Genomic DNA, 288358 nt, shown 5'->3' with positions numbered 1-288358 from the left:
AATATGGGTAGTATACTGAAAAGATTTACAATAAATTTTACAGGTGAAAACTTTTTCCGAGTATAATAAACAGTTTCGAGAAAGTTTTATGTTGTATTTTTTAGGAAGGATGGCAACTTATTGTAAGTTTCAAATTACAAATATTTTGTTTTAAGTAATATTGAAAATCGATGCATAACTGAAAGATTTGATAAAGCTTGTAGTTGGAAAAATTTTTTTAGGAGAATATTTTAATTCAATAAGGACATATATAATTATCCAGGTTGCCACCTAGTTAAAAAATCACTGCAAACTAATTGCTAATACTGTTTAGGAGGTCCCTACGAGTGATCCTAAGTATTTTACAGCTGATTAGACAATAAAATGTTTTCCGTTTCCTACCAACCGAATAATATTTTTGAAACAAAAAGAAAAATCGATTTATGGGAAATTTTAAACTAGCCTTACTCCTTAACAATGCAATAATACTTTTTTCGGAGTTGGTCTTTTTGACAGTAGTTTCTTGATTTATACTCAGTTTGGTTTGCGATTTTATAATGCATAGACTTACTTCGGAAATACGATTGCAAATTGCGCCAATTTCTCAAAATACGGGTTGGTTGAAAAGTGGATTGGTCTCCACAAAAAATAGCACTACTAGCTCCATTTTTTTTCTCAAGTAGGAACATCTGTCTTAAGAACATATGGAAAGTTACAAGTCATTCGGTCAATTATTTCTTTATTTGCAAGCCATTTGAAGTTTACGTATCGGAATAGTTTTTTATACGGAAAAAGTTTAATATCGCGCAGTGAATAGATTCTATGTTTCGAAAGGTTTAAAAGCAGAGGGAATTTATGAACAATTGTTAGAAATGAAGACGATCCACGCTAAGGACGACCAAAAACCGCAAGCACACCAGAAATCATTGAGCAAGTTAATAATATTGTTATGAAGATCCAAGTTTGACTAAGCGTGAAATTGCTAATGCCATAGGCAACTCAGAAGAACGAGTACTTCATATTTTACATGAAGAATTATATATGAAAAAGCTATTTGGAAAATTATTGCCGCACACGTTAACAATTCAACAAAAACTGGTTTAAAAACAAATTTCTTAGCATAGATTGGAGCGTTTTAAGCAGAATGAAGCCGATTTTTTGCGTGAGGTGAGACTTGTATCTGGTTTGCAGCACAAAAAATCATTAAACTCAATAAAGTACGAATTGCTTGAGCATCCACCGTATTCACCATATTTGGCTCCCAGCGACCACTACCTTTTCAGAAACCTGAAACTATTCCTTCGTGGAAGCGTTTTTCATCGAACTAAGAAGTTATTACAGCCGTAGACGGGTATTTTGCAGAGCTTCCGGAAAGTCATTATAGGGATGGCATAAAATTATTGGAGGATCATTGGAATAAGTGTATTGAAGTTAAGGGAGATTATATTGAATAAAAAAATATATTTCGTACCAAAAACAGTATTTTTTCATTTCGAGCGCAGAAACTTTTAAACCAATCTGTAATCGACATAATCGCTAGCAGAGTCGGTAATTCGAGTAACCATGGATCGGTTTCCAACCACTTTTACTCTAGTGAATAATGCGCATCCCCCGAGACGCCGTTTAGTGCGCACCGAAGATGCTATTGCTCAAGCTCACTTTTGGTTGAACGGATACGATAATAAACAAAATCGTCGCATTTGGCGTGATGATAATCTGCAAGCCATTGTTGAGATGCCTTTACATCCTCAAAAGTCACTGTTTGGTGTGCTCTATTGGAAGAGGGAGTCATTGGTCCATATTTCTTGAAGAATAAAACTGGTCAAAATAGTACTGTAACGTTTTATGTCTTCTTGTAAGCCACATGTCTAAATAAACACCCTTTATTAGGCACTGTAAAACGCAAAGTTGCTGCGTATAATTTGTTGCCTCGCAAATAGACACACATACATATTGTCTAGTCTACATGGCTTAGTTATTGCAACATGTCTGTTGGCCCCGCTTTGTTAACGCACGTTTTTAATTTCCCAAAAGGACGATATCAGCACACTATAGTGCACAATGAAGTGCTCTGATTGAAATAAAGTCACTTGGCAACCTTACAAACGGCGTAATTACAAAAGTAAAGCCCCCTTACCAACAAGCGGCGGGTATCAATACGCAAACACACACACACACACACACTTACAAATATAGAAGTTTGCCAACAAAAGGCGTCCTTTGCTTTTGCTTTGCGAATGCATTTGATTGAATTGTCGACAAAAGTTTAAACAAATTCACCAGAGAATGAAACACCGTTGCATGACATACCCCCCCGAATTTCCGCTCGCTGTGATCGTCACCACCACGCTGCTCCCAATAGATTTGCGTCGTCGTATAACACAATATAACTGCAAATACAGCAACAAATACAAAGCATTGACAGAAAATAGGAAAAAAACTGAAATGAAATCCAAATGTGCGGATAAAAGAAAAATAATAAAAAAAAACACAAAAAAAAAGCAATGTATACAAAATGAAATGCTGAAAAGATATTATAGAAGTTAAGCCGTTGATATGGAACCTGGGTGGCTCGGCTGGAGCTCGAACTCGTTCGACAACAAACCAAAACATGCGCAAAATAAATTCAATCGAAAATCCGCAATTGAATCGTAATTCAGGACAGCCTATATGTGTTTGTATGTATGTGACAATAGCTGAAGCGAGTGAGCGACGAAGGCGTACGAAGTGCAGCGTCCTCACCCGCACCGCTTGCGCTCTTTATGCTCAAACCACACGTGACAAGTAATTCGTTAAAATCGCTTCGCAAACCGAAAATTGAACGAAAAAGAGTTTCGAATGCAAAAAGGCAGGCAGATATTAGAAAAAAGGCAGATAGATCAGTATTGGAAAGTCAGTGTGTGTGTGGGTGTAAGTATGGGGAGTAGTGGTGCATGCAAGCGGCCACGTTTTCAGCAGACATTTTCATTAGTCGTAAACGTGAATTGTGGCTCCCAAGAGGCGTGCACTTCGACTTGCGCTCACATCCTTCTCGCGCTGCAATGGCTTGCATGACTTTTTGGCCATGGCACAAAAGCGAAAAAACTATTGACTTGAGAATAGATAGTACAGTGTATTTCAAGCCATCAATGCGATAAATTAGAAAAGTATAGTCGCAATACCAAATTTGAATAGCGACTATTGTGGCTTAGCTATTGGTCAAAGCATTATTTCTGCAGACGAAAAAGCCTCGAAGATCAGATAATATGACGAGTATTTATGTAATCTCATTTTGATATATAATTAAAATTTTTGAGCAACTTATTTTCGTAAATATACAACAATTTAAGGAAGAAAGTGAACATTAAGATTGCAGAGAAAGGGTACACACAGACAAATGAAAGCTTTTACATTGGATGCAAGTTTCAGAAAGTTTGAAACAAACTTTAGCGAAAGCTTAAAAAGCTTTTATATTAAGCTAAAATTTCGCAGAGGCTACTATAAACATTCTCTTAAGTATACTCGCTTATTATAGGTAAAAACGATGAAAGCTTAGCATAAATTTTACGGAAAGCTTCCATGTACATTTTTTTTTAAGACAAAAAACAAGAAGACTGCAAACAAGAGATAGAAAATGAAAGCTTCTTTCTATATTGTGTGAAAAAGTCCAAAAACATATAATAAGTTTTAGCTAAAGCTTAGATATACCTTTCGTAACAAACCAATGTATGAATACCATAGAATAAAAGGACAATAAGAATTTGAAGTGAAGCATGAAAGCTTTTACATTAAATCTGAATCTCCAAAAGTTTACAGCAAACTTAACAAAGTTTAGATATACCTTTCACAAAGTGCATATGTTTATATATACGACGAAAAATTTATAAAAGCTTTCGTATTGAGTGAAAGTTTTCTTGAGCATGTCATATTCCCATATCCATATGCAGCGTAAAGTTTAGACTGTTTTAAATATTAAACAAAAAATGTGTTAGTTATTGTAAAAGGAAGCTTCGATTTCACCGTAATCCTCACGAGCTTTTCTAAAAAGATTTTGGAAATGTTTCTTATTTTCATAATTTGTCGTAAAATGTACGGTAAGAACTTTTGATTTTTGTTCTTAATACAAAAAAAATTAATATATATTATAGGAAACTGCCACATAAGTAAAAAAAATCTTTTCGAAAATTATTTTATAAATAAAGTTTTCGTGATCTTTAACATACGTCGAATATATTATATAACCTAGTTATTATCTTTAACACATTTTTCGGTAATTATATGATGTTGCCATCTGACGTAAGATTTACAAAAAAATCACTGAGTGTTCTTGGCTAGCACTAATTAAAATAATTTTATCAAATACCTGACTTCGTGGTGTTGCCATTAGTTTTAAATTTAACAAATATATTTAGATATTTAAAAAATAACTCAATGTGTACTTGTAAATAAAATGTTTCAATATTAAGGGAATAATATTAAAGGATTTGATTTACAATAGCTTTCTTCGATTTTCCAAACGTTACTCTCCAGCGAATCGAACAAACTATACGAGGTGTTCAAACCTACGGGCAGCACTTGTGGTGCAACACTGCGGTAACATGTTTTCTGACGGACGCGTAATAGTTTTTTATTAATATGTAATTATGATTATTTTTTTAGAGGGAAAATAAACGTTGCTGTAACCCTGTATTTCGGTTTTTTTTAAAATAATATACATTACTTCAAGCCTTAAGTTTTAAAAATACAAAAAAATTTGCACCGTTCACGACAATAAATTTAATTTTTTTTCTTGTAGCTAAACAAACTCCTTAAAAGTCCAGCTACGATTTACTGATTGCCAGAGTTGCAAATAAATATTGCGTTAAAAAATTATTTAATTAACATTGGAATTAAATTTTTTTACTATTTTGTTATCCAAAATACGGGATTAAAATATAAAAAAATATTTATATCACACACACCGGAATAAAAAAAGAATAATTTATTAACAAAATTGGAATTAAAAATTTATTTTTAACTTTTAAACTTTTAAAAAATACATTTTTTATTCCAACTACCGGATTGAAAAATAAAAGGAAAATTTTTAATTTCAATTATATAATTAAGAGTTAAACAGACAATTTGTTTTAGAATTAACCTTTCTTCAAGTTCATTTAATTACAAAAATAATATTTTAAATTTTTAACATCATCATCTTGGAATGGAAAATGAAAATTTAATTCTCAATTCCAGCATCGGGATTAAAAAGTAAAAAAATTGTGTTTGTATTAAAAAATTCGCAACCCTGCCGATCGCCTAAATACCTTTATTTCGCCAGAAAATTGTTAAACCTCAAATCAGTGATTCGAAATTCAATAATAGCATACATTTCTAGACCGTTATTTAGTATTTATATTTTTTTTCTATATATTTTTTAATTTCAGAATTTGTTACAGTTATTTCAAGTATTTTATAGCGTACAGTGTATAAGTCATTGCCGACTTCATAGTTATACTATTTTACTTTTGTGCATTTACTTCCGCTAGTTGCTATCTATAGTAGTATAATGCTTCATTTTTTCACGCTTTTAAAAAGTTTTTTTTTATCTTTGTATCCAAACACATTTGCCTGCGTCCCTTGCTGCCACCAAAGCAATCGGTAAAACATTACAAAAACAATTGCAACGGCAATGACATATCACAAATTCCCAATTCAAATCTGCAAATTTTCGCCAAAGTAAAGTAAATAACACACACACACATATACATATACAGCGCCAGCCGTGCAAAGTAAAGCAAAAAAAACTTCTCCGTCATTGCAACCAAGTTGCGGTTGTTGGTGTTGCGCATACGCCGTGTTGGTCGTTTTGGTTGCACTGATTTAGGTTTAGATATTGAATTCAACTTGGTTAGCCCAGTTCGAGGCAGCTGTAACTTACATGTCCCGCTGTTGCCACCGCTGAGGCACAATTTTTCCGTTAGTCTACAGTTTTTTTTTTTCATGCATCACTTACATTTAAAATGGCATATATATGTATGCATATATGCATATGCATGTAAGTTTAGAAGGCAGCTCGCATATTGGTCTGGCGCATTCACTATATTTACAATTTTGCACTCCCACTACTCCTCCTCTCCCAGCTCCGTCACTTGCACACTACGCTCAGTTGATATCCATGCGCTTATTTCCGATTTTCGTGTTACACTTTGTAAATTGAGTATACGGTGCCGCTGGTTTCAAACATCGATTTGATTTGTAAATTACACCAGCGAGACTTCAAAGTTCCATTCAATACTGATTACTAGCCAGTGCAACGTATTTGCGTTCGGTGCTCACTGCCATTTTGTCGATATGCGCATTTCGATTGATATACCTCCATATATATGTTCATTTACTAAACACATATATATAGTTATATACTTGTATAACTTCCATCCGCTCACTGCATGCAATCCTGCTGACAAATGACGCTAATTGGAGTCGTTGCCATTTGGCTTAGGGGTGGTTAGTTTCGACGAAAAACTAACTAATGCACAGCGGTCACTTGTCAACACAATCGGTATAGTCTTCAATGGCAGAGAAATTGAGTGTACATATATTACAACACACATACTATTAAGACATGATAACATGAAACAAATTTGGCTTTAGCGATATTCGATAGCTGGAACTGCTTTGAATTAATATTATTGTTGATGTAAAGAGTCGGAAGGATCTTAGATAGAGCACCCACTATCTTGGCTGTGAAATGAGCGCAACTTTTAATTTTAATAAGCAGCAATTCCAATCAAGCGGCTTACCTTGAGGTACACGATGATTTTATGATAATATGTATGATCATTTTTAGAGGATGCTTTTTTCGAGAAATATATACTATATTTGCCTAACGAGACGGTTATCAAAAAAATTTAGTAGATGTTAAAGATAGTTTTTAAAATTCGCGTTCGGAGCTGTAATTAGATACTAGATGAAGTATCACAACTAGACATTAAGTCGTTCTTAATATAAAGTTTGCAAAACGCATTGATGATATGACGAATACTTCTGTTTAGATTAAGCTGGCATTACTAAAGACCAGTAGGTCTATGTATGGTGTGACCTGTATAACCTAACCTTATCTAAAACCCCTCACTCTATGCGGTCATATTCCAGTCATGCCACGTCTGTCTGCTATTTGAAGAAGTCAGGGATTGTTTTCACCGAGACTCAGCTAAGTATATTTATAACATGTTTGTCGATTAAATATCTATAAGTAGCCAAGGATATATATATTCTCTCTTTATCGGAGTCTAATTGCAGTGTGGTACCTGCTTTGGCTAGTTCATCTGCTTCACAGTTGTCAGGAATATCACTATGTTCTGAAATCCATGGCAAATTTATCGGGTATATAACATGTTATAAATAATAACTATATTGAATACGAGCCATCGTGAACAGATTATCCAGACTTCCTTGTAACCAAAGGAGTTAATGCCTGTCTCTTATGCTTGTCAAACGCCTTTTGGAGACAAATATTTGTCAAATCCCAGCCAGTCTTTCGAAAAGATATTGAAAAATTTAGCCGACGGAAAGGTCTTTATAAAACCATATATCTGAAGATCTGTTTAAACACATATAATTAGCGAACTAATAAAGTCATAATGTTATTATATTTGAAGTAAATTTTGTATACCTTCAAAAAATAGAAACAAACTATGTATATATAAAATAAAATAACTAATAAATAAATATAAATATTATCTTTTAAAAGACTTAGTAATGAAACTCGGATCCTAAGTTTTTAGACAATAATATAAGCGATCCTCAAAAGTGAGAGAATAGTAGTATCCTGACGGGTTTTTTCGGCTCACAATGTTATGTCCATGATTCCCATAAAACTGGTCAATTAATTTATTTATTAATTTTGAATTAAAGTAGGCCATACCATATCCAAGTCCATTTTAAAGCTATTAAACCCACATTATCTGCGTTACAATGCGAATCATGGAGCTTCAAGTTTTGGGCTAGTTTTTTTATAATCTGAACAGGGTATATTCAGTTTGCCCCGATGTTTGTAACAGCCAAAGGAAAATGTCAGAGGTCCTGTAAAGTATATATTTTTGTAAATGATCAGTTCACGTGACGAGCTGAGTCGATTAAGCTATGCCCATCTGTGTATCTTTCTGTCCGTCTGTATTTACGCGAAGTAGTCTCACAGTTTTTGAGATATTGACGAGAATTTTTCCCACGTCCATTTCTCCCCAAGAATATGCATATAGCAGCCACAAAATCTGATCGATCAAAATTCAATTCTGATATGGATTTTCTTTTTATTTGTTAAGATATTTTCCCGAAATATGGGATGGATTATTTTCTAAAGAAATTGATGATGAAAAGAAATTTTTCTAGGGCGGACCATTATATCATATATGTAGCTGTCATAGCTGCCATACTACAAACCGATCGAACTCAAGTCCTTGTATGGAAATTAATTTTGTTTGTCAAGGTATCTTCCAGAAATTTGGAGTAGATTATTGTCATCGCTACAATTGCCGAACATTTTGTTTAGACCGAACCATTATAGCATATATCATAGTTACCAATCATACTAACCGATGAAAATCAGTATTGAGATCTTTTTTATGCTGAATAAAAAACACATGTGAAGGGTAGCATGGCTTCGATATAAAACTTTTTCTTGCTGTTTTTTAGTTTTGTAATTTTAAAAGATACGTGGTGTAGTTGTGATAATAGCCCGGTTACTCCTATTTACGAAATAATTTTGCGATATGTAAATGTAAATTTATCAAAATGGGTTATCGTCGCAAATAGACCACCGGACGGATGGACTGACGATTATAGCGAAAGCCGATCGCTTCATCATTTGTGCGTTAGGCAAAGTTTTGTCAAACAAAATCGTTGTACTGTCTGTGCAACAGGTAAAACACAAAGAAGTGCTGAAATTCAATTACATTCTATACCCGATTGCCTTGTAAATATTTTGCAAAAATTACAAACGCTACTTTCTTTTCAATTGCCCAAAAATTGAAAAATAATAATAATCTAGAGAATTTTCCATTCATTAAATTCAATAAATACGCTTTTCAGTCAAATTACCATATTCAGTATGCTGACAAAGTAATAAACATCAAATTGCTAAAGATATAGCCGCAGTAAATGCAATATACTAACGGACATTTATTGACAACAACAAAACATGCAATTAGCCAAATCATTATAGAACTAGATGGATACGAGTGTGGGCCGATAAGCACACACAGAAACCTGGAAAAAAACCGCATACATGGCGTCTACAACCTCCTCATTCAACTCAAATTTCTACCCAACAAAAGACATTTTCATGTTTGGAAACACACGGGGTTCCAAGCAATTTGACGGTGACGACGGTGGAGATCTGCAATTTTGTCTTAATAATGTCGGATCGGCGCAACAAATCGACACAGTAGAAGTGTGTGACCCTTCTCCAGGTAGTCGATTTAGATCTCACCTTGTGAATTCCAGAAAACGGTGCTCATCACCTTTCTGGTCGTTAGAACAGTTTTCGCTCTCCGCCTTTTCTCCGCTTTCACACACGATCGAAACAAAACTTCTAGTCCGATTTTGACAGTAGTCATCTACGAGAATGTACAACACAACAGTAAGGTTCTCTTGGATAATAGCACCATCGGGCAGTGAAGCAATGTATTTATCGCACCGCCCTCGTATATACCATACACACATGCATGTGGGCACAAGTGGTTGAAAACGAATTTTATGATTCGACAAGATGAAATTTTGATTGATGCTTTTCGGCTGTAATAATGAACACACAGGGACAGCAATAAATGGTAATTGGTGGCAACAGTTCAATTACAGCTGCAGAGACACTACTGACCCAATGTAAAAAGTGAACTCATTCACATATCGAATCTATGGTAATAAATGAATAAACGCACACAAAGGCAGATATTCGAAATTATTTGCAATTGAAAGCAATTAGCACACTAAACAAACAAATGTCAACAATGGAAATTAGTTTTAGAGTAATGATGAATGCATTGTTGTTTGTGTAGATATGTGAGTGAGAGCAGCATGCTTTGAAATCAAAATTGTCGAAGATTTCATACGATTATTAAATTAAGAACTTCTGTTTTCAGTTAGTTTTACTTAGTGATTGCAATTAAGTATTCGAATTGTAGTTGCAGGCAAACTAAAGATAACAAAGCATCTTGTTTTGAAATAAATGCAATTAAAGAATATCTGACAAAAACATGAGACTTTCTCCGTTGAGACTAGCCTCTAATTAAACTGTGGTAAATTTGTTGGTCGATGATTTTTATACTCGTGCAACATGTTGCTACAGCGTATAATAGTTTTGTTCAGCTAACGGTTGCTTATATCACCAAAAACTAATCGATCAAGGTGACTGAACGATTGGAAATCCAGGTGACTATCTGTCCGTCCGTTCGTCCGACTATCCGTCTATCCATACAATAGCTTGAGTAAAATTGAAGTGTCTTGATAAAACTAGCTACATTTCTTCCTCAGCATCCAAGGGAGGTCGGTATTACAAATGCGCGAAATCGGACCACTACCGCGCCTTCAAATTACGAGAACGTATAAAGTATCATAACTAAGCACTAAATTAAGATACAAAACAAAAATTCGGTACTAGGAATCGCAGTAGCGAGGGACGCTTAAAAATTGTTAAAAGTAGGCATGACTCCACTGCCTGAATAGGTTTATATTATTATACATATCTTCCAAAGCTCCCTTTAGCGTTTCTTCATACACTGTGAAAATGGGTAATGTCAGATAAAAACCACGTCCACTAGCCATAAAACGGTTCTGTTGAAAACTATTAAAAGTGCTACAACTCACTGAATAAATACGCCACAAGCATTAAATTCCACAACCAAGATGGTGGGAAAGAAGAGCCTTATAGGTTCGGGTGTAAAAACTTGTAGAATGGGCATGGCACCGCCCACCTTTAGATGAAATCCTTTCAGAAACTACTTGACCAATTTCAACTAAATTTAGTGCGTGAGGTTATTCAAGTATTCCTATATCGGATTGCAATCACGCCTACTTACTTTCCATATAGTAAACTTTTATATGCCATCTGAATATTTTACATTACAGTATACAAATCAAACTTAAATGAAGTTATCAGATTAAAACTTTGCACAAATAGTGCCCTCAAGGTATGTCATCTTACTCGCAAAAATGTCGAAATCGGATTATAACTTAAGGACCCTAGCACCAAAAAAGTGGACCCCAGTGCACTGGCTGATTTTTTACCGAACATATCGGTTATTCTGTGAGTTCTAGTAATAAATTTTGGGAAGTATATTTTTGTGATAACAACATTCCTTGTGTCGAAAATTGGTAAAATCGGGTCAATACTTCTCTTGGCCTCCATATACATAATACAAATATTTTCGAACTTAAGGTTGAGTTTCTACCGCATCTATCTAAACTTTCTTACAACAGTATAACCTCCTGACTAAAATGAATGAAGTCAGAGCAATACTTCCCCTAGTTTAATATAAAGTTTTTTCAACACCTGAAGTCCTCAGCCTTTGATCCTTGCGAGAGTATAAAATGTCCGATCTCAGCCGAGCGTAGCCTTTTCCTACTAGTTTAATTATCAAACTTTTAGTAAGGAAATGTCAACATTTGTTGAGTTAGCAACTTTGCAATATAAAAATATTCAAAAAAACAAATAAACAGTAAACAGAGTTAGCAGCTTTTCCTATTCGGTAACTCAGCATATGATATGCTTTCGTGGGTTTTTATGCAAAGAGAATTGATGATATGAAAAACGTTTTTTAGTAAGGAATGGCAGATGAAAGACATATGCACTTGTTAAAGGTAAATAAAAGCAGTAGCTGGCAAAATAAATGTTTTTTTTTCAGTCATTAGCTGTAGATAATATTAGAGAATTTTGAGAATGCGAAACGTTTCGCTAAGCATGATGAAAAATTGGTGAAAAATTTGCCTCAAGAGAAGCTTGTGAAAATCGGCTGTTCCAGATTTTTGCCATTAGAGACGAGAGTGCCACTATAAAATTAGCTTCAAACTGGCAACAAGTTGTTGTTGAAATAATAGTTTTTTTTACTAGACCATTTTTTTACTAAACTTACATATATATATGTATGTATTTAATTTATCTAAAACTTTATATAATTTGCAATAATATGAATGGTTAATATTTGGGAAGCGCATATGTTGACGATTTATATGGCAAAGATGTAGTGTAGAAGACGTAGCATGATTACTATACGAGTTCACTTAACATAAATATGTACACATGGCAACAAGGCTGTGGAAGGAAGAAATTAACGGCCTTTCGAGAAAAAAAAAACTGGAGTCACAAATCATTAATTATGAAACAAGTGTATGATTTGGGTTTCAAATGATTACCTAATCGCCGAATTCCCCGGATCTGCACTCAAAGAATATTTGGCGTTCTCGAAATTATAGAGAATGCTTACTGAAAGGACAACGAAACGGGACTGAGACTGTCCTATTTCAAAGTAAAAGCTGAATTGTAATACCGAAAGTTTCTCGTACTCCAGAAGATCGCTTATATACGTGGAAATAATGGGAACTTTACATTCTTTAGAAGTATAGATACACAAGTATATATTTATATAGCATCAGTGAAGGTTTTCAATAAAATGCAATAAAAATGTCTCTCTTGTAAATTCAATTTTCTACTCAATTGAATGTCACACATTACGAATAGTGTTTATCTATCGAGTTGGTGAGCAAATATTTGAGCATGGCTTTGCTGGCAATATTGTTTAGCACGACACCCTACGAAAGTAACCAATACAAATATATACGCGCAATTGTATATTTAAATGCTTGTTTGTATATAAACAACTTTTTTTTAAGATACGAATACAATATTGTGTAGTCCTCACAAAACTGCTAAGAAAAGAGAATTGCAAAAAAATAAGAACGAAATAAAAATATATAAATCCAAATAAAAAGGAAATAAATTATGTTAAAAGCTGGTTCGGGTTAGTATTTAGAAATACGTAAAAACATGCTGTTCGATAAGTACTTGTTCTTACCGGCCGATGGCGCCACTAACGCAAGACACTACCGTGTAGTACATTTACTCACAAAATTTTACCTGAATTTGCTTCTTAGTTTTGTTATGACCGCATAGTGAAAGAAATGAATGATAACTTGACAAAAGTCCCTGATCCCATATTAGCAGACCACCGATCGAAGCTACGCGATATAGGTCAGATAGAAGGAATCTCAAAAGGCGTCGTGGGCTAAAATTTACATTGCGCATGAGAAGGCCCAAGCCCGTGAGATTAGTTTACAGTAGTATACCTATAACGATGTTTAAATGTAATCCGAAAAAGTTCTGCACCATATTGTAAACATCAGACCCTTAGGAGCAGTCGAAATAGTAGACTTCACCGACGAACCGGCTGCGAAGAAGGCGCAGACTGTCAGATCGGCCGAAAAAGTGACGATTTTTTGGAATTCCTAAGCTTTAATCTACTTGTATATCGACTAACTGGAGAAGGGCACAAAGGTCACATAGCGCTACTACGTATATCGAAAGAATATACTCTCCAAATAACGTAATACACGAACATAACTCCAGAAAGCAGAAATTTATTTTTTCGACGGGTAAGTCGGTAAATAATTGTAATTTTTCCAACATTATTGGACTGCCCTCGTTCTAAGGAAAGGAAACTTGTCACGCGGAAGATGGCAAATAACTGAAAAATCAACGGGAAAATAACGGCAAAAGCAACATCAATGCAGCACATTGTACGAAACAATGTTGTGATATTTGAGGGGACTGGAGAGCGTAGTGCTGGGTGTGCATGTAACCACAATAAACAATGAAATAAATATCTGCTCTCAAGTATGTACATTTAAATGGTTTGTCTAAAACAAATGGAAACGGATATGTGAGTTGTCGCCATAATATGAAAGTTTCAAGTATCTTCTCGGTGTCATGAAATAATATTATGAAAGTTGAAATGCTCACAATATAATATTTCCTTGGATATTATGACATTACTTTCACAGGTACTTAATTTTGTCAGAATTTTGCTTTTATTTACTAAAGCTTTGTTTTAAATATGTAAAAAAACCAACCCAACTAAAAAACAGGTTCGGAATATTTTTGTTGAAAAACAAATCCGTTATGCAAGAATTATGGAATTGGAGTTTAAGTAATCTGGAATGCTGAGTTTCCAACGTATATCAAATTTGGTACATATCATTTGCTTGATATGCTGAAAATGGGTGAAATCGGACTGCAGCCACGAATCTTTTTCACATAAAGCATTTTGAAATTTCATCAGCCTCTTTCACTTTCTAATGTACGATCAAAGCACCAATGTTAAAGATATCAAAATAAAATTTTGCGTAAATAGTGCTTTTATGGTGTGCCACCTTCACTAATAGAGTGCCTTAGTTCTAAAAATAAATAAAAACACTTCAGTTCTTTCTCTAGATCGCAAATGCTGAATATAAGGCTTTCAGAACTTCCATAATACATTATCTTGAAAATGCTGTAGTTTGATCTCGAAAACCGCAATAAAACACCTCAGCGTCGATTATAACGTATAATGATTTTTGTTAATCTAGAATAAAGTTGACTAACTGGAATATATATTAGGTCAAGTAAAAAGTTCGGTTTTTTATTGATTTTTCAAAAGATGATAACTTTGTGTACATTTGTCTGATTTAAGTCAAATATACACCGTTTTGTTCATAAACTTGTTGTCAACGAGATGCCAACTTCATTATACCCCTCTCGTAGAAGGCTGCGTCCCTATTGGCAAAACAGCCAATTTTCAGAGGCCTCTCTTGAGGCCAACTTCTCACCATTAAACGCTTTTGCCATTAACAGGAAAATATGGTAATCACTTGGTGCCAGGCCCGGACTATAAGGTGGGTGCATTAGGACTTTCCATTCGTATCCAAGGTTATGCAAATGGTTCCAAACGGTTTTCTGGCCTATCTTTACTTCCTCAGCAATTAAATAAGTGCTCACATCCCTCCCGACGCGTGGTGCATCTTTGACATCGAAATTACCGGAACGGAACCTAGCAAACCACTTTTGTGGTTCGTTCGTTTACAGTATCGGGCCCATAAACTAAATTAATTTTTTCAGCAGCTTTGGCTGCTTTTTCGCCTTTAGCGAAGAAAAATTTTAAATATAGCGATTTTTTTTTTGCTGGTGTCCATCTTTGACGAGCGCTTACAACGTACTGAGTTAATCAATCGAAAAACTGCCAAAGACAAACTTTTAGCGCGAATAAACACGTTTTCATCGCCATAGCACTAGTACTATGGACAATAACGCCATCTCTTAGATAAAAACCGAGCTACGCGCCTGCATGCCTAAAAGCAATACCAGAAATACGAAACTAGGCTCGGAAGCAGCAGGCTAAATTCCTACTGATCTCATTACCGAAACCGTAAAAACTAAATAGGGACTATATCAGTGCATAATTATGCGAGTTATCCCAATAAATTGTGTGTGAATCTTTTCTCGGATATACAGTAGTTCACTCCTGAAAGTAAGAAAAAGGAACTCATTCCATAACGTCTCCTGGATGTTTGTTGTTTTTTTGTCTAACTGGTTGACATTGTACATCATATACCGATCAAAATGATATCCCACATTTTTTTACTAAAATGAAGTGCACATGTCTTCTTATGCGAAATATGGTTTAACGTTATATATAAATGATATCGATCCCGACCTTAGTGTAACCCCCATTTTCATACAAAAATTTGATTTTGATTAGTCAATTTATAAGCAGCTATATGCAATAATCCAAGATTGTACCGTTACCTTAAATAAGAATCTATGACTAATTACGTGAAGATATCTCATCAAATAGAAAAGCTTTCCATACAAGGTCATGATTTTGATCATTCAGTTTGTATGACAGCTATATGCTATATTGGTACGATACGACAAAAGAGCAAATTCTTAGGGAGAAAAGGACGTGTGCTAATTTTAAGATTGAAATCTCATAAACAGAGAGACTATATACAGACAGACGGACAGACAAACATGGCTAAATCAACTCAGTTCGTCATGCTGTTGATTTATATACGATACCATATAAATAAATATTATAAACCCCGTCCAGGGTATAAAAACAATAATATTCTATCTAGTAGAATCTCCATTTTTGCTCGAACTTTTCTAAATGTTTTGGAAGCTTTCGTTTACTTTAGCTTTTATTTAACGATTCCAAACTGCGTTTTTTACTGCTTCTACTAGGAAATAATAGGCAGATGAAATAAAAAAAGCAACTTTAAATCGTTTGTTGGGATCTTTGTTTACATTTATTGAGAAAACTTAGCATAGTAATGTATTTACGAGTATTTTTTATAAAATTGGCTAGAGCTACAAAACAATCGACGGGACTATCGATAGTTTTATTTTCGTCTCACTACAAATAGTTTATTTAGACTAGCAATGGCTTATGTCTTAACTAGACTTACCACCAATTTTCATAATTGCATTTAATAAAGCTATATAATGAAATAGTCTGGTAATAACAAATATGAAGTCTAATTTTGGATAACATCCCAGCAAGTCACGGGTACGGAAACTCAATACATTGAAGGAATTAGCGCGGAAACTAACACTTGCAACTCATAATCCGAATGTGTATGAAAAGGATGAACGACCACACGTCCAAAAAAGTTTCAGTTTGAATTGTCAATTGGGTCTTAAGAAACTCATAGAAACTCTAACAGATATCTCTGATTGCGCTCTTGAGTAATTGACCGGTGATTTAAAACTGTTGAAGGGATGGTAGAAGAAGAAGAAGGTACAGAAACTTTTTAAAATAACATACAAATTATTAAATTTAACACTTTAATTGGGTGTTGGATACGTTAGAAGGAATGTCACCGAAATATTTACACTAATGTCTAATATTCTGAAATGATTGATACATGCAGCCGCGGTTTTCCAGTGTTTTAATTAGAATTAAGAACTGTAGAAAAATATTTTGAAGAAATTTCCATTATGAAATTGAAACATATCATGTGACAATTCTGTTGTGATTGAATCTCGACACCCAGAGGCACTAATCTGCCTACAGTGCATATAAACGAATATCACATTAATTAATTTGAATTTTACAGGGTCGGAGAGAATGTTTAGCCAGTTTTAAATTGGTAATATCAGATAGTAGAACAACACTAAATGCTAAAAACTTCAAAAATTAATTTTTTTTAAACAAAAACAGTTGGAATATTGAGGAATAACGTACTCTACCGAAACGCATTAGTAAATGATGAAAAATATTCCTTTTATAACTGGTCAGCTTTCAGAACAATTTCTATAGCAACATAAAAGATTGTATACATGTATAACTTCATTAATTTTTTGGTGTTTTCCGTTATTGTGAATATTTGGATTTATTTATAAAATCGATATCGATAGTCTTTCCCCTTGAACTCTTACTACATATGATAAATAAATCAAAATATTATTTCATAAAAATGAAGTGTACAAATCCAAGGAACCTTAATTTAAACCAATGAAATATTATATAAGTAGATTTCAAGAGAAAAATCTTTTGATAGTATTGATAGTATTTTTTTAAACTACCGAAACTAAAACGATAGTTTTGCACCTCTACCCAGTGGGAAGTAAGTTTTAAACAAATATAAAGCCTGACTTTTGAAAATCTTGAAATTTTGACGTGAAGATTTAATATGGGGTTTTTTTCAAATTTAAGGGCTTTTTATTAATATTCTAAATAAAAAAATACAGTGCACTAGAAGATAAAAAGGTAAGTTCACACCAAACTTCGTAAATTTTTAACAAGATAAAAAAAAAACACAAAAACTTGGTTAACTGAATTGTTCACCTAAATTTTGCGGTCTATAGTGTTAGTGTTTAGTCTATGAACAAAAGATATAGATATTTTTATTCCCTACAACATTACTTTATAACTTTTTTCTAGAAGACTCGTAGTTTTGCCGAACATCGAGATACACCGTTATTAATCCTTAAAAATTCAACCACGTCCCTCCCTTTTCCCACCTCAGATCGTTCGTAAATTATTTTTCCTTAAATGTTTGTTATTTTATCTTTCGCTTCCGATGGATATCATCCCACAATGAATTTCTCTCTTTTTTATCATTTTCAAAGGCTTCTGTACTAGTCTAGTACCTAGACTCGAATCTCTATTTTATATCAGTGTTATCAGATTTTTTACCAGTGTCTTTCCACTATGCCTGTATTTTTGCATAATTGGCTGCACAAGATATAAACTTAATACCGTCAATTACGTAAATGCCACGCACAATTAGTGCCGACCAAAATTCATATAAACAATGCGATGGCAAAATGTTTGTAGACGAACGTGCTGTGGCGTAAAATAATGAGATTAATTCTAAGTGGTGGTGTGTAGCACATTCAATAAGGCTTCACTTAAATGAATACTAAATTTACATCAATTATTTAAAGGAATACCGAAAACCGTCTTTGCTTTATTGTGATGAGTGCATTTAATATATGGGGACTAGGAAAGGGTCTGAACGTATTTTATATATTTTCGGTAATAAACCATGTTGTTGTCAGGAAAATATATATAAACGATTTTATTAAAACAATTGAAAATTTGATTAATATTAGCTGGTACGAAAGTTCTATATACCATCTAATCAAATTTGACTCGGACAATCGATACAAAGTTTTTTGTTGCAGAAGTATTTTGGACAGTCTACTTTATTACGAACCAAAGTATTTGAGTAGCAGTAAGCATTCAGTGAAAGTCGTGATCACCGAAATCGATCCTCATGAGAGCCGTCCATCCATCTCTTTAATGACGACAACATCGTTGGCATTAAAGGATCTCAGCATCTCTTACGGTTCGACTCAGTATATTTTGGTTAATGTTTTGGGTATGAAGCGTAACAGTGCTAGACTCGTACCATAATAAATGAATTTTTTGCAGAAACGACGTCGAGTGGAAGTCGCAAAAGATATGCTTGGCAACGTAGCTTAAGAGCCGAAGACGAAAAAACAAAACTCGCTATAAGCACAGACGGCCATACTAGCTGTGGCTTATAAGAAGCGTGTGGAAAATTAGTTTAAGCGTTGCATGCTTGTAAGGAGTCTATTTATAAGATTTGTTAGTGAAAATGTTGTTTTAGGGAAAGGTATGGTATGATAATCTTAACCTTACAGTAGCTGAGTACTAGTTTTGTTCAGATTAATGCTTGAGTTTGAGAAAACGTAGCTACTGAGATGGAGTCCTAAATGAGCAACGAATTTTTGATCTTTCCGGACTGCAGCAAATCATAATGAATGCCTCGCAGCTAAATTTTTTTAATATACTAGAGCGGCTCATGAGATAAGAAATATTTACTTCAACGGTAAGTTTCACGGTTTTACATCTGTAGTCGTATATATAAACCGATTGATTTGAAAGTTCACAAGCTATAACTTCTGATAAACTGTAGAAAGTTCTAGGTATCTTATCGACTGTGTGTCTTTTGCTAGGATAGGTTGAAACATCTCGAAAGTCTAACCGTCGACAAACAGGGTGAATTGGTAGAAACACATTGTTGACATTAGAGGCTATTTGCATCCCTATTTAGGAGTTCTTGGCAGAATCCAATACAATAAAAATATGAACTTTCTCTTCAAAAGAGTCGTCAGACTGTACTGTAAGCTGGGACAAAAAAAGAAAATTTCTTTCACTTGTTAATTTGAAAAAAAGTTTCATAGACACCTCTTAGAAAGTCTCTCCAAGTATGAGCTCTTAATTGTACCTCCGGGTCCTCCGCCTTACAGTTTTATATATATTCTTTTCATTATCAGATAGAAAAAGAAAAAAACGTTACTTTCGGTAAGTGTAGCTACCATTCCCTTCACAAATACAAAAGATTGCTCAAAGAACTTGATTTTGACAGGTCAGTTCGTATGGCAGCTAAATGTTATAGTGTTCGAAAGTTTCTTTGGAAGTAGCACCGATGCCTTGGAGAATCAGCCATGCCGATTTTTTTTATAGATATCTCGTTAAATACAAAGGTTTTCTATACACGAACTAGAGTTCTCTGATATCGGCGGCAAATGAGCAGTTTCATTCGGAGAGAGGGAAGTGTGCAAAATAGCAAATCGTTATCTCACAAACTAAGGAACTAGTTCGCGTATAGACAGACAGACGGATATGATCAAATCGAAGCAGTTTGTCCTGCTGATAATTTATTTATGTATGGTATATTTTATAGAGTCTCCAACGTTTCCTTCTGGGTGTTACAAACTTCGTGGCAAACTTAATATACCCTATGCAGGGTATACAAATTCAAATTTCACTTCCAACCACTTGAAAAAATATATCGTTTAATATATCGACAAACAGGTCTCTTACGATTTTACGTAAACCTAACCGTTTAAAATATTTCGAGATCTTTAAATAACTTATACCTGAAATACTACCTGACACGACTGACAAAATAAATAGGAAGTCGCAGACGGAACAAAACCTCACGTCTTGATATGAAACTTAAGAGAATTTATTTTATTTTTAAGTTGAAATTCTCAGTTTCTTAATATATATCCAGTATTTCCATTTCAATATTGTTTTACACAAATACCTACATATAAGCCAATCTGTACACATTTACTTGAGTAGCATCTAAGAAATCTCCGACTGCGGAAGGCAACTCGTGGACGAAAAATGTTTGTAATAATCATAAACGCTCATTTACCCAGAGCAAACGTTCATTTCATCTGGCCTTCATCAGTGCCAATTTTAATCAAAAGATTGGCCAAACAGATAAGGCGATTGTTGACTTTGCAGGTAACTGTGTATGAAAAAATATGTGTGTGTGTGTACACAGTAAAGATGAAAAAAAGCAAATGCGTAGGGAATAATGTGGCTTAGTATTCTGTTGCAATGTTGACTTTTTTTTGTTATTAGATATTATTCTTCGAGGTTTTTATTTCTTGTTTTCCGCTTACTACAAGTGTAAGAATAAAACTTTTGTACCCTATCAACATGATGCACGGTGTATTATAGTTTTTTCCATAACCGTTGTTAGTAACAACAGCTTATCGTGTTGGATATAAGTGTACATAAAACCAAATTATTAAGGATCCTTATTATGTCCTCTTAATTATACCCTGAACAGGGTATATTAAGTTTTCCATGAGGTTGGTAATACCAAGAAGGAAACATCGGAGACCGTATAAAATCTATACATAAATGATCAGCATGATGAGCTAAGTTGATTTAGCCATGTCCGTCTATTCATCTGTCCGTCCATCCGTCTGTCCGTCTGTATATATGCAAACAGTCCCTCAGTTTTTAAGCCACCTGTCCTTTTCTCACTAAGAACCTGCTCCTTTGCGGAATGGCCGACATCGAACCACTATAGCTTATACTTGTAGCTGTCTTACAAACTAAAAAATTGGAAGCGAGTCCTTGTATGGGAAACTTTTTTATTTCACGAAATATCTTCATGAAATTTTGCAAAAGTTATTTTCTGAGGCAACAATGTAATCTCCGAAGAAACTGTATAGATCCGCTGACTATAGTATATAGCTGCCATACAAACTGAACGATCGCAATCTAGTGCTTTTATGGAAAACTCTTTTATAGCTTCGGTACAACCGAAGTTAACGTCTTTTCTCAATTTCCACTTTCTATAGAACGAAATTTCGAATGCCATCAGTTTTGTAATTCAAGTACCTTGTACAAATAATGTTCGTCACTTGCTGTAGATCAGTTCAGATTAGGTTGGGTTCTGTGGATGATCCCTAAGGTGTAGGACTACCTGCTTGGACTGTTATATACAGTACTTTGTGAACCCGCAAAATATCTCATTAAGATAAGTCTTACAGATATGAGATCTGAAGGGTTTTATCCTTGATGTCGCGAAAGCGAGATAGTTAAGTAGGAAATGTTGCGATGTTTCTATCTCGGCTTCTTTCAAGCACCTTCTACAATTGGGATCCGGTAGGATTTTCACACTTTCCGCATGGCCAACAATGGATTAATACCACTTAGACCACTACAATTAGAGAAAGCCTTACTGAAAGCGAAAACCCTGCGGTTTTACTAGCTATTTATATCCGGGCAGAGGGATCTTGCGACCGCGTAAATATTATATATGTAGTAACCCGACTCAAAAATTTTGGATATATTTGAGAATAGTCCATTGAGGTTCTTTGTCTCTCCGGTCGATTTTTTAATATGCTAGCTGTATTATATTTAGCCGTCTTAAATTCGAACAGTACAAAAATGGAGGAAATATAGTTACAACTTTCTGGAGATTCCATAGGTGCAACCAATTTAATGATTGTCATTCCTCTGGCTGGTGATTGTTAGAGCGGGAAATATTTTAACCCTGTCGGTAAGACGGCACGGAAAGTATTAGCAAAAGTGAATGAAGTTGGTATTTTATACCAAAAATAGTGTTTTCTGAGATTCTGGTTGAGTTTGTACCAAAAATTTTTAACAGTTCGTCATATATTTAAATAATATTAAATGAGAAAAATACTCCTCATTAATGAACCTGATGCTCTCTTTCGAGAGTATACGTCGCGCGCACTTTGCCCTACCTTACTGATGCTGTTAGTGAAATTTTCATTTGCCGCGTAAATACTTGGCAAAATGACGCATAATAAATAAATTAGTTTTGCTGCCACAAAAACGCAGAACAGCATCAAGTACAATATAAACGCATACACATACACACACAGACAGCGATATAAGTGCGCAAAGCATACCAATAAGAGTCAAGGTTATTATCGTGCGCAGATGGCAATGAGCTTAAACCCGTAAAAAACAGCTATGTAACTATTAATGTTTATGTAGGTGTGCAAGTATAGTAGGGTGGCCCGATTGTTCTTAGCTTTCAAAAAATAAAGAGAGTTTTAGAATAGTGGCAACTTATTTTTCAAAGGTAGTAGATCACGCCTTGTGAATCGCAAACAAACAGCGGTCATCACGTTTCCGGCTGGTAGGAACTTCTTCCGAGCAGGCTGACCAAGTGAAGTGTGAAGTTCACAACTTGGATTATTCCTCTGATTAAGGTTTGTTCTAGCGAAACCATGTTGTAGCTACGGATTGCGATTGAACAGCGTCAAAGACTGCTGTGGAAATGTCTCACGGTTGCGCTTTTTGTCTGGAGTATGAAAACTTGACACCCTTCATGCCGGCAGCTTTTTCATGCATAATTTTTCTAGAAGAATATGATTCACGGTCTCTTGAACTATCTGTCAGTACCAGATTGTGGACTTTTGTCACATTAACTTTCGTGATAACCGTTGCACCTGGAAGTGGCTTATCAAAAACCGACGCGCGTTAACCCAATTTTTGACAGTCGCTATTGAAGGAGAAGCGACAACGTATATAATAGCCAGGCGCTCCTTGATTTCACTACGAGATCTCTCTATCGAAAACCAGTATCGAATCACCGACCGATAGTGTTCTATATCCAATTTTTCCTGCTAATGATTTGAGAGAAGCCACCTCTGAGAATGTCCTAACGTTAATAGTTTTCTATTTATTTTATATCTATTCTATATTACAATAGTGGCGTCATCCTGCGGCAAAAAAAGGACCTTAACGAACCGCCCTCGTATATAAGTTGACAACGTAAAGCCGGTTGTTTGCTATTTCTCTGTGAACGGGGTGAGCAACTCTAATTCTAATTCAAGCCAGCATAGCAAATAGTTCATTTGTTTGTTTCTTATATTATTATTGTTGTTGTTGTTGTTGTCAAGGGCTCAGGTAAATGGTGTGTATTTCAATTTTCTTTAAATAAATTACCCGCAATAATAAAAAGCAAGAAGATAATTTGTTTGGTCGCCATGCTGCTACGAGCAAAATATGGCTGAGCCTTCGAATGTATTCGTTATGCCTTCGTATATGTGTGTGTACACATTTATGTGAGCGTGTGTTCGTGTGACTGCTCTTGCTGCTGTATGCAATGTGTACAGTTGTCATATTTATTGTTGGCAATGTAATTTTCCATGTAGTAGCCTTTGTCGCTGTCATTTGTATTGAGTTTGCTGCTGTTGTTGTTGTTATTGTTGCCTTAATACGCGCATTTATCGCTCGGCTTCGCTGTGAGCACGTACTTTAACGTCTTTTTGTCATAGCCAGCCCCAAATAGCATTCAGCTAGTCAGTCAGTCAACCAGCCAGCCAGTCAGCTAGTCGGCAATCCTTAGTAACGGCACACTTGGAGTGTGGGTTAAAAAAAGAAAAACTAAGCGCTTAATGTGCTAGCAACTCAGGTTGACATTGTCTGTGAGTTATGAACATCGTTTACCTCAGCAAAAAGTCAGCCAAAGTAAACGATTTGTGTTTTTTCTCTAATTTTTTTTTCTAAAAGCGGCTTAGAGCTGCTGCCTTTTCAGCTTACAAGTTCCCTTCCTCCCATAGCCGACGGGGCTGTCTTTTGAAATGAATTTCCTCTATTCTTTGCTATTTGAAGATTGTTTATGATTCTGTGAATAATACGAGATTTGTTACATTTCTTCTTTTTGCAACTGTATATTACTAGTTCGCTTAGCACAGCGGTGCGAGTGATGTCTTGCTTTCATTTATGCCACGTAGTTGCGCACAGTTAGTTTGAGTGACATAATTTTTACTATGAATTAATAACACTGGCTTCGAACCGGAAATGACAAGAATACAATTATATTTCACATGTTTCTAGCAAGTTTTACGAATATATATGTACAAGTTTGATATGAAAATATCAAAAATGTGCTTCAAGCTTTCCAAACAAAACTTCTAGTATAGAGTGTCCACAGATCATAAAAATAGAGCTCTAAATATTTACAAAATGCTAATAATATGCTAAATGCCTTCTTCGGGGTACTCGAAAACCCTCCCATATATGTCAGGTATATTTTAGAAAGAAATTACCGTGACTACAGAAATGATTGCATAATTGTTGTCCATGTACGAAGAGTACGAGTATAAGGAAATCTTCAGATAGTATTAAAGAAACATTTAATTTATTCATATTTTGGAACAGATTTGCCATCTAAAAATAAATAAAATATTATGTAAACTGACTAATATACTATAGAATAGTAAGATAAGCCTGTCAAGAAAATTTAACTAATAAATCTACAAAACAATTTCAAACACAAAGGATAGAAAAAAATTTAGTAAATCCCTAATATCTCGGTTTTACTAGTTCTTTATAGATTATGAATAGTATTTAAAACAAAAATTCGGAATATAACGCTAGTCTGTCGTATTCTCTTCGGCATAGCCGTTTTTATTTTGCTTAAATGTGCTGAATGTTTATTTCACTCTGGCCAGTCACGCTTTTTTATAATCATAACCCCCCGAGTAAGCACCGTAAAGTCAAATCATGTGACTAGATGGCCTTTGATAGGGACATTTATTAATATTCTGGTGATAAGAATTTCGGAACCAAAGGATCTAAATAATTTGCCTGTAAAGCACGCCAATGAAGACTGTGACTTTATCTTCAATATAAAAAAACACTTGGGACAGCTATCTCCCTATTATCCGTAATAACTCAAAAACAACGTATCGAAAGATAACAATATATTAGCATCCCTAACTGCAGTATTTTTTTGAGCTGATTTTATACCCACATTATTGTGGTCTAAGTATGATTCTACGTTATACTTACTTACTTTTAGCAAGAAGATACTTTAAGCTATATGGACATATTTGGATTGCAAACCCCAGAGATCGGGACATTCATTTCAAGTATGTATTTTTCAGTTTAGACAGCGAAGTAAGAAGCGTCTCGCTTGTTCAAATACGAAGTTGACTTAATAATATTTTCGGTATTCTTACTGGAAATGCGATTTTTGAGTGATTGCAGTGAAAAGAACTAAGTGGTCATAGCTGACGGAAATGCAACTAAATGAATAATTTACAATAAGGGATGTCTTTAATTCTTGTCCTAAAATGAGTATTTATATTACAAACAAATTCTGTGTACCAATTATATAAATGAATTTGCTCTACGAAATGTCCACCAAAATACTTACTACATGCATTTGCTTTGACGAGAAGTTAGTTGGTGATACGCAAACCAGCTGTGTCAGTAAAAGATTTTTGACATTTTTCTTTTAATAGAAGATACTGGCAAGCATAATTTTAATAAATAATGATAAATTCGAAGTCACGCACAACATGCGACAGATGGCAAAATTCAGTTGGAAAATTCTGCGCTAAATATGGACACACCCATATAGTATGTATAAATATATAGCTCACCCGCATCATAACACAATCCCCTGGTGGTAAATAGTGTTGACATTTACATATGAAAATACCCAACCGTGACGAAATGTCACGCACTCACTCGCCGACTAAATATGACTACACTGAGTGTAGAAAAATAATATTCGCTTAAATTTTGGCAATAAAAGGAAACATGAAAACGTCAAAAACGAATACGAATTGCGATTTTATTTGCGGAAAATGATTATTGGCACATAGTATTATATATAAATGAAAATTTATTCGAACACTTCGGAAACCGTGACCGTATCTCAGTTCGCATCAAAGCTTTAAATCAGTTTTATAAAATTGTTAATTTCACAAAAAGAGAACTCTAAAAACCATAAACAGTACGATACGGTTGAGAATAACTAAATATGCGCAAGTTTTTCTAGAGGCACACCACGAATAGAATATTATACAAGGACAAAGATACACTAGACGCACAAGTAGTGCTAAACTTAAATCCAGGGAGTTATTACGGCTAACTTCAGGTGAATTTTTATACATCTTTTTTTGTTTGAATTTCGATCTTCCGACTTCGGTCTTCTAACCCCTATCTCTATATTTCGGGTTCTCTTAATACTAATATAACTTCCTTAATAGCGTGGTTTGGTATCTTAAATGGAATATCTACAGTCTAGCACAGAGATTTGACTAGCTTCCTTAAGAATTAAATTGTTGTCCAACCTGATCTAAAAAAATCGTCCAAGGTATTACCCCTTCAAACAACTTTCAAAAATTTACCGGAAGTCATAAGTTTCTAAGCCAGATACACGTTACCGGAATGCATCACCATATTTATCTGCTCAAAGTCCATAAACTCATTTTCATAAATAGTCTCCAAAAGTTGTTTTAGTTTTCTGCAGATTAATTTTTCAACAAAAAGATAAGGTTCACTTAAATATTGACTCCATAACTACCTATATTCATGTGGGTTTTTTTGTTTTCAAATTCCAATTCCGGGCATTTTTTTGGCATCGCTCGCTTTAATATTTTTGAGTTGTTGTCGGTAGCGTTTCCACTAATGATTTCATTTGGTTTTAGAAGCCTATTTTACAGCACCCCCCTTCTGATCTAACCAAATACTGAGCCTTACCCTGCCGGTATGGATATTTGGCTTTGCCATTGATTTGACTGGTGGGTTGTCTCCAATCTCCTAGGTTATTTTTTGTTATTTCGAAAAGCGAAAAAAACAGCTGAGAATAAGACCCATATACAAGTACATACACCAATGACAGCACATAAGTCTCTTGCCTAACTTGATTATGTACCCAATTTTTCGTGAACCTTACACACCCTTTCCAGAAAACGTGACCTGTAAATACAAATGGCAGAATGCTATCCAAAGCAAATTCTCAGTTCCCCTTATTTAAATGCTAAATGCTTATATTAATTTGTTCGCGAATTGTAAATGAAGTAAGGAAATTAAGAAGCACTCAGCGACAGCCCAAGCTGACGCAAGGCAATGGCAAGTCTGGCATTTTAATTCGTGTAGACGAGTGGTTGGTTTCATTAGACGAAGCCGAAACAACGCGAATGTAGACAAAGTCATTAGTATGCGAGTGGTGAAGAGGTTGGTGCAAATGATGGTTGAGTAATAAATAATTTTAATAGATAGCAGGAAGAGAAAATATGTGACAATTATCTTAAATCTATGTTTACTAATGACTCTGCATTCACAGTGAGAGGAGATGCCTCTTCGGCTTATTTTTATGGAAAAAGGAAGAATGGTGGATATTAAATATTTCAATTATATACAAACATACATGGATAAGAATTGAGATATGATGGGGAAGCTTTTGACACACAGTGGTGTTTAAGGTTGCCAATGTTCGGAATAGGTCTTTTAAACTACTTAACCCGCTTAAAGCATAATACAACCCCTTGAAATTATTGTTAGAAAATCGCAGAAGGATTACTTACATAACCATTCCAGTCAAAGTCTAAACAGAAATACCCTTATATGTTCTAATCTACTTTTAGAACTACCTGCCCTCCTTACAAGTATGTGTTTTATCTTAGACCCTAAATTATCAAAGCAAGGGCTCTTTATTCATTCGGTTGAGTTGTTGTTGACATTATGAAATATCTTAATAAAAGTAAGGAAGAAGTTCGGGTGTAACAACGGCTTGTAATTTGCAAGAATGTAAGCGCAGGAAATTCCTTCAGGTGCTTGTAAAACTTATATTAAAATTGTTTCGAAAGAATTTAACACTAATTATTCAATGGAATCGAGAATAAACTGTTATATTGAAGGCCATATACTTAGACTTAGTTTTATTGCTATATTCTAGTTCGCGTCAGCAAAAATTATATAATTATATATGTTATATATATCGACCGAAGAGATTAAATATTGAGTTAATAAGGAAAACACCAACCAGAGGATCGGAATTCATTATATTAGTGATATGAGGTTAAGACCAAGATATAGACTAATTCCATTCTAATTCAGTGCTAAATAAAATAACTTTTAAGAAGTTCATTTAAATATCACACATTTTGACCTTTTGGAAAGAAAAATTAATAAACTAAGAAATTTACGGGGTATATTGCCGAAAAAGAAAGAGAATTAATTTTTACATTGTTCAGATATACTCCAGAACATATTTTGTAGGAATTTTATATTTAATTAGTACTCACTGACCGAAATATTTAGCATAAAATTTGTTAAAATAACGAAAAACATTCAAAGTAGTATATAGCAGTTGGGGGTAATATTGACCCGATTTTTTTAAATTTTTGTCAATACCACATACTACTATCAAGCCACAACCATATCTAATCGTCCGAACTATGGCTGACATTACATAATATGGTCGGAAGATAAAAGCGGATAAAATTTCTTAAATATTTCTCTTAGTATTTCTCGAAGTACTATTCGATTTTCGGGTCTACTTAATGAAGAATATATCGTTCAATATATAAGAAATCTTAATGAATTGAGTGTCCGTAGTTTTTAAGTAGTTGGGTGCTAAAAGTTGATGAAATCTTTCTAGGCCTTATCATAGCCTCACTATATCAAAAAATAACTTTCGTCTCTTCAGTTGACTTTGTATATACATATATACTGATCAATGTCTAAAACTTCACTTGAAATTTAGTTGAGAATGTTGCTTGAACTTTTCCATCAAGTACAGTCCTCGTATTGACATCTTTTCTAGAATTAAAAAAGACTCACCATTCTAACCTTAAGTTTTTAAAAACACCTCTTTCATATTTCTAAACAGAAAAATATTGAGTTCTGCACCGATTAGTGCTTGGCCGGTTAAAAAGCCAGATCCGCTTCAGTTATATAGGCCCGAATTTTGTAGTCCCTCAGTTTTTGAGATATCTATCAGGAATTTCGCAGACGTTCTTTTCTTACCAAGAAGCTACTTTTTTGCCGGAACCGCCGATGACGGACTAGGATAACATAGGTATCCGTTGTCACACAAACTGATTGATCAAATTCATGTTTCTGTAGGGAAAACTTTTTTATTTGACCATATGTTTTTTACGAAATTGGCATAGATTACTGTCTAAAGCAACGGAACAATCTCGGAAAAAATTGTTCAGATCGGACTACAATAGATACAGCTGCCATACAAACCGTTCAATTTATTCTCGGTGAAGGGTATTATAGCTTCGGTGCAACCGAAGTTAATGTTTTTTCGTGTTTTTATATTATCTTATAATTTTTATACACGTTGGCATCACCAAAAACTGTAAAATAATGGCGGTTAATGTCAATTTAAGCGTGAACCGGATTTCGTGTGGATTTTGGGTTGATAATTAAATCAAACGAAATTTTAATTTAATTCGCAACAACGACAGTTAGCTGCCCTACGAATTATTGCAGCGGTCAGTGCAGATATTTTATATATAATTTGTTTTGGTTTCGTGATTGCGCACAAATGATGACTTGGACCATATGTAAATCACGCCCAGCCAGCGAGATATATCTACGAGCGATAATAATGAATAAACAGGCGACTAACCGCATACAAGAAACACCTACTTACATATAAACACGTATGCATTTACTCATTCACCTAGCTATGCACAAAGTAACGGCTCTTTAACGAATCGATAAGTACACACATGCCGTTATACGAAGCGTTGGCCTGCAGGTCGTTGGCCAAATCGACTGCTTGCAACTGGCAGCTGTTCGTATATTTGGCATTGACTTTTTTATTGTTGCCAGCATTGATGTTGTTATTGTTGCTAGCGTTGTTGTTGTTGATAGAGCATTTGCTGTACATCAAAAATAAATTGCAACAGACATTGCGGTCAGACGCTGCTAGCGTATTGTGCAAATGTGCGCACATATACGCGAGGCTTTGTTGCCGGCCATTCAAATTCCTCACTCGACACATTGCAGCCATGACGTCAGCAAGCACTACATCTATCTACAGGTTGAACGGTTATCTCCACAGCTCTGTGTCACTTTGACTCTGCTCTGTTGCAAATCTGCGTTACTGGCAGTTTGGCTAGCTGGCTATGCATGTAAATGTGTATGTGTGTGTATGTGCTGTGTGTGCATGTGCTGCTGCTGCTGCTGCTGCCACGACGATATGTTGTGGCCTGATGTTGCATTAATGTTGCTGGCATTAAAGGTTGGTTCGCGGTTTCAGACAACAGCAGGAGAGTCATCAACAACAACAATAACAATAACAATAACAACAACAAAACTACAACATACAGCAACAACAAGCATAACAACAACAAATTTGAAAACAAAAAAAGCAATCTACAGCAACAACAATAGTAATAACAACAGCAAGGGTAATGACAACAATCACAACAACAAATATAACAACAGTAAACGCAACCTACAAAAACAACTTACGCAGAACAACAACACAGATAACAACAAACGAAATCTACAAAAACAACATCACCTACAATAACAAATCCAACAACAATAGTGACAAGCGTGCCGCTAATTGCTGGAACTGCAACACCACCTACAACAACAACCGCATGCTATATATTTATATGGTTGTAGGGGTGTAGCATCAGCAATGGCTAGCAAGTTGACATTTTTCGAGGCTGGCATTAACGGGAATTGTGATTGCAATGTCTACGCGTCGTTCCAAAGTATTGCAGCAGAAACACGTTGACACACACATATAGTAAAGCACTGACATGTACACACACACACATCTGCATAAGCGCTATCGACCGAGCATTCCATTTTGGCCGTCAGTTTATGCAATGAGGGAGTATGGGAGTGTGGGTGTGGTTTGTAACAGCAAAGCATTTAATGCAGCACAAATTAAAAGCGTCTGTGCAGCACATGTTGCATTATTGATGAATTAAATACAAATGTGCTGCAGCGTATTCAGCGGAGAGCTGGAGCTCACTGCAGTTGGCAACAAAGGCGGCGGTCACACAACTGTTATTGCGGCTCGTTGCTTTTAAAGCTACATTTTTGCAACACATTAGTGCACTTTAAGCTTGTGGCAACAACGCAATGCAATAAAAGTGTGTTGCGTTAAACTTTTCGCTTTTTTAAATCGCTTATTATGCGCAAGACAAGTACATGAAGTCCGCTTATGGGTTTTAAAGACACCTCGGTTGCAATTATGTAACGTGGATTTTACTTTGTATGCAGAAATCATGTAGCGGTCTGAGCATTTATGTTAAACAAGCAATTCATTTATGTATATTTAATTGTATTTTTATTAAATATTATTCCCGACTTGGGTTAAGGCCGACTTCGATGCACCACTGGCCCGTCCTCAAGATTGGTACTCTGCTCTCTTGTGAAATCATTTAAATTTGAACACATCAAAATAGTTATTGAATTTCATACAAGAGAGCAGACGAGTACCTCATTAAAGTAGTGTAATGTCTTTTTGTTTTAAATTTAACTGATTATGCCAGTTGTTTGTTCGATTCGCCATTCTTTATACTTAGACAAATCGGCTTGTACCAGGTGGTCTAAGATACAAAACATTTAATTGATATATATTCTTGGTTGTTAGACGTAACTACAAACAGTAAGGAAGAACTGATTTTCTGATTTCATGTGTAACCGTATATTTTATACTCTTGCTAAGCCGAATAAATAATTTTCGGCAATAAAGAAACTTTATATTAAAAAGTTTAAAATTGTGTTATACTTGTATGAAAAGTAGACGTGGTTGTGGTTCGAATTCTTCCATTTTCATGCTGTAATACGAGGATATACATAAAACTTTATGCACTGAATTTGGTTGCAATGAGTTGTGAACCTTCAGAGAGAAGTGTAGGCGGTAACACGCCCATTCTAAACCAATAAAATAGAAGCACTCAACTTAACCGTTACATAAGAAATGTGTAAGTATATTATTAGCCGTTTAACCCATTTTTACAGTATCGATGGAGAAGCCGAAATAATTTCTCACGATTGAGTTCAAAATAGTTTTAGTGGTTTGAGAGATATGTACGAGGTGTGTTCAAAAAATAACGGAAATTTAAAATTTAAAACTTCGCGGGGCTGGGGTTAGACGAGCGATTTTCGTTTGTTAAAAAGCTTTAACATATACAAGTGAATAAGTACATTTTACAAAAACGTGTGTTTCGTTTTTGAAGACATCTCGTACATTAAGCTTATTTGAGGGCGGGCCGCTCCTACTTTTTAAAATTTTTCAAACCACAGATGCCCCACCCTGTTGCGGTTACCTGTACCAAATTACAGTTTTGTATCATAATTTGCGACTTGGTTATGGCGTTTTTTAAGTGAAACACTATTTTTTTTTAAGATGAAAAGGCCCTGCTGATTTCAAAATGTGGCTTGAACAGTATAATTTGCGCTCTGTGATAGACAAAGTGTTAATATCCCCTGCAGGCCATATCAATGTTGAAGACGATAAGTTCAGAGGTCGTGCAAAGGCGACTGCTACGAACCAAAACATCAAAATATCTCTGAAACGATTTTTGATGACCTTAAGATTAAGTTGATCTAGCTTGGCTATCTATAAAGAAATTAAAAAAATATGTACGATAGGGCTTTACTAAGTATGTGCCTTAGAATGAAAAAAGAGGACTGTTACCATTCTTTTATCAGTAGGATATAAACTGATCCGATTATCACACGGAATAAGCAATCTAGCAGTTACCACAGCCAAAATATCTTATTGGAATTTGTTGGCTTTTCTGTTCTATCGAATATTTAGTCTTGAAATTAAAGTTTATAAAACTAATAGCTCCTTGTTTCTTATTTTATATTTCCATAAATAATATTTTCTTTGAATGATACTCGAAAGCAATTAAAACACTAATATCACATCTTAAACAGTTTTAAAGTTTTACCAGTCCGTTACTTCTAATGTTTCTTCAATTAACAAGATTTCTTGGAGAAATAAAGAGCAACCAGGTATTAAAAAATTGATTTATGTTAACGGAGACGAAAAATTCAAAGTATAAGGCATAGCATTAGCCTTTCCTTGCTTCTTTGAAAAGGGAACACAAGAGAGAAGATCTAAGATGAATAAGAGAAATGTATGTATTTAGTCCTGCCATAAGTTCTGTTACAAGTTCAGGTCGTTAAAAAAATCCAACTATAATAAATTTTTTTATTAAGTTAATTTTATTTAATAATGCAAATATTAAATGAGTGACGCTGCTTGAACCAAAGTTTTTTTGGAACTCTACAAATGTATTTGACATATTCGACAGGCCGTGTTCTCCAACTATGGCCACAAACTGTAGTTCAATGGATCCAACGGATTTCCAGACGACCAATCATCTGTATTATAACCCAAAGAATATTGGTTTTAAGCCAATGCTAGCCATGGAAGAGTGAGTTACTGCTTAACTGCTATACCACGCCTACAAAAGCAATCTTCTAAAATACTTTTGCACTTTAACAGAAGTGGAGAGGTGTAACGGAGAGATAGAGGGCTCTGAAAAAATAATCTTCAGCTAAGTCATAATGTTATATATATTATATACATAGTATTTAAGGTAATGAATTTTTTCACAAAAGATATAATAGAAATTTTCCTAGAACAAATGGTTAGTTAAAAGCACTCAAAATCACTCATCCTCTATGAGAAAACAGCCCTAATATACCGCCAAACGTTAACAAAAGTAGTGAGGTTCAGAACTGTATAGGTTTGCCATGAATAAAGGATGCAATAGGGGTGAACTAAGAAAAGTACGACTGAAAGAGTGCTCCAAGATCTTTTCCCGCTAGAAGTTTAGCTATTGCTTTGTCTTCCGATCTATTTGAGGAACTCGTTTTCATGTTTATCAATAAAAATTAAGCTTAAAGTGATTAAATGTCATCTCAAAGAATCTGATGACGTTTTGAGTGAGAATATTATCGGGGATTCGGCACTTAACTGCCGACATAAAATGCATAAAACTCACTTAGTAAATTTGAAAGATGCATTTGCAGCAACTAATGAGCAATTGAGCAAATAAATGAAAGTAATGAAGGATTTAACTGTCACTCAATCACTGCGATCATAAAAATCGATTAATACCCGCGTTGTTACTTAAACACAACGGCGCTTTAGCTTTTGTCGATACAAATAGCAAATATATATGTTTGGATAAATCGCTACATTAACTGTAATGCATTGGCGTTGTATAACACAAAAAGTAGACATACAAACATACATATGTAGATATAACCACAACCGGGCTTAGTTTCGGGAACGGGTGGCTGTATGGTTAAGTGGTAATATTGTCCATTTTCATTGGCAATTCCTGGCAATTTGTGAATTTGTGCAGCCTTTATTGTTCGACGCTTAAAACCTCACACAATAGATACAACAATGTCTACAACAAAAACAATACATACTAACAATACAATGGACCTACAACAATAAAGTAGCCAAAATTGCTATTAAAAGCAACAATTTCAATAACTGTACATGAATGGTGTGCGTAGGCAATGAATTACGTGCGCTCACATACACATACATACAAACATACATGTAGAGACATAACGGTATCTAGGCAAGTATACATTCCTAAATGCTCGTTTTGGTTAGCTTACACATGAATATTACAGTGAGTGCGGTGGCATCTATACATTGCCAAAGTTATAGCTGGTACTCTGAGTTGACAATTTGCTGGGTGTAGTTACCCTCCATGCTGCGACAATGCGATTTATCGGTTTAATAGCGAAGTGCGATCGGTGAGAATAATAATCAAGGCCAAATTGGTAATATACGCACATGCTTTTGTAAAAATATTTCACTTCACGACAGGTTGTAATCAATTTAGGTTTGAACCAGTTGAGGTGAAAATGAGCTTGCTGTTGATCCCTTTCCATATTATTCCATATATTCGATCTAGTAGCCTAACTTGGGCACCGATATAATATGTTTCCTAAGCTTCGTTGCGTTCAACTAAGTTACGAAAATGGGTCACTCAGCTGAACCGCTTACGGCCGTTTAATATTGCGACCTAACTCAGAAAGTAGTAAAACGACTTTGGAACTTCGTTTGTTTATTTTACTGACTACAGGAGCTGCCTTTGGTTTTATTAATAATTTTGTTCTAAGCCTATACCTATTGTGCATTTCTAAACAAACATCTGTTATTTGTGCAAAACAATAAATTATTGAAACTAATATGACAACCAAAAAGTTTGGTACAACTACATCGAATTTATAGAAGTAAAATTATTGTACGTAATTATCAAATTATTAAAAAATATGTCCTTTCAAATTTTTTGTTCTACTTCAAGCAAAATTAAAGATTTTAAAATAACTAAAAATTTGGTACAAAGTTTATTTTTAATAATTAAGAAGAGATAAGCGCCGCTCGACTCAATATTTTTCGAGGTCAAGACTAGTTATATATTTCATTTGTTGCATAAGTCTATACCTTGGAATTTCTCCGACCCTACCTCGAGCTTCTTTAGCTCATTGAAGGTTGATGGCCCAACCATATAATTACTTTTAAACGATATCACACTATACAAAATTTTATAAAACTATTGGGAATTTCATAAAAACAAATTTAGAGAAGCGAACCTGCACCATAGATCAGATTTAAGTATATAAACAGCTAAGTAGATGTTCGCAAAAGATGTATAAAATCGAAAATCAAACCGCCAATGTAACTGAGTCGTGTTCTCGAAACTTTCTCGAACTCCATAAGGAAAGACCGGCAGCTCAAGTCACATGCTAAAAAAGCTTGGCTGTGGAACTATCATATGATTACAAAATGTTTAGGCGAACTGAAACTTGGAGAACATTCTTGTTTTGTCGAGAATAAAATTTAAGTTCTGACTTTTCAGAAATTCTTTCCAACCTTACAAGTATAATTGTATAATTTTTTCCTATACTCGTACTCTGAACAGGGAACATTCAGTTTTTACGCGGAGTTTGAAACACCCAGAAGGAAACTTGGGAGAACCTATAAAATATATATAAATGATCAACATGACGAGTTGAACTGATTTAACCATGTCCGTCTCTCTGTATATACGCGAACTAGTCTCTCACTTTTTAGATGTCGATCTGAAATTTCGCACCCGTATCTTCATATAATTTGGAACGAAATATTATCCAAAGTAACACTGTAATATCTGAGTACATTTCTTAGATCGAATCACTATAGCGTACAACTGCCAAACGAACTGTACGATTAGAATCAAGTTTTCAAAAGGAAATCTTTTTTATTTGACAAGATATATTTACGAATTTATACACAGATTATTATCCAAGGCAACGGTACCATCTTCTAAGAAATTGTTCAGTTCGGAGCATTATAGCATATAGCTGTCATACAACCCGACCTATCAAAATCAAGTTCTTGTATGTACCGAAGTTAACTTTTATTTTATTTTTTGCATACAAAGTTGGAGCATTTAATAAAAACGTAGCCTACTTGCTGGCGCGTACAAAAGCTGGATATTCGTATATGCCGTTCCCAAGAAAAACCAAATTTTATTTAATTATAATTTTATGTATTAGAATAACAAATGCTTCTTAGAATTAGAATAATTAGAAAAATAAGTATATTTGGAGTATTTAAAAAAAATGTTGCCTACATTTTGGCGTGTGTACAAAAACAAAAACTACTTAAATGTGGCCGAGAAAAACAAAGTTTAATTTAATTATAACTGTACGCACATATTTATGAACTGTTATAACGTTCCATACTCCCTTTTACTACGCCATATCTTCTCTATTTTCATTTCTTAAAGCGTAATTTATCCCTCTTTTATATATTTTAGTAGCTAGTTATTATTTTTATGGTAGTAATTCTATTTTATAATACTGACCATAGTTACCAATCTATTGGCATGTGGGAGATTGAAACACACATTAGCTAATGCAATTAGGCCGACGCACATAAATACAGAAGAATACATATACTCGTATATATAGGTACAGCAGAGACTGGACAGCAATTTGTTTAATGACTTTTATTAGGAAGACAGACTATACTCACACTTGCTACACGCATTTTTCTTTTATATTATGGCTATTTACTGTTTTCGTTGCTTACGCTGGAGGAGCTAATTACTATTTTTGTGGCAGAGGTTATGCGCATATTTGTTTTTGTGTTAGTTAATTGATATTGATGATATCGGCTACGACACGTACTTACACGCACATCTGGCTGCACATACAAATTAGAATTAATCCTTAATTGCAATTAAATGAAAATAAATTCAGTGGTGCGTGAATTGTTATATAATATGTATGTAGGTATGTTTGTATATGTGTTGCTAGTAAATTGTGTCTGTGACTTTTATTTATGTGTAGGCTTTTATATGTAAACACAAGAAAAATATTAACTTCTGTTACAACGAAGCTTTAATACCCTACACAAATAAAAAAAAACACTCCAGACAAGAACATGATTTTCATCGGTCAGTTTGTATGGCGGTTATATGCTATGGTGGTTAAATATCGATCGTTTCAACAAATGAGCAGCTTCTTGTAAAGAAAAGAATGTGTACAAAGTTTCAGAGCGAACTACTCCAAAAAATGAGGAACTATCTAGCGTATATTTAGTGTATATATAGTCGGACAGACGGACATCGCTAAATCGACTAAGCTCGTCACGCTGATCAATTACATATGTTTATATATATTCTATGGGGTTTTTCGACATTTTCATCTGGGTGCCAAACTTTATATGCCATGTTCAGGGTGTAAATACATATACATACATATATATGCACGTGTATTATTTAGTCGACCGAAAACATAGAATTCAAGCATAAATGCCTTAAGCATACATATGTAAGATTATAGCAAACCAGATACAACGCCCGAGGAATAAATATAAAATTTTAAGCATACTTTTTTGTACCAACATACATATGTACATGTGTATACATTTTTACATACACGTGTACATGACATGCAGCAAGTATAATATTTTTGCTCATTCCAGCGAAATTCGTAATTAAGTGATTAGAAACAAAAACATAAAAAACCGAAAAGCGGCGCGGAGCACAGTAAAATTTAATTCCTAAAATAGTTAAAATTAATTTAATTTCATTATTAAAATTTATTTTATTTTCAAAATAATTACTAATTTTTATTTTAAATTTTTTATTAACATTTTTTGCTTTTCTTATTATTGAGTACTTGTAAATTTATGTAAAATAATTTTCCTAATTTTTGTTAACTTTGTGTATACATATGTACGTAGTATGTAAATACTTATTTTAGCTGTACAAAAATAACCAAAAATATTGTTTCGAAAGTTTAATAATTTATTTAAATAACCAATTATTTGCGATAATCGCACTCTAAAACCCCTTGGTTTAAGCTCAACTCCAAAAGTATTCGATGAGTTTTTTTTAACACAGTCAAAAAGTCATTGAATAACGTCACTTTGAACAGTAAACACATATACATATGCACATATATCGTACATGGTATATATGTAAATGCACACCACAACTTTTATCATAGCAATTGGCACTTTAATCACACCATAAGTATTTGTTGAACACACTTGAAACATGTTGGTGCTTCTTATCTGCAGCCATCAAATAACCAAACCCAGCAGATACGTTGTACACTTGATCTCAAAAACCAATTCAACCTGCAGCACACAGCAACGCTTACGAATATTCCCGCTATGCATGCTTATATGTATAAGTGGTTACATGCATCAGCAAAGTAGAAGCGGCAAAGCAGCAAAAAATTTGCATTCAATGAAAGCACTTCAAATACACATACATAAGTGTTCATCGCTCAAGCCAACATATTAGTGGTTGCTTAAGAGCAAATCGACTGTTTACAGCAAGCGTTACATAACTCAAAAATGAAAGTTTCGCAAGGTAATGTTGCAATTAGTACAGTTTTATAGCAATTGCAATTGGTCAGCAATTAAAATAATTTCTTTTATATAGATGATATGAATTTAATAAATATGTATTCAGGCTAAAACATAATTTTTAATGAATTAGCATAAAACATTCTGTATTGACTTTTGAGTTAAGATGTTTTAGCGTCAAACAGCAGCTATCAACATGTGTGTGTGTTGCTGCTGGTGCGGCTATTCGGCGCAAAGTTTCTTGGCATCATAATCAATGATCTAATAATTAACTATGCACACTGGCGGAATTATATATGCATGTGGATTGCAGCAAAAACTTTGATTTATACATACCACGTTTACAAGCTTATTTTAATCCACATGTTTAGAATAGTATGATATAAATCTATAAATAATTACGCTTAGGAAAAAATGTAATAGTTTATAGCTTTTCTAAAAAGCGCTCTCTCAGTGCTATTTAACTCCGGGCGCATAGTAATTTTTTATGACAAGAATTTCTTATGCTAAAAATAAAAGATATGCGATTAAAATTTTTTTTTTTAGTTTTTAATCCGGTATGCGGAATTAAAAAATAAAAACAAAATAAAAAAAAATTGTTTAATCCCGCAAACCGGATTAAAAAATAATAAAAAAATGTATTCCCACATACCGGATTAAAAATAAAAAATAATATGTAATTACAAAAAAATTTTTTTTTAACCACAGCTACCGGATTGAAAAATAAAAAATGAAATCTTTAGTCTTAATCCAAAATGTTTGAATTAACAAAATCGCAACCCTGCAACGCAAACAGCAAAACATTCCAGCATTTAGTGTATTTAATTGTAGAGAACACACGTACCTTCATTTGAAAATTAAATTGAAAATATTTTTCTAAAATCTAGTTTTTAAAATTTGTTTCAATAATTAAATTGAAAATATTTTCCTATTCCGTGTATATTTTGTATATTCCAAATGTTTATGTACCAATTCTTTTAAAAAATGTTTATAAGATCGATAGAAATTAATTTTATAAAAATTAAGGTCTAGCATTTTAAGTAAAATATTCAGATATAAAAGCGTATATTCAGATATAAAAGCGTATATGTAGATATATGTATGTAGTTGGATTTGATTACTCAAAGCAAATTTAAAGTATTTTTCAATTTTATGTTTTATTTACTAATTCTATTAATATTATTTCTTGAAAATGTTTACAGTATTTCAAACCAAATTTAGCTTTTAAAGTTCATACTTTGAATAAGCAAACATAAAAACGCATACATACAAGCCGAAATTATACATACATATGTATACTATTAGTCAACTTTTTGATAAAATTAAAGTAGACAAAACTATAGATTAAATTGTTTTGTCATTTACAATATTAAACAAAAACAAGCTGACTTCAACTGTAAACGAAAAATTCACTAACCTTCTGTTGTTGTAAACTGTAAGCCTGAAGTAAGCAGCATGCGACTCTAAAAAACATATTCAAGGCAGCAAGAGTTGTGATAGTTGCTATTGCTGGCTACGTAGACGGTTTAAAATATGATCAAGCACTTACACATTATTATTTACATTTTCGAGTCTTTAAAGTTTTTTGAAATTAATGCATTTCCAATGCAATACTTTTTCACACCAAAATATTAAAATTTTAACTAGCACTTTATGTTATCAGAAGTCAAATACAACGACGTAATCGTCACAATTTATTCGTTTCGCGTTTTGTCGTAGAATTATGCAGATTCATTCACAAACGTACATAATTTCCTCTTAGCACACCGCACATGATAATGGTTGTTGCTGCTATTAACCGTTAGAGCATTAATTTCCCAAGCATTAAATAAACTTTTACTCTTTAGTTCATCTCTTACTTGTACTGATATTAGTGTTCTACATACATACTCTCACAGAATACAAGTATTACACTCCTTTGGTTCATTTGATTTTGCTGTTGTCCTTCTTGCTCACGTGACGAGTAATTAGATACTCCTAATTGATACTAGTTGTCAAGCGAAATCTTTGGCCGAATTTGCATGCCGGCTTATACACTTGTATGCTCAATCATATGAATATAGCGAGGTAAGCACCACTTGACTTTAGTAAGGCTGCGCTGCCATTTTAGGTTATCAACGAATTGTGGTTATTGTGCAGTATCATTTTTCTTAAATAATAAGCGTTGATTTCTGATGCTACGCAAAATATTTTTAGATTTTCTAAATTCACTGCTGTTTTGAAATTGTTATTTCTTCAGATATTTTTCATGCTACTGTTAGCTCCTGATGTACTCATTGAATGTAGCAGAACTGATCTTGAACACTGGAAAAATTAAAATAAAATATCAAAAAATATTTTCCCGAATATACATACATATGTATCAAATTATTTTAAATTTACTATGACTTAAAAAATCACATGCGGATTTAAGGGAATCCATTTAAATTCCAAATTAATTATATGCAGTAATTAGAATATTGGTATTCATGTCATTTTTCCATTTAGGATAAACTGATGTTGTAAAACTAATATAAAATTAATTAGTTAAATATGTTTTAAATTTAAGAACTATTTGCCAGCTGCTGATTCATTCGTTGGAATTGAGGTGCAGGGTTGCATAATCTAATTTGAAATTATTTTTTAATTCATAGAAATTTTAAAAGGTTTGTTATTTATATTTCATAATTAAAAATACGCGAATTGCTGATTTAATAACACAAAAAATAGTTCGCTTAAGTGGCATTCAATAAATATAACATAAAACTTAAATTTATAACATCCGTTATTTGAAATAACACCATTTAAAAACAAATATAAATGTTGTAATTACTTTAGCGATGATGCAATCCTTTTCCGCTTCACAACTATTCGTATTCCTTCGCTACCAATGAAGAATCAGCAGTAAGAGGAATTTGTGCATACATACTCATATATGTAAATACTCCTGTACATACATACTTTTTTATACGTTGAGCATAAGCAGAGACGTTGCGCGCTCTTGAGGTTATGAATGAAGTTCTTCGATTGCGCAGAATCACTTTTCTAATATAGAAATAGTTAAACCTTAAAGCACTCAACTTGCTTACTCATTTTTGCTAGAATTTGGCTAAACTATTTTTAAAATATTACTAAATATATATAACTTTGAGAACTTTTTACCAACTACCGTTGAGTTATCTATATAGTGGCTGCTTCTGGCGGAACTGGCGATAAACTTTTGAAAACAGGTACAGGGTAACATTTTCTAATTGGAAATTAAACTCTTAAGTTATAATAAAAGTTGTTTATACATAAAAGTTTCAGATTTTAATGATACAGATAATATTATAATCAGTTTAAATCACTTTCAATATCGGTTCTCCGAAATAATAATGCATAGCACAGAAATATAAGTTGTTATAATTATTTTTATGTGAATGCAACCCTTTTCCGTTTCTCCACCTACTTATTGTCACTAAATTTTTTACTTCCAACGGAAATTCAGCGGAATTCATGCATACTAAAATATACACACATACGCATGGAAATTTATGCAAACATGTGAACGCTTAACGGCACTTGACAGATGCACGCTGCCGTTTCAGGTTAGAAACGAAGTTCGCTGCTTGCGCAAACTCGCTTTTCTTGTAGAGGAAGTATTCCAATTTCACCAACTACTATTTAGCCTTGTTGTTATGCAGAAGCGGAAATGTAGAGAAACTTTGGAAGTTTGTTGTAGGGTTGCATTAGAAAATATTTAAAAAAAATTTAACGGAAAATATATTTTTTTTAAATTTTTAAATTTCAGCAGTTCAGCTATTATTTATATTAGCGCTGTAAGCAATTTATGATTTTGGTTGTCATTAGAGATAAAAAATAATACTTAAATATATTACAGAATTTTTTAGAAATTTTTTGATGCTAAAATGCTACATTAAAATCACAATTAATAAGTTTTGTAAAACTGTAAGTCACAACTAGTCAATTGCCATCTGATAACAATAATTATCAAACAAAATGTCTTGAAATGCAACTCTTCTTCCATTAACAAAACTCGCTAGTTCTATTGCATTCCAAGCATTTAACTAAGGTAACATATTTACATATATTTCAATTAAAAGCTATCCAAACAGGAAATATTTTTTCAAAAGCATTTCATATAGTAGTATATTAATATTTTTTACAAAACAAAAAACCATTTGAAACAAAAAATTGCAATTTTTAAGTTATTCCAGCGTGTTCGCATAACTTCTAGCCTTTTCCAATATTTGATCAGATGTGCAGAAGTAGCAAAGTATGTGGTCATTTTCATATCGGGACTTTAAATTTCATTCCAAGCAAGAACTAAGCTAATGAATAAAATATTGAAACAGATTGAAGCAGTTATTTATGAAGTTAGCCGCATATTTACAGGTTTACACTATAAATATTAATAATTATATAATAAAGCCTTTGCTAATATTCATGTAAGAATGCTTTTTTTTTAATATTAGGAATACTTAGTAATATTTCAACAATGCGTAGAATAGAACTTACTTGAGAAGGCATTGAGACATTACCATATAAGCCGGAGCAGTATGATTTTTGGTACAGATTCAGTCGTATACATAACTACAAGTATACATACTAGTGTTCATTAAATAGTATATTTGCATTAAATGTGCTAGATGTGTTGTCTTTGTATATTTATCAGTATTCCTGAGTTGTATGATGCATGAATCAATTGCCAACTACGGAGACTTTAAAAGACATTAAGAAGCAATGATGGTCGTCAATGAGAGCTACAATAACAAATTTTGCTCATAGTCTAGGTAAGTGAGATGTTGATTATATAAATGATATTCACACAAATTAGGAAAGTTATATGTACACACATAAATTACAGCAATGATTATTGTGCAAAAGCGGTTACTAATGTCAAAATATTATTGCTATATTTATAGTTTAACAGCATCTTCGGAAGCTCTTTAAAAACATTTCAGTGTAAAGCATTGTGATTTTGAAATAATTGTGCGGTCTTCATTTATTTACGACTGAGAGGCGGAAGAACATTTGATAATAGTTTGGTTCTTAACTAACTTAGACACATAAAATAGCTTTATCAAATGTCCTGCAAGACGAAAGGAATACATATCACACATACCATCACACTTTTCTAGCTGTTTCTCAACATATGTACATTCACTATAATTTCTAATTGAATATGGAAGTCTAAAGTAAAAACTAATGATATTCAAGCTTATCGAAATATTAACATGTGAAAAGAGGAAAGGCGAATAAAGAATTTTTCAAGAAGAAGTGAAGCTATTTTGTGACAAAATTTGGCTGTTGAAATGCCAGGTAAGTTGTTTTTTGATAATTATTTAAATCAAAAATAATTTAAAAATACCCATAGATAAAATACTGAAACCAAAGCAGAAGCGCAGAAACACAATTAGCAAACTAGTGCCTGCTGCAACCTAAACGGACGCATCGAATCGATATGATCACACTGCTGATGAATATGACGACTGAGGAGATGATTGGAATGATGAAAACGAAATTTATTCGGAAATAGGGCCTAGTGGTGGGTCAAAAACTAGCACACACACATTCCGCTTAAATGATGAGAACAAAAATCTGACAGTGGCATCAATGGACTTTAAAAAGGTATGTTCGGTAAAAGTTCGGATTCGTATATACTGGGATTGCAAAATTAGGAAATGCTTTCTGAAAATGAAATTGTGCATATCACCAACCATCAACCTTGCACTGTAATAGTGGCCAGTCCCAAAAAAGAGTATACATTTAAAATAATGAAGACTTTTATTGTGAATTAGCTGACACCGAGCCTTAACAATATATCTGTAAGTTTTATTCACAGCTGTGTTTGTTTTCTTATAACCTTCACATACTTATGCAATTATTTTATTATGCGTCAAATGCAATTTCAACATAATTCTGTTGCAGGTATCATAGCGATACGAGCATTTTGATTGCTAACAAAAACGTTTTATGAAGGTAGTTTGCCTAATTTCACCACCGTTGGCAGCCAAGTAAATTTCTGGAAGTTACGAGAACAATTTGTAGAGCTTAGATGGGTTCAATTGCAAAAAGTTGGAGATTGGGTTTATCGTCATCCGGTACTGTCACAATGCGAAGTGTGGTATCATTTCTTGACCTGCAACGTTGACAAGATGTGGAAATCAGTCAAAAGACAAGACGAACGTGACACATATGTGGAAGTCTCTTGTTGTTGGCCCATATCACCTCCAAAAAATACATTGTTGCCATCGCTTGTAGATGCATGCAATGGATATTTTGGTACGAAATCTCGTAGCATTATCAAATCACACGACAAAACGTTATCAAACACAATGGCTAAAAGAATTCCAACGCATCGGTGGTGGCAAGTCTGATCTGACAAAGGCCTTTAATGTAGACGATCATCGTGCATCCTCAAAGACAATACCGCAATCGTTGGCTGGGTCGGAAATATTTTCATTGGTATTGAGGAATTATTTGGAAACCAGCGTAAATTGCACTGGATACCATTCTCGGACCGTTTGCATATCTACAGTCTGTCAGTGTACAGTCAGTTTTGTCATTATTAAAAAACCTTTGTGAGCAGGTGCATTGTCTTGACGAAAAACTTTTTTTTTGTGCTGCAAACCAGGTCTTTTCTTACGAATTTTTTCACTCAGCTGGTCTAAAAGACTGCAATAATATACAGAGTTGATTGTTTTACCTTTCTGCAGATAATCAATCAACAAAGTTCCTTTTGCATCCCAAAAAACTGATGCCATAACCTTCTTTGCTATTCGTTGTGACTTCACCTGCTTTGGAACTGAACAACCAGCTTTAGTTCACTATAAATGTCCTTGTTTCAATCAAGGATCATGGTGGTAGATCCAAGTCTCATCCATAGTTATAAAACGACGCAAGAAATCGGTTTTATTTTGCTTAAAACGCGGTTTTGGGTCATCATTCGCGTGGATCGTCTTCAAGCCTAATACGACCACGTTTAAATTCACCAGTCCAACATTAAACGGTGCGTTTAGAAGGTGAGGACTCTTTATACAATTCTAACAATTATTCATAAATTTGCTTTGCTTTTAAACCTTTCAAGACCAAGAATCTAATCACTGCGCGATATGCAATTTTATCCATATTGTAAAATCCTCTGACACGTCAAATTCAAATGGCTTGTAAACAGAGAATGAATTGAACATTTTTATTGGATTTAACTAATTGGCTGATGATCACGATGTTTGTGCCCATCATTAGTTGCTCAATCTCGCCGTACACCTACAAAAATCTAATATGCTTATACCAAACCATAAGTAAATTGAACAATTATTAAATTGAACGAATTTGGTTTATAATTGACATTTATTAAATCTAAAGCAAAGTAATTGAATATATTTAATAGATTGAAAATAAAAATTAAAAAAAGTTGCAAAAATATTCAAATAACTAAATGCAGTTATTGAAGGAGTACTAATTTATGAATTTAATAAGTGTCTGATTTCAACGACAATATTATATGAATATATGTATGTACAATATATTGAATAATTTATTTTGCATAACGAAAATATTTTATTTAAACAAATAATTCAAAAACATTGCGTTCAAAATATTCCTAATTTTTATTCGATATTAGCTCGATCATGTTTCATTTATTTTGTGTCAATGTTAAATTCCTAATTTATATTTGGACTTTTAAAATAATCTTAAAAATGTTCAATAACCGTACTTCAGCCAAAAAATACCACACGTTATTATATACATGCTGTTTTATGTTGCATACGATTTCCAAAAATATTAAATAACAAAAACTTGTTCAGCATCCTTGTCTTTTTAAAGGGTGTTGCGTTTAAGGCGGTGCAACTATCATTTATATAAAACAAAGATAAATTAATAGAAATGGCTTATAGTTAAAAGATATTAATCAAATGCATATACCATAATTATAGCAATTTCTTGTACATAAACTTTAAATTGAAAATGAAAATAATAAATTTTAACTCGTCCTTAAAGTTTTAAAATCGTTTTAAGAATCAACCTCAATTGTACTTTAGCAGTAGTTTACATACAAACATATGTTCCTAATTCCAGATTTATTAAAATTGTATACAGTATTCTTGTGTAGCTAAAAGGTGTCTTTTTGGAAAATTATAATTTATTTATTTATTATTATTTTTAGTTGAATAAAAATTAATGATATTGCCCGTAATTAGCGCGCATTAGTCTGTAGTGTCATAAGACTTTTACGATTTTAACTGAATTTCCGGCAAATTTTCGCCACGTCTTTTCTGTCGGTGTACCGTTCTACCACTTTTTCCTGCATAATCGCGCTTTGCTCGCCGAATGTCGTTTATAAAATTGACTTACCCCCAAAAAGTTGCTTAATAGTGTCAAAGCGTATGACAAAGGTGGTCAACTGACAGTTAATTTCTTCGTTTGATTCGGTCTCCCAACGCTTCGTCTTGATAAAATGGAATTTTCTTGCGTTACAAGGCTTGTTGCACCATCCTGTTGCAATGCTTTAGCTCTTGGATAACCGTTGAATTCTCTTCAGGATCGTCCGCTAACCAAATATGGTAAGTTTGTTTATTTAAGTACCCGAACGCGAACTTCGAATCTAAGTTTCCACAATTTTCAAATATTCGCTTGATCTAAGTCTTTGCTTGGTAATTTACCAAAGTGTCTGAATATAACTGTCAAACACATGCATTTACTTTGACAGCTGATTTGACAGCTTGACTCCACACCTTATATATTTAGGAAAAAAATCACCCTGTATTTGACATATTCCTCTATACCGTTATACTATACTGTATTTAGGTATTCGCAAGCGTTTAAAATATTTTTTTTTTCGCTTGTAGTGCAAACCTCAATAAAGTTAATAATTTTCTTGTTCACCCATTTGTTTTGAAACATTTTTTATGCAGAATAAAAATTAATAAATCAACACCTTTGCTGACATTTATACCTGTCAAAATGAAATATAAACGCGATGCTTTACAAATAAGAGCACTTAAATATCCCGTTAATATGCAAGTACAAACACATATGAACGTATTTACAAAACAGCGTGCGAGTGTGTGGGTGTGCGCATATGTGTTTGTGTAAAAGAGGAGTGTATGTCCATATGATACATTTGCTATTTGAGGCAAACATTGTCGTAATAACTTGCCATGCAATATTGCAACATGCAATATTTAAAATTGGCAACACATACACGCACACACATACGCATCCACGCAACACACAGCACAACATGGCAAAGAGAAAAGAAAACATTCATAAAAGTTTTTCGACAATTACAAATGATCTCAGTATTAACAACACCAAAAACCAACCAAAACAAAAATGTTTTGCATTCAACAACAGCCGCAAATCATAAGCACACATATACACGCATATTCACATATACATACATACATACTCGTTTAAAACTTGTAAGCAGGTGTATTTTTATATGGCTACATACATACATATATGGTATACTTGTAGTATTGTATTAGTCTGTGCGTCGGGCGTCACGTACTCTACTGTGCAACAACAACAAATGCTTGTTGTGGGGTGTGAGGATGGCGCAGCAAACAACAAAGCTATTAAAAAGTGTGCAGAAGCTCGCATAAAAATGCGAAAACAGGAAATGAGCAAGTGTAGTGAATGCAGCAAATGGCTGAAAAGTAATGGAAAATGGCTAAAACAAAGCGGAATGAAAAATGGACTGTGAACACGCGCCGACGCACCGCCGCCGCGGCAGCGACAACTTTTCAAATAATTTTAGCTCTTCGCCTTCTTCATGCTGTGTTGCAACATTAATGCCTTATAAAATAGAACATATGTTTGTGCATGTGTGTTGTACATGACTACTTATATGCTGGAACATGTGTTTTTTCGCACTCTAGGGAGGGTCTTAAATAGTTACAATTTTAAAAAGTAGTTGTCGGTTGCTACGAAGCTTGAATACCCTTCACAAACAAAAAATTTCCATACAAGAACTTGATTTTGTTCGGCCGGTTTATATAGCAGCTATAGTAGTCTGATATAAAAAAATTGTTTGAGTTTATGGCATTGTCTTGGATAATAATACACACGAAATTTCGTCAGATATCTTGTCAAACTAAAAGCTTTTCCTTGCAAGAACTTGATTCTGATATTTCAGTTTGTATGACAGCTATAAGCTATAGTGATCCGATCTGAAACACATGTTTAGAAATTGTGGTAAAGGTTTGAATAGTAATCCACAACGAGTTTCGTGAAGATGACTTGTCAAATAAAAAAGGTTTTCTTACAAGAATTTGATCGGTCGGTTTATATGGCAGCTATATACTATAGTGGTCTAATATCGGCAATATAGTTAGTTCTAATTAATTCTTTTTTCAAAAACGGATATCACCACTGCTTTCCATTAAATGGTTTTAAATCACTTTCTTGCCATTACTTAAGTGTAGCGTTTCTATTATATTCAGGAGATCTACGACTGTTCGGAAGATTCTTCGAAACAAAGAACCAAAAATGAGTAACTAAAACCCACTTTTTAACGCTTTTACATGAAGTTAAACTGTACTCAATATATCCTCAAAATTATAATTCAAATATAAGGACACACCTAGCTTGTATTGCCAAAATGTATTTTTGAAAACATCTGTAATAAAATATTGTAAAAAAAAATACATGAGCCTCATTTACAAATTTTTGTTCGCGATTTGCTCAAATAAAACTGGAACGCACTCAATTTTTCATGATATGACGTAATCTCTTTAAGACATATGTTCTCTATATAATGGATTAAGCTTTGATGGGTACTTGCCAATCAAAGAACGTAAAACTGATTAGAAAAAGTTGTTTACAAAACCTATCCCTTGTCCACTTGCAGGTGAAAGCCTTCTAAACACGCACATAACCTCAAAAGTATTAAAGATAGGTGGGAATAGTGGTCTGATATCGGCGGCAAGCTTCAAAGAGGTATTAATAGTTGCCGATAGACACTCAAAATATTCTTTAGCATTTATTAACATTAAAAGGATCACCAAAACCATTTTTTATGCTCAAACATCCTTTTTAAGTCGATCGAATGGAAACCTGTTATATTTGCAATGTTAAAAGTATTTTTGTTCAATTTTTTTAAGAAACGAAAAATACTACGTATAAGTGCTTATCGTCCTTCACCTTGGTATTCAAATTGTTTTTTTGCATCACTCCTTACAAAAAATCCTAATGAAGGAGCGTAAATTCACCAGACCTAACCCAAACTTAACGTATATAAACTCAACACACATGAATTCACCACCCCTTTACTAACATTTTTTTAGAGTCACCTTATGGAAACTGAAGACTATACAATTAACTACCATATACCCAAACTCACCACACATGCTTTCACTACACCTTAATTCATCTTATCGATAAAAATTATCAATTACCGTGTGGTAATATTTTGGAAACTTTTCCGTAGTCTTTAAAGCTGAAAATTTTTAACACAAATTCCCTGGCCTAGTCTAATCATCTTTTTTGACTTCATACTAGAGTTCTCAAGCCCCAATGTAATATCGAAATAAAACGTCTGTTTTAAGGCAACACTTTTCCAAAAGAGTGACTTTTTATTAATTTTAGCAAATGTATCGAATACACTTATATGAATAATAATTTTCTTAAAATTTCGAAAATTCCTTACTAAAACTTTATGTTCGTTATGCAACAGAAATTGTTAAAAAAATCTGCTAACTCCAAATAAATAATAATATCTTAATTTTTTCGTATATATTATAAATAGTTCTGAATACATGTGTATCTAAATTTATGTCCAACTCTGTACACATATGAATTGTATATAATAATTTAACTTCGTTTGTTAAATTCAGTTACAGAGAAGCATCTTTCATCGACTTTTATAATTTCTACATATATATGTAACTATTTAAAGTTCAATTTATAACCCTTTGTTCTTCTCTTCAACTCAAAATATATTTTTTATTGACTGTAGACAGTGTGATGAAAAAGTTGTGTGCATTCACGTAAGAAAACTTTTTAATGGCCATGCTAATTATCAAACGATTTTCAACGTAAAACTGACATATAAATATATATGTATGTATGTCGGTTTATATATATAATAGATATATGTGCACATGTACACATTTCCCATAATTTTGCACGTGACTGACAGCTCAGATCTTTGAAGGCGGTCTACTTGTCTAAGAAACCGGAAGCAAGCTAAGTGCACTAACCGCCTATCAGGCAGCGAAGCTGGGGCGTTCCAGCTCACACACACATGCATATACACATACATGTGGTCCTGAGTTAAGAAAATACCCAGCAAGAATTTTGAGCTTGTTAAGTACCAACTACAGTAAAACCGGAGGTTATTCGAGGTCACATAGGGAGAAGGCACCCGAGATAAAAGAATGTACGCAGATGACACACAAGCAGAAGGTGAAATGGCATATTATAAATTAAGTTCAAACTTCTCAAATAATGCTGGAAGTTGAGTGTCTCGAATAATACGGTATCGCGGTTGTTCGAAGGTCGGTTTATCAAGGTTTTACTATTTTAAGGTTTTTTTTAAAGACAGTTGTATGAAGATTCTACCTGCCAATTCAGCACTCTCTACAAGGTGCTTTTCTCTTTATACAACCTTGTTAAAGTTTATATCTGTATTGTCCTTACATCTTACTTGTTGGCCAAGTTGCATTGTTTCTCGTGTTTCGCGTTTCATATGCGTGAATGTGTGTGTGCGTGAGTAAGTAAAAGGTGAACAACACCTGTAAATTAAGAAACTTGAGGCATCTACTCATCGCATAGTCCTTCAACTTCAATGTTGCTGTCATGTCAAGTTACGAGTGCTTCCGTCCCCCTCCCCCCACCGACGTCAACGCCAGCATTGTGTTCGGCGCTCGCAAACTTTTCACTCGACCATTTTCTTTTTATATCACGCCTTAATCACTGTCTGCTGACACTTCCTGCCAGCGGAGACAATATTATATGTCAGAAGCAGTTGTTGCCAACTATTATTTCATTGGCTTCTGGATATGTGTATGTGTGTAAATGTATACATACTTGTATACAATATTAATACTACTCAAATACATAAGTGGAGTGTATACATGTAAATATATACGTATGTTATTATATATTTATCGGGAGAATTGAATCTTACTTGTTCACTCCTTAGATTTTTCTGTTATGTGGTTAATGATGTTCTTATGTTCTTTAATGAACAGTAACTCATTCATGACAAAATATTATTCAGGGAAGACGTCTATTTTCACGGTCAAATTTCGGGTCTATTTTTGACGATGGATTGCACAAAAAATGCAAATGACATTTTTTATACCTTGTAGAGGGTATATAAGGTTGCCCACGATGTTTGTAACACCCAAAAGGGAAAGTTGTTTATTTGACTACTTTAGCACATAGCTGCCATGCTGCTGGCCGATCAAACTCAAGTCTTTATTTGGAAAATTAAAAACCAGGTTGTTGAGTCTCAGAACATCAGCAGACACATTGACAAATCTCAAGAAATGAAATCACTTGAATGGGTAGTTATTGAAAATTTCTTTTTTCAACACCAAAAGTAAATAAGAGATTCTGAGGAGTATGATATGGACTTCAAATATTTGTATTTATACGTATACTTTAAGCGGAAGCTAGAAGTATATACCTCTGTAGATGCTTTGGCTGTAAAAATGTGAACAGTAAGTTTTTGATGTGTTAACTAAATTTAGTTCATACAACCCGATCTATGAAAATGATTGTCCACTATATATTATTGAACCGTTGTGGTTTACGTGCTTGCTTGAAAATCGGTTAAAGTATTTCTCAAATTAATTGTTTACTTTGACAGCTGGTTTGACAGCAATCTCTCTTGGAAATTGAATACCTCTAAAAAGACATATATCTACAAATACTTTTTTTGAGGATGGAAGAAATTTTTGACGAATTTCTTAGAGTTAAAAAACCAATAGTAATGTAATACGAAATACTGTCGAACAAAATGATGTTGAATGCATTTATGTTTAGTTTCCAGGAACTATCAGGTAAGGTTAACCGTTTGAATGGAGAACATTATCTCTCAATAAGAATTGTGCAGATATTCAGTTATTTATGAAAAAAGGGATACATTTTGTGCTAAGTTTTCTTAGATATCATAAATAATATTTTATATGTAAAGGGTGTTTTTTTAGAGGTATAGAACTTTAAATTGCGATGGATTATTAGATTGATATGAATTTTATTTATCCGAAAGATAATCTTGTGGCATTACATTTTAAGTATGATTTCTGGCGTATGACCGCCATGGCTGGCTCGGATGTAGTCTAATCTGGACGTCCAATTTTCGATGACCTTTTCCAACATTTGTGGCCGTATATCGGCAATAATACGGCGAATGTTGTCTTCCAAATGGTTAAGCGCTTATGGCTTATGTGCATAGACCAATGACTTTACATAACCCCACAGAAATTAGTCTGGCGGTGTTAAATCACAAGATCTTGGAGGCCAATTCACAGGTTCAAAACGTGAAATTAGGCGGTCACCAAACGTGTCTTTCAATAAATCGATTGTGGCAAGAGCTGTGTGACATGTTGCGCCGTCTTTTTGGAACCACAGCTCCTGGACATCGTGGTTGTTCAAGTCAGGAATGAAAAAGTTAGTAATTTAAAGAAAACCTTAGCGATGCGACAAAGGTGCCAGTGGATGCATCAACGGATCGTCGGAGGCTCAGAGTGGCAGAATTCAACAGCTGACGTCCTTAAAAAAAAAAACCGACGTAGGGGCGAAGGATGATTAAAACTGGTCTCAGGAATAGGGGCAGACCATCGTTTTCTCGGATGAATCCAGGTTTAATACTTTTGGATGAGACAGTTGCAGGTTCACGATTTATTGACTGCAAAACAAATAAAGCAGTTGGTGTGGCATAAGAACAGCCTCACTTAAACCCCATCCAAAATCTGTAGGCGATTGTGAGGAAACAGGCAGTCTCAAAAAACTTGAAGAACCAGAAAGAACTTGATGCCGTCCTTTTGAAGACGTGACAACTTAGTGATATGAATGTCGAATCACTGCAAAAGCTCATATCAGCAATGCCAGCAAGATTTAGGGCGCTGATTGAGGCAAAAGATGGCGCGACAAAATATTGAGATATTTCATATTAAATAGAGTAAAATTATAAAATATAAAGAAACAATTGTTGTGATATTACTACTTTAATGAATTTTGTGATCAATATTTTAGTATACTCCTAATTTTAATAATTTGAACAAATTTAAATAAAATTCCTTCCTGAAAAATGTAGCATTAATATTTTTTCGCTAATAGATTATTATCGCTTATTACAAATCCAAAGAAATTCTCATTTTCACTTTTTTCTTGAATGTTTATTTAGCTCATAACTCAAAATTTCTTACTAGCCATTTTTTTATGCCCAGTGCTGTATAATGAAAATTCGTCTTTTATCAAACTGAGAATAACGGTCATCACATGGGGTATAGGTATTGCATATTGCCAAATTATAAAGTTGCTTATAACATAATTTTAAAAGGAAATTTGCTACTGTAATCTGGAATCATAATCCTTTATCAGAGTGTATAATAATATGGACGTTTACTTCATGAACCACAATTCATTAAATCTTCTCAAAATTCATTAAATCGACACGAAAATATCATACATATTTTTTAATTCATAACCTGCGCTTATGTTCATCAATATATACAGAAGTTTATATTTATATATATATGTATAAACACATAAATTAATACTCACACACTAGCACGTAATTTCTATTAAACAATATTGTCAAACTTCCCGCACCGCCTGCAAGCGTACGCAACGACTATCGACAAACACACACGCACACACATAATTCAGAACAAAAATCACAACTTTTCATGCGGCAAATGTTGCACGTGCACCAACAGCGGTAACCCCTATTGTGACGATCATCAATTACGTAAATAAGTACACAAATATTTTGTATATATGTATGTACATGTATGTGTGTCTATAAGTACGTTTGCATGTATATAGTTATAAATATGCCTATTCACAGTTGTTGCATGTAGCAGAAAAGGGGCATGCAACTTAGTGAATTTAACACCACCACCACCACCGTCGCCGCCACAGCCCATTCGATTTACCTCGGGCGTTCCGTTGCGGCCAAAACATTTTTCGAACATTTAACGCTGCATATAAATCAACCCTCGCCCTCTAACGGCGCATAAGTTTTAAAGTTGAGGGTGAATTTTCTCACAATGAAACCCTTCAATTTCAATTTCATTTGAGCGAAATTTATGGAATGAGTCCAATGTTGGCGGCGCACAAACAATATTTGTAATTTCTTGCAACTGTTGCACGCCGCTCGTAAGCCAGCTAAAGGCCGACAAACAAATCACACAACACTGCCACCGAAACCACCATTGCCACCATCACCACCCACCGGCTTAATATCACTTTCGTTTTTTGCGACCGTGTCAATGTCATTGTTGCAATATGACGCCTCTATTACACTCATTCTCATTTCGCTTGCGCCTTCTCAGCTTTGTTGTTGTTGTATACTCGTATATGCGTGAGACGATTATGAACCCCTTCGCCTGTCGAAGTGCTTATTTCGGCGCGGCCGATAGGGCTTCAGGGCGCAAACAGATGGTTACCAAAGCCTAAAATCTGTTCAATGACCTTCAAATTATCCCCGGGTTTGCACGGCTGGTGTGCATGAAATTCCATTAAGCATATATGTACGTATGTAGATACTATATTAATATAACGGTATGGATGCTAACAGCTCCATGGTATAAATATACATATATAAATAGTTGTTGTTATGACATTGCTTTCTTAAATGGTCTCTATGTGTCTGTAGACAATGCCATAATTAAAACCCTCTATCGCACAGCGCATTTAATGTTGGTCAGTTTTAGTAAACCAACTCAATTATCAGAGAAGTTCAGCAGATGTTAATGTCGCTTAAGCTGTTAAGCCACTGTTTCACACCCGTTAAACTCGGATTTGACCAATAACTGGCACATACCTACATCTGTTGTGTCGAACGAAACTATTTTGAAATCGAAGATAAATCGTGTTGAATGCTTCAACTCCCGAAGAGTAGGTGATTCGAAAGGTAACTCATGGTATATTGGTTTTCTTAAATTCACAAGCGAAGAAACCACGCGAAAGGTAATTTGATTTCTGCTGATAATTGCGAACTTCGCTGTTATACCTCTCTCATTGAATTAATTTAAAAAAAAATATTAATTTAAAAAAACCTCTAAATTGTTCACTTCTTTTAAAACCGAGTTTGAAATTTCGCATAACAGTTAGGTAGAGTGAATATCTGACGACGCGCCTAGGCCTTAATTAGGTCCATTGTGAAACTACCAGTACTACAATCCTTTCACTCTATTATTTTCTCTCTGAACCACTCCATGCTTCATCCGTACGAAAAGTTTCGTCGGTGCAACCTTTGAGATATTGCCGAAACCTTTTCGTGTATACATAAAATAAAAAAAATAGTAGTTTCAGGATTTTAATTATTGATTATTATCAATTCTCAATGTGAATTTAAACTATTGAAAATAATTTCGGTAATTTAAATTTGCATTGCTCTCAGTTTAGTATACAACTGAACAATTAGTATAAAAATGACAATAAATTAGGCAATTAAGAGAATATCCAAAATTCAATTCCTAGTTGTTTTCAAATAACAATACAATTTGTAAATATTTTATTGCTAAGTTAGTATTTCATTCAGGATAAATTAAGTAATATAAAAATATCAAAAATGTAACATCTCTTTAATTACTCTTAATTAACCAGGCAATTATTGAATTAACTAATTGCTCGATTAATGTTTGATTGATTATTAAAGAAAAAGAGCCGATATTTATTTAGCATACTCAGTTCTTTCATTTAAAAAAGTTCAATATTGATTTTATAAAGTAAAAATATTGATTAAAAAGACAGATGTTCAATACTGATTACTGAGATTTAATTGAGTAAGCTTGAAAACAAAACACGATGGAACGAATATATGTTAACTGCCTCAATTAATCGGTCAGTAGGGATGTGGTATAATGCATGTCGAAACGAGGTCTTTATTGTTTAACTTTTAAGAGTTCATAATATGATTGTATGAAGAATAAGTAGAACTTCTTCCGCTGTAGTTAGCGGGAATACTTCGTGTACTTAATTCATGTATGCATATTGGAAGCTAAAGCTTGACTTGTTGAACTGAGTGCCTGGTAAAAGACTGATGCAGCAAATAAAAAAGACTTGATACTGCATACCAGTATTGTCCAAAACTGTTAAAAGCTCGATAACTCTAAAAATAAAGTCAGAGAAATTTGCATTCATATACTTGTACATATGCATTTCGAATACCCTAAGACACCCTTGATATGTAGCTTTCAGCTTCAATGCTTTTACACCAGTTCTGTGTGGCATAGAAATAATTAATAATAATAAATATGTAATTTAAATTTTAGTTTTCACTGTCAAAGGCACTTCAAAATTCAACGAATGTGAGATATAAATCGTAATCTCCATTTCTATCATTCTTCAGAAAAATACAAAAGTATGACAAAGTGTTATCTGTCTGAAATTTTTTTTTACTCAAAATCTTTAATGAAATAATAAAAATGACAAGACCTTTATTTCACTCGCAAGTTCGTTGCATCTAGTGAAATTTAAATTCTGCAAAATATGGAGACAAACACAAAACACAACTTCTAGTATGTTATTTTGCTTGTACAATAATTATATATGCTTTTGTTTTTGCTTCTTCAATGAACTTGATTACACAGCCATTTCTACAATTGAGACAGCAGCAAAAAGGAAAACAGAGTGGTTGGAGTGTTTCATGTGGAAATTTCCATAATTAGCTTAAACAATATATGTAATTGTAATAGTTGAATTGATGATAGCATGTAGGAAAAAGAAACTTAAAAATCAAATTGGAAAAAGTTCAATAACAAAAATTAAAAGTATTGGGATAAAGTATTGGGGACTCGTCGTTGGACAGTTAATTAATTTAACTATTGTCTAATAAATTGAAGAAATTAAGAAACCAAAAGCCGATGTTCTTCTTAATTGCCCAATTTAATTTCAATTATAAAATGTGATAATACCTAACGTTTAAATAAAACTAAAATTGAAGTTATTTTAATTACTAAATTTGTATCCAATGAGAAAATTAGTTAATTGAAGAAAAAAATTATTTAATTGCTGAGGTTTCCCTTAATTGCCTATTTTACTGTCAATTAAAAACAGACAGATAATAATTTAAATAAATTTATAATAAAAGGGCTAAATAAACAGTAAGTAATATAATTTAAATTATAATAAATTTTAAATTATCTTAATTATACGGTTTGTTTGGAACACCTCTGGGCTAAAAATTGTTTTCAAGTGGGCGTGGCACCGCCCTATAAATTGCTTAAACCATTCCGATGCAACTACAAGTAAATCAAGCGAGCATGCTAAGAAGGAGTACTTGAAACACATATATTAAACAACGGTTATGTTGAAAACTACTAAAAGTGCGTAACTCACTGAATGAATGCGACAAACATTTCTATCACACACAATGAAGTTATCAGCACAAAACTTTGCACAAATAGTGCCCTCGTCTTGTCGAACCAAAACTTTCCGAGGGCCCATACACCAAACATTGATTTTTTAACGAACATATCGGTCTATTTGTGAGAATTAAAAATGAAATTTGGGGAGAACGTTTTTGTGCTGATAGCATGCGTTTCTGTCAAAAATGGGTAAAATCGGATCAGTAGTTCTCTTAGCCTCCATACACAAATTAAAAATATTTTCGAACTTTTCAACTGTATACCGTTTCTATCGGTCAATATACTTGTATAAGGAATGCTATTTATAACATTCTGAAAGACACTATTTGTAATAAGAGTGCATCCTCTTGCCTAAAGTGGATGAAACCATGGTAATACTTCCCCTAGTCCCCATATACCTAATATTAGAACTTTCAAATATTCGCTTGATTTTATATACTGTACATTGATCAGTCTATAAGGTTTCTTAGTGAAATTCAGAGAGCCTGTACTTCTGGTGACGAAATGTCCTAATACCAAAACTGGATAAAATCGGGTTCAAAAAATCCCTAGCCTCCATCTACCATATACAAGTATTATATAAAAAATTTACAAGAATTATATAAGAATTTCAATATTCCGGTTGGTTTTATAACGTATGGATCGATATACGTCAAAAGTAAGATATCTTAGGACAATTAAATGAAAGTATAATATTAGATATACTTCAGCTTAATTCTGAAAATGTGTGAAATTGGTTTACGAATTATGCTAGCTTCTATATACTACATATAATTATTTTCACTAGTCCATAATGAAATTGGCATTTCCCATCCATTTGTTGATGTTTTCCTCATGGTAGCCTCTTTGATTGAGTTTATATCAGATATTATTTGAGTTAATTATGTTGATCTTAATAATAATATATCGCAGTGTACAAAATTTTGTAATAAAGCTAAGTGAGTCTACTACTAATAATATACATCAGTTAATAAGACACCAAACTTAATTTTAATCCATTCGGAACATTTTTAAATTAAAGTTTTGCTAACAGCTGAAAGTGTTTCCTTGGCTAAGCATTTTTTGCATAATCAACAATTTTAAAAATTTCTACAGGGAATCAAAATACACACAAGTATACCGCCCCATACACACAAGCATTTATTGTATTGTGGTATTGGTAAATAAAAATTTACGTATCTGTAATGCTGCAGCTCAGTTATAGCTCTCCCCTTATGTTGTGATGTTGGTGGATATAAAAGTAAACTCAAAGAGATTTCAAAGCAACAGATAATGAAGACTTCACTTTTATCTAACTTCGTCGACAGGCTGCTGGGCAACGACACACAGAAAAAAGTGGAGGCTTAATTCAATTAATTCTAATTGAGCAAAATTGTCTGCTGCTGTTGTGGTTACTGCTGTTGTAGTTTATGCTGTTCCGCTTTAATGCTGGAATGACATGCATTCAATGTGGCAACATGAAGTCTCAGCCATCCTGCTGAGTGACCTATGAGTCGCACGATTTCAACATATTTACGGCATGTCAGCGGGTATGTGGGGCGGGGCGAAGATTATGAGAAAATATTGGATACAGTAGGAGTAAAAAACTGATTGCTAAAGGTTGAGTAGACGTCAAAGAGTACGGAAAATTGTATTGGAGTCGAAAGCAGGGTTAGAATGTTCATAAATCGACCTATATACATACATTTAAATATGGAATTCATAATATGTTTGTCGAAAACGAAACTATTGATATTTAAGCAAAACTTCTAAAATGAGGGTGCCACAATTGACAATTTTCCGTTTTTGTATTGTGTTGCCTACAAGTGCTTTTTATTTTAGACTACAGACCATCCCAATAGTCAAAATCATTCCTTCTAGTCCCAAATCGCCATTTTGAAAAGTATTTTGTTAGATGTAGCCCTTGAAATTATTGTATGCTCAACCAACGACTATTTAGATTTAAGTTGCCAGATGTGAGTAATATTTTTATACTCTTGCAACATGCTACAGAGTACAATGTTCACCTAACGGTTGTTTGTATCACCTAAAACGAATCGAGTTAGATATGGTATTATGTATATATACATATAAATGATCAGGATGACAAGCGAAGTTGGAATCCGGGTGTCTATCAGTCTGCCCGTCCGTCCGTACGTTGGGCGTAATCAGACTATTGCTACGCCCACAGAAAGCAATCAGTCGTCTGCTTGAAGCGAATCCCCCTCCTAGGAAAATCAAGAGGCCTTTCATTGATTACCATTCATCTAACACCACTCTCCCTATGGTCCGGCCGCGTCGAAACAGCACTTTTTCTGGGTCTACGATTAGATGACAATCAACCCGAACCTTACAAACAAAGCTGCTACTAGTTAACCGCTACAATAACAACAAATCGTTTCCCGTGATATATTCTCTCTAGAATAATCGCTGCACATCTGCTAATAACGTGGACCTGACAGTTTGGTTCGTGGTCCCACAATCCCAGCTTTAAAAATGTTAGAAAGCTGGCGCTTTATTTGGAAAGAAATTCACCATCTTCAACACCTCACTGAGAGCAACACTGAAATAATTTATTAAAGCCAGCAAAAAGTGTAGAGTTTGTACCAAATATTCTTCCCAGTATTTATAGGAAATGTGAATATTTAACCTAGCCTCACACCAAAATTCAATAAGCGCGACAAAGCTGCAAATATTTTAAAAGAGAGCGAGGAAAAGAGAGAGTTTGTTGATTAAATTCAAGCGTTTTCGTTCGAAATATTAAAGAGATGACTTAACTTATTAGTAATAAGAGAGATAATCATGAGGTGAACATGAAAGTTTAGAATAGAGAGAAATAACGAACTGTAAACGACGGCAGTCAGTTATCAAGTAAGCCCTGTGATAAGAAAGAAATGTGATAAATATTTTTGGAAGTGATATGCTCGAGCCAAATGCAATAGTGAAAGAGTACGAGGGCAAAATAAGTTACCGTTATGCTATATTTAGACAATTCGAGGCACTACAGAATAACAATGAATGGTATTTTTCTTATCTGTGTATAAAAAAATGTGTGTATTCTCATTTCATTGATGCTCCAAACTTACCAATGTCCACAAACTTTGGATATGAACATTTTATTTACAAAAAACATTCACTAGTTTAGAGCACGCGATGAAAGCACGAAGCATTTGCCACATCAACAGGCAGAGAGTGCACTCCGTTTACAGCAACAAATGTGAATAGAAATCATTGCCTACCTCAAGGCGTATAAGCAGCTGCACACACAAAACTCTCGCCTTTCAATTGCTCATTGGCGACAAACGAAAAACGAGTCGACGTATACGCATTTTCAACACAACCGCATGTCTCTACTGGTGCGCACAAATTCACCACACCCAACACTCCAGCAACATTATGGTCCCATTGGTAATCCTCACCACCAGTAACACCGACAGCCATGAGTGTCACAAGCAGCAACACGCCGCTCACGGAAATTATATTATACTTTAAGGCGCTGAGCGTACAGACGACCAACACAACTGCCGATTTACCATGGCCGAAGGCTTGACAGTTAGCTCTCGGCTACTTGCTATATGCGCTTCGTGCTGTCAGCTGCCACTGTGGCCACCACTGTCACTTGCCATATGCGTCGCACCAGCCGTATGCTGTGTGTGCTCGTATATAACAGTGTCTAACGGCTGCGTTGAGTTTAGTCTTCGTGTTATATTCGCTATGTGCGGTCGTAAAAAGGGGTACCGCAATGACGGCCGACCCTAATAAACAAAAGTAATAAAAGTGAAGTAGTCAAATAAATAGCAAAACAAAATTCACTTGCAACAGCGTGTGGTGTGCGGCGCGTCAGGTGCAAAAATCTAAAATCGCAGTAAATTTATAACATAACGGTAAAACGGCGCACTTTGAACGGGTCTAGGAATGTAATTTGGTGCATTCAGTGATTTGCTAGTTTTTGCTCTGTAACAATTGTGTTGGCATTTGTTTTCGCATATTTGGTGGCATGCTGTTGCTGCCACAGCAGCATTTGAGTAGCAGCAGGCGTTCCTATTATTATTGTTCGAACGCTTTGGTTTCGTATACAGCTATCAAGCAATTTCCCGTCGAATTTTCGTCGTGCTATTATATTTAAATACTTGTATATATATGCACATACACATACATGAACGCAGCCAAGCGAAATTACTATGCAACGTGAGCGCATCAAAATACAGGTGTGTATGTGCGTGTGCAAGTATTTGCATTGCATTTTCGGGCAAATCGGGATACACTCCAATGCTCCACTTTCGTAAGGCGTACAGCAAAAACACAAAAAAAAACAACAACACAAAAAAACACGAGCGTGCAGTGCAAATCAGTAAAGCAAAATTTTGATAAAGTAGTAGGAGCAGCAATGCAAAAATCACATGTAGACGTTGTGTAAAAATCGAAATGCAAGCAAAAGTGTGAATTCTATGCAACAACGGTGAAGTTGCAACGACTGCAAGTGTACAAACTGCATTGTGCCACGCATTGTGGCACATCTCCGACACCCGGCACAACGCCAACAAGCGCGTTGCTGTTTCGTTTATTCGATTCGTGTGCGGTGATTCGTATGTTCACATGTTTGGTGTTCGTGCAACTATTTGTGGCATTTAAAGTTTCTGATTCGCTAAATTCTACGTTTCGCTGTTGGTCGCGCGTTTGCAATTGCGGTAACGGTGTGCTCCGAGTTTTGTGATATTTTTCTTGCATCCGTTGGTGAAAATATAAATATACATACACACGTACAGTATTTCGGTGTAAAGCAACAACTCACTCTGCGGAAAAAAAACCAAAATCTATTTGCACAGCCAGCGAAAAAAGTATGTTGCAACTCCTTAATGTATACTGAAAATATATTGGAAATATTGCGTACTCTTCATTAGTGCAACACTCTGCCTCTTTGGTATATTGTTGTTATATTTTTGTATGTAGAACTTGTTTACGATGTTTTTTTTCAATATCTACCACTTTAATATCTTATTATGAAAATCTCTGTCCGATCCGATTTAGTTGAAATAAAAAAATTGAAAAGGCTTTAACTTGGATTGCAACGAAGCAAGAATACCCTTCACAAATAAAGAAGCTTCCATACAAGAACTTGATTTTCAAGCTTAAGTTTGTATGGCAGCTATATGGTATAGTGGTTCGATATCGGCGCTTTCGAAAAATGAGCAACTTCTTGGGAACAAAAGGGAGTAGGCAGAATTTCAGAGCAATATCTCAAAAACTGAGGTACTAGTTCGGGTTTATATAGACAGACAGGCTACAGACGGATATGACTATGCTTTTGGTCACTGTTGTGGAAATGTCTTTTTGAAAAGCGTCAAATGCTTACCTAATTGTATTGAGATAAATTGCATTCTAATCAGGTATAAGTTAGTCAGATGGACGAAGATCATTATATAGCCCTATATAAAATATCTATGCTCGTTTCAGCCGTTATCGTATCAAATGATAATGAACTGCAAAAAACATACTTACTTTATTGCTAAAAATACATCGCATAAGAATTTTCAGCATTATGTTAATTGTTAATTTCACAGAAACTCACATTCCTTATATGGAGATTAGGAAGATGTAAATTCCTTACAACCATTTTGAAGTACAAATTATAGTCTGCTTCACAAAATATGCCGACGTAATATCATGAAGATACCTCATTTAACATAAACAAAGTGCTAAGCGCGTAACAAAAACTGTATAGACATTTCTTGGGTAACTAAGGTATATTCATACGAGGACTTCGGACGCTAATCTAGAATGCCAGAAGCATATGAAAATTAAGCATATTCCCTACAAAAAGTGCAGTTATAATGGGTTTGAAAATATATGATATTTATATATAAATATAAAATGGCACGTAGAATTCCCGAGTTCAGAAATTTCACTGACTTTACCAAACTGATTAATACAGTATACCTATAGTAGGAATGAGCGTACGATTTTCGATGAGAGTGGCAAGTCAATAATAAAGTTTCTTTCAAAATATTCAAGAAGACTTAAGAAAATATGCTAATTATTTTAAGTTTACCTTAGTAATACTTAAGGTTTAAGTTTGAGTATAAATCCGAATCAAATGCTGTTAGATGTAGTTTATTTACAGTTGTGTTAAAATTTATTAAAATTACTACTATTTCTTGTAAGTCGAAAGTTTGTCACGCCCTGTTAAGAAACTGACTTTCCGAGTACTCCAAGTACAGCTTTGTTTCCCACTCTCTTCTCGCTTGCAGTAATGATATTTTCGGATGCAAGGCTTTGGTCATAAAACTTCAGAAGTCTATATCTAGGCGCACTTGCTATTTTGGCGCTGTCATAAACCAAATCTTTGGTGTTGACAGCTGTATTATAAAAGTTGTCGCGTAGAAAATAATTGACTATCGTTTTAATTTAAAACTAATCTTTATCAAAGCCTCTTTTAGGCGCCAACAAACTCAAATAAAAAACAATTTTTTTGTAAAAATAAAAATTGCAAAAATTCCAGCCTACTATGAAAAGTTATATTAATAGCGATTAGTTATTTAAGTTTTGTAAATAAAATAAAAGTTAGTTAAATTCATTATTGACCAAAATTAATTATTGAGAAAATTAAATGGAGCAAATTTGAGGTTACTGGGAAAAGTTTTATTAATGAAAACAATTTCCTAAATTTTTTGAAATAATTTATTTTGAGTTATCTTATTTTTCTTCATTTAATTTATTTAAATTAAAATGTAATAAAATTGTTATAAAATTCTTAAATTCAGCCACACTTTTATTTCAACTAACACACTTTAAATGAGAAATAACTATGAAAGTTATCAATTATCAACAAATTTTATGGCCAAAAATTTTAAACATATTAAATATATACTTTTGCATTTTTTTCTTAAAATAAATAAGCTTCCAAAATAAGGTCTTCCAAATAAACAGTAGTTAACTGTGTTTAATTTTTTTAACTAAATTTTTTTCTAAATTTATTTCTTAAATAAACTTATATAAAATAACATAACTAAAATTTAATGATAACAAAAATATGAAAATTGTTTTTTTCAAGATTAAGTATTGGATATGAATATATTACTACAAGTTAGAAGTGGAAATTTTCCAAGTTTTATTAAGTGTAAGCTTGTTTCAAAACTAATATCTAAAGCTTTATTGGCTAGGTTACTAAAATGTATGGGGTTGTGAACTTACGCCAAGGCATTACCATCCCCACGATGTCGGAAAGAAAACCAAATTATTTTGAGATTATATATATTATTTAAATTTTATTTTACTATTTTCAAGTGTAAACTCCAGTGTGGCCGTGGCACTTGAAAAACGGATAAATTTTGCCTACACCACGACTACAAAAATTTAAATTGCTTGCCTCAAGTGAAGCAACCGAAAGTGTCTAAAGCCGACAAACAATTTTAAGCGCATGAATTTACAATTAAATTCAAAATGTATGTGACATGGCGTATTTCAAAACTGTCTGACCTTCACTTGCAACGCAATTTAGTGCTCGAGTCACCAGCAACATACTAAATTTGGTTGTGAGTTTTCTTAACAAAAGCTGCCTTGGTTCTAAACGCTGCCTGTATTTTGCGCTTTGAAACAAGAATTTGTTTATTTTAAACCCGAAATACCAACGCCGTTTATCTGGGTGGCATGTTTGCCATCTAAATTATTTGTACGTGTGTTTATTTTAACTGTTTACATGGCTTGTGAGTGCTTGTGTGTGTGTGTGTGTGGGTGTATGTGCTCTTTGGCTGTACTATGTGTTGGTGAGGCGGCGGGGGTGTGCAGAAGACAAGTTTATGTGCGTATGCTTTAAGCGTGTAATCTGTTTCATTATTTTCGTTTACGCTATTTTGCGGCATCCTCTCGCGTTTACCACACGACAATGCTAAAATCCTTATGCAGCTTCCACACACACACAAATGTACCATATATCCACTTGGCAAATGTAGTGGTAGTGGTAGTCAGCGGCAGCGTTGTCGTCGTCTGACTTGAGTCTCGGTTGTATTGTCTGTAAATTGTTTGCCGTTTTTATTCAATTTTCCTCTCGTTTCACATTTTTCTTTCCACCGGCCGTACGCCTAGTCCGCCAGCAAACCAGCAACGGTATTTGGGACAATTACACCAACACTGGCGGGAAGCTAACATCTGTGGCACCCATGTAAGCCTCCACGCCTCCATGCCTCCATCGTTGCCGGCGCTGTTGCACCGAGCACATTCCAACTAGCATTTTGGTATCGTAGTATTTTCTTCATTCTATTGCCTTATCTCGGCCGCACAATGCCAGCATTACTATGAAAATACGTAAATACATATAAATATGTACCGTTATATAACTGTAGTTACGTACCACTGGAGTTGCGTCTATGCTTGAATTTTTAAGTGGCATTTCGTGTATCATTACACAGCCGCAGCCTGAAATTCTGCAGTCGGCAAGTGGGCAGCAGTCGTCGTGTGTACTGTTGCGCTGCGCTCTCATCCTATTTGGCTGCCGAATCGGCTTTGTTGTGCTAAGGATGGCGTTCTGGCGGATGTGCTTGAGGCTACAGTGCCCGCGTAGTGTGTGTTGAGCGGCTTCAATATTCTATTTGTTTTACAGTTCTCTCTGTTTCAGTTTTTTTCTTCTTTCTCTTCTCCTTCTCGGTAAATTAACATGTGGAGTCTTGCCATTAGCACTGCCGCCTGCTTGGGTGGCCTAGCGCGCACTTTGCACCGACATTTCGTTGTGCAACAACGGTCTACTGTGCCCTTAACTCCGCCTCCTTGCAGTCAACGACTGCCACTCAGCTTCACTTTTTATTTAAATTGTAATTGAAATTGCTCTGTGTTTGCGGTTTGTTCCGTTGACGAGTTCCGTTATTCGTTTTCATTGCATTTTTGTTATTTTTTTTTACGGTAATAAGCTGACGTGGTTATTATTACTTTTAATTTTACTAGCGTTGTTGTTATTTAGCTTGGCTTCATTCAATGCAGTATGATTACAGTTCAATTACATCTGTTGTCATCTTTAATTATATAGAATTATTTAATTGGAATCATAAAACTAACGGCATAACTATAATAATAGCAGCACCGAAAATATTTGATCCGACTTTTACTGAAGTCATAATAAAGAAGCATAGGCTTACGAATACTTTAATTGTAATCCCAAAATTATGATTACTGCAAATGTCGTTCTGGTATATTCATTAAGTTGCAAAACCTTTAAAAATAAAATCAAAGAAAAAAAGTTAATATTGGCAGTAATGGCAAAATAAACATTAAAGCTTTAGCAATTTAACAACAATCTTAATAAAAAGTACGCTCCCGTTATTTTTATGAGACTACAATTACAGTTCAATTGAAATGAAATTATATATTAGGATTACAGTTATTTCCAAAGAAATCACGATAAAATTACCAGAACCATTATAATTACTATAGTCCAGGAACTGTTAAAACTACGATTACTGCAATCGTATTATTGAACTTTAGGATAGCGAATCCTTCTACTGTAATCCTAAATAGCGATTATTTTAGCAGAAATTCTTTTATTTTCACTAAATTAAAATTTCTTCAATCAAAATAATTAAAATAATGACAAAACTTTTATCAGCCGTAATAATAAAAAACATTTGTATCGTTGTAATAATAAATTTTAACAATATCATTATATTAACTATTGTTAGGAAAACTATGATTAGTGTAACTGTATTAATGAAGCACACGATTAGGAATCTTTTAACTGTAATCACAAATAGCGATTATTGCAAATATACAATAATTATAGTAATTCGGCTAAATCACAATTTCTTCAATCAAAGTAATGAAAATTATGCTGATACTTGTAATAGTCGTAATCATTAAAACGTTAGTAATCATGCAGTAATCTTAATATTTTTTGAATAATGGTAATTGAACTGTAAACTTTAAGACCATACTTACTACAAGTACAATATAATTATATATATATCTACATGATATAAATACTTTCATAGTGATCGAGTGCTTAAGAAAATAGCTGCATACAAATACTTTAAATGGAATTAAAGAACTATAGTGTTAATACTTTTCATGCCTAAGATTACTGAAAGCGTAGTTTTCAATTACTTTAATTGAAATCATAACAATCTTCAATTGTATTTACAGTAAGCGTTATCTCTAAAATATAATTTAATAATTACAGTAAACGTAATAATGCAAGTTGTATGTTTAGAATTACAAAAATTGTAATCCAAAGTATTAAAAATGTAATCGTATTTTTAAGTGGTCTTAAAGTCCATTTATTGGTGTTATTGTTATGAAATTTTAACTTTTTTCTGCCAATGCATCAACTGCATTATCGCGGGCATTCGATTTGGTATTAGTGCGTATTGTTGTTTCTCCGCTCTTTTCAGTCTCATGATGCGACTGTAAAACGCGTTACGACTGTACTGTGTTAAATGAAAATCAAATCGGCTTTGGCAAAGTTTGCGTGGTATTAAATGAAAAAGCTTTTAGAATGCTGAAAATTATCAATTTATTTATGCAAAAAGTTACTAAGCTTGTGGTATGTGCACACACAAACAAATGTTACATATGCAGGCTTCGTTTCTATTTGCCGCAAGCGCTGCCTACATTTTAAAGTAATACCCGAAGTATAATTGTATGTGTGCTTTTTTTATATTTAAATATTTATTTTGACCTTAGCGTAGTGCTGTAAGTTAAAATTGGATTACATCCCTCAAAACTGCGTTATAAAAGTTTCAAAATTTTCAAAAATAATTTTTTGTATGAACAAAAAAAAATGTATTCGTTAATTTACTCAGAACTTTGTTTTTTGGTTTTGTTTGAACATGGTAGAACACTATGTAGAAAAATATTAATAGAGAAAAAATCAAATCTTCAGCGCTTAAAGTGTTGTTTCAGCGGATAGCTATACAGAAAAATGTATTTTTGTAAAATGTTTGTTTCTCTTTCTCTTATCATGTTAAAACTTTTTTTTAAGGCAAACTTTACCACTCTTTATAAACTAAAATATTATTCTTAGCTATTTTCTCTTACCATTAATATAAATCTCCAGTTTTGTTCGAGTTTATTTGACAGCAACAAACCCCCGAGATATCTCCCAGTCCAGTTGTTTTTGGTGAATAGCATGCGAAACATTATGATTTGCTCTAGAAGAGCTTAGCTTCAAATTAATTCCGTTGGCTTAAGAAAGTCAAAAATAGAGTTTTGAGTTTGAAATTTTTTAATTAGCTGGATGTGGGTAAACATGTCGTTAGAGAACTCTTGTTATATCACTGGCTAGGTTCTTCCTTTTATAGAAATATTAACTCAACTTTTATATCGAAAGTTTCCGTTTTGCATACCTCCTTCTTTCTTTTATCTTGTGTATAGTCCCCCAATGAATATTTAATGTTTCTTCCCCTCTAGTACCCACATGTTGGTATTTAATTTATCAGTAAGTTTTGTACGTACAAAGAAGAAAGCTGAGTAAAGAATAAATATTAATTGGACTTCTCGTTGACATGATGATGCTTATGGTGATGATGCCAATATTCACATATACATATTTTCGGTTAGAGTAATGATGAAATGCCACGATATTGATGTATCAGCGACAGAGAAGGCATTTTTCTTGATATTTGCTCCAGATACCTCATAGACGTAGCTATAAGTGATTGCTCATATTCGAGCAAAAATAGATAAGAAGCAGTACTGCTCAGTATACTTACAAATCAATGCCTCATGGCAAGATGTAGTTGAAAGTGAACTCCGAGTTAAAAGTTTTATTTTCAATTTAAGTAATAATTATAGCCACCGTCATGCGTTATACTTAGAGGTATAATGCTACCACTACGGAGAGCTAGTTTCATTATCTGCCATGAAAAGCTTCTAATAAAAGTCAACAAACTTCCGGGGTTGATATAATATTTATATATGTACTTTTAGGTCCCTTTATTTTAACTACATCTCAGGTGATAGCTAAAAGAAAAAGCTCTGCAGTATTTCTAATATTTTAATATGCTAAATATATAAAAAGAAATTGGTGATCACATGATGGCATAAGGCAACCAATGCTAATAGACAGTCACATTCCAATTTAAATGAAAGTCCAATTTCTCAAATATTGCAAATTAATTTTATAGTTTTTCGCAATCTTTCAATAATTGTGTGTTGTTAATTTCTTTATGAAACTATACGACAGATAAAACTTGAAAAGTGGCGAATCAAACAATCAACAGGTACAAATCAGATGATTGACCATAGAATGGAAGAATAGAGACAACATAGCAAACGAGTATACCACTTTAGTTAGGCATACATAATCTTTTGTTTTCAATTCAACGGCATTACTTCGTTCTTCTCTAAATATATGCAGATTTTTTGAAAAGATAAAGAACAAAACAAAGTGAGAGAGCAGAGGAGTACCTATCACAGGTAAATTTTTTATAGCTTACAAGGATATAAAAAGTCGTTTATCTTGAGTTTGATAGTTTTGAGTCGTTTTGTTTGACAGTTGAATTACTATAGTTGTAAAGATACCTCATTAATTAAAAAAGTTTGTATACAAGGACTACATTTTTATTGTTCAGTTTGTATGGCAGCTACATGGTATAGTGTTCCGTTATCGGTATTTCCGACAAATAAGCAGCTTGCTAGGGAGCAAATGACGTGTGCAAAATTTCAGATTGCTAACTCGAAAACTAGAGAAAGAGACTGGTTCCCATATCTACTCAGCTCATCATGTCGATCATTTATATAGGGTCTCCGAAGTTTCCCTCTTGTTCATCGCAAAATTTATGTACGCTCTTCAAGGTATAAAAAGTGTAAATAATATACACAACTATAATTGAATAGAAGTTATTTTCGATCGAATCATGAAGAGTGACAAATCGAACTAATAACTGGTATAATTTAAGTTGACTGGTGTAAAGAAGCAGAGATCAACTAGTAAGCACGTATACTATTGTAACAAGGTATCCATTTACTATGCTGAAATTTAATTGAAAACGATACATTTCGATATTGTCTATAAAATTTTGTTATTTATATAAAACCTGCCCTTGTCATCTCCTTATATCCGCACTCCTGCTTTAATATGGGTATAAAAGACTTAAAAACATATTTTTATTTTTATTTAGGTGAATCTTTTAATTAGTTTATTAAAGCCAAATTTAATTAATTAAATGATTGAAATGCCTTCCAATCCACTTAGCAATAATACTCCTGCTAAAAACGTTTGTTACACCCCCTATTTGACTTCCATTAGCTACAATTTTCCTAATCATGGCGCGTTTGCTTTTCCAATCATGCTTATAGCTTAATCTTCATTAGTGGATTTCCATGTCATTGCCGCTGTAGGAAACTCATTACACCAGCCGTGGCAGGCACACAGCTTGCCCCACCGGCCGACTGCCTGGCTGCGCATACTTGAAGCAATTACCATTTCACCTAGGCACCGTGCAACGCTAACAGTTGCTGCCACGCACACACACACATACACACGCACTTCCGTCAATAAACTGCTTGCGCTCAAGTCAGGTGGCACGACCCGTCAGCATACACACACATAAGCACGACAGCAACATGCCGTTTGGCGCCAGCCCATCTGCCGGCTGCTGCGTGTTGTTGCCTCTAATTGTTGCATCAGTTTTGGGGCATAATTTCGGCATTTTATGTAAATTAGTAAACTTAATTTGTACAATTTTGTATTTGAACTCGCCTTGCTCTCACGAAATTGCTTCATCACCATGCATAGCACAGAGTGTGTATGTGTGTCTGCATCCGTGAGATTGCCTCTATGACAAAAGCGCCAATAACGGTGTTGTGTGTGTTTTTGTGCTGCCATCACTTTGGCAAATTGGCCAGACACCGTTACTTCTGCCACATCACCTGACTAACTGAGTAACTCTATCGTAAATTTAGGCAATGTACCGTTACTGGCGCGTTACGCTTAGCATTCGCTACTAAATGAATTCCACTTCATTTTCATATTTTATGCGCAATCACCGCCATTTTGACGGTTGCCCTCTGCGCTTTGCCCCCACAACCGCCACCACCAACGCCCCCTCCGCATGTCAACGAGCCGATGGTTGTTGCACGACAAGCGCCGCGTGTTTCCATACAATTTGTTAAACGTTCATCGCGCGCTGTCAGTGTCAAGCTCCCGAAAATAACAAAAAAATAAAAAATTACAATAGCAACAAAAGGTATCTACAGTAGCGAAAAAGCACTAACGCATACAACCACAACATATATATGTATGTGTGTATACATGCCCGTAATAGCAGCTGGTAAGCTTCGAGTGAATGTATGTGTGTATGTGTGTGTGTGCGTGGCAGCAACTGTTAGCAACTGACGCTTGGGAACCTGTCAAGTAGCGCTGGCACCATTCGGTGCCGAACGGAAGTTAAAGACTTCCTGGCTTTGTTTCGGTCCCACCGCCGCCGTAGACGTCGTTGCTCTTGCCGACGGTGCCATTGTAGGTCAGGTTTTATTATTTCTCATTTTGTTTTCAATTGTTCGCGTCGGTATGTATGTATGTATGTAGCCTGGTAAAGCTACTTGCCACTTGCTGCAATAAGGTGCCACAAAAACTTGCTACAACAGACATACATACATACGTATTTACAACAAACTGCCAAAACTTGGTAAGCAGAATTTGGTGAGGTATGCTTATGTGCACTGAAAAACTGACACATAACGGCAGTCGTATACATATATACACACATAGATACATATATATAACTACATACACCCATATGCTTTTATATAATAGAAAGTGTAAATAGCAGCAGCGCTTGAGTTGCCGCAAAACTTTAATATTTTCAGTCGAATTTATATTGGTCTTATATTCGTGGAAACTTTATACAACTTCTGCATGACACAAACTGTTTCGGCGTGGTAACTGCCACACTTGCATATATGCACCTACTTATTTTGAATACAATTTTCTTTATTTCAAAGTTTCAAATATAGCAATAAGTGTGTGTTGGTAAAATTACAGTGGCCACAAATTTTCTTAAATATATTTACAGTTACTATATATATATATAAGTAGGTAGGTATATGTGTAAAATTCTTATTTACATATTGTTATATAAGAATAAGTATATAAAGCTACTTTTATCTAATGAGTATTTTTCGGTTGCGCCCGAAATTAGGGTTCCCCTACTTTTTGTTATTGCTTTCTGCGATGGATAAAATTAATTTAATTTAAGAATAAAACAAGAAAAAACGCAAAAAAGTTCCATAGAAGAACTTGGTTTTGATAGTTCAGTTTGTATGGCAGCTATATGGTATACAAGTATATATATAGTCCGATATGGAAAATTTTTTTTAGATATTGTGGCGCTGCCTTAAACAATAATTCCTGCTAAATTTCGGAAAGATACCTTGTAAAATAAAAAGGTTTTACATACAAGGACATGAGTTGGATCTGTAAGTTTGTATGGTAGCTATATGCTATAGTTGTCCGATATCGGCGGCTCCGACATATAAGCAGATTCTTTAGCAGAAAAGAACGTTTACAAAATTTCAGATCGATATATCAAAAACTGAGGCATTCGTTTTCGTATATACAGACAAACGAACTTGGTTAAATCGACTCAGCTCGTCATGCCGATCATTTACATATATACAAGTGTATTGTATACCATATACATTTCTTAAAGGGTCTCCGACGTTTCTTTCTGGCTGTTACAAATTTCGCGGGTAATGTTCAGGGTATAATAATATTCTAATTTTGCTCTATGTAAGCCAAAGAAGACGAAAACAGAGAAGGCCGCCGCAAAAGCTCAAGTCCATATCAATAAGTATATATATTCCAAAGCCCCTCTCTGCTTTGAAAAAATGCCAGATGTGTAGTAAAAACTCTTTCATCCTAGATTTCATTTCATTTAATATCTAATTTAGCTTGTTAAGCTGCACCAAGAAAAAAGCTTCTGAAACCTCCAAGCAAGAATATATTATCAATACATTTGAAAAATTTTACATAATACTATAGAATATGTAGTAGTACGAGTAACTATAATATATTCTAATATCATAATATTAGATTCATACTAATTTGCTATAAAAATATTCCGGAAGTGTTAGTAATAGAACCTTGTGTACGATTGTGAATCATACCTGACCGCCAAGCGACTATCTGAATGTATGAGACCGTCGATTTATGCTGTATTCTTTTGTCGAAGTTGTTATTAGAAAGATTCTTGCTTGATTCTTTACCACATTTTTTGATAGTTTACCTAGTTTTCTTTTCCTTGTCAGCATTTATATATATCTATGGAATACTAATATCATAAAGAGAATATATTTGATCGATTATTTGTTTGAATTAAACAGGCTCCGAAACTACTTGACGAATTGGAAGTGTTTTTATTCAAAAATAATAATTAAAATACCGCCACTATAAAAGCTCTCTATATCAATACCATTATTTAATAATGTAAGTATTGAAAAAAATTCACAAGTCAGACCACGCGAAAAGAGTCAATGTCATTAAATAAAATGCAACCCAGCTCATTCGCCCTGCTTGCTACTTACGAAGCGGTCGTGTGCGGAATTAGATATAAATAATATTAAAAGTTGGGATGGAAAATTGAGTGATCTGCAGCTATTAATATAGGCCGAATCGAACCAAAATATGACGTTTGGTAGTAATTTGACCAGGGGGACATCGACCGGGCAACTTTTTGACATGTGTGGTTCTAATAGTAGATTTTAATCAGCCTATGAATATGGTTTTGAAAAAATTGACCTTTGCGCCATATAAGGGGTTTTTATTATAAACTTCTCCTTGTAATTAAAAGAAATATATTATACATACGAGTATACATATACAAGTGGACTTCTTTGTTCTCATATCACCACACACACACAGTAAGCGAATATATATACACTTACATAGTTAAATATCTTATGCCTACAAATACATACACACACATACTTACACATGTAAATGCGTTTAACAAGCACAAAAACAATTACGAATGTCTGCACCAACAGCTAAGTGCTAAGTGCACGCGTGAAACCGCAGCCAGCAACGCTGAAAGCATTGTTGCACTTAATCGACCCTAGCCAACTTCAACAGCGTAGCAACAAGTGTGTAACTTTGCAATTTGCACAAATTCAGTGGCCAGTGCATGGCAAACTCGTGTGCAAATTGTCGACTGCATTCGCATTTGCATTTGCATTTTATGATTCCACTTGTACTCGTAGGCGCATATTGTTGCACGTTGCACTTAGCGTCATTATGTATTTGTTGTTGCTACCCTGGGTGTTTGCAATGACATGCAATTTAGACGCGCGGAGTCAGGGTGATTGACTCTAGACGTTTTGCTAATAAGTTTCACTCTATTTTGAGTACCAAGCAAAGTGGGGGTTGAACAAGAGTAATGTGATTATATAAGAAATATAACAGTTTAAATGTTGATGAATATTTAACACTCTTTTTTCCGCGGAATCTACACAGCAGAAATTATTCTAAATTAAACTTAAAATGAACACTTAAGTAATACGTTATGCAAAATATCAGATTGTATCATAAAAAGTATATTTTGTTTATGTGAAAGTCAAAAGAACACTCAACTCGGTTAAAATCTCTCTGAAAGCTGCCAAAAATTGTATGTCTTGTTTGGAGTTCTTAGAGATTTTTACTGTGGTTGTTAAAAAATATCACAATACTTACCTCTTTCAATTTGCCAAAACATGTTTTAAATCATTTACATTTTACCCTAAACTCTATAGAACAACCGAGTCCGAGTCCGAGTACGAGTCTATATATATATACATACATATATATATACATGTATATATGGGTATATATATTTTTTGTTTACGAACTTGGTGAGAGGCGAATCGAACAATGTACTGATTACGTTAGGTTAGGTTATACTGGCTGGCCGTCACGCCATACATAGACCTACAGGTTTTTCGTAATGCCAGATAGAGGTTAATTTTAATACGTTTATTAGAAACTTGATGCCTAATTCTGATACTTCATCCAGTCCCTTTAACTGCGAAACTCCTACATATCTTAGACGAGCTGTAGATAGGGACGAACAGAAGCAGAATAGGTGTTCCAGAGTGTCTCTCATGAGACCAAAACAATAAGAATTCTAAAAATCGGGTCATACAGATCGAATACGGTGAAATTATTTATTTTTGCGACGATAGCATGGCGATATATGAAACGTTGTCTTTGTTATTTTATTATTGAAAGGAAAGTCCGTAGAGACTTATATTTCCATGATGGTTTGAAATTAATATAACCCCTTAATAATCAATTTACCAGTTTTCTTATTATTACGTGGTAAGGAAGCTATGACCCATACTGCATATTACGAAACAATACTGGGCGTCAACCTTAAGTCTGCCTTGCTAAAAAAATTAATTCAAACTTCCTGAAAATCGATGCCTAAGTCCGCTCAGTCAAACAAAAAGCACGATGGCGATGTTATTTCTGTTGCAGAGTTCAATTGTAAACTTTATGCCCAGAACGGTTGCCCAGCCTTCAGGCGGTTGCGACGGGATAACATATCGGATATAGGCTCTCAATGCTCAAATTGAAAAGAACTAGTTCAACAAGGGAAACAGAGAAAACGTAACATAGCTTGTTGTTTAATGGTTTGAAGACTCATCTGGGAGACCAAAAACAGACTAACTACTACTCTTGTGTTCTAAGAGTTTTTCCTTGCACCATTTGTACCATGTATAGCCATTACAAGTTCCCTACTTTTTTAAAGAAAAAAACCACAGTAAATTCAAATTTATTGGGGAATTATTCGGATATTATCCAATAATGAATACTGGGTCTCAAGATAAGTAAAGTTGAACAATTTGTAAACGGTGTTCAGGCGTAAGTCTTTCCATGATTAAATGACTAACAATGCTGAAAAATATAATATAACAGCTTGACGTAATCTGCCAAAAGGAGGCTATTGGCTATAAAAAGTAACTCTACTTTGATCCCGGTGAATATTTAGAGTGTGGTGAATCGAATAAGTAAATGGTATAAATGCAATAGACTGGTATAAACAATCGGTTATTTCATTTTATTACACCCATACTCTTTGGTTTTTTCTTTTCCCGTTATTTTTCTCTGAATTGCTAATTCGCTTAGTACCCACTTTCTAAATTTATTATTACATTATAAATTTTTTATTCGGCCGCAAGTTTTGCTTACTTAAAGATTCCAATCAAGCGACTTCCTCTTAACGCTGTCTGAGGTCTTCCTGAGAGTATGTCATATCCAGTTGTGAGTCAGAATATTTTTCAAAAGATTCCTAGACACTTGTTGATGAATATTTGGAGAATCTGAGTGATACAACTTTCTGTGCTTATAACTTTATTACTTTAAAATTCTCTTGCATGTAAATTTTTTGACAAAAGAACAGAACTAAAAAATAGCGAGCAGCCAATTAGCGAATCGAGCGCTACTGTTATGTATTTATAACCAGCGGCCTTTCTTATATGCAACTGCAAAAAAATTAATATTTATACCGTGAAACTGTTTACTTTATAAAAACTTAATATTAATCGCTTTTCAGTTATGTTTTGTACAACAAAACTCACTTTTTTATTTGTCCAGCAATTTTGCTGCTACGTTCGAATTCGCATAAACTTGTCTAACTTCGTTTATATCGAAACCTACAACGAATGTTCTAAAGCTTTACTACAAGTATACACATCTGTATCCATATATGTAGATAACTAAATATATACTGCTTGTATGTGTGTGTGTCTGCATACCACATCGTCTTATCAATGCGTTGCATGCCTCGCAAACTTTTATCATCAAACACATAATTTAAGCGACACAAATATGTACCATAAATCTTAGGCGACCCGGCCAACGAGCGAGCAAGTGAAACATGCCGACGATGAAGAAAACATAAGAAGCAAACGTTTTACGGCAATTTCCGAAACTTTTTGCCTACACTTTTGCCATAATGCCGAATATGAGTAAATTTCCCTTGTCAAGACACAAAGATCCGCATACAAACTCATACATTTATGTTTCATTATATTTTGAATGTGTCGCATTTGGTGTAGCGGCGCTTCAATGCGAGTATTACAAGCAAAACGAAGTTGTAAAACAATTTATGTGCACACGACCGAATGAAGGCATCGTTTGGCAACTTCTTCGCATTAAATCTGTGACTAAATACAAAACTTGTGTGAACCAGTGAACAAAGATGCCGCATGCCGGCGAATAAATATGAATGGCGAGTAGATGCACAAATTGATGTAAACGGGGACTTAGACCACGTACTATATATACATATGTTACATACAAACCGAGCATTTAACAATCAACCAGTGGCTCGGGAGATAGTTTGCCTATAAATTAAATTTTCTTAAACTTTTAGATACTTGATTTTATTATGGTATTTATCAAGCGTAAAATGCTTGTAACACTAAAACTGCCTCGGATTTGACCGCTCTTTCGGGTTCTTGAGGACCGTTAAATGTTGGAAACGAGTATTTTTAAAACCACCCATCGGGTTGTAAGGTAGAAGTCCGAAATCAACGATTCCGACAAATGAGCAGCTCCGGTACTTCAGAAACAGAGGGTCTAATTCGCATATATATACAGACAGACGTGGCTAAATTGACTCAGCTCGGCACGCTGATCATTTATATATAATACATATTTCCAGGGTCTCCGACGTTTCCTTTAGGGTGTAACAAACTTCGTTGTAAACTTAATATACCCTGTTGAGTGTATACAAATTCTTGAGTCATACTACTGGCCCCAAAAAATGCACATATATTGAACCCTCTTAAAAAAGCCAATCAGTTTTTGAAACCAGTAAAATCAAAACATTTCGAAAAAAAACGTTTAGAAACTATTTCGGAGACTTCATTCATCATGGAGGTGAAAAAATAATATTATATAAATTTGATTTTGGATTAAAAAATATTTTGTTGATACCAAATATACGCTGATTGATGTCAAGGTTAAATAAACCAAGTTCATTAATTCTTAAAATCTTCAATTCACAAAAAAATTCGAGCAAAAAACTTTGAATACGACTTCAAAGACCGTATAGGTTTAAATAGAGAAGAAATAATACGAAATCGCTGATCCCACGCATCTGAGGTTCAAAGTCTTATTTTTATACGGTAGCGTTTCTTCAAATTTTAGAGAAGGAAATTTCTGTAATATGATATAATGATAAAACGTTGGCTCATTTGGAGATGATGGTGAACAAATTCATCAGCTCTCGGAACTAGTAAAGATATAAAATTTCGAAGAAAGAAATTAATGATTATGTAATTGATTCCGTAATTGATTCAAAGACTTGCTATCTAATTGGTAATGTGTACAAATGATTACTTAATAAAGTTGTTGTATAGATAGGGCAACAGCTCGCGAAATCAACAGTTCGTATTGACCAGAGTAGGGATAAAATTATTTGAGATATACGCATATATTTTGAGTATTTTTAGAGGTTCTATATTTAGATGGTAGACTTCAGCATACGTTACAGATTCGCTCAAACTGTCATATATCTATGTACATATGTCTTCATACATTGACATTATTTTATAGTTAAAATTTTGGAAATATATAAATATCATGCATAAGTGATTTGTGATCGCAGTATGTGTGGTATATAGGCTCGGAGTTCGAACACACCAAAGAAGTAAATAAAAATGAAGGCGTAATTGATTCCAATACCATCGGTAAGTTCAAAAAGTCTGAATACGCCAACTTAAGCGACCTTCACTGAGTCAGCATCGTCCCCCGCAGAAATACGATCGGCATGTATATCTGCGGGGGACGATGCTGACTCCTCGCCAAATGTATATATATATATAATTTTGTTGCATGCAACATTGCGCCACAGAACTTTAAATGCGAAACTCAACTTTTGTGCCGCTTCTCCATGCACTCCTTTTCCAAGCAACTCTTTTTCTTTTCGCAGTCTCTCGGAATTTTGCGTTGCGCTGTTGTTGCATGTTGTGTCACTTTTCGCAACGGTTTTGCTTGTATTTCCGTAAGCTATACACTGATGTAACTTAAATTCGCCGCACTTCACAGGCGACAGTGATAAATGATGTGACACACCCCGGCAGCGCTCCAGCACCTAAACGAAAATCGGTTGACTGGGTAATGCTGCATGTTGCAACGCACCGCACACCACGCCGTCTTTTTTGCATGCCGCAAAAGTTTAAAAAGCAGTGAAGCGACAAAGCATCAAAAGCAGCAACATCAGCAAATAACTACAGCGCCACAGTTGCTGCTGCACGATGTTGGGCAAAAAGCGCCTGCAGCAAGTGTGGTTACCCCCACACTTGCTTCGTTGCACGTTGCCGAATGCAATTCAATGCGTGCGCTGCATGAACTTTGAACGCTCCGGATGTGAGCGCATGCCTCGCCGAAGTATAAAAGTGTGTGTGCGTGCGTGTGTGTTGTTGGTGTTGCTTATAAAATTGCAAATGTTTACCCTTTTCGGCTGGCGGTGCTTATATATATAATATATATACATGAGGCACACGCACTCATATGCAAAAACTTGAAGATAGAGATTCGCATGCAACACAATTTTACCAATTATTTTGGCGATTCGGCTAAACGATTCTTTTCGAAGCTGCGCAGCAATAGGTGGCTCGTGCTTCACTTTACTTCTTAAGCAGTGTTTGTTTTTGTCTATGAGGGCGGTCCGATTAGTACGTCGCCTTCAAAAAATAAAAGAAAAGTTGGAAAATGAAATTTATTTCTCAATATAGTCTTATTTTAGCGCGATACTCTTGTTTCAGTGTTGCTTTCAGTTTTTTAACTCCTTCGGAAAATACGCTTTATGGAAATTGGCAACAAAAAGCTGTAGCAACAAAAACCTCTTCTTCGACTCAAGCTTCTTTTTACCGATAATTTGCAAAAAATTTGCTGTGTTTTTCTGCTTAAAGCGGTCGATCTGAATCACATTTTGTGTATTCCAGAAATGGTGGTCATCACTGTTCCGTCCACTGTTATAGTAGTTCCTTGGTCTCTGGTGTATAACGGAGGATCCAGATTCCAACGCCGGTCAAGAAATGACGCAGAATCTGCTTCGAAATGCGCTTAACAGCGACAAACACTGGTATGAAGTGGTGTGTCGGTAGTGCTTGTAGTTCGTAGTCAGGAAACGCGGCACACATCGCATCAATAGTATTTTCTATTCAATATTTTATGCAGGATCCACGTGGTCATTTTAGATGCCTACTGTTTGAGGTTTTTCGTGGACCTTCAATCGACGGTCTGGCGATACGTGTTCGGAGACTTTTTTCGGCTTATCTTTCATTGGGGTTGAATCATCAAGCCAATCTAGCTGTTGCTGATCGCCATCGAAGAAGAAGCGTCACTAGAGTATAACTCATCAAAGCGTTCGTGGATTTTTTTGCGCAATTCCCTTCCGAAAACAATAATCGAATCACTGATGGATAATGCTTGCTTCTATTATTTCTAAAATCCTTGGAACCGGCCATTACCACACATGCTTCAAATAAAATTACGATTACGATTCGGCAGAAATTTCGGACGGTGTTGCAAAGTACTTATAGTCCTTGTACATCATTGAATCATACATCATCTTAAGGGATAGACTTAGTCTAGCTTTAAACTTTTTATACCCTGAACAGGGTATATACAAGTATATATGTATATACAAAAACAAGCTCCATAGTTTTTGAGATATCGATCTAAAATTTTGCACACCTGTTTTTCTCACGAAGCTGCCAGTTTGTCGGAATCGCTGGTTTTGGACCACTATAGGTGGAATATTTTTCAGAGTAACGGTAGAATATCCGAGAAACATGTTCGGATCGGACGAATATAGCGTATACATATCTGTTATACAAACAGAATGATCAAAACCAAGTTTTTGTATGGGATCTGTCTTATTGGCTTCGGTGCAACCGAAGTTATCGCTTTTTCCTTATTTTATCCATATTCAAATTCAAAATGAAAGTTTAGTATTTACACGGTAGCTGTCAAATTTCGAATATCCACTTTTCGTTTCATATTCCCTTTAGCGCCAAGGAATGATTACCAAAGCTACTAACATACTATTCAAACCCAAAACCTCAAAAAATTGTTATTTTTTGGAAAACAGCCCCCTTTACAAACCTTACTTAAAAACATCATAACGGTATTTTTTCAACTCTACTTCCTAGTTATCTTAAGCTAGTTTCCATTCTGATAGCTTGTATCTAAATTAAGAGTTACAATTTACTTGCGCTTTGTCACTTTGTTCGTTGTTCTTCGTACATATCTTCACCCTTCACAGCTATTCGAATGCCTCGTGCGTTAGCTGGCTTAACATATCATTATAACCTCAACTCTTTGCTTTATATTTATTTTGTTTCTTTTCTAATTTTGCTTCTTCGGTAGTTCAGGAGCACTGACACTAAACTGAATCCTTTGAAATGCTTTTTTTCCGCTACCGCTACATTTTAATGTTTCTCATTCATATCTTTTTTTTAGACTCAGTGCATAAATCTCTATTTCTTTGCTTGTCTTAACTTTTCAGACTTTTCGATTTCTACTTTTCACTTTCGCAAAGTATTTGCCTTGTGTAGGAATGTAAATATGTATATAAATATGTACTCCTGTTGGCCAACAGTAAATTCAAATACTCGGCTAAGATGCTTACATAGCTTTAGCTGTCTGCTAGTGTAATGGTGCCTTCTTTCTTTTAAAGTTTTCAAGGAACAGTTGATGGCTAGCAACAAGAAAGTATCAATAATATAGTCAATTCATTGGAATTTACATTTGAGGAACTAAATATTTGCACAGATGTACATATGTAAATAGTACTCACTTTAAGAGATCTTTCATCCTTTTACACTACGCTTGTGTTATTTTTTTTCCAAAATTTCTGCCCGAAATCAGACTTTGTACTGGAAGGCCTTACTAAAAGCTTTTAGGCTTTTTCCTATGTGAATGAAATAGCCAGCTAGTGAAAAAGACATTAGAAAATGTTGCAGCAAAGAAAATAATAAGTGTTCTGAAATCTTTCAAACATTTTTTTGCTATATCCAACTCGCAAACGTGAGAAGGCAACACTGTTATTTAAATCTGGAATATAAAGATTTTTGTAGAAATCGTAGTGTTTATGGAAACCAGCGAAATTTTCCTAATGCTTTACTTTAAGCCTACGGCTTTGTATATAGCAAAAAAGCACTCAGACTGACGTCAAGTTATCGGGTATTGTACCGTAACACAAACGAGGTAAAAAGATCGGGTCAGAACTACGTTATATAATTTTCACGGAACGATATGTCACAAAAATTAATATTAAGTCAACGAGTATTCCGAAATAGTCGGGTGAAAGCTATTAGTTCCCTTTCTTGGTCGTTGTCTTTTAGAATTAACTAAAACTTTATATAGAAAAGTCTAACAAAACTTCATATCAAATCATCGTGTTAGTCGTCTAAGTGCTCATTGGAATTCTATAAAAATTACACAGTAAACATGAAAAACTTTTCATTAAATTAAGCATTATTTTGGGCCATAAAACTCTGGGAGAGAGTAAGAGACAGCAGAGAGAGAATAAGCGACAGCAGAGAGAGAGAGAAAGAGACACACAAGTCTAGTGCCAAGTTTCGTTAACACAGCAGGCGATTTGTATCAAATCTTAAGCTTTCATATAGCGCAAGCCAATTACGATTGATACTTTTTTAAAGACTACATAAACTGTTTGGGTGCGTTAAGCAATATATCTTAGGGACAGTTCTCTAAGATCTCTCAAAATTAGGTTTGGTTTTATTTCTAAACTTAAACACAATTTGATGAGTCTCAGTATATACAACCTCATAAGAGATATATTTTCACTTAATATTATTCAGATATCTCATGTATTCATCATCATATCCGATATTTGCGACCTAAGAAAGGTTTGGCCAAATTTAGATAGATAAGAATTCGGTATCTCACAAATTGGCCGATATTTACCAGGTAAGGGTAGTAATTTATTCTTAAGCTAAGATTCATAAAAGCTAATAAGACTGGTTTTACATGCGATTACTTTCGTAGCTATGTTCGCACCGAATTGAAATCCTCTTGAAAACACAATTTGTGGATTGTGGAACCAAAGTCGTTATGACCGACATTATGTGTTTTCGATGAGTTTTCATTGACAGTTCACACATCTATTTGTTTACATATGTTATGTACCCAGTGCAGTGACGGTCATCTGATGGGCAATATGACAGTCATATCTAAAAAAAAATTTTCAGCGCGCAGAACAAAGTTTCTATAATTTTCTTAAGAGCCTTGTTTTCTTTTTGTTTTTATACTCTCGCAACCTGTTGCTACAGAGTATAATAGTTTTGTTCACCTAACGGTTGTTTGTATCACCTAAAATTAATCGAGTTAGATATAGGGTTATATATATATAAATGATCAGGATGAAGAGACGAGTTGAAATCCGGGTGACTGTCTGTCCGTCCGTCCGTCTGTCCGTCCGTGCAAGCTCTAACTTGAGTAAAAATTGAGATATCTTTATGAAACTTGGTAGACATGTTTCTTGGTACCGTGAGACGGTTGGTATTGCAGATGGGCGTAATCAGACCACTGCCACGCCCACAAAACGCTATTAATCAAAACCAAATAACTTGCCATAACTAAGCTCCGCAATAAGATACAAGACTGTTATTTGGTACACAGGATCACATTAGGGAGGGCCATCTGCGGTTAAAACTTTTTTTTAAAAAGTGGGCGTGGTCCCGCCTCTAATAGGTTTAATGTGCATATCTCCTAAACCGCTAATGCTATAATAACAAAATTCACTAGAAGCAAATGTTTTTAACACTTCTATTGACGGTGTGAAAATAATTGAAATCGGGTGGCAACTCCGTCCACTCCCCATATAACGGTACTGTTAAAAACTACTAAAAGCGCGATAAATCAAGCACTAAACACGCCAGAGACATTAAATTTTATCTTTGAGATGGTATAAGATGACCTTATAGGAACCGCGTTCAAAATTAGTCAGTGAGCGTGGCACAGCCCACTTTTAGGTGAAAACCCATATCTTGAGATCTCCTCAACCGATTTCAACCAAATCACGTTCTTTTCATGTTTCTATGTCATAGTGCGAAAATGGATGAAATCGGACTACAACCACGCCTATTTCCCATATAACACCATTTTAAATTTCATCTGATTCTTTCACTTTCTACTATGCAAATCAGGTAACAATGATTATATCGGGGTAAAACTTTGCGTGAATAATGCAATTAAAGTATGCCACCTTGCGGCCAAAAATTGTCTAAATCGAACCAAAACTGTTCAAACCCCTAAGTACTAAATATGTGGACCCCAGTGCCTATAGTTGACCTTCTATCGAAAATATCAGTCAATCCACAAAGAAATCTCAAACGAGTATACCATTTGACTTTGCGAGAGTATAAAATGTTCGGTTACATCCGAACTTAGCCCTTCCTTACTTGTTTTGTTTTGTTTTTCTGAGTCATTGCTGACCATAAATCCGTCATAGCTGAAAATTGTTAGTTATGACTGAAACGCTATTAGAAGTGAAAAATTCTTTTGCGCAGTAGATAATATAATTTTTATTTCTTTAATAAATTTCAAACTTTTAATCAAAATTAGTTATAATAATATACTTAAATAAAAAAAGGAATGCAACAAAAAATATAATAAAATATGAAAATATAAAAATAAAATTTCACTTGATGCCATCTCCTCCTCTCAATAGCTCTGCGTACGTCTTTCTCCAATCAGTGGATAGTTCTGAATTAAAAAATGCAAATGTAAATTAACAGTACTGACATATCAAATGTGAGTGTATTGGTGAACCCATCAGCAGTTTCTTGTAGGGTACGTTTAGGTCAATTATGGAATGTAAACAAATTGTCAACTCACATTTAGGGCTGGCAAAATATGTCTTCTAATAATATCAATTAAACTAGAGCAGGCACCGATTATAATGAGTGGAATGTAAGTTTTCAAGGGGTTATCAGCGAAAACTGTGTTTTCGTTTGACAGATTTTGTATGGATGAAAACACAAGTTTTCGAGTGAAAACCTCTTTTGTCTATGAAAACACGAATTTTGTGTCGGTGCGAACATAGTATAATTAGTTATAGCTCTTCTCCTGGCAAGTTTTATATAGATAAAGATTACAGTTTTTAATTTGTTTTAGATGCTACAAGTGTCAACGTCGCTCACAGAGGCTCATTCTGAAGATTCGGAAAGTAGCCGCTAATTTGTATTGAGATGTTATTATACATTTTTAAATCCTGAACAGGCTATATTAAATTTGCCATGAAGTTTGTAATACACAGAAGGAATCGTCGGATATTCCATAAATTATATGCATATATAAATGATCAACGCGACGAGCTTAGTCGGTTTAGTCATGTCCGTTTGTCTTTCCTTCTATCCGTTTGTATGTATGTCCGCTTTTGAGATATCGATCTGAAATTTTGCACACATCATTTGCTCCCCTAGTAGCTACTCATTTGTCGGAACTAAAGCTTTCGGACTACAACAGCATATAACTGCTATGCAAACTGACCGATCAAATATCCTTTTATGCTATAAAAATGTATCTGTGAGAGGTATTATAGCTTCGGTTCAGCCGTATGTCTTCTATTTTTTTGTATATTTCATTAAATGTTGAATGAAATCTTAAAGAGAGAAATCCGATTACTTTTTCCTGACTTCCTGAATAAATTGTCTCATTGATGAGTCTTTTTTGCTATGGTCTAGACTGAACTTAATTTTCCAGACACCCTAAAATCTCCCAATAAATTTATTATTATCATATATGTATATAAATCTATAATATATTAAACCACCACTAGTTGGGAACTATTATACTCAATGTAACATGTTACGAGTCTCTTAGTTACTATGAAATTATTCCGAATATCTTAAAAGCATGACCTCAGTCATATAAGCAACCTTTTTTATTTTAATCTATGCATTAGAGTTACTGGCTATATTCTCTTAAGTCTTAGGACTGAGCTGAATCTTTTAAATTTCTGACGAACAAAATCATGCGAAATAATGAAAAATTCTCAAAAAATGTCTGTGTATGTATATATGTAAGTATTCAACATACACCACAAATTTATTCAGGCAATTGAACTCTCCGTTGCCGTATGAATTCAATTGCTTCGTCATTTTCTTAAAAGTTGTGGCACACCGTCTTCCCTCCCGCAGCGCATATGCCGCAATAATTTCAATTTCCTGCCTGAATTCACACATATAACAATGTGGGTCACAATTGCCCTCCATATGGAGACATCGACCAACACACGCACGCACATGCCACATACACACGCATAGAGAAATATGTATGTGTCCAGTCAAGAGCACGAAATACAATACGACAAAAATGGGTAATTGCATTATTCCGACGTTAAATTCGTTGAATTATGAATGATATGTGACGCGAACGCCCCCAACGAGCGTTGCCACACATTTGTACACTTGGTATTGAATGTATTGGGCGCTGTTGGCAACGCGCGACAGTTATCGTCGTGACGGGGGGCGTTCACCGCTGGTGAGCTTTGTAAAATGAAACTGCTGTGTTTCACAATCCACATACCGAGACACACACTCACGCATACATATGCACATGTGGCGTTCTTATTGCTTAAATAAAAAAGAAGAAGAAGGAAGGCAGCAAAAGCAAAAAGTTGAATAGAAGCAGTAAAATAATAAATTTCTCTCCTGCCCCAAATGCCACACGTGTGTGATTCTTGTAATGGAGCGCTTGTAGCTTCATATGTGGCATGTGCGCACACACACATACATCCTACTTGTGGTTGGTAGCGCCAATATTCCAATTCGCCATAATTTCCGTTTCATTTTCTTTGTATGAAACCTAGTCCCAAGTTTTATGTTGTTGAAAAAGGACGCGACAATTATTCGACTTCGAGTTGTAGTTCTGCATTTCCAACGGTCGGATGACGGGGCGAAAGCTGAAAATTTATATAACCAAGTTAAGATCTGCCGTATCATGCAACTACACAAGTGTGAAAGCCACAACCGTTAGCAGATGTGTGTATGTGTTTGTATGTTGCCACTTTGGTAATATACTAAATCGTTGGTGAAAGGAAGGGTGGTAGAGCAGAGGAAATTGTCCGTTGTGTCAAAGAAAAAAAAACAATATTGGTAATAATATTACTGTATTTGAACGACAATAAAATGCCAGTCCACAGCGATTTGTGCGAAGGGAAACTCACGTTAACACATCGAATAAGGCCTGGCTACTGTTAAATACATACATATGTACATGGAACATTTACTTCTATAAACTGTGTGTTATGACATATGGAAAAGAAATGAAGTGAGTTTTCGGTCAATAGATGCATAGAATTCGACCTGTTCGATGTTTAGTTGGATACTTCGAACAACAGTTTTCTGAGCAGAGCTTTTAGTTTAGCTGTTTCCAAAACATTGCTGGAACTTGGTAATTCATGCATTGCTTTAAAAATTGACCCGAAGATATCTAAAGTAAAATTATAGACCACTTTGAGAATACTCTTAGCTAACAATCCACATGGCTTGAAAAAATATTGTACACTACCAGTAAGTTATATATTAAAAGAAGGCAGCTTTCACTTGCCAACATTCAACTTCAGCACTGACTTCTTAAACCTTTTTTTTTTGATTTGTTAGATAAGAAATGTACAAGTATGTATCAGCAATCCCCAGTCCATTGACGCGGGGCCAACTAAATCTAAATATCGCAAATATGAACGGTTTTTAGTTTTTCGAAATTTGTTTAATGTCTGAAAGTGGAAATAGAAGATGGCGGACCCTGTATATCGCACAAGCTATGTCAATCTCAGAATATCGTATTTGAAATTGGTCTGAGTGATCAAGTATGCTTGGACTTGACAGTAATAATACTATACTACAATAAAAATTGTTTCTAAGCCCTTCCCAGTTTCCTTTAAACTACTTACCATTGGTAGTTTCCGCTATTTCGATAATTTCGAAGCGTTTGGTTTATAGGCTAGATAAATTTTTCCTAGAAGCCTCAAGAAGGTTTTAAGGTTTAGTATGAATATTTTTTCTGTTCTGATGTTATAGTCACTCATAGGTCTTGTAGAACATTATTATTGACAGTAGGCAGATATTTAGAGAAAGCTTTAATCAATTGTCTAGGCTGAAGCAAATTAACAATTCCAATCTCTGTTAAACAAACTCTGGGGACATAAATAACTCTAAGCAAGTTATTTTTAAAAGAAAATTTCTACAAATCTGAGCTTGGATATGCCAAACCTTGTGATAATACCTTATGAAATAAAAAAAATTTACATCCAAGGACTTGAGTTGGTTCTGTCAGCTATAGTGGTTCCATCTGAAGAATTTCTTCGAAAGTTGTAGCGATGCCTTAGATAATTCTGACAAATTAGCAGCTTCTTGAAAAAAAAACTATGTGCATAATTTCAGATCGATATCTCGAAAAGTGAGGAACTTGCTCGCGTATATACAGACAGAGGGTCATGGCTAAGTCGACTCCGCTCATAACGCTGGTAATTTTTATATTATATATATGGTATTTATAGGTTCTACGATGTTTTGTTTTAAGTGTTACAAATATCACGGCAATCTTAATATATCCCGCTCAGGGTATAATAATCATCAAAGAAGTCTGAATGCGTTAAGCGATAAACAAGTAAACCCAATCTAAGCATGTTGGGTCTCGAATTTGTATGATATCTAAGACATTGAAGAGTGATGTGATTTCAATTAAAATGGTTTGATGTAGCAGTATGTGTGGTTTCAAATTTCTGATTATTTTCCGAACCGTTAATTATTAATTTTAATATGAAATGCTCACAGCAGATCCATATTATCATCACAAACTGCTAATTGGTTTCTATCTCCGTAAATCCGATAATGCTATGGCAACGCTTATACTTTTTTATATATGTATGTGTTCATCGCTGTCAGAATCAATTATAAATTCATTAAATTTTAAGCTGCCAATATTTGTATCCTAACCTAAAATGACTGCCTAAATCATCGGCATAAATACATAGGCAAACATATTACTAGCCAACGTTTAAACAAATTGCTATAATTTTATCGATTTATTATATAGTAATTATTAGTATTTGAATTCTAATGTGCCTATATTAATGAGTATATGTGCAGTTTTTCACTGAAATGCCTTTATTTGTTTAACCGACTAAATTTAGCGAACATTTTATTTTCGCAAAAAAAATCCTCAAACGTGTTTGTTTAACGGGTACAACAACACGAAAAAAAATTAAAAATTATTTTTGTATTTAATTTACTTATGCATATGCGCGGCTATAATAAATCACCTGCGTTAAAATGAGTTGAAATTAAATAATAAAGGTAGGCTTAAGTTCGGTTGGAAGAGAAAATTGAATACAATCGAAAGTTGTAAGGTTTTGAAGAGTCAGAAATATACCGTACTGTTTGTAAAAAAATATAACACACTTACTTAGTTTACTTAAGTTGTCTCGCTTACTATTTCAGATATCTATTTCATAGAAAACTGCACGAGACGGTTTATTTTCTCCATATCAGGTATATTAAGGCTACAGAAAAGTATGAACCGATGTTTATAAGTTTGTTAGTCGGATAGAAAGAGAGATTTTGAGATCATTGGTTTATACATAGATATAACCGATTTACTTCAATTTAGCTGGTTCAGAATGGCGATATCCATAATATTTTCTGTTCCAACCTCCTAATTATTATATTCTTATAGCAGAACTTGCGGCAACCTTCCGAGTAAAGATGTCTATGGGCAGCTGATGCAGGAGTATATTGAGCGCATTTATCGGACATGACTTAATAAACTCGGTAACCCTGCCCAGCGTGCCCTCTGCAATAAATTTAATTTCCTGTTATTTCAGTGTTTATTGATGTTAATGCTGGCCACTAAACCAGTGCTCCATATGTTATGTCAGAATTGGTCTAATGACCACCGTATACATCCACATTACTATATGTATTTGGTTAAGACCCCAGGGCATGTAAGCTTTAATTGTTCGTTTTTCAATGCTAATTATCCTAATCAGTTTGGTATCGATTTGAACCCCCAGGTATTTAGCTAAGGGGGACAGAGAAATTGTTGTATCACCGAATAAGGGAAGCTTAAATTGAGATATTTTGATTTATTTGCAAAAAGCATAAGATCCATTTTACTACAGTTAACACCTAATCCGTTGTTCGCGGCCCATAGGTACAACATTTGTAGGGCTCTTTCCATAAGCTCACTGATTGTGGAAAGAAATATTTCTGAAACCATCAACATTATATCCTCCATGTGTATACCATAAGCCTCATAATTTATTTATCTATGTTAACTTTTATAACTCTCTCGATTTCACAGTATTAGAAATAACTGTCAATTGCACAAAGCATTAATTCTTTTGTGCAACATGAAGTGAGAGTATAAATAATATTGAATATATCTATATATAATATGGAATTGAACTTGTTTTGATTAGCGAAAATCGAATTGTTTGTATTAGTTATGCAAATTAAATGCTAATTAATCTATACTCAATTGAAATATTGGTGAAAATTAAGTTTTATTTGAAATTTAAGTTGAAGAAGACATATATTATTTATTACTAATTAGTTGTTTAAGCTGTTTTTGTAGGAAAATTTTCGAATGCAAAGTGTGGTTTGGACTGTCGGTTTAGTTTTCATATGAGGTTTTCTGAATATTTAATTTCTTTTTTATTATAAACAAAGATACATTTGGTGTAGTTATAATTAATGCATATATTGAGCGTATTTAAAATTTTAACATAAATTCTTTTTGCACGAAACTACTGCTTGATTTCATAGACTTAAAATTTATTTGCAAACCACTTTATCAAATTTTCTCATATTTTTCGAACTCACTTGGTTGTAGCAGCACTTGTATGTTACTGAAAATTACATCATTACATTTGTTCTGTGCATTTTCGATTCGTTAGAAGAAGGCCTCTCATTTCTAGGAAACTTAAAAATTTCGTAGATATTTTAAACCAAAACCAGTAACGCGTTTTAAAAGTCTTAAACTTTTCCTTATAGCGGAATCTTAAGTAGAGTTCAGAACATTGAAATGTTCATTGAACAATGATAAATTTGACTAAGAAAAAGACCGTGGTTTTTAATTTGATATCGAAACTATTTATTAATTCAGCGAATGGTGATACAAAGATGAACAGAAATTCGAAAACCGTGTACAAGTCGCTTAAAAGTTAAAATAAGGTTGACGCGTCACTAGATATAGCTTCAAGCTACTACTTCCTTATCAGACTCGTTTGGGTGCTGTCGATGAGTCGATGAGCTAGCTCGTCCGCTCAGATCGGAATAGGAATTAATTAGATTCCTGTTGTCATCTTGCGTTCTAGCACCGGACCTCGCGTGCGCTTAACAGGCTTTGGTCGACGACCAGCCTCTGCACGACAGCGAGATTCCTCTGTCTTATAACAGAACGTAGGATGATCTATTGAATCAATTGCCCTTAGCAAATTATATCTTGTCGCAAACGTAAGAGTTCTAACTGTACATTATCCAATAAGCATTTTTGCTATAAGGCTAAAATCAAGTCGGACGTAAACTGCCAAAGTTGGATGGAAAAAGGTGAGGTGGAAACATCCAGGCACTTTCCACTTCTTTGTCCAGCTTTTGCAAAACTGAGGTTGAAACATCTCGACTGTCATACCTTCGGCGTACCGGGAGCCATAGCCAAAACTGACATTAGCCGCATTAACAAATTTGTCAACGGCTCAAAGTGCTTCGTTGATTTATAAAGATCAGTTTTATAGAATTTAGGTTCCACAATGACGGGCTATTTTTGACTATTTAATCTAACCTAACCTAAAATTATCCGTCATATGGTTCATAGCAAATTATTTGGCCGTTACGTAGCCTGATGTCTAAGTACGCATGAGCGAAAAGTTCTGTGAGCAGTTCGAATTAGTCCGTTATGTATCAGATTTAGTTTAGGAAAGGCCACGCGCATCGCCAACTGAAATATTGGCATCGGTGAAGTCGCCAGGAGCATGGCCAGCTGACGTACATTTTTTTAGAACGCACTCTTTCTTTAAACGACCAGGTCTTAATCCATTGTCTCCTTAAGAACATGAGATATTTACTCCAGATGTGTAAGTTCTGACCTCGACTTGTGATGTTCCCTGCATTAAGTTTGTTGAATTACACGATTACTAAGAAAGCATTAAACCTTGTACTCGCTGATGTTACTTACCTAATTTAGAAAAACTATATTTTTGAGACTTGAGTTTTCTCAAAATTGCAAAATTATTGTAGTATTCGACCAATACTAGGTCGCAGGCTCATTCACGAAATAACTTATTCAATAACGAACTCTTTGTGCTATCTATGACTTTTCGTAAATTCTTGGATTAAATGTGATCGAAAGTTGGCTAAACGAAATTTATAGGAACCTAAAAAGCTTTCAAAATCCCGTCAAGGTTATATATACTATAATAAGGATGATATGGTGAGGCCGTTGTTTATTTTGAAAAATCTTCGGCACATTTTAACTAAAAAATACCACAAAAGTAGTGAAGTTGAATTTAATACAATATATTATATATAAGTAATATAACCAAACATAATTTTTGCGAAATGCACCCATATAATTTAGATAGATTTAAATATTTCTCACACAACTAATGCTTCCCCATATTTTCATTACTTAACACATAACGGCAATGGCATACGCATACGAGTATAAATGCACAAAGCTCTCCGTAATTCCGGTGCAAATTGTGTTGCGTGAGTTCATTTGGATCGATGAGGTCGCCTTGGTCACACATATTCCATTTCATGCCACACTAATTATAATTCCAATTTATTTAGTATATTGTACAATATGAAATTCTTATTTGCTTTCGTTTGTAAACTAATATCTACCAACTAATGTGGATATTTTTCGTTATTGTGGCAGTCTGCACAAAATAAACAAAATATTAATTTCATTAGGTTCGACGTAGTCAATGTGTACAGAAAATATTTAGTTGATTCGTTTGTTTTATTTCACTGAAATACAATATGTAATTGCATATATGGTATATTTATTATGTACATCTCTAAAATATTTGATAGCAAGCACACCCTGCAGGGATATGATCTTTTTTCATACAAAAATATGTATTTTGATACCCTGAACAGGGGATATTAACTTTGAAACGTTGTTTGTAAAATCCACAAGTAAACGTTGCAGACCATATAAATATATATAAATAATCAGCGTGACGAGATAAGTTGATTTAGCCCTGTAAGATAACTTCACGAAATTTGAGATGGATTATTGCCCAAGACAGCGCTACAACATCTGCTAAACTGTTCTAGAACGGAGTACTATATCAAAAAGCTGTCATACAAACTGAACGATCAAAATCAAGTTCTTGTATGGAAGTTTCTTTATTTGTGAAAGGTATCATCAGTGAAACTGAAGTTAACATTATTTCTTGTTTTTTATAGGTTTATGTCTTCGGTCCGAAATAATCATTTTCATACTAGCCCAAAACAGATTCTAAACTGTCGGACTCAATTTATATTTTAGTATCAATTTATTTTGGAATTTGTACAAGTTGTTCGTTTTTTTAAGAATGCTGATGCGTCAACGGGACTATGCCCTCGTTTAGAACAAGCTTTCAAAAAAATTATTAAAATTCTGTATCTTTTTCGAAGATAACTCCCAGACAGTCATACTTGATTCCGCAATTTTTTTTCTCCAAAATTGCGTCGAAAGGCACAGACTTTTGATCTTCCCAGTCTCAATATCTTTACAATGGGGTCATGACCCCCTCTTCGTAGCGTTAGTGTATGTATTATATTAACTATCTATTACAGTTACATCAATAAGACTTAGTGAATACATTAAATGTCTTGATATGAAAATAAGAAATATCGGGTAATAACCATATCCAAATCCTATATAGCAGTATGCCTTAAAACTACTGAAAGTACAATAGACCTTTGAACAGAAACACCATAAACGTAATAATATATAAATGAGAGGTTGCAATCTTCCTTCATAGAAATTGGACTGTGGGCGTGGCACCGCCTATTTTTAGGATATATGTAATATCTCTTAAACTATTCGAATGATTTTAATTAAATTTGGTGCATGACTTTCTCACAACCTGATATTAGCAAAGATCAGACTCTATACATGCCCACTTACCATATAACGCCATTTTTAACTTATGCAGCACTTTACTTTACGAATGAAGTACTAATGACGGTATCGGAACAAAACTAAGCTCGAGTAGTGCTTGCGATAAGTTTCCATCAGGCTTTCGATTTCCTTACATTGGTTTACGACTGACTTTATACATTATATGTTAATTGCTCAATATTTGAAATATTTTAAATATACAATATTAATTAGTAGTAGAACCATCTCATAGTTCCAATAAAGGAACTTTGGCTCGACTCTCGATAGCTATCAGGTTAAATATTTCACTTAGAATACTACGATTAGGTTTTAATAATTTGTGATATCGGTCTAAACCGGGGGAGCTTTAATTTAGTATGAGGAAAATTTTGATTTCAATCAATTAGGTTGACTTACTTCTAAATGGTTCATAGAAGAATTGAAGTTTTGTATGCAAAAATTATCTTCTTTACTTTTTTATACTCTCGCAAGATGTATAATAACTTAATTCACCTAAAACTAATTTAGATAGATATGTAGTTATATTAATCAAAATAATCAGGGTGATGAATTGAGTTAAACTCCGGATCTCTGTCTGTCCGTGAAAGTCATGAATTGGGTAGAAATAGAGATTTTGGAATGAAACTTAGTACACATATTGCTTGGCCCTCCGAGGAGGTTGGTAGCTGAGATGGACGTTATCGGACCATTGCCACGCCTACAAAAAGTTTTTAAACGAAAACCTATAAAGTATAATAACTAAGCTCTAAATTAAGCCGAAAAATGTAAGAAAAGTTAAGCTGAAAAATCTAAAAAATTTTGAAAAGTTGGCGTAGCTCGCTTTTATATAAGATGTTCGACTGGCTCTTTCCTTTTTACACTCTCGCAACATGTTGCTACAGAATATAATAGTTTTGTTCACCTAACGGTTGTTTGTATCACTTAAAACTAATCGAGTTAGATATATATCCGGGTGACCGTCTGTCCGTCCGTCCGTCCGTCCACCTGCGCCCACAAAACGCCATTAATCAAAAACGAATAAATTGCCATAACTAAGCTCCATAATAAGATACAAGACTGGTTTTTGGTATACAGGATCCCATTACGGAGGGGCATCTGCCCCTTTGAAATGGTGAAAACCTATATTTTTGGATCTACTTAACCGATTTCAACCAAATTCGGTACATAATATTCTTCTCATCTATCTTATAGAGCAAAAATGGGCGAAATCAGATTACAACCACGCCTATTTCCCATATAACACCATTTTAAATTCCATCTAATTTTCTCACTTTCCAGTATGCAAATCAAGCAACAATGATTATATCAGGGTAAAAGTTTGCGTGAAAAATTGCTTTTAAAGTATGCCACCTTCTGATCAAAAATTGTCTAAATCGAACGAGAACTGTTCAAGCCCTTAGGTACTGAATATGTGGACGCCAGTGCTTATAGTAGACTTTTTACCGAAAATATCAGTCAATGTGTCAAATATATAATTTAAATTCATATGATAAAATAAATAAATAAAACTCTCGATAATATGAAAGTCTTTGTGAAATGGGTTGAATCGCATTAATAATTCCTTTAATATAAAATATTGCCAACACCTGAAGTAATTTCCCGGGCTTTGATCTTGCAAGTTGGAAGAGTATAAAATGTTCGGTTACACCCGAACTTAAAACTTCCAACACAAAAACTTTTAAATGAACAAAAGTATGCTTACTGTAAATTGTTAATATGTTAGGTAAGCTTTATTAGTAAATCATGTGATTGACCTATAATTTCGACATAATTAATAAAAAGTAAACCTTTCTTATGCAATTTAGGGAATCAAGTCATTGCAAGTATTTGCATTTATTGCATATTTATTTGGTATCAATTATTAACTCCTACTAATCTGTGGTTTCTACTTATCTTTTGTGTTATTGCAGTGTAATGATACAGGCAGACGGAGAGAAAAGACAACGGTATTAACGATAAACCGAAATAAGCACCAAGCAACCGAAGAATTTACACTGGAGATTAAAATTTTGGGATTCGCATGCATGAAATGCACTTTAAAACCGACAATTTACTAAAATCTGACAATGCCTGTGCATACAAACACACGTCGTTATATTAACAAATAGACTAGATATTGGCTAAAGCATTAAATTAGCAGACATTCGTAAATAAATTAAACACAAAACACTTTAAAAATTAATAAATTACTGACAAGTGCTGAACAAAACGCATAAAATGAACGACAAACTACAACAAAAATGCATTCTAAATACAATAATAGTAACAACAGCACATACATTTTAGCGCAGCAGGACGTGTGTGTTAATAATTTAAACACAGTTTCCTGTTAATTTCGAAATGCCTCTAATTTGAATTGATAATTCAGATAGCGGTGGAATAGAAACGAGCGGCTAAACACACAAATACAGCGAGAGTAAACAGTACACAAACGCTCACATAACCGCCAGTTGGCAAACACGCAGTATTCCCACACACACACACATGCACACACAGTCTCTCGAGTTCAAAAATAAAAATATTTCGATTTCGTAATGGACAAACGTGCTAAATGCAAGCGGTCAAGCGTGGAAATTTGATGTGATTACCGCGTCTGAATGCGAATGCAAATGCAAAAACAAATAAATTGCAACAATAACAACATGAATGTAACCACAAAGTGGTCGATATAGCGCATTTTCAACTAAAAGCCATAATTATATATTAATAATAATAATAACAAGGACAACAGCTGCAACTAATACTAGCTTAGTTTGACAACTATACACATGCACACATACATATATACATATATAAAACATATAAAATACTAAAAGCTATTTTAAGCTCGGCATAAAAATCGAACGCTTCAAAATGTCAGCAAAACCGAAACTATGGGAGCGCTGGCTATACAAATCAAGGTGAGTGAATACAAATACACGTACAACAAAAAAATTTCAACTTCGGTTGCACCAAGGCTATAATACACTTCACAGCTCCATCTTTAAAGCATAAAAGAGTCTACAAATAAATTCTACTTGATTTTGATGGTTCAGTTTGCACGGCAGCTATATGCTATAGTGAACAATTTCTTCGAAGATTCTACCGTTGCCTTGGATAATATTTCATGCCAAATTTCATGAGGATATTTCGAGAAATAAAAAATTTTTTTATACCTAAACTTGATTTTTACCTGCCAGTTTGTTTGGTAGCTATATGCTATAGTGTCCGATTTAAAAAAAAAAACAGTTACGACAAATGAGCAGCTTCTTGGTAAGAAAAGAGTGGATGCAAAATTCAGAGCGATACCTCAAAAATTGAGAGACTACAAGTAGTTCGCATATATACAGACAGACGGAGAGGCCAACATTGCTAACTCGACTCAGCTCGTCACGCTGACCATTTACCATATACATGTATGATTTTATAACATTTTTTTTCTGGGTTTTACAAACCTAATATATCCTGTATAGGGTATAAAAATATATATACATACAACTAAGCATTTAGACACATTTATCTACACCTAAACTATGTTAATGTCTGCGTATAAATGCGCTTTTTCCTAACCAATTAAATTAGTGGGGCTTTAGCAAAGCTTTAAAGTTAACATAATAATGTGTACAAGCAAACACACACACACTAACACGCAAGCATAAAAATTAATGTCTATTACACCAAATTGCTTATGCGCGTGTGTATGTGTGTATGTATGTGAATATGCCAACGCATAAAAAGTGGTAAAATTGAATTGAATTAAAATTGCATTTATTGCAAAGGAAACTTTTGCAAATGCAAACAAATTTAATATTTATTTTAAAACCAGACAAATTGCAATTCAAGTAAATTATATTCATAACTTTTAACTAAACAAAATAGGCAACAAAGTTTATAAGAAGTAGACCGAAGTGATTGAAATTTTTAGATATAGGTATATTGTACTTAATATACAGAAAATTTAATTAAAATAACATAATCTGTGGATTAAAAGGTCTCACTGGTTATTCAGAGAAAAATTTAATAAAAAATAGCTTTTAATAACGGTATTACTGGCACAAATATTTGAAGTATTTCAATTACTGACACTTTCATATATTGAAGAATGCTAATTATATGTAAAAGAAACTAGAAACTGATTTGATATGTAATATTGTTTTTTTCGATGTGAATCACCAAAAAGATTCCATAACGACAATTAGCTCCACGTGAAATGGCCTTTCTATGCGAAAAATCTGATAGGCTGTCGGCGGTATGCCAAACAAAGCATACATAAAACTGGTATAATTGCAATAGACTAACTTAATACAGTATGTGTATATGTGTTGTATAACAAATTGTCTTGCTAGTTAAAAATTTTTTTATATGAACTGCTTTCCCAGGGCAAGACATTGATCTGAAGCGAATCGAACAAGTAAATGGTATAAATCGCTTAAACTGGCATAATTGATTGGAAATATAATATAACTAATAGTTATGTCATTTTAAAAAGTTATCCACATCCCCTCTTGCAATGAGTTTAACCATATAATTCTATTGTTCAATTCACATGGGAGCGAATTGACAATATAGCAAATAAAGCGAGTAAAGAAGTGGTTTATATTACACTAGCAAATATCCAGCCTTCATTGCTTTGTGATGCATATGCATAACTTTCTATAAACTTGTCAAACTAATAATATTTAACTATATTAGTAATATTAATAAAGGTGTGATATCTGACGCCGTTGAGAACGGTACTTCATAAAAGTTAGATTCGAATAATTTGCTTCAACTGTATTTGCCTCATATGAAGAGATTTTTACGACTCTCTGCAAAATACCCGTCTATGGCTGTAATAGCTTCTTGATTCGACGAAAAACGCTTTCGACATCGGTAATTGTTCGGTAATGAACTAACTGATATTTCTTTTTTGTACAACATCTTCTCAGGGTATCGCACGGGTTTACCCGTTTGAAATTTGTCACTGTCTTGCAACTTTACGTAACTTGCCTCATCTTTTTGTATTTGTACCTAACAATCAGGTTCTCTCAGTATATTTTATTAAAAATTAAAGCTTCAATCTTTCTAAATTATACCCCGCTTCGTACCTAATCGCAGCGTAATTATGTGTTTCAATTCGCAGCAGCGTAACATTACTCATCACTTCAGTTTCAGTTTTGCAAATCTGACCGAGATACAAGGTGATTTCCATAGATGCTCAATGATGTTCAATCTTACCAGAAAGACCTTGCTACTGCACAGCTGCTGGTAATTGACTAATGCTTACAGAGCTAATCTGAGGCCCAACAGTTCAGTAGTGCACCACAAGTAGCCAACGGAGCTCCTAATCGTTTCCATTCCGCAGTTAGTGAGACGAAAGTACCCATCCTAGCAAGCTCATCAGCCTTATAGTTTCCTGTAAAACCAGTCTAATCATAAAATAACTTGATGCTAGAGATAAGGGTTCTACACATCCTTTCGGTAGTCTTTAGCGCACAGTCCGCGGACTCAAGGCTAATATCGCTGTCCTACCATCGGAGTGGGTAGTCATCACTCTGCAGAAAAGTGCGCTCCGGAGCAGGAGACCTACTGCTATTCCCATGGCAGTCACCTCCGTTTGGAAGACGCTGCAGTGGTCAAAAAGCATAAAACTGAAGCTGATGGGAAGTTCATGAGAATGTACGGCTCCACCAACCCTCCCAGCAAACTTTGATCCTTAAAAAGTTCACCGCTTCTCCCCACCGGCAAGTTTCTTCCTCCATGTCCACAACATGACTTTCTTAATAGAGGTATCTTTCAGAATGGTATCGATTTATTTAAAAGATAATAATAAATAATTAATAGGCTTTCAAACCATGGAAGAAACATGTTTACAGCTTTTAAAGCATTAGCTCAATGAGTTTACGGAATCATGGTAGACCGTCTGCGTCTCGATTTATAAGAAAATTTCCCACAAGGGGTAGTTTTGGATATTTACTAGGGTTATAGCCTTATGATATATAGTAGTAATATTTTTGAAAAATTAACGGAGTTTTTTCTGTTTTACAAAGCGAGTCATATACAGGGTGGCACACAAAATTGTACCATTTACTCATCGGAGGATATCAAGCAACAAAAACATAACTATAATTTCAAATTTCGTCTTGTCCTTATGTTAAGCTCGCGTCATATGTAGACACATGGTCCAATTCACTATTTTCAAGAGTTCTTGTATTATTACTTATCGCTAATTTCGTATTTTTATATACATTTTACGACGGTAAATACATAACAATAAATAATTACACTTTCACTTGAACACCAGTCAAGGCCTTCTCAGCCCCCTGTGAACATACAAACTCACATTTATTTGACATAGCGACATTTCAGACACGCTGTTGCTTGCCGCTGCTGTTTTTGACGTTCAAACTTTTTCAATAATGGCGTAAAAAATGAAAATTCCCAACGCCTCGAGGCTGTGTAAACATTCTAAAAAATCAACTAAACAAAGAAGAGTAATAAAGCAACAAAAAATTGCACACAATTTGCTGAACTGTTCATGTACTGTTAATGTTTTATTCAACAGTAAACCCCGAAGTTTTTCGCGCGTTGCGGCATAAGGAAGTGGCGACCTTATTTGGCGCATGTACAATACATACTTATATACATATATTTGTACTATTTTTTTGGCGTTTCGGGGAGTCAAAAAGAGATGTGTATAAATAATTTTAATAGAAAAGCGAAATTTCATTTCTATGTCGTTGGTGCCATAATTTGTTAATTCGAGGCACGCACTGCTGTCGGCGCACCAAAATAGCGAAACAAGAAATGCAGCGCCACCGAGCCCTAACGCCTTGCTTATAAATACATATGGATAAGACGAAAAGTAGGCAAAAACCCCACTTCCGAGCAACGTGAGCTGATGAAGCGCTCAGCTGCAGGCGCAGAAGTCTCTGGTAAAAAATGGCGATGCCTGTGGGCGGCAAATGCGTCAGCGACAGCGGTCAGCTATGCCAAGAGATTAAAAATTCCTGAAATGTCCGTGGCGAAATAATTACGTGTCGTCGCCATTTTGTACTTCACGTATTTTCTGCATTTTTCTACATTTTCATCATTTTTATTACTTCGTTTTTCCAAAAGTACATTTGCTGAAAAGGAATTGATGAGCGTAAAAAGCAACCCTGCAGTAAATTTTACAAGCGCAACGCATTTTGAAACTGCTTACGTTAATGTGAAGAATTATTACGAAATGTGAAGATTAGAAAATACTGAGGGTTACCGATGAGGAAAACGGTTTTCTATCTCAGAAGTAAGTCAGGAGTCACGAGTGACGTCCAACTGCTGCTAACTTCAACGAGTTTTATTAAGACTACTCTTAGGACTTGCTCTGTTGTTGGTAGAGTATGCTCTCACCTATACATAGATATTAAGCAAAGTTATTTAAAATAATGTGATTAGCACTAACGAATACATGAAGTCGCAGGTGTCTCGATAAATTTCCGTTCTACCGAAGTGAACTTAAAATCAGTTGAACGTTCGAGAAGTCTTCTCAAGGTCATTTGCATATGCGAGCTTTGTTTTACGGTTGGGTTTATTCGCACTTGTGTAGTGTCTCATATTTCTGTTCGGCTGAACTTCAATAAAAGATGTCTCGAGGAAACCAGCAAAGTATATCTTTTTGTTTTTCACGTGATGACAACGCAAATCGAACTATACTTACTAATACGATGCGGAGATCCGAACTAGTAGTTTCAATAAGGTCACACCAAGCGGATCAGGTTGTTAGAAGAGTCAGCTTCAGAGGTCATGCAAAAGGACGGTAAGTGCCATACAAGAGCTAGATAGAATTCTCACGAAATCTGGTTCTACGTTTCAAAATTTATCATCTTCTGTGGAACACCCTGTAACTGCGGAGAAGCGGTCTACGGCACAGCACTACATGCAGCAAGGATGCAGCAAAAACATTTTACGACATGTACATGACCCGCATAACTAATCCCATCGATGATGCGGCGAATCACATACACACACGCACGCTTTTACAAAGCCTCTAACGTGACCAACTATCCGAACAGCGCATTTCAAAAGAGGCAAAGTAGAGAAGTCAAACACCATGGCCGCGCTGTGTTGAATGCGGCGATTTGAAAGCGATTTAACTGCGATAATAAAACAGTACGTACAGCTATGCGGCGGACACGGCCCTACCTACGACGGACATTCGATTTGTAGTCGAGCTGCAAAGCAAGGCAAGAGCCGGGGTGGCGTCGCTCAGCACGAATGAATGAAATAAGCGCTGGGCAATGCCAAACGGCATGCAGATGAATGCCAATTCTTCGCAGTTTGGCCTATGCACATATCTTACTCCTGCCAGTTGCCTGTCTCTGGCCTACAGAGGACGCTCCGACAATTCTACGCTGCATTTGCGCTGATGGCTTTGGCTCAGCTGTGGCGCAACATGAGCATGTTTGCGTTTCACAAGTATTTGTCTGCGCCAAGGAAGCGGGAACACAGTGACAATACACCTTAGTATTTGGAACGAAAATGGGAAATTGCATGACTCAATGGATGTGTGAGCGCGCGTGTGTTTTGCAGCAAGTAAGTGGGCAGGCGGACAAGTGCGCTAGTGTGTGAAAAACGGGCATTTTCGCCAAAGACCATTTATAAAATAGACACTCAGATTTTTAGAATGCACGTAAAAGCCAACAAGTGAACGTTGGCGATTACACTGTCATGTTGCTACACACGACTGCGGACAATTTGACGCATGCACATGACGCAGTGTGAGTTTTAGGAATTTATTCAGAACCCCTCGAATAGTTGAACGCTTGAACTGTGTGACGTGCCAAATTTGAAGTATAATGTTATGTAAATAATGTAAATTTTCAACGAATTGGTATGCTAAGCTTCACCATAGATAGGTAGGTGGTACATAGAGTGGCTGTCCGACAACGCACCTGGTAAATTCCCTTTACTCTATTATGTCCTCTATGCAACACCCTGTGCTTCTGATGAAGTTCAGTTGTATCTGTGCAACCTCCGATACGTCGTCAAGAATCCCTCGACCGGCATATGCGTCATATATTCTTTTCGTGCCACATTTGCCTGCTTGTTGAGCAAGTTATGAAAGACTCAGCTATATTTATTTGTGGACGAAACAACTACAAGTAGCCGAAGATATATAAATTCTCCTGCTATACAGTTACCAGAAATTATATTCGTTGCATTTTATAATTTCATTGTTTGTGCTTTAAAACCCAAAACTTTTTACATAAATACTTCGGTGTAAATGTCGATTCTTAAAGTAGAAGCCTTTGTATGAGCGCGAGCGACAATTGCATTGACTACGCTCGCTCTTTGAAGTCATGTTACTTTTTAAGTTCCCCTTGTCTTTCTCATATATTATGCCACGCATCTAAAATTGAATAACTTTCTTTATTTACTTTAGTTTTCCAAGTTTGTAATAAATTGTAGTATAAATGTCGCAGACATTAAATATTAACGCTTAAACACACACACAAACGCACATATATTTTACAGCTCCATAACATTTTATGCAAAGACTTTATTATTGTCCAAGTGTTAATAAACTAGAATCAATATGATATACTACAAATTCAATAAAGCCCGACATTGTTAAACCAAGAGGCGTATGCGATGAAACTTGTTGATGCATACTTGACGGAGCAAATGGCCGCACTGTGTGGGTCAAAGAAGAGGGTGATAGTGCGATCGATATACAATATATGTATATACATATAAGCAAAATATTATATATAGGAAGCAAACAACATCGAAGAGGACAAACTGTCAATTGACCAGCCAGCCAACCAACTCCCGTTAACTACCATCCACTTGCGTATAACGGACAGTAAAAAGTGCTAACTTATTAAAATTTCAAATCACTGCTATTACGATTTTGAATTATTCATTGACATTTGTGGTTGAAACTTTCATCTATATACACAGTATACTTACTATTTATGTATTTCCGTACTTGCCACGCGCTAAGTGTATATTTAACGACTGCGTACAGACATCTATGTATATATATATATATATATATATACACAGCATATATATATATATATATATATATATATGTATACATACATACAGTTATAAATACACACCGCCTACAAAGTTACCGGGTATCGGCTATAACCGTTTCACTTGCCCTTTGAGCGTTTGTCCTGCTGACTGCGGTGAAAGCACACTTCCTGCCACAAAAATAGCGGAAGTCACAACGCAAAATAAAATAACGACTGCGGGCGTGAGATAAAAAGACATATGTATCTACACAGCAGTAAGCAATACAATATAAATATATAGCATACTTGGAAATTATGTATATTGTCTTGTTGTTGTAATTTTGCTTTAGACGCTAGTTTATTGCTTTAGTTGTAATATTTTTTAGATAGTGGCTTATTATTGCTGTTGTTGGTAATTTCTCAAGTGATTAGTGAATTGTTGTTATAATTTTTGCTAAGCGGCATTTATTATTGTTGCAAATTTAGTTAAAAACAGCAATGTTTGGTTGTTTTTGTCATCTTTTCTTTTGAAGACAGTGCATTGTTGTAATTGTAATTTTTGTTAAAATATAGTGTATTGTTGTTGTTGTAATTTCTTAAAAGAAATTTGTATTTTTTATTGTTGTTGTAATTTGTATAAAGAAAATTGTGTTTTGTTGTTGTTGCAATTTTTTTTAAATCAAAGAGTGTACTGTCTTTTTGTTGCAATTTAAGTGAAGAAAAGCTCGTACTGTGGTTGTACATGTAGTTATTAAAAAAACAACCTGTTGTGTAATTGTTGTTGTAATTATTTTTAGGAGAGAGTGTTTCTTTGTTTTGTTGTAGTTTTTCTAAAAAAAATTGTTGCTGTTGTAATTTTGTTTAAGAGAACAAAATTTTGTTGTTGTAAATTTTCTTAAATCAAATCGTGTGTTGTTGTTGTAAATGTTTTCAAGTGTACCGCGTTCCCCAAACAACAAGCGGCATATTTTAGTTAGTGGACACTTTTATACTTGCCACTTGAATACTTTCAATACTTTCGACCCAACCTCTGCACCCCTCTCTCCCCTAACTTTTACTCCAAGGCCAAACGCTTTTGTTGCGTGATACTACCATATATATATGTAAAGCATCTCCATACCTTAGACTCTTCTTTAATACTCGTATATTTGTCTGTTCTCTACATAATTCATCGCGCCTGCCAGTCGATAAATTGCTTAACTGTCCGTCCGTTCGCCTGTCGGTCGCGCGCTGTGTCTCTGCTGCCATAATTTAACTTACGCAGTCTGCAGCCGCGTCACTTTAATTCGCAACGCTCACTTCGCTCTTTTTCACTGTGTTACTGCCGCTATTCCCAACTCCCCTTTCATCTAACTTACTGCCTTCAGGCCCGTACAATAGCCACTTCAATGTGTGTGTTTGTGTGGGGATTTTTCTCTTTTTTTCCAAGCATGTGCTGGCATTTTGTTGTGCGTTTTGTCTGTTTATTTATTTAGCTCTTATCGCTCTAGCATACTTGTTGGCAGTCGAGTGTCTCACTCGCTGTCGCGCATAAATATTCAATTCTGATTTATTTCCTTTATATCCTGCTAGCATCTCTAGCCAATATCATTGTCGCCCGCCCGATACTCACTGTGTCAATGTAACATACATACGTGGGTGGTCCGATAAGTACTAGAGAAATTTGCTCTCAAAATTTCTGTCAAAGCGGCCTCTTAGCGTTATTTTTTATTATAAAAAAGAGCAATATCGGTCGTTGATTCGATTCCCTTTGGGAGAGAATTCGCGCAGTGACATCGACCGCTGGGATACTATGCAGTAGAAAGCCCAAAAGGCCGTGAGACCAATTCCAATCGTAAAGTAACAGAGCCAGTAACTGACCATTAACTACCTAAAGGAAAAAAATGGTTACAGAGCTCTACCATGTCGAATTATTAGACCAATTCGACGCCACCAGAAAACTAAAAACGTATTGATAAATCAATCACAATTTGTTGAAAAATTAATCACAATTTTTAAGATTTTTCTTTTGTTGGTGACTTATCGAACTGACCTCGTACATACAGCTGGCGATTGCGACCTGCTCGACAACGGCCTAACATCATTTCCTAGTCTTACTCGTTCTTCACCACAGCTTTGCTGTCTAGTTTACTAAGGAAAACAAACTGACTTCATGAATGCGAACCGCTGGCGTCCTTGATACTTTTGTCATTTTTTCCTATTTCCTACACAAATCCACAAATATATGTATATTTCTCTCTCCGCCGTCAATAGTCTCATGCTTTTGGTTTATCCCACGCACAAAGTTCTCATTTCTTTCGCTACAGCTTTTTTCTGCCTGTGGCATCACTACGGCGTATGGCCGTCATCAATTCGTAACTTCAAGAGCACCCCGCACAAACTTTGCTGCTTCTTTTGATGGCTACACTGATTTGATTTACTATAGATATCCTTATTGTCCTTATTGTCAAACGCGTGCTTCTACTCATTTTCAAATCGGATTTCCTTCTTGTTTAGTCTTCTTATTCGGCCTCGCCTTCTTGAGTGCAAAGTGCTTATCTCTCGCGCACATTCGTCTGCGTCTTCATAGAGTCACTGAATTATTTCACATTATTGAATTTTTCGAATTCACAATTGACTTGCGTTCTGGGCAAAATGCGTCGAAAGGTTTGTCGGTTTGTCTGCCCGCACTGTTATGTATTCGAAAATGAGTTTGAAATTTACGTAAAGAATATATTTCTCGGTAACTTTTACACTCACTCCCTTCGTAGACAAATGTACATATCTATATATTGAACGATTGACTAGGATTTGAATTAATATTTATACGGTTTTAATAAACCTCCTTAAATTACGCGCATTTTATTGGTTTTCCAAACTGCGTAACTTCGCCAAAGTGGAACAGGAAAGAGAAAGTACTTTTCCGTTTAAAATCTTAGTCGAATGGAAAATTTGTAATGATTTCCTTACAACGACGCATTAAAGTATATGAAGCGATAAGTCAATAAATATGGCACAAATTAAATGAGCTTCGCGATTACTCGGCTAAAAAACTGAGTAAAAGAATATAAACTTCATTTAATTTATGTAATAGAAAAAATCTTAATGAGATTATAATAGCACCGTTTTCTTCTTAGTTAAGCGATCCACAAAAGAACACTTGCTAATATAAAAAACACGTTTATACTTTTGGCTTTGAGCCAGGTTGCTCGTAAAAAAGAACGCTATTCGGAATTCAGAAGTACTATATACCGCATATTTTCGTACAATCTGGACAATCGCAGCCAACATCGCTTTAAATATAGCATAACAAAAAATACTAACATTGCATTATTTCTTACTTTCTTAATTTATTAAATAAAACTTATTCCGAATAAATCCTGTCTTTTATTCCTAAGCATAACTCTTGACTAATATCTTTGGAGTCTATACCCCAAAGTGTTATTAGTATGATCTTTCTACAGAGGTCTACAAATTTTTAGTTGACCCCAAATGACTAATTATTGTTACTGTTCAAACAATTTTTCTGCGAGTTTTTTTTCAGGCATCACATAGGTTCGACTAAAACTCTATCTCGTCGCTGAGAATTCGCACAGTTATCAGGATCGTTTCTGCAAAAAAAAGGCGGTAATACAGATTAGTTAGACATCTTTTGTATTACATAGAAAAGTTTTCTGTCGGAGGAACCTATTATAGAGAGGAAAGTTAGAGATAACTGTCAAACTAGCTGTCAAAATAAAAACCTTTGTTTTATATTTATGTTCACTATACTTTGCCTAAGTTCACATAGAGACTTTCATCGAAATATCGTTTAGAAGTATGAAGTTTAATTCTAAAACTCTCCCTTAGTTTGGACAATGAAATATTTACTGTCATATCATTTTCAGAAATTTTCCACTCTACAACTCTGAAAACAGGTATTTTCTGATGACGTTTGTATGCCAAAGATATTATGAGTCCACAATTTTACGAAAAAACTAAAAACAAGGCCTACTTCCCTAAAGGAAGTGAGTCCAATTTTTGACAGTGCAAGTCCGAATTTAGAGTTTGGACATAGAGTTTGGAGAAGAACGCAGGAGATATTCGGAACTACTTGCCGTTAGCAAAGTTCTTCTTGCCGCAATACTAGGGTTGTTGCTAGACATTCTCAAGTAGGCATTCATGCGGTAAGGTAAGAAGAGTGAGGTGGAGACATCCAAGGTAAAAGAGGGACATTGTCCAGCCTTTGCAAGATTGAGAATGAAAAATCTCGGCAGTCTTACCTTCGGTGAACGACGAGATATAGCCGAAACTGACATAGGCTGTCTCAGAAAGTTTATGATAGAATCAAAGCGGCTTGTCGATTTATAAGGAACTTATGATCTACTATAAAAAAGTTTAAGGTAACACAACTGAGCGGCATTTTAAGCTGTCCAAGTGAAATCTATGTTAGGATGGACCTCATAACCTAACCTAATCTAACACCTTCTAGAGTAATAAAATCGGTCAGGAAGAGGCAGATTACTTAATCCAACTATGGGAAATATATATCTTTACGAGAACTAATATACTATCGCTATCTGTTTCAATCGTATATATAAGGCTCTCTGTATTTATTGAAATCCATTTAAATCATATCCATAAATCATCACGGCGATTAGTATAAGAATTTTTGACTCTTCGATTTCACGTTAACTCGACAGCATTCAACGAAATTCAATGCAATCAAAAGTTTCCAAAGAAATACAATGAAATATGAACTTTCTATTATTTCTACAATGCAAAAAGTAAAAGTGTATACGACACAAACAACAATGTACACATAATAAAAAATGGCGACATCAGAAATACATAATACAGCACATAGTGCCATCGAACTTTACGCAACAAAAATGTAAATTCGCTAGCGGAAAATCAAATTGGATTGAACTTTGCGCGCAACTTTCCAATGCCAACAACAAAAATAAGAAAAAACTCCCGTTAACAACTCGTTTGGAATTTAATACGCTGCTGGTTTTGCGGCGAAAACGTAGCGGACCGTTAAGGGACTAGTGTGCGCTTGATGCAAAACCTTAAAATTCCTATTCCCTTTCCCCCGCGGTGTTGGTATTGTATTTCGGCAGAATGCGCGGAGAGCCGCCAATGTGAATGGAAAGAAAATATGCCTGAATCAACGGAAAATTATAAAAAACCATAAATTATATGCGCTCAAAAATGAAGACAACAACAACGATAAACAACAAGTTATTATTACGAAAATGTGTTTAATAAGCGTCTTTACGAACGAGCTGCTGCGCAACAAGATTGATTTAGTACCGTTAAACACTCAGCGGCAATGAGTTGCTGACTTAAATACTGTGGTGCTGAAGTGCTACAAGGGCGTCTAAGATTTGCGCTACGTCAATACGTTGGAAGGCCTAAAATGTCCTTGCAGTTAGAAGACGAGCGCTAATTGAAGATGAGAAAGCAAGCGAAGCGTTAGCAGGCACTTGCAACATCTTGTACACGCTACTCGTAATCCGACTGCCGAGCTGTTTACCTCAACGAATGACTCGCCGACAAAGTCGCGTTCTGCTAACGAAAATTAGCAAAGCAAATGAGAGCAGCTCTCGCAAGTAATTCCGCGGCAGAATGATGGCAATGAAGACGACGACGCATTTGTTTATTTAAAGCAATCGTAAACGATGAGCTGTAATCGAAGTGGCAAAATACGAGACATATTCTACGAAAATGCGTCTGCAGAAGCTTCGCTCAACGAAAATGTAATACCGAGCAGCGAGTAGCGAGTGGCGAAGACCTTGAATAAATCACTGGAATGAATGAAACTCGTAACTGGATGCTAAGCATTTTGCTTAACGCTTGAAGCGGTATATTGAAAGGATACTAATACGACAGGATACGGCTAAGTACACACACACACGAAGGCACACAAATACAAATGCAATACAGCAGCGGAAATGTATGCAAATAAACAAAAGCGTAGATAATGAAACAAAATCCCACTGACGAATTTAACTCGCGTACGAATGGAGGCGACGCCTTCCAAAAGCTGTAGAAAGAACGCCTGCGCCTTCCCCGCTCTGGCTGTGCCTTTCTATCATTGCAATGCAGTGTATGCCCTTTGGCTGGCGGCGAAAGTATTTTCTAGTCACGCACACAGCAGCACCAGGAGGCGTGGTAGGTGATGTACCGTTAACGTAAATAATTGAGAAATCTTTGAATAAACAATTTTGTGCCTTAGCATTTAATGGAAAATAAGTTTTCCTTATTTCATACGAAAGTATTCATTCGCATTTACTTTCATTTTGTTGCTTCGAGGCAATGCTTAATAATGTGGGGTCGGGTTTCAGTGATACTGTGAAAGGAAAGGCTTTAGGTTTTAAAGTTGTGAGCAGACATTTATTCATAAAGTATGAAATTTATTTATTCATTGGGGAAATTTCAATAATTCGAAACGAAAATGTATTAAAATGAGTAATGAATATTCCAAATAAGCAGAATACCGTCTAGAAAACTGGTATAACTTTGGAAATAAATATTTGAAATTTTTTGCAGAAACATTTTAAACGGAAAATACAAACATTCGCATTTATTTTAAACAGTTAGGAATTTGAAATTTATGTGATAGCTGCTGGAGATCCTCTACGTAGTCGAATTTGGAAACTTTGTCGAGGATTGCTAGAACAAATTGAACTACCAAAGCATTATTTAATCCCTGTAGCATATAAGGGCTGGCCTTTGCCTCAGATATGATGTATAGATGTATACATTTAGATAGAATCAATACTTCATAGGCATAAGTTACTCAGGTCTTTAAATACGATAAAGGCGAAGAGGAGCGAATCGAACAAATGACTGGTATAACATGCTTTAATCAGCTGGAGATTGCATAGCTACCGGTTATGCCAGTTCAATATGATGCTTACATAAGATGTTTTCTTTTCACCAAACACTACTGAGTGCCGAATCGAATAAACAACTTGTATAAGGACTAGTATAGTAGTATAATTAATCAAGTATAGTATTAAATAGTAACGATTTAACCAAATTAACGAGTTATTCACTCATTTTCTTATATTATGTAACATTTTTTTGCTGTGGCAAGAAAGATTAGCTAAAACTGAACGAATAGAGATTTGTGTTGAATCGAATACGGCCAGTATTTGCTCGTATATGGTTTTCTGAAGCAGATATATTTTAAAAATCTTCCCGAAATCTCCATTTGTATGCTAAGCATATCTACTGGATAAAATGGCAAAAGCGCATTCAAAAAAAATATAGATATGTATTTTGGAAATCTTGCCATTTAAGATTTAGAATGACTTATCAGAAATCATTTTAAACTCTTTTTTTATACTTTATTTATTTATAATATCAGAGAATGTGACATTAGAAAAATGATGACAAGAAGGAATAAAGAGAAAGTGTTTCGTAGTCCCAAACAGCATTATTTTAAATATCTGTGGTCTTCATGGAAGATACAGAGCTTTCTACTGCTGGAACTTCCCACTAGTTTATGATACCTATATTATTTATAAAGGAACTGAGTTTTTTTTTATTTATAAGCTAACATTAATATCTTTATGGTACAGACCATCCATTAAATATCGACTTAGAGCCTTTTAACACCACTATGTTTGATAGTTTAACTTAAACGGGAAAGCTTATAGAGTCTTTCAGTGAAATAGACGTAGACGTCGGAGACCGTATTAATAGCAAGATTGATCATTTAATGGGACGAACCGAACCGGTATAGCCATGTCCGTCTGTCTGTCTGTATATACTCGAGCTAGTCCCTCATTTTTTGACATATCGATCTGAAATTTTGCATGTTCTCTACACGAAGCTGCTCATTTGTCGGAACCGCCAATACCTTACAAACTGATTCATCAAAATCGAGTTGCAGTTCATGAAATAAAATGAACAAATCAATAGGAAAACGAATATATTGGTTTTATGACTGAAATGGAAGAAGTCAATCCTAGGCATTCCTCTTGTCTAGTGCAACCAACCTTTTCATTGACCTCGTTCGCCAAGTATCGGCCAGCATGTGAGATATCTGAGTATAATTAGGTATCAACCTTTAATTTAATGGCATGATAGATAGCGTGAAAGATATCCATATCATTCTTTAGTATTTCAAAGTCGATAATTTGTTCTGAGAGACATGTTAATAAACGTTTCCACGAAAATCGTCGAAGCCGATTAAAAGGGCGACTGCTGTTTCAGAAGTTTTCAAAACACTGTTATATAGGCATACATATGTATAGTTAGAATCCTGCTTTGTCTTTCTTATGATTATTATTAGCCGTCGAAGTAGTATCAAGTTATTTGCACACACTTCATTTATATTAAAAATGTCTTGTTTTAAATCAAATAAAATATTGTACAATTAAAATTAGTTTTTTGCAAAAAAATTTGTAGATATATACTTATATAAATATTCGACATAAACATATATATACTTGTGTATCCGAATTCTGCTGTATATTACCGTTTTTTTGGTTTCAAAAATACCCTGGTAATTTCAAACAAGTTAAGGCCGACACATACATACATATTACCGTTTAATTCCATTTCTTACTCCACCTCGCACAAATTTTCCCTAATATTTTTTGCTAGTCAACACAGTGTCTGCTGTGTCAGCCAACGCCATAATATTAGAGCTCATCAACAGCTAATCAACATTAAACAGCAACAATAACAAATTCTAGACAATCGAATGGGTAAATACATTTCCGTATGCAGTGTTAACGATGTCATAAAATACAACAATGCCATTAATGACCAACATAACGAAGGCAGCAAATGACAACAAACACAACAGCAGCAACAGCAATGAAATCTGCGACAAAAATAATGAAAATAAGCGGCTGCATGACGATTCGAACAGTTCAAACTGGCAGCCAGTGCCGACATAATTTGGCTACTAGCGCTCATAAATAATCAAATATCCTGTCGTTCAGCAGCTAACAAAGGCGACGCGTTAAACGCTAAGCGTCAATAAAAAGCGAGGAATTGAAGTAGACATTCTGTGTGTGTATATATTTGTATGCGTGTGTGGCACTCTGTTTTGTTGCTCCAGTAAGAAAGTGAAGTGAAGTCAAATTGCCAGCCAGCGCTGATCGCGCGACTAAGTAGCAATATTGATTGTAAAATTTCTTTATTAACTGCCTCAACTTTATGCCACGAAAGTGTGGGTGGCGCGCCGCTTGCTACGTTTTGATCGTCTGCGACATTCACTACACTGCACTTAAGTTATGCGCTGTGTCAATAAGAAATGACAGTAAGTGTGGCGGAAGTATTGATTACCGCTACCGCTTTAATGGGAAATCACTAGACGCTATCAATCGAAGGCGGCGACCGACAGTCGGTCTGGCAGCAATGACTACTTTGGAAATGTCATACTTGAAACCAAAAGTTAGTCGCGCTGCAGTTTATTTTGCTGTTGCTTTGCATATGCAAACACAACACTACTCACACATACACTTATACATATATGTGTATATATGCATCCAACTTTACCTCACTGCTGTGGCATGCAACTTCACAGCCAGCGCTTATGAATATCGAGCCGAGCGTGGAAATGTATGAAAGTATGCAAGGAAGAGAGCGCATAAAAATTGGTTTTTAAGAGACAGCAACAAAGTAAAATGTGTTTTACAGTTGGCAATTTAATGAGTTGAAGACACAAAAAAAAACTATTTAGCAGCAAGGATGCTTCTTTAGCTATGTATTGCATTATGTATATATTTACACAGCGTTCTGCCGTTGCGCATGTAAATCGGTATTGGAGCATTTAAAAAACAAATAAAAATTTGTATCACGTAGCGGCAAATGAAATAAAAGAAATGCTCGCGCGGAAGCTACACAAATGACTGCTGTCACAGCTGCTGACGCAGCTACTATCTACGCGCACTAATAACGGGTGTTTTTGTGAAATAGAGAGTTTTTATTTTAAATAAAAAGCGGGAACTTCGGTGAAATTTTCAATTATATGAACTTCTTTGTTTCAGAATTTTATGGATTTCAAGGTCTGCACGAAATTTTGCGCATATTAGCACCCTGTTCGGCCAATTCTACATCACTTTCGACAGCATAGCCCTCCATAGCTTGGCCATATTACGATAAATATCGGTTTTTAATTGGTCATTCGTAGCTAATTTGTCAGTGGAGACCTTTGACTTGACGTACCTCGCAAAAAACAGTCACAGGAAGTCAAATTAAGTGACCTAGCTGCTTATTGACGAAACCATTGTGAGATTTGACGAGATCACAGAAAATTAGACCGACAAAAATGAAGATTTCAATTAATGTATGGCTTTAGGCACCCTCCAGCTGGCACCTCTTGGTGCCTAGTTGATTGAAATTTGCTTGGTAAACCAGAAATATCGGAAATAATTTGTCTTTAAGGCTCCCCTGAGCTCTAAAGAATGTTCACCTAGCACATTTGTAAAAATATGGACCAGTTAAATCTTCGATATGCAAACAACAAAAAGAATAACTTCTGCTGAAGGCAAGAAAGGTTAAAGAGACTCTCCAGAATCTTTTCGGAACTAAATTTAACACCTTTTGGTAGATGAAAGGAATGCTCAAAAACGTTAGCATTATGTGAATGTCTAATAACGACTCCAGTAATTTCTTTCCTGCAATGCCAGTGCCAAAAACTCAGTCATTTAAACAAAGTAATAAACTCTTCGAACTATAAGACACTAGACGAGATTTCAGACCCAGCGCTACGCTTATTCAGTGCAATCTTTCATGCGAGCTGCTGCTGTCGGAATCAATTTTTTCGGAATGAACGAAGAATGTTTTATAAAGAATTGCGAAACAAGTTCTCTTTCAGCATATAAATGTTGTTGTTGTATCAGCCGGAAATATCTCTGAATCTGCTGCCAAGTTGACATTCTTTTGCCGGAAAAAAACCCGTGTCCGCTTCGATTACATCGACTCGAATGTCGTGCCAACAGCTCAGAAAATCAATCATAAAACATGTCTTGGAAGTACGGACCATGACAACATCCGATGAGAAGGCTCCTGCAAAATATTTACGAACGCTTGAAGTTACACCGAAAATGTCGCACATTTCTAATATGTCTGAAGTACTTCGTAAGTTTTCCACACGAGTTTCGGTACCAAATTTTCACTACCTTAAGCGTTCTTTCAGTGTGAAAATGTGCATAGTAGTTTGTCAAACTTTTCTGAAAATAGCTGTCAAACACATATGTTTGGCGTGACAGCTGATTTATCTGCTATCCCTTTAGGAAATTCGATACTTCCGAAAAAATTAAAATCAAAACACCCTGTACTATAACCGTTAATATTGCTGCAGCGCTTTTAGTTTCGCTATGGATAGTACTCTTGCTTCATTGTCTCATTTTCTCGTTTTTCTCTCTTTTTTGCTTTTCTTTGCGCACTGCCAAGCATCATCGCCAGCGCGTGGCATGTGGCATATCACAAAATTACACTTATCATTCATATTGTCAAGTGCAGTCTTGCAGCCTCAACGCGGCATACGCATACGTATGTACATATGTGTATGTATATTTGCACCACGTGCGCCTGCATTCCATCAAAGTCATAAAAATGCGAAATTAAATGAGCAATGTTGATGCTTCCGCCAACATTGTTGTTGTACCTTGCACAGTATCCTGCCAACTGAATACATAAGCACACTTAAGTATACGTATACATACTTGTACATATGAAAATTCGCAACTGCTGTCTCTTTCGCACTTTGGCCACCCACATTCGTGCTTTAATGCGCACCCTGTCATTTGGCAATGTTGTGTTGGTGTGTGTGCGTTTGTGTTTGCGGAAAATGAAGCATATTTTTTAGCGCGCAACTTTCTTACTCGCCATTTAGCGCTGACTTCCGGCAGAGTAATCTCTTTTTCTTTTAACAAATGTCATGCCACAATATTTTTCGACATTTACAGAAGCAGTGTGTGAGTTGGTGAGGAGGTAGCTGCAAGTCAAAAAAGGGAGCTGGAAAGATATAAAATTTTAGTAGCCATTTATAAAAATAAATTTAGTTCAACGCAGACATACGAATAGAAACATACATACACACACATATATATATATACAATAATAGCAATCAGTTCATATCTGCGTTGAGCTACTAAAATCTCGAGCTAATTTGAATATATATTTTATTTGGGAGAAAATGCGTTGGCGGTTTTATTTTGGCAATGAGTCATGTGGATTTACGAAGAGCGAAAGATTCAAAAAGAGATAAACTAGCATATGTACATAAAACTATATTTGGTTTCATTGAACGAATTAAGCGATATGACGATGAACCACATGGTTTAATCTTTCTACCGAATTCTAATCGCCGTCAGCTCTCTCTTGTTATAGTATGTATTTGATAATCAAAACTTTTAGAAAACTCCCGAATAATATGTTTGTTAAATATAATCCTAATACTTTTTGCGTTGCCGTTAATTCCAGCCCATTTATTAGCGAGGCTTTTACTGAAAATACGGGGTAAAAATTTTACAATTAACTAGACAACTATTTCATGAAATGAACTTAACCATAAACATACAAGAGACACTAGGTTTCTTTACGAAGAAGCAGGTGACCACGCCATAGCAATATACCACGCTATATTCGTTCTGACAAAATGTGCTCATTAATCTTTATAATGTATGGACCATGCTAAAGTCTTACTGGCAAAGCTGAAAATACCATAGTTAAGCAAATACTTGTAATTTGAAATGCTAGGTAGTGAAATTACAGATCCATTTAGATGACAGTGTGTCTGTAAGTAAGTTCTTTAAGAAAGCATTTTGAGCTTCGCACACCGACAGAACGGCATAAACTTATTAAATTTTATTTTAAATTTCACCACCTTACCCCTTTTCTTGTTACACTTTACCGCTGGAGTTGCATAGAAAGTATGCTTGGATATTAGAACCATTCGAAGACATTTCACTTAAGATTTCTTAAAATTTAATCCCATCACGTGATCCACATCATAGTTTCGACTCTTAGATCGAGTTAAACCATCACCCTTAGCAGACAGACAGCTCGAGTTGCCCCGATAATCTAGAGTGACCCTTGCGCAACTTCGTTCTGCATACTGTAGCAAGTTAAACTCCTACTTATCCAAAATCGACGCTCACATAACAAATACCTTATTTTTCCAGCGTGCAATGAGTCTCCGCATAACTCTAACCACCTCTTTGCATGCCCAGCCAACCCCACTCATCTAAAATCTCGTCCAAACAGCACGTTTCCTGGGCCTACCTTTAGATGATTTCGATGACCTCCAACGTGAATCTTACCACCCAAGCGAAGATTAAGTAGATGGACAAGGAATATGCTTTTATATCATTCGTCAAACGTCAAACGGAACTTTTGGCTTACAACTGAGGCTCATCGAACTCGGCGAGGACCGAAACATCAAGATCATCGGTCAATACAACCGTGTCGTTAAGTAGTTGTTAAAAAAAAATATAAATAAATAAAGAAATTAATAGGAGCTGTTGGTGAAGACAGGTATTCATTTAATAAAGGTTTGTCATTCAAAAAATGTCAGTCATGACAGCCAACGTTAAATCATTATTCTCAGTAAAGAATAGCAAAGAAAGATACTCTGAAAAAACAAAAAGCCAAGAACTTTATAAATCTCTAAATATTCTTGTCGCCATATACATATATCGAGATGTAACAACGAGCTGTGCGAAAGTTATACCGGCATCGATGTAGTTCGGGATATTAAAAATAAGTGGCAATTCTATGTATGGTATGTAGCTTAAATCAATCCAGAGTCTCCAACTCCGAAAGTATGCAATGCGTTATACTCGTATACTGAGAGTTGTAGTGGCAGAGATACAGATTCGCACTAGAAAACTTCGCTAGCTTTCGTTAATACACAGTTACTGCGTGGGTTAAACAAAATTTCCGACCTTCAGCCAAAAAAGCAAAAAAAAAAAAACGTTTTGCGTTGATTACATTCAACTAAATGACGCGTGTATAATTTCCGATGGAAGTGCAGGAGCTTACATGCTAGGCAAATAAAAAATAGACTCAACCGCGAAAGCATGTAAACGATATTTATGTAAATGAGCTCTGAGTGAAGCAGACGCATGTTACTTTCGGCGAATGTTGCCCCACCCCTTTTTATGGGGGTAAGTGTGTGCGTCGGCATGTTTCCATAATAACTAAGTGGCAAGATTGCTTGTGCTTGCATAACTTAACATATGCCTAAGAGCTACATACTTGAGACTAGTTATGTATGCCCTACCATTGCGACCCTGCCAAAATTCCCAGCCATCAGGCCGCACGTTTGCTTGGCGGCGAGCGAGCGAGTAGAGCGAAAATTTGCCAATTCTTATTTTCACAACGGAATTCTTTCGGCGCAATGTGTACGCATGGAGCGTCTTTGAAATATTATTTACGTTCTTCTGCTTTATTTTATTTTATTTTTTTTTTTAAGAACAGCTGCCAAGCCAGCTGAAACCATGCAATGAGAGAAGTAAACGTGGCAATTCATCGCAAATTCCACCAGTTTTTATACTCTCGCAACCTGTTGCTACAGAGTATAATAGTTTTGTTCACCTAACGGTTGTTTGTATCACCTAAAATTAATCGAGTTAGATATAGGGTTATATATATATAAATGATCAGGATGAAGAGACGAGTTGAAATCCGGGTGACTGTCTGTCCGTCCGTCCGTCTGTCCGTCCGTCTGTCCGTCTGTCCGTCCGTCCGTGCAAGCTCTAACTTGAGTAAAAATTGAGATATCTTTATGAAACTTGGTAGACATGTTTCATGGTACCGTGAGACGGTTGGTATTGCAGATGGGCGTAATCGGGCCACTGCCACGCCCACAAAACGCCATTAATCAAAAACAAATCACTTGCCATAACTAAGCTCCGCAATAAGATACAAGACTGTTATTTGGTACACAGGATCACATTAGGGAGGGGCATCTGCAGTTAAAATTTGTTTTTAAAAAGTGGGCGTGGTCCCGCCTCTAATAGGTTTAATGTGCATATCTCCTAAGCCGCTAATGCTATAATAACAAAATTCACTGGAAGTAAATGTTTTTAGCACTTCTATTGACGGTGTGAAAATAGTTGAAATCGGGTGGCAACTCCGCCCACTCCCCATATAACGGTACTGTTAAAAACTACTAAAAGCGCGATAAATCAAGCACTAAACACGCCAGAGACATTAAATTTTATCTCTGAGATGGTATAAGATGACTTTATAGGAACCGCGTTCAAAATTAGACAGTGGGCGTGGCACAGCCCACTTTTAGGTGAAAACCCATATCTTGAGATCTGCTTAACCGATTTCAACCAAATTCGGTGCATAACGTTCTTTTTATGTTTCTATGTCATAGTGCGAAAATGGGCGAAATCGGACTACAACCACGCCTTCTTCCCATATAACACCATTTTAAATTCCATCTGATTCTTTCACTTTCCACTATGCAAATCAGGTAACAATGATTATATCGGGGTAAAACTTTGCGTGAATAATGCAATTAAAGTATGCCACCTTGTGGCCAAAAATTGTCTAAATCGAACCAAAACTGTTTAAGTCCCTAAGTACGAAATATGTGAACCCCAGTGCCTATAGTTCACTTTCTACCGAAAATATCAGTCAATCCACAAAGAAATCTCAAACGAGTATACTATTTGACTTTGCGAGAGTATAAAATGCTCGGTTACATCCGAACTTAGCCCTTCCTTACTTGTTTTCTTTGCTATTGTTTCTGTTTTCGAAAGCAAGGCTGTGTGTGCGCAGCATATATATGTTCTTGAAGTCTATATATGTATTTATGAAGTATATAAATACATATTTATTTTGAAAAGTGTGTGTCACACACACACGCTTGCGTATAGTGTCAAATTAATTCCGCTCCATTTGCGCTAAAATATGCGAAAGAATAATAAAAAATGGCATGAGAGAAACAAAAAATCATTGAAACTCGCAAGGAAAGTCAAGAAAAGCGCAAGGAAGCTACTAAGAAAAGTGTTGAAGGAAACTAAAAGCATGTTTATTTTTGGCGAAAGTGCGCGGGGATGCGCTGGCAAGGCAACGACCTTCGAAAATAACATATCGCAAAAAGCACATATACTTGTATGTGTATACATACAAGTATTATGTATATGTGGATACAAAACCCTTATTGTGACATGTTTGCAAGGATATATGTCATTGTTCGAAAATGGAACGTTGTCATAAAAAGCTTGTTCTATAAGTCCATGAACATTTATACTCCAATACATTCGTGTTAATTTTTTAACTAGTACAAAAGGTGGGTGCTTACAATGAGTACTTCAGTTTTGCTTCTGAAATGTCACCTTAATCAACTGAATGGAACTTTGACACCATTAAATATGTGCTTCTGCCTTACATTTATATTGCAAGTGAAGGTCGTGTCTTTTGAAATATGTATTGTTTGAAGTTTATTATTTCGGAAAATTTATAGCATTTAGTTTTTTTTATAGTAATTTGGGCATACGGCCACTCCAACTGAGTCTTTTATAGACTTTCCATTCTAATTTTATCTAACCTTCCAGCACAGCCGTCCGGTATTCGCCAATAATCCGACAAATGTTGAGTTCAAACCGGTCAGTCATAGCTGGTATATCAGTATAGACCAATGGTGTATACACATACAAAGTAGTCTAACAGAGTCAAAGCCCCCGGCTGGGTGTCACGAAACAAACACTATCAGTTTAATATTAGATGTGCAACTAAGTTACCGCTATATGTCAGTAAATGACTCCAGCAGTTAATGGTGATCAAGTTTGATATAACGAAAGCATGATAAACTTAACTTAAACATTTGAAAAAGAAATTGCGTTTCCACATTAGTGACTTTGTTTATTTGTCATCTATTTTTGGTTGTGCGAATATGTCCGAGTTTTGCCAAATAATCATCATTTGCGAGAAGTGTTGATTTTCTTCTATCGGTCGAAGAAAGCGACTGCTGAAGCTCATTGGACTAAGTCAAACAACAATGATTGGAGACGTTGCTCGATACGGATCCGTGTCAAACGCAAAAAGAACTTGCTTCAGCATTGGAAGGCACCCGCCAAGCCAAATCATCTAAATGCGCTACTCAACGAAAAGTGTTTCTGCTGCATGACAACGCTCGGCTTCACATTGCCAAACACGTTAAAAACTATCTAGAAACGCTTAAATGGGAAACCGAACCGCCCTATTCCCCAGATATTGCACCGTTCGATTATTATTTGTTCCGTTCTATGGCGCATAGTAAAATAATGCACCGATATAATATAAGATCAAGTTCAAAAAAAAGCAATATTTTTGCAGAAAATTTAAGGTTTTATTTAGCATAGATAGAATGTTTCGATTTAAGTCAACTATTCACTGTTTTATTAGATAACTTTTGCTGTTTTGAACGTAGTTTCATAATGCCACTCTTACAGGAATTTTTGTCCTAGCTGGCAAAAATCTGGGACAGTCGATTTTCACAAGTTCTCTTAAGAGGAATTTTTCATCATTCGCCAAAAACAGAAACAGATAATAATCACTTGATGGCAGGTCCGGCATATAAGGTGAATGCAGAAACACCACTCAACTAAGTTCCCGCAGGTTCTGGCGAGTCACTATCGTTGTGTGTGCCCTGGTGTATTGCCCAAAACTTGCCGCTTCTGAGAGATTTTGCTTTCAGGCGGTCCTATTGTTGACGGTACACGTCCAAATTAAGCAACCACCGATTCATTCAGCAGCGATTCGCAGTTGGAACGGAATCGACAAAACTCAAACCGAGCAAGATTGGCTGTTATTGTATCGGAAACAGAAACACTATATCACCCACCTGGCTTGCGTTTTCGCCTTTATCGAAGAAAAACTGTTAAATATGGTGTATTTTCTCTTTGCTGGTGTTCATCTTTGATGCGTGTTTAAACAATATTGAGCCAAGCAATCACGAAATTGTCTGAGAGAATTTTTTTTAGTACAAAATGTTATCTTTTTAACGCCTTATAACGTGACCCACGCGAGGTACAGATTACTGCATAATTGAAAAATAATGGATTTCGTTATTATTTATATTCTTGTTATAATGGAGCCAGAGATATCGGAACTATATATTATACATGTATATCAGGTTTGCTTAAAATCGGTCAAAGAGACTGAGATGTATAGAAATCCCAGATACTAGAACGGAGACTTTTTATTTCAAGGCAGGAAAGGGAATTATTTTTTTTTTAGCTGGTAACGATATCACAAAATTCATCTTTTCATCGAAGCAAACTGTTATTTTATCAATAAATTACACTATTAAATAAAATACACACTAAAAAATATTAATTTGCTATATTTATATCATATCTACAATACATGTAAGTAGGTATATATTAGTTATTTATATAATACATATCAAATACCAGGTATACTCATCAATTTAATATTTATTTTTCTCTTTTCAGGTAACCAACAAAAACTGATAATTAAAATTGTTTTGAAATAATATTTTAAAACTCTATACTCTTGGAGTGCAAAAATTTATTAGGTAATTCATACGAACAAACGTCTGAACACCAATATAATCATTATTTCGTATATGTAAAAGCGTACAACAAAAAGTTTCCGTTAGCCCTTTGTAAGTAATAGTAATAATGTGGTGATAATGAAATTACAGTTTGTGGTTCCATAGTCGAATTTTTACCGAAAGCGGTATTTATAGACTCTTAGTTCATATTTTAACTGAACGCTAGGTGTCACCAGACTCATTATATTGTATATATAGGCGTTGTTGCAGCGCGAAAGTAATTATTTTGTGTATATAGGGGTAATAGATATATCTGAATCGATTAAGCATACCTTACGTATTAACCCAATATCACCAATAACCCTTTTTCCACTGTGCCATCATCCAATTTTCAAAGATTTGTGCGCCACCAAAGGATTTCTTTATTCAAACTTTTTTTATAATAATAAAACACCGCTTGAATGCATATTGTGACGCCTGTGGGTGCCTGAATTTATCTCGGTTGATAAATTTAAATTTATGCATAACCTCAATTACTCGGTGTCGTTATTTGCGCCGGCTACAAAAGTGTTCAACTGTCGAAAACTCAATTTTCGTTGTAACGCACAACTTTATATAAGTTTGTATATCAGTTGACGCTTAACGACATATGACGAAGACTTGTACGGATGCCATTTTTCTGCATTGACACACGTGGCTCTGCACATTCGATGCATTTTACGCCGCAGGACACGAGTGCAAAGAGTTGAAGATAACGGTGAAAGGGTAGGTGGCTGCCATATAGACTTATTTGGAGGTATAGGGCACTTATATGTATATATACACATATATATGTGTGTGTATAAAAACAGTTCCGTAACTTCTCATACGCCATTCGCTGCAGCGCATCCTTTGGGTCAAGTGAACTACATTCGCCAAAAATATATACATATATTTTATGGACTGGCATATCCGAAAAAGGTGTTTCGGCTCTCGACTGTTTTTACAAATATGACACATACATGCACGCGCCAATCGAATTGTTTAGGCATCGTGGCACATCTGCTTGACCGTGTAAAGTGCTCATTTCGCAGTGCAAGCTGCCAATCAAGAGCGTAAAACGCACCAGAAATATATTTTTATTTCCTTAAAAATATTTAAATCACACAAAATGTGTAAAAATCCATTTATATTTGCACAACAACAATAACAACATAGCGCGACGACGAAAATCCGCAACATAAACGTAAATCATAAACAAATTTCACGATTTCTTGCCACATTTCGGGGCAGCGTGTACTCAAGGCGTACGCTCTTCCAAAGCAGTTTTGTAATTTGTTTCTACACACAATTTCTATCTTCACAATATACCGTAAGTATGCAAATCTCTTCGGTCTAACACTCGCGCCCATCCAAAGCTCTTTCTATTTGCCACACGTTCAGCGCATTTTCGCAGCACGCTTTGGTGTATATTATGCTAACGGAAGTGGTGATAAAACGTACGATGTTCCCCGCCTCAGCAGCAAGAGATTTGTGCCGCAGAAACAAAACAAATTTTGCATCGTTTTATAGCTTAGAATAAATACGCAAAATTATTGCTGCGCTCATCCCACTCTCTCTCGCTCTCGCTCCCGCAACTTCCGTTACACAGTAGGTGCCAATAAAAAGTATGGAGTTCAAAGCGCAACTTCACCCTGCGCTAACTGTAATCATGCAGAAAAACTTTAGCGCCGAAAAGAATGCTTCATAAACAGCACGGAAGTAACGCAGCAGCAGCCAATGCGAAGAAAAAGTAGCAGAAGAAGAAAAAGAAGGATCAGAGAATAAGAAGAAGCAGCTTGCTTGCTTTCCATGTCATATTATTTTATTTTATTGTATTTCATGTTTATACTCATGGCATTTTCATTGAGTGCGCTTGCTGTTTTTCATTTTTGATACCCGAGAAATTGGCCCAACAGCTTCACATAGCGAAAGGGAGTAAAACCAACAGCAACAAAAACAAGAGACACACACACAAAATCGTGGCGTTTATGCAGTCAAACGCCAGCATCTTTAAATATTTTATGCCATGTTTTCATTGCCTAGTGCTAGGCGCTTTGCCAGTTCGGCTGCGACCTCTCGGTTGTGGGTCATATATGTGTGCATGTTTAATATGTGTGTGCGTGTGTGGACACATCTATGCCTAGTTGTTTATCTTGTCTATCTTTTGGCTTAGCCACAGCCTGCAAAGGCGTTTGGAAGCAGGCTAGCATGTGGGTGTGTGCGTGTGTGCTGCGCACAGCTAATACCGTTATTATCCTTATGGGCTCATATTTTCGAATATTGGGCCCTAAATGTCTTGTTGGGTAGATTAGTATTAAATAAAACTGATTTTGATGGAACCGGAATTTAAATGTAGGCCTAGACACACGCACATACATACACATGTAGATATATGTATAAGTACATACATGCATATATAAAATTAAAACCTTTTGAGTGCCTTAAAATTTAAAATTTATTTTTGTAAAACAACTTTAAAGCGCTTTGAGATGACTTAAATTCTATAAGAGCTTAGATTAAGATTTCAGACATTTTTTTAAAAGCTTTAAATCCTTCTGGAATAGAGGGATTTGTACTTTTATCTATTGTACGTATATATAGGTACATACTATATACATTTTTGTATAATATACTAGCATACTTGTATACCATATTTACATATAACTATACAAATACTTGAATAGAAAATCTTCGAAAAATATCTTAAAATCTTCTTGATTAGTTAATTTTGTTTTGTATTCTGTGAACTCGTTATTTATATGTATACATATGAATGGGCAGTTCGTAATAGTTATGTGATATTAGTGAGATTATAACCTCTTTCTTCTGCTGTGTTTGTTTCAAATGCTACTTTTACGTTGATACTGTTATTTTTTTGACGAAATATGGTTTTATTGAATATGTTGCTCTAAAAGTAGTGCTGCTAGTCGATCCAGAGACAATACCTTCATCCAATTCAGGCATTTCCAGCCGATTCAAATTTCGATTTCAAACATTGCTTAAGATATGCGATAATGGCTTATTGGATCGGTTCCGAAAAGAGTGCCAAAAGTTCATATGGGAAACGCATCGTTTGACAATCTATTATATATTTGGACCAAATTATTTTGACGATTCGGTCCAATCCAATCAGCGGACTTCAGTAACATCTGAAGATCAATTATAATTTCGTATTTATTTTTTCTGATTATTCCATACAGTCGAATAAATTTACTACAGTATAATTTGGAGATCTATTATATATTCGCTCCAAATTCTTCTGATGAATGAGTAGACTTCACTAAAGTCTGGAGATCTATTATATTTTCACTACTGACGATTCGCTTCAAACCAATGAGTATACGTCGATTGTATCTACTGCTCTGGAATCTTCACTGACTGACGAAAGTCAAAATTTTTTGCTTTTTTATAAGACAAGGAAATATCTTGCTGAAAATCAAGGAAATATCTGCTCTTAGTTGTAACACCTATCTATTGATTATTCATATCTGGTTCATCGCCTTCGAAAGGCTGTAAACTTCAGCAGATTTCCTTAAAATTATTTGGTGGAATATTTTCTTCTATTACAACAAAAACTATTTAATTTTAGTGCAATTTATCTAGTTCTCTTTATTTGTGCGAGATATTTTGAATGGAAAAGAAAATGAAAATCAACCCTGGCGCAAGAATTCAACCCTGCGAGAGGAGTGGTCTCGTTCGAATTATTTTTTCGTATCCTATACACTATAAAATACGGTGAACATTGCTCTTTAGTTTTGTTATTTTTTGGTTTCCCTGACCTTCGATTGCTTTTTTGATAGTTTATAAGTCTGAAAGATTGTTCAGGATACTTCAGAATTTTCTTAGCAACATTGCTAAATCAGAGTTTTGAACAGTAAAGAGATTTTTTCTTTTTGAAAGATATATAGCTCACTAATCAACTTGTGTTAACGTTTTATATATGACAAAAGGTTTCTTCACCAGACGTATTCTTCTAGCAGTATTTACTGAGCCTTCGGCCAGAATTGCGCTATCTCTCTCCCACATTTACCAATTTAATGAAGTGGACTTCGCTTGCATCATACAACAACAAAATGTAGAGAATATTCTACCAACATATTTTGCATTCGGTGAAGCGGATAGATCCCCAAGGTGTTAGCCACAATATTTTCCTAAAATACTTTGTGCAAAAACTCCCACAAATTCTTTATCAGCTCTACATTTTGTTATTTCAATGCTTTTGTTTTTATTATTGCCACGAAAAAATATGAAATTTAATTTACTTCAGCTGTAGGGAAAATATGTAGCAAAATAGAAAGCCAAAAATTCGCATGAAATTTCCACATCCATAGAAAGAAAGAAGGAAGCGGCACTGTAAACATGAGCTGTGGCAGCATATGAACTGCGAGCAGTCTGTCTTTGGATAAGCGGAAATCTAAGCATTCATGCATCACCACACACAAGGCATTAAGACCGGTGTTTGCAATCAAAGTGCACACTAACGGGATTTTTGCATAACGGTATGTATATGTAGCTGCTATAAATGTTTGTGGGTGTATATACACATATACATAAATCTTTATATATATATATATATGTCAATGTTTATATACAAAGTTACTCCTCTTACCAATTACATGAACGCTTATGTAAGCTAAATTATGCGTCTGTATGTATTTGTCTTGTTGAGCGTGAGTTCATGTTTGTCAGCATTCGCAAAAATTCCTATCTAAATTCACCAAAACTTAGTTACACATATTCATTTTCTCATTTGCAGCAACCTTTTTGCAATATTTCTTTTTTGTTTTGGGTTAGAATATCCTTTCCCCTCCTGTCACACACACACACACCCATACGCACGCAGTCATTTCGCATAAATGTCCTGTTTGACCTCAAAGCTCTGCCTCTTCTGCACTCTCTGCGCTCGACGTATGCCGGTTTTGCCATTTAATGCGGTTTTTCTTGTTTTTGTTGTAGCTCCAGTTGTCATAGCACCGTTGAGTTTTGCTTGAAAGTTGATAAAATTGCATTCCGGCATCCTTGAAAAATAACTCATTTCATTACAGTCGACGAATACAAAAATCCGCTGCAAAAGGCCAACTTATGCATCAGCAGCCATTGGATATGTGTGGAGTGTCGGCACTCAACAGCATGTGCCACGTTGCGGCTTGGTCTTGAATTAAGGCTTGTGGGTGACACGTTGGAATGTGGCGCACGCAGCTCTGTGCATCCAATACACGTACGGACATGGAATCTTGTGATTATATGGATTCTCATGAGTACCAAACTATATACTCATACATATGTATATGTATATATTTTTCCATACAAGTATGCTTTGGAAATTATAAACACAGGTCACCTTCGGTCAAAACAATATATGCGACGCTGTTCTTTCATGGTTCTCTCTCGATATTTTCTGAGGTGGAGGTATAAATTGATAGTCTTGAAATCAAACTTAGAGAATAACATATATCTCCACAACGTTTATTACAGTGGTCCACTTTACCTTGAGGTACTAAACTCTTACTTGGATATTACCATACATTTTCACAACTTATCCTACAATGGACTGATTTCAGATACAATTCCGAGACTCAGAGCTTACTTTTGGCATAAAACCCCGGAGTATACTCATCATGCCTATAGTTTTTTTGCTTCTGAACACTAAACCCGATACTCAAGAACTAAAGTATATTGCTGTAAACCCTCTAATAAACAATGCAACATTTTTTCGACCATAACGTTGTACCAACGATTCGTCACATCAACAGAAATATATTTGTGTTTATGAAGTCTAATAAAATATTATATATAGACGCAGAAGCCTAAATTCATACATTAACAAACGAAAATAGGTCTAGAGCTAATTTTTGACTGCAGCCTACTCCTGTAGGCCAATTATTTTAATTTTTCGGAAGAAGTGATTATGTGGAAAAGAAATATTTTTACCGCGATGAAAATCCAACTTGAGTTGTTTTAAAGGCATTTAAAAGCTTTCCGATTCAATGATGTTTCTACAATAGATTCCGGCCGATCAGTTCTTTTGTTCTGCGATGCTTTATATCAAATCGGTTATTCGATTGCTCCACACTATATTTCAAGCAAAACTTAGCTTCAGTTCGGATTCAGAGGTTTCTTGAAACCTCTCATGCCCTAATGCCATATTCCTATATGTTACTTCTACTGATTGTGTTTATACCTATATCTTGTATTCGTTTAGCTGTTATCTTAATAATTTTAGGATGATAGTTGACCTAAGATCTATGGACGATACCCAAGAAAGGAATCGTAATTGGACCGTGAAAAGTTGTTCGTTTTAAAAACTATCTTGAACTCACCAAAAATCTGTTTAGATGTTCAATTTATATTCCCGCTAGTTCAATTAAATCTGCGAACGAAAGATATCCAGAGTTTTTTAAGTTTTGACCTTGTAAAGTTGGAACAGTCAAACAACTTTTACAACTATCATTCAATAAAATTTACCACGTAAACACCGATTGGGTTGCCTATTTTAAAATCATAGAACTAGAGAAAAGCGAACTTTGCTGAAACTAAGACATTTTCTGTCGGGTCAAAAAGATCTTGCCACTGTTCAAATACTGCTCGTTCAATTACGAAATGCAGGAAAACCGCGGAGCGAACCAAGCTCATTAGATTTACAAGGAGATGACGAACTCTATTATATGTTTATACCGTGTACACGACATATTCAGTCTGCCACGAAGTTTGAAACACTTAGAAGGAAACGTCGTAGACTCTATAAAATATACATTAAATTATCAGTATGACGATCTGAGTCGATCTGTATATAACGAACGAGCAGTTTTTGAGATATCGCTCTGACATTTTGCATGTCTTTTTATCGTCAAGAAGCTGCTCATTTGTTAGAACCGATATTAATATCGCACCACTGTAGCATATAGCTACCATACAAACTGGCCGTTCAAACTCAAGTCCTTGTATGGAAAACTTTTCTGTGTGAAAATGTATCTTTGTTACTTTGGAAAATTTGATATAACTCATTTGGGGACCAAGTAACTGATGTTGGCAAAGATTTTGGAGCCATCACTTATGTGACGAAGTCACGCACTCACGCAACTAAGCGACAGCGAACACTACTGGCTTCCGTATCGTCCTGGATTATAAACCCTTACTGATAACAACTAAAAATTTCAATTCTGTATAAATTAAAAATCCATTTCCTGTCTTCATAATTAAATTCCATTCCTCATTAATATTCATACAAAACAAAATAGAGTTGCCAAAAGCCGCACAAAAAACGATACACTTCAACAATGCATTGCGTCAATTTAATAACAATTTGACTGTTAACCTTAAAGTTTGCTGACCCTTTAGCGCCACCAGCAAGCACTCCACTAGGCTCGATAGGCAAGCGCGCTTTGGAAAACCAGCGAACTGCGGCGCGTCAAAACTGATTTTCATCAACTAAAACTCAAACGACCGAACGTTCAAGAGGCCGACCACTCAACCAACCGAGCTTTTGTTCATTTACCCGCGTCGGCCGTTCAGTTGTGCGCTTCGCTTTTCATTCTCCACTTCAGCGTACAACGGCCCGTTTTGTCGTTGTTGTTTTTCATTTTTTTAAATTCACTACGAAAACTTATTTTCAAGTTTCCACCATTTTGGCGATTTTGCATTTTCACTTAATTTTTTATCGTTTTTTTCGCCATTTTTTCCGAAAAGGATTTTTTTAATTTGCTCCCCTTTTTATCCCCTATGGCAAGGATATTTTAGTTTATATGTGTGTACTTTGTGTGTAATTGCATTTTTTGATCAACTTTTTATTCGCTTTCATTCGCAAAAACAATGCAGCACCCCTGCCTCACCTCGCCGGGCTAGGCTTGGTCGGTACAGGCTTGACCGTTGCTTGCGTGGTCGGTCGGTCGGTCCATTCATTGGACGCCGCTCGGCGGAATGGTCGAATGGTTTGGTCGAGTGCTCGTTGGCGAGAGTTGCTGACGAGGTCAAAAGTTGAAAAATGCCGTTAACAAAACTAATTTACTATTGCGTTATATGCATAACGGTCCTAGACCCACACACACACACACATACAAACACACTTGACAACGCAAAAAATTTTCATTTTTGTGCTCAAAGCTCGCCATTGTGCGCATAAAATCACTAAGTGAGTTTACTTGTGTGTGTGTGTGTGTGCCTATGTGGGTGCTGGTAGTCTTGTGTGTGTGTGCTTGCACTCATTTGGCTGCGTTTGTTGGCGTGTGTGGGCGGAAATTGTTGTTTAAAAATAATCAGAATTCATTTTAATCACCGTGAGTACTCGCTCGCCGCTTACCTCTTCAAGTACTGCTGCTGCATACATCCACCGCCACCATCAGCTCCGCTGCCGTGGCATAAAGCGTTCATTTTATTGTTATTGTTTTGGTTGCAATTATTTTTATAGATTTGCATGCATGATTTTACCATATGTATTTCTATACGAATATATAGATGAACATATGCATTTGTATAAAATATATATATTAATAGGGTGCCTCTTTAGAAGTTTAAAATTGTTTTACGCATAACATTGAAAACCTATGAGATCACAAATTTTTTGTCCAATTTTAAACCATTTTATCTAGCTTTCTGAACCATATTCACCTAAAGCGTATCTACGAAGAAGCTTCAACCGCAGTCTGTCAAAAGTTGGACAGTTGACAAGAAAGTGATTTCACCTTGGCTTTTTCCATACAGCTTTGGAAATTTGCATCCGCCAAGTTATGTAGCCTCGCCCCAAGCCAAGCGCTGGCCAATCTCACGTTAGGTCCATAGATTCAACGCTAGAGCGAAAGAGAACAGAGAGTCAGAATACTACCACGTTGCGACTCTGATGAAATAGGATAAGGATACCCTCTCTAGCAAGCTCATTTGCTTTGCAGTTTCCAATGATTCCGCTGTGACACGTCACTCAAAAAAGTCGGAAGTCGAAAGTTTTGACCGCACTGTCAGCGAGTTTAAAACCAAGCTTGCAGCTCTGCTGTTCTCTGAAGTGAATGTACACCGCTCTGAAGGAAGCTACACTACGAAGCAGTACTGCCACCTTAATGATAGTTACTTCCACTTGAGAGGCACTGTAGTGGTCTGGTAGCCTGGTTCCCTCCAGGACACTCCCACCTTTTCCCTAAACCTCCATCCACCCGTAGCAAAAAACTTACAGTATCTCTTCACCAGTGGCTTCGCCCCGCCCATATATCTCCCTCAGGTATATGCGCAGCCAGGAAACCCCCAGACGATGGTTAGGTTATCAAAGATACAATCCAAAGCGCAGAGGATTTCAATATATCACTGCTTGGGACTCCCTCCTTGAGTTCTATAGCAGATTTCACCGCAATACAACTTCGCGAGAGAACTCGATTTTCAGATATGCTAAATTTGACAGCTGCTTTAACCCCTCTAGGAAACTCTCTACTTGCTGAAAGCACCCTGTATATGTGGTTTTTATTGTTGTTGTAACAATGGTTTATTGCTCTTGCATTCATACTCTTATACATTAGTGGCTTCCATGTTTAACTGCTGTGGTTTTTAACTGTTATAGTGCTTGTGCTATTCATTATGTTTTATTTGTTGTTGTTGTTATTGCCATAGCCATTATTTAATAGTATGCAATGGCAACAGTAGTTTAAACCCATTGTGTACACATGTGTTAATCCTTTTATGATGCAAGAATTTGTAATATGGCAAGGTGATTTGCTAGGTAGAAGAAGAAGAAGCAGAAAGAGGGGAGACATAAAGACTTACAACTATATGTAATCATGTATGTATATAGTGAATAAGAGCTTATATAACCTATAGCAAAACTAACCAAACTAAATACGAATTTTCTACTAGTAATTGCTGAATAAAATCTACCAAGGCGCAAAAATACTCGTTGGCGGACTAGTTCGAAAAGAACAAATTTGTATCAATTATGCTATGATAAATGCAGAAAATGTTAGGAGAAAGTTTACTGCTTTTAACTGAATCCAAATGGAACTACCCTGAAATATACTAGTTAGGAGACTAGTTCGAAAATATCCACATTGTATGAGTTATTAAACGATAAATGCAGGATATGTCTTTCTCATCACTCTACTGCCTTAATTTGCATGCAATTACTCCGAAAAATATTGGTTTGCGGACTGGTTCCAAAAGAACAAATTTGCGCCAATAACAACAACGATTATTAAACGATTCATTTACGAGTTACAAAAGAAAATTTAGAGCTAAATAATGACTCCGGAAATCGAACTAGTTACACAAATAGTAGTTTGCGGACTAGTTCAAATTTGTACCACTAACAGAAATATTAATTTAAATTTATTCGTGCTCAACATCTTGAACAATTAATTACCAAGTAACTAACAAATTTTTGCTTATCTTTTCAATTACTTGTGGTACAAACAGAAATATAGACTGTCTTAGACTTGGGATATATAGATACTAGCTAGTTGTGAGATAGCTTCCAACTATTTCATTGCACTGCAACATATAAACCTGTACTATGTAGATATATGTACGAGTACTGATATATATATATATATATACATATACGAGTACACATATACTTCAATCTGCATATGGCTCGGCATGCGTGCGACCACAGTGCGAACAATGGTGATTTATGTTAACCGGAAATGCGGCATAATGAATGCAAATGAATTGCATTTACAAAGCGCAACTTTTCGCCGTTGTGTAGTGTTTTTGTTGCTGGTATTGTCTATGCTGTTACTTTGATTATTGTTGAACGCCGTTGGCTAGTTTATGCGAGACGGTTTGCTCGCTTGCTCAGTGGGCTTTGAAGACTGTGTCGGGGTTGTAAGTTGGCGCTTAATTTGCAGCTTTTATTGCTTACACAAACAATTCTATCATCACGTAGATCAAATGCATTTGAGCTATTGAGTGGTGTTGCATGGGCGCACAACTATGAATATGCTATTGTAGCAACAAATGCAAAAATAAGGCAGACAAATTGTGCGAGAAACGACATTTCACGGTAAATCGAAGCGGATGTTCTGTTTTTTCGCAATTAAAAATTGTATGCAAATTACTTGGCTTTCTTTGTATTTATTGATAATAAAAACAAGAAAAAAATTCACTTCATTCGCACCGAAGCCAAAAAACCCTTCGCAAACAAAGAAGTTTCCATACAAGGATTTGAGTATGATCGTTCAGTTTGTATGGCAGGTATATGCTAAAGAGTTTCGATCTGGAACATTCCAAGGCATATTTTAGCGTTACTTTGGATAATAATTCATGACAAATCTCGTGAAGATATCTTGCCAAATAAAAAAGGTTTCCTTACAAGAATTTATTGTAATTATAATCGTTCAGTTTGTTTGACAGCTACATGCAATATTGATCTGATCTGAACAATTTGTTCGGAGATTATAGCATTGTCTTTGACAATATTCTCTGTCATATTTTGTGAAGATATTCGCCCTTCCCAAGTGTTTAGGCGAATAAAATCTTAAGATATTAACTACTATTTTCAATTGCTATTTTTGGAGGTCAGGTACCGTACATATCTCACCTTTAACTCTGGACATATGGCCATATGTCAGCGAAACATGCAGTAACCCAAAACGTGCAGCACGTTATTGCCACAAGTAAATCCAAAAAAATAATTTGATTGACACCTCATGGCCTGAAATACTAGAGGTTCGTTTTCAGTACAAATTATAAAAGAATGAATAAGGTTTTTGTTTCTACTTTTTCCTCAAAATTGTTAGTAGTTCTCTATGCATGTGGCTCTTAGTTTTAATATATTGGGTTTTCCCGAAGACTTTGGAAGAAAATGTACTTAATACATAGCATTATGTAATGGCTAATTAAGATTCCTTGAGACAAAATAGCGATTTTTGAAGTTTTTCGGAAAAAAGCACGTTTGCTGAAGTTCTCCAAGGAGGAAAGTGGAAAGATAAATTATTTACGAATAAAGGCGAAAACATTGTTGACGGTATAAGAATCCTAAAAATTGTACTACACTTAATTATTATAATTTTTTGAACAAATGCTTTTGCTTGGAAAAATAATTTTACTTATATATGAAATGTTTTGACTTTTAACATAATTGTGTTATAAACTATCCTATCTTTTACCTTGGAACGAACTGCTTACAATGTAGTAAATTTTACTAAAATTGGTCCAGTAGTTTAGGAGTTTAGTCCGAACATAACGTGACACGAAATTTGCATACATATAAATATTCAGAAATTCGCTACGGTTAAATTTGAAGCACGCGTTTTCAATGCTCTAAGTATTTTTTTATATAAAGGTTATCGTTTTAGCCATTCGACAGTCCTAGTCCCAGATGAGATTCAGTCCAAAAGCGTACTTTCATATAAAGCGTTAACTGACTATAAGGAATTCCAGATAGTAACTTTTTATGCACACAGCGCTGCTTAGATAGTCTCTTGAGGATGTTTTATAATGCAAATATAACAATTTAGTCCTTTTATCTATCTTCCAAGCCTGAATTGGTAGAGATTCAACGTTAAAAATGTGGTATGAAAGCTTGTGAAACAGAAAGTCAGTTTCGGAAATAAATTACGATGACCACTGTAGACGTTTCCACAATTATTTTCCAAAATATACTGTACATAAATGTCAAATATACAAGTTTACTTTGACAGCTGGTTTGACAGTTGCCCATCCAGCAAATGCTGTACGACTAAATAAACAATATATATTATTAAGATTACATTAATACCATATCTATTATATTAAAAACTTCTGCACCCACTTCAATTCGTTTCAGTGTTACTAAAAAAAAGATGATTTATGCCCTTCATTAGTGAATTTGAGTGTTTCCTTTTCACTTGTACTTCATTCAAAACGCCGTGAATCTATTTCGCTGATTTCATTTTAATTTTTTACGCTTGAAAAAATCAGCGGACGCTCCTTCCAAATCATACAAAACACTGAAACATTCATAAAGCAAAGCGAAAAAAATGCATTTGAATTTTAAATTTGCATAATATATAACTCACTTTATTACTTAAGTACTTACAAACCTACTTAACTGTGCAAGCACACACACACACACACCCGTTTTGTTTACTTTATTTAGGCGATTGAATTTAATGTAAACACAACCTTTTTCACTGCATTAATTATTCGCAAGTCGGTTAGCTTTTGCTTTGTAACATGAAATGGGTCGGTTTTCATAATATCTTCTAAGAAAAATATTTGCTGTGCTACGCTCTCATAAATTGCATAGGCGACTCCAATTTCCTGTGAACTCAACGTTGGCTGCGGTTTGGCTTTTTCACAATGTCACACCCCGGTACCGTCCTCGGAGTGAGTAGCTGACGTGCTGCTGTGTGTGTGTACGAATAGTTAGCGATGCATATTTTACCATTCGTTATAGGTTAGGTATCACAGTTTAGATATACTTGTACGTAAGTATAACCACAGTGTGTTTTCCTTAGAAATCTTTTCCTTGTTCCTAATAAGAAATTCTGTCATTTTGACATTTGATTTCAAGTGTCATTTGACCCTTTTCCGTTTATATTGAGATTTTTCTTGAGCGATCTTTTAACCTTCAGCTTATCAGATCTCAAGGGTCAATTTAAGGAAAAGAAAGTAGTCACACCGTGTGGCTAGAGTGAAATTCTGAAATTTAAATATTTTTCAAACGAAAAATTTTGTGTATATTATAACCTCAAAATACAGAATAAATATTTACTAACTAATTCTGAGAATGATGTTATCGAACAAACAAACCTCTCGGTAAAATAAAAATCAACATAAAACAATCACTTAATACTTACAACTTCGACTAGTTAAGACTAATCTCAAATATGGTTACAAAAAGAAGTGTACGAGTCACCACTGCTCTGCTCGCTATGCCAAAAATTAGAGCATTGGCATCAAAAATTAGATCATGCGAGCAACAACACAGCTACTCAGTTAAATAGAGGAGTTTATACAGTTCTTCTTAGCTAAAGGATTAATACTTTTAATTCAAACCCTACAAATTTGTCTATTAACAGGACTAATAGCAAAAAGATTTTGATTCTCGTATTTACATAAATACCTCTACTTTGTTATACCAGTATATTTTTATATACCAGTTCGATGTGCGTTCGATTCCTCTCGAAATATAAATTAATATTTGCCTGAAAAATACTCGGTGAAATTTGAAGCCTTCTCCCTCACTTTTTATTTAAATTTTCTGCGATTAAGAAAACGACAGCCAACTTTTTTTAAGACAGTTCAGATTTACTAACGTCTAACGAAAAATTAGACTGATTTAATGCCTTTGTTCGTAAAAATTTCAAAATCGGTTGGAAATTACTAAAGTTTCTGGAAACAATTGTGATCTGGAAGCAATTTCTCCGTTTAAATGGAACTCCTCTCCATGGAACTACATTGTGTAGGAATAGTGAACTCAGGAAAGCATTTTAAATGTCATGGAAGCTCGAATCGACACTCTTTTCTTAGTCGGAATTCTAATGTAAATATAGTTAAACTGAACAGAAGAGTTCTGGTGTTACAAATATAGAGTGCTGTCCATTGTGAATACAAAAAACTACCAATATTCTCCCTAACCTTCAACGGATTCCATGAAATGCGCTTTCGTGTCAGAAAGACATTTGGAGGTTATACCATGTCACAACCGTTAGACGTACCCCATAATATAATATTCCCCTAAGCAATTAGAAAGCATAGGGTCCGACAAAGCTTTAAAGACTTCAAATACAGCAAGTAATTTGAGCGTAAAAAAAAGTTGCCTTTCAATTACATAACCTTTCGCATACACTTGCAGTTTTGTATTTTGAGTTCAGTTTCTTGCACTCATATACATTTAAAGTTCATTCTTTACGAGCAAAAGCCACGTTAGAAATGCAACAAAGGAGGAAGCGACGAAGTACAAAGAACTCTGAAGTTGAAAAACTAAGTAAAGCGTTAGGCAGCAAATATACGGAAACCGAAAGAAGCAAAGAAAGTAACTTATGACAACTAAAATATGTCAGAGCTTTATAAAAGTGAAGAACACAAAACTATAGAAAATACAAAAACAAAACATAAAAACTATAATGGCATAACTGTATTGGCGGCTAGTCTATTGAGGTTTACCAAATCCTTCAAAAAAGTTAAGTATTGGATTCTAAAAATAATTTTGTCTAATAATTTGGTAAATATTTGGAAATATAATATTTAATATCTAGGAAAAAGTTTATTCCCCGAAGAACTTCTTCACGAATTGCGCTTTATTTAATCAAAAAATATTCTTCAAAATAAACATAGAATGGGTGCTTGCTTAAACTTTGTAAAATTTCTAAAGACTTATGCATAAGATGCATGATTCCGATGAGTTTATCTTTATACTAAAACCAGAAAGTAATTCAAAATAGAGGAATCGCATAAATAAATACTACATTTGAGGCAGTGGACTCCTTTTACAAAAGCTAACTGGCAAAAAGCTGAGCTTAAGCCAGGGGAACGGAATCTTAGATTATGGTAATAGCTATAGATTTCACTTCTTCTAGCCACAAAAGACGACGGTAAATTTTTGCTATATTCAAATAGATAAATTCTTTATCATTGAGAACTGGTAATGCTTAGGTCCAACAGAATAGGTATTTGTAGTAATTTTGAATAATTCTTTTCTATAATTTTTCGACTCTCTTTCATAAAGCATTGTTGTTTAGTATTAAAAAGTATTACAATTTTCCTCCATGAACGTTTACAAATAATGTTACCAAATTTATAAACTATAGTGGAAAATAGTCAAAATTCGTGAAAATTTGGCGAGAAGCGAATAGAAATCATAACTGGTATAAATCAAATAAACTGGTATACGTTTAAATTACGAAATTCTCGATATTTTTGCTAATCGAGCACATAACTGGTATAAAACCAATTAACTAGCATAATTATAATCTAGCTATTGCAACATTTTTTTGCTCCACATGCTTAAGTGCAACTATCGTTTCATAAAACTTAGAAACTTTAGGTCAACAGCAGGCATAAATCAAATAAACTGGTATACCTTTAAAAAACGTCGATTTTTTATAAATAATCTAAAACATAACTGGTCAAAACCAATAAACTGGTATATTTATAAATTAACTGTTTCAACACTTTTTTGTTTAACATGTTTAAGCACTACTATCTCCATATAAAACTTAACTTTAAGACAGCAACTGGTATAAAATAAATAAACTGGTATAATTAGAAAATATGCTGGAAAAATCAACAACAGCATGTTTAAAAAAATATTAAGTCAACAACTGGTATAAAATGTATAGACTGATATATTTGAATATATGTTTTGTTCGATTTGTAAACACTTTGAGGGAAACCAAGACCACCGCTATGAATCAAATATATGGTCATAAGAACTAAGGACTCAATAGAAATTATTTATACCGTTTTTTTGTACTGCTATCACCGAAAAATTGTATTATTGGTTCTCATGTATATGACGAGAAGGTAGAGCTGAGTCAAACCCAGTGGAGCAGTTGCGTATCGGAGACGGTTCTCATTCGATTATACTAGTTTACTTGATTTATACCAATTATGAATATATCAATATATGCATTGTAGCCTTCGTCACACAGAATCAAAATGTTAGCTGAAAATGTAGTCACTCGACCATTTACATGGTTAAAGCGCTATGTATAGTACATATATGTATATAAATGTCCTTATATACAGGTATACCTATTGTATATACATATATATAAACATACTTAAGTATATGGCATATTAAAGAACACATACACAAAATTGCTCTTAAGTACACATATACACGCTATTACTGCGAATAATAGACTGCACTTCTTCGCTCTTCTTCTGGGTTTCCTTTTTGCGAAGCAATGTGCGATTGCTAACGGTTTGAGTGCACAAATACAATAAAAAGTACATCGAATCCGGTGAAACAAGTTTTTTGGTGTATTTATTTTGCTGTTGTTTTTTTGCTCGATAACAACACAACATTTCGCTGCACTCAATAACTTGTACAAAAGTGTTTTACTTTCTTACAAATAAACGAGCACAAATGCATATACATGTAAGTACCTTTACAGCATTGTATGTGTGTGTGTTCACATTGAAGCAGCGTGTTTATGTGCCTTTTTAAGTGCGTGTGAAGGTTCATGCGAAATTATATGCATTTGCCGTTTGTTGCCATTATTTCCCACTCGCTTTTTGCCTTGATTTCGTGCCATTAAGAAACGATTTTTGTCGCAAACGCAGCCAAGTTGCTGTTGCAACAAGCAATCACAACAAACAACAACACCTTCAGCCGCGGACTTACATGAATGCAGTTGTTTGTAAGTGCGTGTGTGTGTAAATATTTCTGTTTGTCGCCTCGCTTGCTTTTATGATTGATTCACATTTTCCTGCTGCGCATTGTTGTTGGCTTTGTTTTTGTTGTGCCGCTCACCACATTGACTTTTCTGTGCCATTTTCGCATTCGCAACGAATTTTACAGATTCTGTTTTTTTTTGTAATACCGCCTGCGCTGCTGTTATGCAATTTTCGTTTCAGTGGCAGTTTATGTAACACGCCTTCCAACCTCTCCTCTTTGGTGGAAACTAAGGTGTCTTTTCGGCGGAAATTATGTGCCCGCAAGGTATGCATACACAAATCATCCGCCCACAAACACCCAAACCTTTATACATATAGCCAATACATAACTCATGTGTGACTACAAACACACATACATAAATCTACGTGTGTTTGTTTGTGTGCGTAACCCATTACTGCCATCGAAGGCAGCCATGACATACCCCCGCTTGCGTTTGACGCCCAAAACAGATCGGCAACATGGAACAGAGCGCACGACGTACAGCTTGCAGCTCGTGTTGAGCCAAGTTTATTGTTTACTCATTGTCGTTAGCAGCGATAAAAGCGATTATAAATGCATTTGCACGCACAACGCATGTGTGCATATGTGTGTGGCTATTCCCTGTAGTAAATGCATATGTAAAATACTAAGAGTGTATAACTACAAATTTCTGACTGAACCGCACTAATCAGAAAAATACTAGTTTAATTTTATTAATTGCTGTAATGCATTGGAATGGTCCAAAAGTAACTAGGTTGGGTCCAATTACAAAAGTCTGAAAATCTAAGAATTTTAGTACCGAAACGAACTAGGCCGAAAGGAAATAGTATTGCCCTATAATAAAAAATATCTATCAAACCATGGCTTTAATTTACTTAAAAGATCTCATATACTTTGGTATTAAAAAAATAAATTGAACTAGCCCGAAAATAACCAGTATTGGCGTAATTTAAAATTATTGATTATAAAGTAATTTGGTTTCATTTAAACAATTGTAGAAATTTAGTACAGAAAAACTAAAATAATTAAATTGGGATAACTAGTCTGAAAATAACTACTGTTGGTCAAAATATAAGAACTTTGATTAAAAAATTATTTTATTTGACTTTAACGATTGCATACATTTATATAAATTTACTTAAATGATCTCATACAATTTGCTATTGAAAAAACAAAAAAAAAACTATTGTAACTGCATTTTGCAATTAGACAATAATTGATTATAAAGTTATTTTGTGGCATTTAAACGATTTTTTGGAATTTATTACTGGAAACCTCAATAAATTAAATTAATGGAACTAGACCTAAAACAACTAATTTTGAACCAATTATAAAAATGTTGATTACTAATTTGTACTACTTAACAAATCTGAAGGAAAAATTTGCGACTGATGTGCTTAGAGGTATGTGAGGGTATTTGAGGTGTCCTGATTACGAATTTGAGTTCAAACATTTTCCATCACGTAAAACTATTTTTGTCACTTCAGTAAATGGCGGTGGATTGAGCCCTTCAGCCCTTGACTACAACGCCAAAAATCCTACGTGTTATTAAATTTTTACTATCATTTTTCGTTTTAGCAACCCAAAATTAGCAAGAAACAGCCTATCACATCACAGTCGCAAAATGACTGTAAACTAGTGTTATTTTATTTCACTTATACGAGTATTAAATCGAGTACGAAATCGTTAACTTAAATAATTTTATTTAGTTAGTACAGAATAGTCCAAAATAAGTAATAGATATAATTGCACCTAACTAGTCCGAAAACAACCAGTAATGTTCCAAAGGTACATCGAATATTTAAGAAACCATTTATGTTTTAAAAATTATTATTTTATTTTTCAAACTAAGCACTTAAGCAATACTAAGTCATATTTTTTTTTAAATATTCCTATTAGAGGTTAGGGTTCCGAACTACTTTTAAATTTAATTTCCAACAGTTGCAATATAGTTCTCAACCACTACTTTCCACCACAAGGTTCATGCACATCACAGCAATCGTCTTTGTGTCCCTAACCTCGTTCCAAGCTACGCCTTCGATGCTAAAAAAAAACACAGGCTCCACATACTCACACAAACACTCTCACACAAATCGAAAGACCGATGTTCATTGCTTGCCATTCATCGTCGCTTAATATTTGCTAGCATTTATGCATAAATAGAAATTCCAAGTCCATAGTGCCAGTGGCGTCGCTTGGGGGTGCGTGGGTGTAAATGTGTATGTGGATCGGTGTGGCACAATAATGTTTGCCGCACAATAGCGAAGCGCCTAAGCGTGTGGCATGAAATCGCACATACAATGACATTTGCAACACATCGGCACTTGTTTGCCATATTCAAAGTGCACACGAAGTGGTGAATAAAGTGAAATGATGAAGGGAAAAAAAGGCATATACATATATAGGATATGTGTAAATATTGCTTACATAAAGCCTTCGGTATTGGTTGCTTTCGAGTGAAACCCATTAAAAAGTGCTCGAAAGGCTTGTAGTGTGGTGGGTGTGTTTGCTTTTTTGATTTTAAATATACTAATGTGATCATTGAATTTAATGTAAACATATGCACATTTTTAGTTTTAATTGAGTTAATATAAAATGTTATAGGTGACTTTTTGGTTGTTTGTTGTCAGTTATAGTTATTAAATGGGAGTGACATACATTTTGTAAAATTGTTGAGCCAAATACCAGTCAAACAAGTAAAAAACGTTATTTTGTACAAAGCCCCTCAATACCCTTCACAAAAAGAAAAGATCCCATATAAGAACTTAATTTTGATCGGTCATTTTGTATTGCAGCTATATGCTATGGTGGTTGTATCTAAAAAATTTTATAAAGGATTACACCAGATATCTCGTCAAATAAAAAAGTTTCTCATACAAGGACTTGATTCCGATCATTTATTTGAAACGCAGCTATATCCTATAGTGATAGTATATTTGCGGTTCCGACAAAAGGGCAGATTCTTGGGGAGAAAAGAAAGTGTGTGAAATTTCATAGCGATATCTCAAAAACAGAGGGACTAATTTGCGTATATACACACAGTCTATTTCCGACGCTTTCTTGTGGATATTGCAAATTTCGTTGCAAATTTAATACACCCTGTTCAGGGTATAAAAATGCTGCGAAAGTGGTGGTTGTCCGAGAAATGATGTTAGGAACCAAACTTTGGTGACATTCCGAACAGTCAATGACTTTTACTTAGGTCTTTGCGACCTACACGCCGAAGAAGTTAAAACGAGTAATCTTCTACAACTGTAATGCGAGTTTTGAAGACTTGAAATAACTAATATGGTTTTAGGATAACTAAATTAGAAGGACAAAGGTTAAGTCTCTAATTACCAAACTCTTTTGATGGCAAACAAAAAGATGGGTTACATAAAGATGACTCCGAAAAAGCCTAGACAACCCAACAATATAACCCAGGTGACAACGTCTTTTGTGTTTTACGTGGGTACCTGCCGTTTGCAAGCATTATTTGATACCAATTGATAAGGTGGCATGGACACCTATTCCACCTTCTTTGGGTTCGTGGCCCATTTAAAATCTCTACAGGTGTCCGACACCCGGCAAAAATGCGACTCCACAATGAACTGACACAATGTCAGCTTTCCTTGTACTGCTCCCCGTGTTAACAGAATTTAATCTCCAATCAGACCTCGTAACCGGAACTACTTCCAGTTGAGCCCCCATTTAGTTCATGAATATTTGCAGCTTGAAATTCAAATATCTTTTCATTGGCAGGAATCTCATTCAAAGTGTTATAAGTTCAATTCAATCTGGGCACAATTTTCTGACTTGATTATGCCTATTACTTAAGGTAAAGCCCTTACAAAAGACAATCCTACAAAAGTGAATCTTAGTCGTCTCTTACTACAGATATGCCTTACCGCCTAAAATCTTACTACTCTCTAACTCGCTTAAGCGACACAGGTGGCAGTCAGGGGAATGGTACACCTTTTAAATATATTGTAGGTATAGTTTAGATGACGCCTTTCATTTCTTCATCATTCGCTTGAATTTTCTAGATTAATAGTGATGTGGCCTTATCCTAATTAAAGGGGTCATGCAACTTGTAAACTATTCTTCTGCTCGAAAAAAGTACTCACATCTATACTAATATGCCTTATGTAAGCTATAATTTCTGACAGCAAATATTCAAAAAACGTGGTGGAAAGAAACTATTATTATTTATACATTTTCACTCGCATTTTAGACATTGCTGAATGAATTTAAATAAAATATATTAACAAGATTATAAGAAAAATCAGACAAAAGTTGTATATAATTTCTTATAAATAGATTATGAAAACGATCACGTCGATTTACGTGCAAATTTATTTTGCACCCATTTGTTTAAAAATATATCAAAAAAATAACGCGTCAATAGAGTACAGTCTTTTCTCTCTTCCTCATATTGATTATACCTGTTTATACCATTTAGTTCGATTCGCCATTCTCATATGTTTGACAAATTGAAACAGATTATAGTGATTTTCCATTAAGAGATATTTTAGTCTAGAAGTTTGAAAAAGTTTAATTTTGTTTTCAATATTTCAATAGCTTACATAAATATTCAAAAATATATCCATACGAAGATTTTTAAAAATCCAAGCTACAATACGTTCCAAGTTATAATTGTTTTAGTGTCGTGCCAACCAAAATTGTAGAAATTCGGTCCGGCAACATATAATTAAACTCGCAAAACGTGTGTTGTTTTCAATTATTCGATTATACTAGCCTATTTGGCATATAAAAATGTTTTTTTGAAAACTATTTTTATTTATTTACTAAAATTTATATCAAAATAACCAAGAGAGATATATTATATAAAAGCCATTGCACAAATTAGAGAAACTATTAAACTTTTATGCGCACAAGTTAAATGAATTTGTAAACGTCCAATATTCACCGTTACTTTTAGCCATTAAAGTCACCATCATTTGTGTCTATAATAAGTGCAACGCATCTCTACAGCACTCACAAAGCTCCTGTCCTACTTTCCATTCGTGGATACACACTAATGCGCATGTATTAGTATGTCGTCTCTTGGTGACACATAAATAAACCCAGAAAGGGTGGGAGAATTGTATAAAATCATTCGACAACTGCGCAGCTGTGACAAAAGTATAAGCAGTGTCATGAAAAGCGTGCAGGAAAAGTGCACATTTTCCGCTTTTTTATAAGCTTCATTTGGCAAAGCGCTGAACGGGGCGCCTTCACCCTTTTGTGCGCCGCCATTCTTCGCCGCGCCGACACTTAAGTGCATTCTCCTGTTTGCTACTCTTGCCAGCCACTGTAATATTGTTGAAGTTTTGTGGTGATATTTTTTCTACATATATATAATACATACTATATAATAGATATAATACCTACACACACATATATACTTGCAACATGCATAAGCTTGCTCTTGTACTCTTGCTGAAAGTAAAGTTTATTTTCGTAACGGACGAGAATAGTTTGTAGGGCGTAGACATGTCACATAACCTTGGATATGCTACTTTCATTTTATATGTATTTAAGTGTATGTGTGTGTTTTTAGAAATTACAATTTCGATAACTTCGACATCCAATGTGTCAGGAATGAGTGATATGCTTTACAAGAAATGGTTTTATTTAGTTTTTTAGTAGGGTGTTACGCCTTTAATAACACAGTAGAGGGTGTTTCTAAAGACTATGGATCAAAATAAGATTTATTATAATAATATTCATAACTTAAATATGCACAGTTTATTCAAAAAATTTGGTTACATATATATCAAAACCATTCGCATTCGTAATCACCCAATGACAGGGCCGCACCAAGCTCCTTTAGCTTCTGGGTAATCACAATCTATGCCTGTGACCTGGCGTTGTCTCAATGTAACACAATTCTTCGCAAATTGACGAAAAACTGGCCGCTTCCAGGTAATTTCTTCGCTAATTTGACAGTACAGGTCCAAATTAAGAGTTTAGCTGTAGGGCACCATATACTATGATTCCCTGCCAATCCCACCAAACTCATAGCAAAACCTTCTTGACCCAAAATCCTGTTTTGGCCTCCGTTTATGCGGACTAATAGCGATTTGACCACGACCATTTTTACTTGACGTTGTCGTAAGTGACCGTCTTTTCATAACCATTTATCATTAAATTAAAAATAGATATCAGTTTTGTGGTGTTTCAGCACTGACTCACAGATAAAAATTCCATTCTTGAAGTTTTGTCGTTTTGTGTGAAATTGGTACAACGTGTCTCAGATGGCAAAATAAAATAATAATCATACGTGTGTTTCAAGCATCTGAAAAGTGAACGTGAGCGCTACTGCTCATACCTATCTCATGAACTACTAGAGTTATGTTAATGAAGCTTAGTATAAATATTGCCATCGACCACCTTATGGAGGATGTGGAAATGATAGAAATCTTATATAGTCTAGTTTAGTTTTTAGCGATATTTTTCCACTACTAAAAATGATATAACCCTCCAAAGGATATTGTTAGATTTCTTAAAAACTGTCCTAAGAATGATATGGTACCTCGTATATAGGCCGAGTCAAAACAAAGTGAAATATTCGAGTATCGTCCTTTTTTACTGTTTAAAAAGCGCAAGATCGGACCTCAACCATGCCCAGTTTTTCATATAATGCCATCTTGAATCAATTTATGTAATTTTACTTTACGAGTAGATAACTAAAGTACAAACATATATAATGATGCCCAGTATATCATATCTAAACTCACGTGTGTGTGTCCGCCTCCTTCCAAAAATTGTTAAAATCTGTCTCAATTATTCCCTAGTAAAAATATATCATATAAAATTAATTTAATGCTTTCTTTACACAACTATTATCGGTCAGCATTTGCGATATCTTAAACTAATTATGTGCGGTTACATACTATGTAAAGATTATGTATATTAGGGTGAGTCCATCTAATGTTTTTCTTCATACTCTAAAAAATTGGTTGACAGATACCTCTTAGAAAGGCTCTCCAAGTATCAGTTTATATTTTTTTGCTTAGTATCATATAGAAAATTCATATCTGGCTTCCAACTACTGGAAAAAATAACTCGTTTTATTGATTTGCTAGGAATGTTCTACAAAAAATTCTCGAACAATTTTTTCGTAAACTTGACCGCTTAAAAGATATAAACGGTTAAAGTTTGACTATTTTAAGGCAAATTTTTTTTTTTTTTGAATTTTATAGCTCAGTGCAAAAAAGTCATTTTAAATTGCAAAGCTCATAGTCTTGTAGGAAATTTATTGACCCACCCTAATGTATATCCTTAAGTACATGCATATAATAAACGTCTAATATCCGCTGAATGTGTTTGCGTAATGCTGCAGCCGACTGCTGTAGACCACGCCTTTCCTCGTGCAAATCATCTCCTCATACTTCTGCGTGTTGGCGTTAGTGTTTGCCGTAGCTGCTTCAAGTAATTTTCAGCAAATTCTGAAAGTTCTTCACAAACTCGCTCAGTCGTTTGCTTGTTATCTCGCTCCTGCTTAGCTTGGCTTCTTTCATGCTGTCGTTGTTGTTGTGCTTTTTCACATTTTAAATTTTATATTTTCCATTTTCCATTTTGTTTGGCAACTGGCTTCTGCATGCTTTTGTTTCACTTTCAACAAAAATTATGATTACTTTCATAAAAATTCCACTTGCTGCTGCAATTCCTCTTCGCTGTTCATTCATAACTTCTCAATGGGATAGAGTTTCGCCAGTTGCATGCAACAACCCAAATGCCATGTTGCAAGGAAATGGCAGCAAAACGAGAGAGGGAAGCATGTGGCAAGCTTGGCGTTTGCAAAGTATGCATCAATTGCAAATTTAATAAATTTTCAACACGACGCTTGAACCCCATTCTCAAACGTACATAACCTAGAGAGGCGAGCGTTCTTCATCTTATACACTCATACTATCTGGTTTGGCCTCCCCCAAGTGATATTGTATAAATTCTTCGCATGAAAAGCCACTCAATTTTATTAGTTTTTGTATTTTCGCATTAAAGAAAACTTTTCATATAGTTAGTCCCAAAAAATTATGTACAATCGGAGAGAAATACGAAACCAAGCCGGTGTTACCCTTCCAATTTGTTTCACATCTCATATTGGTCAAAGCTCATATGATAATTTTAGCTACAAGAACAGCAAAATAGATAGTTTTCCCAACAAGACGTAATACAAATAACTTGAGATGAAGTCCAGACTGATTTCCAGACATCCGTTTGGTTGTGTTGAAACTTCTTTCGTTGCAAAGAATATTAAATTCTGTATCTTAAGCTAAGTTTGTTGGATTCTTAAGATTTTGCTGCCTAGATATGGAATATATGTATGTATATATGAGGTGTTCGTTAAGTTTTTTTATTCTAGTAAACCGCTATATATATCCTTAGTCTCCTCCTTACACTAATAGACAGCCTCATTTTTGATTTGAGAGTCTTTTGTTTCCAGTTCTGGAACGTACATTTTGGTATAATTTCGGACTAAAGCTCAAACATCTTATATCTTAGAGGAAAGTTTTCAATATTATTTCCAATTCAATGAAATAGAATTGCAAAGGCTTCTAAGCACCAGTTGATTGGCGGTGTATAGCTAAATGTATCGTTTCAGTGTGTTCAGTTTATTCTGCTTAAGGTGGTCTCATGCTGACGTCAGCAGAATTCTGTCTCGTCATGGAGATATTTGGGGGATCCAAGAGCAATCCAGATAGCGGCTTTTTGGCAGATATGAGAGTTTTACTCCAACATATTCGTATCACTGGATACCGAAGACGAGCAAAGAATGTTTCGTTCCAAGCAAATTATCCCTTTCGCGGTTTTCTACTTAGTACACCAGATTGGCCTGAAAACCCTAGCCGAAGACCATCATCACACCACATATTCACCCACGGCTGAATTCCGACCACTTTCATATAGGACCGCATTCTTTTTATTCCCGTTATACCAATATTCGATAAGAATCATACAGATATAAAAAAATACAACGGTATGCATCATTTGGAAAATTGTTTAATCTCCTTACTAAGGTCATAAGTATACGACATATATACAAGTTATAACCTTACGTGTGTGCCTGTAATAATAATATTTTTCTGTAATTCTCTAAAGTTTAAAACGTCCGCTTATAAGCAAGTCTACAAATAATTCGGTGAAGAGACAATTGCAGTTGGTATAAATAAATCATGCTGATGTACTGAAATAAATAGAGCAAAGTATGCGGTCATTCGAGTACAACTTTATCAGGATATTACGTAAGCTGTTTTTTATTTGTCAAGCTATGCAGAATAGCAAGTCGAACAACCAACAGGTATAAATTAAACAAACTGGTATAATCAACAAAGAAAGCATTAAATTGCACAAATCTTCACAGAACCGAATCGAATGAGCAACTGGTAAAAACTAAATGAACTGGCATAATCGAAGAATGAAGAAAAAGTAAAGCATATCTCTTCAAAAAGGTATTATAAGAAACCTGATTCGTAAAAATAAAAAAAACCACAGGTATAAATCAAAGATACTGACAATATCGCTTAGGATAGCAAAACAAGCAGTCATATCACTTTACCAGGATGTAACGCAAGTCGTTTTTACAGAGCCGCAAGGCAAGTCGAACAGTCAACTGGTATAAATTTAAAAAAATGGCATAATATCTTAAAAATTGTATAACGAGCAGTTCGTATTGACAAGTGATAACAAAGTTCGATACAATGAAAATTTGCCAAATCAAATGAACTGGCATAATTTCTTACAAATTGTTATATTATTTATAATTAGTATTGATAAGAGTTACCAAGATTCGATACAAGGGAAATTCACTATTTCTCTGCAGCATTAATATGAATTCCGTAAAAACTCCGAGGCCCATTTGTTTGGACTTTTAACTCCCATCACCGCCATCCACTATCTGCTGCCATTATTCATTTATTGACGTTTGCGTGCAATTTGTTGCTGAAATTTTATTAACGCAATTAAATTCTTTATGGCTGCGCCCGAGTATTGGCAAAGTTCGCCATGAGAAGACGAGTCCGAAAAACTGGCAGACCAACAGGCCAACAGGCTAACAAAAAGCAATAACGGCCGAAGAGCAGAATAGCACTAGTACTACACGGGAGAAAAAAGCCATAAAAGAATTTAAAAACATAAAAACGAATGCAATTTGTTGCAAAACAACGCAAAAAAGCAATAAAATAAGGCAAAAAAAAAAAAATAACAAAACGCGCTGAAAATGTAAAGAAATTCTAGAAAAATAATGAAATAAAAAATGTATGCTGCACCTGTCGTCAGCCAGCGCCGCTGATCTTGATGAATGAAATTGTCGAAGGAGGCAAGTTGTTGGCAGTTGCCAGTTGCAAGTTGCCCAGTTGCAACTTTTATGCTTGATTTATATGCGCAACAAAAATATGAAATGAAAATTTCATATAAAAGCGGGAGTGAGAGAAAGACACACACACACACATATATATACATACTCGCAAAATTACTCGTTTTCTACGATTTCTGCTGCACTCTTTTTATTAGTTGCGTCGCCTTGACGCAGTGAGCCAGCAAGTTTTGCACTTAACAAGGCGAGCAGGCTGAAAGTTGAAACGTAAAGAAGTCGTAAAAAATATCTGCTGTTCGTGAAATATATTCCGCTCGTTAGAAGTATGCGCTGCGCTTGCTTGTGTGTGCGTGTGTGTGTGGACGTGCTTGTTGCAAGCAGGTGGCCCATGTTTTAAAACTAATAACTAACATGCATGCGCCAAACTTGAAAATATATATTTTAATAACAAAAAAAATAATAAGAAAACTAGGAAATAAAATCGCGCAAAGAAATTCAGGCAGAAAAATGTGTGGAGCGCACTTGAAGACATTAATAAGAAATATATCATATTTATGCATTTCCCGACATTGCATGCGAGCTTAATTACGTTATGTTGCATATGTACATAAATAGGCTACTGTGGATGCGCAAATAGTGTTGTTATTTTTATAAATTATGACAAGAGCTGGCACTAAACAACTCATCTGTGCTCTTTCTTTCAAAGGAGAGAACAGGATTTTCTAGAGTTTTCGTTTCTACTTGTACATATAATATATCTTTAATAAGCTTAAAATAGTACCCTCCCGCATCTTCAACGTTTTAAAGCTTGATATTAGTAATAAAAAAATTTGAATATTATGTGTCAAAGATGCATTGCGACCCGTGGACCTAAGCAAAATTGGAGACGAGAAACGTTTGAATGTGATTGCCCGATCCTCTATATAGCGCAGAAATATAGGAATCAGTCGAAATAAATCTTACCGTCGTGGTCTTTTTTTCATTTATGCCATACGCGCACTCAGAGTATTCTTTCCGTTTCGTACGTTATCTGAAGATGCTGTTTTGCTGACACATAAGATAATCGCGACTTTGAAGCCGGTGCCGAATAAACCTTACAGTATCCTAAAAGAAAAAGATCGAGCTAAAATGGTGAAAAGCTGGCGAAGTCGTTGAAAAGTCAAGCGAAATAGACGATGAACATTCCCACTGATCGCCAACATTAAGTTATATCTAAAAAGATCACACGCACATGCAGATTTTTATTTAACCCAAATTCTTACAGGTCATGGACGTTTTAAATCATATTCGAAATGATTCAAGCACTAGAATATTGGCATATGTGACCTTTGCAGAGGCGACACCATCGAGGATTTTTATCATACATTTATACATTATCCAAGTGATAAAGTCGATATTTTTATTGGCCATTTGTAGGCGTGGCAGATGTCCAACTACACTTATCTGCAATACTAACCCCCTTATGACTGGAGGGACGGGGCGGGATCAAAGATCAACAGAGATGGGGTCAAGTGAAGGCAACTGAATTTATTTGTACCAATATATATTTAGGAGCATTGATGGCTTCGAATGCCTATATTACATGGTACATTCTAAATTAACGGAATTTAATTACTTCATTTAGTAGCTTCTACCAGTTTAAATTTCTCCAACTTCTGTATTATTTGCGTAAAAATAAAAACTTAACCAAAATATACAATAAACTAGTCTTGAATCCTCTTCTCTTCAGCTACTAAATTACAAAGCTACTTTTGACAATGAAGTATCTTTAGTTATTCATGCATAAGACCTTATAAGACCTTTGAGTTTCTTTGCTGTCTTTCATTCGTCAAATCTTAGAGAGTGGTGAATCGAAAAAACAACTAGTATTTATGACATAAACAGGCATACCAAACAAAAAGATTACAAAGCAAGATGATATTACCATCACTTTAAGAAAGTATACGCATACTCAGTAAAGTTGAATTCGACGGGTATTTATTCCAATAAGCGAGGAAAAAGTATAACTTACTACTGACAGGTTGTAAATTTAGTATAGCTTTTAAGGAAAACATTTTATTTTGAAAATCGATTTTATTATTCAATAAACGAGTTCAATACACCAATTACTGGAATCGTACAAATTTTAATATTATTTTATCATTTCTCATAGTTCATATACTGCGCTTTAAAATAATTAAATTGAGAATATATTAGTAGAATTCCTATACTTTTATCAACTACTTAATAAGTTTGAATCTTGTGTAATTATTTTCTGTAGTACAATAGTATAAGTAAAAGCTAAGCCAACTCGCCATTATATATATGTGACCCTGATTATTATTAGCTAAAATTTCCGCTCTTTCAAGTCAGTTATTAAAGCGAAAAGAACAAGCTAATATTAGGTCAAACATAACAAATAATGATGAGCACAATAAGGAAACCCGACCAAAGCATAACGGTAACAATGGAAAAAAATACTACAGCCTTGACAAGAAAATCAAATCCAATTGCCAGCCGATGACAAGTGTGTCAGTGATTCACACAAGCATACATATATAACTGCGTGGACATTTGGAAATGCCTTGACCCAACGGCAATAACAACAACAACGGCAAATTGAACATGCCTCGTTCAAATTTCGTGTGCTGCTGACACATATTGATGGCCGATTGTGGGCTATATTGGTGCACATTTACGGCATGAATTGCAATGCACCATAGGTCAACGTCAATATTAGCCGTCGCTCAAGCAAACATACGTTTCGGCCGGATGTTCGTTCGGCTGTCATTGACATGCGCCGGGTCACAAATTTATCACTCATACGCATTTGCATTGTGTCAGCGCTGACAGCGCATTGTTGATATTTGGTTAGTGCATTGTTTGCGCATTTGAATACGATTCAATACATCATACAATAATTGTCAAGCACTACCGATGTATGTATATATACACATAATATATATTTATATGTACTCAGTATATAGCATGGTACCTAGGTTGGCATAAGGAAACAGCTGCTGACAAATTATATGAGCTCAGTTGTGATTTCTCTGCTGTAATAAAAGCTTTCTGCTTTGACACATAAGGTTAAGCGCCTAAAAGTATGTAAATACGTTAGTTTGGCTGTTAAGCAAATATGAAGACTATTGGTATTTATTAGAGCTCTTTAAGCTCCATTTAGCTTTATTATATTAGTAAGATTATTAGGTATATCCTACACACATACATCTTTAACTATTTATATATACGGTAAATAAATATTTGTTTATGTAAATTACCTATAAATGTGTACCCTCACTTTGTTGCTAACACTTCTAATAAATCTCTTCTCTCTTTGTTTGCAGGTAAATTATGGAAAAATTGGAGCAAATAATTTGACTAGTGACAGGAAGTGGTAATTATAGTAATCAAGAAATTACTCTGCACTACAATTTATAACTAAAAATAATTTATATACCACAAATCAATGCAGTGTTGACTAGCAGTGTTATTAATTTATGACAGATTCGAAACGACGCTAATAGTGAAACCAAAAATAGCTGAAAATTTTATATAGCATATGTGTGCTTGTATAGCTTTCGAATGGAAGCTCAATAAATGGAAGTGAAAGCTTTGATATGTTAATTGCAGTAATAATTATCGAAAATCGCTTTATTGTTTTCAAAAATATTCTCCATTAACATCTATACACGTTTGCATACTTTTGAACTAATTGTCGAAGCATTTCTGTAACTCTGATTGAGGTATCTCCCAAACATGAGTGGTGTTTCTTCTATGTTCAATATCAAAGTCAAACAGAAAATCTTGAAACCAGAAATACTGAAATGAATGCTAAAAATTTTTCACCACAATTTTTTCAACAGACTTTTTTTTTTAAAACATATCGATTTTCCTTTCTAACCGGCGACTATTATTCTTATTTGAAAAGATACCAAGTATTCACAGCGAGTTTATCTTTTTTATCGATTCAAGGCAGTAGTGATTCCAGAATTAATTCGATTTTCTACATTATGGGCAAAAAATAAAATGGAAAACCCTATCATATTATTAACACTGAGTTAAAGGCGACATTGGGCATAAAGTTGTTACCAGAATTTGCGAAAAACTATAGCTGAGATTTAAATTGCAGAGATAAATTCTTAAAAGTACACTTAGCCGCATTGCGAAATATTTCTCGAAAAGGTCAAACTGTTAATAAAGATCTCGATTTAACTTAGTATGAGTGATATAGAAGATATGATATATTTTATTCTTTAAAGTTGCATAAAAGCTCTTAAATGTAAAAGTTTAATAAAAGAACCTAGGTGTTTTCTTAGACATCTGATTTTCAAACAGAAATTTAATGTTATGGCCAGGAATTTTGCTTTATTCTAATGATAAAGGTTCGCCATTATGTTTTAAAAATTATTTCGGCTAGCTCGAATAAATTTCAACCGACAGACATGACAATTTAACCGAGAGATAGACGATTGACGGCCCAAATTGTTACAATTCGACCACTTTTGCAGCAATTAGGGCCGTATATCAACAATAACGCGCCGAATATTATTTGTACCGGAGTCAGTCTGCTCACTATGAAATGGCAAATCAAGTATAAATGAAATAAAAGCTGTCAAAAAGACCAATTACAAAAAAAGTATTGCCTCATTGAAAACCACACGTCTAAATTAAGCACCCTGTATATTTAAAATGTAAGAAGCACTCTGAAAGATTTCAGCTTTAGTAACATCCTTGTCTTCAATACAAAAAATTAAGTTGAAGTAGTGATTAGGCACCTTATGCTTGGCTAATAGGATAATACAGTTTCTCGTTGTATATAGAGACATGTCGTGCGATAATTGGTACCACCTTTAATACAATAAAACGTATTTAGAATCCCTTGCGGTTATAAAACCCAAACGTAATTCTGTAAACAAAAGAAACAAAATTTATAATTTATTCTTTAAAATTATTTTTATAGCTGTTTTAGTACAACAATATATATTGTATAAATAAAATAAAGCTTTAAAATCTGAAAATTGATCTATTGTGAACTATTGGTACGCTTAAAAATTCTGAGGTAAAGTTGTGAATGGCCGGCTGTAAAACTAGAAGACTGCATCCATATATGACGCCTAGTAACAATCTATGTGGATCATCTCAAAAGTCAGTTTGGTTAAGACTTTTTTGATTTCGACAATGCCGCGCCCATTTCTTACGGTTATTGTACGCTTATTGTATTAATCAGATATGAACTCAAATCTACATTTTTTCTCTGCTTATTAAGTTTTTTGTGGTTTTGTTTTACAAATGTGAAGATTTTTTGCTTTATTTAAGTTCCCAATGGGTTTTTGTAGTTAAATAACTATAAATCTATACAAATTTTCATTGTGATATTCCGCTCACGGGCTTTACAATTTCTGATACAATTAATTTGCACGATATTTTACCCTAGTCGACGAAAACAACAGAGCTTATGCTAATAAAACTCCGGGTACATAACCAGAAAACAAAAGAGATGTAGACCTTTTCATGCACTACACTAATGCTATAGCGCAGTAATACTATGCATGTATGTATGTATGTATATACAAGTATAGTAGACATATGGCGGACATAGCAAATTAGTATTGCCATCACATGCAATTACATTTATCTACCAACCGTTAGCTGATAAGAAGCTGCACACTTCATTGGTGGCGCTAAGAATTAATTTTATTTGATGCTTGTGTTAATTTTTGATTGACAAACACATACACATCTATAAACGAAGCATATACTGCAAACGAGTTATGCACAGCACGTACGAACTGAACGATATGTAGAAAGCTCGAATACTCGTAAAAGCGTCAGGCGCACACAGATATACAACCATCTATGCAGTAAAATATGTTTGATACTAATTCACCTACAAATGCATGAGCCTATATATATTTGAGGCAGTGTGTTTGTGAATCAGTAAGTATGTGTGTTTGTGCGCTTATAACTCCGATTAACCAGACCCGTATGCGGGAAATCTGTCCATTAGAATCGTTGTATGCAGAGATTTTTATATCCTGCCCACTCACCAACACTCACACACACGCACACATACACATGTATGCCTTCATGGCATATTTGCTAGCCAAGCGGACATGTGTTGAAATAAATTGCTATCTATCGGTGGTCGGCTTACGGTCGCAGTCATCAAAAGTGCGAACAAACGAGAATACCAACGAAAGCTTCGTGGCAGCTGAATACTCGCTGAGGCACGAACTAAATGAGGACTCATCCATTATTCTTGCTGGCACATACTATGTGTGCGCTTATGTGTTGGTGTAGAATGACCAGACATGCCGAAATGTATAAGTGTATATGTAGGTTTTTGAAAGTTTAGCATATGTATTCGCTTGCTGAAGCTGCTATGCACATAACCCGGAGGGAAGCCCGAACTGTTCAATCAACGCTACAGTTTAGAAACTAGAGACATTTCACAGAATTCGTAACAATTGTTGGTAATCTAAAAGCACCATGAATTAAATACTAATATTATATTTGGCAGATTTGGGAGAGTAAAGCTTTGAATATGAAGCTGGTATAAAATCGTTCGACAGTATGACCCAAAAAATATGTCGTAATATCCAGTTTAGCAAAGTATCTGCTCTAGCAGTATTCGATTTTCTAGTAGTCGCACAATCTAGCAACCAACTGGTATAAATTAAACAGATTGCACAGACACAGAATAATAATTGCTTATACCACCTAAGTTAAGTAATGGCATTCCCTCAAGTCGATTTGCCACAATTTTAAAAGTAGAATATTAAGCAATCAACTGGTATAGACTTCGATGTAATCAAATAAATATAGCATACGAAGCTTTTGTATTAGCCTGATGTTCAATGGTATGTCATACCTACGATATAGACGAATCGAATGATCAACTGGTAGAAAAGAAATAGATTTAATGATATGTCTGTGCTTACTGTTTTCCAGTTCCGAAACTATGGTGTCTTATAAATTTTGTTCTAAACCGAATCGAAAACATATGGTATAAAAAATATGCTGGTATAATAAAATATGTATGTTTAATGTAATAAACAGTTATAAACATTTAATAAGACATATCTCATAGCTCTATTCGGTTCCCTAAACTATGGTTTAATCGCTAAATGTTTGACTAGTTTATACCAGTTTTGCATTTTTTACACTTTTAAGGGTTAAATTCACCTGTCTCTCTTATAGATTAAAGCTTGGATACTAACCAGACATAATGCTTGCTGCACTCAACCCGTACCATTTGCAAACTAACGCATTTCCCTGCAGGGTATTCCTGCTTGTGGCATGTTCTCTGAGCGTGCATGAATTCGTGAACATGCGTACGTGCATAAGTGTGTGCGTGCTCGGTGCAAATGTGTAGTAATTTGGAGTAATCAGACAAGAATATTTACACAAGTCTTGTAATTCCTGTTGTCCACGCCTCAATTTAAATGTTATATCTGTATGAGTGACGGTGTGTGTGTATGTGTTATGCAAACACATGTACATATGTGCAAGTGCAGAAGAATGCATGTGTGGACGCCTACATAAGTTTTAAGTGTAGGCGAAAATGTCCAAAATGAAAGCCTTTACGAGCACACACTCACGCACGCTCCCTCGTATAACGATCACGTTATATTTGTGTGTGTATGTGTGTGTGTGTAAGTGTTTGCTTAGCTGGCTACAAGCAAAAACACAATGTTCAGCATGTTAATTAAGAATGTTGAAAGGAAACTAAAACATGTTCCGTACCCTTACACACTAATACCAGGCATTTGGTTGCATTTTGAAAAGATGCAACGACCCTTCTCGTAAAGGTATTATTTAGATGAATTTTATGGAAAATCAATAATTTAGCTCAGTTTTGTTGTGTGTTGGCAATGTGTGGCACAAAGTATTTTGCACGTAGCTCTGAAATATTCATTCAAATGCATATAATTGAAGTCATGATACTCAACTAGTAGAATGCCGTATTTAAATCGGAATATTTTATTTAATAAAACACGGGTTACTGAGTGCAATACTGGGTAATTGTATGTGTATACAGAGTAATTTTCATATATATGTACACCGTTGCTTCGCCTAAAGTTATTAAAGTTAAAAAACGATAATTTCAGCTGCACATAACCTAAAATACTCTTAAAATAATATGATTTTGTTTGCTTACTTCGTATGACAACCACATACTATAGTGGTCCGAACTAACCAGCTTGCTTGGAGATTATTCTACTGTCTCAGATAAGAATCCATGCCCAATTTCGTGAAGATATCTCATCAAATTAAAAAGTTTTTGATACAAGAACCTGATTTTGATTGTTCAGTTTGTATGGCAACTATGTGCTATGTTATAATGGTCCAATATAGGCGGTTCTAATAAAAAGCAGCTTCTTGGCGAAAAAAGAAAGTGTGCAAAACCAATTAAAGGTTTTAATATATTTTGGAAGAAATTCTACTTGATTTAATAGATGGTGACCCTATTAATGCTTATGATTCACTTAAAGTTCTGAGTACTTTTAAAAAAAAGTTTTTCATTTATACGCGCGAAACACATTTTTTCAATACTTTTACTTTTTGCTGCATATGGTAACGCTGTTCGAGGATATTTTTAAATTAAGGCCCGAAATATTATCTAAAAAGTTCTTTTGACGCCTTACGTTTGAAATACAAATACATAAAATTAAAATTTTATGGCGGTTGGTAACTCTATTATAACAATTTTTTCTAAAAGATTTTCCAAGAGCCTTTTTTAAACGATTTTTTGGTGAAAGTTGCCAAAGTCCTCACGAACCCCTCAGTGTAATTGAAAACAAAAAAAGTTGCAGTGGCTTTCAAACTTTGTGAAAAATGTTTCATATATGTACCTCAATATAGAGTATGTTTTAGACGCGAATTTATTTTACAAAATCCCACGTTTTCTATTTATTAAATAAATATATAAATATATACAAGCTTTAGTTTCACCCATACAGATGCATTTTTCGCAACTACTTATGCAATTAGTTATTCCTTAAAGCTTTTATTGCTTTACTTTACAATATACTTGCCACTGCAACATGTTGCTTAAGCCACAAGTTTAGCTCCAATGAGAAAAGAGTAATTTTATTGAACAACGTTGTCACGCAACATTTCACTTTCACACACACAGACACATGTGTATAAGCAGTTTGGCGCCTGTTAGTCACATGGTTAGCACCTAGCTTATACGTCCATTTATCTAGTTGTGGCGCAAATTTTGTGGCAATTTTCAAGTGGTTCACCCTACTTTAATCGCATTCTCACTAAATGTTGTAAAACTTGCACTTTCCTCTGTTTCTTGGCGATTAAATAAAATTTGTAGCATGACTCGGCGCACACGCAACGTGGCTTTATTTGTAGCGACATTATACTAACTTACAAGTGGAAAGTGTTGAGAACTGCATTCAAAGCTTGAGCTGAAAGTGCATCAAAGAATTTTTAATGCTCTGAAGTGTATTTATTATATTTCATAGGTTTGTTAAAGAAATTAATGTTGAAGTAGACATAACCTCACATAAACCGAAATATATCAGGGTTTCAATCGATACAAATAACTTTCCTTATAAACTTATGACCTGGGATTCCGAAAGCAATAAAAATTCACTTTTATCTTATTCTAACAGGCTTAAATGCTTTAGACTGCAACTCTTTATGTCTGTTGGTATGTCTCTATGGTAAAAACAGTAAATTTTCAAAAATAATATGTGATATTTGTAACAAGATTCTAACATTTTTAAAACTTTCTTACAAAATTTCATTAAACTTTTAAGGAATAGTTATTTTCGAAATTATGTATTCGGTTTCAACTTCTAACTGGTATAATGTTAGCAGTTTGTACTATTTGCTGAAAAATTCATATAATTTTCGCTCCGATATGCAGCTAATGTTCATTTTCCATCTAACTGAACTAAATTTAAAAAAAAAAATAAAAATAAAACTTTCAAAAAAAAGCAAATCAATTTATTAAATCGAAAAATTAATCAAAGGGTCAATATTTTGACTGTATGTGTTTTCTTTGGACATGTGGTTTTCAAGAAAAAATAAAACGCATATAATTTAATGTTATGGCCAAGACATTACCTCTATTTTAAAGAAAAGAGTTTTCTTTATTTTTAAAAATGATTTAGGATAGGTGACCGTCATGGCTGATTCGAATAAATTACAGACGAGAAACCCAATTTTCGACCACTTTTTGCAGCAATTGTGGCCGTAAGTCAGCAATAAGGCACCGAATATTCTTTTCCAAGGCATCGGTCGTCTCGGGCTTATCTGTGTAGGCAAGTGACTTCACATAACACCACAAAAAGTAGTCCAGCGGTGTTAAACTATACGATTAATGAATATGCACCCACCAAAAGTTTCCTTCAATAAATTGATTGTTTCGTTGGCGGCATGGCAGCGCCGTCCTGTTGGAAACGATATTCGTCCAAATCAACATGGCGCTATAGCGTTCCCTATTGTCTGTAACATTATCATCGGCTTCATTTTGGAAGATATATGATCTAATAATACCCTTTACCCATAGAGCACACCAAACAGAGACTTTTTGATCAACATTCCAAATGCGTCCAATCAAACAAAAGTGAACTTTTCCACTGAAAAATATTTTCTTGTTAAAATAAGGATAGTGACCATTTCGTTTTGGGCAAATTCAGCGAACGTGCGACGCACTTGTTCATCGTTCGGCTTCAATTCTTGCATGAATTGGATTTTGTAAGCCCGCAAACCAAGATCCTTCGGCAAAACTTTCAATAAAGTGGATGGGCACATATCTGAATGTTTGGGGGCGATGGCGGATGGACTCATTCGGGTCTTCTTCGATATTCTGTTCCACAGCAGCATTAGCGTCTTCGTTACGAACTGTGCGGCGTCTCTGAGGATGCACATTATCCACTAGAGGTGGTTGCTCCAATTTCCCACTCTCTTGAGCGATTATATCGACCGAATATTGGGCGCAGCGCGAAGCATTATTTGGTTCATACCTTGCACGATTTGCAAACGTTATTTCGAAATAAATATGTTCAATACGAAATGGCAAGCCCAATTGAGGTATAATAAAACAAGTAGCAGCTGTCAAAAAAAAAAACAACTCTGTCTCGTCAAACATCACACGTATAAAAATAACGGAATTTCAGACCAAAGTCCTCGACTGCACCTTGTAGAGACTCTACTATTTAAGTTTCATGAATATTTTCCAGAATATCCAATCTCTTCTCACCTATAATTCGCCGAATGAGACTTAAGCAATAGTCAGTTGTAGTGGGGCTTTGAGCATAGATCACTGGCTTCAAATTAAACTTAACGGGAGTTTCAAGGGTATTTGTTGGCTTTGACAGGTAGTATGACAGCTTGTTTGGCAGCTATGCCTCCAAGCAATTCTATTAAACTATATTTAACTAACTTACTGATCAGTACAAAATTGAACTTTGAGAGTGAATCACCCATTTCAATAAAATTCTGAAAATATATATTTCGACCGATTTGAACCAAATTAATTTTTTTCTATAGCTTATTTGTGTTAAAGGTAACAATATAGTGATATCGGAATGTATTTTTAGTTACAGAACTTTCACCTTAATTATAATATTATGTTCTGCTCAATTATATAACATGGTATACTTGTATATAAAACCTCTCAACTCACAAATCACTAGCACTTAACAGCATGTGCTGAACAAATATAAGCTCCCTTTCAACACTACGGTTTAATCCAAGGTCTTGCAAAAATATTTTAAAATAAATCATTTCATTTAACTCACCTCTAATCAAGTTAACACAATTTCCCAGCTCTGATTAACAGCTGAAAACATAACGAATGAAGGATAACATACAACTGTGTCAATTTAGCGCATTAGGAGGCAAACAAGGACGAACAGAAAACGACAGTTGAAAGATAATATATGACTGAAAAATATAAGGACGGTGCTCACATATGCTTGTGGATTTTATATATTGTACATATCTATGTTAATATGTGTCTACATACAAGTACTTGTATATATCTTCGTGCAACTGCCACAGTGGTCACAAGAGTAGAAAGAATCTTAATTTTACATAGCATTAATAATGGCAGGCAACAGTTGTGATTCGGTGAATGTGGTCGTGCAGGTGTGTGTATATAAATGTGGTAAAAAACGAGGTCGTATATGTAGTTCTGAATATATTTTGAGGTTATATTTTTATAACTAGTTGAGTAGTGGTCATTTCCTAGTTACTTTCTGCCCACAACAAGTTTCAAGCAAAGATGATCTCTATTTATTTCCTCGAAGAAGGGGTTATTACTTACATAAGTGGATTGGACTTACATAAGTGGAATAAAATTTTAATATCATTTTTATTCAATCCAATATTTTTGTATAAGTCAGCTGTGGTTTCTATAATTATAAACCGCACAACTAAGGGGTTTCAAATAAATTTTTCGAAAGCAAAATCAAAATTATGTATTATTAAGTAGCAAAACTAATCAGTAAATATTTTATTTCGAACTAGTTGTCTAACCAATTTCCTAATACATATATAAACCTATACACTTACATATGAATGGTGAACAATCTGAGTGCTCTACATAAAATCGCTTGCATTTCTACGGAAGATACTCATTAGAATTAATTGTGAACCACATTAAATCAAGAATTCATTTTGCATAAATTCTCACACACTTAAGCATTAAATAATATATATAATATATACACATTATAAATATACATGCATACACCCTCATTTCATATATATAAAATATATTAACACCCAGTAAATAACCAAAACACAATAAATGCTTCTCTCAAACCGAACTAGTTCGAAAAATACTAGTTAACGCCTACTTTAAAAAACATAAATAGAGCATTAAATTCTAGTTTAAGACTAGACTTAAAATAAACCATTCCATAAGGCAGTAAACTTGAATAAAACTGAACTGCTGCCTAACAATTACTTTACGTTTAGTTTTGCGAAATTGAAAGGAACTAGTCCGTAAAGAACAGCTACTTTAATCTAAATGAACTGGTTAAATAAAAACCTGTTATAACTTAGTTTCCGTATTGAATGTTACTTAGGCCGAAAATGTAACTAGTTAGGGTATAAAAAGATATTAATTTTATTTTGATGAACGTAATTGTATGGCATATGGTAGTCCAATCTGAACAATATGTTCGGAGATTGTATAGTTACTTTGGAATATAATCTACGCCAAATTTCGTGAAGATAATTTCTTAAAAAGTGAGTTGAAACCAGTCCAGTATTGTTTGCACAAATATTTTCTTCTAACCAGCATAGTACATTACCACCAGAACTCACATATAGTACCATACACATTATTTACATACATAGACACCTATACACTTGCCCGTCAGACGCCAAACTGTTGGCATGAGCGCCTGTCATATATCAGAGTGAGTGATGGACTGGACAGAAGCGTTTAAAAGTGTCGTGTATGTAGATTTTGACACCGCAAATGGATAGCATGTGAATGGCTCAAAACAGTATGTATATGTATTATATATGTATACCATTTATATACATAGATATATATATATCTTGATAGCTGAAAGACAGTATGTTGCAAGTCATAGAGTAGCGGAGAATTAAATCATGGCAGATGGGGATATTTTGTTGGAATTTCGCAGCAAAACAGTAGCCACATACCAAATTACAACAAAACGTACACACAGATGTTACAGAATAGAATATAAGTATATACTATATCATATATGTTTACATGAAACTAGTCTTTTAGTCTTAAGCTGAAAATAGTATAATGAGCCTCATCTACTCAAGAGCATGTATCAGAAATCTTTTGAGCGCACTTAAGCAGTCAATTGAAAATCATTTCGTGTGGTCTATAGTGGAGAAGATAGCGATGCACCAAATCAACCAGCAAAAGATGTCAGTTGGGAGTATATAAATTATAAACATAATTCGAGCACACATGATTTGACTTAGTAGATACTACTATTTTTGCTTAAAATACGTCGATAGGTCTTAACTAAACTATCGCTCAAGGTTAAAGTAAAACTTCGTGCCACGATTTTCAGCCATTTATGTATTCAGCGTTTATTCAGCTTGAAGACATAATAGCTGAAAGCTTTTGCTGCTAACGTCGACAGCCTGCTTTGGATTTAAACTTTTACTTTTTCTACAGTCAGCGCATATTCAGCTTAAGGAAATATTTGCTGAATGAGTGCTAACAACAAAAAAATCTGGAATATATTCAATAAAATTTTTTATTTGAATGTCACTTCAGTAATTGTGGTGTTCACATGACAAAAAGTTGATTTCTCATTCATCTCTGAATTAAATTCGAATCGAGAAAAAAAAGCTAAACAAGAGCAGTAAGCCAACTTTATATTGATATTCTTTAAAAAAAACGCCATTTCAGATTAGAACCCCAATCGATTTTAAACTGCTGTAAAAACAGTAAGTTTCCGTCTGCTTTCAGCGTACATTTCCATACATACCTGGAAATACTTAGAGAGCTTCTCTCTCAAAACTGCTGAATAGTTCTGTCAGTGACCATGAACTAGCTAGAAATTTTCATAAATTTGAACATACCATCGGTATTATCTGCTATACGCTCTCTCTTAGCCTTTTATTATGCTAATACAAGTAAATATAACCTAAATTATATTCCGTTTAAAAATCCATTACACATTCCATCATGAGAAGAAAATAATTTTTGCAGATTCCAGGAGAGCCGCAGCACATGAGCTCAAACTACAAAGTCATAATTCCACTATGATTTCATAACTTTTGATTAAAAGCTTGAGAAACTTCCGTTAGAATAGCCAGTTGAAAATGCAAAGCTTAAGTAGTTTTTAACTCCTCACTCACACGCTGATTGAATTTTTCGCTCTCTCTTACTATGCTACTCAGCACCCACTTCCACTCATATCCATTGTGTACATTAACTAACATTTCGTATCGCAATGTTGCATACCGTAGTACCGAAAACGGTATGAGTTCTGAATTGAAGTGCTTACAGGGCGCTCCCAGCGGATGCAGCCGACATTTGAGCGAAGTAAACAAAGCAATGCAATGCGCAAAATAAATGCAATGAATAAATTACCGATGCAAAGTAAATGCAAGCAATGCGAGCCAGAAAAGAAACACAAACAATGACTGGAGCAATAACAATAACAATAGAAATAATAAAGCCAATAACAGTAGCAAAAAATAGTAACAATGGCAATTGCAATAACAAAAGCCAGCAGCGATACCAGCAGTCACAAAGCGAGTGACAAATGCCATCAACAATCGCTTACATTTTTGCTGTTGTTGTTGGTGGCGACGCCTTGCATTAGAGATGGGGTTTTTGCGACATTTTCAGCTGAGATATGCTGTAAAAGCATTCATTTTCGAACAAAAACAAATAGTTTTGGTTAATGCGTATTTGATGTCTTCTGATGCCAGCCAGACATATATATTTATATTTATATATATAAATTGTTATATATGTATATATGTTAGCTTATGTATGTTCATTATGGATGCATGCATGTATTGTAGGTTTGTATCTGAGTATACAGCAAGTGAAATCTCAAATTTTTCGGAGGGACTTTCAGGAAATCTGATTCTCAATTTTCGAAAATATTCGGAAGACCTTTGATGTGTAATATATCTAGACTCTACAGTTGTGAAGATTTCTTAGACTTTTAGTTGATTTCTATTCGTAAAATTATGCCCGTAGAAACTCAAATACCTATATTTACTTATTTATCAGTCACAAAGTAGACCAACAACCTTTTGAAATTCAAATACCAATATTTACCCACCTATACGAAGAAAACCAAAACCGGTCGATATGTCAAATCAAAAGTCACTTCTATCTTCTTCTATTTACTTTTTAATGGGCTTTCTTAGGGCTTAAGTAAAATCTGTTTACCGTTGATTAAAAGCAGTTGTTTATAACAGCGATAACTCTGATTTTTTAACTAAAGTCTTTCAACTGCTTTAATTTTCATTCGGTGAGAAAGTCTGCCTTTAATGTCGGAGACCACATATGGTAAAAGGTATATATAAATATTCAATGTTCGTCTGTCTGTATGTATATACGCGAACTAGTCGCTCAGTCTTTAAGGTATCGATCTGAAAATTTGCATATGTTCTTTTCTCACCAAGAGGCTACTCACTTGTTGGAACCGCCAATATCGGACAACTATAATATTATAATATATAGCTGCCGTACAGACTGATCGACCAAACTCATGTCCTTGTATGAAAATTCTTATTAATTTAACAAGATATATTCACGAAGTTCGGTATGGATTATTTTTCAAACTCGAAATAAAGATATTTTTATACTCTTTTATACAATAAAAATGCACCTATGAAAGGTATTACAGCTTCATCTCAACCGAAGTTGACGTTTTTTCTTGTTTTATTCAAAAAATAGTAATTAAACAAATTTTTATACAATCTTTTTCTGGTAATCAGCTTTTTTTTCGTTTTTTTATGTTTTAGGAGACTGTTGTTGTTGCCATTTTCGCACTAATTTAAGTTCTTCTCCAGAATAATTTACAAATAAGTGAAGTTCTTGTCGTAAATTATTTGGAAAGCTGTGGCTTTTTCTCAACTAAATGATTTAACTCATATCCTTAGATCAATCCATAGTCTCATATTCACTTTGAAGTGAATTTCTCAGAAATACTGTGGTTAAAAGCGTTATAAAAGGCAATGGAAAGTACATTAAAAGTGTGCAAAAAACTACATATGTATTGACTTCTACAATATATATATATAGTTGGCAATACATAAGCAAATGCTCGCAATGACTGCGGCAAAATGTGAACGCATGTCTATATGCATATAAATTGTATATGTGAATTGTGTGCTGAAAAGTGTATATGTATTTGTGAAAGCACAAAATGTGTCCAAGCACTGACTGCACTTAATCGCTTCCCAACAGACATGCAGTTTGACATTCAGTCATTGGATTGATTGCAACTCCCATGAGTTATTGTTAGTGGAAACTACAAATGCATATATGGATATATGGATATATTATGTTTGTATACCTATATGTATATGTGCGTTTGTGTATGCGCAAAGCCGTGTACATTGGAACTGAATCCTACATCAGCACTTGATTTTATGTGGCTTTTATTCGACGCTTACGTAAATGCAATGAAATGCACACACACATACGCATTTTACAGAAACAAGCAACCATACGTGTAGGAAGATAATGGCAGACAACAACAGATTTGTACAGTTATGTTTGTATATATGTTTGTTTATTTGATATCTACCATATACAAATTCACAGATACATGAATTCATTTAAATTGAGCACATAGCGCTTTTGTGCGAATGTGCGCGTATATGAGTATATATCAATGTACGCAAAAGTGTGTGTGTGCCTTTTGTTAACAGCATTCATATACGCTTGTCTATATGCATATTGGCGATTGTAAGCGTTGTGGTGAATCGATTTATATTGTCATTGATGTCACTGCAGAAATACACTCGCAGGCCATTCTCATATAAACACACATACACACATCTACACTTATATCAAAGCAAATTGATCTCATATCAACATATCGTTCGAAAAGTACTATCACACACATAACGCAGATCGTGCAGACGCATACATACAAGTAGTTATATAAGCAGTTATATTGTATAACGGTATGTGCTAGGCATACTCACCAACACCAGTGATTTGTCTCGCTCTGCGCGCTCGCACAGCTGCCGCACAATTTGTTTGTATTAAGCAAATAAATGGAATTGTAAACAAAATGCTCGTCTGACTTTTGCTCCAACAGCAACTACAACAACAATTCACAATAACACTAACGGCAACAACAAAAGTAGCAATGATAAATGTAAAAAAAGTAGCAGCAATGACTGTGTAAAGCCATCAAATTACATAAAAGTGCAATAAGTGCGTGCAATTGCGTGCAAAACCAACAAAAAAATTGCATAAACAACAATAACAACAAGGCTGTGCAAAATGTGTAAAAAAAGGTGCAAAAAAAGGGAAAGACAACAATAACAACAAGGCAGCAACTTAAAGCACAACGAATTGTCAACAGCTCATACAGTTATATATGTATGTATATATTTATATACTCATATATAAGGAAGCAATATGCGTGTAAAACTTTGCACATATTGCTTCGTTGAGTATATAGGCAAAATATTTATTAAATTTGTAAAAAAAAAATTCTTTATAATATAGTGTTTATACGAATATCCCGAACTCTTTAACTAATGCAATTGCAATACTTGTTAATATACCTTAGGTTATGTATATTATATACACACACATGCATATGTATACATACAAATATATGCACACTTTGAATTTCGTAAGAAAACATGTATCAAGCAATATCCTCATCTCCGCTTTTCTTTGGTTTTTCGGTTTAAGGCAGGCAGAAATTGCTTTGCGGTTACTCATACGCACCGTGCCATCTACATATGTACATATGTGCTACACATTAAGCTAACATGAAGGTATAGCAGAAATCGAGAATAGTCGAAATATTTTGCAGAACTCGAATTCGTAATGACTCTTTAGTACGAACAATTTTTTCATGTAGGTATTATGGTGAAATTTTGTATCAGAAAAAATTCTCCATTATGGGTATACTTTCAATTGAAATTCAATTTAAGCGTACGCAAGAACTAGAAATTCGTATGAAAATTTAGTGAGATGAATGGCAACGAATTCAAGTTCAAATTCACTCAAAAGGAAAATTTGAATGAGACGGTTGACTTAATACTTAGTAATTGTGTTCAAGTGAGGATATTTTCTTGAATATCATGTGTCGTGTGGTTTTTTGTCGAAGATGAATGATGCGAATCCTGACTTTTTACACCCTGAGCAAGGTATACTAAGTTTGCCATGAAGTTTGTAACACCCGGAAGAAAACATCGGAGACCCCATAAAATACATTTAACCTATAAAAATTATCAGCATGACGAACTGAGTAGATAGGGCCATGCCCCTCTGTCTCTCCGTCGGTCCTTGGCAATGTTATGATTACGCGCCGTGGTGCAATTTTCGAAAAAATTTAACGATGAAAATCAAGTTCTTTAAGGGAATCTTTTGTTTTTGTGAAGGATGCGGGGTCTGTTCCTAACAAACAAAAAAATCATATATAATGGCAGGGTTGCTGCCGCCCGGATGACATTTATGAAATAAGACTCACTCACTTTCAATTTTCTTGTCATAAATAAAATTCTTTTTACCTACCTACCAAGCAGAAGTGCTAGGCATGGAATTCTATAGAATAACTAAGGCAATATGCAGAGAGCTACCGTGCACAGATAGCTAGGCGGCATTGCTAGTCTAGTCGTCGCCAAAGATAAACTGCAGGGTAGTCAACAAATGTAGGAAGGTTTTAAGCTCACTGGAAAGTCAACTCAACTTGTCCATAATTTGGAACCCAGGTCATAGGAACATTTTCGGCAACAAAAAAGCAGACGGGTTGGTTAAATTAAAGACAAGAACAAGAGATTTATTAAATAGGTCAGAAAAAATTATATGTAGACTTACAACGACCATAACAGGGTGTTGGCCATATGGAGTTTAAAATGGGAATGCCTCATAACAATATTTGCGGCAATCTAACTGCAATCTAGAGGGTAGTAAAGAAATTATTCTACAATTCCTCTGCAAGTGCGCGTCTCTTTCTCAACGCCTATGTAGAACACTTGAATTCCATCTACAATAAGCGTAACCGAGATAAGAAGTTTTATTGAGAGCAGCAAATGGTTTGAACACAACAATGAAACGAGAAAGCAATATTTAAGGCCCGCAGGGGTTGCACTCTCACCTACCTACGCCAGATTTTATGTTTGGCCTGAGAGTCGTAATCAAATTTAATTTAAATTTTTTTCGATCGAAATATTAAACAGTGTGTAAATTTATCTAGTATCTTTGAATATTTTAAAAATTCCAATGGAGAGTGCAACCAAATGCATCAACTTTTATGGAATTGCAAATATCTCACATCAGAAAAATGTAATTTGGTGCATGCCACATGCTTGCAAATATAATTAGCTAATAGTAAAAATTTATAAAAAGGCAAAAAAAAACATTTCGTCAAAATAAACAAGTCATACAACTGACAAACATGCTAACCAAATGCAAAAAAAACTTACCTTGAAATTTCTCTTTCAGCAACCAACAATTAATTGCGTACTTACATTATCGTATGACCCTGTATTAAAAGATTATTTAGCATTCATTATATAAAGACGGCAACATTGAGCACAGAAGGTGTAAACATATGCACAAAAGGAAAGACAACAAACGCTGTAATCACATGAAGGATAATGACAAAAGATTACGTGACACATTTTGTTGTTGTGCCGTGCTGTGCGCCCCTTTACTGGCCTCGCTATAGTCATTATTGGCATTTGTCGCTTCACTCCAGATACACAGTTCAATAAAATTGCTACTATTTCTAGCTAAATGCTGCGATTTTCGGCAAGTTTAGCCATATTTTTTTATTGTTTATTTTCTGCATTTCGCTTTGGCAGACTTTCGCATAGCGGCAAGTGAGCGCCGTACTTACCGTTGTTGTCGACACGTGGTGTCGCATGCTTTTGTATGCTGCTATATATGTGTACAGCTATGTGTGTGTGTGTCTACATGCATATGTGGCCTACAAGAAAAACAACAATGGTGTAGCCTCCATTAAGTGTGGCATGCACACGGCTGTCACTTACATTAATTTAAATTCTAAACATCTGCTGCCACACACTTCCTTCCGCCGCCTCATTTCCGCGGCGTCATTTCGGCATTCTGGGGACGCTCGGCGAGCAAGATAGCAAAGTAATTTCTTTCCGATATCGGTGTTTTCCTCTTACCACACGCGCCCCCTTTGTATTATCTCGCATGTATACACACATACATACGTACATACGGATTTCAAGTGTTGATTGCGAATTTTCAGCGAAATTTCCAACCTGCGGCGTCTTTACTTTCCTTTTCTATTATTTTTGGCTTCAACTAGAGCAGCGGCGTGTTGACAGCCGCAACCACTGTGACAATAGTTGCAGGTGAGAGGCAGCGGTGAACACACACAGCGGCAACAACAAGACAGCGAAAATCAAATTAACGAAAGCAACAACAAAAAAACGCTTAAATGCATTCCTCTAATGTTCGCTCTAGCCGCTAACACCAACCCACACAGCCGCCGCAACGTTTCGAGCAAACGCGGTGTGGCAAGTACAAGCTTGTCATCGTTTTTTCTCCCTGCAGCGTTTTCGCTTTTATGCTTACGCCTGCTCTCGGTCGATATAATGAAAAGATTTTCATTCACTTATCGTTGCTGTTGCTCGCACTTTCTACATTGTTGTTGTGCTAGAGGCTAAAATCGCCTGCTATTCTTCTCGGCTGTTTCTGGCGCGCTGTCTGAAACTCTTCAAAGCGCTTGTTGAATCTTTAAGCAGCCAACCAACCAACTTTTTGCAGAACTACCGCTAGGCATTTGCGCTGATCAGTGGAAGATTTGGTATGCAAAGCTTTTTCGGAAACTCTGCCGCCGCATTGCAGCTTATCAATAGAGTGTCTGCAGTAAGCAGACTGATGGAAAAGTTTGCTACGAATTTTAATAAAGTTTTTTCTTGTGGAAAAGACGTGGAAAATGTTGGATAACAGAGAGGAAACCAATCTTAATTTGTAGCGGGTTATGAGAAAAGCTTAGCACTTAGAACTCATTGCTGCTTCTCAAATAATTTTAAAACTTCAGATTATCGGTTCAGAGAATGCATATTTTAGTAATTAAGCTATTGTAGTTTCTATTAAAAATTAAGTTTTCCACATTCTAAAAACCAAACCTGCTTCAGGATGTGGTCACGACTCTGTAAGAAGTTCGGTTGCTTAATGACTCAAATTAGATATTCTAGTATAGCTTAGAAATCAGTTCTCTGTTAATCTTTCAACAAGACTTCGAGACAAATTCCTATAGAGAACTGATTGCAAGAGAGTTACCACTCGATCAGCATCTACAACAATAACTTTAAAGCCTTAAAGCGCTAGCATCAGGAATATTTTTTCAGAAACTCCATATCTCTCTCCTAACCTTATTTGCTCTATTTATCATTACTAAAAATCTTCACATTTTTTCAATTTTCTCTCTATCTCTCTTTATATCTAACCTTTTTTAACCCTATAACCAACTTAAAAAGGATTTTCCAAGCGATTATTTAATTAAAAATAACTCACCACAGCTTCAAGACAAAACCATATGGTACTTAAGATACCCTTTATGTAATATTTCGACATGCGCGCCATCTTTCGGACAAATTTTTGTTAATTCTAAAAATAATTTTAAAACCAGAAAAAACGTTAATTTCGATTGAATCGATGCTACCATACCCTTAGAATACAAAAGCTTTGCTACAAGAATGAATTTTGTTCGACCAGTTTGTATGGTAGTTAGTGTAGTGATCCGTTCTAAACAATATCTTCAAAGATATCTCGCAGTTATATGACAGCTATATTCTATAGTGATCCAATCTGTAGAATTTCTTCGGAGTTTGCACTATTGTCATAGGCAATAATCTATTCCGCATTCCTTGAAGGTATCTCGTCAAATGAAAAAGTTTTCCATGCAAGCACTTGATTCCGATTGTTCAGTTTGTATGGCAGCTATACGATATAGTGGTGCAATATCGACAGTGACAGAGTGTTAACTAAGCAATTGTAATTTTTAAATTTTTGATGGGTAAACTCCAGTGAGTTTTTGTTGCCGCATAAATACTACTATTTTCCTTATCCCAAAGTTTTTCCAACTCCCGGAGGCCCACAGAGACCTTAGGAAAATGTGTTGACCCAGCCTCTTCTGAATTGTTTTAGCATAAATTGTTTTTTTAAAGCTCGAAATATACACTATCTAAGAAATATTTAGTCATTGGACGATTAGTATCGAACTGTGTAACCAAAAAATAACATTTCATTGCTTGCCAGCGATGACCATTGTCAATGACGTTGGCAAATAAACTTTTTTCTGCAAATCACACCAACGACAGTCACCTTTTCTGGATCATCTCTGGGACATATTTTTGTAAAACGAACCCATTTTGTAATTTGCTCACTTATGTAAGAAAAATTTCAATTATAATCACTTTATTTGAGTATAAACTACTGTACTGGTACTGAATTTTCTTTCTCAAAGTCAACGACCTGACAGATCTTTTACTTTCTCAAATTTTGTTGTTGTTGTCAAAACATACCAAATATTTCAATATGCTTAACATTAAAAATAAAATAAGCTGATATAGAACACCAACAAAGTGACACAACTTCAATGAAAAAAAAAAATGAGAAGTATGCTATAGGAAAAGACATATATTACGCACACACTCACACATAATTATATTTTGTTGGTTTTGTACACTTACTTCATTGAAGAAATTCGAATTTTCCAAGTCCATTAAAGTACTACATTTATTAAGCAAATTGTTAAATTAAAAAGCTACGAAGAGATTTGCTATTTGCCGCACAACAAACGGTAAGCCAAAGTAAGCAAAGGTCGTCATGCGTACGGTAAATGCTTATTTAAAAGAAACGCTATCTTGTAGAGAAAAAAGAATTGCATTTCAATGGCCAAGTTCAACAGAAGTTCACTGAGCTGGCCGACACAACAAATTCGCATTTTTGTTGTTGGTATTGGTATTCTCGTATCAGTAAATATCTCAACTGGGGTGTTCCGAAGAATTCGCACTAACTTTATTATATATATATATATATATATATATATATATATAGAATCTACATAGAGACACCCATGCATACATTCGAGTTCTTATTGAACTCCTCCCCGCCGCTGGCCAGCATTTTCTCAATAGACGCAACGGAAAGAATAGCGATGAAATGACTCAAAAGTAATCTTTCGTAACAGTGAATGGAAGAGAATGAGCTGCGAGTAGAATACTTTTGCTGCTTTGTTTGCTGCGTACTAGCGACAGCATCTTCGCTCTTTTAATTTGTGTTGTGTGTCTGCTATTATCGCCTTCTTTTTGTATTAGTTTGGAATTCGTTTCACACAGCAACAATTGGTGCTCCTTCTTATGCGTGTTGTTGTTGTATAAGTTTGAATTTCTTAAGTTCGAAATTGCTGATTTGATAAAAGTAGAAGAAGATTGAAGTCGCAACATATATAGGAATAATGGATATATTTGAAAAAACAATAACTCATACGCCTGGGTGCTTATAAAACAGTGTGATTCGAGTAAGTGTCTGTAAATATTATATATACGCCAGGGTGGTTAGCTATAATATGTGACTCTTAATACAGCTATTTCATCTATGTGTATATATATTTTACTCATACGCCCCGGAGGCTAACTAACTAATTTCGACACACGATCTTGGTGATCAATCGACCGTCCCAAAACGTGAAATTATCGGCTCGCCGAAGTGTTCCCTCAATAAATCCATTGATTTATGCGATGTGTAAGAAGTGGTGCTGTCTTGTTCAAACGAACTGCCGCCGGTATCAAAATATCAGTTATCATGGCGCGATAACGGTCCTCATTGACGGTTACGTTCCGACCGAACATTCCACCGGCTCAGTAACCATACCACGACGTTGTTTTTTTCTGGATAAAATGGCAGCTCTTGAATCTCTTCAGGTCGCTCTTTGCCGTAAATGCGGCAATTTTGCTTGTTTACATACCCATTGAGTCAGAAATGAGGCTCATCGCTAAACAAATGTTGCTGGAAAACGTCGGATCTTCTTGGAATTTTTCAAAAGTTCATAAAGCAAAGTGATGTCGCTTGGGAAGGTCGAACGGATTCAGTTCTTGCACAAGCTGTATTTTGTACGCTTTCAATTTAATATCTTAACGTAAAATGTGACGTTAAAATCGAAGTGCTGCTCAGTCAATGCGTGTTCCATCGATGCAAACAAATGGTAATCGGAACGGACCAAGTCTGCTGAAAACGACGGGTAAGGTAGTAGCTCCCAGCCAAGCACTTTGATTGTATCCTGAACCGATTTTTCTTTGTGTGTAGGTGCATTGTCGTGTAACGAAATTACTTTGCCATGTCTTCTGGCACATGGCAAAAAACCGGGCACCTACCAGATGAGCGATATTAAATATTATTTATCGAATGAGTTAGAAAAGCTATACTCACGAATTATGAACTTTGCTCTGATTCAATTCTGGTTGAATTTATTAATTTTTACGACCAAGTGCCAGCAATATGAATTTCATTACTTATACATACATTAACACCAGATAAATTAGTTTCACTGAAAAGAGAGTATCTGTTAGTGAGATGACCTTGGCGCTAGTCATTCTTTTTAATTCATATAGTTGTGATTAGTTAATTATTTGGATGACAGAATATAGCCAGTAGTAGCTTTGATATTTCAGTCTACCTTCCTCCTATCTAATATTTTGTGTCCTCCAAATGCCCTTCAAATAGATTTCTGAGGTTACAAAGCGCGGCAACCAAACAATTTACCGTAAAATGCTCAACTTTAATTAACTTTAACTTCGCATCACGAAACTATCATTAAATTAGAACTTTTTTGGAACTAATTTGTAGCAACTACGAGAACATAATTTTGCAAAACTATATTTTCTGTACATACATATATCTAGTTTATGACGCAAAATCCGTAAAGTAATACGAAAACCAATTTCCAGCGAAAATCCGGCTCAAAATTGCAATATTTTTCAATGCGTAAGTTAATATTTCTCTACATTTATGTAATCAAATGCAGATTATAAAAGCTCCTTGGCAATAACCGCGTCTTACTCCAAACCCACAAAATCTCCAACTAATTTATTAATGGGCAATGTTTGCCCGGCAACCGCACTACTCACTATACGGAAATTATTTTGTCATCAAAAGCGAAGGACGAAGTCACAACGCCGGCTAACACAGACACCGTTATGCTCATAATAGGAAAATCCTGTAGCAAATTTCCAAAAATTAACTTTTCACACAAATTGTGCTGCGAAAGTTTGACTGCAAACCGCTAACACAGCACAGACAGAATGTGCAGCAAATGTAAAACAACAAAAAAAAATTAAAAAAAAGAAAAAACGAATTAAATAAGATGCAAATATGCTGGCGCAAAGCGAACAAAAAAACACAAACACACAGAATTTAATAAAAAAGATCAGCGCGCTGGGGCAGCAGCAGTGGCGCCTGCAATGGCAGCAACAACAAAAACCAATTGCAATGGAAAAAGTGTGCTGCAGGGCAAGCGGTAGCCACAGCTAGAACTGTCAACAAAACTCATTAGTGCAAGGGGATAGCATGCACGGCTCTTTACACGCACACTCACATACATATACGGAAACACACACACACACACAAGTACAGGGCATGGCCCCGTTCGCTTCAGCACATTCGGCAATGCAATCTAACAGTTGTGCTCACCGCGCGCATTCATTTGCCACTGCTGACGTGGCAGCTATAGCGGCTTGCAACCACCACAACAACAACAAGTGTAATAACAACCACAGCGGCAAAAGCGCTGCGAAGGACATGCAACTTTCGGCTTGGCGTTTCCGTAACGTCTGACCGCCGCGCCTCGCTCCGCCCATATTTCGCCACAATTTTCTAATTCAGTTTTGCTCCTTCGCTTTTTTGCTCTCTTTTGCTCATTTTGGCATATTTCCTTTTATTTGCCTGTTTGCCGGGCGCACACCAGCCAACTTACATACTATTTGTTGTTGTTGTTGTTGTTGTTGTTCTTTTTTTGTCCATATCCATCTCGCTGGCGAAATTGTGCGAAACCACAAGAGACTAATAAGCGTGGTAATGCAGTGACATTGTGCAAATTTCGCTAGCCGCCTTAAAGTATGCAACGTGGCAAGAAAAAACGCGAACGCGCCGGCGTTGGAAGGAAGTGTGCTTGGCAGAAATATGGTAAGCGCGAGCAGTTGCACAAGTGCGAGTAATAAGTAGAAAAGTCAGTGGCAAGTGCAACATTTGCATTTTTGCGCCGCAAGTTGCACGAAACGTAGCTGCCACAACAACAGCAGTGATAGAGGCGTGTGCCGTGGCAGTGACAGCAGTAGAGGCGTGTGCAATGGCAGTGGCACTGATAGGGGCGTGTACGGTGGCAGCGCTGCATCGCTCATTGTTGCAAGCGTGACGCTGTTTTTACAGTTGGCTGTGTGTGTGTGGCAACACGATCGCGTATTTTAAAAAGTTGGAGCGTGAAACTTCGCCGACAGTCGCGCGACGCCGGCCACAAAGTCAGTCAGCAAATGTAAGTTCATGCAACAAAAACAACACGCCACAAATTTCCCATTGTACTTTGTGGCTGCTCGTACAATCTGTTGCTGTTTGCCGTTGTAACAGCTGTGTGGCAGCATGTGTGTATTGGAGGTTTTGTGTGCGTTCTCTGGCGTTGTATTTCGTGTTTTTGCTTTTTATTTCGCCACATTTTATTATTTTTAACGGTTATTCATGCTTCTTGTGGCCCCGTGGCATTTCTTTCGCTTTTCAAAAGCTTGAACTTGCCACGCCACAAACACACAAGCATCTAGCAAGGCATATATATTTTAAACACATACATATACACTTATAATTCACACACACACAGACGTGCCAACACACTTACTTATGCATTCAAACACCGAAAGTTGTTTGCGCCAATTATAAAAGACGCATCCAATTTACCTAGCATGTGCGGTATGCAACGACAGTCTGTGCAACAATCTATTGTATATATATACATGACCATATGGCACGTTGCATGTTGCCCGTTGCCAGTTTCTTTATTAGTGGCAAGTGCAAACTTTACAATTAAGGTTGCGCCGTCACCGGCAACAGGCGACCGCAAACAGTTAGCAGCCAGCAAGCGTCACAGCCACAACAACAACAACAATAAAATACCAGCGTAGATAATGTCATGTAAGTCTGCTGGTGACGGCTGCCACTTGTGAGTGTCATGAAGGCCGTTGCACACACACAGAAATCAACGTTGACAACATGCAACACCGAGCGCGTTGAAACGCATTGCCCCACTGCACAGCAATGCAACGAGTTGAATTGAATTGACGTGTGGCAACGTGTGACTTTGGCGCATATATGTATAAGTACATATATAACAACAAATTGCAGAGTACATAGAGTCACTCAAAGTCGCACTTGTGTAGTGCAGGTGTTGCAGGTATACACTATAAATATGTGTGTATGTGAGTGTGTATGTATGATATGTATCATTCTATATTTCGCTCTTTGTTGGCAAATATATGTAAAACCGCCGCTAAATATTAAATATATACGGGGGGGGCATAGCATTTGAACTAGTTTATTTCGGACCCCATTGGTTCGTTTAAAGTACGCACGCTCTCCGGTTATCAAGCATGTTTATGAGATAAAAAGACATCTCTCTGCTATTTATATAAGGTAGTTTTTCGAATTATATACGCTTTATTGAAAAACAACAAGGTTGCACCGAAATAATACCCTCCACAAATACAAAAAATTACTAGCAAGAACTTTGATCGATCAGTGACTCGTTCTATGCGATTTCTTCGGAGATTGCACGGTTGCCCTGGACAATGATCCTGGTCATATTTCATGCAGATATCTCCTCAACTGAAGAAGTTTTCCATACAAGCGCTTAATTCCAATCGTTCAGTTTGTCAGCAGTTCCGACAAATCGGCAGCATGCTTGATGAGAAAAGAACGGATGCAAATTTGGGATCGATATCTCAAAAACTGAGGGAATAGTTCGTCTATATACAGACGGACTGACGAACATGGCTAAATCGACTTTGCTCGTCACGCCGATAGTTTATATATATACTATATAGGGTCTCCGAAGTTTCTTTTTAGGTGTAACAAACGTCGTGGCATACTTAATATACCCTGTTTAGGGTTTAATTACAACAAAAAAAATAATATGCGTCCACTTGACCATATTGCCGGTTTATTTTGGGCCAATTCTCGTGCTTTGCCGTTCTTATCTCGCCAATAAACCTTCAAAGGTTTCTTTCCAACTAATTAATAGCAGTTGGTTTCTCAGAAAATATCATTGAAATGAAATATATGATACACCCAATTCTTAACATGATTAGCTCACGTCTCAACAAATTTGTGAGAGGCTCAAAACGCTTTGTCGCTTTGTGAGGGTCTTATAATCGATTATATAGAAGGTTTAGATACCACAACGCATAGGCGTTCTAAACTGTCCAAGTGCGATGCCTGTTAGGATGGACATTTTAACCTAACCTAAACTAAGATTGCCTTACTGCGGGAATTCCAAGTGTACAGTTTTAAAGTGTCAAGCACGTGTGTATATTTCGACAACTAATTTAGGAATTTAGAAAGCTCTAAACTCACTTATATATGTTAATTGGAATTTTAAATAATTAGTGTTGCCTACCTTTAGGATGATTTTTAATAATTGCAACAAAGGAATTGAAGTAAAATCCTGGCATAATTTCGAAACCAATTCTTCAGGCAGTAGGCACGAAGCATAAACCGTTGATAAATGCATTACTATAGAAAATCTTGAATATGTATAAGTGCATAAAATAGAATTTGTAAAGCCTTTGAAAACTTTTTTGTATATATAATATTATATTTTAACATAAAAAATCAAGTTTTCTTTTATTTATATATGTAGATATTGTATATCATAACAACGCGTTTATGTTATATATTTAAATGTGTCGCCTTACTTGACAGCTAGTCAAGTTTTCAATGCACGAAGCATACACGCCACCACACCGAACGCTTTGTTATCCGACTGTGGCGCGGCGCCTGTGACAACGACAGTAACTTTTGCCGTTCACAACAGCATTGCAACGGTACTTTTCACAATTCTCTCGCCTCGCGCCAGCTCATTGTCATTGCTATTAATGTCAGCGCTGTCATTTCGGGGCATATGTGTACAATATATAAAGGAATTTCGCTCTCATTAGTTTGGAACGGCATTGAACGTGACTTGTATTTGTGTATTCGCTTTAAGTTGCTGCCGCCGTGTGTTATTAAAGAGTACTTGAAGGCAGAAAATATTGCATATTTTGCAGTAGAATATGTCTTAGATTTATCTGTAAGATTTTAGTGAGTTGTCGGCAATATTCACAGTGCAGTACAGCATAAATTTAGTTATGCACACTTTGCATCAGGCGTTAGCACATACTTCACTAACCTATTGAGTTAAAACCATTAATTAACTATTCAAAATTAAATAAATTCTATTTTTGATTACATGAAATCTCTTCATGTGCTCAAGGGCGAGATATACAGAGCATATCTATATTTATGAATTCGCACTCATGTCCCTGCCGTTTCAGCTGTTACTTATATTATATCATAGATGTGTGTTTGCCAAAATATTTTGACAACCAATATTCTCGGATTTCGGTTTTTGTGGTTACACATTTATGTAAATAATTCCTGCTCGCATCTAGTGCTTCTTCAAATCATGAAAGCTCGATTATATAATTGGGCATTGAAATCTGCCTGTCTGCCCCTAATTTGTCTGACGAAAATTGCGGAGAGCAGAGCGTATAAGTGCAGGATGGTTTAAAATGAAATTATTTATATGAGCGCGCCAAAATGGCAAAGCAAAAAAAGAAAAGAAAGGCAAAAATTTTCAAGAACTTGATTATTTGTGGTATAAAAATAACAATTAATTGATTCCAATTCTAGAAAAACAGCGAGCATGGTAGCTTTATTAAACTAACGGTTGTTTATAAAACTTTAAAATATAGGTTGGTTGAGCGAATTAATAATATAGTTAGTAAAGATGTAAGTTTTGCCATAATGACTAATGCCATAGGCATCTCAAGGGAACAAGTACTTCATATTTTGCACGAAGATTAATATACGAAAAAGCTGTTTGGAAAGTTAGTGCCTCATACGTTCCCAATTCAACAAACACTGGATCGAAAACAAATTTCTCAACATAATTTGGAGCGTTTTAAGCAGAATAAAACTGATTTCTTGAGTCGTATTATAACTATGGATAAGACTTGAATCTAGCACCACGATTCGTAATTGAAACAAGAACATTTACAGTGGACTGAAGCTGGTTGTTCAACTCCAAAGCTGGTGAAATCCCAACGAACACTGAAATTGTCTAAAACCTCGATTGTATTCATTATAAACCAGATCACTGCATCGCAGAACCTTTTCCTGGCGATTCCTTCTCTGCTTACACACCTGCGAAGGATTTGTGAGCGGGACGAAAGTTTTGGAGAAGTGGTTCAGTGAGCTTTTTTGCGCATGGATCGAAGTTAAAAGGAAGCGTATAAGGTAGAGTCCAACGTCGGGAGCTTTAGTTTCAGGCTACCAGAAAAACTTTCATGGAGAGATTTTTCTTCGACACCTTAAGCCAAAATCGGATAATAAAACTTCATCGAGACAACTAAAGAAAAAAGTATATATAAAGTTTAAGAAATAACAACCACGTCGCACGATTGAAATGCGACAAGAGTGCGTGACACCCACGAACGCACTAACTGATTGTAGGTCGTTGGACTTCGAGCTGAGCTTTAAGCAACCCTCGTGAGTCCGACTTATATATGCTTCCAACTTACTCATCTGATAATTAAGGGCTGTCGGCGGGTCTCCCCCCATCAAATACACAATCCATAAAAGATTCTACGCAGTTCGCAAGCAAATTAATTAATCGGCGCCAGTTTGACATGCCGTCCACTTTTATTGCGGTCCGCCGTTTTGCCATGTGTTTGCAGTTCGTTTGTTTTAATTTGTATTTTTTTGTTATTTTTGTTTGTGTTATTTTTTTTTTTTTTGTTACATCTGCAATTTGCATAATTGACATTTTGCGGTATTTCGCGCGCTTGCTTGTGACATGCGCACACTTACAAATATGCGCGGCAAACACAATAAAATAATGTCATACAAACGAAGTGCACACACTTGCAACACTCATGCTGTTGCACGTTGCATCTTTATAGATATTGGTGCACATAAACAGGTATGTATTACATATGTATAGATTATGTACGGCAGTAAGGCAAATGTGTTTGCATCACGTGACTGTCGACCATAAATTGCGATTTCATTCTACACTGCACATATTTGTAATATTTATTTGTGTGTGCTGGTCTATATATATGTACACGAATGTAACAAATTGTTTCGTGGATGCAAAGTTGTATATGTGTTCGTGTGTATACTGGCACTTATTACAAAAGGATATTTGTCAACGTGCAATATGTATGAAACCTAAGAATATACCCAGTAGAGGAATATACAAACCACCCAGTGCTTACCTATACCGAACACAAAAATTACTAATTTTACCAGTTACATGATCACGAAATTTGCAGTTAATAACCACCAAACAAAGGACTTGAGTTTAATTATTAAGTTTGAATGGCAACTTTATGCCATAGCAGTCCGACATCAGCGATTCCGACAAATGAGCAGCTTCTTTATGAGGAAAGGACGTGAACAAAAATCCAGAGCGATATCTCAAAAACTGAGAGACTAGTTCGTGTATATATATCGACTCAGCTCGTCATACTGATCATTTATATACATACTTTATAGAGTCTCCGACATTTCCTTTTGGATGTTACAAGCATCATGGCAATCTTAATATATGTTACCCTGTATAGTATATGAGAAAAGATACCTCGGGTTATTGCAGATTTAAGCGTATTATGAAATACATTTTTAAATTTAATGACTGTCTTAGTCATATAATGTCAGTTCTGTTATTGTTAGTCAAAACGACTGTTATTGAAACTTGAAAGCTTTGATTCCTAGATATACTGAAAAAAGGAAGCACATACCACTGAAGCAGTGTATTTATTAAATTCGGTTTCTACTACGTCAAATTCAATGGCAGTACTTGTCAAAATAATGACAATAATTGGCTAAATTAACAGAAACGATTGTCAATACAGTTTCATAAATTTTATGGCAATATTTTTGAATTTTACTATGTTAAATTCAGTGGCTGCCTTAGTTAAAATAATGCCAAACCTGTTAAAGTAAGTTAAATCAGCAGTAATTTAAGCAGTTTATGGCAAATTAATGTAATTTTATTTTTTAGCAATTTATGACAACAATTTTCGAGCCAAGTTACGATATTTCCGATTTTTACTATGTTAAATTCTATGGCAGACCTATTGAACAGTCCTGATGAAAACAGTGAAAATGATTTTCAATTCATATTTGTAGCAATTTTGGACGCCACTTTTTGAGCAACCTTATAAAAAATTTCAAATTCTTGTCAAACAAATTGTTGTGAGATATTCAAAATGACAGCGTGTTATCAATGCTAAGGAAATATTAAACCCCAAAATTGTACTTTCTCAAATTAGTTCCGTTGAATTCGAAACAGCAAGGCGTTAGCTCATAAGATTATCACTCGCATATACGAAATACATATGAACAATTGGCAAATAGCAATTATGGCTTCAGTTTACTAATCTAGTTGATGGAAAAGAGATCCAAACCTTAGAAAAATTACTTGCTAAATATTTTATGTGGAGCAGTGTACGCTGTACGGCCACCTGCCGGCTAATTTTATGTTTAGAATTCATTTTTCATGTGATTAAAATATTAAATTTGGTTGGCAAAGGCGATTTTTAAAAATAAAGTGACTCAAGCGTCACATATTGGACATATTTATGGTCGCAATATTTTTCATCATCCAATTAGAATATGTAGATTTGGAAATCTAACGGTTTTTTACTGGGTGTAAATACATTTCTACCTACACATATATATTTGCTTTTCTCGCTTCAATCAACATTTCTCGCAAAGCGCTGACATTAGCTCATGCATTTGTTTGTGTACAAGTATTTACCATATACTGCATATTTGTCAAAGCAATTGACCATAAGTTTAGACAAGTCGCTACAAAGTTAATCAGTTAAGGAAAAACTAAGCCACACTAAAGTACTAAGTATGTTGAGACTTTTCCACGGAGTCATAAAATATTCTTAACTTTCGTATTTTTCAAATTAACTTGTTAGCGGTTTTCGAGTTCCACAAAAACTTCTTATCCTGTGAGTGATCTAAATGGATTTGGTTTTAATATAGCGCACTTAGTAGAGTGTTTGAAGTATATACAATTATTATGTTTGAAGTGGCACACATACTGAATTTGTGACTAAAATATGGTTGCTATATATAAATTCTCGTAGATTATACACTTAATAATTAATTGACTGTACTTAATATAGATTATCGGGAGATAGTTCTAACAATAGGAAGGCTTTAAAAATCACCATGCAGTTTACATTAAATATACAAGTTTACAGTAATTTTAAGGCTGCCTTTGAATTGTGGAGAATTTTTATAAGAATTATATTTATCGCAGAACAACGAAGAGATAAATTTTAGAAATAAAATAAGGTTAAAAAAATTAAATTTCAGTATATTAATATTCATAATATCAATATTCACAAAGTCTAATTTAAAATCTAATTGAAAGTTATTTAATTTAATTTGATATATTTCTTTTCTTACAGGTATGTACCAAAAATATGAAAGGTCAGAGTTCGCAAACGGATCGTATGCAGTCACTAATCATAAACTGTTGATAAAAATTTAAGTCTGAGCACCAAAGTCAAGGTAAACAGATATTTATTTTGTGAAAAACTTTTTTTTTTAATAAATATGTAGTATTAACTAGTAAAGATGGACTAAGTTTGAACGAAGTTTAATGAAAAATATTGTTAAAAATTTCAGGAATAAATAAATAAATCGATAATAATGTGGAATTTTAGTTCAAGTAAGGCACGTGGAGAGTTAGTGGACGAGTTAAACCTATATATGCATTTTAAATTTAATTTCATTCCTCTAAGCGCAGTTAATCAGCACACAAAATTCAACTAGATAAAGAAAAATCGGGAAAACTCGTTGTTTTAGATATGTATAGGATATATAAAGTAAAATGGTAAGTAATAGGTGAAGGGCATTTTATTGGATATTTATTCGGGTTCATTAGAAATATAGACCACTTCACACATTTCTGGTAGGATTTTGTACTGGAAGTGTCAAGGAAACTGCAAATACTAAGTCTTACCTCCAAGAGAAAATTGATGCTTTGATTATCTTCTTTGGAATCAAATATATAAAGTTAAGACATATGAGAAGTAGGCGTTACTGTGTATTATATAATTATTTATTCGCTACAGTAAATTTTAATAAATTTTGATATGAATTTTATGGAAATGTGGCGAGCCCTGTGTTCATCAAAGTATCTGTGGTTATTCCGAGCAATTGGGCAATTTCCATACTTATATACATACTTATTTTGTGTTACAAACAATCGTTATATGAACGAAATTGTTACACTTCCATCACAAAAATACTTAGTGTTGATCCCAGTAATTTATTCAGAATAAGAACATTCATCAACTATACTAGCACACTCTTATTGACACATAATAACGCCACAAGTCAACGAGTAGTAAACAAAGATGTAAATAAATAAATTCCTATATTTATTTCCAGCAGCGATATTAAAATTAGCTTGCATTTGCCTTCAACTATTCGATATCACTTTCTGTTTATGTTTATCAAAACGACAGTCAGTGAATACTCGAAACACCCCAATAATTTCCCAAACAACCAAAACATTTAGGCATAATTCGAGACAAACAAAAGGCACTCAACGGCTGTTCCAGTGACCTTTTTACGCCAATAATTATACCGCAGCTGTGTCTGTATACTTGTGAGTGTGCCCGAGAATATTACAAATACGAAAAACCGCTAATTTTAGAACCTAACGGGCCATTAATAGCCATAAAGTTAAATACTTACTTCGTTTACACATTTTTATACTTGGTACATATTAGTTGCTACTTGGAAAGTTGTGCTGAGCAAATTAGTTAGTGTTATTAAAGTACTAGTTAATAAACATTTTATAGACAGTTCAGTGAGACAAATGAGCAATGAGCGGTACTTTTTTTTTTTTTTGATTTTATTTCAATGCTCGCAACATGTTGCACAGAGTTTAATAGTTTTGCTGACTTAACGATTCTTTAATGGAGATAGATTTAAGAAATATATATAGAAAAATTACCAAGATGCGGGTAGAATTTATTGCCGGAAGGTTGGCTGTCCGAGTGTTCATTTACTTGGCAGCATTTCTTCTCAACATTCTAAAGAAAGAAAGAATCAGACGAACAGAGCGGCGTTATCAAAAAAATATAACATGCTACAAATCAGCCTCCAGTAAAGCCACAAATCTTTCTTTTAACACATAGAATTTTTAGTATTAAGGCAAGAGCCCCGTGTCTTTATACTTTTTAAGAGAGCATTCTTTCGCCTAGAAAAAAAATTTCTTTTGCAAAATTGAACTATTCAAAAATATGTCTACAAGAGGATTTTTGAAAATTCAAATTGTTTCCGGATATTTGAGTATTTTGGTTCGAGCGGAACAAAAACTTGAAACCTTGAAACGAACCGATTTTCCTGAAATTTTTAGAGAATCCTTGCTATAGACCATTCTATGCCTGGAACTATCCATATCCCCAAATTTAAATTTTCTCTATTTTTAAAAATTCGAAACAGTCTAAACAAGTGGGAAAAAAATATTTCGTGCAAAAAAGTTTCCAACTTTTCCGTAGTACTGGAAAATACGACGTTATTCTAGATTAATATTTTTTTTTGACTTCCGATTTATAGGAGGATTTAAATCAGTCATGTGCCAATTTTTTAAGACCCCACTTCATTAGCTGCTAATATTTGAAATGTTAAAATTTTTTAACGTTTTGATTTTTTCCATCCTAGTGATTATTAAAACTATTCATTAATGTTATTTTATTTTCAATACCCATTTTACTAGATGATAATATCAACATGTCACTAAATTAATCCATTCTATGCTATAATAAAAAACAAAAAATTATTGACTAATTTTTACACCCGCGCTAGCCACGCGAATGAAACATCTAGCGCCGAAGCTTGTTCGCGCGACTTGATTGCTTGTCAGATAATTTAACTTGGCCGTGTCACAGCCAAACGCTCACACACTTATGAAGGACACACCTATCGAACGTCTTCATGAACTTCTAATTAACATTTGCTTGTTTGCGACTTGTGCACATACAAACTAATTGTACCACGCGTATGTATGTGTATATGTGTGTGCATGTACAGCGGCATGTAACAGTATTTGCCTGCTATCGGCGGTGCTGTGGACTTGTCAACTGCACACTCCATCAATTATGTTTATACAGTATATTAGTCTGTCAGGCAATTAGTTGATAAGCAAATGTATCTGCCGCATAGCACCGTTATATGTTAACTGAAGTGTACACAACACACATACAAACAAACGAACGAGGAACTTGTTATTTGTAAACGCAAATGTGCGACATGAAAATAGGCGCATGAAGTACTTTATAAATACATATGCACACACACAAACGCTTGGATTTTACGCTCCCGCCGCTCCCGAAAGTTTCCAGCTGCTTTGTGCGTAATTGAGTCACTTGTGAGTGAAATTTTTAATTAAATTATTAAGTAGGTTGCCGTTTAATTGCCAACGTTTGATGGCAATTCAATCTAATGAGTATTGTGCTACGGTAGAACAGCGCGTTTTTGGGGTGTTTCCAGCTGTGCAGCCGCTGCCAGTATACAGTGGTGGCCCTCTAATAAGAAATTATGGGAAAAAACAAACAAAAATGTTAACTTCGTCTGCATCATAACCTTTACAGAAGCATTTTTTATAGCATAAAATGAAGTTTTAAATGTTATTGGTCAATTTGAATGGTAGCTAGCCTATATGTATTGTATAATGGTCCGATCTGAAAATTTTCTTCGGAGTTGTAGTGACGCCTTGGATAATAATCTATGCTAAATTTACTGAAGATACCGTGATAAATAAAAGTGAGTTTTTCATTCAATTACTTGTTCCGATCTGAACAATTTCTTCGGAGATTGTAGCGATGCTTTGAAAAAAATATCTGACAAATTTCGCTAAGATACCTCCTTAACTAAAAAACCCTTCCACATAAGAACTTAATTTTGGTCGTTCAGTTTGTTTGGCAGCTATATGCTGTAGTGGTCGGGTATTGATGGTGCTGACAAATGAACAACTTCTTGGGGAGAAAAGGACTTGTGGAAAATTTCAGAGCGATATCTCAAAAACTGAGGAACTAGTAGGCGTATATACAGACGAAAAGACGGACATGGCTAAATTGACTCAGCTAGTCACGTGAATCAATTATATATACGTTATACGTTATAGGGTCTCCGACGTTTATTTTTGTGGGTTACAAACATCGTGGCAAACCCTATTCAGGGTATAAAAAAAATTCAAAAGCCAGTCAGAAATTCCAAGGTCGGTAAAGTGGTTTCTACAGTTAGTAAAATTCCTTGTAAGACTAGCAGGAATATTTTAACGAGACGAAAAAGCTATATTCTAACAAAACGCATATTTCTTACTGAATGTGAAAGCAGCCTGATGTCATTGTGAGGCTCCGTGGCCTTAAAAACTCTCCTCCAAGACTATCTTCCAGATTATTGAAAAACCCTAAAGTTTTTTAAATTTTATATACAAAAACCTCTGTAGACAATTATGTATCTCACGTACATATATATACAACACATTAAGATGAGTCAAGAAACCGAATGTTATTTTTTTAACTTTGTACTCTGAAAAATTGGTTAATAGACACCTCTAAGAAAGACTTTTTAAGTATTAGCTCTTAATTGTAACGGAAAGGTCTTCCTCTTAACGGTTTTCTATTTTTTTCTAATTATCTGATAGAAAAATTCATGTCACGCCTAGGTCCAACTGTACGAGTACGAATATAATGAACAAATATCACTGCGAAAAACAACACTAAATCATATTATAATAATATGAAGACCGACTAAGTTTGCCTGAATAATAATGTTTAAAAACATACTTTAAAGTTGTTTTAGCTCGACTTCGGAGCAAAATATTGATATTAAAACACCTCAAAGTGTTGATCTCAAGTCATTTGAAAAGTTGTGAGGAATTGTTGAAATACAGAAAATTGACAAATAATGACAAATTGCTTTAATTGGTAAAAGTTGGAAGAATATATAGGAGTGAAATTGTCTTGATATTTTCGGGGAAGACTAAACAATGCAAACCAAAACAATGATTCTCCAACAAATATTAAAAAAAATTGTGAAGATAGTGGAGAAGAATATACTCTAACATATTAACAGAAACTGTAATTAAAAATAAATGTCTGCATTTTTTTGAGCTATTTACATGTTTTAATATAGCTAAACTTTCTAAATTTCAGACCAAACCAATTTTGTATTGTACTATTTTTATTTTTTTTTTATAATTTATTTTTGTAATGCAAATACTCCAAATTTGCTAATTATCAATTTCATTGTTATGATTTAATTGTCGCACTCGTTTTTAGTTATATGACCACCACTGTATATGAAACTACCAACCGCTTATTAGTAAACGGTGAATGCAAATAATTTGTACTGTTATTTAATTTGTTTCAAATTATCTGTTTGTGACACCGCAAATTAGTATTTCGATAGCAAATTTTTAAGCAAATCTGATTATAGAAGCTAACAAGCATACAAGCCGTGCCTACTAATTACAATTAGTATTAGTCTAAAGGTTCAGAGCACTGCATTAATCAATAGTGTTGTTTTAGGAATATTTTAATTTAATTAAACTAGTATTTTTCACAACTTCATTGAAATTCAATTTTGAAACTAAATTATGGAAATATGTAAGCTAGTGCTAGTTTCAAACGAAACCGAAGATTTTATACGGAAACCGCGAAATGTTTTAAAAAGTCTGGAAATTTTTTAGCAGTAATTCTGTTATTGGATGTCTGGTAGTTTTTTAAAACACCTAATAAGCAATCAGTATATGAATATTTCATATGGTACTTCTGGATTCACCAGAATAAACAAAATTTGACACAATACACTTAGAAAATTATATGAAACTAGGAAGAGAGGTTAATAGATGTTATCATTTTGTGTTAGGCCTTAAGACTGCATAACTTGTTATTTGTAATAACTACGGATTTGTTCTTCCCTCGGTATTGTTAATTCTAGCGCCAGCTAATGAGAAGTTTTTGATATGCTCACTGTTAGCAAAAAACATAACAACTAATGTGTATTGAGTACGTTATAAACCTTGGAATCAAACCACCCACCAGCGAAGCATTTTTAATAGGCGTAGTTCTGATAACACAAGTTTTTATTATGATTCCTTCTCCAAAAATCACATAAATTAAAAATCGGTTGAACAATATGGCAGCATTACAGAACCAAAAGCAACCGCGAACCTTTACCATATACATATATGTGATATTTAAGCGGGAAAAGGCTTTGACCGATTCTATTATATTTTCTGAAAAAATTTAACTACACTTGCTATCTCAGTTGCTTATCTATTTATACGGGCAGAAGTTATTCATAAGTACGAAATTTTTTTTCTATAAAAAATCACTATAACCACAGTAGAGGAAAGCTCGACCATCGAAAAAATGCAGTCACACTTGGGGGATTTTGTCTCATCTGCAAAATCCAACTAGAACTATAGTTTATGTGTGACGGGAGATTTTCCCCTGTATACACTTTTTCAGAAAAAAGTATGTGGTTATCGGTTTGCTGTCGAAACAAAAATTCCTATATAATATATCTCTCGTTTTTATATTAATGTAAAAAATAAGTATATGTATAAATAAATTCATATGTGTGCCTACTATTTATGGTACTTTATTCGATTTTGTATTTGTGGTTGCATTGTGTCCGCTTGATGGCTTATAATGGTTTTTCTGATTATGCAACAAAGCTGCAACTTTGAATGTGAAATTTAACTGTGTTGTATATTCATCACACTCGCAGGAAATGATCAGTTCATCATTAAACTATTTTTTTTTTTTTGCATTATTTTAAAGTCATTAAGTCTTCTATGTGCGTTGTTTCAGACGAATATAGCGTTCAGCTCATGAATTATTGTGTAAAGCTTTCTTAAAAAAGTAAACCGCTAGATGGCGCTATAGCTCAGTAACATAAGCTATTCGGTATTTAAGGTTCGATTTTGTTGCTCCTCAAACGTCTATTTGTTCTTTAAGGCGCATAAATTGATCAATAGTAATCTGACAAAATTTTAAGGCTGAGGAAAGAAGCTTATAAGCATAGCCTTCAAACTATTTCCCGTATTTTAAGCATTTAGGACTTAGTAATTTTTTGAAGTTGGGATCTTAAGGGTGGTGTCCTGTGTTGAGTCCTACAATTTTGCATCGTTCCTTTCTCTAAATAGAACCTTTTTGTCTATCCAGTATAAACACTATCGCAAAGTAGTAGGTGTGCCCTGCGTTGCTAGTGTTTCAGCACCTGAAGTCTTTCTCTAGGTTGCATTGCTTCAAACAAGCCTTGTGAGAGCTGAATAGTCTAAGACTGCTTAAGGGAAATGTATTCCAAACTACTCCCGAGCATGCCAACAGTATGCCTTTTCGTTTCGTTCTATTCCCATATGACTGCGATGATATTAACCGAGTTACCTATAGAGAGTCTAATTATTACCTGTTTGCATAACCTAACGCTGTGATACTTAGTATTAGCGTTACGGATAGCCCTAATTGTCACTTGACAGTCCACTAAAAGGTTTATGAACCTGCGTTAAGAGCTAAAGCCTATTTGGCATATTCTGTTATACCAACAATTTCGGCCTGAAAGACTGAATTGTAGTCATATAGCTTGAAGCTACCTGCTGTGTATAGATTACTATTGAAGAAGCCCGCTCCTGTTCCTATTTCACTTTTTGATCCGTCGGTGTATATATTCATTGATTTCGCCTCGAAATTGTCGTTCGCAGAAACATTTGTATATTCTTCTGTACTGGGAAATGAAAACATTGTGTTTAATTTCTCATGAATGTCCTTTTCTCGGTCGCATTCGCATTTCAAATAAAGTACAAAAAGTTCGTCGCCATAAACACACTGAGTGACTATTCGCACTGCCTCGTAGGAAAGCATGAATCTGATAATATCTGCCAAATTAAAACCAAACCAGGTACAAAAAACTAGAATGTTCCTTTCGGGATTATTCGAACTGTCAATTCAGTTTTGCTTCTATAACTTCGCGACAAGTCAAAAATTAGTAAGTTTAACTCCTTACATGTTAATTTGATAAAATTTTAACAATAAATGTCAAACATATGACATTTCTTTAACAACTGGTTTGACAGCTAACCCTCTAGAAAATACTATAACTTCACAAAGCATCCTGCTTCCGTACGCTTCGCTTGAACGTAGCTTCTATGTTTTTCTGCACCTTTCGTAATTTTCATTGCTTTAAATCTCCGTTTTATATACCTGGACTATATATTAGAATTTATATGTACATATGCATACATCTTTGTCAAATTCCGTCTAACGACATATCGCCTTAAACGACCACAGTAACTGCTAGTATGTGTGTGCGCACTGACCTAGGTACCGCAATGGCATGAAAAGGTTTCGTTTAAATTCACTCTCTACATTGTCGATTTTGCCGATTTATTAGTTTGAACGTACCCCCACGCACGTTTTTTGGTTTTGCGAAGACCACACTTGCCTTGTCTTTCATAGCTTTCATGTTTCGATTATTCTGGCTGTTAGCTTTTTATCGTTTCGTTTTTGTATTTTAGTGTGTTTTTTTCCTTTTTTGGCTTTTCTGTCATTTTATTTTGTTTACCTTTTATGTGCTCCTGGCTTTTTGGAGATAATGTTTCCGCATCCGGTTGTCAAAGGTGTGCACACCGGCGCCAACCAACAGTCGTTCCACCCATTAAGTGAGTGTTCATGGCATAGCATAGCATATCATAGCACATATATAGGTATATAGAATTTGTATATATGTATGTGTGTTGTTGTATATGTATGGCTGTCGATACAAAAGGGTTTTAGCAAAAGTTTATGGTGTCCTTAATGCTTGAATTTCCGTTACAATGTTTGCACTTTTTGGCAGGAAACTAAATGAGGTCAGTTTTTATGTACATTTTGTAAGCGAGCAACTCGATACTCCTTTTTTTAATTTACGGTTTGTTGCTTTTTTTTTTTTTTGTTTTTCATTTTGGTATTCCGTCTATTGTTTGTGGGTTGCCAGTTAAATGTACCTTTCAACGCTGCTTGTTGCGACGATGTGGCGTAAGTGTTGACCGAGGTTTCAACAGATTTACAGTTTTGCCAACATTTCGACAGTGACAACCCGAAAAACTTGTACTGCTTATGGTAAAGCTAAAATTAATTCGTTGATAGTCGCCACTATCCTTGGGTATGCAAACACAAGCTTATGTTCGAACTAGCGTTAAGGTGCTGTCATTGTTGGGATTACACAAAGGCTTAAATGTGCTTTGGGAGGGAAATTAGTAAAAGAAATATAGTGGTTACTTATTATAAAGAAGAAATTTTATCGATTGTTGATCTACAAAATATCACACCTTGTTATTTTTATTTGTTATTGTTGGTCAGCCTTAAACTTTTTCAAACTATCGATGATTTGATTTGATTGTATTAGCTTCGATCGTTTTTTTGGCAATAAAATTGACACCATTTCTAGTTATTAAGTATACATATGTTACACTCTTATCATCTCGGTTTCATCCACTCAGCATAAATTGTTTTTCCACTGCTATCTCCTGTCGGAACTTGAAAAAACTGGTTTGGGTCCATTCTTATATTATTTCCAAGTAGCTAAAATCTATAAATCTTCCACAGTATTTCTCCTGGACGCTATCGTATGCCTCTGTAGGTATATTTGCTGTCCTAGTAAACTTAAATTCCCTCCTTTTATTAGATGGCAGCACTATTTCAAATTTAACTTTGACAAGCTGTCTTTAACGACTAATGTTTTTTGCATATGTATTTTTTAATACTTTCACTTTCAAATTCTCAAAACGTGACAACTCAATTTTGGATAATGTCTTGAATAAGAATTTGTTCAATGGCTGCCGCAACTTGCTGTCTTAGTTTCTTTACTTTCATCGAAAGTTCACTTTTAGTTCTTTTAAGCCGGATTTTATTTGATCTGAGAGTACTCTCTAAGTTGCTAGCAATTATCTCTCTCGGCTTTGGAACATCGTCTATTTGATCTGTTAAGTGTGTTAGGTCACCGATTGAGAACCAATGCATTATACGGTCATATGTTCTATATATTTTTGCTATTTCTTGCTCTCTACTTATTTGCCTAATATTCAAGGGCAAGCATTAGAAGTCAGTCACCCCAATGCAGTTAATAATTGTATTTGCATTGTGTACATACTTACATATTTATTGCTTGCTTGCACTTGCTTTGTACACTGATACTACCGCTATGTTTTCGTCCACGCAATTATATGAATATTTGTTTGTGCACATTAGCTAGTCCCATTTAACATGTACTAAGCTTAATATGTAAGCAGCCTCTTGCAATGCTGCGTTCCCATTTTTTTATATTTCTCCTTTGTTAATAACTACATTATATACGAAGGAGCAATAGAGTAAAGTATGTACTTGGATTATTCTCTAATCTTGAACTGTTTTTATATAACTTACATACTAATGTATATATGCACTAATAGAAAACGAAACTATGTACTTAGCGGAAATTATGTATTGAACGGTATTGCAATATTGCTCAGAATATTATTTAAGGAGAAGAATTTTGAAAATAAAATTAGTCTAATAACTGACCACACATAGCATCATTACTCGGCCCTTTGTATTTTATCGCTGTTACAACTTCGCTTAAATATTTCGCTTTTTCGATATTCACGCGGCTACAAAAAAAGCTTTGTAGTCCTACAAAGTGTCTGATGATTAGTACTCCGCTGCAAACAATTTCAACATTATTGGCTTTACTCATTGATAACCACTATCAACTGGTTTTGCGTAAGGCTACTTATATTACTTGGCTTGAAGACTAAACCCGTTAAGCTTTGGTAGACAATAGACGCTGTAGCAATAAAATCTAGAGAGAAATATATTTAGGAAATACTTGTAGCACTATTTCTAATGCTCAACAGCATTTTAATGTGTACTTAAGGACATGATTCTGAGCGATCTAAATTAGAGTGAGCTGATTTTCTGATTTTCTCTATATGTACTGGCTACAGTAGAAGATTAAACATCGTCCTTTAGATGAAAAAGCCGAGCTGTCCTCAAAATTGTATCGAACTATAGTTGTAACCATAAAAGTTCGATCTATTCATGCACATCTTTGAACTTGAAAATGTAAATGAACTTTGGAACTTTAAATTAAATCATAAACGACATACCGAGAAACTGTTTATCACAAGAAGCTCGCTACTCTCATGATTCGTTTTAAGTATTCTCTAACTGAACCTAAATTTATGAGGCAAGTTATTTTCTTTCGACCCTACTAAGCCGTTATTTATAGCTCATATTCAGATTCGGAAAAAAAAGGTTTTACTTGATCTTGAAACCGAGTCGCGGTAGTCTTAAAAAATCAACAAAAATTTGTTTATCAAATGCTCTTGAGGAGTCTAACGATGACAAACATAGCTGCATCAACAAAGTCTGTTATCTGAGTGGCTAACTGCTTTGAAACCCACTTCGGATTGTGCTACAACTGAACACATTCCGCCCATCGAATCAAAAATTATTATGCACCGAGGCCCTAATTGCTGTTAGGGTTGCAAATCAAAAAAATTAACACTTATCCACGCACTTTATTCAGCAGAGGAGTGTACTCTGAAACCGACTGTGTAATATAAAAAACATATGGCAGACATATGTATACCAAATCTACGACATTTGGTTCTTAGTAATTGGAATGGATCTGAATATTTATCCCGAGAAAAATCGTCAACTTGGCAACATTCTTTAAAATTATTTAGGGAATGTTTTTGTACCCTGAACAGGGTATATTAAGTATACTACGACGTTTGTATACGTAAACCTCTAAAAAGAAATGTCGAAGACCATATAAAATATATAAATATATAAATGGTCAAGGTGACGATCTGCGTCGATCTAAATATGTCCGTCTGTCTATCTGTATGCTCATCTGTATATAAGCGATGTATACATTCTGAATTTTTTCACATGTATTTAGGTCGGACCACTACAGCTTATAGCTGCCATTCCAGTTGCCAGATCAAAATCAGAATAAAGATCTTTTTATACCATTTTATTAAAAAAAAAATTCACCTGTTTAGGGTATTATTAGTTTTGTCGTTACAAGAACAAAACATATGTAAAACGTCGAGAAATACACTAGGGCACCAGCTAAAATCCAAAATCAGACTTTGTAATTCAATATAGTAACACATACATACATATTTACACCACTTGAAGCTGCCCAACAACAAAGCTTGTTTACTTCCATAAAAATCCGCAACAGTATACAATACATTAATGATGCAATGTTCAAGCTGACATTTTACCGGCAACGACAATTTGTGTATCTTGTCACAGACAAACAACGCCGCTGATTGCCAGGCCACGTGCCTGCACTCTTTGTTGCTTATCTGTCAGCGCTCTGCTGCCAGCATTTGGAATTTTATTTTACATTTAACGCTAATCAACAAAATTCTCCATATATACTTAGTCCAGAACGGCAAGCTTAGCGCCAGCGCCAGAGTACTGTTGATTACTAAACCAACCGGCTTCCGAGGACACAAGCACGAAAGCAAAGACAAAAAGTAAGCAGTTTTTTGCGAATGTTGACAACAGTGATGACAGCCATTCACCGGTGGCAAGCAGTGGAGCTGAAGCTGTTGAAGATGTTGCTGAAGTTGGTATTATTGTTGCTGCTGCTGCTGCTGATGAAAGCGGATAAGAGAGCGCTGAAAAGTGCCCCGAGTACATGGCACAAGTGACCAAAACAATAAGTAAATGAATCAGTCAATGTGGCTGAGAGAGCGTGTGTGATGGATGTTTTTGCTGCAGCTAAGCGCTTGATATGCTTCAACGGCGCTAAAGATGTTCAAAAACACTTACATATGTATATATGTAGATATATATTGATATATATGTTTTTAGCGGAGCAGCAGAATTTCATAGTCAGTTCAGCTGCTAGCTTTGGGCTGTAGCAGCGCGGCGAAGGGCAGTGATTGATGACAATAATTTTATGCTATGTACGCACATTAAAGCAAAATGAAAATGCTAAGAGCAGCAGGCGGAACATGCACATAGATATACTGGCAAACACACACACACCTCCGCACACACATACACAAGCATACCCGCTATTGGCATATCGCTCTAAGATAAGACTTTAACATATACATTAGCAGCACGATAAAATCGCTTAAAATTTTCTACAAAACGGTGAGGTAAAGCTGTCAAATGAATTTTTAAGACTATGGAAAAGTAGGGAGGCGAAAAAATATAATAAATTTATCTTAATTTAAAAGGGAATACACAAAATTCCACTTATTACAGCTATATATCTACGCCACGGCTTCTTCAGGCTTTAGTAGCTGCTATTTTACCATTATTTAATTTTGCGTTGGCACCAAAAACAAAGCTACGACACTACGAAAGAACGTAGCAAAGCTGTAAGAGCAGAAATTTTTATTTTACCCCAGCGTGTAGTCCAAAGCGTAAAGTCAGCTGCTGCTACTATATTTTGTCATTTATAACTAATTACATAAGAAATTTCGCTATCAATGTGGTTTGTGTTTTTTAGTTGTTGATTTTTTGTTATTTTGTTTTAATATTTTTTATTTTTTCCCCCCTCTTTCTTGTGTTTTCTACATCTTTGTGGTTGTGCTGCCTTATTACTTTTATTGTTATTGTAAATGCTGTTCGTTGCCTTTAATTACTTTGGCAAGCTATTGCGAGCGCATATAGCACGAATCAAAAGCGCATGTGCTGAAAATTTTTCAACTTTCGTGGTTCCATTTTTTGCATTAATTTGTTTTTTTCCTTCCGGTTTTGCTATCGAAATATCTAGGGGCTAATTAAATGTGCAATAATTGATGGCAGGGTCAACGACGTTGATTATATGTGCCACAAATTACCGTTGAGAGGTGCTCATGCTGCTGGTGGTCGAGCAAACGACTAAGTAATTCCGCAAAAACATGAAAAGGAGAATAGCGAGAGCCAAATGAAAAAAGTGAAAAACAATGCTCAAAGGTACTTCTGTAGTCTGGAAAATTGCATGCTTTTTACTTTTCGCTTTTTTGATAATTGCCGTTGACCTATATACGCAAGCAAGTACATGCCTTGTCTGCATGTATGCAGGTATTTTGAAAATTTTGATGCGAAAGTATTGCAAGTAAATGCGAAGAGGATTTAAAGTGCACGAAGAAATCACAATGTTAAAAATACCCTTAATTTCAACAAAATAGCTAAGAAATTGCTTAAAAATATATTTCAACAGATTTTTTAGAACTACTGCGCCATACTCTCATTCATTTGTTGTTATTTTGCATATTTGAAAATATTGTATATATTATATAAGATACAACTTTATTATGTATAGTTAGAAATATATATGAAACATCAATTATTAATAATATACACATTTTCCAGTAAAGAGCGTTGGCTATGCTTGCTAGCTTTTGTAAAATTACTAGCAACAATCTTACATCAATATTACGTATACGCCGTGTAGTACTAAATAATGTCAAATAGTATATCTAAGAAAAAGAAACACATTTTCATCTATGGTGGAGCGCATTACTAAATATCTTTAATTACAATAATACTTCTTCTTTCAATTAGTACCCACAATGAACATAGAGACGGGGCTTTATAATATTACGTATACGGCGTGTAGTACTATATGATTTGAAATAATATACATAGGTATTAAGAAAAACATGCTTATCTATAGCTGTCGGCAAGATATACGATTTTTGATTAAATTTTAGTACTAGTATGCTATTAATACCTCAAAACGTACATATATATGAATGTATGTATATAGGCTCTCATTTATGCTACGTATACGCCGTGTAGGGCTATATGGTATTAAGTAGTATTATAAAAAAAATACAAACGTTTTTCTTACAATTGAGTGCAAAATTTAAGATTTCTAAAGGATGTTCAATGTAACTATACTATATTAGTAGCTAAAGTCTATATATCTGTGTATATAGGCTATCATTAATATTACGTATACGCCGTGTAGTATTATATGAAATGAAATAGTACATATAAAAACAAAGGTTGTTGTGACCAAAGTTGAGAAGACGATTTACGATTTTTAATTAAATTTAAATATTAATAAATTGCATTAGTTCCTTAATATGTAGATTTATAAGCCCATATAAATATTGCGTATACGCCATGTATGTATATGTAGGTATGGTTTTTTATATGTAATAATATATATGAGAAAGAAAATATGGTATTCTTAAGGACAGGATTAAGGAATTTTAATTCAATTTAAATATTACTACATTCTATTAGTACCAAAAACACATGCAGCATAATAAGTTTTTATTAATAATACATATACGTAACGAAGTACTATATGTTATGCAAAAGTGTAATTTTTAATATTAATATATATTGTTGTTTGTTGTTGTTTTCTTAAAAAAATGCAAGTGATTTGAAAATTCTATAGAGTATAATCAGGGTTTGCAAACGTCCAAAATGACTAAATTCTAAATATTTGGATTTTATTTATTGGAATGGTAATAGGAAGTTAGCATAGATTCCTCCTTACTAATTAAATATAGTTAGTCTAAAAATATTTATTATACTTAAAATATAACCTTAATACGATATTGTTGCCAAACATCACGTGGCAATCAAATCGTGTTTATATATCGACCAAATAGTGGAGTTATATTAAGTATGAGTAATTTAAAAGAACTGAAAACAAAACGACAAAGTAAGTACCTCAATGCCAAACTAATGGAACAGGTAGAAGCTGACTAAGCTTTATAATTATTTGTAATCAAAATCATTTCCACTTCCAAGTATAAACATGTATCTGCTATTAATATGACAGATAGTCATAGATTTTTGGCTAAAATTTGTTAGCATTTTAATTTTCTTAACAACCTGGTCATTGACTCGTTAATAATGAAGAAATTGAGAATTTTTCAAAAAAACTTTAAATTTATTTGCTACTACCAGGAGCTAGCGATCGAACCCCAATCACCCGTCAACATTTATTTAGAACTCCGAAACTGATATCAGCTCTCAGCAAAGCGTTTCACAAGTTCACATTTTCAATTTTGCATATTTTAGCTAATAATAACGAGTTTTGATGAACTTTTTTATTCAATAATAGAACTTATATCTACATCAAAAGCAATCAAATATATCTACACCAACAATGGTCTCTGCCACCACCTCCACTGCATTCAATAGTAAGCTCCAAAATGTACGCTTCGATTGAACACAAAATTTGTTTAATAACATTTATTACATCTCTTTAATAAACCCACTACTAACAATTTATAAGAAACGCTTTTGTGCAAGCCAACTATTGAGCCAACAAAACGCTGCACAAGTTATCAAATATAGCATTGATACAGAATATATATTATATAGAGTATATATGTCGTAAGCATGGAATTCACAAACATTTGATATTATACTTGCATTTCGCCATTCGCGCAAAGTTTGGTGAAACTTTAATGAAATATCTTTGCTACAATTTGGTGGCCGACCAATGACCGTTGCTCAATTCGTCAGTCGAAAAGTTTACTCAACGCTGAAAAGTGTCCAAAACTTTTGCCGAAAAGTTCAATTTCAGTTTTCACTACCTTTCTCTTGATATTTGTTCATACACTTTGCACTTTTGTGTTCTTGCTGCTCGAGTATAAATAGTATTTTCTTCGCTATGAACACATTGCGGTTAAGAAACTTCTCAACAAAAAAGCCAGTGAGGCAAAGAGAAAAGAAAGTAGAAGAAGAGTTCATGAAATCAGTAGCAGATATGATGAATACTGGTTATGAGATCGAAGTTATTTTGTTGAAATGTTTTACGAAAAGGAAAGTAAGTTTTCAAGATGAAGGCAAGCGTAAATATGTATGTGCGGTTATAAAAATTGTAATAGGTAAAAACCTACTACATTTATTATTTATATATTTTTTTTACTTGATACAGTTACTGTATGTACCTGCAGTAGTGCTTATATTTATAAAGTAAAATATATATCGGACGTAATCCTTATGGTTTTTAGAAATGAGGTCATAATATCAAAGTAAGCCTACCTGTGGTTCAAATGACAATTATTAACTAAATGTAAACGAGTTAACAAATTTACTCGAGTGATGACGTTGTAGTTCAAATAGTTCCAGAAATATTTATTTATATTACTTTTTACGGTTTTTGGATACCTTACTTGGCATTACATAGTCCTTTGAAGCAATAATGCATATTATATACTATTTAACGGTTATGGTTTCATATAATATAAAATAATAGAAAAGCTTTATACATAAAAAAGATCCCTCGATATGCTATGTATCAATCGAAAGCTATTTACTTGACTAGATCGTTTTGATACAGATTACTCATTCAAAATATTAATAAGTTTACGACTCCCTAAGCTTTAAGTATTTATTTCTAGACCAATATTTAAAAAGCAATTCTTTAAACACAACAACAATAAAAACTTAAATATGATTTTACTCTCAGAACCGACTTCCGTTAGTTTAGCAAACAATATGAGTTATTATTTGCCTTGAAAAATGAACTAAGAATGCTGATAACCGACCAAAATAAGCAAAGCTTTTAAATAAATGTGTGTCCTTGTACGAGCAAATATATGAATAAAGGATACATTTATCGGAATTAGAAAATTTTCTAGTGGGATATTTGTCATACAAGCTGTCAAAGCAAACATATATTTTTATATCCCGAACAGGGTATAATATTAAGTTTGGCACAAAGTTTGTAATATCGAGAAGAAAACGTTGGAGACCCTATAAAATATATACATATATAAATGACCAGCACGACTGAGTCGGTTAAAGCATGTCCGTATGTATATACGCGAACTAGATATCGATAACTTCTTGAAAATTTTCATAAATTTTTACCCCAAACAACGCTACAATCCCTGAAAAATTTTCCAGACCGAACCACTATATCATATAGCTGTCATACAAACTGAACAATAAAATAAAGTTCTTTTATGGCTTGTATACCGAAGTTAACGTTTATTTTTTGTTTCGACTTATTAAAGTCCGAATATTGATCATCTGAAAATTTTTTCTTTATTATTTGTAAAAAAATTTCTATAACTCCAGAGAATCACCCTATATACATATGTATATAGTCCAATGAATATATATTTATTTTATTTTCAATTTGTTTAACTTGAATCTTCAAGATTATCGTCAGCTATTAATTAGTGAATATTCATATAAATTATATTCTTCAATCTTCAATTAAATTTGCTTGTATGCGTCTGACAGCTTGGTCTGCTTCAACTTGATTAAAATAATTCCATTTTAAAATGAATTGACGCATATGTTACGAACACACATGCAGATATAGTATACATAAGAATATGTATGTTGGTATGTGTGTGTAATATATAAATAATTAAGGCCATAAAATATATAAAATAAATTGTGTGTGCTGAAAGCAGATTTTTCATAGAGACGAAATTACTGTTGGCACTCAAATTTGGCTTCCCGCACCGCAGGGTATATACATAAACCTACACATACGCATATGTACCGTATATGCATAAACTGGTAATTAATTTAAACAAGCAAAACATGTGCGCACTCATACATACATATTTATACATACACACACACATATATATTCTCACCATAATTATACGCCCTTTACGCACAAGCCTTTGACGGTGGCAATTGCAGTAGCAGCAGACACAATTTGTGGTGGGAAAGCTTCTACCAACACAAAGTCGAAATTAAGTAATTGACCAGCATGATATCCTATTGAGACGTAGAAAAATAAATTACTAACCGTGAGTCAACAACAATAGCAAAAACGTTGTAATTAATAAAAATTCACTATTTCATTATCCTCCTCCACACCACCATTACGCTCAGAGTGCTGTGAGCTTTTTTCCCCTTTTATTATTGTTTTTGGTTTCTTGTGAATATTCAATTTATAGCCTCAACTACGCCAATTGACACCTGAACCTTGCCCGCTCGCAAAGCATTTATTTTTGTACGTGATCAGCTTGGTGTTAGTGTCGGCCTACTGTGAAAACGGTTGACCCTACACCCGAGGCGCAAAAACCGAATTAAGTCTATAATTCATTATTTTCTTTTCACGCGCTTACAAACACGCATACACTAAAACCACTTTTCATGTGAATTTATGCACGAATTCGTGTGGAAGTGTGGATTACATAATGTACCGGTTAGGAAAAATATGAGAAGAGTACTATTGTAATTTTATTTAATGCTGAACTTTTGAAGCTTGCAAGCTTACCCCTTACTTAGCTCAAAATTTAAAATTTTTATATTTAAAGAACTTTTCCTTATATAAACTATCGATGTTTTTTAAACATCCACGGAGTCCGTAACACTCAGAAGAAAACGTCGGCGACCCTATAAAATAATATAATAATATAAAGTTTATAAATGTGCAGCGTGACAATCTTAGTTGATTTAACAATGTCCGTTTATTTGTCCGTTTGTTATCCCATATCTCCGGAAAAATCTCCACCATGAAGCGAATAGCTGCAACTTTTTCCACGGAGTCGAAGGCCAACCGAAAGACCCCTCCCTTCGAAGCGAGCCTGACCATTAGACCATCGCTGAATGCCGCTTCAAACAGAGGCTGTTGCTCCACTGGAATGCTCCCTCAGGGTCTGCCAATTTCGATTGAAGCGTAGTTGAAGGGACTGGTCGCCTCCGCGTAAGACTTCCCATTTCCTTCTATCTCATCACTGGTAATTATTTTTCGCTACTTTCTCCTACTTCCCGAGCCGCTTACTAGAAGTCAATTGTAGTGCCTCATTCAAGTGACTCATACTAATAAAAATTAAACAGATTTACTTATCTTCATACGCCTACTATATTTGTGGCGCTAATATGCTTTGTTATATTCTCTATTAGTAATATAATATAATTTTTAAGATTTCATCCTTTTGAACTGGATGCATATGCCATTGGTATATGTGTTGGGCTCTTTAAAAGTCAACTTCTTTCCATTTCACTAACTTGTCAACAATCAAATTTCACCACCAGAGTGCCATTAAATTTTCCGACAGGGTGTGCTTATATGGAAACAGTCACGAATAATATCTATTTGAGCAACCCATAATCCGCTGATTTTCTTGGAATATCATTACCATAACATTAGAAGATTTTCGTTACCAATATTAGCTCCGTTATTTTATACTACAATTATTTATTATACACAGGACAGGATCCATACAACGCACTAATCTCAGCTGAATAGAGAAAAGCGTTGCCTACTACACTTACGAGTGCCTGCAAATGTTCTATTATAGGTCTACGCCCACGTCCGACAAACATATATGGTATATATTATATCTACATCCATACCTTCTCCACCATTAGCATGCTAAAGTAGCCACCCATCGGCAATGTAAAGAAAATAGTGTGAAAAGTAATCTAGTGTTGGGTAAAGTGTGTCAGCGCAAAGAGGTTAAACGGTATTTTTGGTTTCTTTTTTTCAAACATATTTTTTTGTTTTTATGCTTCTGTTCGCATATTTTGTAGGGGAGAACAAAAAAATAATTGTTATATCCACATGAACATGCTGAACGAAAATGATTTATTAATTCACACACGGATTATTCCATGAATAATGATTTGTGTGGATATGAGACTGGCTGTACGTGCAACTTCAGGCACTGCATCTCTATATATGGATATATATATATACGATATATGTATGTGTATGTAGTATATATGTCAAAGTCATACACCTGTTTTCGTGAAAGAAAAAGCAATTAGGGATTTTCATGTACCCAAATAAGTATATAAATATTAAGAGATAAGTTAAAGAATTTCAGAAAATGCCAGAAATGATATTTTAATATTAAATCATTTTATAAATTCAAGTTCAGAAATACAATTTTTCAAAAATTAGGGGCTATTTAACAACAACGACGAGATGGTAGAATGTTGTGCAGATCATTTTATGCCATTTATGATTCGAACAAAATGTCGAATTTTGGAGATGCAATTGCGTGGAGATAAAAAAAAAAATCATTGCAAAAGCACAAATAGTCCCATGCAAAATATATATATATATTGTAAACCAAAATAAGGATATAATAGCTACCTTTTTTCATATACTCAGGCGATATATACTCAGGCTTTATATGGGAGAAAAGGTTTCAACGCACATTAAAATAGAGTGGTTGGCGCAGGAGCATGCGACTCGCCAGCGGAACTTGCAACATATACACAGACAGTTAAAAGTTACCCTTCTGAAATACTGCAATATCTTCTGCGTGAAAGCTTTTGCGTTTAGGAAATCGCCTGAGATAACTAACAATGCAGGAAACAACATAAATAGGATCAATATGTGTATACGTTCATAGCCAACGGCAGCCGGAGAACGGCCGCATATATACAAGTATATACTGGACTCGACAAAGGAATTTCGGAAAACGTAATATGTTGCATTTCAAGGGTATATATTAAGTTTCAAAGTTAGATATAAAATCACTCTTTCAAACCTCTATAAAACGTTTATGTCCTTAAGAATACTCGAATTAAAATGAAACTTCCTCCAGATATACAAAAGATCTGTAGGTCTATGAACGGTGTGACAGCCAGCCAGTATAATCTTACCAAACCTAACCTTCATATTCTATATTAGCAAGGGCCTTCACATTCATTCTACATGCTGAAAGCACAAAAAAATTTAAAGTTTTTTATTTACTTAAAAAATAGCGCAACTAAATTATTTTATTTAATAATTTTTCAAATAATAATAAACCTTTAATAGTAGCCTAAGGCGGTGGAAATTGAGCTAGATGTACCTATATGTTTTTTTTTTACGAATACTCAAACGATTTATGACATCTTTGATTACACTGAATCAAAGCTAACAAAAAAGTTGACACCCACAACGTAGATATGTATTTTTGTATGTCGAATAAAGTTTTCACTTCAAGATAAATGACAGCATTAATCAACAATCAATCAAGTATGCTCAGTTTTTGGACTCGTTCGATGATTTATATGAAAGATTTCGTTTGATTTGGCGTCAACACTTCTTTACTTTGAAAACTACATAAGTATATATAATATTATGCTATTATTTTATAAATGGCTATATGTATGTGAGTTAGTGAAATCCGGCACCGTAAAATGAAGCATATGATTACTGTTATGAGCATATTATTAGAGAAAAAGTTTTTCTCGGTAAATTATTGTTTGAAATTAAAGTTGCAAAGGAAATTAAGTTGTTTCATGGAAGGGAAATGTTGATCACATGTATCATTGAAAACAAACTAAACGATAAATTGCAATAAATTTAACAAATTATTTTTTTAGGCTTTTTCATTTTAAAAGTTCGCGATGGCAGTCGTCGTGCTAGTAATGAACATATTTCTATACCGATCCACTTTTTTAGTTCCTTAAATCAGCTCTCAGACAGGAAGGAAAATCACCTAGGATGTTACCACTCACAGTAGCCGAGCTCTTTGCTATAGAAAATCTAAATTATGCTGACAGTTTACTTTGCTTATCCAATGTTCTATATCATAACCAACCAAACTTACACACTTCCACACACATTGATAGTCGCGACAATAATATGAAACTGCGACAATTGCCAGAGCTTCAGCATACCGTTAAACAGAGTAGCAGTTAGTTAAAAATATTTGAAAGGGCTAATGTCCTTTCAACATCCTGTGCGTCAGCGATGACAACAAACGTTGAAGATGACGTTGACTGTAGCAGTGACAGCGTAGAAATGTTGATTGCGAAAATGACTGAGAGCAAAAACAAAACAAAAACAACAAAAATGTTCCAACCAAAGTTAAAACAAAAGCGCAACGACGAAGTCACCAAACAGCAATGCATGAGCCGCAAATCCCACCAAGCAACACAATGGACAACAGCAAGTTGCAACAACAGCGGAAGGAGCAAACATTGCAACCCACGCACCAACGAACCTCGACAGTTAGAACTCGACCGGCATTGTTACATTTCACTATTGCATATGACTACTGACGGTTGTCTGTTGTCGGCTGTCTCTTGTTTGTTGTTTGCCTTTGCTGCTGCCGCTGCTGTACCTAGCCGGGACAATTGCACGTTGCTGACAATGAACCGCAACTGATGCGAATTAATGCGAGCACATGTACATACACACAATTTTACATGACATCATATATGGTATAGTGGATCATGCCACAGTAGTTGCAACATGGCCGGCAACAACGGAAGTTGTTGAACCAGCATCATGAGCGAAATCGAAAACCGAGAGATAACAATTTTCACTACAAACACACGCATATACGTACGTATGTGTATTTGTGTCTATGAATGTGTGTGGGCAGGCGCTCATTATCGCCACACGGACAGTTTGCCCGGCGCTCGCGTCGTTGTAGTTGTATGGGAAAGGGGCATTTGGACTACAACCGCAAACACATATATACATACTGACATGCAGATATATATACACCGGCATTGATACACCCACACACACATATGCAAGCGCATGAGTTGCAATATGATCTGTGTTGAGCCTGTTGCTTAGTCGACGCTGCACTTGCAACATTCACTGATTTGGTGCGCGCCAACTATTTGGGAGTACACATTACCGTTACGCAATTACAGTATTTGCCGTTGCTGCATAACCGCAGCATCATCAAGCAAACCATTTATTTGTTTAGTATTTTGTTTTTTTTTGTGCTAATTCACCACACAACGGCAGACAATGAGTTGGAAATTTGTATTTAAAGGTTCGTTAGGCACAACAGACAAGCAGAGGGACTGAGGTACGGGATAAAATAACGGCTATAGAATTTATTTAAATTTATAAAATGCTATCATAAAAGGCGGACCTTTAATTTCGCTGGTGCCAAATTAAATAGAAATCAGTAAAGTCCCATTACCCAATGTTTAATAGAAACTGCAGAGCCAATGAGCTCTCGAGAGAAGACTCTCTTGTCCTAATTACATCACATTGGGAACGAGCTGTGTCTTCTTTGACTCCTAGCGCAGAACCTATGGACCTCAAACGGATATGTAAGTCAATGTTTTCAAAGAAAGCTCATAACGAAAGTTTAACTACCTAAATTGCGCACCAACAATATATTATCCCTTAAAATTTTCGGCTTGAAGTTTGAGAACTATATTGGGCAACCTGAAAAGAAAAACGTTAAATTATATGTATATCGTCACTTTCTGAACAATACACTCCATGAAGCAAATTTTTCGAAAATAATCGAAAAACAATATAACCCTCTAAATTATATAATTGTAGGCAAATCTGAAAAAAGACGTTCCAAGTGCCGCCGTATATCACATTTATATCCAAAGACCGATAGTCTTCCGTGTTTTCCCAACAAACATATATATGTCAATACAGCAAAATATAATAAGAAACAGAGACATTTTTAAACTAATTTGGAACTTGTTGTAAAATATTATTATAAGATAACAAGATGCTGGAATAGAGTTCCCGTCCAGCACAAAAGTATAACTGAACAAAGAATAGAATTATGAAGTCGGAAAAGTTATCACGTGATCGTGATTTTAAGATTTTAAATATTTTGTTTTGGAGCCTGAAGATTTTTTCATTTTTTTATACCCTGAACAGGGTATATTAAGTTTGTCACGAAGTTTGTAACACAAAATGGAGCATGATGAGCTGAGTTGATTTAGCCACGCCCGTCTGTCTGTACATACGCAAACTAGTCGCTCTCTTTTTAAGCTATCGATTTGACATTTTGCATCTGTCCTTTTCTCACTAAGAAGCTGCTCAAAACGGCCGATATCGGACCACTATAGCATATAGCTGCCATACAAACTGAACGTTCGGAATCAGTGCTTATATGGAAAACTCCTCCATTTGACGAGGTATATTCACGAAATTTGACATGAGTCATTTTTTAAGGCAACAATGCTATCTCCAAACAAGTAAGGAAGGGCTAAGTTCGGATGTAACCGAACATTTTATACTCTCGCAAAGTCAAATGGTATACTCGTTTGAGATTTCTTTGTGGATTGACTGATATTTTCGGTAGAAGGTCAACTATAGGCACTGGGGTCCACATATTTAGTACTTAGGGGTTTGAACAGTTTTGGTTCGATTAAGACAATTTTTGGCCGCAAGGTGGCATACTTTAATTGCATTATTCACGCAAAGTTTTATCCCGATATAATCATTGTTACCTGATTTGCATAGTGGAAAGTGAAAGAATCAGATGGAATTGAAAATGGTGTTACATGGGAAGTAAGCGTGGTTGTAGTCCGATTTCGCCCATTTTCGCACTATGACATAGAAACATGAAAAGAACGTTATGCACCGAATTTGGTTGAAATCGGTTGAGCAGATCTCAAGATATGGGTTTTAACCTAAAAGTGGACTGTGCCACGCCCACTGACTAATTTTGAACGCGGTTCCTATAAAGCCAATTTATACCATCTCAGAGATAAAATTTAATGTCTCTGGCGTGTTTAGTGCTTGATTTATCGCGCTTTTAGTAGTTTTTAACAGTACCGTTATATGGGGAGTGGGCGGAGTTGCCACCCGATTTCAACTATTTTCACACCGTCAATAAAAGTGCTAAAAACATTTGCTTCTAGTGAATTTTGTTGTTATAGCATTAGCGGTTTAGGAGATATGCACATTAAACCTATTAGAGGCGGGACCACGCCCACTTTTTAAAAAGAAGTTTTAACTGCAGATGCCCCTCCCTAATGTGATCCTGTGTACCAAATAACAGTCTTGTATCTTATTGCGGAGCTTAGTTATGGCAAGTTATTTGTTTTTGATTAATGGCGTTTTGTGGGCGTGGCAGTGGTCCGATTATGCCCATCTGCAATACCAACCGTCTCACGGTACCAAGAAACATGTCTACCAAGTTTCATAAAGATATCTCAATTTTTACTCAAGTTAGAGCTTGCACGGACGGACGGACGGACAGACAGTCACCCGGATTTCAACTCGTCTCTTCATCCTGATCATTTATATATACATAACCCTATATCTAACTCGATTAGTTTTAGGTGATACAAACAACCGTTAGGTGAACAAAACTATTATACTCTGTAGCAACAGGTTGCGAGAGTATAAAAAATGTTATAGATCGAAAGACTCTAGCATATAGCTGTCATACAAATTCAACCATCGGAATCAAGTTCTTGTAATGAGCCTTTGTATTTGTGAAGAGTATTATAGCTTCAGTGCAACCGAAGTTGGCGTTTTTCTTGTTTTATTTATGGATAAATTCTATAGCAAGAAGAAATAGAAAGAATATATATGGGGAAGTGCATGACCAAGATAGAAGTAGATTAGATAGAAACTAAAGTGTTAGAGAATCACGTTTCAGAAAACCCCATGAAACTTACTCTTTTCTGAAAACTTATCCAAAGTTCGGTTGGAGTTTAAAACCCTATAAACGTCATTTAACGAATATATTAAAACATCTGCCCTAAATGAGAAGATCTCAGTCAATCTACGAGCAACAAATACTTTACTCATTCAGTTTAGTGCACAGAACTTTAAGTTCAAAAAAGTCATATTTACTTGGTTCCCTAAGAACAGGTGTTATGTAGTACATCAGCTCTTTATATATATATTTATTTATATATTATATTATTATGTATATATATAGGCACTGCGTATTCAAACGATTTCTATTAGACGCATAATTTCAACCTGAAAGATGGAGTTGTAGTTCCAAATTTGAAGGTCCCTTCTGTGGCCCCTTTTTCCACAGAATAACTTTGCTTCAATATCAGATATACAAATTAATTGTGGTAACTCCATATAATCGGATCTTTAAACCATTTCTTTCAGCTAGAGAGGAAGTAGACATGTTCCTTACAGCTACGTTGCAGTAAAGCGCAGAATCTATGACTTCAGCATTAATTTATTATTTACAAAACTTTCATCACTCAAATGTCATAGTTCGACAGCACGAACTGTGACACAAGGCAAATATAGGTTATATTGTATTCTAAACACATAACGCCGCGCGCGCTCTCGCTTGTAATTAGTGCAACATTTGCAAGTATTCAATGCTTCGGTGACTAGTAATGCAATTCTAATAGCGTAAATAATTTACAATCAATAAAATTATGTGGAAATATGCAATAAACACATACATATATACAAATGTATAATGTGCGTGTATTTATATATGTATAAGCTCCATCTCTGCTAACTCATTGAGTACTGGAAATTCGTTTGTTGATAGAATTTCTATTTAGAATTTTCACGAACAGCCAAAAATTTAGTATGATTGTATGTTTGTAGACATTAGTGGCATGCTGTCCGCCCAATATGACAGACAGGATGACATGAGCGGCTGATAAAAATAGTTGCAAGCAAAGCAAAGCATTGGCCATGCCACGGACATAAGCGGCGTGTGTTTGTGCAACACAACTTTGAGCACACAATTCAAATTTCGAAAGCGAAAACTTACTGCACCGGCACTCAGCATCTGCACTTCGGAGGCAATAAAACATTTTTGCACACAATTTATTTATTTATTTACATTTACAACTGGCACAGCAATGACAGCGTCAGCAGTCTATTGCCATTGCTGTGGGGCAGGCAATTTACAGTAACAACAACAACAACAACAAATAACAAGTAAATGAATGCATGATATTTTCATTCGCTTGTTGGTCGGCGCTTGTGGATGGTGAGCTGAAAATTCATGCACAACAAGAAAACATGAATAGCAATAACAACAACAAAAAGAAAATGCTTTTACAGAAAAATGGAGAAAAAAGCGAACCAATCTTAAAAGGATTTAAATTTCAGTTACAGTGCTTTGAGCTTGTGGCAAAATGATGTGTTGGTATATGTGTGCTTTTGTGGAGCTGTAGAAAAATAAGGCGACTGTGGGAGCTGTTCAGAATGGGTACCAAAGTAATATGCGACTAAGGTCACTTTTGAAATTTGCATACACTGAAAGATTTGATTTTGTTCTAGAAGAGACTAAAGGCATTTTGTACGCGAGCTAGGCCTCACAAATACCTTGTTTAGATGTTTTGCCTACAGACCAAAGTCGATTTACCTTTTCCACAAGAAAAAATCAAACATTTTAGTTTTTTTACACATTTGATCCAAGTTTAGGTCAAAGCAAGAAAAAACATTAACTTCGGCTGCACCGAACCCTTCATAGTTATATAGTTATATTGTTTATATTATGAAAGGGTATCAAAAGATCTTTATTCTTATATTGACGAATTAGTGGTTAGATCTGAACAACATATTTGGACCTTTCAGCAATACCTGGGACGATAATGAGACGATAATCACTGCCAAATTTCGTGTCGCAGTGACAAACAAAAAATATTTCTTTATAAGGTCTTGAGGTTGATCGATTGATTTGTAGAACAGCTGTATGGTATAGTAGTCCAATACGAACAATTTCTTTGGAGATTTTTCCAATGCCTTAGATAATAGTCTATGTTGTCAAACTTCGTGAAAAGACCTTTTCAAATAAACAAGTTTTTTTTATAAGGATTTGATTTTGACAGTTTCGTTTATATGTATGACAGATATATAATAAACAGTACGCTCTAGAAAAATTTCACAGATATTGTAGGCTTACCTTAGAAAATAATACATACCAAATTTCGGGAAGATATCTTATCAAATAAAAAAAAGTCCATAAAAGAACTAAATTTTGATCGATCAGTTTGAATGGCAGCCTTATACTTTAGTTGCCTGATATCGACTACAACGAATGAGTAGCTTCTTGGTGAAAAACGGACGTGTTCAAAATTTCATATCGATATCTCAAAAACTGAAAAACTTGTTCACATATACAAGTATGTATACTAACAGACGGACATGGCTAAATCGACTCAGCTAGCCACGCTGATTAGTTATGTATATACTTTATAGGGTATTCGACGTATCCTTTTGGGTGTTACAAACATCGTAGCACACTTAATACCCTGTTTAGAGTACAATTATAAATCTTTGATTTTAGGCTAAATTATCCAATTCAGGCTAGTTAAAACCCATATCTACGCGAAAAATCGAGTTAGGCATAGAAAATACTAAATTTACACTCTTTGAAGTAAGGCGAAAGCAGACTTATTTTCACCACGGCTAATAGTATTGTGGTGTTCGATTCGCCACTTCTCTGCTCGCTAAATTAAATAGCTACTCTTTTATCACAAAATTTTTATATTAAATAGCTCATTTTCAATATTCAAATTTTTCATAACCGCTTTCTCTCTATTAAATATTTAATTTATACCAGTTCCTTATTCGATTCGCCACAGTTCAAGAGTTGGCGAATCAAAGATCTGTTATAACCATGGCAAACGCATAAGCAATATGAATACTGAACACAATCTAATAAGTTACGTGTCTATTAAAATGCTCAAACTGAAGTCAGTATACATTTAGTATTTAGAATTTCCAATACTCTTCTCAATTAAAATCCTGATTACAAATATTTTAATATTCGTACATACTTATACATACATCAACTCTTTTACAACAGTTAAAATAGTTCAAAACTTCCAATATTTTTGCCGAATTTGCTGATTGTTATTGTATTTACTAAAATAAATAGAAACAGAATTTTTAGCTTGTTAAAGATTTTCTACATGTAAAACGTTTATTTATGAGCTGAGGAATTTTAATTCGACCAGAGAGAGTAAATGTTATTAAACCGGAAATCGAAACGGTGAAATAGTTTGCAAAGTTTTTCACAATAGCAAAGCGAGTTAGAGAAGTATTTTATTATAAGAAACTAAAAAGTATTTTGAATTTGTTGTTGTGCTATTGATTCAGAGCTAGATGATGCGCATTGCACATTAGATTTATTCTTTATTGATCGCGGAATGAAAGGAGAGCTTACATGATACAGCAAGCGAAGTGGTAAAGTATAGTTTCTAGCGCTAACTCTGTTTTTGGCTTATTACCCCTTTCTCTCCTACTTGACTGGAATGGTTGTTATACCTGTTAAGAAAATGTTAAATAAATCGAATTCTGTCCGTTAAACTTATTTTTGGTACCCACTTTGACCAGTCCCGTGCTAATGTTTTCCATAGTAATAAATGCATGAAATTCTGGGTCATAAAAGAACTGAGCTACGCGGCGCTATCCGTTCAAACATTATTAATAATATTATCTCCATTTGGTATTCGAATGATCTTTTCTCACTTTCTAGCGTTCTGTCATCTTTTAGTTTGGAACCCTTTCCCAACACCTTTTTATTCATAAAATCTGAACTACGTGTATCATAAATGATTGACTAAGCAGAGAGAAATGAGTAAATTCCACAACGATAATGGAGATCAAAGCATCATAATTTTGTAATGGCTAAAAGATAATGAATGAAGAGAAAAAAAATTGGTGGTATGGTTTAAAACACTTTTTCATGATTACAGATCAGGCTCCGAACCCATAACTAATTGGTTGAAGGTAAAGCACTTAATTTCGTTTCGGAAAATGGATGTAATAAAGTACTATAGAAAGAACTAATGAAAACAATATTATTTTCCAATTTTTGGAACTCGAAAAGAGTGGACGTTGTTAGGACCAGAAAATACTACCCAAAAGTTCAATTTTGGAGACACTGTAGTATCTGCAACATAGCTTTTTAACTTATTTTTACAATCTAGTCTCCAAAATATAGCTAATCAATGGTTTTGTAGCATACTTTTCGGTTTAAAATTAAGAAACAGACATTTCATGTATATATATATAACTGTTTAATTGAATAATTATTGAGGATTAACAGGATTCATATATTACCACCAAAATTTTTGGCTTAACGCAGCCTACTTTTAGGCTGAAAAATTAAAAACACAAATTTTACAACTATAGCTTAAGATTTGTCTGCAATGAGTTCAACATTATTCATCCATTAATCGTACCAAATAACAATCAACATCGACATATAAAGAAAATGAGTGGCTCATTAAACACACGCATTAATCTGTAGCATACTGTAAGGCACTTGACCTATATGGAAAACATTAAGCACACTACAAATATCAATTTATTATTGACAACAAATATTATTATGAATAGCAAATATTTATTTGAACACAAAAAGCCCGTTTTAAATACTCATGTAGGGTTATTAAATATAAATATATTTTTTCATTTATTTTACACCTTGAGATACAAATATATCGATATATATACATACATATATATATATATATAACAACTAATAGCACTTTATCACTTCACTTTGTTTGCAGTATGGACTATACGAGCTTGGGTTGTTGTACGCTTGCTTTTGTGCTGTATCTGAATACCCTGAATGCCGGATTTGTTTACGATGACAGGTGAGTTGCCAACAAATTTTAATTTTCTGTCCTTAAAAGCGATATCAACACACGCATACATACACTCCATCTCAAATGCATGTTTAATGGTCATAAATAGAATTGCCGTTATCTCTTTGCCGGCATGGAAATTTGTAGCTTAGGAGTGTAAGCTTCTCAATTCAAAGCATAGCTTTTGCACCGGTCCAACTTTTTATATTTAAATTAATAACTTACTCATAGCAAAATATGCAAAAACAAAAAATATGCATACAAAATAATGATTTACGACGTCCGAGCCACGCCAAAGCACTTTGTTTAAGCTCTCTTCTAACAACAATCACAACTGATTTGCAGCCTTTTGTTGTGCATTGAATTTCTATTTATTAATTCTAAGCGAGTATAAATCTACCATGGCATAGACAGCAAAAAGAAAAGCGACAACCGAACGAGTAAGCGAGGACTAAGTACGGATGAAGCAAAATGTTTCTTGTTCACTCAATTTGAAGGGCATAAAGACATGCGAAATTTTCAAGATATCTACAAAATGGCTTTTTGAAAAAGAATTTTACATTGGAATTCAATAATCGAAATTAGACGAAAATGTAAAAAGCAAAATTTCTATGAATAACATGGTCATGTGACTATTTAATTTTATAGTAGATATTAACTCTAATACGACCAAGTACCTTGGCATGACTATCGATACAAAACTTCACTGCAGATAATTTGTTATAAAAAAGAGCGAAGAACTGAAATTAAAATCTATGAAATGGTTGATAGCACTAATTTTTGGTACCGATTCCAATTATACTTAGCGCAATATTATCACTTAGTTTATTATAAATTTTAGTATATCTGCCTTATAAAACGATATGTTATATTGTATATAGCGCCTACCAGGGACGGAGATCGTAATAAATGGTCTATAAAGACTAGGAAAAAGTCTGTCTTTCATAAAGATATATATATATATATAAATTCCTAATATAAATGGTATAAAATCAACCGGAAGGACGAAGATAATCATATACGACAAAACAGTTTTGGAGAAGGTCTCCTATTGCATTTTTCATTTTTGACACCGAATTTCAATGAAACTTTCAGAAAATATCCCAACTTCCTTTCATTAGGATATCTAACAACAATAAACCATACCGGGTGAAAAAATGTTCTAGTACTTGGTTAACAAATGCTGGATACAGCTATAAACCGATTTCGACTATTTTTCGATCAAATTTGGCTCATGTCAATGATATTATGTTTTTGGGTCAAGCTTTATTCCAATATCTTTGATCGTGAGAGACCTATTGCAAATATAAGAAGCTTATGGGTCTCGAAATGCTAATACATTGAAATTGGGCGTGGTTAAAGTCTGAATTTACCTACTTTTGAATTAGGCGTTGTGAAAACTGTTTATGCCTTTCTTCAGAGAGATGTACATTCACTCCGACAGCCGAGCGATTATACTGGCCTCAAAACTAGTCAAGACATGCATGCCCTTATTAGCAATAGCTTCACGCTCTACTATATTAGACTTTTATAGGTGGCCTATCACAGCGGAATCACCGGAAACTGCAAAGCCGATGAGCATGCTACATTTAACATCATTTCCCTTATTTTATCCGATTGGGCGCGAGTCGGTTTCCGATGTCTTCTTGCATTTTGGCGTGGAACCTTTAGACCTCCAGTGAGCTCAGCAAGCGCTGGTCAACAACCAGAACCTGTGCGACTGCTTCTGAAACAGGTTGAAACGTAAGATGTCCTTCAAACGACTGGCAAAGTTAATCACGCCACAATGATAAGTGTTCTGACTGGACACTGTCCAAAAGGTTCACGGTATGTTACGCTGCGGCTAAATATTTTGCCGAACATTCTTTGCCAAAGCTATATAGAGGAAGGGGAGGTGGAATCATATTGTCATTGTCTCCTATATTGTTCGGCTTTTGCTAGGCTGATATTAATATATTTCGTCAGTCACACCCTTGGCAAACCTAGCGAAGTTGCTTAGAGTGTTAGTAACCGCCTTAATAAATTTGTGGTAAGCTCAAAACGCTTCACTGATCTATATGGACCTGGCCGTTCACTATAATGAGTTTATAGACAACACAAAGGAAAAATATCCGTCCAAATAAGATCCAACGATTTTGGATCAACTCTACATGATGAGGATATGATGGATCAACTATATGAATAAGGGCAAGTGGGCCAAGTTAGTTCTCGACTTTTCCAATACCGACCTCAACATTTAGCAACGTCTTCTAGGAGCAAACAAACACATTAACCAAGCTTCTAAAAAATATTTCAACTCTTACAGACAGATACTTCAAAATCATACTTCTTTTTACTATTAATTTTTTCCAAATCCTCTTGGTACACATAACCCTATAACTAAGTCAATTTAATGTTTTGCAAACAAAACCATTACACTCTTTTGCAATATGTGTCGAGAGTATAAAAACATCCACACCCACACACAAATACCAACAAAAATAGGAAAGTTCAAGTGTAGAATTCAGCATACAAACGAAACAAAACACGACAAGCCTGTGTAGTAAATTCACAAAGTACAATTGAGCAGCGCTTATCTCGATTTTATTAGCCAATACAAGTTGGCGTAGTAGCTGCAGGAAATGGCATAACACACCAACACACTCTCAACTAAACACACACACACATACACACGGGAACCCACTTCAGTAGGCCTGCCAGCCGAAGCGGCATAAACTAAATAACTATAGTCCCAAATAGCCAGAGAGCGTACATCAACTAGAGTGTGGCACTGTGGCAGTGTGGCAGCGGGGCAGTGTTAGTAGGAAGTGACTCTGGGAATGGACATGGCCGGCCGTAGATTTGGATGTGGTTGTGGAAATGGAAAATGGAAATGGCAGCAAGCATAATATTTTGGCATGGCTTTTATACGTTTATGAAATTATGAAAAGTTCACAAATGTAGAAATACAACGCTCCTTCTAAGCACCGACGTGCATGTTACGACAGACGTCATTGAGAAGAGGACTAAAGGAAACGAATATTTTATGCTCTCCTGTATACACACTTCAGTGCTGACCCTGACAGACAGTTGGCACAGTAATTTATAACTGTTTAATACAGTAGTTCTGCAGATTTGGGAAATAATAACAACACCTTTGAGGTAAACATTCAATAAACTGAAGTTGTGGTTATTTTTTAGATGAATTCGAAATTCTACTTAAATGTTGAGTGTAGTAATGTGCTGCAATTTAAAATCCTTGAAAGGCAGTTTTAAGAGGGCTTTTTGATTAGGATAGTTATAACTCGCTTGTAAATCATAATAAATATATACCATCAACAAGGTATATTAAGTTTACCACGAAGTTTGTGACACCTAGAAGGTAACGCCGGACACCCTATAAATTATATGTATAAATTATCAGTGTGACGAGCTCAGTCTTATGTCCGTCTGTGCGTCTGTCCGTTTTTTCGTCAAGTCCCTCATTTTTTGAGATCTCGTTCTAACATTTTGCACCCATTCTTTTCCCGCCAAGAAGCTGCTCATATGCCGATATCGAATCACTATAGCTGTCATACAAAGTGAAAGATCGGAATCAATTAATTTTAAGAAAAACTCTTTCATTTGAGTGTATTTTTTCACGAAATTTGGTATGGGTTATTGTCCAAGGCAACGGTGCAATCTTCGAATAAATTGTTCACATCGAGTGACTATAACATATAGTTGCCATACAAACTGACCGAACAAAGTTCTTGTAAAGAATCTTTTGTATTTATGAAAAGTACTCTGTATTAAAACGTTTTCGGTTGGATGCAAGCCTTTGACAATTACGTTTTCCGGATTAGTTGCTAAAAACATGCACCTGTGAAAGGAAGCATTATAGCTGCGGTGCCGCTGAAGTTAACTTTTTATATTGTTACGAATATTTTTGAAAACAATCGGGAAGAGAGATGAAACTATTGACTATAAAGAAGACTACAAGGATTTTATGAAGAAACCTAAAGATAAGGCTTGCTGTAACATGCCGGTATATATTTGCGCTATTATGACTTCAAATTATGTATTTTTTTCTATTATTAGTACTAGACAAAATTATTCCCCAACTATTTTTTTTTATTGCTGTCAAGTTGACAGTCTTAGTCTGGATAAACATCTGGGAGCATCCCGGTTACGTAGACCCGACTGTCGTGAAAGGAGAATGTGTTCGCGTAGATTACTAATTTAACATAGAGTAGAGGTGAAATATAGTGCCGGGTCCGAAATTATATTGAAACCAGTTTATACAACATACCCTATGGGTTTATCGACTTTATATGATCTAGCAAGGAAATAAGAATATCATACAGGGTTCTATCACATATATAGAAGTACAACTTTAAAAAAACTTGATTTGAATGTGACACTGAAAAAAATTTGCCAAAATCTGGAATAAAATATCTGATTGATAACATTAATTTATATATATATATTTACATACAATATAAAAATAATAGCGATGATTTAAAGCGATGATTTTAATCTATGATGTTTCTGCTTCGAATATTATTTATATTCTTCTTTCATTCATTTACATATATTTCTTGTAATTATGCTATTAAATAATCTAAACCTGCAAGTAATACCTGCATATTATGCCGTGAAAACATAAGAATCCATTTCTTGTGGGGCATACTTAACGTAACTTAGGCTGAGTTGTGATTTTGACCTGGTCAACAACTTACGGTTGGCACTCAAGTACAGCCGCAACAAAACAATAAAGCGCTGCTGTGGTGTATCAAGAAGCTGGTTTGTCTGTGTGTGTTTTAAATCGCTTACCTGAGCTATGTCATAAGCGGCAAATGACAAACACAACGATTGGCTATAAATATTAACGGCAGTACATAAAGCCAAGCAGGACGTTTTCCGTTTTTCAGAAATGTCAAAAGCCTAGTGACAGATTTTGTAGCTCTTAGTATTTGTTATAAACTGGGAAATGGGTATGCTACAACTCTGACGGTTCTTGTGACTAGCTGATTTAGATGATTATAGCTTGGCAGTTTAAGCAAATGTGAAAATTGTATTTACTTTTGCATCAGGCTAGTTACGTTACGTTACGTTAGCTAAAATGTTAGGCTATAATATATTTCACATAATGCGTCACTGTTAGACGATTGTACGATTGATGCTTTGGTGTTTCGCTGTGGTTTATAGCAGAAATTTATAGTACGAGGCTATATTTTTAAAGATTCCTAGTATTATCTTTTATTCGAAAACCGTGTCAAGATAATAATGTCGATCTAATCAGAATCGACCGGAACTCTTATCCGGCTAAAAACGATTCGCTCGGCAGCATTTCTCAAAATTATTTGAGAAATATTTTCTGACGCTATAACAACAAAGAAGCTACTCATAATTGAAAGGAACTTTGGCTACAAATGTGTACCAAACCTAAACGGAACTCGTATCGCATTTAGCTTGGAATGTCGGTAACTGTGGAGCTTGTTTCTCATATGATCTCTCAACGGTATGAAACAGTATCTTTTCCGTATAAGTATTCTAGATATATGTTGATGGTATCTCATAGCTAACATTAGTACCCCAATACATAGGCCAGATTTTGCAGTATATGCCAAAAAGAAGGAAAAGGGCAATTCCCGCAATAAAATAGTTTTTCACATTTTCCACCACAAATATTCAAGACCTTAAAATGTGCACATTAACCTGAGGGTCCAATGCTGTTGGAAGTTTGTATTTATGATGTATTGTAGTTGTTTATTCATTGAAGGTTTGCTGAAAGAGATCAAAGATTGTCGTTTAGGCTGGAATATTTTTGTGAAATCACATACAAATCTCAGCACAGTTTTTCAACTTCAATATTATCGTTTGCACTGAAACAAAATAGATATTATCTCGTAACCTGAGAAACTTATTTTATATGTATTTGCATGTGACGAGTTTAAATAGATCTCTGACTCTTATAGTTAAATATTTATATATATATATTTTCATCCTTATATCTGTAAGCGAGCTGTCAGAACACCTCTTGAAAGTATCATATAGTCGGTAAAACAACGAAATAACCTCCGGATTGCGCACCCGACGCTATAAAACACCGTAAAAGTTCCCACAGCAGAAATATTTCCAATGCAGCTTTTGGCTGAGAATGATACAGAATTTTTCTACAAAATATTATCTGAAGAACTAAGTTTAATTTACATTTCTGAGCATTTACTTTCAGCAAGGTTGCATTTCACGCACCTACACGCACACAATTATGGCTGCGAACACACACACAAAGCTTATGCGATGTGTAAATATACACTTAAGAAACTACATTGCAGAATATTCGTACTTGAGAGCGTAACGGAAAATCTTAAATTTCCCCGAAGGCAAGATTCCAGAATACAAGAAAATGTACACCAGCAGACAAAGACTATACTTATACCTACATATGCCGACGTATGTGTATGTGTGCCATTTAAATGTATGTGGAGTTAAATTTTATGTTGCAAATACTCTGTGTGCATAGTTGCCTTCAAAGTTATGTGGCAATGAGTGTGGAGCGTACACATATGCGCAAGTTTACGGGCATTTTTTGTAATGCGCCAAGCTCCTCTCCCCCGCCTGCCACTACACAATTGCAAGCTTACTACGCTGTCATGCGCTTCTTAGGGAATAAAGGTGCTCACATTACAACGCACCCCTACACGCTTCACTCCACTTGCACTCATGCCACATACAACCACTACTTTGCTGACATTCCTCTGGGTATTGTCGTCGTCACAACAAAAGCCAACAACGTCAACGTGCACATTGTGGCTGCAAATTTGCCGATAACGCACGCATTCAATGCCACCCGATGCCTGTTTGTTGTTGACGATGGCGTTATTGTCGCGCAACTTTCAGTCGGCACACCCATAAGTTCTGTTGAGTAGTTCGGACACGTGTGCGCTGGTGTATTCCATGAGTGCTCCAAAGGTAATCGAAAAAAGTTGGGAAGCGTTAACTAGGAATGGAACAAGGCATTCCAAATATTTGTAGCCAAGACGTCAACTGACCTTCTTACGACCTTACTGAATCCAGCGAAAATACCTTAACACCAACCTGCTGCATTTTCTAGTACCAAGTTTATGAGACATCTCAGATTCTCTCATCACTAGCACCAAGAACTTTTTTTTATTTACTTTTCGCAAACAAAAACTAAGTAAACTACTAAAATTATGACGTAATGGAACCCTAGGTAAGTTAACAAATGTTAGATCTTCTCCATGTGACAAACTGAGCTAAGTTCTAAGCCACTATGTAAGAACCTCGCTTCACTAGATACTTAAAGAAGGGTCAGTGGATCACCTGGTCCATTTCAATGTCGACATTTTTCGAATAACTATGTTCAGACACAGCATTTTTTATTGCAGCAACTCGTAAATTTTATGAAAATTTTTAAATATATTAGGAACTATTTTTGATGTAAAAGGAAATTGTAATCTGTCTAAAAGTGCTTGTTGCGAAGCTGACAGATTGCAAAGATGTTCTCAGTAGCATTACCTGATATAATTTGAGCCCCTTTTATAGTCGTAATTATTACTTTGCACAAAATTTTGAGGAAAAGTAATTCAAGATAGCTAAAGTAGCCAAAATTTTGAAAACTTACTCTATAAACAGAACAAAGCTATAGCTCCCCGGTTGCTAATTTCGAAAACATACACATTTTGCACAAACTCAGTCTATATTGTCTTTATTATTGCATAGGTTACATTAATCTTGTTAAGAAGGAAGGTAGTCAGGTATCGAAGCTGTTGCGTGTGAATTTGGACAATAACTAAAGTGTTTTTAGATACTGTATTTTGAGAAAGCATACGCAACAGTGTTTCACATGGGTACTCATTGCATGTAAGACGTATATTTGGGACATTGGTAAATAAGCTCAATTGGTAATAGTTTAACCTGTTGCAGTAACCAGAATATAATTGGTCGAGGCTTTCTCTAGTTACTCCAGGTAACTCGATCACTATTTTTGTAAGAGTTGGAAATCTGACTTCCAGCATGACATTAACGAGCATAGCGTCTAAAAAGTTGTTGAATTTTTATTCCTGAATGGCTTTAGATGTATATTGAAACGTTACACAGTACAATATCTGATCAGTTAAAGATGGGATCTCCACGATGAATGTCAGTAAAGTTATGTTAAAGCTTCCACGAAAAGGTTTCGTCACAAGCAAGCCTACAGGAAAGGGTTCGAATAAACAGTTTTTACTGAGCGAGTAGCTCACTTTACTCCTTAACAAAGAGCTCACACGTCTTGTTATTTAAACGATCATCGGGGGTCTTCAAGAGGTATACTATTATTTTTTTAAATACATTGGTTTGGTTTATATAGAACTTATTTATCTGCTACCTACTATTCCCAAGGACCAAAGAGGTCTTAGGAAATGTACGATCGCTTTTTTAATATTTTCACCAGATCTCGCAGATTTGAAAATAAATTTGAGTGGTACGAATTCATCGAAAGTTTACTAGTTCTGAACTGGCCATAGAACAATTCCGATTTTCACTGCATTCAAAATTGTATACTATATATACATATTTGTGTGTCCATATAAGAGCTGTTAGCATTATGTTGCTTTTTATTGTTACTACCAACTAACCAAGACCAACAGGACTATATATATGTTTGAAGTTGGGAAAATGCTTTGTTGTTATACATATATGTACGCTTGTGTATATGTATGTGTGCGTATGTAAGTGTGTATGCCATTTCTTCGTCTCCCTTAGTTATAGCACCCAGGCATTGAACCACAACAGGAGTTGGGCGGAAATAACGGAGCAGCTAAGTGAAATACGTTACAACATTCAACAATAACAACAACAGCGCCGGCTAGAGAAGGCGCGTAAGGAAAGCTACAGCGACACAAACAGCAGCATCGACTCAATAAACGCCCTCAAGTATGCAACAGAATTTACAGAAATATTTTCACAATATTTTTCAGAACAACAACATTGGATTTCACTTACTTGCATTGCGCACCACTTACCAGAGGCGTGTGTTGTTGTTCTTTTTTTTTTTTTTTGTTTTTGTTGTTGTACGCTATTTATTATTGTTGGTTTTGCTGCAAAACGATTGAAATGAAGCATAGAGCGCAGCTTAACAAAAAACACCACAACAACATACACCGCATACACCAGTAATATTGGTGTACAACGGTTGACAAAGCACCAAAATACGAAGTGCTGAAGCTGTTAGGGAGTTGGGGCGAAACTACAAGCAGGCATAATAAATTTTTTCTGCCTCTGTTTTACTTCACTGGCAATTATTCTGTTGCCATAGCCATATACAGGCTGTCAGCCGCCTTTGCTTCGCCAACAAAACAGCGAACGCTGAGGAGAATATGAGACACACCATTGGTATACATACACTCTTTCTCCCTGCTTAGTGCCGTTGAGTCTACTAAGACTTGCAGCAGCTGTACCCAGCTTGACAGTGGCACCACCTGACCATGTTGCCGCTCTAATATGATGATCGTGTAAAATAGGAGTAAAAGCCTGCTGTTTGGTTTTGGTTTATTCGACTATTTCGTCTTCACCTTCGCCCTCGCCTTTGCCTACGGCTGCACCTTCGTCTACGCCGCCGTCTACCCCTTTCGCTCACAACTTTTCTTCCGTCCTCTGCCGTTCCGGCGTGTGAGCGCTTGTTTTCGGTATGCTTGTGTGCTCTTGCTAGTCAATACTCTTGGGCCGGTTGTTGAATATTGTTGTAGCAAAGTGGCTGCCGTTCAAAAGGTAAATATTTATTTGTTTGCGCTCACTTGCCGCACAGAGAACTCCATAAACAATTCACTAACATTTCTCTCGGAGCACACCGAGTGGAATTAAATTAAAGTGAATGCCTGTTTATTGACCTAATTCTTAAATGCCAACCATTCAAGCATACACTCATGCCAGTATAATATTATATATGAAAATATGTAATGATGGAAAAGTTAAGGAATTTAAGCCAAGAGAATATGAAATGAAATTAAAATTGAGACGCATTTAAATAATGTTATATGTTGAAGTTCATCAAGTAAGTATCGCAGAGCTCATAGGAAAGGGTTACGATTTACAATAATCATGAAGGAAATGCGATTATTGGCGGTTTAAACTAAAAAGCCTGCTGACTTCTATATGCACTCACTAATATCTACTTGCTAGAAGAGGTACGTCGGGTAAGGGCTCCGTTGGCTTTTTGTGGTTTACTACTGTACAATTGGGCCTCAGGCCAGCTCAGCAGGCGTTGTTCAACTACCAACAGCTGTGCAGTCACAAGATACTTCTGGCTCAGGGCAAATTATAAGAGGTCCAATGAACTTTTCGCTCTCAGCTAGGTCCACTTTTCAATGGATTTAGGAGTTCTAACTAGACACTGTCCATTCAGGATTCATGTGGTAAGATTGAACATCCTGCCGGATGCCAGCTGCATCAACTGTTTGCAAGAAGTTGCGATGGAATAATATCAACACTTCCTCCTCATACTTTTAGATATCCTGGTGAAATAGCGGAAAGAGAAATAAAACCCCTAAGCACCTAACCTAACTTAAACTGACTATCACCTAGATTAGCCTACATTAGTCTTTGGAGCTTAACTAGCTGAAACATCGGTTCTTTGTAATACCAAAAATATCTAGGTTTGGAACAAGTGATCCACATGTATCGTCGAAGAGATGATTGATTCCAACCAATTCATCCAGTCAATAGAACATAATAGATATCTAACTTTTCTGCCTCAGACTAACAGAAGCTGAACATTGGAAAATAAAGTGTCTAGATGACATCCATATTCAGAGACGACAACTTTTGTTGAGGCAACTGGAAGTTTCTGGTCAAGGTCAAGATCTCAGTCTCGCTTTATGTTCTTGTTCGTCTCAAAAAGTAACGTATATTTTAATTTTAAATTTCTATTATTAATAGCCGATTTTGTAAACTTTAAATATATACCTACAATATGTTGGAAAATTTAAATTTTGACGTTTCCAAGAGTTCTTGCTAATAAAAAATAGGTAAGCGATGCCATAGTTCGTAGATCGGCCTAAATTGCTAACGTGCAGAAGTCCTCATTTATATATTTCGTCTGCTTAAGAGAACTATATGCATATATGTACCTTTGTTGTGAGTGGAAGCTTTTCTTCGTGCTGGAATAAATTCAACACCTGTGTCTAGGCCGGTTGCATAATATTCGAAGATTGATATTATGTACATGCATTTGTTTTTCTACGTTCCATCTGAATATTATCTTTCATATATAACACTTTATTAACCTCAATCAATCAAGATAGCCCTTTTAATCACTTTAAAATGTCTATCCAAAGACTAGTTATATAGTTTTGTATATAGAAACTTGAAAGAACATTGTTGAAGAAGCTTTACCATAAACTCTCCGATTTGATAGTAACTTTCGGCAGCGATGAAACCTTCAGCATTCTATATTCCGACATGCAAATATAAAAATTCAAGGACTCCGAAAATTAGGAGCAACTTAAGCCAGCGCGTAGTGTCCCAAACATTCAACACCTGAAACCATTAACTATAAGTATACTTGCTGCATGACAATATTATATCATTGGCTGATTAGGTGAAGTACATTCAAAAAATTACGTAAGGTATTGTGGATTTTATTAAACAACTTCCATAGACCAGTATGTTTTCCAGATTCTATGCTATTGGTGAACGACCGTGGTGTGATGGAATGAGGTGCACCTTTTTATCATCTAAGACTTCGCTTCGACGCCTATTTTGCACAACACAATTATTTCTTTTACTAGTGGGAAATAGTACTCAGCGAGAATACGCTTGTTTGGTTCTGCCATAAAATAGTTTCCCAAAAATGAGTGGTCGTTAGAAGTGGGCTTAAAAATAATATGTCTCACCATTTTTCGTTGAACGTAAACGAATCTACCTCAAAAAGTAGATCACTCGTAGCTTCGCCAAGTGTCTAGTAAAGAAGTAAAGTAGTCTAGTAAAGAAGTAAAGTAAAGAAGTAAAGTAGTCTTGCCTGTTTTTTATCTTTTTCAGTTCTCAGAAACCTGATAATAACTGTAATAACTATCAGCTATCTCTTTGCCACCGCATTCTTTATCAAACTTATTTGAATCTTTTCCATTTTTTTTTTTCTGCATCTTTTATGAAACAAAGCTCCAAACCATCTTTTTTACACAGGCTGGAAACTTAGACTTTTTAAACTTTCTAATTAAGTATAATGTTAAGTCGGTCGAACAAATGGTGTTTCATTTTATATTTTATCAAAGCGCCGCAGTTAGTTGATTTAATTATCTATTAAAGTGAAAATATAAAGCAGTGTCTCAAAGAAAGGCAAGGCGAAACAAAATTAAATGACAACTTTGCAAACTTATCCACATATTTGCAGCAACTTTTCCTAATGGACTATTTTAACGTGCGAAAAGTTTGCGCACCGCTCAATGTCGCTGAATCAACCAAAGCGCTAAACAAATTAAAACAATTATAAACAAGTTTCCCAACAAGTTCTTATTGCTTACAGCTGAAGAACGGCGAAAGCTTGACAGACATAAAGTGAAGTGTTGAAGAAAACACAAAAAAATTAGTGCGATGGAAGTGTAAGTGTAAGTAATGTGGAAATTGGTATCTAGATAGTCACGTGTGCAAGCACTGCTGTTGGCAGCAAATTGCAAAAGCTCGGTTGTTTCTTGATTTGTAAGAGGTGTGCTCAGAAAATAACGGGAATTTTAAAATTTCACGGGCTTGTTGATACAATCACAAAGAGTTACCGGCACCAGTAGGCTCAGATCACAAATAATCTGCCGCCGGGACTAATTTTACAGGGTACGTTGCATTGAAACTCAAAAACTTCTAAACAAATATAACAAGTAAAAATACTTCTTTCTAATTACAAAGTAAGCGTTCCCGCCTGACATCTCTGTCTTACACAGCGTTTATATCTCCTTTCGATCCTGCCACTCGACAGCTTTTTTTCGACCGGTACGTTTGGGCTTTCTTCATACATTTCTCGCAGTTATCGAGGAACAAAACCAAATTATCACAAATTTATCTTCTAAAACCCTATTTCAATAAAAAAACTCATAAAAATATTTTTACAATATTGTGGCAATATTAAATGTGAAAACTTTCAGTTTTAAATATTTAGATAGCCGCTAACCCTACTTTATCACATTTATATTTTATAAAAAGGTGGTAACTCCATTCCTAACAATTTTTCATTTTTGAATAACGTTCTTTGTCATAGCCCTATTGTTTTGATTTGAAATAATTATATTAATATTTTTTTTTAAAGTTGCCAACTCTAGTAAAAATATTTTTTCATATCAGGTTTCTTACATACCTTTTTTGGTATTCTAGTTTTTTGGCATTTTGAACTAAGTTTTCTTTTCCAGTGAAGTGGCAGCACTTTCGAAAATATTCAAATGTGACATGAAAACACTTTTTTGCTAAGCACTTCTGACAATCTTATTAAAAGCATTTCTGTAATTTCAGAATCTATAGCCTGTACATAAATTTGTATTTACTGTAATAATAGCTTAGTATTTAATAAAGTAGATATATGTGTGTGATATATGCTGAAATAAAAATTCTTTAAATTGTTTGAAAATTGGAACTTTAAATATATTTCCTAATTATCGTTAAGATTTGTATTTCCAACAATTACTTCGCGATTTGAGGCAATAAGGCATAAAATGAAAACGAGCGTTAATTAAATTTCTTTTAAAGAATCTTTGTTTTCTTTTTTCTGTTTTTGCTTTCCACGCAAATATGCGAGTTATCAATTTTTAATTCTATACAGCTAAGATTTTCCCAGTTTTCTTTTATTTTTCACACGCTCACTTTAACCTTTTAATGCATTTTATCGCAAGACAGCCACTCTTCCCGAAAAAGCAAACAGAGTGCTTACTCGCTCTAGAATTACCAATGTAATTTAATTTAGCCTTAATAAAATTTACTTTCATTCCGCTCCATCCACATTATTTTTAACTAACTATAGCATAGGGTTTAACAACTAACAAAATAAACACGAAAAAAGTCAAACTCAAGCCACCCAGCGGAGCGCTTCAGCTGTGGCTCCCCTTCCACCTAACTGCCCTCAGCACATCATCCCTAAATCTCAAATGCTATTTATTTGGTGCAATTTCCTTTTTATGTGCCTGCTTTAAAGTTGATTTTATTTCTTTTCTTTGCGCTGAGGCTTTCTAGAAAAATTGGTTGTCTTCGCTAATAAACCGCCCGCATTCACCCGCCTGACCGTACGCCCGTCCGTCTGTGGGCTTGTACGAAGTTGATACATACACCATAAAAAGTCAGAAACTCGGTAAAAAAAAAAAACACCGGTTTCAAAGTTTAAGTGTTTGTGTGTGTGGGTCCTACCGGCAATGCGTCACTGTTTTATTTTATGACCCTCATTATAAGATTGAATTGGACGGCTTTTGGCATTGGTTGTCTTTGTGACCGTTAATATTAGGTTTGATGTGGTTTGTTGACTCTCTGTCTGTCTTCTTCTTATCACTCTTAAATTCCTTGCAGCGGTGATTTCGGTTTTTTATTACTTCTAACTGTAACCTACGAGCATCGCCGAAGGTGAAACCTTCAATGCTTGTGTGTTAGAAACCAGCTTGCTGTGTAAGTAAAGAGCGTAACGAAAAATAAAAAATGTATATTAAATAGACTGCGTGAGTGCAGACTCTGGAAGAAACGGAACGGAACGTAATAAAAAGCGCAAGACTGTAAGCTGCAGTTGGAAATAAACATAAATCAATTTATACGATATTCGCGCCATCCACATTAATTCTGTGCGTCCTTGTGACCTGCATGTGCCACATTGATTTGGGATGATTTACGCAGGTTGTCCGTCGTAATAGCACATTTTGAGAAGCATAAAAATTGGCTGGATAACGTCCTAGTTAGTTGAAATAAGGTAGACACCTGACTCATCTTAAGCTACTGTTAGTGACAATTGCAGGTTTTATATAGGGTGTTTTTGGCGGAGGTATAGAAGTTTCTAGAGGGATTGTTGTCAAACCAGTTGTCAAAGAAAATGACCAATTGATTTCCAAAACTCAGGCCTTTGTGACATCCAGAAAAAGTTAACATACCAATGTATTACTAGTCATAATGGTTTAAAAGATTTATCCCACATCATCCTCAATGCAGCAAGCACTACATACAAATTATCCGATTACTTTCTATTCTCCATATCCATACAAACCCTTCTTTTTTTTCTTCTTCTTTGGCATTACAACCGTGGATCGGTCTGGGACGTGCAGACAAAACCTCGCCAGTTACCTATATCCTCTGCACGGTCACGGCAATTGTGCAGTCGGGTCCCTAGGCACTTGCTCCTTCCATTTTATGCCTTTTTTCGGTTATGCACCATCGGAGGAGCTTTTGCTGGGGCATTATCTTTCATGTATACGACATGGTCTAACCGACGTATCTGTTGAATTTTTATGCGCTCAACTATATTCATGTCACAGTAGAGCTCGTACAGTTCGTGGTTCCATCTTTGACGAGATATCTTCAAGAAATTTGGCATGAGTTACTTTCCAAGGTATTGGTGCAATCGTCGAAGAAATTGAACAGATCGAGTCACTATAGCATATAACTGCCATACAAGTTGGCCGATCAAGATCAAATTCTTGTAAGAAATCACTGTTTGGACTTACGGCTCTCCCTTGTTTTTTTTTATTCTAAAAAAATTTTTTTTTCAAACCTATAAAGGCACCCATTTTAATTTTATTAATGAAATGAGTACTACTGCCCGCTCTTTAATGCATTTTCGTATGTACTACCTCACAAATAGGCAGCTGTGCTGTCCATAAAAACTATTTCCAATTTAGGAGCGGTATAAAACCGTAATTACTGAAATAAAGTTAAGCAATGCGTTAAAAACACGTAGCATATTAAGCATTAATACTGCTCTCAAAATTACTATTTATATTGGTACTAGAATCTAATTGATTGGTTCTTACTAAAACTTTTAGACGAATGAAACTATCTTTTTGAGACAAGTTATGCGCATTTACTTTCATTATTACTCAAAAAACTTGAAGCATATAACATAATGAATTGATATTCAGATATATATTACCACTGCTATCGATTAGTGTAAAACTACTAAACTGTAGCCTAAACATGTCGAGGAATAAAGTTTTCACTTTAATCATGAACATCTCTTATACATGATTAGCACGAGTACTTGCGTTTTATTCCGTGAACCTTCATTTAGAAACCGATAACTAAAACTGACACATATGCAGTTAAGTTGGTTTAATTTAGATTAACGGGTTAGTAATTTTAGAGCAATACTTTATTTACGACCAAGCCAAACCATGCCAAAGAGCTCGACCATATTTTAGCTATAAAAGTGCCTTCTTTGGGTCAATACCAATTTCAGCCCCTCAAAGTCTTTAAAATATCGTTAAGCGAAAGAGGAAAATAACAGGCAGTATTTGTGGATTCCTTATAAAGAATACAGATTATAAAAAGTTTACAATTCTTCGCTATATTTTTGTTATAGATACATATATAGATACGCAATTATAAGCCATATTCGGTGAGCATGAACTTGTTATCCATCACTATTAGTCATGCTGCAAAAGTTGATCTAGCACCATGTTTTTCGATACTTTAGATCAGTTACCCTGCAATACTGTTACTGTTATGGCAACTCTCATTTATTTCTAAACTTTTGAAATAACATCTTAAGAATTAACTTACCGCCTATTTAATTCGACAAACGATCGGACTTAGTACTTATTTTTTTCGATTTCCACATCGACAGGTGTCGCTAAGCCATTAAAATGTCAATATGCTGACAATTTCAATTATGCTGCCAATTCACACTATTTATGGATTACATAAATTATACCAGTATACCAGTTTGTATGGCAGCTATGTGCTTTAGTGGTCCCATGAACAATTTCTTTGGAGATTACACCACTGCCTTAAACTACAAGCTATGCCAAATGTCGTGAAGACATCTCATCAAATGAAAAGGTTTTCATACAAGGACTTAAGGTTGATCGTTCAGTATGGCGTTATGTATGGCGGTTCCGACAAATGACGACAAATGAGCGGCTTCTTGGTGAGAAAAGGACGTGTGCAAAATTTCATATCGACATATAAAAAACTGAGGGACTAGTTCCCTTATATATAAACAGACGGACAGATGCTATAATATGCATTGAATTATTGTATAGGAGAGTATCATAAAGTGTACGAAACCCGTAAAAGATGTAGTAAATTTTTAAAATATTGATTGCAATATTGTTAGAATTATGAGACGCATGCCACGAGTAAGCAACTCTTTTGTTCTTATAAAAGTATGACATACAACTCTTTTGGTTAATCTTAAGAATCGCGGTGAGATTATAAGTCATAAGTAGATTTTACTGGAAAATAAATACCCACACACATAATAAATGTATTATCCTGCGATAAAGAAGAAATATGCTACAAACCCAAAAGAGCTACATCGACTTTTGTTATAACACGTATTCATGATTTCAATATCATGTTCTTAAAAATGTGCATTTCTGTAAGGATTGTGATGTTAAATAAATGCGCAGTATTTTGCCAAGAGCTACCTTTTTTCGACATAAACAAACTTGCGAAACTAATCTTTCCCAAAAATGAAACCCTGTCCCACCAAATCTATGTTTTTGTAGGCTTCTGTGTTCCTAGGTAATCACAAATATACAGTTATTTACGATTATTGCACTTAGAGTGTTTGAACACAAGTGTACAAATGTATTATGGTGCTTAAGTTTGCAATATGACCCACTTACACATGAATACTGTATTATAATAAAATAAATTGGCAAACATATGCCTGTCCAACAAGCTTAAAGCTTATTTAGTTTGACTTGTAGCAATATGTCACATTCCATTTCACTCAAGTGGAAATCATTAAAGTAGTAATTGTTTTTTCAAAATATACATGTTTTAATTTGGATAAACTTTAAGTTGTATAATTACATAACTACCACATAATGTGTATATCTAGAGCTATAATAAAGGAAAAATTAACTAATGTCAATAATGATGGCAAAATATTTACTTTCGTTTCCGTTTTATTACACTCTAAAACTATAAGGGAATGTATACGCATTGCGTTATGACAACAATAAAATCCTTTTTTAGCAAGTACGATTCATTATTAACATATTTTAACAGCACTTTTTCTAAAGAAGCTTTAAACTCTTGGGCAGCACACTTCGTTGACACACATGTCATGTCCAAAAGTTGTATTTGCGACCATAAATACATCACTTCTTTGATTTTCTTGCGCATATAGGTCCATCACTAACATCTTCTCGGCTGTTTTAAAAGAGTAAATCAAATATCCGATATACAGCCGAATTTCGTGAGATTCATCAAACATAACCAACCAGTGGACAAAATTCATGGTTTATTAGCGCTCATATCATTTTCTTAGAGAGAAGAAAAATAGTAGAATTTAGCCGCATTTACAGAAAGATAAAAATGTTTATAAATTCAGGCGGAAATTTTGCGTGAAGATATCTCGTCTAATGAAAAACTTATCCATACAAGGACTTAGTTTCGATCGTTCAATTCGTATGGCAGCTATATGTTATGCTATACTGGTCCGACATCGGCGGACTCAGGAAATAAGCAGCTCCTTTAGAAGAAACGAACTTTTGTAAAAAAGAAATGTGCAAACACTAAGGGATATACAGACAAACGGACAGACAGATGGACATGGCTAAATCGACTCAGCTCATCATGCTGTTAGTTTCGATCATTTATTTGGCATATATTTTGTCACCATATCTTACTTGCTGAGGGTAGTACAAGTATGTATGGCACAAAAAATTGTCAAGTGTTCACTCTTAATGACAAAACATGGATATTTTTTTAATTATCTTGAGGTCATAGGTCTGTAGATAGAAAGTCGAGATGGAGTAACAAAAGTCTAGATTGTCAAACGAAAGCAGTCAGCAGACATTTCATCAGAATTTATTGTAGTTATACTAATATTTATATACTTTAAAGTCTAAACTATCACTAATATCCGTTTAATATTTCTTATCCTCCAATATGTATATAATAATATACACACGTATGTATATATATTTTCACGAACACCACTTCCGTAATTGTTTACACAAACAACACAGTTAACGGTGCACGCGAGTATGTAAACGTCGTTCATTCGCTGCACACTGGTCACTAGCGCGAGTCAAATAGCAATGTTCTGCCTACATTGTCGCTGTCTCGTATGTTTAAATCGGCAATTAATCAACTCAATTGCGCAAACAAGCCAAAACGGGAACACCCCACACGCGAAAATAAGCCGCCAATTCGATGGTTGTTCTTGTAAATAGCAGTGCAAACATGCCACATAAGGAGAGTGAGAGAGAGAGAGAGAGTAGAAGAGGTGCCGGAAGGGCTTGTTGCACGATTTGCCTATGCTTGGCGGGGTGTAAGGGGAGTGAATGGTTAGACAGGCGTAAAGTCGTGTGTCGACCGACGTTCACGCAAATTTATGTTTGTCCAGAAGAACTTTGACTGCACTTAGTCGTAACTACCTACCGCCGCACTTCGATTTCCATAACGAACGCCTACGAGGTACGAATAAAGTTTAGACAACTTATTGCCCTACCACGCGTCCGTGCGCCGATACGCAAGAGGATTTTGGAATATGGTACGGTATATTGCTTATTGACTGTGGTGGCCGGCGGCGAGGTGGGCAGATAGAGACGTTTGCAATTTATTCCGGCTGGCTGAAATGGGAAAGGCCGCATGGCTATACACCCCGTTAACTTACATACGAGGGCGAATCGATAAGCACTTAGCCGCACAACCAAGAGGCGCCAATGTCACAAGAGTATTTCACTATCATACAATACATTATCGTATACGGCTGATTAAAAGCGCCTTATCCGCAAATGCACCAGTGTACCACGGCAAAATTGGTCGAATCAAGCTGTGAACTGCTCCCTTTCTACCATATGCTTTAGACTTGGGTCTTAAGCGACTTCTTTTTATTTCCAAATTTAAAAAGTCCCTCACCTCACCGTGCAGAAATTTGAGCCAAAAGAGGACGTTATCTCCGCCATTGAGAACTTCTTTGTAGGTCTCGAGAAAGCTTATTTTTCCGACGGATTAAGAAAGTGGAATCATCTTTGGGTACAGTATATTGAGTTCAAAAAGGCTTTGGCTATACTAAGTACTTGTCGAACCACCCTCTTTCTTCCTTACCTATTTATGTACTAGCAGTTATATATAAAGTTATGTGGTTGCTTATCATCCATTCGATGCTGTTGTTGGTCTTGTTGTCATTATTATTGCTGTTGTGTGGGCTATTGTTGCTGCTAAAAGAGCCGTAAAGGAAAATTAATTGTCTACGCTGCGTAGGCCGCACTTAATCATTTTAATTAATATGACAGGTGATCCGACAGTGCAGAAGAGTATGTTCCCTTAGCACACCCGTCAAGGTATCCTATAGACAACAACAACAACACGCAACACTATGCAACAACAAGATGGCAAAGCAAGGCGATTGCAGAAGGTGGTGCGAAGCTTGTTGAGCGTCCAAAGAAGAAAAAGAAGGAGCCGGGTTCGCATATCCAATTACCACTGCTTACCGCTTGCTAAATCATTCACCCCTGGTGCCGTATTGGTTTTAATTAGTTTGACTCTTGACACTGGTCTCATTTATTTAAGTTGATGCTCTTGGTCACAGACACTCACATTCATGTAGTATAATGTACTGCTCGTATTACAGCTTTCTGACTTTGCATACCTCTCGACTTTTTCACTTGCAGACGCGCCATATTGTCCAACACGGATGTCTCCGGTCATACGCCTTGGCAGAGTATATTCCAGCATGATTACTGGGGCACACCGCTCACCGATGCCGGCTCGCACGGCTCCTATCGACCACTGTGCGTGCTCAGTTTTCGTTTCAACTTTCTGCTGGGCGGCTATACACCTTGGGGCTTTCATCTCATCAATAACCTGATGCACTGTTTGGCCACAGGTTTGGTCGTGAAGTTGGCGCGTTACTTCCTAAACTCCGTTTGGGGTGTTCTGGCGACGGGCGCCATCTTTGCGGCGCATCCCATACACACTGAGGCTGTGGCGGGTATTGTGGGACGCGCTGACCTAGCAGCCTGCATCTTTTACCTGCTGACGTATCTAATGTATATGCGACACATAGTGTGGCGTGAACGTGGCGAGGCGCGACAGTGGTGGGCGCTAATACTCACGGTGGTGCTGTCACTTGTAGCTTTACTTTTCAAGGAGACGGCGATTACGGCGCTGCTAATATGTGCCATATTCGACAGCTTACGTGGGCTATGCGGCTTTCGCGACAAAGTGAGTATCTGAGAGCTCTAATGGTTTACTAAATAACACATAAAACGACTACAATTTCACAATTTCTTTGACAAATTCTTTATTGCAGCATCGCATGCGCACGCTCTGCATACTGGCCGTGTCGCTTATGTGCATTGTCTATTGGCGTCTCCTGGTGCTTCCGCGTCCGCAAACTGCCTTCTCTACAGCTGACAATCCAATCGCGAAAATGCCTTCGATGTGGACACGTTTCCTGACCTTCCTCTACCTGCCCGTCTTCAATTTCAGTCTACTGCTAAGTCCGCGTGTGCTCAGCTTTGACTGGGGCATGGACGCCATACCGCGCATAACCTCACTACGTGATGAACGCAATCTACTTAGCTTTGCTTTTTACAGCACGCTGGCCACACTGGCTTTCAAAAGCATTAAATATTTGTGGCGGCGACGATCGGAGCGCCTCGCAAAAGAGCAGCGCCATGCACAACAACAACAGCAACAACTGCGAAAATCACGTTCGAAAAAGAAGTATCGCATTTCGGACATAACGGCCGCGGCATTGGAATCAAATTCGACTTACAGCTTATTAGATGCAACATCGTTAAGCCGCGCGCCTTACAGCGCTGCTGCCAACACAACGACGACGATGCAGTCACTGTTACAGCCCGAGGCGTTGCCAAACTCAGCACACCTGCCGTGTACTTGCCACGATTGTAAACAGGAGCTTAGCTCTGCGCATCATACCGCTACGTGTCGTGCCCTTAATAATAATAACAATAACAATGTACAGTGGCTGAATGCGAACGCTTTTAGCGATTGTTGTTGCCATCAGTTATTTCAGTCTTCCAGTGGCGCGCCACATCTGCTGGCGGTGGCGTTGCGTAAAGCGCTCATGGCGGTGGTGCCGCGCTCCTCGCGCAGCAGCAGTCGCTGCAGCAGCAGCACGACGGCCAGCAACAATAGCTCCGGCAGCAATACCTCCAGCAGTAGCAACTGCAGCAGTGCTTCAGCAACACAGGCGACAGATCATCAGCGCGCACGTCTAACAGCGTCACCCACTGCATTGACACCGCGCGCAGCGCAGCATACCAACAATGTGTGTATATTATTGATGGCTTTGTCATTCCTAACGCTGCCCTTTATACCCGCTACGAATTTATTCTTCTACGTCGGTTTCGTGGTTGCCGAACGCTTGCTTTACTTGCCCAGTGTCGGCTATTGCCTATTGGCTGGCTATGGTATTGCCAAGCTGATGGAGCGTGTACGCTCGCCGGTAGCGCGCAAACGAAAGGTGGCGCTCATACTGGGTCTCAGTCTGCTGTTGAGCGTGCTCGGTGCTCGCACGGTGCAGCGGAACTACGACTGGTACGACGAGGAGAGCCTGTTTCGTAGCGCGGTGCAAGTAAATCCTCCAAAAGGTAAGAGAAAAAATATAAGTAGTAATAAAATGTGTATTTTATCGGAGCTTTTAACCGAGACGTCTTTAAAAGTCATTCTAATTATTAATTATAATGATAATTTTTATAAGTTTTGTATCAATCTGTTATAAATTATTGAATAATAAAATCATTTGTTTGGTTCACTTAATAGCTCTCGGCAACTTAGGAAGTGTACTTAGCTCTCAAGGACGTTATGAGGAAGCGCAAGAAGCGCTGGTTGAGGCAATTAAGCATAGACCAAATATGGCGGACGTGCATTTCAATTTGTAAGTACCTAAAAATTGTATTTGAATTTTTTTTAAACTGAGTGAATTCTCATAACAGTCTTATAAAGCTATATCAAAACCGCAAGATAGATATTTCTGAAACAATAACAAAGAACTCAGAGTGTAGACTCTTAATTATAATTGAAATTAAACATCCCAGAAAACTTTCATGGATATTGACGGCAAGTGCATTGTTGCAAAGGCCGCTCTAAGGTCGGTTGTATGTAGCAGTCCAAGCATGATCACGCTAAAGTTCTCTACTTCTTCAATTGCATTCCTGAAACATTGGATTGGGAGAAGTTGCTGTCGAAGCGGATCGAAGCTAGGAGATGAGATTGGAGGGGAATTTTCTGTAAGAAGTTTTCCCTCAAGCTTAGCTTTAGGCTACCGGATTACTGTAATGCTTTTCAGACAGAGTGGCTGTTTTTGAGGTAGCAGCAGACACACTGCTCCAAAGTGCAGCTTCTTTCAGGCAGGTGAGCATTCACTCCGACAGCAGGGCGGCGATATAAGCGTCGAACTAGCAAACTATGCGTTCACTATTAGTCAAGACGTGTCTGTCTTCACTAGAAATAGCATCAAGCTACTCCATCATTAGACTCGTTTGGGTGTTTGGTCATTGCAAAATCACTGGAAACTGTAGAGCCGATGAGCTTACAAGACGGTTCACCTGTACCCCGCTCACATCGGAATGGGAATGAGTCGGATCTCTCATCTTGCGCTCTAGCACTGGACCAATGTGTGCTTGTGTGCGCTTAGCAGGCGTTGATCGACGACCAACTCCTGTGCGACTACGAAGTCCTTCCGGCCTATAGTTGTAGTAGTTAAATTTTATTTAAAATTTACAAAAATATAAGCTGAGGCTATAAAATGAGAGGTTCCACTATTATTGCTTTATCAAAAGCACCTCTGTAAAGAATTTTAGACTTATTTAAACAAATTTTACTGCTGGCAAAGTACACTAGATATGTAGCTCATTTAATAAATACTGGTCCACAAACTCAACATACTAAAATAATCACCTTCAATGTTCAAGCGTTTTACAACTTACTTTAATTCCGCTTCAAGTGTCCACATCTACTTTTCCAGTCAGAGCACACTTATGCACTGAAGTGCGGATTACTTAAATGTTGCATATTATCATCCATTCGATTTTCTGCGTTTTTTTTTGTTCAATTTTTTCTTTATGTATTGCAGTTGCTCCCTTTCCGCACCATCCTGCGTATTGCTATTTTCCTGTCGTTTTCCGTTTCCTTTCCGTTGTTCGTCATTTGCGCCATTCCAATTGCAACGGATTGCTTGCAAATCTCAGCGATTAAGTCACATTTAAGTAGAATAAATGCTGCAGCGGCAACAAAAACAAAAAAAAAATGAAGCAAAAACATGAAAGAAAAAACGACGAAAGCTGAAATTCAAATGAACTCCTGCAAAAGAGGCCAACCGGAAACTGAAGAAGCGGCAAGAATGAATGAGGGAATGAAGCCGCAGCAGCACAAGTACTTATACTCGTACACAGAACTGTCGGTAGACAGATACCAATACACTCAGACGCAATTGAGAGTGCACTCATCAGCTCTGTCGCTTTCAATGCCCCTTACAACGGGGCACTGTGCAACATTGCAGTGCTTTGGGTTTCGGTTTTTATGACTCCAATCTTGGTGTTGTTGTTGTTGTTGCTATGGTTTTGTTCATGAGCTGGAATAGCTTAGATATGTGTATATGCATACATACATACATACACTACATATTTTCACTACTTTTTACCAATACTCTTATTTGACCACCCTACTCACCGGCCAACCACCCGCCCACCGGTGTACGTAAATTGCTGCAACGCACCATTTCTAAATTCAAAAGCCTCGTTTAAATGAATGCCGCATTGGTAGCTGTTGAGTACACATTTCGCTTTCTCATTTGTACACCAACACTCATACACAAACACACAAGCATATATACTCTCACACACACACATCCTAAAGCAATTTTCACTTTTTTTCTAAGCGTCCATTTTTTTATTCATTAATTTCGCCGGTGCTCACCTCTATACCTTTTGCTGTATGCATGTGTGCTGTGCATGTATTTTCGATTCTGCTTTGCAACTTACACTCTGGCAACGTCAATAGCATTGATGCCGCAACATCATGGCCACTGATAGTCGCATTTAACTGTTTGTCGGTGTATTGGTCTTTTGAATCTTTTTATCTACAGCATTTAAAAAGGAAAAGCCTGAAAACAAGCTATCACTATGGCAACTTAGGTGAGAAACGCAACTGTGTCAGTTCAGTTAGGAGACTTGCGTACATTAATATATACACACACATATATAAATATAGTCTTAGGTAGCCTGTAATCAGTTATCACTTCTGTTGCTACTATTTCGATTTCAAAGCCGACACAAGACAACATGTTTAATTCTTTTTTCCTCACAACTATGCTCAGCAACTTTGATTCATTTGGCGCTGAAGACAAGAAAAATTACGAGCTTTCTACCACTTTTGAGGCTATGACAAGTCTGTAGGAACTATATGCTTCATTGTCTTTATACTGGTGTTCAATGAAATTAACTTCATCTCTGAGTTGTGCATAACATGTTAACCCGACCAAATATATTATCACTTAGATCCAAGAAAGTTGAAACTTACCTATGTTTGGAGATGTGGAGCCTTAAAGCAATAAAAAGTGTTCATCTCAAACATGATATAAAACGTCGTCGATTCCGTATCAGTATAAACCAATTTTCAAAGATATCGTTAATTTAATCCTTGAGTCCTATCGTCATGTAAGCACTGTTTTAAGGTGAGGCAACGTAAAGGGTGATCAAAATTTAATTGATGAACAGTAAGGTTATGTTATGCGTTTTGATGGTTGAGAGGGAATTAATTAGCTGCTACCCAAACTCTTGATTCGGGCTTGTAATGTCAATAGTTAGATCGTCTAAAGGCTGTAATCGCCCAGAAGCACACAGTGATAGAAGAGGAATTGTGTTACAACCGGAAAGGATTCTCTCAAAATTCCAATCATATATATTATATATGAACGTTGATTGCGGTAAAAAGTAAACAATGGACACTGGGGTCCCCACCGTCGGTATATGCGGCTTGAACAGTTATGGCCGATTTTTACAATTTTAAGACTTAAGATGGCATACCTTGAAGACACTCTTTTTGCAAAGTTTTACCATTATATAGGGAGTGGGCGTGGTTATGACCCGATTTCACCCATTTAAATACTATCAGTAGGGGTATTTTTCCTGACTGAACTTAGTTATAATTGCTTTAGCGGTTTGGGAGATATGCACATTAAACCTATTAGAGGGCGGGGCCACGTCCAGTTTTTTTTTAATTTTAAACTACAAATTCCTGCGATTCGTTATACCCAAAACAGTTTTGTCTTATTGTGTCTTTGACAGTTGCCTGAGTTCAGGATGTTTTGACGTTTAGCAATTGCGCTCTCATTTCCACTGAGAGATGAGTTGGGCATCTCTTTATCTCTGATTGAAACTATAGTAACTGAAATAAAAAACATACTTGTAAGTGTGAGACCTGATATTATCCAAATATCTGGAAAATACCGCGTCAATGGTCGTCCCATATTTTGTTGTAGATTATTGTGGATCATTATTCATTTTCAAGTTAAATTTTTCCGAAAGAAAAGTTGTCAACCGCTCTGATATTTTATCAGCGAAATTGATGTTGAAATCTCCAGCCAAGATAAGTGGAAATTTATTACCATTTATAATGTGATTGAAATACCTAATTTCAGTTGTATTGTATAATTCAAACGAGATACTCTTCCAAAAGGTGGGGTAGTTATTTACCAAAATAATAATTATGTTACTAATATTATGACTCCGAATAATTTATGTTTTATTAATTAAATTTTTACTAAATTCTATTTTTTATTTGCCATTAAAAAAATTTTATCTTAAATCTTATTAATTTTGAATCACCCTGCTGTCTCTCCAATTGATTTGTTCCGCTTGAAATAAGCGAAAATACGCCTAAAAGTATGCAATAATTTTAAGCATACATTGTGATCGTGTTAGGTTTATTTCCGTTACGGAACTTCTTGATTCAGCTCCCACGCTCAAAGCCCGCAATAGAAGTTATTCAATAGCTTAAAAATGTGGCAAATTAGGGTATTCCAAACCGTTTCGAAAATCTCGAGAAACTATAATTAAAAAATATTTTGAATTTGTTAAGAAATATTCACTTAATATTTAGTTCAGAATTTTAAAAATTATAAAACTAAGGAGGCTTTATTCAGCGCGTTCCGACATAAAATATACGTATACGATATAAAATAAGCACAACCAAAATTTCGCCTAGAAAGAAATGCTAAATTTTTAAGCAACATTTATGGGTGTACCCCTGCAAAAGTTATAGACGCCTTCAAGTCTCCAGCAGCTCATAATTTTCTCATTTCTATAATTTTTATGCCACCCTTCCTTAATCAAATATTTTGTAACCCAAGCAAAAGTTTCGACAAATTCTTTTCCACCGGCTTCGGACATCTTCTTATTGAAGCAATTCAGGTATTTCAATATTTTAGACCGTATTATTGATGTTAACACTTCACCTTCACAAAGGAACTAAGTATTATCATTTTATTCAAATGCGAGATAAGTTGCGTTTTTTCTTTAAAATTTCGCAAATAAAGTGAAAAATACACATTCTAACAGTACTATCAGAGCAAAATCAATTACACTCATAGCATGGTAGCGGAGAAACGGTACATAGTGAGCAAGCCCCAGCTATTTCAGTTTCCGCCTTTCATAATCCAGTGCAGCAAGCTGCGCGACTGAAGTACCGTTTTATCATTATTCAATTCCACAGCCTTCAGCTCAACTGCTCTGCGGCGCTGCCAACGCACTAGCGCTCTGAATGCTCTATTTCATTTTCTTTGTGCGCTCTATCAAAGCGCAGTGCTGAGCTGTTGCCTTGAATAAGACGAATAAGACGGCGAAAAAATCCCATTGACCAAATGCATTTTGTTGTTGATTATTGTGTTTGACATAATAGGCTTTTAGTTCGAATTCATTCTGGGACGGACGCACTGTAGGAAAATCGTTTCCTTGACATTTTCCATTGTACTTTCCATTTACATGTATGTGTGTGTTAGTGGGAAGGGAATTGAAGCGCCTATGAGTGTGTTTGTACTTAACTTCTTGAAATACTAGGGTATTTCTTTCTTTTAAACATTGCTCCTTTCGCCATTCGTTTGCATTGTGTTCTGTTTCTATTGTGTTTCGCCCACTATTGGCGTTTGCTTCAAAACGATATTCTTCGGTGCCTTTTTCTAAACTGACTTTACGTTCACATTTCACGCAGCGTTTTCTGCAGTATTAGACTGATTGCAAAATTCCTTCAACTGATTTCCGAACTGTGCTCCTGTGAACTCGGAAATATAAATTTCATCATCAAATCAAGTTAATTTTGTTTAGATTTAAACTTACAAATTTTCCTAAACACAATTAGGCAAGCTCCGATATAAATTGATAATATGCATATATATTTATATGAGCTTATGTATATATAGGGTACTTTTTTTAGAGGCGTAGTAGGTAGTGAAGGAATAGCTTTCAAAGCAGCTGTCAAAATAAGATTATGTAATTGACTGAACATAACAATAAACTTGGAACTTTTAGTTTCCAAGTCGATATCGCTTGTCCAAGTGATTCCAGATTCCACTACAACCGGCACTTGAATACGTTGAACTGCTTTATGACAAGAAGCAGGTCCGTCAATTGAGTATGAGATCAAGTGTTTTCACTTCGTTAGCCTATTTTTTGGTGAGATACACCAATTCGATGGTCTCTGCTGGTAAAATTAGTAAGACTGACCAGTTGGAAACCAAAATTTTTTGCGTTTTTGGTAGACTTAGGTCGCCTATACTGAAAAAAGTCTAAAATTAGAGCGAGATTATAGTTTTCATAAGATGCAATGGTGGAACTATAAGCCCCAAATTCTCTAAAAAATCATAATATCATAAAATGTTCGAACCAATAACGCCAATTTATTATGCATTCCAATAATTTTTCAACACAACTTCAACACAAAGTAAAATTCACCTCTAAAAAATATACCCATTATGTACCTTTAAAATTTCCGTTCAGCTACACTATGATGCTTGTATATATATATTTATACATTTATAAATGTGAGTTACCGCAATTCTGCGTTCTGAAACAGAATTTGTCATCACCTGCCGTAGTCAACGTTTTAATATCGTCGCGACATCAAAAAGGAAGACACACTGGCATGTGCGTTCCTCCTTTTACTGTTAACTTTTGCGTGTGTAAATTTCGCTTTTGAGTTTTCCGGTCTTCACAACTCAAAAGAGCGCAAATTGAATACGAATCGTAGCCGAGTTTGGATATTCTCGCTAAAATATTCATTTATTACTTAAATATTATGCGGAGCTGTACTTTAAAATCAAGTGTGTTTAGTATCTAAAATAAAATATACTTAATTTATGATATACTTAATAAAATAATTGATCACTTTTAAAAATATGTTAACTTTATAGATAAAAGAAACATTGGTAGTGGAAGTCTTTAAGAGCTCTGCTACATAATTTCATACATTTCGAGTAAAGATCTGGTTCATTAACATTTGGTAATATTCAGACCAAAAAAGCTTATTGAACAATTCTCGTTCCCTCTGCGCGAGAAAACTACGTAAACCTTCGAATCATATTCTTATTTTCTAAAATCTCTATGGAAATTGGAATTTGAGTTAAGCACTTTTTAAATAAACTTCTCAAAAACAATTGCCTATATTAAAAACAATAGGAATACAGCTACTTTTCTGGCCTTCTCTGCGTTAAGTCACGTTTGTGGTGAACTCTTCGACATTTGCATCGGTTCTTGTCTCGGTTAGCGAGTAAATTCGTTTATAAGATTGCACTTTCTAGACCGTCCTAGTGCCGCTATCTCTAATACTGTCTAACCATAGTTAGAAAATTACCCGGAAAAAATTTTCGCAAAATGTATTTCTTAGGCTTTACTTGATTTATAGTCAGTTTCGTTTGCCATTTCATAATGAACAAACTTACTTAGGAACAACGTTTGAAAAGCGTGCAAATTTATTACCAAAATAATGGTTCGGTCCGCGCGAAAAATCACGCGTCCAAAAATAACAGCTGGTAAACATAACGGCCCAGCAAAGTCAGTAATTTGAGTCACTATAGATTGGTTTCGCACCACGTTTACTATAGCGAATAATGGGCATATGGAACAGAGTATCGAAAAAGACCCGAATGGGTTGATCAAATCATTGTTGAGACCCCGTTGCATCCTTAAACAGTCACTGTTTGTTGTGCTCTATAAGCAGAGTGAATCATTGCACCATATTTCTTCAAAAATGAAACTAGCCATACTATTACAGCCAATGGGGAATGCTATATAGCCATGATTAAAAACTCTTTCGTGCTTGAAGTGGATGTTGTTGCTGCGGGCGACCTTTGGTTTCAACAAAATAGCGCTAAATGCCATGCACCCAATGAAACAATCAATTTATTGAAGGTAACTTTTGGTAAGAGCATTATCTGGCGTCGTGGAGTATTCGTTATCGCTGACATACGGTCCCGATCGCTGCAAAGAGTGGGCATCTTGCCTGGAAATTATCGAACCACTTGCAGTTCATTATCCGAAATCATTTTTAAAATATAATTGCGATCCCTTATCTTTAAATGAAACTGAATTATTGGCCATAACATTAGATTATATTCGATTTATTTCTTATTGAAAGTCACATTATTAAAATAAGCACTATTTTACCGTCTTATGGGCTTAAAAAACACTGAAAATATTTAACCCTATGACAGTGTTAAATCGAATGTAGAAATATTGTTTAAATGCGTTTGTTGATCAACAATTTCTATGGATGGATGCGACTCTGATACAAACAGGATGCTAGCAGTTTCTCTAGGAAAATTTCGCCTTCAACTAAGAATGATTATTTTTATTAGCTAAGGCAAGCACAAAACGAATGACAGTCCTTTAGAAACATTTTGAGTTTTATTTGGCAATGATAATGAGAAATCAGAGCAGCCAACAGCTAGGCAGAACCCTTTTGGGTATAAACAACACAAAAGCGTCAATCTAATGCGAGCATAACACTAACAGATATACATATATAAGTATGTAAATTTGATATATGATTATATTCGTATATATAGTTATATGAATGTAAAAAAAGCTAATACTTTTCAAAGTCAATTGTCATATAAGACACCTCATACCATATACATACAAATAAACACACGCTTATATTTTTCATAAGGGCATGTTAAAAACCTTCAATTAGGTTGTCAAAAAGAGAGGACAATTGAAAGGAGTTCAATCAGCATGGTATGCATAAAAATATCCGTTATCAGCAAAAATAGTAAAAAAGGGAAAGAAGCGCTTACATATTCCTAACCTAAATCGAAAATCAATGTCAGGCTTCCGCTCAACCACGAAATTTCAAAAAATCTAAGGCGATTATAAAGCATAGGTGTGCATGATAGGTGTGAGGTTACGACTGTTGCAGCGCATACATAGCGTACCTCAGACACCAACAACGTCACAGACTGACAGATACGGTTATTTTATAAATTGGATATGTGTGCAAGTGAGGTATGGCGATAGTCACGCTGCTACGCAGTAGCAACAACAAATCTATTGACTTCAATGTGTGTCGTTAAGTGTGCACCTTTGTTACTGTCATTCTGTTAGTCTATTTTTGGCGCTCACTTAATGCCAAGACCAAACCATGGTCGTTATCAAACGTTGCACAGTGGTTGCAATTAGAACAGAACTTTGAATATTTTTGTTTTTGCTTTTTTTATGTAATTTCTGTATATAACAAAGAGAGGCTGTCAAAATTTACATACTTTTGACGCTGATGTTCGTATGACAAATTTTTCGTGAAAAAAGTTCTAAAAGAATTGCGCACTAGTTTCTACAAAAAATAAAAATCGGTTACTTTCTGAGAGCACTAGTTGAGTTCGGTTATGATTTATTACTTGCATGGAGTGTGATCATGTCAGCTGATCCGATGACGATGAATTATGGTTCAGTCTTTGCCTGGCAAGTAATGTTTACAACTTAGCGCTTTACGAGTATATGCCATCCAAACTTCGCCTAGATATCTGGAAGTTTTGCTTACTAAGTTCATTTTAACCAGAAATTGAAGGAACACGCTTCATTAATGCTTTAAAAATTTTTTCGATTTCGAAAATTTCAAATATAAATTTTTCCATTTCGAGCTTTTCGAAATTAAATTTTTCGAATTCGAATTTTTGTAGTTACATCATCATTGGTCTCAATACATATTTTTTCGGTTTCATTAAAAACGATTTTTTATGGTCGAAAATTGAAGATATATATTTCAAAAACTTTTGGGGAAGTCTATGGTATATCTTATCATCATCATGGTATCAGAAGATCATTTTTGTAACAAAAAATCGACCAGGCCGCAAAATACCTTCTGCTAGTTCTTTATTGACGTCCTTGTACCTTTTTGAGTCAAACCCTTTGAAGTTTACATTTTATGTGTGTGTTAATTAGCGCCCTAAGGTGAAAATAGATCTGAGCAGTCGTTAAAAGTGAAGTATCTTCTTAAAATAGGCCACATGTGGCTTACTAAGCATGTGTAAAGATCATACAGCGCAGTTTAGCATCAGGGGTGGCGGAGAAGCTGGAACAACATATTCTAGGTCTCGCATAAGAACTCTGGAACCTAATTTACCGTGCAACTTTCTTGTTATTACCCACCATACGCCCGCTTTACTATTGTCAGGAGTTTTATGCATTTAAAAGTATAAATATCACTTATGTACATCATTTCACTAAGCAATATTTCCCCACAACACTTGCACTGCTAGGTGTAAAAGATCACAAGGTGCCCCCACATATTCAATGTCAGATAGGAGTCTCTTCATAACACACATGCAAACCGCATCACTCGCACACACGTTACGATTAACGACCTTACGGCTGTAAGCTGAATACTTTCCGAAACTGATTTTCTGTTCTCTGTTCTGTTTTCTTTTTTTCTTCTCCGGCATTGCTCTTCTCGGTCCATTGAACTTGTCACGGACGCTTTTTGATTTCTGACTATCCAATGTGTGGCTGCTACTGTGGTGTATGCTTTTTTTGCTAACATTTTTTGTTGGTGTTGTTGTTTGTCTTGTTGTTGTTATCTGAAAGGCATTTACGTCCGAACAAACAACAAAACCGATAATCACTGAACTGAATAATTTGATTTCTTTTCAATGGATTTTTCTGCAACTTTACCACTTCTGGCTATAAGCTCTAAGCTGCAGCGGAAACATCATATACACATGCATACATATATGCTTATATACATGCATACCTATCTATATATTTATATACATATATATGCTTTGTACAACCATTGGCACATCTAACGGATTTCTGCTGAATAGCGAAATCAACAAAATGTAGCGAGCGGCTTGAATACACAAACACATAGAAATAAGCGGCATTAAACGCTTAACAAAAATGAGAAAAAAAAAACACAATGAAGCAAACGCACTGAGCTGAATTTGTTGAACTTTTACGTTTGTTTTGTTGTGCTCGTGCATTTTGCTCAGTTTTTATTGACTTCAGCAGCAGAGAAAGAGAAAACGCTACGCTCAGCTCATTCGCTCTACAATTTACGCATTTGCGCATATAAATGAGGGCGGTCCGATAAGTATACTTTTTTTAATTTACTATTCTGTAGTATATTCCCGTCGACGGTTTCTGTCAAAGTTTTAACCAAATCGGACCCGTAGTTCAGATATGACCATGTGTGAAATAAGACGATTCCGCAGATTTAAAGGAAAAGGCAATATCGGTCGGTAATTCGTTTATTGCTTTTAGAAAAGAAATCGTGCAGAGAAATCAAAGCTTGAATATTGTATACGGTGACCTCACTTTTGAATGAACACAACCAAAATTTGATTTAAGGAGTTTCAAAATCCTTTCACGTAAATTTATGATGAGCCTGGCCACAAAGCTGTTCTGAAAACGAGTACCATGAAATACCTATTGACGGATTGCTGATTGTGGATGAGCGAAATAGCTGAGAATGTAGTAATTTTTTCTCAAAAGACTGCGGGAGTGAAACCCTGCATGATTATTTCGGCATGAGGAAGCTGTCGACGCCATGGGTGCCACGTTCGCTGCGGCATCAGAACAAATGGAATCGTGAGACCACTTCGCAACAGTGTCTGAGACTGTTTAAGTATATTTCGAAGAATCTCGTTTTGTGATTGTCCACGATACATGGATCCAACCAGAGACCAAGAAACAGTCGAGAAAGTACTTAACATGACACAACTCACGTCACATCTACGGTATTTTTCAGGCTTGGCTCCATACAACTTTTATGCACTGAACAGGATATATTAAGTTTTTCACGAAGTTTGCAATACCCGGAAGCAAAAGTCGGAAACCCTATAAAATATATATATAAATGATGAGCATGATGAGTTGAGTCGATTTAACCATGTCCGTCTGTCTGTCTGTATAACGCAAACTAGTCCCTCAGTTTTTGAGATAACGATTTGAATTTAATAACGAAGTTATCACCACCACGATGACCTATTAAGAAAACATCCTTGCAATGTATCCTTCAGATGGGTTAAGGAAGTTTAAGAAACGCTAATTTTGAGTATATAGCGCTAGAAAGAGTCTGTGTTGAGAAGTAAATCGCCATTTTCCAAAATCTTGAGGCTAGAAAATTGTAGGACCACCCTCGTATTTACCTATTTTTTTGTTTTTTGTGCCATAGTAATCTATTCCACTAACGCGTTGCAATGCTGACAACAGCAGCAACAGCAAAACCGAATGAAACAACAACAACAACCGTTAGTTTCTGCACCGGAAAAGGAAGTTGTAAGTGAACAGCAAAACTTAAATTCACACACATCAAACGAGAAACAATGAAGCTAAGAAATTGTAGCCGGTAAGCAGCAACTTCTTCTTCGTTTGTTTGCAACAAAATCGCAGCAACAAAGTTGCTATTTCATTTCTGCTTTTGCTGGCTGATGCATTCCTCTTTCTATAGCACAAACAATTTGAGGAAATTACAAGTGGAAAAATCAAGAAAAAGAAGTAACGGTTAGGAGTAAAAGCTGCCAAGCGCACTGCTAAACAACAACAAAAAACAATAAGCGAAAGAACAAGAAACAAGAGAAACTATAAGAGCAACAAAACCAGGAACAAAAAGAAAAACAACAATAATGAAATGAAAAACAACAACAGCAACAATAAGAAAAATAACAACAACAGCAAAGCAATAATTCACTACTCCACCAAATCTGCTACTGGCTGGCTTAATCCGCTGCGCACCAGCAACTTACAACTCTCCGTACGCCCGTCGTCCAACCGCTCCTCCGTCCGTCCGTTTATTTTGTAAATGCGCTGTTATGCTACTCTATGCGATGCTATATGCTGCAGTGTTTATGTTTATTTGCGATTTTAAGATCCTTTATTTGTGAATTTAAACTACTACCCGCCCCGCCCCCTTTGCTCATTTTCACACGCTTCTGTCGAATCTAGCGCAGCTTTCCTTTGTGCCACGCTCAGCTAGTGCTCTTTTTCTTATGTGAAAGTACTTGCAAAAGGTGCCAGCCGAGCCAACACAATAAACGACCAACAAACTAACACCAACCTCCAGTGCTGGCGTTACACTAGCGCTCCGCTCACTGAAATGGAAATCTGCTTGTGATTGCCAACACAGCGGTATTCAGCACATTTAGTGGCGCGTTGTGCTTGTAGCCTTGCAACAGCGCCTCTGCGATTAAACCGTACTCAGCATAGAGCTAACTCATGCAGCTCAGCGAAATCAGCGGCAATCACTATAACTCTTGCCGCGCTTTGGCGCTACCGAAAACACACAACTTTTCGCCACGAAATTTTTCACTTTTATTTGCGTGTTTTGGTTTTTTTGTTTGTTTATTTTGCATTTTTCTTCTTCTTCTTGTTCTTCTTTTCGGTTGCAACTCATTGCATTGTGGCCACACTTCAAAAGTGTTCGGCGGTATTTATTTGCCCGATACCAACATACATATAGGTATGTATAGGAATCAGTGTAAATAACTGCATATTGTGGAGTTAGTGTTGCGTTCGCGCTCTTTGCTTGCGCTAGTTTTCTTGAATGATTCGAAATTCAAACAATTGCTGCTTGAATACACTAATTTGAGCGGTAATTGAAGATTGCTTGTTTAGTGTACCTAATTTTGTTTTACACAACTTGTGTTGATTTAATTACCCGGATTTGTATTGCATTACCAGCAATGCCATTCAAGAGCTGGCTGGCTTTGATTTGAGCAAACTTTGTCTGGTTTGTGCTTAAATTCGACCAAGACAGAAATTTGTTTTAGGAAATAATATTGAAACTGCATTTTCGAAATTATATTGAACCAAGAATATTTGGTTATATACCATAATTGATTTCTCTGCGAGAAGGATCTAGATATACCATTAGCAAATGATTAGCTAATATCGTTCTATTCTCTACTTTTACGTATTCCAGTTGCTATTCCTCAAGGTTTCGCGAATCGAAAACAGCTATTGGTGAAGGCAATATGTTCAAAGATCCGGTCGAAGAGCTGGCATCTTAATCCACCAGGGCTCCAGCTTTCCTATAATTCTTTTACTTCTCCCCAAATTTTTTTCTAAATTAGAAGGATTAACCATATACCGCTAGCCGAATTTTAATTCCAAGAAATACCATATGTTGATATCACACTATTCTGATCACAAAGTGAGGTTCTTCCAAATCAATTTCATCCACTTCAAAGAAATCCTCATATGAAAAAACACACTTTTGCGAATGCGTTTTCCAGTCTGGTCGGAATAGTATTTTCTCGCTATAGCCTTCAAGACCTTCTTCTATTCGATTTTTATCTCTTCAATTGTGTCAAAACGTCGTCCCCGTATTGATTTTTTAAATTTGTTGATAAGCCAGAAGTGGCATAGAGCCAAATCAAAGGAAGACGGTGTTTTTGGCAAAAACCTGCGAAGAACCAATACAGTAAGACATGGTTTATGATCAGGATTTTTGGCACCAATTGAGACTTGACGCGTTTAAGACACAAAACATTCTTCAAAATGGTTTGGGCTGAGCCAAATGATATTCCAACTTCCAGACACTAGCAGCGACGTCTCTAATTGTCAATCGAAGATTTTCAAACATCAATCCCCTTTTTTTTTTTTGGAGGTGACTCTCATCGCTAGAGATTTATTGTCGTCCAGAGCGCGGTTCTATCCATCCAACAAGATCTGATGAAACAGGTTTTGTAGAAATTTTTAAACCGTAAACTCAAAGAAAATACTGTTATATATTGTGCTATAGATAACATCATATTGGCTATTGAATGAAATTAAAGGCCTAGAACTGTATTCATATGAATAATTCAAGAGAAAGTAGAGTAAGTTATAAACTTAGAGAAAGTAGAGCTCTCTTAATGCTTCTTATTTATGACCATAAATATAGCATAGTAATTTACGGAGCTTTTAGTAAGTGGGTGTTTAGTTCTGAAGATCCAAATTCTGGCTGCAATAATAGTTGTGCTGTAATACTTCAAATTTACGTCGAAAGTATTTAAACAAAAAAGATGCTTTCGAGTGTCCCCGATTGGTAAAGGAAACGAAGAAAGAAAATAACGAAGGTGTATTCGCATGTTATGGTATGGCATCCAAAAGTTTTTTTAAGTTCAAAAAAGTTGTGCCCTCGCGCACTTAAATATGCGGTGCTGATATCAAGAGTCTTATCAAAACTTTTTACACTCGAAATTCAGCGATTTCTTCATTAAAGTACTCGTCAAGTCGAGAATATGTCTCAACGCTAATGTAATTTGACCACGATTTTCAAACATTCATCCAGTTTAGGTCTCTGTATGAGAGCTTATATAATCAACTTAAATGTCAAACAACTTTCCCAGCTGGTTTGACAGCTATTTCTCTAAGAAACAATATTCTTCTTTATATTTATTTATATATTTATATTAAATTTCATGTTTTATTGTTTACAGGGGAATTTTATATCAAAATCAGCAAAATCATAAGGCTGCAGTGGAGTGCTTTCGAAAAGCGATACAATTTCGGCCAAATTTAGCAGGTAAATTCAAACACATCAAAATTATTGTACATTATTCCAAGTTTTGTTTTATTAAAACCTTAAAATCTCCTTCTTAAAACTTAAAATAATTGAAACTTTCCACCTGAGAAATAAACTTTCATTGCTTATTTTAATTATTATTTAACGACAAACAACAACAACCTATCATATATACCCCTTTATTTAACACAGTGGCATTCCTAAATTTGGGAGCATCACTTATCGCCTTGGGTAGATGTCGCGAGGCGGCACAAATCCTGAAGGAGGGCACCCAGCTGCACGGGGTCGGCGTACGTGATCGCACAGCACACGACAATGCACGCATCTCGGCCTACCTACAATTGGGCGCGCTCTATGCCGAACAGGGCAAGTTGCAGCGCGCGCTCGCCGTTTACCGCGAAGCGTTGCACGCGCTACCTTCGACGTACTATCAGCGCGACGTACTTTATAACCGCATCGGGGACGTTTTCGGGCGCTTGCAGCAATGGAACGAAGCGGAGCGTTATCACTATGCGGCGCTGCAGTTGCAACCCAATCAAGTGGCGGCGCATCTCTCGTACGGCATAACGCTGGCACGCAATGTAAGTAGGGGGGAGTGTGTTATGTGGGCGGCATATTTTTTTATATTGAAATAATTTTCAAGTTTTTGATCTACTGTTGCGCAATATTCTCCTCCATATAAATTTATATTATACTTACAGAGCAGCCGCGCCGCTGAGGCCGAAGTGTGGTTCAAGCGCGCTTTGCAGTTGGCGCCACAGCAATCGAGCGCGCATCACTATTACGGTTAGTATGGAGGCATTTAACATATGTTTTTGTTTCAAGTATATAGCTTTCTTTTTAAGAAAGTGCTGAAAGATATATTTTATAAAAAGTTGTATGCGTTGCGTTACGCGCGCTGTAATCTTTTATTAAAAACATGTTAATAAATATGACTACCATAATGCATAATATTATCTTTCTGCTTTTCCTCTATCCCACAGCGGAGTTCCTCACCTCCCAATCACGCAGTGAAGAAGCGATCTTTTATCGCATACGCGCTGCCGAGCTCGCGCCCGACGACTATGCCTTGGTGGTTGCGGCCGCCACAGCGCTGCGCCTGTCCGAGCGCAAAGCGGAAGCGGAAAGCTGGTACCGCAAGGTGAGTCATCAAGCAAACAAAAAAAACAGAACATACAAATTTAAACTTGAACGTATAGCATTCTTGCATATATCCATACTTTTCTCCCTCTCATCTGCAGGCGGTGGCGATGCGTCCCAACGACGCGCATGCGCACACCAATTTGGGCGCCATACTACATCTGCTGGGACGCACCAAACACGCGGCCCACAGTTACCAAGAAGCCTTACGCTTGCAGCCTGGCGACCCAACTACACTGGGCAATCTCGCCAAACTGGGCGTTATCGAACCCAAATGAGTGCATTAGCATGCGGCCAAGCATGCGCCAGTTAAGCAGGTTACTGAAATGTGTCTGAGGCGTGTCTCTGTAGCGACGCGCTCTATTAAGCAGACACCGCTTTGTAAAATGTGTAAGAAACAACAGCAGCAGGAAGCAAATGTTTTGAACAAAGTTTTCCGTTTTCCTTCAGTTTGTTGACCAAAAGAGAGCATTCTAATATTTTTGTAAAGCTAAATACTAATTAATTACATATAAATATACATGCATACATAAATAAGTAACAATAAAAATGGACTTGAAAATGCAACAAAGTATCAATAACCAGTACCAAACAAAACAGGAACTTAATGAATAAAGTTATAACATATTAAAAAAAATGACAGCGAGAGAGAGCGGGAGTATAGTAAAATACAAATACATATTTACATATGAGTACATAATGTAGTTTAGCCGCTTGTAAATAACAGCTACTTATACAAATGTAAAAAACTATGTATTTATGTATAAAAAAAGCGAAAATTCAAATTGAAATTACAAAAAAAAATTTAAATCAAATTATTTAAAAACAATATGTCAGCAAGTCTATGTACTACATACAAACAAACAAAACAAACATATGTTGGCTTTTGTGTTACTCGTTTCACTAAATTGTGTATGTGTGTGGGTAATTCGACAAATTGAGACTACAATACCGTTATGTAATGGAATTCATTCGCGTGAGTTCGCAGTAATTACAAAAACAAGTTCGGCGAAATTGGCAGTAAAATCTTTTTGTGTGCAACTACATGGCTTTGGATGCGAAACTGTATAAATTACCGTTGTAAATATGATAAATATTGGATTATTATTTACGAGCAGCTAACAATAAGCAAAGTGAATTGGCGGAGCAGCGGCATGGTAATCACTAAGTATTGGTATTGAACATTAGTTATGTATGTAAGTAATTATAGTAGATAATGAAAAGTAAAAGAAGTAATGAAGTAAAAGAACAGAGGCAGGCGTTAGCTCCCGGTTAACCTAATTGTAATATTAACAAAAAGAACAAAAAAAAAACAACAACAGAGACAAAAATCGTTGTGGATGTGAGTGTAAATGATAATAACTATGTAATGCAAAGGAAATATTGCGACTATTGTACGAGTATTGTGGCAGAGACGTCATATTAGACTAAATGAAAGAAATTGAGATATATAAATTAACAATAAATGCATATACCAAAATTAAAATAATATTTATGCCTTTTGAATTTGCTGAAAATGGAAGTGAGGTAAGTATTGATAATATGATATTGAAAATGAAACAAAATGTTGCATGGATGATTATCCAAGGCAACGGTACAATCTTCGAGGAAAGTGTTATGATCGGACTACTACAGCAACAAAATCAAGATATATATCTTTTTATACCCTTTCATGCTAAAAGCTGTGCATCTGTGAAGGGTACCAGCCAACATTTCGACATATCAATTCAAAATAAAGATACAAAAATAAGAAACCAAATAGATCGTTTTTTTTCTTGTTCCCGGAGAAAACTTTTAAAGTTATGCCCTTTTGAAGGCTTTCAGACTGTCCTTACAACTTAATTGGAACCACAAGACAAGTCACGGTATAAAATTATCCACAGAGATTGATACCCTTATATTCGGTATAGGACATGTAAAAAAAGGTATCGGCCCATTTCAGATAATTTTAGCATTTCCTCAATTGTATCAATACAACTAAAATATTAACCACTGTACTACGTGCCAAGTAACAAAGGTATCAAGAGCTATGAGATAGTGAACGAGATGGACACGAGAGAACGATCTACCTGAGTGCAAACCTATAAAATTAATGTGTGAAGCAATACATCAGAAATACGGAAAGATCTTACTGGCAGTCGATAGAAGGTTCTGCAGGAACCTGATTGGAATGCTTACTGGTCTCAGTCTGGTAGCGGATAGCGGTACGACTGATAGATGGAAAGGCTGCTGGAAATGTTTAGAGCATCTCTTGTGCACTTATCCCGCATTGACAAGGCAACGCTTCACTGGAAGATTTATCGTTAGTGGGGCCACAGAACCTCTCAAAATCCGCATCTAGCGTAGGCGTCCTAAAGGATGACTACGCCTCATGGACTACGTAACGGCACTCCAACTGGTATCGCTGAAGTCCAAAACTGGTATATGCAAAACTCATTATCCTATCAGACTAACCTAACCTAACCTAACATTTTAACCAATTTATTTGACTATAAGCCAACAAGAGTGTTGAAATCATAATATGAAATACATTAGGCCTATGTCCCTTATTACATTTAAATATCTGACATATTGACCAAAATAAAAGCTATAACGTCAAATGGGATTTTAAATTCGTCCCAAGATACCGCTATACCTACTCAAGTTTTTGATTGTTTAGACAGACGAATACACAGACAGACAGACAGACAGATATACAGAAAATCATCGAGAAATTATTTAGTCTCCATATATTTCCGTCTATCGTGATATAAATATATGTTAGCTTAGTTTTATTTCAAGAAAAGTATTATGTTCATGTGCATTTGTTGCGAGATTTCCATATTTTAAAACTTGCCAATATTTGCCAAGTGAACCGATTCCTGACTTAAACTGTGATCTGTTTAATTACATAACAATAACTTACCTATAGGAACTTTAGGGCTATCCGTCCATATTATCTAAGATTGAGGGAAAATTTTCCAGCACTGAAAGTTTAGGCCAGAAGTGGTTGGTTACCACTGCTGCTTCTCAGTTTTTATGCGACCGTCAAAAAGTTCAGCACAAATTTGAATACAACTTGGCTAAGCAACCGCCAAGGAGCCTGTGACATCCTTCATTATAATCAAGCACGCTGGCGCATAGAAACTTCAATCATTCCTGTGCTTTAATAAAATAAATTTACAAGCACATACTTGTATCTGGCATTACACTGCAGCAGCCGATCAAGTTAATATTTAATACCACATTTCTCCGTTGCCACATTGGCTAATCCAAAGTAATCAGTGTTAAGATTTTAGTCACATAACTTTGTTGTTATGTCGAAACTGCGCCTGGAGTGACTGCTACTAACCAAACAGAACGTTATTCCTTTCCTAAATATATTTGCAAGCACTTGCAACATGGCTCCTAGTTGCACGCACACATATACACCTCGATTGCCACCTCAGTCTACCGCTCAGCTTGAGGTTATTTAAGTTCGTTTCTTTAGCCGCGTATCTTACTACGTGTACATTTGTCTTCAATTTCACCACCCACTCTCTCTCTCCCTACGTCTCCGCTGTCAAGTCAATTTTCTGTAACGAAAATAATTGAATTCCTAAGCAGCTTAACGCCATTAAGGCGACAACAGCGCAACAGCCAAAGCAGCGGCAGCTATTGCAACACATTCGAAGCAACAATACCAACAGCAACAACACAAACTTTATCAAGCCCATCAAATCATAGCTGCATTGCGCAGCTGCGCCACTATCAGTGGTTTAGTAGTCGTCGTCGCCATGACAGCGTGTAGCGGCATTTATAATTCCACTGGATGAACGGTGAGTTGCACTAGAGCGAGTCGAATCGAGTCGAGGCAAGGCGCCACAAAGTGTCTGTGGCAGTGGCAGTAAGCGAAACCACTGAAGCCACTTAAGAAGCGCCACTGTCGGTCGCTGGCTGGCGATATGCAGTGACACGTGATGCACAGCATTAACGGAAGCATTAACTAAAGCTGCGGCAATACGATGGGCCTGTTGAGCGCCCTCTGACTAGGTGTTGCACTTGCACTGCAGATGGTGAATCAAAGTGGTACTTCGGTCCGCGCTTTTAAATCTGCAGATAGTTAGTGCCTTTCGTAATTTCTACTAGATATTTTCACAGTAATTCAACCACAGCTTAAAATGTTTTTATGTATATAGTGGTAAGTTCTAACTGGTTCGCGGAAAAAGTGGATACTTAGTATATCACCGCATCGGTAAATGTGAAGAGATGAAGTATACTACGGCCACTTTGCAGCTGAAAACAAAAGCCATGAGGCACGAAAGACGGATGCTTGTCACTTAAGACCCTAAATCTTATGAATGTTTTGATATACTCTCCCACTCACAGCACTGCTGGACGTTAAGTATTAGCAACTACTGCTCTCAGCTTGATAAGTATCTAAGTGACAAAAACAGTTAGCTATACAGAAATATTTATGTAATAAAGGGGGTTTTAGACATTGGGTTTTCAATAAGAAACAAAACTCATATAATTGAATACGACGGCCTAGAATTTAGCTTTATTGTAAACAGAAGTGTTTGCCATTATGTTTTAAAAATTATTTCGACCCCCTGACTGCTGCGGCTGACTCATTTCATTCCAGCCAAGAGGCCCAACTTTTGATCACTTTTTTCAGCAATACTTTCTTTCAAGGGGTCAATCGTCTCGGATTTATCTGTGTAGAAGGACCTTCTTACATAACCTTGCAAAAAATAGTCGAGCAGTTTTTAAATCGCTCAATCTTGGGAGACAATGCGCTCACCAAAAGATTCCTTCAATAAATTGATTGTTTCGTTAGCTGTATTGCATGTAGCGCCGTCTTGTTGGAACTTAAGGTTGTCCATACTAACATTCTTCTCTGCCTCATTGAAAACCACACGTCTAAAAAAATACCCATTAGAAACACTTTCATCGCAAAACGGGCACTTTCCAGGTGTGGTACATCATGCGAACATAATTCCACGACAAAATGGATCATCATCGAGAGAAAAATCTCGGGAGGAAGGTATATAGTTGCCTGTGATGGTTTCGCAGCATTGTAGTGTTGGCTGTAATCTATACCACTGCCTATTAAATATTTCTACTACTCGAGAGGAGATCCAAGCAATGCAACGTGCTTAGTGTTCATGATCTCAATGATTCATTTATGTATATCATTTTTATTTTTCCGAAACTTGTCATGGCAATTCATTCAATGTAAGAATTACTACTGTGAAAAATTGTGAAAATTTGTTCCTTCTTCGTATAGCCTAGGAGAATTTTTCAAGCAGTGGTTATGGAGTTAAGATTAGCTGAGATGAGGATTAGAGTTGAAAGGTTTGCTGTAATTCAAACGAAAGAAGATTTTTGTGTAAATTTATTCAAAGGGTTAAAAACAAACAACGTCGATATCACCCATTTTCGATACCAAATCATACTCAGAACTGTTCAAGCCTCTTAGTACCGAATACGTGGACCCCGTGTCTATAGCTGATTTTTTACCGAAAATAGCAGTCAATGTGTGAGGTATATAATTGAAATTCGGATAGAATGCTTTCCTGATGATAGTATGTCTGAGTGGTAAAACTTTACCAAACTTAGCCTAACCTAACCATCCGCATTAAAATGGATGGCGAATATACAGGTTCCATCTATTGGAAATATCATGGGTTCGTTTTTAGTAGACAAAATGTATGGAGGGCGCTATAAGATTCAAGATATTATCGAATATCAAAAGGATTCTCATTAAAATCTTACGGCAGACTGACGTATACCTAAAGCCTTCGCCTTTTCTCTAAAGCTTTAAGAAAAAATTTAAAAACGAAGTAATATTGGAATTTGTAAACACACGTAAATATCTCCGCCTTAAACTTTCATTAATGGAGATTTTTGAATCAACCTGTTGCCTTCACATATGGCTATATATAATTAAAGACTCGTCATCTGCTAGTCATAAGGAAGTAGTAGTTCGCCCCAAAGGGTTTAGCACACATTCAAGAGCATGTACAATGCTTACACATACACATATACATAGGCATATGTTCGTCTGTAATAGGCATGTAGGTGTTCATGGCATATGCCCACATTAACAACCGCATCAAAATTTAATTAAAATTTCATCATTGCATGTAATAAACCCAAAACCAGACAACGGCGTACGGAGCATCAAATTGCACACTGACGAGTGCTCAAAGGCGGGGGATGGGTTTTGTAATATTTACGTTTGTATATACCATATGTACGTAGTAACGTGATCGCTTAGACACTCGCGTCGGCACAGAAGCCGCGTGATACGGATGTGTTCATCTAGTCGCTGTCGACTAACTACAAGTAGTTGCCGCAACACGTGCAACCTCCACCTCCACCCACCTAACCCCCACACGGCATTAAGCTGTGCCACGCCTATTGTGTTTAGCGTTTTGTTACCGTTTGCCAGCTGAAATGGGTTTGCCGCCGTCGCCGCTATGTGTCATCCGAAGAGGTCACAACGCTTTGCTGCAATGAATTCCACCTCAAATGCCATTGGTATAGTCGAATTTGTTGAGCCTGTCGGTCGGTCGATTCCGTGTACACTCGCCGTATAATAACGGAACCAAACTACCAAATATACCGCAAATGCGCTCGGAGGCTCATGGTGCGTTCCAACTTTGTTGTACTAGATACAGGTATATGCATATACATATATAAATTTACGTGCACATACCGTTATTTGAGAGCAACGAGTTTTAAGTGTTCACGTTGATAATAATACGAAAAGGTAGCTGTGATAATAACAATAGCGTTGGCGCTGCCGTTGTCGGCGATAATGATAATGGTTGCAGAGGAGGAGGCTGAGAGCAAGGGTAAACGAGTAAAAACAACAACAAAGCACACTCGTACAATAGTTGAACTGCTGTAAACAGTGCGCAACGGATAAAGATAAACACGGCAGCAGCTAGTTGCTATTAGTAAATTTTGTTGCTGTTGTTGGAAATTCACATTTGGTTAATTAAAAATGGATTTGGGATTGTGCTCGGGGCGAATACACCTTTATATTCGTATCTAATTACATACATATGTATTCATATACTTTTACTTGTACAAACATATATAGTAAACATGGTACTATGATGAGGGTAATCCTGCGTATAAGGTATATTTATGTATATAGTATAAATATATATATAATTAATATACATACATACAGAAATGCTTGTGCCATTTCAAAAGCTTTAAATATAGCAAAGCATTTCCAATTTTTCGTCCCTTTGTTGAGTTGTTGATGCAAATATTGTAGTTGTAGACCATATTAACTACATACTTAAGGATCTGCAATAACATAAAAAATATAACAATAGCCTTGAATTTCCTAAGTAGCATTATACTCCAAGTAAGCGAAACTCTTTTCCAGCAAACCAAAAAAATTTTACTCTATGAGACCACGATTGACGCATATCGAAGCGTGTAGGATGACAACATACGCTGAAGCTGCTCCTAGAGTGTTCGTATAAAAATATCTGAAATTCTTTTCTTTAGCTTACAATAAAACAAATTCAAAATCTGCTGCCGAAACTACATCGAGCTATAACAGTTCATTCCAATAGATGCGATTAGAAAGCTTATAATACACTACGAACTTAAACTTCTCGTAGAAAATAAATATCCATACTGTGATACAAACACGGACTAAGACTTGGTAGCTGCTCTTGTTGGAAGGCGAGGGAATTAAACGCCGAAATTACTATTTTTAGAATTCAGAAACAAGTTTTTTGACAGCCACAATAGTAAAAACTCAAGCCAATTTTAAATATTATTTATGTGTTAGTCTTATATTGAGTGAAAAAGGATTTTTAAGTGATAAATGTATTTCGGGCATAGAATATATGGCTGTTGAAATATTATTATGAGAATGAATATCAAATAGCCTTGCAAGGATTAGCGATCATATTCCGGAAAATTTTGTTCAACATGCGCGATTACGTATAGTTTGAGAAGCTTGAGCTCTACTACGATTTCGAACTTTCCATCAAAGATATATATATATAACAGACAACACTACCAATTATTTTTACGATCAAAGCTAAAGAAATTGATTGGATTTGGATTGGATATTCCTATAGTTTTCCAAGTTCTTAACTATCTCAATACCCTGAGGGTATATTTAGTTTGCCACCAAGTTTGTAACACCCTAAAGGAAACATGGGAGACCCTATATAATTTATATAAAAATAATCAGGGTGAATAGTTGAGTCGATTTAGCCATGTCCGACTGTCTGTATATATGCGAACTAATCCCTCAGTTCAGTAGTTCGGTGCAACCGAATTTAACGTGTTTTCTTATTTTTAAATAACTTCACTTAACTTAATATTCAATTTCCACTCAAGTTTCCGCTTCTACAGGCGGACCGACGATTGGACAGGCACTGCTAAATCAGTTCGTATAGTCCTTCTGTTAGTTTTATCGCGCATATTGCCTTTTGCTAAATACCTCTCCTTCCTTACATGTTGTGTGCTTTCATGCTGTCCAACAAATATAGGATATTTACCGATGGACTTAATAAGAAGTTTCATCTGGGCAGAAATAACATCGATATTTTCTCCCTGTCTCTCGAGATATAGACGAACAACCAACTTTTGATATTGTAACTCAGGGAAGTCACGTCACCACGACCTCTCCAATTAGCATACAGATAACGCCATTATTTGTAGCGTAACCGTAGAAAATTTAGTATTTTTGCATAAGGTGATTAGGAGATAGCAAAGGCCGATTTCGTTTTGCTTCTAAAATAGCTTCTTCAACTGGTTAAAAGAAATTTGCATAGCATTCACCCAACTTTTCGAGATCACTTCTGTAGTAAAAGACGTATTTGCTTCCAAGTTGGTTTCGGTCTTGGAGATCAATTTATTTTCAACGAGCATTCTCTTAAGTATTGAAAACAGAGAAAAATCCGAAAATACATTGGATGCAGCAGCAAATCGAAGTAATTGCACGGTACTCACTTTTGCTAGAGTTTTAGCAACCTAAAGATTCAAAAACGATGTGTTCAACATGTTCTTTTTATATCTTCAAAGTATCAGCTACCTCTATAGACTTAATTTTCCTGTCATCAAAAATAATGTTGTTGTTTTCGTCATTAACCATTTGTGAATGGATGCTTCGCTTAGAGCAAAGCTCGGATAGTACTCAGCAAGCCATCATTATTTCGAAATACGCTTTTGCATATTTTTTTAAAATACCAGAGCTTGTATCCAAACTTGTATCACTCAAAATTCTATATCGCTCCAACCAATTGTTCAAGAGCTGGGAAAATTACATACTCTCCTTTGAGGTTAGGTCTAACTAAAAAATATCTGTATTCAATTATATATGTCTACTCAGAGAAATGCCGTTAACATACATTTATGTAGAGGAAAATATATATTTCGATACCGATTTTGAATTTCATCCGACTGCTGGTAAATATCAATGTAAATTAAAATTTTGAGTTTTGAAATAAATGAACTATGTATTATTCGTCCACTTTAAACTTGGACGAAATCGGAAATTGAACTATATATTATTTATCCATTTTGTACTCGTATGGAATTGGAAGCTTCTGGTCGATATTTGACAATTCACTCCTCGAACATAACGATTTCAAAGGCTCAGTTGCTTTCTTGGAAGAAACGTGTAATAGTTGAAATTGAATACTGGTTAAAAGTAAAGTAGTTTACAACTAGCTCATTTCTTTACCAAGAATACATATATAGACACTTTTATATACGATTATATATATATACCATATATTACAAGCACAAAAAACAATATAATATGTATATAAAGGTCGCTAAACGAAAACATACTATTTACTCGTTTGTCTGCTTGCCCTCAAGGGACTTCGCCTTGACTGCAGTCGGCAAACTGTATGTGTATACAGTTATTTGAGAATGTTTATGTGTATGTGTGTAAAGGCGTAGCCAATTTGTAGGCTGTAAATGCCAACAGAATCGGTCGAAAGTCCTCCACAGCTGTCATAGCCAGTTTGTTTGGTCAGTTCGGTTTTGAAATGAAAACTTTTATTAAAGAACAAAGTAAAACAAAACATTAAAAATATAAACACAGACTCTTATTCTTGTGTATACCACGCACAAATGACATGTGTAAATATATATATATATGTATATGTGTGACTCAAAAGGGGAAAACAATGAGCATTTGATAATGGGAAATTGCTGCATATTAAAGTGTCATCAAAAGTGACATCTTGAGCGCTGCACGAAGAAAAGTCAACAAGTTGTAGTGGGTAGCTGTCAAAAGCCAAATGTGTTGAAAATAAAGTCAGATAACTGCGTATGTGTGTATATATGTATATGGTAAACCAAATTTAATTAGGTTTCGATTCGTGGAAAATGTCTCGGCTGTTTTTGACAATTTTATATATGGTTACACATGCATATTCTTTCTCTCCTTTCACAAATTTGAAGCATTTTAGCTGAATTAATGTCTGAGTTAAACCATCTTAAATTATATGTTTACGAATATTGAGACTTTGTGGGCGTGTCAATAACCGGATTCCGTGTATAGGACCATTGCTTTTTACACATTTTTCCAGCTTTCTGGCAATTTGTGGATACCATGCCAATAGAAGTATTCGTTTTTTAAAGCAAACCAATCTGACAGCCAATTTTCCACTTCGGCATAGGAAGCGAAGTGCTGCTCAGCCAATGCTTGTCCCATCGATGAAAACAGATGCTAATCGAAAGGGGCCAAGTCTTTTGAAAACGGCAGGTGGGGTATTGTTCAAATTGATCATTTGTTGTTTGTAACGATTAGTATTAACGGTTTCACCAGGCTTTAAAAGCTCATGATATACCACACTCTTCTGATCTCACCAAAAACAGAGCATTTCCTTCTCACCGAAGCGATCTGTTTTTGCAGTCGATGTTGATGGTTGTCTCGGATTAACACATGATTTTCTCCGTTTAGGATTCTTAAAATAAATATATTTTAATCGCAAGTGACAGTTCGATGCAAAACTGATTTTCTTTTGCGTCTTTGAATCAAAATTTCACAAGTGATGATATACCACACTCTTCTGATCTCACCAAAAACAGAGCATTTCCTTTTCACCGAATCGATCTGTTTTTGCAGTCGATGTTGATGGTTGTCCCGGATTAACACATGATTTTCTCCGCTTAGGATTCTTAAAATAAATATATTTTAATCGCAAGTGACAGTTCGATGAAAAACTGATTTTCTTTTGCGTCTTTGAATCAAAATTTCACAAGTGTTTTTCGGTTTTCCATATCTTTTTCATTCAATTCATATGGCACCCTTTTTCCAGACATTTGGATCTTTCCCATAGCTTTCAAACGGTCTGAAATTGTTTGTTGTGTACCATTTAATATGGCTGCCATTTGACTCCAAGTATCATCTTTATCCAATATTGCCTGCAGTTCGGTGTCTTCAAACTTTTTTTGGTCGTCTTCCACGTGCTTCATTTCTCACATCAACATTATTATCTCTAAACCGTCGAAACCATCTTTTGAATGTTGATAGAGCATGATCACCCTATGCCTCGACAAGCAATCCATGTGATTCTGCAGCACTTTTCTTCAACTGGAAACAAAAAATTAATGGTTTTCGCAAATCATCACTTTTCGGTACAAAATTTGACATTTTCAACTCAATGAAAAAATATGAGGTTTTTGTTCAATAACTGTAAGGTTATTGAATATGTTTGACAGATGTCATGCCAACCAAACAGGAAAAAAATTAAAGCCCACAACAAATGTTCCCCACCATCACATTTGCATCTTAACGCTCACTTCATACCCGTACACCTGGTATCGACGAGCTTTAGGTACGCAAAAGGTTGCCTGAGTATTAATTTAACAGGCAGGTTGAAAAGTTCGTATGGCTGCTATATAGTAGTCTCTACAATTGGATCTCAATATTTTGTAGTTAGAGCTAACCTTTAAAGAAACGTGTATAAATTTTACAGCTATCTGGTAATTGGTTCAATGACAAAGAGAATAAACAGGCAAGACTTTTTGTCGATAAAAATGTTACTGGTGTATTGGTGTATTGGTTGTAAATAGATGTATTGGGTTGGCTAAATTCCATACCAACCATATCAGTACTCCATGCATTGAACCCAAGTTTAAAAATACTCTAGAAGGAAACATCAAAATTAGTCAACAAATGAGTCTTAAAGAGCGTAAAAGAGGTTGATCGGGATTGCTGACACTCTACTTATAAAGACATCAAAGGAACTTTTAGACACATCATTCTTTAAAATTTGAGAATATCCGAAAGTTCTGTGTATGCCGCGCGAGCACAAGGTGATACAAAAGGCAGTTATTGCTGATTCGGTTCAATATTTGCAGCTTTTCATTCATAATATATCATAAATTTACCGGACGTTTAAAATTACTATATTATTATCAATTTAAAAGGTGTATAGGGGCTAGGGAATATTTTAACTCGATTTTATCCAGTTTAAGTATTGCGGGATGTCATTACACACTCACAGATTGAATAATATACATATCAGGTATAAAGTCAAGCGGTTGTGTAAAATCCCGTATATTAGGTATATGAGGGCTAGGGTAAGTATTGATACTTGTCATGGCACATTTTAGAGAGGTATTAGAGAGGTGTAAATGTCAAAATTAAATTACCTAATTGGTCTAATTTAAAACTTAAAATATATAGCTTGTACGTAATTATTAACTTTGACAATGAAAAAATATTGAAATATATATATTACATTGTGACCAGAAAGTTTCCGGAAATTGTCATTTAAATCACTTGCGCTGAATATTTTTTTTTAAGTTGGTAACACTGTCCTTAATTACTATGCCAAAAACGAGCGCGAACTGTCAACCAGTTTTTTTGCAGCAGCTGTTGAAATCAGTTGACCGCAGTAGTGTTTTGTGATTTTTAAGATGGAAAAAATATTCAACAAATACTTTTCATCAAATTTTGTGTTTTGTACCAAATTTCGTGTCGGAATCGTTGAGAATATTAGAAAAGGCTTATGGTGAATCTATTCTATCGAAAACCCAAGTCTAGGACTGGTACACAGCCTTTGAGGATGGTCGAGAAACCGTCGAAGACATGCCTCGTTCCGGTCATTCTTCGACGTCTACCACTGACGATAACATAAAAAAAGTGAATGAAATCGTGCTCGAAAATCGTCATGCGAGTGTTAGAGAGATAGCACGTAAGCTAAACATCGGTCGTGAAGTATTTCGTTTAATTTTGACCGATAATTTGGTCCGTGAAACCCGTTTAGACTCGATTGAGCGCATATTTTGAAGGCAACAAAATAAGTATTGACAAAGATTAAACATTTTTCGTTTTATTTATAATTTTCGGAAACTTTCTGGTCACGATGTTTTTTTTATAGCAAATGTGTAACAGGAACGCTGTCTTTTCAGTGCTGTTAGTCTGCTTGAATGGCTGATATAATATATTCGATTTGCTACTCCCTAATAATTGGCATCTCGAAGACAGTAATTATCTACTATGATTACTTGATCATCGATTCCAAAACTTAATGCAAAAACAACACATTTTTCCATTTCATCAAGATATTTATCAGCTTTTAATATACATAAAATGTTGTATGTATGGTAACCCAATTTAATATGAATTTCCAGTTTCTTTGTAGTGAAATTCCGTGCGAGAATAAATAAATAATCATAAGCCACTTCAAAAAGACGCAGATAAATTCGCTTTCATAATAATATTAACATAAAGTAAAAACACATAACGAGCACGTAGCGAAGACTCAGCAGCAAATCACTCATCGAATTGACAAAGATCAAAGTGAAACGCAGCTACACAATTAAAATAAATGAGAAGACTGATAAAGAACGAAAAAAAACGAACACGAAAAACTCGCTTATTGGAAAATGAGACCAAACGTAAGAATATTTGCTACGTACGTGTGAATATACCCAAGCAATAATAACAAGAACCGAAGTTGTGACACGGTGCGCGATTTTACACACACATATGTATATGTACATAGGTATGTATGTATTTTCACGTCGAAGGTGCCATTGACGACTTCTGAGGGAATAAAAAATTTACTTGTAAAACAAATAAATTGGCAACCATGAGTATGTGGGCTCAAATTTGCATGTGCGTATGTGTGTGTAAGTGTATTTATTTGTGCATACAAGCGCTTTGAGTGTGTACTGGCCGTAAAAGAAGGCAAGTGGCAAACAAACTTCTGCGGATGTGGAGGCAACAGCGTTGGTGGATATGATGGTGAAGAGGGAGTTGGTGCGACGCTTTCATTGGCGTTGGTGTGGTGAATATTTATTATACGTTATTTGCGTACGCAATTTAATTAAAGCGCAACGACACATAGCATAAAGCTGAATAAAACATAAAGTGAAAGCGCAGACTGGCAACGGCAAAAGTAAACGAAAAGCAAGAGAAAGAAAGAAACAAAAGAAATGCAACAAAAAAACAGCGCATCACTTCGAAGAAAAACAATAAATATAAAATCAAGTAAACACGCAGTAAGTAAAGGAGCCAATAAAATATGGCTGAATATACAACAAGCGCATGTGAAAGCAAATAACAACAACCACAAAAAACGTTAACTTCGGCTGCATACGAAGCATTAATACCCTTCACAAGTGCAGTTCTTATAGCATAAAGGAACATAAAAAGATCTTTTTTTTTTGACAGGCAGTTCTGAACATTTTTATTGAAGATTATAGCAGTCCGTGCCAAATTTCGTATAGAAGTAATGTCAAATAAGACACTTTTCCATACAAGTACATAATTTTTATCGGTCGAACTGTATGGCAGCTATATAGTAAACAATTTATTTGGAGACTTTATAATAAGAAAGTTTTTTATACAAGGATTTTAGTTTGATCGGTCAGTTTGTATGACAGCTATATAGAAAAGTGATCCGATCTGAATAATTTGTTCGAAGACTGTAGCGCTGTCTTAAAAAATTATCCATGCCGAATTTCGTGAAGATATCTTGTCAAATAGTAGTTTTTCATGCTTGGCTTAGTTTTTATCGGTCAATTTGTTTGACTAGCTATATGGTATAGTGTTTCGATGAACGACTTGTTCGATGGTTATAGAATTGCTTTGGATAATAATACATGTCAGATTTCGTGAAGATATATTGTCAACTAAAAAAGTTTTTATTATATGACTTGATTTTAATCGATCATTTTGTATGGCAGCTGTACCCTACAGTAATCCGACATAAATAGTTCCGCCAAACGGACAGTTTCTTGGGGAAAAAGGTCGTGTGCAAATTTTACTAAATCGATTCAGCTGCCGATGCCGATCATTTATATTATATATATACTTTATAAGGTCTCCGACGTTTCCTTCTGGCTGTTAAAAACTTCGTGCCAAACTTAGTATGCTGTATAGGGTATAAAATGTGCGCACAAAATTCCGTATACTCCAAGAGACAAAAAGTTCATCAAGAAAGTTGAAGCCATGTAAATTAAGGCAGATTTAAGTTTAATCATTTCATAGCTGCAAACCGATGGCATTCGCTGTGTGACACATGCAACACCCACATGTGTGTGTAAACGCTATAGTGTATATGTAGAAGTGTATACATATATATATTTAAGATTAAATATATACATACCTATATATAAAAAGAAATATATGTAAGCTCGCAGTGGCATATTGAGCAGCTCCTTAATGCGGGATTAGTGAACTTTTTCAATCAACTTTCGCTTTTTTATATAATGTGGTATTATTCTGTATTAGCTTTTTACTTAATTTAGAAAACTTTTAAAAAGAGTAAATTATACGACTTGATGCAGCAAAAAATTATCAAGCGATGCTGATGCTTCTAACTTAATTAGAATTATCTGATATTTAAAGAAGTCAATAAAATATCTAAAGAGTTATAAAATACCCAGTAAACAGTTCATTTTACCAAAGATTCTGCTGTGGAGCTTCAGATGAAATATTCAAGCAACAAAAGTGCTGATTCTAACCGAAATTTTACGAAGACGAATATTCCATCAAAGAAAGAAACAAACGCTTATTTCGAAGATTGCTAAAGCGACCTCGACTGTGATAGGGATGCCACCACCTCTCCAGTAAATACTAGAAAATTTCTTGCCAGCAATGAATATTGTTGCCATCACGACATCAGTCATCTTGACAGGGTACAACTTCTCTCCCGATTATATGCTGATTCATTTATGCTATATTTTGATTCCAATATAATCTAAAAATGGCAAAATTTTTTTTATCCGAAAAATATAATGTGGCATTAATATGATTTTAGTATATCAACAAGAGTAGAAATATCTCGGGGGATTACATTGTACATTGTATTTAGGTGCGAACAATTCTGAAGAGATTCTCCACTTGCATACATAAAAAGTTGCGTTTTGGTGTAGTTTTCGTGCTAAAGACTCTTTAGGTTCATGTTATCATAAAACTGAAAATATAGTAGGTCCAACGTTACAAAATATTTACTTTTATAATCTTTTTATTTATATTAATGGTTGGCTGATATCCTTCACGGACTTTCCTAACGTTAAGAGGTAGTTGTAATCCTTAAAGCACTTTGAATACACACTTTTTACTATAAACTTGATCTTAAGCTCCAACAAAATAAAGGTTTTTATTAAATTTTAGACTTAACAAAGGCCTGAAGAGCAACAAATAGGCTAATACACGCATCCAATACATTAAGTATTTACATAAATTTTCATACCCTGAACCGGGTATATTAAGTTTGTCACGAAGTTTGTAACACCCCGAAGCAAACGTCAAATACACAATAAAGTATATATTTATAACTGATCAAAATAACGAGCGGAGTCGATTTAGCTTGTCTTTTTGATGTACACGGGCTTATCTCTCAGTTTTTGAGATAGCTATCTGAAATTTCGTACACGTTTCTTTCTTCCTAAAAAAAATGCTCATTTTCTGGAACTGCCGATATCGAATCACTATAGCGAACTGACCGATCAAACTAAAGTCCTTGTATAATTGTCCAAAGCAACACTACAACATTTGAAGAAATTTTTTAGACCGGACTACTATAGCATATAGCTTCCATACAAGCTGAATGATCAAAATCAAATGCTCAAGTGTATAATAATATTTGTGAAGGGAATTATAGTCTCGGTGCAACCGAAGTTACCGTTTTTACTGGTTTCTTATACTCTTGTAACATGTTGCTACAGAATATAATAGTTTTGTTTACCTAACGATTGTTCGTATCACCTAAAACTAATCGAGTATAGATTAGGATGACTAGACGAGTTGAATTCCGAGTAACTTTTTGCCTGTCCGTCCGTGCAACTTGATTAAAAGTTGAGATATCTTGATAAATCTTAGTACACATGTTCCCTGGTACTCAAGAAGGATTGGTATTGCAGATGGGCATAATCGGACGTTTGATACAACACTGTTATTTAGTACAACGAATTCCATTATGGAGTGGAATCTATGGTTAAAAAAGTTTTAAAAAGTGGTCGTGGCCCCGCCCTCTAATAAGTTCAATTCCATTCCTAAACTCTTCAAGCTATAATAACCAAATTCGTTGGAGGCATATATTTTTGGCACCCCTACTCACCTTTTGGAAATAGATGGATTCACATTATAACCCTGCCCACTCCTCATATAACGGTTTTATTAAAAACTACTAAAAATGTGATAAATCTATATATAATGCGTCACAGACATAGAATTTTAAGCCCAAGATGGTACGAAAAGCCTTAATAGGAGCCGGTGTTAAATTTGAATGATGGGCATGCCACCGCCCACATTTAGGTGAAAACTCATATCTTGAGATTTACTTGACCGATTGTAGCCAAATTCGGTAAGTAATATTATTCAGACGTGTAGGAACGTAGCGAAAATGCGCCTACAGAGTCTTTCTCTAATAATAGTTTGCCTGTATGTCAAAAATTTATTGAATCAAGTCACCGGCTTCCGGCTGACTTTATACCGCATTTATCAGCAAATATGTGAGTTATCTTAATAAAATTGTGAGATATTGTTTTTCTATTAACGGTGGATCTCTGTGCCAAATTGCAAGATTATGAAATTTTCGGTTACACCCGAACTTAGCCTTTTCTTACTTGCAGTTTTTTACAATAAGTCGGCAAAAAATTGTTTACGTATTCAATTCACTATAAACTGTTACAATATGGACACATTTTTCAAACATAACGGTATTAATATCACCAAATATATGAACATAATAAATATAGCAAAGAAAAAGTGCTTAGTAACTGGAAATAATAATTTTATTACATACATACATTATATACAGTACATAATATACAGGACCTGAAAACAAATTTCCCATTAATGATTTGTTCTTCCACGGTATTCCGACTTGTATGCTCACAATAAGTTTCAAATTACTTTGGTACCTTTCGCCAGGGGGAGATTTTCCACCCCCAGCGCTGCCGCCATGTAAATGAGCGTACTTTTCAGCACGTACACATTATATTAGCGAGTGCGTAAGCATTTCTATTTTTCGGTTGACACAAATGTCATCAAAGAACTGCTGTTGATTATACCTGAAAAAGTGATAAAAGTCGAATGAAATTTGTTGTTATACTAGAAAGAGAAGGGTAGCGGCAATGTTATAAATGCGGAAATGCTGGGGTGCATCGCTGATGGCCTGATATGTTGTAGAAATTTAATTAAAGAAAATGTTGACAAAGTGACGATATAAGAAAAATAGCAAATAAATAAAGCTAAACGAAGTAAGGTTGTTAAAAAATAAAGCAGAGATGTTATGTATAACTAATGAGGTGATATGTCAACGGTAGGCGCTGGCAACTGTTTAAAAAATGTATGTATGGTATAAAGATACATATATATTTGTATATTTTTATACCGAAGTTCAGTTATTCACTCAAGAGCACTGTATCACCTAAAGGAATCGATAAGTAAAGAATGTAGATGTAAACCCATTACGAGAAGGCTTGGCTGTGTTATGTCTAACTAAAATCATTATCTTCGTGTATGTAGTGAATTGGATTATAATATTTCAGCTTAATAACAGCTATATTCACATTTTGTTTTCGAACTTTACAAGACATCTAGACATTAAAACATCAAGAAGTTAATACTGACTCTGATCTCTACATAGTCCTGAATTAATACTGGCGACAAGATATATCCAACATAATAATAGTTAAAAATAATCAAGTGAGAGCGAACCAATGAGTTCAATAAACCAATAGTTATCTTCTGTCACAATAATTACGAAATTACCGCTATATTCGGCCACATCATCCTAGTCCTAAGGCTAGTTTATAAAATTTTAACACTGCCGAGCAAATGGTGCTACAATAATATCAAACTAATGTAATGATACTTTAGCAATTTGTCTGTAATGCCCTTAAATATGGTGACCCTGGAAACAAACCCTTTTCGTCTGTTTTCTGTCACATAACCTTGCTGTAAGTAAATGAGAGTTTATTTTATAGTAGGAAATACATTTTTAATTTAAGAAATTATTTGCATTTTTTTTTACCTTTAAACATTTTCAAATAAATTCTACACCTCATGAAATACGAGGTGTTCTAAAAAAATAACGAGAATTTTAAAATTAAAATTACGCGGGGGATTATATTGCTACAGAGTATAATAGTTTTGTTCACCTAATGGTTGTTTGCATCACCTAAAACTAATCGAGATATAAGAATATAGGATTATATATAGTTATAAATGATCAGCATGAGGAAATGTGTTGAAATCCAGGAGACTGAAAATGAAAATTAAGATATCTTGATGAAACTTACAAAATATGTTCCTTGGCACCAAGGAAGATTGGTACCGCTGGTTTGCGTAATCAGACAATTGCCGTGCCCAGAAAATACCATTAAACGCCCACCTATAAATTTCCATAAATAAGCACCAAATTAAATTTAGCCCTTTTGATTGAGTTTACATCAGATTTATCTTATTAAAGTTAATTAGTTTGATTTAAACATACGATAAAACTTATTTTTCTAATTTTTAGCAAAAACAATTAAATTACCTAGCATAATTTTACAAAGAAACTGGCATAAAAACAGACCACTCAGTTTTCAAAACATTAAAATATAGTATTTTTTCTCGAAACTCCAAAAATTAGCTAACACTGCAGCATAGCGCCATCTAGGATACACTTTTGGTAAATATAAACGTCTGAAATTAATAGCTCAAAAACCAGTAATATGCGGTACCTTCCCCGAAATGTGTTAAATTTTTTCTGTATACAGGGTTGCCCACTTTAAATTCGCATAAAAAAGTTTGTAGACTGGAAATCTTTTTTTAATCTAAATCTATCTTTCTTTTCGCTTGACATGTTGATTGCATTTAATCATTTCTTGAGACATTCTAGTACTAAAATAATTACTTATATAGAATTCTGTTTTTCTTCAACAATGAATTTACCCTAATAGTTTTGTCAGCTCCTTTACCTATGCAAATATTTTATAGTAGTATTTACCAAAGCATTGAGAATAAAACAAATTTGTCCATAGAGGAAATATACTCATAATGCAGGATCACATGTATAAGGTTGCATTTAAATATCACACACTGAACTAATTATTCTAAATTTTAACACACGTTCAAAGTTTCCTTGGCATATTTGCAAAAATAAAATTTTTAAAGTCAAAACTTAAAAAACTTTTGTTCGTTGAGAGAGTTTTGCTTTCACTGGCAGCAGCCGCTAACCGTCAATTGTGGTTGAGCACCGAAAATGCGTTCACACACACAGAGCCACACTTCATCAAGCACTATGATTGTGTTGGTACATTTCTGGCATTGTTTGGTTATCTCTTGTCGTCAACTTGTGTTCATGTACTCTACTTATTCCATTTCTTGACTTGTTAATGCTCTAGATTGCTATTGTTGGTGATGACGTGGTTGCCAGATTTATTTTTCGCTCATTTGTTGTGTCAACAATTGCAGCGTTACAGTGAACAGCAGCGCACTCAAGTATAGTGAGTAAAACAATGGGTAAAACTTATTTAATTTTTTTATAATTGGAAGACACACCTACTTAAGCGTTGTATATATCTCTATAAATGCGTTTTAGAACAAAAATTGCATACGAGTTTTTTTTTTGATTTTCCGAAAGATTTTTAAAGTTTTTCCATATATTCAGCATCAAAAGTGAGTTTATTCCGAGAATATACAGTTTCCACTAGGTTAGGTTAAGAGGTTGATACTAACAGGGGTCTCTCTTGGACTACTTAGAACGCCAGTCTGTTGTGGTACCTAAAAGCTCCTATATAATAGATTATAAGACCCTTACAAATCGACAAAGCGCTTTGAGCCGATCACACCTACTATTACGGCAAGATGAATTTTGCTTCTACTAAATGTGTGAGACATTTAAATGGATGATGAATCTTTAAAAAAAGTTGTGGGTCGGAAGTAAGCGAGTATTTAAAGAAAATAACTTTATCCACAATTTTGGAATTTTCGAGATTTAAACCTACGACAAACCGATTGGTAGACACGAACTCGACACATTTCTACAACACTCGGGTCAACTTAATCGGAACGGACCCGAATTTTTTTCCGGCCAAGAACTGTTAACTCGACAGCATTCTTCCAAATTACTTTAGAAATGTTTTCTGCAACTATAATAACAGCAAAGTACTTTATTTTAATTTTTAAACCTTCATTTGAAGTCCTTTAAAAGTTCGCGGAATATTTCTTCAATGTACCCATATGGACCTACATGGACCCGCGTGGTATTAAATTTTAAAAGATTTCTTCGAGAAAAATTTAAGACCATCATAAGACTTGGAACGCTTTTAAATGAATGATGGATCGTAAAAAAGAAAATCGGAAATAAGCGACGGTTATGGAAAATTACTTTTTCCGCAATATTAGATTTTAGAGATTTGAACCTACGACTGACCGATTGGTAGCCATGCACATGAGGCACTCACCGCTTATAACTTTGATGTTTTAATTTCAATTATTTTGGAATTGTTTCGATTATTTTAAACATTACTTCAAGGTATGACACCCATTGATTTAAATTTAAAGGGTTTCTTGAACCGAAACCCCCTTAATGGAGTATTATCATATCAGCATATCTTAAACAATATTTGTTGTAATTTCTTATTTATTCATCAATATTTGCCATTCAACATATCAACACTGTTTTGTAAACACTGTGTTCTCCCAACCAACGGTGACCGACACTTGGCGCTGCGCCCGCAGCCCCTTCGCATTTTATCTCTGCGCTGCGTTACATTTCGCTTTTGCCCGGTGGCAAGCACATACCAACCGCTGTTGCATTGTAATAAATTTGGAACTGTTGCACCTTGCGGCGATTTTGCAAACGCTTCGCTTGCTGCTGTAATCGCAAATGCCGTTGTTCGTTGTCAACATTGGGGTTGCTTTGTGCAGCAGTTTTATGCGGCACTTGAACACGCGTCAGCACTCAGCATAAAAATAATTCAGCTTTTTGAGATTTCACGCTGGCAAAATAATCATCTTCCCGCTCACCGTACCAATGTACGCAATGCTATGCCGTGCCATGCAATGCTATGCTATGCAATTGTTGCTGACATCTCACTGTTGTGCGTCACTTTGCGCTGTGACTGCGTTTTGTTGGCATTTGAGATTATCTGTTAAATTAAAATGGAAGTTTTTTTTTTGCAGAAAGGAATCGAAATTTGTCCGATGGTTACTACCATATAGTTAGCAATGCCCTATTTACGAGATATATGTGTATATATTGCAAATAATTTTAAAAATATGTGTTTGTGTTGGCGTAAGTTCCATTTTTTTGTAATATGTATGCTCTTTGTTATACCAACGGAAAATAAACTATTGTACATATTTCTCCAATAAATAAGCAGTGAACTCGAACAGAGCTGGTCCACTAATAAAGCTCTTGTTAACAAGTACGAAACATAGTAGTGTTCACCTGCTCTTTGTATCTCTCCCACATATGCACGGTGCGCCGGCCGCTGTGACTGAAATGGTTGAACGTGTGACCTTCATCAACACGATCGTGAGTTCAAATTTGAAATTATAGAATTATTTATGAAATAGCATTATGGCCTTCATCGCAAGTAGAAATATAATATAACATTGGCTAAATGTAACATAAGTTACTTAAGTTAACGTAAAAACTCATATCAAACTTTGAATGTGCTATGGCCACCAAATAATATTAGGTGAATAAAAAAATTAACACGTCAGTACAAACATCAGCTACATTTAGAGAAATTATTATTATATTAATATAATAAATATGGTTATGATTTGCGTGAAGATTTACCTTCTGGAAAGTATTTTTTAAGGCTCCAACAAAAGTCTGCTATCATTCCTGCGCTCCATTTTCTTTGATAGCGTTCCTTCATTAAGAGACTGTCCTGATGGAGCCTCTCGCCTTGTTCGTCACTTACAGTACCCACAGCATATTTGCCGGAAAGAAATCCAGTTAAGAAAAATCACAATCATTTACACGACCCTTTGGTTCGGTCCAAATCATTGGTATAGCAAATGACATATGTCTGGGTTCTTGTTTAGTCCAACCTAATAGCAGTCCCGTAGACTGTGTAACATTTATGTGGAACCCAGAATTTATCTCACAGGAAATTCAAAATAGTCTAAATAGCACTATTCAATTAATGACGTGAAATTACGACGCACACAGATCACAAAAACTGTCGGGGTCGTTAGAACACTTTCATGACATGTTTACGCTTTAACAAACGTATATATGATATTATAAGTCAGTCGAATGCGATATATATATAGGGAAATTGGATGTGATTAAAACAAAATTATTATATACTTTTAAAAAATTCCCTCATTATTAAGATATCTCCACAAATATATTGTACCAATAGTACAAAGTGTAAAGTCAACCGGATGTTTGAAAATCCTTATATTCGTTAAATTCCATTCCGCACAAAACCGCTTTTTCTTTATTTCTTGACATTGACTTACATTTTTAAATTCGTAATACGAGGACTGCCTATTATATTTCGGACTGCCTTTTATATTTCGGGATTAGAGAACAACAACAAATATTAGTCATTGAAAATCGCTTTACTTTTTTTTCAAATATTCTCCATTATGATCTATACACTTTTCCAAGTGTTTGAACCAATTGTCGAAGCACTTTTGCCACTCTGTCCATTTTTTTCCAAAAAACTGTGAATCATTTTGATTGGAAGTGCGTCGTGCGCGAACAACTTTTGTTGGGTTAGACTCATCTGGAAACAACCACATAGTCGATTTCTGTTTACTTTGGGACTCATACGCGTTAACGAAATTCGTCTTGGAATGATCTACGACCTTAATCTGGTTTTAGATGGAGCTTCGTCGACAAAAATTTAATTAAGTTCATCGATGCCCTGTTGCTGAGTTAATTCATGTCGATAGTTGTAAAACATAATCGCGCTAATATTTATTGCCTGAAATGAATATTTTAAGTTACTGTAAACAACACGTTCTGTGTGTGTATGTATAACATCAAAAATGTCAAACTTTACGAGAAGACTATAATACTGCGGTTGCCAAATCCCGAAATATAAAAGGCAACCTACCTACCTACCATTTGAACGGCATGACCAAATCGAATAATTCAAAAAGTAATTAATTTTGATTAGGATTAATACTAAGATACAAATAAAGAGCATTTAAAGAGGCGGCATTTTAATTATTTTTTTAAATAAAAGACCATTTATTGTGACATAGGCATACTGGTAGATGAAAGTGAGCTTTAATACCCCAAGTTGAACTCATCCTCACTTTAAGGTTTCACTGAAATCTATAATCTGAAGCGTATACTAAATATTCGATATAATGGCGGTCTCACTCAACAAACAAATGGCGTACCCGATCAAATACTTACTTTAGACCACAAACATTTAAGTAAAGAATAACTTCATCTACGAAATCTTACTCTTCACTCCTTCTATTATCACAAAATCTTGTAGCCTAAAACCAATCATTTGCAATTGCAACTCTGTGCTGCGCATTTTCGGCAGCTTCTCTTTAGACTCGCATTGCAATTACAGCAAAAAATGTCCATGCCGCAGCACAGCACTCGGTAATGTAGTGCAATGGACATGCAAAGTTGGTAATTGTCGTCATTCTCATTGTCGAAATCGCTGTCAAGTGGCACAAAATGCTCGGCATAGTGCAGCGCAGCGCAGCGCGGCGTAGTGAAAAGCTCAACTGCTTGAGTGGCTGTCTCATCAAGCCGAGCAAGCAAAGTAATGATGCGCACCGCCAACCAGCCGAATAATCCAGCCAACAATGCAGTCGAAGTAGTGAACGAAAATTTATTTTTCAGCATCCAAACAGCTGAAGTGGCGAAATCTGTGGCTCTCATTAACGTTGTGGCGCTGCAATAAGGACATTTCGCGTACTCGAGGGCCCTTCACAGCGACAGAAATAGTACATTAGTATATGGCTCAGGGCCATGGCAGCGCTGTGGCATGTCGTAGGTACGCACATACATTCGTACGATGAATTACACGAACTGCGTACGAAATGGAGATAGCGTTGATTGTTGTAACACCCTTCGGCAATTACTCACCACGCTACGGAAAACTGATATCAGCACATGAATTTTCTATTAATATTGAGTGTGCTAGCCAGGCGTGGAGGCATTGAAGATGTAAGGATTTTTGTGAAGCGGAATTTGGATTCGTTTTGTTTGTTGGCGAAAATAGTATGTATGTATGTAAATGGTATAAAATATCTGTAAGTTCCTTTCATCTTATTTATATGTATCCGAAAGAATTCACGAAGCTCGAAAATACTCATCAGCGGCTCTACTTACTAATCTAAAGAAAGTAAGGTCGACACTAGCATGACACTATATCTTCCCTCCTCATTCTCTTTATGGTCCGGCCTCGTCGAAACAGCTCGTTTCCGGGAAGTTGACGTTATGGAACATTAAGTTGAATACTTTTCAACAGGTTGGCAAAAATAATATTGTTCTACAATTTCTTAGTACTTGAAATTAATAGGCATGCGATGAGTAGGATAAGATAATAAGGGTTACATAGTACGGGTACGTTAACGTTAACAAAGCTATATGAAAACTTCAAAAATATTTTTGAAAAAGTTTCAATATATTTTTTAGCTTGTTGACTACGAGGTCTCCAAATGCAAATATCTTATTTTATGTTGTGCCTTAGAAACTATGTTAGATTAGCTTGCTAATATATGGATCATTAAATTTAGAAGAATAATCCCTTACGAAACCCAACATATATCCATCCAGAGGTTGTTCCAGAGAAATTTTGAACGATATTTTCCAAGTATTTTATCCGTTACAACAACAATAAAAATGACAGCAGTGCTTAAAATTGTAAAGAGGTTAGGAATCGCCATAAATATATTTTAGAAGTACCTACACACTCGCTACACTTTAATAAAGACTCTCTTTGACAGTTGGTCAGGTTAAATGGTCGATCCTAACCGGAATCTGGCTTGCACAGCTTCTAACGCCAGTCCGTAGAACTCATAAAAGATCGATCAAAAAGACCCTCATGAAATTATGAAGCGCTTTGAGCCGATCAGTCTTGCGAACACAGGCTAATGGAGTAGATGTTTCCACCACACCCTCGTATATACGACTTTGATAACTAACGTTCGTTAAGATTTTTAGCCTTACCTCATGAATTCCTATTGGACAGTGTTCAGTAACAAGGCGTACGATTGCGGCATGTCAATGGAGATCCAGCTCGGTCGCATTCCGATGTGAGCGGGGAAGGTTGACTGCTCTGGTTAGCTCATCGGCTTTGCAGTTGCCAGCGGTTCGGCTATGATAGAGAGGAAATATGTATATTTCATAATCATGAAATGCAGTTGAGACCTCAAGTTACATACAGAAATTCGTCTCACCAATCTAGTATATATGTAAAGGTTATTAGAGTACCGTTTTGATTCAATCAATATCAAGGACTTAACGCAAAACGCATTATAATTACTTGAAGAATGTTCGGCACATCTTCATGATGAATTACTGACATACACGTCTATGAAGCGTCTTGCTTTTGGACGTCTTGTAATTAGGATTTAAGTAGAATTCGAGCACAAACAATGCGCCGATCACAAGATATTACAACAACCACCGTCATTTAACGGTTAATAGAAGCTAGACAACAACCGTCGCTATCTAACAGTTACTAGTAGTTAAACAATACCTACGTAAATGTAAAAGCACTATTCTCTGCGAGCGTGTTTGGTAAGTACACTGCAAAAAATAGAAACGTGCCGTGAAGTGGTCACAATAGGTTGTCAAATAACGGAAGGTGACTTGTGCAAATTTATATCCATTTCTGTAGAAAGAACTACTGTTGTACCGACATTTCCAAAGATGAGGCTGATCTTACCCAAAGGGAACTAGTCACCAAAGTGTTCTCTTACAATTTTGGGAATCTATAAAAAAAAAAAAAAATTTATACAAATTCTGTCCTCCAGTCGCAGATATGTATAAAGTTTGAGTCACGGCTAAAAGGTCTCCAATAATATCCGTTAAGTATTAGATATAGTATAAAGAAGATATAATCTCTGTAAAGATTTATTCACAATTTTTTACAGGGTATCGATAAATACACAAATATAGTAGACGGTTTGATAATCATTCTTATACGTATATACTCGTGCATTATAACATTCCCGCATGCGGCTTGTGGGTTTCAATAGCCCTATAATCTGAATGAAAGAGAAGCGACACTAGCCTGAACTATTACCATGTAGGGTAAATATAATTATCGGCAAATAAAAACCCATATGGGGTTATTGGTAGATTTTCCTGCCATTCGTCTTAAAATGCAACTAACATGGTGGCCAGAAGAAGCCAAAAAATTAATATGAACAAAAGTGAATTATAAGATCCCGAGAATTGTACAAGTATTCTAAGGAAAATAAGGAAAACGGAGTTAAGAAAATACATCGTCTATTTTATATTGCTGTACAGGAGGTAAAGAGAAAAGATGAAATCTCATACCAAAAATGGTTTTTATGCTCTAAAAAATTAGTTTGAACAGCACGGAATCGTTGGAGAAGAGACTTTATTTACGGATATTTCGAAGCTTAGGAGAAAATTTGGTGGAGGTGTTTACTGTTGCATTGTGTGTCTACTGTTCCATCCACTATACTTTCATGCTTCTCAATATATTTTTCTACTCCAAAGTGCATACTACTTTATAAAGCTCTTTTAGTAGAAGAATAGCGATAGTCTACTGATAATGTACTAGAAATTAGTTGAAAGTACTTAACTCCATTGGTAATTACATTGATTTACTTCCAGATCAGATTTATTGAAATGTTAGCTCATTGCGGAAATGCTGATTTCTCCACTTAAGCTTGGAGGGCATTGGTGAAACGTCAGTTACATAGGTTCTTCTCATCAAGTGTGAATCGCATGTGTCAAAATCGAAGTTGCTTTAAAGATGACATCTCGGCACTTCTTCTAGCTTTCAAGGAGCTCAATACAGTTCATCGATACAAGAGCAGTTAAACCATGCTCTAGCTATTGACTGTCCTAATACGATTTTCGCATCGAAGATCAGTATTCTATTTTACGAATGAATCGATTCAAATCCTACAAATACTTTTACAGAAGGAAATGAAAATAATTTTGATTGAGGTCTCTTAAAATTGTATCAAAATAAAATATTTGTACTTATTTGCTATGGAGAGCAACCTACTTTTATAATATATATACATTTTTGTGACATAGCCATAATCATATAGCCGTTTCACTCAAAATAATCCTGTTAGATTTCCTATTAGGACACGCGTTGCATTATTTGCTCTCACACCATGGCTATGGGTGGTAATTACAACAACGGCTGCCTAAGTTCCTACTGCAAAATCCTTGCCAACACAAGAGTGCCTACAACAAAACAAACAGAGCTCTAGCAATTGCAATTGACGAGGCAAGTGCATTTGAAAAGGTGATTGAAAGATTTGTTCACTGATTAGTTTAAGCAGTATTTTAGAAGTAAATGTGTGTTTAGTTGCTACTAGCAGCCATGAAGCATGCCACAGTTTAGACGAGTTAAAAACTTTCATGTACAATTGCGTCGCTAAACATTCGGCATGCGATAAGTTTTCACAAATACACAGTCGAAATGAAGTTTCCATAGAAATGTGAACCAAGTAAGTCATAAAATCGAGCGTTCTTTAAAATTACTTTAACATAAATATTTTTATAAGACCACAGTAATACAAACCCTTGTCGCTATTGGCAAAAACCCGGGATAGTCGTTTTTCACAAGCTTCTGTGGAGGCGAATTTTTCACCAGCAAAGACTGGTACAAGTAGTAATCACTTGATGCCAACTCCAGACTATGAGGTTGATGTATGAGAACCTCTCAACCAAGCTCCTGGAGCTTCTACCAAATCCCCGTCGATATGTGTGCCCGGCCGTTGTCCCTTTCCTATTAAACAAAACTGGACGCTTCTAAGCAATAACTTCCTTCAGGTGATCGAATTGTTGACAGTGCAGACTCGAGTAAAGAGTTTGACAATGGGAGAGCAGTTCATAGTAAATGAATCCTTGTCAATTTCACCAAATGTATAGCACAACATTCCTGACCGATCGAACTGGCTCACCACAATTCACTTTATATATCCTATAATATCTTACAAAAGACATAAATGAAAGTTCAAACACATAGCCTATACAAAATATCCCACTGCACTTTTAAAGTTTAACATGATTTTGTAACAACTCACTCACTGAAAAACCAGTTGAATAAAATGAAAATTACAAATATAAAATGAAATTAACAGTCTCACAGTACACTTCCAAATATGACACCTTACGCCCCCTGGTAGCCGGTTAGCTAACACCAATGACCAAAACCGCGAACGAAAGAGAATAGCTCAGCACAAAGCGACAGACAGCGCATCCGTCCAAGCGACTAATTAGAAATTATAGCCAAATACCCTGCGGTTGATTTCTGATTCCAGCCAAACCTGATTGTTGTTGAAGCGCAGCTAGCGGACTGTTATGTAGTAGTTGCCGCCATTGCTTATCCTCGTCTCTGAGCTCACATTGCGCCCCGAATGCAGCCGTCGCTTAGCTTCTTTGTAGCATATTCACCCCCTGAGTCGAGTTGATACACATAACGCCTAGCATTGGACGGCATGGGTTAGGGATGGTAATATGGAATTATCGAAAGCAATCTACTGATTGCTTAAGAAGATCGCCTTGACATTCTGAGGTTCATACCGTCAATGTGTTTAGTGCACCCATCCTAAACCGATTTCGCCCATAAAGAAGCGGTGAACGTTGATTTCGATTATCAAAAGAGAGACTTCAGGCACCCCACTATATGATACGGCAGTTCAGCTCTTTTCTAAGGACTGTGATTTATTAAGAGACATAAACCACTCCGTCCGTACTAGTTTGAATAATTACGCAAGAAAAGTGGTGTCATCTCATTTCCAGCTCAAGTAACAGAGATAATCACAGTTCAATATTATAGTTAATAAGACCTGATACTCTAAAAATCTCCGATGTTTCTAGTTAAGTTTTGTCAGATTGGATTAACAGCCCAATGTTCGAAGACCCAAAACAATGATTGGAACTACGAAAACTTGACAACAGTAGCTCATTCCCTCACTCACTTCAGCGTCCTTAAATTACGAACCACAGTTAGTCTTGAAACTAGTAGTAAATTTATGGAAATATCTCGAAGAAGACTCGGAATCACGATTATACAACTTTTTGTACGAATAGGAGAGTTTTATACCCCGCAGAAGACCTCAAATCGCCTTTAAAAACTTTGTAGTCAGCGAACACCCAGGGTCTCGAGTAAGCAATTCTTTGTACCTGTAAGAAAAACAGAAGTCTCGGGATTTCGGATATACAATCCTTAAACTAGTAGGAGAGGTATAGATCTCGAATAAAAATCAGGATCTCGAATACGCAATTCATTAAACTGGTATATGTGAATATATCGAAAAAATCTCAGAGTTCGAATATACATCTTCTAATCGATAATTTTCTGACCATTTATATCCATATCCATAGACATACATACACCACTTCATACTCAAACACTTATACCATACATTTCCACATGCAAACACACATCTATACATCAATGCATACCTAAATGCGTAGATATCCACTCATACGAGTATGTCTTCCATATGATCCCCCGAACAGACTTCCTGCGTAGGCGGCCGGAGTGCATACTCGAATGTCCGCCCATGTAACGTGTGCGTTTATCCCAAGGCCACCATCACTTCACTTGCCAAATTGTCTCTTGTGGTTCGTGCATCAAAGCTCGGCCCTGCGAGCTGTTATAGCGGGGCACAATCATTCGCAGTGCGATATATTCAAATCTGCATGTTGCACTGTTCGATTCGGATTTAGACATACAGAAGCGAAAACAATTCCAATTACATGTTGCATTGCCGGAGTGACCTAAAATGCGGTTTGTGCGCATGTGGAGGAGAAGGGGGCTTTTGAAGGGGTGAAAAGAATGCAGAAATCCAAATACTCGACACACTTGACGCACTCGTCCCCTCATAGTTGCACAATGTGTAAAGCATTAACATGGAGAGGATTTAAACTAAATTAAATTACAAGAGTTCCAGATTTATATAATAATTTACAGTTAAATATGCGTGATTTTTACTGACAGCAGCTTCTAATGTAGATTTAGAAAGTGAGTAATTTTAGATATATTTTTTTCGTTCGTTTCTATACTAAGAGAGCTTAACAAATCTCAGAAAACTACTTCCAGGTTTTACTTAGTTTTTCCTCCAAGCTGCATTAACCGTTATTCGAGATTCGAGATAGAAATAGAAGCGTTCTATACTAACCTTTACAGGGTGGTAGCATTAAATGACGCAACAATACTTTCTAAATTATCGAATTTAGTAATGATTCAGA

At 35.3% G+C, this 288358-nt stretch overlaps 1 protein-coding gene, 1 long non-coding RNA gene and 1 pseudogene across 3 annotated transcripts; 2 read left to right on the top strand and 1 right to left on the bottom strand.

Annotated features, from left to right (window-relative positions):
- Positions 1–44714: 44714 nt before the first annotated feature.
- LOC106625048 (sorting nexin lst-4-like) lies at positions 44715–45974 on the top strand (annotated as a pseudogene).
- A 16630-nt stretch (positions 45975–62604) lies between these two features.
- On the top strand, positions 62605–258012 carry Tmtc2 (Transmembrane O-mannosyltransferase targeting cadherins 2). Of its 2 annotated transcripts, XM_036366763.2 has the most exons (11): positions 62605–63772; positions 97965–98954; positions 217188–217274; positions 238031–238583; positions 238672–239977; positions 240150–240264; positions 255298–255383; positions 255576–255964; positions 256085–256169; positions 256367–256524; positions 256625–258012. In XM_036366763.2, the coding sequence occupies exons 2-11, from the start codon at positions 98908–98910 to the stop codon at positions 256799–256801; spliced, it is 3003 nt and encodes a 1000-aa protein (XP_036222656.2). In that variant the 5' UTR covers positions 62605–63772; positions 97965–98907; the 3' UTR covers positions 256802–258012. The 2 variants fall into 2 exon arrangements, with proteins under 2 accessions (XP_036222656.2, XP_069962322.1); XM_070106221.1 differs by lacking the exons at positions 62605–63772; positions 97965–98954 and adding an exon at positions 186494–186561.
- A 16707-nt stretch (positions 258013–274719) lies between these two features.
- On the bottom strand, positions 274720–276341 carry LOC138856367 (uncharacterized). The gene is made up of 2 exons (XR_011395590.1): positions 276255–276341; positions 274720–275021 (listed from the first exon to the last, which is right to left on the bottom strand). It is a non-coding gene; the product is annotated as an uncharacterized lncRNA (long non-coding RNA).
- Positions 276342–288358: the final 12017 nt, after the last annotated feature.

The sequence above is a fragment of the Bactrocera oleae genome, chromosome 3 (assembly GCF_042242935.1).
Source record: "Bactrocera oleae isolate idBacOlea1 chromosome 3, idBacOlea1, whole genome shotgun sequence".
In the NCBI taxonomy this organism is placed as follows: domain Eukaryota; kingdom Metazoa; phylum Arthropoda; class Insecta; order Diptera; family Tephritidae; genus Bactrocera; species Bactrocera oleae.
The sequence above is the reverse complement of the archived record's forward strand: the minus strand, read 5'-3'. Positions and strand labels throughout refer to the sequence as shown.

Coding starts and splice junctions, on each gene's coding strand:
- Tmtc2 (XM_036366763.2), top strand. CDS start 98,908: ATGTCAGCAAAACCGAAACTATGGGAGCGCTGGCTATACAAATCAAG. Junction 240,265..255,297: donor GCGGACGTGCATTTCAATTT/GTAAGTACCTAA, acceptor TATTGTTTACAG/GGGAATTTTATATCAAAATC. Junction 256,525..256,624: donor CGGAAAGCTGGTACCGCAAG/GTGAGTCATCAA, acceptor TCTCATCTGCAG/GCGGTGGCGATGCGTCCCAA.